This window comes from Carassius auratus, chromosome 34 (genome assembly GCF_003368295.1).
Source record: "Carassius auratus strain Wakin chromosome 34, ASM336829v1, whole genome shotgun sequence".
Lineage (NCBI taxonomy): Eukaryota > Metazoa > Chordata > Actinopteri > Cypriniformes > Cyprinidae > Carassius > Carassius auratus.
The window spans coordinates 7284341-7516403 of record NC_039276.1 but is presented as its reverse complement, the minus strand read 5'-3'; the positions used below and the strand labels follow the sequence as shown (position 1 = coordinate 7516403).

At 37.0% G+C, this 232063-nt stretch overlaps 14 protein-coding genes, 3 long non-coding RNA genes, 1 other non-coding gene and 1 pseudogene across 65 annotated transcripts; 14 read left to right on the top strand and 5 right to left on the bottom strand.

Annotated features, from left to right (window-relative positions):
- The first annotated feature begins 1243 nt into the window (after positions 1–1243).
- On the top strand, positions 1244–66814 carry LOC113053052 (CLIP-associating protein 1-like). 27 transcript variants are annotated; one of them, XM_026217682.1, is made up of 45 exons: positions 1245–1680; positions 4513–5090; positions 25705–25783; positions 26268–26371; positions 26709–26800; positions 27050–27125; positions 27405–27502; positions 31242–31312; positions 38483–38626; positions 39135–39211; positions 39308–39400; positions 39503–39648; positions 40175–40310; positions 41091–41161; positions 41264–41323; positions 41806–41883; positions 42046–42213; positions 42941–42987; positions 43087–43257; positions 43960–43983; positions 45188–45295; positions 46018–46044; positions 46922–47077; positions 49107–49214; positions 49825–49887; positions 50908–51011; positions 51732–51755; positions 52863–53092; positions 53342–53405; positions 53733–53735; positions 54621–54784; positions 54884–54962; positions 55059–55202; positions 56176–56271; positions 57248–57394; positions 58103–58209; positions 58693–58827; positions 59236–59383; positions 59895–60135; positions 60549–60605; positions 61807–61979; positions 62117–62245; positions 63624–63830; positions 64285–64401; positions 65434–66814. In XM_026217682.1, exons 2-45 carry the CDS (start codon positions 4896–4898, stop codon positions 65518–65520), a joined length of 4848 nt encoding a protein of 1615 aa, XP_026073467.1. In that variant the 5' UTR covers positions 1245–1680; positions 4513–4895; the 3' UTR covers positions 65521–66814. The 27 variants fall into 27 exon arrangements, with proteins under 27 accessions (XP_026073468.1, XP_026073489.1, XP_026073467.1 ...); XM_026217677.1 differs by having other exon boundaries at positions 49053–49214; XM_026217683.1 differs by lacking the exon at positions 60549–60605 and having other exon boundaries at positions 1244–1680; positions 49053–49214.
- LOC113053840 (U4atac minor spliceosomal RNA) lies at positions 24526–24650 on the bottom strand. Its single transcript, XR_003277329.1, has one exon. It is a non-coding gene; the product is annotated as a U4atac minor spliceosomal RNA (small nuclear RNA).
- Positions 66815–71044: 4230 nt separating the features above from the next.
- tfcp2l1 (transcription factor CP2-like 1) lies at positions 71045–78655 on the top strand. 6 transcript variants are annotated; one of them, XM_026217673.1, is made up of 15 exons: positions 71045–71425; positions 71947–72089; positions 72477–72550; positions 73193–73298; positions 73419–73525; positions 73606–73758; positions 74079–74189; positions 74741–74838; positions 74922–74973; positions 75080–75173; positions 75959–76049; positions 76138–76211; positions 76313–76455; positions 77498–77549; positions 77971–78655. In XM_026217673.1, exons 1-15 carry the CDS (start codon positions 71364–71366, stop codon positions 78006–78008), a joined length of 1398 nt encoding a protein of 465 aa, XP_026073458.1. In that variant the 5' UTR covers positions 71045–71363; the 3' UTR covers positions 78009–78655. The 6 variants fall into 6 exon arrangements, 4 of the variants coding, with proteins under 4 accessions (XP_026073458.1, XP_026073461.1, XP_026073459.1 ...); XM_026217676.1 differs by having other exon boundaries at positions 71046–71425; positions 76416–76455; XM_026217674.1 differs by having other exon boundaries at positions 71046–71425; positions 76138–76220; positions 76416–76455.
- Positions 78656–80275: 1620 nt separating this feature from the next.
- On the top strand, positions 80276–88979 carry LOC113053048 (ATP-dependent RNA helicase DDX18-like). The gene is given in 15 exon segments (XM_026217671.1): positions 80276–80448; positions 80755–80907; positions 81074–81253; positions 86072–86207; positions 86303–86403; positions 86534–86733; positions 86808–86922; positions 87013–87152; positions 87287–87448; positions 87538–87690; positions 87778–87891; positions 87977–88033; positions 88128–88305; positions 88626–88697; positions 88700–88979. Coding segments are annotated over 15 exon segments (1947 nt in total). The 5' UTR covers positions 80276–80330; the 3' UTR covers positions 88768–88979.
- A 462-nt stretch (positions 88980–89441) lies between these two features.
- LOC113053050 (uncharacterized) lies at positions 89442–91941 on the bottom strand. 2 transcript variants are annotated; one of them, XR_003277154.1, is made up of 7 exons: positions 91857–91941; positions 91631–91739; positions 91203–91289; positions 90922–91031; positions 90776–90841; positions 90629–90702; positions 89442–89896 (listed from the first exon to the last, which is right to left on the bottom strand). It is a non-coding gene; the product is annotated as an uncharacterized LOC113053050 (long non-coding RNA). The 2 variants fall into 2 exon arrangements; XR_003277153.1 differs by having other exon boundaries at positions 89442–90702.
- Positions 91942–95719: 3778 nt separating this feature from the next.
- Positions 95720–102623, top strand: LOC113053047 (1-phosphatidylinositol 4,5-bisphosphate phosphodiesterase delta-4-like). Its single transcript, XM_026217670.1, has 16 exons — positions 95720–95779; positions 96534–96575; positions 96659–96817; positions 97728–97956; positions 98238–98367; positions 98454–98685; positions 98776–98977; positions 99318–99462; positions 99624–99773; positions 100239–100382; positions 100475–100628; positions 100801–100917; positions 101071–101249; positions 101334–101466; positions 101689–101838; positions 102210–102623. Exons 1-16 carry the CDS (start codon positions 95758–95760, stop codon positions 102296–102298), a joined length of 2277 nt encoding a protein of 758 aa, XP_026073455.1. The 5' UTR covers positions 95720–95757; the 3' UTR covers positions 102299–102623.
- Positions 102624–102763: 140 nt separating this feature from the next.
- Positions 102764–109715, bottom strand: znf142 (zinc finger protein 142). Of its 5 annotated transcripts, none has more exons than XM_026217669.1 (8): positions 109459–109715; positions 108895–109160; positions 108366–108500; positions 107462–108286; positions 106718–106895; positions 103754–106637; positions 103542–103647; positions 102764–103463 (listed from the first exon to the last, which is right to left on the bottom strand). In XM_026217669.1, exons 2-8 carry the CDS (start codon positions 108968–108970, stop codon positions 102982–102984), a joined length of 4686 nt encoding a protein of 1561 aa, XP_026073454.1. In that variant the 5' UTR covers positions 108971–109160; positions 109459–109715; the 3' UTR covers positions 102764–102981. The 5 variants fall into 5 exon arrangements, with proteins under 5 accessions (XP_026073454.1, XP_026073450.1, XP_026073451.1 ...); XM_026217665.1 differs by having other exon boundaries at positions 107462–108289; positions 109459–109714; XM_026217666.1 differs by having other exon boundaries at positions 107462–108289; positions 108895–109123; positions 109459–109714.
- A 473-nt stretch (positions 109716–110188) lies between these two features.
- On the top strand, positions 110189–112556 carry LOC113053809 (mitochondrial chaperone BCS1-like; annotated as a pseudogene).
- Positions 112557–113286: 730 nt separating this feature from the next.
- Positions 113287–118155, top strand: LOC113053045 (sterol 26-hydroxylase, mitochondrial-like). Its single transcript, XM_026217664.1, has 9 exons — positions 113287–113570; positions 113866–114056; positions 114257–114456; positions 115051–115248; positions 115357–115520; positions 115608–115774; positions 117285–117366; positions 117456–117656; positions 117739–118155. Exons 1-9 carry the CDS (start codon positions 113331–113333, stop codon positions 117859–117861), a joined length of 1566 nt encoding a protein of 521 aa, XP_026073449.1. The 5' UTR covers positions 113287–113330; the 3' UTR covers positions 117862–118155.
- Positions 118156–118237: 82 nt separating this feature from the next.
- Positions 118238–132553, top strand: LOC113053044 (germinal-center associated nuclear protein-like). 5 transcript variants are annotated; one of them, XM_026217660.1, is made up of 31 exons: positions 118238–118382; positions 118650–120098; positions 120534–120769; positions 120880–120961; positions 121995–122142; positions 122236–122438; positions 122629–122768; positions 122967–123164; positions 123320–123588; positions 123854–124016; positions 124134–124294; positions 124435–124658; positions 124746–125020; positions 125105–125205; positions 125335–125466; positions 127475–127579; positions 127806–127958; positions 128062–128259; positions 128364–128432; positions 128520–128654; positions 128727–128880; positions 129072–129333; positions 129423–129520; positions 129927–130317; positions 130461–130724; positions 130811–130940; positions 131045–131218; positions 131306–131396; positions 131487–131632; positions 131799–131946; positions 132054–132553. In XM_026217660.1, the coding sequence occupies exons 2-31, from the start codon at positions 118730–118732 to the stop codon at positions 132207–132209; spliced, it is 6375 nt and encodes a 2124-aa protein (XP_026073445.1). In that variant the 5' UTR covers positions 118238–118382; positions 118650–118729; the 3' UTR covers positions 132210–132553. The 5 variants fall into 5 exon arrangements, 2 of the variants coding, with proteins under 2 accessions (XP_026073445.1, XP_026073446.1); XM_026217661.1 differs by having other exon boundaries at positions 131309–131396; positions 132054–132209; XR_003277150.1 differs by lacking the exons at positions 131306–131396; positions 131487–131632; positions 131799–131946; positions 132054–132553 and having other exon boundaries at positions 130854–130940; positions 131045–131086.
- Positions 132554–136839: 4286 nt separating this feature from the next.
- LOC113053043 (leishmanolysin-like peptidase) lies at positions 136840–144933 on the top strand. The gene is made up of 17 exons (XM_026217659.1): positions 136840–137152; positions 137662–137759; positions 137847–137877; positions 138019–138101; positions 138249–138366; positions 138745–138923; positions 139024–139129; positions 139216–139310; positions 139529–139646; positions 139769–139876; positions 139986–140062; positions 140542–140652; positions 141486–141618; positions 141857–142016; positions 142156–142286; positions 143200–143410; positions 143983–144933. Exons 1-17 carry the CDS (start codon positions 137024–137026, stop codon positions 144081–144083), a joined length of 1989 nt encoding a protein of 662 aa, XP_026073444.1. The 5' UTR covers positions 136840–137023; the 3' UTR covers positions 144084–144933.
- Positions 144934–146980: 2047 nt separating this feature from the next.
- Positions 146981–159178, top strand: LOC113053041 (oxysterol-binding protein-related protein 11-like). Its single transcript, XM_026217656.1, has 13 exons — positions 146981–147372; positions 147859–147927; positions 148070–148245; positions 148443–148522; positions 149096–149284; positions 149409–149607; positions 151621–151763; positions 153623–153763; positions 153924–154374; positions 154458–154644; positions 154897–155079; positions 155409–155562; positions 156609–159178. The coding sequence occupies exons 1-13, from the start codon at positions 147305–147307 to the stop codon at positions 156690–156692; spliced, it is 2124 nt and encodes a 707-aa protein (XP_026073441.1). The 5' UTR covers positions 146981–147304; the 3' UTR covers positions 156693–159178.
- A 342-nt stretch (positions 159179–159520) lies between these two features.
- LOC113053042 (TGF-beta receptor type-2-like) lies at positions 159521–168980 on the bottom strand. 2 transcript variants are annotated; one of them, XM_026217657.1, is made up of 7 exons: positions 168779–168980; positions 165492–165657; positions 164610–164812; positions 163204–164036; positions 162037–162178; positions 161820–161947; positions 159521–160901 (listed from the first exon to the last, which is right to left on the bottom strand). In XM_026217657.1, exons 1-7 carry the CDS (start codon positions 168834–168836, stop codon positions 160623–160625), a joined length of 1809 nt encoding a protein of 602 aa, XP_026073442.1. In that variant the 5' UTR covers positions 168837–168980; the 3' UTR covers positions 159521–160622. The 2 variants fall into 2 exon arrangements, with proteins under 2 accessions (XP_026073442.1, XP_026073443.1); XM_026217658.1 differs by having other exon boundaries at positions 165492–165642.
- A 683-nt stretch (positions 168981–169663) lies between these two features.
- Positions 169664–182731, top strand: LOC113053040 (sorting nexin-4-like). The gene is made up of 14 exons (XM_026217654.1): positions 169664–169796; positions 170930–171054; positions 173997–174135; positions 174216–174365; positions 175208–175255; positions 175679–175734; positions 175828–175900; positions 176308–176369; positions 176964–177029; positions 178025–178114; positions 178456–178555; positions 179023–179168; positions 179491–179605; positions 179749–182731. Exons 1-14 carry the CDS (start codon positions 169710–169712, stop codon positions 179794–179796), a joined length of 1305 nt encoding a protein of 434 aa, XP_026073439.1. The 5' UTR covers positions 169664–169709; the 3' UTR covers positions 179797–182731.
- A 569-nt stretch (positions 182732–183300) lies between these two features.
- Positions 183301–191717, top strand: LOC113053039 (zinc finger protein 148-like). Of its 3 annotated transcripts, none has more exons than XM_026217651.1 (7): positions 183301–183478; positions 185554–185941; positions 186195–186320; positions 186739–186862; positions 186941–187024; positions 187324–187442; positions 187533–191717. In XM_026217651.1, exons 1-7 carry the CDS (start codon positions 183474–183476, stop codon positions 189138–189140), a joined length of 2454 nt encoding a protein of 817 aa, XP_026073436.1. In that variant the 5' UTR covers positions 183301–183473; the 3' UTR covers positions 189141–191717. The 3 variants fall into 3 exon arrangements, with proteins under 3 accessions (XP_026073436.1, XP_026073438.1, XP_026073437.1); XM_026217653.1 differs by having other exon boundaries at positions 183302–183478; positions 185472–185941; XM_026217652.1 differs by having other exon boundaries at positions 183302–183478; positions 185468–185941.
- A 928-nt stretch (positions 191718–192645) lies between these two features.
- Positions 192646–208130, top strand: LOC113053037 (solute carrier family 12 member 8-like). 3 transcript variants are annotated; one of them, XM_026217649.1, is made up of 14 exons: positions 192646–192737; positions 193141–193215; positions 193384–193497; positions 193909–194100; positions 194182–194413; positions 201205–201318; positions 202458–202545; positions 203055–203142; positions 203801–203947; positions 204973–205618; positions 205693–205784; positions 205867–205984; positions 206325–206385; positions 207554–208130. In XM_026217649.1, the coding sequence occupies exons 2-14, from the start codon at positions 193174–193176 to the stop codon at positions 207723–207725; spliced, it is 2106 nt and encodes a 701-aa protein (XP_026073434.1). In that variant the 5' UTR covers positions 192646–192737; positions 193141–193173; the 3' UTR covers positions 207726–208130. The 3 variants fall into 3 exon arrangements, with proteins under 3 accessions (XP_026073434.1, XP_026073435.1, XP_026073433.1); XM_026217650.1 differs by having other exon boundaries at positions 193351–193497; positions 205150–205618; XM_026217648.1 differs by having other exon boundaries at positions 193351–193497.
- A 620-nt stretch (positions 208131–208750) lies between these two features.
- On the top strand, positions 208751–220060 carry LOC113053036 (protein HEG-like). 2 transcript variants are annotated; one of them, XM_026217647.1, is made up of 13 exons: positions 208751–209262; positions 211785–213266; positions 214327–214440; positions 214949–215071; positions 215159–215250; positions 215413–215468; positions 216535–216632; positions 216828–216962; positions 217109–217151; positions 217492–217529; positions 217737–217824; positions 217924–218101; positions 218592–220060. In XM_026217647.1, exons 1-13 carry the CDS (start codon positions 208992–208994, stop codon positions 218733–218735), a joined length of 2862 nt encoding a protein of 953 aa, XP_026073432.1. In that variant the 5' UTR covers positions 208751–208991; the 3' UTR covers positions 218736–220060. The 2 variants fall into 2 exon arrangements, with proteins under 2 accessions (XP_026073432.1, XP_026073431.1); XM_026217646.1 differs by having other exon boundaries at positions 208754–209262; positions 216472–216632.
- Positions 220061–220916: 856 nt separating this feature from the next.
- Positions 220917–223153, bottom strand: LOC113053728 (uncharacterized). 2 transcript variants are annotated; one of them, XR_003277291.1, is made up of 3 exons: positions 222745–223151; positions 222149–222245; positions 220917–221261 (listed from the first exon to the last, which is right to left on the bottom strand). It is a non-coding gene; the product is annotated as an uncharacterized LOC113053728 (long non-coding RNA). The 2 variants fall into 2 exon arrangements; XR_003277290.1 differs by having other exon boundaries at positions 222149–223153.
- A 4514-nt stretch (positions 223154–227667) lies between these two features.
- Positions 227668–228593, top strand: LOC113053727 (uncharacterized). Its single transcript, XR_003277289.1, has 3 exons — positions 227668–227920; positions 228014–228120; positions 228207–228593. It is a non-coding gene; the product is annotated as an uncharacterized LOC113053727 (long non-coding RNA).
- The last annotated feature ends 3470 nt before the right edge of the window (positions 228594–232063 follow it).

Here is a 232063-nt window from a genome sequence, read left to right as displayed (position 1 = left end):
AGTCAGTTATTTCTCTGAATAAATTAAGATGTGTATATTTTTTATGTCCTGATTGGGTAACATCTATTTCAGACTCTCCAAGATGTCATAAATATGTTTACTAGCATTACCATTTCCATGTAAAATGTTGTAAGCTAAATTTATATTAAACCACCATTTAAATCATTACTTGCTTTAAAATGAATGCTGTTAATGAAACTATTGTTGAAACATTTGCAGTAAGTGCCTACTGTACGGATAAAAAAACTGTAACAAAATGATATAAACAATGAATAACTGTACAAGGCAAATATATGTGTATACAAAGCATAAATCTTCAGATTTCAGAGTGAGCACTTTATCATTTGTTTTATGTTGAGGTCGTGTCTGTCTGATATTTATCATGTTCATGATGTTTGCTACTGAAACGTTAATGAACGTAGCTTTTTAGGGGGTATTTAAGTAGGGGGAATTCCCTATATTAAAAAAAATACAGTTTCAATGCTTAGTGTGTTGCATTGTAAGAATGTACATAGATACTTCAGATTTAAAAACACTGACTTGTTAGTGGATGTTTTCTCATTAAATTGGAACAGTTTCCTATTAATTCAATGTAATGGTAATACTAGGGATTTACAATGTGGCGGCGCTGCGGCTTCACTTTCATGACGTCGTGAGCAATCAGGTTCTCTATTATAGATCAGTGGTTAGTATATATTTTTAATTTAAGTGAACCAATATTTCAGCAATAATACAATTGTTTAAACTAGTTGAACTGTTTCTGTATTATTTCGCTAGTAGTCACTATCCAAACTATTTTGTAATGACAAATGTAAAATTGTCCAAATTAGTATTCTGTCTAGTTTGTATCGTTGCTGATTCCTTTTCCAATTTTATTAGTGCTATATAGAGAAATATGTATGCATACATTAGTTTTTTTTTTTTTATTTGTTTTATGCAAAGAGTAATTATAATGACTTCTAGATAATTAAAATTTTAATTAGAAGTCTTTTAGGAAAATTACAAATGTTTACCAGAAACAAATTTGAATACGTTCAAATAACTTATATCAATTAGTAAAAGATAAAATAAAATAATAACAATAAAAAAACATGCTATTTGCTATTGGAATACTTGCCAGCTATTAAAAATAAATGCGATACTAGTGTCAAATAGACGGTAGCTAGTTTTTATGAATCGATGTTAAAATGGCCTTCCATGAAGGTTCATTGTTTTAGATACACAAGGAAAATGACCATGTGGCGGCAAGACAGAAGAAAAACAGGGGATTTCTAATATGCGGATGCAAACAAAATATCTGTTGGCTATTGTGTAGAATAACACGCTAAATATAAGGTCAAAATGGGTAATTACAAAGGTCAATAAGGTGCTTTTAGTCAGGGAAATGACTTGCATACTGTACATACACAATAAAGAGGCAGAATCTAGCCGTTGGTTTCCACCGGCTACAAATCAAAATAGCATAAAATGAAACAATTTTGTCATAGTGCAAAATATGAATCAAAACTGTAAGCTGATTGCACATTAAATCAGTAGCAGAGCCGAGGTGTTTAGCGCATGCGCATCCCGGCTCCATCATTGTGTCCACAGGAGCAGCAGCACTAGATAGACAAACCTCCTTTACCTTTAATAACCCCACCCGTGTCATTTCACACAGAAACCACCTCTACATTCTTCAGAGTGAGTATATAACCTATTATTTCAATCAAACTGGTTGTTTCCATGTACTGATATTGTGTAAATCGCCGGAGTTTTGACAGTTTATTCGCTCGGCTAGTGAGAGCTAGCATAACCGGCTAGATGATCAATGAAAAAGAAACAAATCCACCCAGACATGATCTGAAATCAATTGGTAATGAAATACTGATGCGGATTTAATCATAATAGGGTTGGTATTTGAGATTAAACGTGTATAAAAGACAGTAAGATCTTTTAAAGCCTGCACTCCGGGGTAAATCATCTCATTTATGGTGAATGAAAGAATGTGATATATATTTACGTGGATGTTACTGTAGCATATGTCATTCACTTAAAATTATATTCTGTTTGAGTCTTTTTTATTATTAATTATCTTTCGTTCTGTTGTATATCCATGGTGATCTTGCTTTGAATTGTACTCAGATTTCCACCAAGTACTGATGCGTATTTAGGTTCATGCATAATAGTTTATTGTCCACAGGGTTAGTTTATTTACTAATTACTAGTTTAAAACCGATCCATGTGTTAATGCTTAAACACTAAAGATATTAATCAATCTGAGATTGGAGACCTGTGGTGTGTGGTTTGAGGGAGGCACAGGTAAATCATGCTTGACCTCATTGAATGTGTTTGTTTTACATTTAGGTGACATCACAGTTAATAAACGAGTCACCTGTGATTCTGATCTATGGAGTATTAGGAGACTAGGCAGGGTCTCATACCACCATTGTGTAACTTATACGTTAAGTACAGGGCAGGCACAGACTTGTAATGTAACAGAGCAAAAACAAAACCACTTGTGACACTGAAAACAGAAAACACACATCCAGTGAAGACCAAATGTCTGAGATCACAGGTGAATCATTATTCAGTTTAACACTTTGTAAAATTATTTTCTGGACAAGAAGTTGAATTTAAAAGAGATTTCTTCAGATTTTTTTTTATTTATTTAGATGAGCTGCATGAACCAGTTTGTGCAAAACCTAATGATCAATTTTTTTCTTTATAAAGTGCATTTGTGTGCAGAATGTTAAATATTTCTTATTTATTTTACTTCTAAAATGTTCTTCCTTTTTAAAATCTATTTATTGTTGTATTTATTGTATTTACATTATTTTGGGATCCTGAAACTGGTGTTTTTGTACCTCAGTGAATAATACATTCATCATTTTTAATAGAGCTGTGTGATATTGAAAAAAAAAAAGCAATATATGATGGCATGCTAAATAATGTGGTATTCGATATGCGATTACCATATTTCTTTTTCTAAAATCAATTTAAATTGTATTAAAATATATTTTTTTACAAATGACTTAACCAACACATGTTGCAAATTATTTCAGGGAAAGCATCACTACAACAGCTGAAAGTGAATATTCATGTTTTGTTAAAGCCTTATGCTATGGATTGTTGCTTATGTTCGAGAACGAGGGTTGATTCACCTGTGTTTGAAGATTTTTCTGCCGAGCATAGTAGTGTTTCACCTTTGTGTTGCCACTTGAGATTTACATGTTTTGCCTATCACTTCAGTCTGCACATGGCCATCTCTTTTTTAAAACCAAAACACTGCCGTTTTGCCAATAAATTGTTGGCAGCAGCTGCGGATGCCTTAAGGGGGTCAAACATCGGACGAGAAGCACCAAGTCTTTAAAATTTGAAAAGATTGACTACGTTTACAAGCTGTTAAAATTCGGGTTATGGTCGGGTTAAGGTCACTATTTGGGTTTCTGAAACATTCGGGATAACCCGTTTACATGCGTGAGCAGAGAGAGTTACTCCTGTATACATGGAATGTGTAATCAGTCGCCAATATCCCGATGTAAACAGCATTTGTCTATTTGGTGGTTAGATAAACTGGCTGCTGTTATGAGCTGAATGTGACGCATCCAGTGTGCGACCTGTGAGTTGTCCTAAATGTTGCATGGCACAGTGCTTCTCGTCCGGTGTGCAAACCCACTATGAAAGCATCACTGCTTGTTTATTGTCTTGCATCAGAGCAGGCACAATATCATGCACACACATCATATCCCAAATAACATCTGCGTACCAGATGCTTTACTATCCACATCGACTTTGAACTTTGACCATACATAACTTATTGAAGTAATAAATCACAAATTTATCTCAAACCATTGCGATATGCCTTGGCAATATTTTGATAGTTTCGATATTATTGAATTGTGTTATTGCAGCCAGATAATTCCCATGATGCCTTGGCAGATTTTTGTCTTGATGCAGTAGGAAAGCAAGTATCCTAATGATGGCATTACTGTTGTGTAACACGGCCAAGACTTTACGTTACCTAGAAGTTTGCCATTTGCTCAGTGCATAATCATTTCTGCACAATAATTTTACTGTATATTTACAGATCCTCCAATTATTGTGATTTAACATCAATAATTCACTTATTTATTGAATGTCACTTATACAGTGACATTGCTACAATAGACAATTAACCCTTTTTTTTTTGCAAAATGGTGCTAAGATTTTGCTAATGTGGCGGCAGTATGGAAAATGGTGGATTTTAATGCTCAAACTCTATGGACTTCTATTTTGATGCTTTTATCATATGAGTGGAATTCCTCTCTTTCTGTATCCCACAAAGCCATGCAGCTGACGTGTGGTCAGCAAATAAATAGTTGAGAGAGTGTAAGCCGGACTTTAAATTATGTCATCATCAAAGGGATTTTCTGCTTTTCTCAAAAGTGGCTGCCGATTTGAGATACAAAAAAAAAAATGCAGGTCTAGCCGCACTGGCATTTGATATCCAGAGGTGATACTGGGCTAACAGTTCTCTTTTCTCATTCTGAGCAGGGAGGACCTCTGAATTTGTGAAGCAATGCTCTGCCGGATCCTCTCTGTCCTGCTCTAGTTACCACAACTCCTGCTGCTCCACCGCAACCAAGAGTGCTTCTGCTGCTGCTCCTAGTGGTTTGGCTGCCTCCTAAAGGGACAAAAAGGAGAATTCGCAATCCTCATCAGCTGTTGTCTACTCGCATATGGTGCATAGTTTGCATTCCTGAGTCGACATCCCTAACGCTCAGCTACTTGCCAGCCTGTGCCACTAATAGGGTTCATCCACACAGGATATTATTAGGTGTGTGCTCTTATTTTCCCTGGATTGCACACGCTAAAAGCCATCTTTTTTAGTTTTTCCTCTCCACTGCCACACGTGTGGTGGCAGGACATCATAGCCCATGGAGCCCAACATGGAGTACTGTCTGACCCAGGTGCTACAGAAGGATGTGGCCCGCAGGTTGCAGGTGGGTTCGGAGCTCATCGACTACATCACAGATGCAGACAAGTGTCAAGACCTGGAGAGTGACCAGACTGCGTTGGATAAATTGGTGGACGGTATTGCCACCTCTTGGGTTAATTCCAGCAACTTCAAGGTGAGTGGGTTTTTATGCCATTTAGATGCTTAATCATAATTTGCTGAAGGTTTGATGGACGTTTTGTAAGAGTAAAGGGTGCAGGGTGGTGTGTCAACTGGATTGGGGTTGTATAGCAAGGGCTTTACTTTTGGAATTCTCCTTCAGGCAGTTGTCTGGCATAGAATCGATCCCTTGAGCAAAGCAGAGCGGGCTTTTAAGGTCACTGGAACATTTACAACCCTTCATGTTGGCATATTTCAAGATCAAACACAATGAGAGACTTGACTTTGGGTCCACATCTTTAGAGGATGATAAAATATTCATCCACCCAGAAATGAAAATTCGGTTATCATTTACTCACCATCATGTTGCTCCAAACCTGTATGACTTTCTTTCGTTGAACACAAAATGATAGTTTAGTTAAATGTCCATGTGGTTATTTTCCTTGTAGTTATAGCTAATGCAAATGAAAAAGATTGCAGAGTTTTGGGTTGTAGTCAAGATTGGAAAATTCACTTTTTTGGTGGACTAGGACTTTAAGGGTGTAGATGACATTTTGTTCCAAAAATTCAGGCCAATATTGAATGACATGATTGACCTTAATCTTATTATTATTTTTATACATGATTATTAATGCAATAGGCATCTTATATTTAAAGTCGGCATGAAACGGAAGTTGAGATTGTCTTTTTTTCCTTGTTGTGATGTATGTCCGGGTGTAACGCCTTCTGAAACAGGAAGAAAAATTCATGTTATCTACGGTAGACATTTATGAAGGCTTTAGAGGTGAAATAAGATGGCTTATACTCAATTACTGGTTCCATGTCCTAGAATATCAAACTCTAACTGGCATTTAATGGAGATAAAGTGTTTAATGGGAATCAAGCCAAAACTCCTCTTAGGAACCACGAGAGATTTGTATTTCCAATATTTCTCCCTGACCTGATATCATTGCAGTGCTGAGTCAGAGCCGCTAGTCAGTTTTGTTTTGTATTTTTTTTTTTTTGTTCAGCATAGGTTTTGTTGATTTGTGATGTATTATTTTGACAGTGTTCAGAGTCTGATTACCTTTGATGTCACTTCCTCAAGCAGCTTGTAATCAGCAATTGTAATAGTAGCAATCATGTCAAACAGTTAGCGACATCGAGCTCAGCTCAGCTCTGCTGTGTTTTGTGTTTATTTTAATGCTGCGACATCATGAATGTACTTTGAATTGTTTTTGGGAGAAGCCTAGTGCTGAAGGGCACAGTTCACCTGAGGCTCAAGGTTTTGAAGTCACATGACTTGAACAGCATCGCATTCTTCATGAACGACCTCATTTGAACCCATCTGAAGGATGATTCTTTCATAAACTCAACAAAAGCGTTTCAGCCAGTTGCTATGTGATAACATGAATGGAGAATATTTCATTACAGCCATTAGGACTGGGTGATATGTGAAATGTTATCTCTGTTTATCATCCTTTTGATGTAATTGAGTATTTATCTGTTGATGTAATTTGTGTGTGTTTTTTTTTTTATTTTTTATAATTTTTCCCCACTCATTTTTTTTTCAACATTTGTCTTATTCTTGAAAGTCATGAGATAAGGAAGGATTGTTCATCTAGAGTTATAGTAACTTAATGGCCAAATGAAAAGCGCATTAATCATTACAATATTCACGTTTCTTCATTTAATGTTGTCAGCAAAATTATTGTGAATTTGTGATTGTTTGATATATATTGCCCAACCCTAATAGTTTTAATTCTAGGAGGGTTATTTCAGGAAAGTGTTTTTCAACATCAGGCTTTGCTGGATGTCAGGAAGTACTCGCAACTGCCTGAGAGCAAATGAATTCACGCATTTTATTTACAAGCACCAGCCATGACCGTGACAGCAGTTGATGTTGGGAGTAATGTGGAAAGTATTCGGGCAGGGTTTGGGTGAGGTTGTGTTCATATCAGAAGACAGTTTGGCCTTTACAATAATGCTGACTCGTTTACTCTACAAGCTTTGACAGCCTTGTCTTCAGCATGGTGCTGGTTGTAGTAAACATAACTGATTATTTGACTCATCCAAAAGTTGAGTTAAACTTTTTAGTTCACTACTTTGTGGTTTGAACACTATAAAATAGTTTTGTCCTGTAGGTTGTGGCCATTTCTGATAAGTGAAAGGGTTAACCTGAATTATAAGCATTTGTGGTTATCTTTACTCTAATGGTGTTGTTGTAGAGCTTAAAGCCGATTAATAAAGGATTTTGTGCTCCATCAAAAAGTAAATCATGTACTAGCATGTTTACACCACAGTTTTTTTTAACATGATCATGAATGCTGTCTAGCCTTTCAATGCAAAGGACCTGTTTAGCCAGTGAAGGACAAAATGCTGTCAACACTCTTTACCATGCAGGATCAAGATGAATTTGTTTTGGCAAGGACATGTAGTAGGACTAAGCCTCTAGATGTTGCCTATAAAACAATTGTCTGGTCTTCTTAACCCAAGTGCCCTTCCTCTGCCCAGGTTTTAAAATTAGTTTTTCAATTATTTGACCAGCATTGGGCAAAATTCAGAATTTTAAAATTCTATTCGAGTTCATGATGAATTTGTATTGAATTGGCCACACCCACTGGATGATAAATTGGAATGAAAGGAAGAGCGATTTATCATATTGCAATTCAAAATTGAGTTTAAAAAGTTTAATTTACCACTTTGTACCACCATTGACTTCATAATAGTGGGGACTAGGGGTGTCCATGGTTAACCGGTTAACCGATTAACCGTTAAAAATTGTGTAACCGAGTGAAACATTTTGCTCGGTTAAGTGACGTCAATGGCGTGCATTGAATTTAGTTGTAATACATTTTTGCACCACCAGAGACCGCCAGAGCGCTCCCAGACATTTGTAATGTCCACAAGAAGAAGTCATTTTTCTAATATGAAGCGGGCTAATACGAGTGACGGGGCAAAATGCAAGTATTGCAATACAGTGCTTAGATATACTTCAAGTACAACCTCGTTGTTGTAATCTCAACAGCCAACACCCGGGCATCATTAGACCGGTCAGGACACACTGGATGCGTGGCGAAAGCATCTCAGCTGCGTGGCGTGTCTGTTTTTAATTCGGTTCCCATGTTAAGAGGTTAGAGCTTGCCGACTGCCTGCGTGAGACGCGCGGCTCAGGCGCGGCTCGACGCGTGCATGCTAGAAATAGAACCGACGCCTTGTTGGAAGCGTTTCCAGGCAAAGTATAATAGGAAAATATGTTTATATGTCATTTTGTACAAAAATACATATTAATTCATGACATTTTGATATTTGAAAGTCTATAGGTTGACATAAATTCAGATATAAATGTAATTTAAATAAATAAATAAATAATTATCGCTTTTCAAATATTGTAACGTTACGTGTCAAACATAGTCATATGTCCGCGGCGAGGCGGCCGCGGAGTCTGCTTGTTACCTTTTGCCTTATACATTTTAGGCTTATTTTCAAATTCAGATTGTGTTAATGGGCGGCATTATTAGGCAGTTTTAATAGGACAATTTGACCGGAGAGATTAAATTTTGTCGGACATTCCTTTTTTTTTTCTCGGCCAATGTCCGGAAATTACTATGGTTATGGTTACTATGGCACACTATGGTTAACCGAGTATTAACCGCTAAGGGCCTCGGTTAACGGTTAATGAAAAACTTGAGAACGTGCAGCCCTAGTGGGGACAGATTTGACTTTCGTAGAAAGCAACTGTTGTGTATGGCACCTCCCTTTATTATTGAGAGTTATGTTTTGTTTCCGAAGTTGAACAAAAACATTTAATAATTTTCTGTCTATTTACTGTTTTACATATCCCTGAAACAAAAGACATGTGGCACTGGACACAAACGTTTTGGCATAATAGCTATTGCCACCTTATTTAAATATGGAAAATATAAATCTGTGGTAGAAAACTCGCCTAGACTTAAAAACCCTAGGAAATTGGCCATATTTACGTTATACATGCCTATATTTCCCAGAAGCATTGTGAGCTTCAGTTGATCATAGAGCCCATTAATGTACATGGCTTCTATCAACAAGGCTCATGATACTTTTGGGAAATGCAGCCCTGGTCTTATTGTGAACGATACATTGCTGTACATTATGCCAGGGGAAAACTATAGAAACCAATTTATCCCGATTGAATCAAGTCCCAGCAGATTAAAAAGTCCCACCCTGCATTCTTACTCATTCAATATCCCTTTCATTCTTAAATGTCACATAATAATAGAATTAAAAAGGGTTGAAAGTAACTCCTGTGCCTCTAGCGAAACACAAAAAAAAAGAATGCTTTTGAAAGTGCCGTGATGTTTATGCTTTTTGGGAAGTAGGCCTAATCTTGCAGCTGGCTTTCTTTTAATTAGTGATTAAACGGATCGTAGTTGATCCATGAGCTGTACGGACCAAGCCCCATGGTTCGGCATGCATGTGAGCCGCCGATTTATTGTAAAATTTAGCCATAATACAGTATACGTTTATCATTTGTTCATATTTAAACAAGCAAGCAAATTTTATAACAATCCCAGAAAGAGAAGGTGAAAAGGAGCTTGATTCGTTATTTGCACGTGGTTCTCTATGCGCGCAGCCGCACGCACACACATGAACTGAATCCTCTTCTGAATCCTCTGAACGGACATATACACATAAAATTGACAAAATACCCATCTCGACAATCATTCATGTAAACACAGTCAGTTATGTCTCAAGTGAATGAAAACAGCTGAGAAAGAAATCTGATGTGATGTGTATCATTATATTTGATCTGTGCATCAGGTCTTAAAGGGACAGCGGCCTATAAATACTGCTGCTGTCATCAGAAATCATCAAACAACAAAACAGCTGTGATAAATCTATATATAATTAATACAGTGAACACTTCAGTGTTATTTTACCTAATTATTACATTTCGGTATTTGAATACTACCAACCATATTTTATTTGTCAAATATTCTGTTGTATTTACCTATGCTTGTAATTTGTCTATTTTTCTTATTTTTACTGGCTGTTTTCTTGTCTCTTTAATCATGTTTAAACTTTCTATAGTTTATTTAGTAGTATTTGCTGTGATATCAAAGAAGTACTTCGCTTTAAGTATTAAACGGAAAGCAAGTTAAATTGAAATTCTTTTCTTGCTGATCCGAAAAATGATCCGATGAATGGATGGAAAACCGTAATATGATCCGAACTGGGAGATTTGTGATCCCTTGAAACAGTATTCAGTAATATTATGCTCTCTAATATTATACAGCAATAAGAAAAACATAATAAACGGACAGAAAATCATTAAACTAGCTTTGCCATGTGTTGACAATGTGTCTGTGTTAGTTAAACATTTATCAAGCATCATGGCTTGTTTTCAGCCAGTGCAGTGGAGTATGTTGCTGTTGTCATTTAAGCAAGGCTCAAAGTTTAGTAGGCTGCATAACCTCTTGTAATGTTTGTTTAGTCAGCCTGTACTGGAATGTTGAGTTGAGAATGTGAAGTCATCCTATGTTTGGTAGGAGGTATATGTGTACCCTGCACATTATGTCATCATGCATGACATTATCGGTATTGATAATGAATTGATTAGCTATTGTGCAAGATGCAATCCAGATTTTTTTTTTTTAAGATTTTAAGAAATGAATACTTTTGTTCAGTAGGAATGCATTAAATTTATGAAAAGAGACCTTAAATCATTTTACATTTTAACAAAATTATTTCCAATAAGTTATTTTGAAGGTTATATTCATCAAAGAATACTGCAATTTTGTGTAGATTTTATTTACATTCATTAAATGGTTTGTTGACCCAAAAATAATATTTGGGTGAACTATCCCTTTAAATTGCATTATATTTACCTTGTAGTCACCATCAGCACCCCTGCTCTAAATTAAAAAAAATAAAATAAAAACATTCTCATTAAAAATACGTTTTGCTTGAACACTATACAAAATAGTATAAACATCATGGTAGATTTTAGTATATAGAAGTGAAGATCAGCAATACATTCAGTTTAATTAAATGGTAGTATATCCAATGGCTAATCTTTACTGTCCCCTCCATGTGTTCTCACAGGTTTCTTCCTGCTTTCCATGCTTTTCTTGTCCTGTCAGTTTGTTATTCAAACTTCTACAGTCTCTCTCTCTCTCTGTCTCCTCACCTTACTCCATCACTCCATACTCTCTTTTTGAACACCCCTCTTCAGTTCTCAGCTGTGAGTGATTTTATATATATATATATATATATATACAATTTTCCCCCCTCCTTAACTGCAGTGTGATAGCTAGCATGTGCAGCCCACTTGCCTGTCTCCGAACCGTGTGTGATGTGCACGGAGCCAGGCTGGCGGCAGGAGAGCGCCATGATGGTGTTGGCGCAGGGGGTGATGGGATGCCAGAGTACAGTGAGGGAATGATTGCATGCAGAGAGCGGCTGCTGTAGTCTGTCTCTCTTAAGCTACTAAAGCTTCCGGAAGACGAGACTTTGATTTAATTGGCAACGTTCCACCTCTGTCTCTCTGCCCAGCTGTTACCTTCCCTTCTCCTCTTTCTTCAAACTCCCACAGCTTTTAAACTCTTGAATATTAATTGCTAAATCATCAGAGAGTAGTGGTCGACCAATATATATGACCAAGGCTGATATCGGCCAATATTTAGCATTTTTTAAATATTTTATAAATATAATATAAATAATTTTTTGTGTTTGGCTCATATTTTATTGAAGAATATTGAATTGATTGATTAAAAAGAATACATATTTTATTTTAGTTTATTGCATACTTTACATAGACCAATGTATTTATTATTGAGGTTTAATTTGTTATTTGTATTTAGGTTTTATTTGTATTCTTTTTTTTTTTCTGATAATTATTCCAAACTTCACATGAACAAATGAACAGCATCTCACAAAGGTGCTTTGAATTCGGCCATTTTTCCTGTGCTTGATTCTCTTTCGTGCCACTGCATTAGATGTGTTGTTCCACTGCTTGTGCATGAACAGAGAAGCTTGTGCTTTTCTCTACGGATGTATTGCTTAACTAAATTGAGCGGGAAATAGCGCTATCTTTTTATGATACCCATCCTTTTGCCCTTGTGCTTTTGTCAGTCTTACTGAATGAGTGTTCCGTCCTCTGAATAGACCTTTGTGCTTGTATGCCATAATAATAGCTCATCATGTGCCAATGTTTGTTTTTGTGTAGGAAAATTAGAAATTATATGGTTATGAGCTTGAAATCATGTTAAGACATGATCAGCATTGTTCACATTCAGTGAATAGGGTTCAAAATCATTTTCCTCCCTCTGATATGTAAACACCTAGTTTTAATCGTAATTAATTGTGCATGCCTAACTATATAAATCCTCACGTTTTCATGTTGACTATATAAGCACAGGGTTAGGGTTGATGTAATTTCTTCTCTAGCCATATGTTTTTATGACACTATATTTTTCAGTGTATTTCAATTTTGTTATCACAGTGGCATTAACTTTTAAAAAGCAAATTTTAACTAACCATTTAAAAATACTGCATGCTATTAATTGGAAAACATCTTAATCTGACCCTGCATTTAGATACAATACAAGATAATGGTTGCATTATTCTGTTAGTTTCTTTATGTGTGCATGCATTTAATTGTAGAATCAGGGTTGTAAGGATCCCAAGCATTGATCCTGTTCTTCATATTGATCTTAGCGATTAGTCATATGTGTGACAAGTGTCATCCTATATTCTAGAAGTCACCAGTTAGGGTCACTTTGTCAATAAAAAAAATTGTGCACACACAAAGCTCTATACAAAGCTCTGTCTGGTCTTCTTCCTACAATTGTGTTCTATCAATGCAATGCAATTCTAATGAAGTCTGTTGGTGCTAAACAGCCACTTTAAGCCTACTAGCAGAGCTTCAATGGTTTGCTTTTAGGGTCTGAAACTTGTGTTGATCAAGGCCTGCTTGGAAAACACAACATTAAAGCATCCATTTGTCTGTGCTGTTAGCAATTCATCCAATTTACTAGTGCTTGATTAGACCAGAGAAATCGTATTTTATACTAGGTATCATACACAAATTAGCTCACTGTAAATGTTTCACTGTTGTATGCATTGCTTAAAAACAATAGTCTGTTTCGGTTGAAAAGAACAGTCCACCAAAAATGACAGTTCTGTCGTCATTTACTAATGGTGTTCAAAACCTGTTTGACTTACTTTCTTCTGTGAAACATGAAAGAAAATATTTTGAAGAATGTTGGTATCCAAACAGTTTTGGTTCCCATTGACTTCCATAATTAGTTAAATTATGCTCATAATTATTCATAAACTACGTTTTCATTATTTGTATTTTGGTTACACAACTTTATTTAATTTCATTTCCATATGTTCGTCAACATTCATGTAATAATTTTATTTAACTATTGGTACTGACTACTGATATTTTGGTACTGTGACAACACTGCTGTTGCTGTTACTGATAAAGTTTAAATAGTGGATTTTTACCTAGACCTAGGTTGGACCACACTGGCCGATACCGATAAATCAACCAATATATATTTTTAATGGATATTGAACAAAATCTAAAATAATGATAAAAAAAAAAAGTACTGAACTGAACCATACTTTGTAAATGTATGAAAATATTAATATTAAATATAAATTATGTATTGATCATTAACGTTGGTTCATAGTTCAAGAATGAATGTTGACAGAGGCAACTGTAAAATACATTTTTTTATTATTTTGGAATTAACGTACTCTAACAAATAACAATACTTCTACAGCTTTTATTAACCTTAGTTAATGTTACAAATGGACTCTTATTGTGAAGTGTTACCATTTCATATTAACAGTCAAAGCACGTATAAAACTTGCCACAGCACACCAGAAGAAGTAATAATTATGAATGTGTCAGGAAAAACATTATAGAACATTATATTATATATATGTATGTATGTTATATTAATAACATTATAATAATTCATTGATAAACTAGTGTTTTCTGTATTTTCAGCTGAAAACTGACTCCTCTCCACAGTGGACGTTCATGTTTCATACGGATTACATAATCTGAAAATATTTGCTTTAGAAGTGGTTCATTTAAAAGTAGACATTTTGCTTTATATAGATTTATGTAGATATTTTTTATGTTTGTGAGGCAAGCACAGACTTTTCCTGCAACTAATCACATTTTGATCAACTAAATCTGTTCTCAGTTAGTTGTCTATTAGTGGGGAAGCCCTTGAAGTCTTTGGATTAACAACGCAACCAAAATGTAATTTCTGGAGAACTGTGTGAGTGACCAGCTGGATAAACGATAACGTAAATACATGGTAACAGTCTTGACATTAAACATTTGGGTTTTTGTCACAATGTTTTAACTGCTTGAGGTGCCACTAATGTTTGCATCCTGTTCTTGCTTCAATAATTCAGCATCTAGCCAACAAATGAAATACTTAGTAATGATATGAAAACCTGCACTATATAGTATATTGTACACTCCGTTTTCATTGCCTATTTTAAATGCACATCTCAAATGTTCCGCTCTGTGAAGCCTCACATGTAAAAAAAAAAAAAAAAAAAAAAAAAAAAAAAAAACAGCACGTGATGTCAGTGATTCTGACTCTAGAGCCCACTCTTGTACTGTATAATGACAGCAAACCTTCTCAGCTCTGAGAGATCCTTAAAACGGATACAACCCTGCAAAACTATCAGCATGGATTTTTGGATAGTTGGATAGTTGCAGCAATCGACTATCGGTTCCAATTATAAACAGGACAACCAGTGTGTTACCAGCTCATCCAGGCTTTTGAAGGAAATCGAGCTGAACTTCATGCCTTAAGCCCCTTTCACACTGCACGTCGGATCTGGCAAATTGCCGGAACATTGTCGGGTCGCCTTCTGTGTGAAAGTAAACACGTCCCAGGATCGATTCCGGCATTGAACCCGGGTCGGGGACCTAGTAACATTGCCGGGTTCAACCCGGGATGAGCGCTGTGTGAACAAAAGCCAGATCTAATAATGTGTTGAAATGATGATGCATGTTATCGCGCGACTCTTTTACCGGCTGTTTTGAAGGAAGATCAACGTTCGCGACGAAAAAATATGTGCAAACTGTAATTAAGCAGAGATCAGTTTGTTCCTCACTTTCCGCGCTGATGCTGAAATCATTCATTAGCTTCAGTGAAAGTATAACGTGCCTAGCGTTTTCGACTCATACTTTACACATCACGCCCTGATGTCACGTGTCGTTACGGGATCTTTACAGGTTGTGTCTGAAAGCACGCACATATCCCGGTTAATCACTGGCAGTTTGAAAGTGCAAAATCTAGCGACCCGGGAACAAATGCCGGAACACTTTACCCGTGTATTTGCCGGAATGGCAGTGTGAAAGGGGCTTTATAGAGTTCAGCCCTCCGTACAAATGATCTGAACTCTGAACTCTTTGTCGTCTTACTTGAGCAGTGAGATGGAATGGATGTGGCAGAGGTGCTGATGTGGATATGTCAAGAGCTGTTAATTCAGCTGCCCTTCAACAGCACGAATGACCAAAACACTTCCAATGTCACACAATGTCAACTACACAGTCTCCTGAGTTCCTGAGAATCTTGGCTTGTGCCAAGGTCACCTGTCTGTTAAGCTGTTTACTACTGTCCATTAGGTCCTTTATGTTTTGTTTTAGAGTATAGCTCATGAATTAGTATGTTAGTTCTGTTTGAACCTGATTTTCTTATGGTTGCATCGGACAGCATACATTAGTTGTCATTAGTTGCCAGGGGTGCACATACGTTTTTCAGTCTGATTCTCATGATATCTTTACTGTAATTCAATGCATCAATTTATTTCCAAAAAATAAAACTGACTCTAAAATTACAGTTTTCAGGATTCTTTGAATAGGAAAATAAAAAACAGTGTTTATTAAAAAAACACTTGATTAGTTGAATGATTAATTGCAGAAATCGTACTGGGCCCAAACCTTTGAATGGTATGTGATGTATGTGTATGTTTTTGTGTATAAGCATTATATATCTTTTAGTTTGGCCTTTAATGTTGTTCGTCTAGTTTCACTCCCTTCTTGCGAGTGTGAGAATGTTTAGACAGATTTTTATCTGCTTGTCTGTGCTTTACACACAATCTTTTGTTGAGCCACCTTCACTCTCACTGCTGAAGTATTCAAAGTTGTTATTTAGAGAGTCAGTCTAAAATGGAGTCATGCTTAAGTCCATGTCTTGACTTTTTACCAATATTGTGACTTGTATGGACCACACACTGGCTTTGGACACCCCAGCAACTTGATGGATTAGAGAAAGTTGTCTTTGACACACACACACACACTACAGTCATGCACACTTCAGATTTCCTGCACTGGTCAGCACCTGCTGTCGTAAAAGCTGCATGTGTGTGTTTGATAAGAAGAAATGCTCTTTGCTGAATATCAGCTGTAGTAGTTCTGCCTTTCTAAAGTTTCCGTTTTGTTGGCAAGGTTTGTCCACATTCCTTTCTCACTGTCAAGATGTCACCAGCTTCCTCCCCCCCAGAGGACATTCTTGACTGTATATTCCAAGCAGTTGAAAAGTTTCCTCTGACCTCTAAGTGTAGGCTTGTTTGGCATTCTATTGTGAGGAAAATGAAATGCTCGGGTTGTCAGTCAGGCCCTGTTGATACTACTTGACTGTCAGTGGCTTTTGTCACACTGACAATAGTTTACTATGAAAGAAATGGAAATTAAATTAAATAAAGTTATGTAACCAAAATACAAATAATGAAAAAAAGATAAAAAAACCTTATTTGTGACTTTTAATTATAAAAAAGTCCGAAATACACCGGGACTCTTATTTTGAAATGTCTATACTTTTGTTGGCTGATTCTTCAGATGCGAGAGAAAATATGCATTCTTACAGCTGTCTGAAGCATATTATATAAAGGTCATAAAGTAGACATTGTCATAATTAATCAACTCGAGTTCATAAGCAATCGCTTGGCATTAATGTGTACTATTCATTGATTGAGAATCACTTTGAAGTAGTGAGCTATGATGTCAGATCACTTTCAATAGGAAAAAATATTTCACCTTAATAGTCAATCATATATACAGTACAAACCTTGTCAGTGAACTATGAGGGCAAAAAAAACTAAACCGAAACTAAATAATCGTTCATTAGTCATAATCGAGGTAAAATGTTAAATTAAATCGAGGTTTTGATTTAAGGCCATAATCGTCCAGCCCTACATATATACATATATACACATGTATGAATGAATGAATGAATGAATGAATGAATGAATGAATGTGTATATATGTATATATGTAGGGCTGGACGATTATGTTAATGTTGCAAATGGACTACAACTAAACAAAATTTCAGGTACAGAAACTGTAATTAAAAGTTTAAAAACACTGCATAGTTTTATTTTTATAAATAAAATAAAGATTAATAAATTGAAGTTATTAAAAATATATTTAGTCAAGATCAATGAATGATTTTCTTTTGTTCTTTGATTAACATTAATGACAGGCAAGGCGATTATTAGGCTGTTGTCTCTTTAAGCAAAAATACTGTACATGTGTGTTTTCTTTCCCATCTGTTTACGTAATACAAAAACAGCTTTGTTTATGATGATATACTGATGTAGTTGTCTGTATACTGGTCGACAAATATGAAAGAAGTCAGTTTCGACTCGGAACAACCTTTTCTACAGTGGAAATACACAGAACCATGCGAGAACGGACACAAACCGGAAACCCGTAGCGCGGCGGCCGACCGCTGCTCTTTGTGCACTCGCTTGTGCTTCATGTGCGCAAAATTCATTTTTAATCAAATTAAAATGTGAATGCAGGAATGTTAAGCAGAATCGAAATTCATGCGTCTTATCCAATACCCAGTTCTTGGATATTTGGAACCGGTTTTCGATACCCATCCCTATTTCTTTCAGATTATTGCTTGGTGTAAGAGATAAATAAAGATCATATAATGATAAATTAGCACAATACCAGTACGAGTGATTGCGTGTGTGAATTAGTCATACTGTCTCTATATTATTGTGAAGCTGGGAACAGGGTTTTACCATTGTCGTCATTTTTAAATACCATTTACAGCTAATATAAATATTTAATTCCGATCTATCAATTATATCATCTAATATAGTCACTGTCCAGTGGTACTACCTTAGTAATTTTTTTGTAAATGGTTAATATTCAGAAATGAGAATAAAAATGTTTTTGTTTTCTCTAAAAATGTGCTGTTTTGTGAGGACAGTTTCTTAGTGACGCCATTATCAAGATCCACAAGCTTTAGTTTAATTTGAAAAGCTTTAGTGTAACACAGCAACATTTATTGCCCAAGTAATGAGATTGTTTTTGTTGTTTGTTTCCTCATTTCACAGAGGATATTGTGTTCAGTGCTGTTCATATATTAGAGTTGTTGTCTCCAGCACAATGCCTAAAAATGTTTAATAGCCCGTAGACAGTTCTGCAGCCCAGTGAACCACAGTGATGTCTGTGAGGACAGTGTGTGCAGTGTTAATTTTGACACAAAATTTTAATTTAGTTTTAGTCTTAGTCTTTTGACTATAATTCTTTTTATTTTTAGTCAAGTTTTAGTCATCTGATTTGTTTTAATTTTAGTCTTATTTTAGTCGACTAAAATTGCTTGGTATTTTAGTCGACTAAAATAAGACTAAAATCAATAACAGATTTACTAGACAATTTTTTCCAGCTGGTATAGGAAACAAACTATATAAAAATATATAAAACACAAATTCAACTTTATTTCAACACAACTGTGTCTTTATTTCGATTCAAAAGCTTTTATGCAGCATGATAATGTAAACAATAACTAGCTGCCAATTGACCAACAATAAAAGAAAAATAACGTTAGGTCCAGGACCTTAAAGCTTACAGCTGAGCTGAACAATAAGTGCATACATTTAAAGTAAATATTTAATAAGTTGGCAGCTAGGTGGATAAAAAAAAAGGTAATTCATAAGGAATAATATAAGGTATTCATTTGTCTAGCAATATTGTATGTTTTAAATACTACAATATTGCTAGATTTGTATGTATAATGATAGGATGTGAACATTCACGTTTCACATGACTAATATAGAAATATTTGTGATATTGTCAACAGGTAGAACATTATAAAATATACTAAACATTAGTATTAATCAAATGTATGTATCATAATATTACGTATTAGTATTGTGCTCTCATCTAACTTGAAGAAGGGGCTATTTTACAGTACTTTTCTGTTCGTAATATTTAATGCTACAACATCTACGCACTGCAGTCTTCCAATTTTGCTTAGCTCAATAAACAAAAGAACATCGTTGTGAAATTACATTTGAGAAAATGTCCGGGTGGCTCGTCTGTAAATGTCTTTTCAAATTGGTTGTGTTCTTGCCACGAATGAGCTCTCCACGTGCTTTACAGTTTGTTTTGTTTTGTTCGTCGTCAAACGTGAAGTGAGCTGTGGACATTTTGTCGCTTTTTTAGACATCACCTCTTCGAATGCCGTCTTCCCGGGAGCTCATTTAAAAACTGAAAACCTTCGCTTCACGTCTCAATAAGTCAGGCTCGGATTGGTTCTCTTCTCTCATGCAGTCTCGCCTGTTCCGTTTTGCCGGTTCTTTTGTTCATTCCTCGCATCTCTCCCGTCTGTTGATTTGATTTTCGTCACAGTCTATTTTTGTCTCGTCCTTTATTCGTTGACGATAATGTCAATCAATTTAGTCATAGTTTTAGTCTCCATCAGTGCCTTCTATTTTAGTTTTCGTTTAGTTTTCGTCCGCAAAAATATATTCGTGACGAAAATAATGACGAAAATATTTAGTCAACGAAATTAACACTGAGTGTGTGGACAGTGCTGTGTGTTCTCCCTCTTACATAAAGAGGAAGGTGATGGGGTTGGGATCAGGTCAGTGCTGATAAGCTCTCTCAAATTAATGCATGTTTAAATATATGTGTATATATGTGGTTTAATAGAGGTCACACAGGTCACAGAAAGGACAGTGATGTTTTTTGGTTCTTTGAGCGATGTCTCGCTCTAATTAGAAATTTTATTTAGCTCACTGTTATTGTTCTGTATTTCTTGTGTAACTTTTCAGCCCAAGTTCCATAGTTCTTATGTTGCTGTGATTTTTGGTTTGATGTAGAGTAGATTGTTTAGTTCCTCGTGGCTTGTGCATGTTGTTTTGATAGAGATCATGCCTGCAGTAATTAGTCCCATGAGCACTCTGAAGATTTTAAATTTTGTCTTTTTGTCCACCGTTGTATTCTGAAAACTAGCACTCCTTTACCTAGCCAATACTCTCTATTAGCTTAGATCTGTTACTAGTGTTGGTCCAGCAACTCGCATGGAACCCAGGAATTCCCAAACTTTTTTTTTTTCATATTCTGTAAAATTGCTGTCAAAGAGTAATTAACTGTTGAAGTGGATGTACTTATTGTAGAGTTAACAGAAGTTGTCATGAACAAAAATGTCAGGTGGAGATTTTAAAATGATAGGTTGATTCATAAATCCGTAAGATCTTAGCTTCATGCTGTGGAAAAAATAAACTAAAAAACAGAAGACAATCAGCGCAGTGCTGAAAAGGGGTGTGGTTACATAAGGTCTATAAAGTATAATAAAAATATATAAAACAAATATTGTATTAGTATTTTATTTTATATTATTTGTATTTGATTTTTTGTATTTTATATACAATAATACTGTTACAACTAATTATAGAAAATTCATATATATATATTGCTTTTAATAATAAATTGTAATTTTAAAATAAAAATAGAAAATAAAAAAAAGAAAACTAAAAAAAGTAAAGGGAAAAAAAGTATTCTTTACTTTTTCTATGATTCAATTAATTATTAGCATTTCGTCAACCTATAGAACACTTGCAGTTATCTCAAGAACTCCTTTTTTAACTCCTGAAATAGCCTGTTAACTAATTTTAGATTTAAAGGCTAGTTTAGTGAATAATGACTTTTATTTCACGGTTTAACTTGCATGGACTTCTTTTATGGTGTTTTGGGGTCCTTTTTGGAGTTTCATATTAATTGTAACAGGCTCTCATTTCAGCGAACATGATGGTGGGAGGCACTTATTTTGTAGGATGAGAAGACATCTCATTTCAGGCGTATCTCAAAAGAAATTCAGTCATGGAAAGTGCCTGGTAATGCGAGTGTTGCTCAGTATCGGTGTTTCTTGTGCTGTGACTGCATTATCGTAGGCGTTTTCTGTTCAGACTCCACTTAGCTGCTTGTATTGTCCCTCAGGCCCTTTTTACCGGTGACTCAGGGAGCCACTGTACTACTTGAGAACAGCTCTGGTGCAACATTAGTCTTATTTTACATATGGCCTTGAATCTCCCTCAAGCGCTGACCTGAGACCAGCTTATGTAATAAAAAGCCTTTAAATCACAATCCTCCCAAAATGCAAGGCTAATGTAGTGTATAACCATTACTTAATCTTAGTGGTGGTGTGGTTGCAGGTATGATAATAATAATGGCCCAGCACATGGAGAGTAGGCCTATGTTGATTTTCTTGCATCCATGTCTGGGCCTTTTGACTTCATTCCAGCTGTTCTTCCTTGACTCATGGAAAATCGCAAAACAATTCTCACAAAGCTGGCACCAATGAGTAAACCAGCGTAGTAGCAGAACTAGATTCTTTTTCTGAGTTGATTAACAGTGGTTGTTGGCAATGAAACAAAGTTAACAGCTTAATGCAAATGACAGACCTGATAGCTTTAGCAATGCATCCTGACTGGAAAGACCTTTGTTAGACTAACACGGTGTTATTTAATAATTTCTTTCCATATAATCTTTCAGTATAGTATGCAGTAGTATTTCAGTTTGAACACTGATTTACTTAACAGGCAGTGTACACCCTGTGCCCTGCAGATCATTTAGTCCTGCAGTCTCATTGGCCTGGATATTGTCCTCCCATTTGGACAGGCCTAATGAGGACGCTGTTCCTGTGAGGATCTGGAACAAGCTTATTTTACTAGCTACATCAATCTGGAATGATCCTGGTAACACACCACTTAACTTTGGGTTTGCATATAGAGTTGAATCTTATTTGTGGTTTTCCCCTATTTTTGAAGCACAATTTCTATAGCTCAAGTTTTTTAATGTTCTTTTTTTTGAGGGATAGAAATCAATATTTTAATCCCGCAAGGATGCATTTAGTTGATCTAAAATTACAGTAAAGACATGTAGAATGATACCAAAGATTTCTATTTCAAATAAATGATGTGCTTTTGATGTTTCTTATAAAAGAATGCTGAAAAGCAGGTCACAGCTGATGATACTAATGAGCAGTCTTTCATGATCACAAAATCAGCATATTGGATTTATTTTTGAAGTATCACATGACACTGAAAATGTTACTGTAAATTCAATTAAATAAAGGCAGCTTTGGTGAGCATAAGAGACCAAAAAATAAAAATAATGATAATCATACTGGCCCCAAATCTTAATGGAGGTGTGTATAAAAAATAAAATAAAAAAACAGTTAGTCTTGGGCTTAAAATGTTGCAGGAAATGTAGGTTTTAACAAACCAGATGCAAAAGTGAACATTATGATTCAGAATTATTGATCCAAGTTAGACATTCATGGAGAATGAGTTTTTGCTTTCATAACGGGGTTTTCAGGGTGCAAGATACTTAAAAGAAATCAATAATAATGAAATTGGCCTGTGAAATAAAAATGTAATTTGTCGTGTGTGTTTTTAGTAGATGAAACCATTCATTTAATAAAACATGATTATTTTATATGACCCTCTGCCTGAAAGTTCCGTTTTGTTTTTTATTTTTTTTATTTATTGAACTATAAAGGAAAATCTTGTTCCTCATGACAATGACCCCTTTTAAAATGGGCCATGCACTAAAAAAGGTTGAGTGAGGGATGTAGAGGCGCTGTTGGACTGATTAGCAAGGTGGGATGAATTGTTGAAGACAACGAAACCAGGGAAATGAGCACATATCCATGAAACAAATCTGTCTTGGTAATGTTCTGACAGATACATGCCTCCTCTCTCCTGCTATTCACCGTTTGTCTAGTCAGGTGTGACGGAGTCTGCTTAGACTTATGTAATAGTTTATTTTAAAATTGATTTGAGCCTGGAGCAGAAGCTGGAATAATCGATCATGCTCCTGTGTGTTTCCTATCAGCCATTAACAAGGAAACAGAGGAAGGAATGAAGCAAAAGAAAGCATAGAGAGATGAGACAAAAGCTCAGAAAGGAGAACAATAGTCTTGACTCTTTTCTTTTGACTATGGTGGATAGGAGAGCTATAAATAACGGTTTAGTGTATGTTTAAATTTGGCAGCCTGAGATGGTCTGAAGCAGGATGTTGCTGGTGAGAAGATAGTTTGGTTTGCACATCGGGAGGAGGCGGATTTACAATTCTTTAATGAAAAATACAGAAAACACTGTTTTCTTTTATACTTGTGATGACACAGCTGAATTTACAGCAGCCATTACTGCATTCTTCAGTGTCATTATGATCCTTCAGAATTCATTCTGATATGCTTTTTTGGTTATCAAGAAACATTTATTCTTATTATCATTTTTATTATTATTATTTATTTGTTTTTATTATGATTTATTGATTAATAGAAAGTTCAAAAGTACAACACTGATTTGAAATAGAAACCTTTTGTAAGATTAAAAATGCTTCTACTGTCATGTTTGATCAATGTATAGCATCCTTTTTGAATAAAAGTATTAATTTATTTAAAAACAAAAACAAACTTACTGACCTCAAATTTTTTGAACGTTATATATAGCAGAAAATGGTTAAATCTGTTCCATCTGTGAGAATGTGTGCATTGAGAAGGACAGCAAAGAAATCAGCTGTGCTACCCAGTGTCTCATGATATGACTTGTCTTTTTGCACCTCCTCTAAGGCATTTAATACTCTCCTCAGCTGATGTGGTTTATCTGTGTCTCAGTCCTGGGTGTCACCAGCATAATTACTCATTTTCTGTATGGGTTGAGAACAAAGGATCAGGACTTTGTTATAGTAGATATATTAGCTAGCTAGTCAAACCTAGCTACTAATACATATGTGACCCTGGACCACAAAACCTGCCTTAAGTGTAAATTTTTCAAAAAATTAGATACAACTATTTGAAAATCTGGAACCTGAGCGTGCAAAAACATCAAAATACTGTGAAAATCGCCTTTTGAATTTTGTCCAAATTAATTAGTAGAGATGCATATTACTAATCAAAAATAAATGTTAGATATATTTACAGTAGGAATTTTACAAAATATTTTCATGGAACATGATCTTTACTTAATGTCCTAATAATTTTTGGCATAAAAGAAAAGTGGATAATTTTTATGTTTTTTTTTGGCTATTGCTTAAAATATACCCCAGCGACTTAAGACTGCTTTTGTGCTCCAGGGTCACACATGTAAAATAAATCAAGAAGGCATGATTAAACAAATGCAAGAGATATACTTTAAACATGATGATTTACAAAAATTGCATCATTATCTGTGTTCTAGAAGTCAGGTGCGAATGTGTTGATCTGGTGTTAGCAGGCCTGCTCTCACCATACACTCATTGAACAGTCCTCAACCTCATGACGAGGAAAGTTAAGTGTTAAGAGACCAAACTGTTGACCGTTGAAGTGAAATTGGTTTAAATATGCGTAATTACCTAAATAAATGAAAATAAATAAGATGTTATGGATGTACCCATAATCATTTGCACTACTCGTTTGGAGTTACATAAGCATACTAATCTTTAATATGTGAATATGTAGTATTTCTAGTACTAGTATTCATACTTGTAATACATTTTTTTTTTCCATAGTCCATTGCATTGCTTGTTCAGACTCAGATGACCTATTTGTTACCCATAATCCTCTGCTCTGCTCATTCAGTTTGGGGGGAGCGACGGCCATCTCATTAATAGGACTGTATTTGTTTTTTGTAATAGCCTTCTTTAAATTTACAATGACATTGTACAGTTACTTAAAGATTTGTAAAGCTAATTAAAGATTTTTGTGTATTGTAGCAATACACACATTTAGGCCCCGTCCACACGGAGACACGTTTCGCTGTATACGCATACATTTTGTATCGTATAGGCGTTTCGTCCAGACGGATCCGCCGTTTTAGGAGAGTGAAACCGTTTTTTTTTTTTTATATACCAGGTCCTAGAGAGGAGAAATTTCAGAAACGCTGCCTTTGCTTTTTCATGTGGACAGTGAATCCGCATATTTTCTGAAACGATCAACGAACTTCATCAGCCCACGTCTCGCCCCTAGTCAGACACTGCTACGTCACGAAACGGCATCAAAAACATGAACAAACGCTGAACAATTGTCTTCTTGTTAATGAAAACATTAACCCAGATTAATAAATGTATTGTTCCATGTTCGTTTGTGTACCATGCGCAAGGTTTATGTGCATAGTCCTAGTCTTCTTCAGCATTTTTAGTGTGTCTTTGTGGCAGATTTACAGCACCAGATGCTGGTCGGGCATGTGAAAAAACATTGTTTTGTGGTTTCGTGTGGACGCAGATATTTCTTGACGAGGGGAAAAAAGACTGGATAGGGAAAGCTCTGACTTTGTGTGGACGTGGCTTTAAATAGAATAAAAATGCACACATTTAATTATCTTTTTTTTTTTTTTCACACCTTCAGTTGGCTTTGTTGGGAATGGACCTGCTATCTGCCTTAGTGACGAGATTACAGGACCGATTTCGGCCCCAAGTTGGTACAGGTAAGAATATTAATCTCTTATCTTACATGTGTAAAACAATTATAATAAATAAATCTGTCAGATTTGATTACCACCAGAAATAAGGATTGTAGTACGACACTACATTTTCATGTTATAATTTATCTGAAGTGGTGCTTTAAAAGTGATAAATGAATAGACACAAAAGAAGTTTTGAGTTTGCTAACAGAGTGTTGTGCTTTAAATGCTGAAACCGTCAGCATACACAAAAACCCTTCTTCTTAAAATTCCTCTGCTTTAAAGCATCAAACACTGCTTTTGTAACAAATTTACTGCATTTATCAGTGTACTTCAAGGCAATCACTGTCAGGCTTCAGATCGTCTGCTGCAAGAAATTTTCCCATTATTACATAATCTGAAGGTCTTCAGTCTCAAATGATTTATAGCTTCCATCTAGTTGACTAATCAGTAGTGAAAATAGCTTTACCCATTCCTAATATCTAATCTTTGTGCGCTCCATCCCCAGTTTTACCCAGCTTGATAGATCGGTTAGGTGATGCCAAAGATCAAGTCAGAGACCAAGATCAAACCCTGCTGCTGAAGATCATGGAGCAGTCAGCTACTCCTCAGGTACTATTTGTCTTTATTTAGCCTAAATATTAATTCCAGGACATTCTTAAGCTAACAATGCAGTCCTGTTGTGTGTGTGAACAGTGCATTATGCCCACAAACAGACATCTTTGTATTTTGTCTTTGTGTTGAAATATCATGACAGCCTAAACAATATTTGTAATGTAAGATCTGAACAACCTGCTCCACTCAGAAGTACCCATGCAAGATGCCTTCGTGGTATTTTAAACGGGATTTCATTTAGTTAATGAATGATGGGATGGGAGGTCTCATAATGAGATTAGCTGCCATTTAATTGTATTAGATTGAAAGTATTACATTTGGATTGTCTTCACAGTATATATGGGACCGAATGTTGGGGGGGTTCAAACACAAAAACAACCGGACAAGAGAGGGAGTCTGTCTCTGTCTCATCTCAACTCTTAACACGTAAGTCCCATTGTCCTCTCAGTCTGGATATTGTAGTTTTCATTCAACATAAACAGAACTTACTCTGACGTTTATGTTTGAATTTCGACTTGCAGTTGAATTTCTCTGCTGAATGTAGATATTAAGCTATGAAAATGAAAATGAAGCAGCACATTCTTCAAGGTTAACTCATTAAAGCTGAAGTTGGCAAAGATCCCACAGCCCCCCACTAATGCTGTCCTCCCTGTCACCATCGCTTATGTTTTTCAGATACGGTGCCCAAGGCTTAACCCTGAGCAAAATTGTACCACATATATGTAATCTACTCGGAGACCCCTCAAGTCCGGTATGCGCATTTGTTGTTATCTAAAACATTCAAGATTAAACTCTGATCTGTGTGACATGGCTTTTCTTTTACAGAACAATGGATAAAGGTTGCAACATTTCACAAAGCTATAGTGACCTCTGCTGGTGGTTTTGGAAAAATGTTTATTAGTGTTTATGCAGTGGAAAGCATTTTAAATGGCAGAATCAACAAATAAGTAGCAATATATAGTTGCTTTTTGTCCTTCTAAAACACTTACATATAAAAGATTATGAAATTATGAAACCGTTATCTGCCCAGGTTCGGGATGCGGCTATGAACTGCCTTGTGGAAATATACCGACATGTTGGAGAGAAGGTTAGAATTGACCTTAGCAAAAAAGGACTGCCGCAATCAAGGTAAGCTCTTCCTTTTCTCCTAATTCTGTACCAGTTCACAGACAATGCTTTACATCTACAATATTATCGTTTTTAGGACACTCCCAGAGTTGTCTTTTCTAATTTAGATGGATTTTTGTCTAATCTTGGACTGTTAATTTTGAAGGTTTTTTTTCCCTCTAGGTATTTGGTGCGTCTGTTCATTTACTTCTATAAGGCATTGATAAATCTAGACCGCTGTTTTCCCCCATTAGTATGTGTTTCTAAACAGAGTGGAAACATTCATGAACCAGTCTCTGTTAGTGCTGTAATGATTCCCTCAGGAGGCTAAAGTGGCTATTCATACAGGTCATTAGGTCTTAATATCCCTCCGGACACAGAATCTGGCTCTACCCTCTAACTTAAGACTAATATGCTTTTAGCAGCTAACATTATGTGCTCATAGCACACCGCCTATGTAATTAAGCATAAAGCTCATGATTTGGTGGTTTAGAAATCAGGAAAGTGTGGAATTCATAGCATATCTCAGATGTTTTGGTCTATTGGTTTGATCTCTATAAATAAAATAAAAAAGCGTCCAACCATACTGCACAGCAACAGTTGATTGTAGTTGAGTGCATGGAGAGGAGGAAGGCATGCCAGCATTTGCTTGTGGTCTGAATTTGGTTGCAACATCTGTTAGGTGTCCCTCCCACTTAAAATCTGTGCATGTCTGCAGGGCGCTTGCAGGCATTGGTTTCTCTGATCTTCTGAGTTGTTATAGTTTTAAGACTTTTGAGAGCAAGCTCAATTGGAACATGACTGGGGAAACCAGTTTGCTGTGACACAATGTCAAACCGGCAACTCACAAGTATGTGTCGTGCAGCTCCAGTATTTTTGAGTTAATTCACCAGATCTCATTAATACAATCATTTGGGTCATATGAAAATATTTTAAGATCATGCAAATTAATTTCCAATTCCAAGCGCTGACTCATTACTCATTATATTTGATTTTTAAGATTAATATCATTTCCGTGCTGCCTTCTCAGTTGGTTTCATGTGAATCTGTACCCAAATCCTTTGGGACTAGACCAAATCCTGTTACTTTGAATGATAACCAATTAATCAGTTAACAATCTGGCCCTTAATAAAATGTCCCTAAGAGGGATCTATGAAAGAAATAAACCCTCGTTATTTCTCTCTTAAGCTCACATTTATCATAAATCATGTGTGCACAAAGTTTTAATATTCCAAATGTTCAATATCCAGTTTGAGCCTAAAAGGGGTCATATTATGATCTTTTAAAAAGTCAAACGGGTGTACTAGAACAGGCTCTCATACTTGGTTGTTCGAAAAACACATTATTTTTCACATATTTTGCATTCTTACAACACCTCTCTCCCCAGTCTGGCACGAACTGCTCGAATAGTTCCTGTATCAAATGAAGGCCCTCCTTCTAAAATATGAAATGTGCTGTGATTGGTTAGCTGGGCCAGTGTGTGTTGTGATTGACCGAGTCTGGTCGGGAAATGTCACGCCCCTTACCATAGCGCCTGGGAGTTTCAGTCTAAATATTGTGTCAAAATCAAATACATTTAAGTGTGATCTAAACCTGGACGATTGTAACTACTCTAAGTTCATCTTGGGACAAATAGCATTACTCCGACATAGTGATAACAACACTCGTTGCCCTCTCTAGTGCAGCTCAACCAGGTCTCGTCCCATTCGTCGATATTTGTGACATCACAAATCCCGGAAAATATGCATTGTAGTCCAAACGATGTAGTAGTTTATGAAAAGTCATTTGTCATGAATCTACTTTCCAAACCGTGTTTTAAGCCTGTCCTGAATCACTAGGGTACACCTATAATAAGGGTTAAGACTATTTTAGATTGCTTCGGGGGTACCGCAGCGGAGTAACCCAGTACCTTTGTGATTCTTCATAGACATAAACAGAGAGAAGTAGTTCCGGCTACGATGTCCTTCCGCAACACGCAAGCAGTTCTGTTTATTAACCGCTAAAGCGTCAAAAGTTCCCTACCGCAGCTTTAAATAAAATTTCTCCTTTTGAAATAGGCTTTGGCTTTGTAACTTTGAAGATAATTTTTATGTTCAAACAGAAACATTAGAGACTTACTAAAGTTGAAAAAGTGAAAGAGCATAATAGCACCCATTTAAGCACACTGATAGCCTGACAGTTTTTCAGCAATATTCTAATCTTCTCAGCTTAATTTCGAGGTACACAGTCAGTTTGCATGGATGAAGTGAATAGAGGAAGAAATCTCTTTTGAACACTATAGTGCGTGAGGGTTTAGAAAGCAGCATTTCCCTTTTCTCAAACTGCAGAAAAGGTATCCAGTCTCATTTGCAATTCAAAATTCTGCTGCTGCACTTGGTAAAGCAGAAATTATGGACTTCAAATGTTTGCATTTGTCAGTGGTTGTCAGCAGGGATGCCCAGATTTAAAACGAAATCTTAACAGAATGATTGTTGGAGACTACATCGTCTTAACCATATATATTACTTTACTAACTTGTCCTAGTTAGAATTTAATGACTTTGCCAGTTAGAGCTTTGAACATTAATATCATCACAGTATTCACAATGTTGCTTTTTTAAAATCAATACCATAAATATAGGTTTTGAGTATTCATTTGACCACTCAGCCATATTTATGACCTAAAATGATTCCTTGCCACAATTTAAGGTATAGAAATGTGGCAGCCCATCCAGATTCAGCATGGCAGAATCCCCTCACAGTGAGCTGAGAACATGACGATGAATTGTCTTTGATGGTCAAGGCTCTGGGGATCTGTCTCTGACTCGCACAGACAATCATCTGAGAAGGATGTAAAGGATGAAGCATTATCAGAGGGTTTTACAGGAAAAAAACATCCTCATTTTTGTGCTAATGCAGTGGGAGGAGTTTCAAGGAGCAGTGCTGCATGGCTCAGTTTCAGATGTTCTCCAAGTGATTTGCTGTCATTTGAAGATGCTTAAGGGTTTCCTAAATTGTTGCTTTATTCAAAAGGCAATACTATTTATTTTTTTCCCTTTGATACACTTATGATCTTTCTTTTATTGAATATTGTATACAACTATCACTTTAGCCTATAAACAAGATATTTGTTTGCTGATATACCTTTAAGACCTGTAAATGACCTCTGTTATGATTGGCTAACCTTTCTGCACATGGATTACACGTACCTTTGGATTTGCAGGTCTACTTTGGCATCAGATGTAGTTGGTGCAAGCTTGCGTTACAGTGACAGGATCACAAAACCATCCATGCTGAAATGTGACGCATCAACTGTTACATTACAACCAGTCTCGCTCACCCAGACTTTTGGCTCCCGGCAAATAGTCTGGTCCTCATTGTAGCTTGTTGTGGTCTTTAACCGCACATTTAGACCGCCTACCGACATGCTAAGCAACCAAGTACTTAACTGCCTGTTGTGTCCCTAGTAGGTCATCATGTCACTATCCATAGCTAATAGTCTAAGCGTTTGTTAAATAGTAGTGTGGTGCGGTCAGGTGGTATCTCAGGACAAAGGGAGTGACTGAATGAAAGGTATTTTAATTTCATAGACATTTACCCTGCTTGCTGTGAGTGGTTTTTTTGTTAAAATCGCAACACCTGTTTCTGAGGATTGTTTTGTGTACAACAGGGGTCACATTTATAGGTTTACTGCCCTGAAAGTCTAGTTATTGTTTTGCTGTAACTGAGCAATCTTTAACTTTTAAGATTTATTCTTGTCTTGTTTTTTTTGTTTTTTACAGGTTGAATGTAATTTTCAGCAAATTTGATGAAGTCCAAAGATCTGGGAACATGATCCTCTCCTCAGGTTCAGGTAGGATCTATATATTTAGAAATTCTAAGAATTCAAGTATCAAAACAGACTTTTAAACATCATAGCTTGGATGTTTACCCTGGCTGTGTTCCAAAACCTAATTCTAGTCCCTACATCATCCTAACCCTCGAAAGTGACCCATTTGTAACACTTTAAGTAGACACCATGTTGTACTTGTTTTTTTTTGTTTTTGTTTTTTAATTGAACTGCTATTTTAATCTATGCTTTTAGGAAATGAGGATTTCTATTTATTATCAACATTTCTCTTGCATAATCCACCATCTTGTATGGATTTTATTTACTGAGCTTATCACAGTGCATTATGGGATTGCCTTTTCTGTAAAGGATACATGTGATGCTACTTTAGTCTAGTAGAAGGTAACTACCTTTCATGTATACTGCCTGTGATGCCTTAAAATACTGTCTACATAAGGAGCTCACTAGGATTTGGAACCGTTTTATCTTTGCATTTTATAATTATGACACTTTTTTTTCATCAGCTGAACAGCAGTTTCTTCTAAATACTAACTTGAAGTAGCTCCTTAAATTACTTGAAGAATCACAACAGAAAAAAAAAACATTATAGTCAATAATACCCACACGAACTGTATGATTTATAATGTACTGTATTATTGGAATATTATAAGTACTGTTTAAGAATAACTGTATTAACCTGATCAGGTACACTGTGATAGTCTAAAAGGCATTTTTGAACAGGGAGGTTTTGGCATGGCAGTTGCAGTTCTATAAGTGTTAGTCTATAAAGCATGTTTGTTTGAAATACAGAATTAGGGAGATCTGAGTCCCCCACTCCTCCACCTCCTCCTCCTCATCCCCCCTGCGGCCCTGTGCAGATTATATTGCAGGATTTTGTCTCATTTTATATTTCAGTGGGTTGTTGAAAACAGCATCTGTGATATAAAGATTTTTTCATTTTACTATTAATGAAATGTCTGTTTATTTGGGTGATCGTCTCTTCGAATTTCTTTGTAAATCCGGTTGAACTGTCAGTGAAATCGGGCAGAGGTTATATATTGAGATAAAACATGAATGAGGGTCAGCTTTAGAATTACACCTGACATGAGTTGTATGCTGCAGTGCTTTGAGAAAATCACTTTGAGTGTTTGTCTGACTAGATTCAAAGGGACTTACTTTGCCATCTTTTTGATGTATTTAATGGAATATCATCATGCTGATTTTGAATTTGAAATGCTTTGATGTGATCCTTGGTTCATGCTGCTCCATATAAAGTAATTTGTCATGAGCATTGTTGCTGCCATATTGGAACTGTGAGACTTTTACAAATGCTAACCCATGGTATGAGTGTGCTTTTGGCAGACACTGATTTAGATATGCTGTGATGAGAAGCCTTGATCAGAGATTTCCAAGTAATGTTGGACTCTGTCTGATTACCAGAAGTTATTTTTTTCTGAAGCATTTTGGTGGATCTTTTTCCTTTTTGCTACCTCATACTGGAGCTTGACTTAACACGTGTCTTTACATGTGTCCGTGTGACAGACTGTATAGTGACTAAAAGCTGACTTAATGCGTTTGTCAGACAGAACTGACAGCTGATTTAGAGGGAGGGTTCACCTTCAGTTGCTGGTCTCCATTAACTTGCAAATACTTTTTTTTTTAATTTTTTTTTTTTTTTACATTCTATTGAAGTCAATGGGAACCAGCAACTGAAGGTGAACTATTCTTTTAACGTGTGTTGTGCAACATAACTGAAAGCTGAAAAGCTGTAACTGAAAGCTTGTGGATGCAGCAATTGCAGCACAGCACCTTTTTTTTATAAGCGCTGCACAAATATTAATAGCATTATATAATAGGAAATGCCTTTCATTTGCACTGCAAATATATTGTGTAAATGTGTTTGTGTGAGGGCCACAGTATCTGGAGTTTCTTTCCTGTGTCAGGATTTTAGTTGATGTAAGAAAGAGGATTCAGGTGATGTGAACATTAAACTCAAAATAGATTAAGCGGGAGCAAAATAAAGAACAAGCAAGAGTCCCCAGATCCACTGTTTGTACATTACGTTCATTCTTTACAGGGAAATGTTTTTTACGTCCTTTATTTAAAAGAGTTGGGTGGCTTTTGTTTTGGTGAAGTCACAAGACCACAGCAGCAGGAAGGGAAAGGGAGGGAGAGGCGGAGACCCGAGAGAGAGACTGTAAAAAAAAGCTAGAGCTTCGTTGTGTTTGCAGTCTCTGTGTGAACTGAAGAGACGCTTGCTCTATGACAACCGGAGAAGGTAAGGATTGGAATGGAATGGCGGCTTTAATGTCAGGGGCGAATAAAAGAAGTGCTGGGCACAAGCAGCCTTAAACCTGCAATCTGCTGTTCTTTCACAGGAACGGCATGTTTATCTGTGTTTTCGTGTTTACAGATGGTAACGCTTCTGAGATTTAAATGTTTGTGTTTTTGCCTCACCTGTTTTTATGGTCTCTTTAGCTGGATTTCAGAGCATTTTGACATGGAAATGCAGTGTATCCATTTATAGATGTTGCCGTTTTGGAACAATAAAACATCTAATCTCTCAGATTGTCATGGAATAAATTATGACATTGAGTTATATGAATTATGAATATGAGTTATGACATTTTTCGAACACTTAAGACATCTCACACTTAAATCTGCAATGTTACTTTATTAATTTGTCTCCTTAGTTTTGTTGCATTGTATTCTATAAATATAACTGCATTACAGATGTGATTTGATCTTTTGCTCATGTAATTTTTCTTTTCTTAATCGTCTGACACCATGAGCATTGTATTTTTGCCTACAACATTAGCCTTAAATAATGCTCAAAAAACAATTTGGTTTTGTTAAACATTCTTTTTCTCTGCCTTTGTGACACTAGCCAAATAAATAAAGCCATTGCAGAGGACCTTATTACTTTGTAAATGAAGTTTTTATTTTTGTTTTCATTTTTGTCTTTGGAATCTGAATAAAAATAAACTGATTTCATATTACCTTTAAATAAACATAATCCCGTTTAGCAAAGTGCACTGCTCTGACACCTTTGCAGTGTGCACATACTGTCAACATAATGGATGCACTGCAGGAAGTGATCAGAAAGGTAGAGGTGAATGTGTGATCTAGACCAGTTTATCTTTTTTATATACATTATACACTTTAAATTGGATCTAGCAGTACTTTTTGAGAGTGAGATTAATGTATCGGGTGTGTGTGTGTGTGTGTTCATGTGTGTTCATTATGTAAACATGTCGCTTGGGTTCTGAGCTTTTTTGTGTTGACATGATCAAAGTCACTCTGACATGTTATGGTGTGTCATCGTCTCAGTCCATTCAGCAGCCAAAGAAAGTTGCCGCTGACACAGTGGCAGATACTGTGGGTGTGAAGGTAACCACTGATTTTTGACGGGTGTTTTCACAGGTCTGTAAGGATCCCATGTTCATGTGGTAAACAAACTTTGTGGTAAACAAAATTTTTCTGGATTAAAATATAGTTTGTCTTCAGTCACTTGTGAAAAATCTAAGTTAGGAGCTGGGGAAGCACTTTGTTCAAAGTTGGCAGGTCATGCAGAAAAGATTATATCCTCCTTCCCCTTCCCGGCTGAAATGACACATCTCTCAAACTCAGAAATTGAGTGGCAAGTAGATTGAGGCCCGTTGCAGAGGTTTGTCCTCTTGAAAGGACATTACTCACTTCTGAGAGCACGAGGAGTGAATAAATAACACCATCTCCACACTTCTCTGCTGAATAAATCCATATTTTGTGGTCATTTTTAGCTCTGTGAAGAATTATTATTGAGAGAGGCTGATTTGTTGTATTGGATCCATTGTAGAACCATGTACATTATACAGACATTTGGTGTTACCTATAAATAATGCTGTTATTGTAAATGGTGACTATATATTTACATTTACATTTATTCATTTAGCAGACGCTTTTATCCAAAGCGACTTACAGATGAAGACAGTGGAAGCAATCAAAAACAAAAAGAGCAATGATATATAAGTGCTATAACCAATCTCAGTTAGGTTAACACAGTACACGTAGGATGGGTTTTTAACTAATATAATAAATAAAAAGAAAACGGATAGAATAAAAAAAAAGAATAGAGCAAGCTAGTTAGAGGTCTTTACACATACATATACAATTGCATAATAAATGAAAAGAAAATAGAATACAAAAAGATTAGAAAGGTAGTTAGATTTTTTAAAGAATAGAATTAGAATAGTGAGTGTTAAAGTTAGAGGGTCAAATAAAGATGGAAGAGATGTGTTTTAAGCCGATTCTTGAAGATGAAGATGTATATATACACCTTTTCATTCAAAGAGTTTTCTTTATTTTCATGACTATGAAAATTGTAGATTCACACTGAAAGCATCAAAACTATGAATTAACACATGTGGAATTATATATGGAATTATATACATAACAAAAAAGTGTGAAACAACTGAAAATATGTCACATTCTAGGTTCTTCAAAGTAGCCAACTTTTGCTTTGATTACTGCTTTGCACACTCTTGGCATTCTCTTGATGAGCTTCAAGAGGTAGTCACCTGAAATGGTCTTCCAACAGTCTTGAAGGAGTTCCCCGAGAGATGCTTAGCACTTGTTGGCCCTTTTGCCTTCTGTCTGCGGTCCAGCTCACCCCTAAACCATCTCGATTGGGTTCAGGTCCGGTGACTGTGGAGGCCAGGTCATCTGGCGCAGCACCCCATCACTCTCCTTCTTGGTCAAATAGCCCTTGATGCCTTCAGTGTGACTCTACAATTTTCATAATCATGAAAATAAAGAAAACTCTGAGAATGAGAAGATGTGTCCGAACTTTTGGTCTGTACTGTATATATATATTAGTCCATCCAAAATTTTTTATTCTGCTGTTTGCTTGCCCTCATGTTATTATTAAAACATGTATAACATACTTGAATTTAGCCTAAAAGCTTAGCAGAATACTAAGCAGACTAGATGATTGCAAGAGAGAAGTCTGGAAGTTCAAGTTATGACATTTTAATTAAATATTACAATTTCTCTCTTTTTTTTTTTTTTTGGGCAACACATGTATGGATGAATCTTTCAAAATAAGATCAATAAATTATTTGGGTGATGAAAGTAAGGCGAATTTCCATTTCATGCTGATTTGAAACTTCAGCAGGTTTGTGTGTGTTAGGGCAGTGCTGTTAGAACCAATGCTAGACTAGGCCTTTTTATATTTCTTTTGACAGGTTGCCACTTTGATCTGATGCTTCCACCAACATGGTTCACTGTTGGGACTGTATTGGACAGGTGATGAGCAGTGCCTGGTTTTCTCCACACATACCGCTTAGAATTAAGGCCAAAATGTTCTATCTTGGTCTCATCAGACCAGAGAATCTTATTTCTCACCATCTTGGAGTCCTTCAGGTGTTTTTTAGCAAACTCCATGCAGGCTTTCATGTGTCTTGCACTGAGTAGAGGCTTCCGTTGGGCCACTCTGCCATAAAGCCCCGACTGGTGGAGGGCTGCAGTGATGGTTGACTTTCTCCCATCTCCCGACTGCATCTCTGGAGCTTAGCCACAGTGATCTTTGGGTTCTTCTTTACCTCTCTCACCAAGGCTCTTCTCCTCTGATAGCTCAGTTTGGCTGGACGGCCAGCTCTAGGAAGGGTTCTGGTCATCCCAAGCATCTTCCATTTAAGGATTATGGAGGCCACTGTGCTCTTAGGAACCTTAAGTGCCGCAGAAACTTGTTTACTGTTTTTCATAATTATATTACTTGTAGAAAAACTTTAAACACAATTGTAAATAAGTATAAAGAATGCCATTGGTTTTATTTTTTGTTATAAAAAGGTATCTTTTTTTTTTTTGCATATTTTTGTGTTTTGCTTTCGTACAGAAAATTGGTACCGAGAACCGTGGATTTTCACTGGTATCGGTACCGAATACTGAAATATTGGTACTGTGACAACACTACTTTATTTTTTTAATAAATGTGCAAAAATGTCAACAATTCTGTGTTTTCCTATCAATATGGGGTGCTATGTGTACATTCATGAGGGAAAAAAAATGAACTTAAATAATATACTTTCCGTACCCTGTGTGTGTGTGTGTGTGTGTGTGTGTGTGTGTGTGTGTATATATATATATATATATATATATATATATATATATATATATATATATATATATATATATATATAAAACATTTAATTTTGATTTTTTTTAAGTTCAGTGTGAATAAATGACTTGTTAACCATGTGTATAAGCTGTAAGAGTCTATAGCCTTATGGACATCAACATACGGTGTAACTGCACCTCTGGTGACCTGAGTTGAGGTCCTTTGCTGAACCCTTTTCCCTTTCTCCACCCTGTGTTTTCCTGTCTGGTCTCTATACTGTCCTATCCAGTATAAGGGCATGAAATGGCCAAAAATATAATTCAAATAAATTATGTGTGTATGCTTGTTATATGATTGTCCAAAATTATCTGTATGACATTTAACTGTAAAAAAAAAAATTGTAATTGGAAAAATAATTAGAGGTACAGTACTAGCACTCTGCAAGAATCAGGCAGCAGAATAGATTCATCCTGTAGCTCCTTCCTGTTCAGAAAGATTGGAGTGCCACCCCCTTCCTCTCAGACTGCTGGAATGTCTGATTGTCCACTCATTTTTGACTTTGGCTTACTTCCAGAGTTCCTTACAGTAGATTCATCTATGAATTTCCCAACAATAGCTTCCTTTGGCCATCACTCCAGAATGGTTGCTACCATGTTTGAACACCAAAAAAAGTATTTTGGATTTGTAGTATGAAGAAAAGCCCTGGTCATCATTCCACATTTTTGGTATGGAATGGGGAAATGTTATAATCAAAACACGCAGGTTGGCGTGAGGGTATTATCATCAGTGTGACAAATTAGTGGTAATTGGTGATGGATATTATGTTGACCCAGCAAGATGGGAAAAATAAATGTGAGCCTTTCCATGTTCTCTCAGGAAGAGAGTATTTCTAGTGGGGTTTCTCTCAGATAAGATAAATAAGCTTGACAATTGTATTACATCTGATACATTTGTGATACCATCTGAACATGGCCTAAGAAACGTCCGATCAGGGATACAGTGATTTCTTAAGTCAAACTAGTTATTCAGACAACCCCCAAGACTGACAGTGCAGAGAAAATATTTGAATCATTGATCAGTGTCACTTGTGTCCCCTACAGATAAGAACTTTGATGACGAGGACTCCGTGGATGGGGGCAGGTCCTCCTCCTCTTCCTCTTCTAAGTGCTTCTCCAACAGCAGGAGAGGGGGCAGCATGGGCTCAATGAGACGACCCAGTTCTGCCTCTGGATCCAGGGCTCCAGGTAAGACCACAGCAGCTACAGCTCAGCCCCAGACATACATAAACCCTGCACATAAACATGTTGAACAAGGAGAAAAGCAATTGTTCACAGAGAGATTATCTATTGAAAAGCTTGTAGCTTAAAAAACCCCAGAAGAGACATTGAGAAATTGAGGATTGTGTTGGCTGGGCAAATCAAAATGATTTCTGAAGGATCATGTGACACTTAAGACTGTAAGTAATGGCTGCTGAAAATTCAGCTTCGCCATCACAGGAATAAAATACATTTTAAAATATATGAAATGGTCATAATATTTTCCAATAATATGCCATTATTTGATTTGCTTGGTTAATAATTATAATAAGAGCTGAAATTAATATGTGATTATTTAAATTAAATTGACTTAAATTGGACAATAGATTTGTTGAAAACAACTTATTTAGTATCAGAATTGAGAATTGTCAAATTTCACCAGTATAGGCGCTGACCTCTAAATCTTTTTTGACTTTTTGTGATTGTAATTCCTCAGGGAAGGACAGTGTCAGTGCAGGAGCTGTGGATGAAGAGGATTTCATCAAGGCTTTTGAAGATGTACCTGCAGTGCAGGTAATGCATATTTAATTGAAAAGATCATGCTATTTATCATGGACTCCTTCCATTTAAAAACATAATGCAAGAAAATGTTTTGCTGTTTGTTTTCAGATATATTCCAGCAAGGACTTGGAGGACTCCTTGAATAAGATCCGTGAAATTCTGTCAGATGACAAGCAAGACTGGGAACACCGTGTCACTGCTGTAAGTTATTTCACTGATACATTTGTCGACATTGTGCTCACTCCAACTGGAAGAATGTGTCATCAGCGAGGCACTAAAGGAACTCTTATATCATGTATTTAGCTGAAGAAAGTGCGGTCACTGATTCTGGCTGGTGCAACTCAACATGAGGGTTTCCTTCAGCATCTCCGGCTTTTAGAAGGTGCCTTCAAGTCATCCGCTAAAGATCTTCGGTCCCAAGTGGTTCGAGAAGCCTGTATCACATTAGGGTATGAAGCCATTTTTTCGTACAATTTTTCTTCCAGTTTCTTTCTGGATGTTTATTTTATAGAGTGTTAAAAGTGTGACATCTACTACCAAAATCAACTTAGCTAGTGGGACGCTAGCTTCAAATGTTCATTGATCAAGGACACACTTCAACAGCAGGCCAATTTTTCACAAATCCAGTCTTATAGGTATTTCATCATATTCCGCTTCACGTTTCATCTCAAATATCTTTGGGATACAGCTTCAAAAAGCGCTGTAAATGAAGCTGCTGTGCGGGTCTCCATGATTGAGCATGGCTCAGTACATGTCTTTAATTATTCTGGGTCTTAATGTGTTTCAAATGAAGTGGAACCGAGCTGACTGGAGCGTACAGGACGGCTCTTCTGCTAAAGTGCAGCCACTTGATGGATATATAAACAAGTCCCATGCCTTAATGTCACACAGATTTGATTCATTTCCATCTAGACCCAAAGTTAACATATACTTGTATTCATATTTTGTTGATTGGTGGGTTTTGCTGTCTTCCAGGCATCTGTCTTCAGTGCTGGGGAATAAATTCGATCACGGGGCTGAAAGCATCATGCCTACGCTGCTAAACTTGGTGCCCAACAGCGCCAAAATTATGGCCACATCCGGAGTGGCAGTCATCCGAATCATCTTGCGAGTAAGTTCTGGAAAGACATTTTACTTTTTTCTGTATTTGTGCATTAAGTAGCTGCAATAAAAAATAAATACATAAAAAAAAAGACTGCCACAATAACTCCAAAAACTGCCTCACTGTCTACTGTCTACACTGGCAGCGACCTTCTGAGGTAGCACCTTCTTTATTTGGAACCTCATAAATGACTGAATTAGGTTTGCTTTACTTTTGCAGTAACTGCACACAATAGTGCTCATTATATGAAGTAACTCAGTTTTCATATTGGCATTTTGGCATAAATGGTTCATTGAAAGCTTTCTTAGGATTTGGGATTTAGTATTTATTACTTAAAGGGCTGCTGTCTATGTAGGCAGTTCACTAGGACTGCAGCAGCTAATATGTGGCATATGTACCTCACTATGAATTTAACGACCCTTTCAGAGGAAAAAAGTATCTTGGTTTACACAAAAATTCAGCACAGCGGTTTTCAACATCGATAATAATAATAATAATATAAAGAGATGATACTAAACACCAAATCAGGATATAATAATGATTTCTAAATGATCATGTTGCACTGAAGATTGGTGAAAAATAAATAAATTACATTTTAAAATATATTCAAATCGAGAACAGTTTTTATAAATTGGAAAACTTCACAATAATACAGTTTTTACAATATTTTTTACCATATAAATGCAGCATTGGTGAGAATAAGAGACTTCTTTCGAAACTAACCAACCCCAAACATTTGAACATATATTTATATGTTCTATATTTTATCTGTGAAATATTCTTTCTCAGCAAACACACTTCCCACGCCTTATCCCGATTATCACCAGCAACTGCACTTCTAAATCTGTGGCTGTCCGAAGGTAAATTATAGCTTCCTGAGAAAACAGTTTATTTTTTGCAGATCATAAATAAGAAAAGCATTGTCTTCTAATACAAATCCTTTTTCACTTTCACCCCAACAGACGTTGTTTTGAGTTTTTAGACCTGTTATTGCAAGAATGGCAGACACACACTCTAGAGAGGTGAGTGGAAAATGATGGATCGTGTATAGAGGTTGAAGTTATTAGTTTTTGTGAAGTGTTTTTTGCACCGAATGTACCTCATAGTATTTAGTGTGTGCATGAGTTTGTGTTTATTCCTTCTGCGGACAAACTGTCACACCCTCCCTTTCCTGTTTTTGTGACATTTAACTGGTGAAAACGTGTAACTTATCAAAGCTCGGCTGAACGGGCAACTGATGATTCTTTTCGCGGGTTGAATTGATGAGCCAGTGATGTGTGGCAACCATGCGTCCAAGTCGTTTCCATGGCAATATAGCCAAGAGCTCTTTTATAAGGAGGTCTGGAGTCCCCTTATCCTCTCTTTCCCACTGTGCCGCCTTTGGAGAACTGGGAAAAAGGTCTGGTGTCAGGTCCAGAAAGTTTCAAAGGAGACCGAGTGAATTCACTGGTTGGTTCTGCAGGCTGTAAGAAACCGTATTCTTCATGTTTCCCTACTACCCCAGGCATGTGGCCGTTCTAACTGAAACCATTAAGAAGGGGATCCATGACGCCGATTCAGAGGCCAGATCTGTGGCCAGAAAGTAAGTCAGTTTGCCGTTTTGTTTTGTTTAGTTCGATGTTGCATAACCAGTTCTTTTGAAATGTTCATTTATGTACTACTTGATTTGATAATGCGTTTAACGTTTGTATTAGTCTTCATAATTTCCGTTTTTTTTTAAAGAGGTTGTCCATTTGTTTTGTAGGTGTTACTGGGGATTCCATGGCCATTACAGTCGAGAGGCAGAGCACCTGTTTCAGGCGTTGGAGTCGTCCTATCAGAAGGCCCTCCAGTCTCACCTCAAGAGTTCGGACAGTGTAGTGTCTCTACCGCAGTCCGACCGCTCCTCCTCAAGCTCACAGGAGAGCCTCAAGTGAGACGTGCACACATTTCACTGCCACCATGCATCAATTGTCATCTGTACAAAATTGTTAAAACAAAAGCAAACATTGTATCTGCATTGCTGTTTTGACTATTCTTTCATGTATATCTATATATAGTGTACGCCACTCTTAAATAGTTTGGGTTTAGATTTTTTTTTGGGGGGTGGGGGGGGGTGGGGGGGTATTTTAAAATATATCCTTCTTTTAATGCTTTTTAAATGAAATAACTTGGTCAACAAATGAGTCTTTCTGACTCTTCTGGTCTTACTGAACGGTAATATATAACGATATAGTTCAGTGATTTTAGATAATACTGCTGGCTCTGTGGTGTTTTCTATCCCATGCTATCAAAAACTGTGAGTTATGGCTGTCCCTGTTGAAGCTGGTGAAATAATCGCCAGCTGGCTGATGCACAGATTGTTGATTGTGCTTCCTAGCATGTTGAGCATGAAGCGGTAATCTCATCTTCAATATTAGACTGCAGCATCTGTTACATTGTGTCCTTGTTGTTTCTGTGAGCTCTTCTTACGTTAGCATCAGTGTGATGATTGGCCGCTTTAATGATCACAATCTGCTATCAAAAGCAGCAAACACTATTCACACAATATAAACATTTGCTTCCTATATAAAAATTACTGATTAATTTCATTGGCAATTTATTCACTCTATTCTGATTGTGCTGCTGTTGCTAAAATCTTTTTATCTACGTTCTTGCAGTCGACCGCTGTCAGTGAAGAGTGTCATTGGAGGCCCTGTTACAAGAAGTAATGCAACTCTTTTATTTTTTTTAATGGATGCTTAGCACTGATGTATACAAACATGTCAGTTTGCCATGTCTGTAACTCTTGTCTGTGTTTTCTCAGGTAAAGTGATCAGCTCTAGGGTGTCCTCAACCCCTGGTGCCCTCCAGCGTTCCCGCAGTGACATAGACGTGAATGCCGCCTCCAGTGCCAAATCTCGCATGTCCACTGCAACCTCCCCATCTCCCTTCAGCTCTGCTGCAGCTCTGCCTCCCGGCTCCTACGCCTCCCTGGGTGAGACCCCATCACACTCGATCCATCTTTTCTCCTCTTTCATCCTTAATTAGGAATTTTAATAAAAAAGCCATAAAAATCAGTGGCTTTTATGGCTGCAGCGGCTCATTAATAAAACTGATGAGCACCATAGATGCTATTAAGCTGCTCTGTGATGAGGAACAAACGACGAGTGTGTGCCACAGATTTATCATCCCGTAAGGGTTTATTTCTTTTAAATGAAAGTTTAGACTAGTTATTTATGACTTTAAATTCTGATAGGATAAGACTATATGTTTTGACTAGCTTAGATATTACTTTCTGGAATAGTAGTGTTAATTATTTATTCAACTTGTCTTTTGTAATTTCTTGGCTAAGTATAGCTGCATTGGTTCTTTTGAGAAATGTTCAGTATCCTCCCAGATCTCACCAGTTAACGTTTGACCACTAACTTGCTCGTTACTCCTGTCTGTATAATCTTTTCTCTGTACTGTTTTCTAATCCCATGATTCCTTATGAATGATCAAAGAGATTTTATTTCCTTACACACAGTCACACTCACTAGCTCCCAGCGGCTTCTGTGCAAGGCCCGTTTCTGAGCAGATCCCTGTCTTCCACGCTTCCACGGGCTTAACTGACTCTAACCTCTGCCTCTTATGCCTCTCCTCTCCTCCACCCTGCACTCCCTTTTTTTTTGTGTGTGTGTGTGTTTTTGCCCCAAAGACGGTGCACCTGGTAAAATAGATGGTAAGATGTATGTGTATATGTATGTGTGTGCGTGTGATAGAGGGTGTGAATGTCCACGCTCTGTGCTGTTGGAGGGATTCGAGCAGTGATTTTTGTCCCATTTGTCGATGATCAACTGTACACCTGGCGATATCTGACTATGCTGGTGGTCTGCATGACCTGTTTGCATGATATATCCCCCTTCCTCTTGACAATAAATAACAACATTAGTTCAGGGAGATGAAAATGGTGACGTGTACTTCCTATTATCAGTTGTGTCACTGGTAAACGGTCATTAAAGCTAATTGGTCAAAAGTGAGGGAACCATGTACTTTAAACAGGTTTGGTATTGGTTTAGTTTATGCTTTCTTCTGAGATTAGCATAGAGCATATAAAATCATTTCATACAGGAAATTTGTGTCAAAAAAATCAATTTATTGTTTTACAAGATCTCAGTAGCTACACTGCCATTCAAAAGTTTGGGGCTGGTAAGATTTTTTTTTTTTTTTAAATCTTTTTCGGAAGATTTCTCTCATGCTTCATTTATAAAAAAAAAATACAATACAAATAGAGAGATTGTGAAATATTCTTGCATTTTAAAATAACTGTTTTCATTTCGGCCAGTACTCTAGTCTTCAGTATCACCTGATCCCTCAAACATAAATCTAATACGTTAATCTGATTCTCAAGAAACATTTTTTTTTTTTTTTAATCAGTGTTTAAAACTGTAAAATTGTATTGAACTGTGCTGTTTAATATTTTTGTGGAAACCATGATTCATTTTTTTAGGAGTCTGATGAATATAAATTTCAAAACAACAGGCTTTATTTGAAATGTAAACCTTTTGCCGTGTTTTAAATGTTTTTACTGTCCCTATTGGTTAATTGAATGCATCCATGATGAACAAAAGTACACTTTTTTCTATTTTATTGACCCTCAAAGTTTTGCATGGTAGTGTATGATTTGATAAACATGTTTGCTCAAGAGCATATAATATTGTTGCGTTTATTTGTACACCAATCTTCTCTGTAAAGCATGTCATGTAATTCCTCTCAGTCAGTATATATTTTAAGTTTTATCAGGGAAATCTCTTTGTTTGTCCTTATCCCTTGTTGTTAAGACCTCAGTTTGTCTATTTGTTTGTCAGTCATTCTAAATCACTCCATTTCTCTCAGGCATTTTGTCACCTCATCTCATGCTCAGGTTTTTTTTTTTTTACCTACAGGTCGTGTGCGGACGAGAAGGCAGAGCTCAGGGAGTGCGGTCAGTGCCAACAGCACTGTTACAGACAGCCGTGGTCGAAGCAGAGCTAAAGTGGTCTCTCAGTCCCAACGTAAGTGTCTGTGTGAATGGATGTGTTTCAGAACCATACCATGGTATTGTTTATAATCTACCATGGCTTTAGTGCTAAAAGCTTTAGTGTTATATAGTGTATGTGTTAAAGTGTTAATGTTTGTTATTCAAATTAACAAACACTATTACAAAGTTTTCTGAAATACTTTATTCTGTTCATTCATTCTGCTGTCACAACATTCAGCTGGAACATGTATTTACATATAATGGCCACTTAACTGTATTTTTAAGCTGCTATATACAGCTATGGACATTTAATGTCTCATTTCACTTCACAATTTCTTTTTGACATAATACAATTTTGACGATTTTGATTGTGGCATTATGACAATTAAGGTATTATTTTTATTTCTGTAATGAAGAAATCACTGCTCAAGAGCATATAATATCTTCAACCTTTATGTTAGGAGCTCAGAAACAGATAGATAACTAATGGTCTGCCACCACTATCATCTTCCTTTGTGTTTCTGTCACCTTTGTATTTAATGTTTTCAAAACCCAGTTTGGCATCCTGCTAACCATGGAGTTTATTCCACAATTATAGTTAAAGCCAATCTTTGGCATGACGTGTAGATTTAAGTTTCTAGAGCACGAATAAACAAAATTTTTGCCTGATGCATCCTGGGTAACCATGCATCACATCAAGCGTCTTTTGTAACTCGCTACTTTTCACCTGTCCGTTGCCTTGCTTCCATACACAAGGATCCAGATCAGCTAACCCTACTAGTGGTAAGCCCCCCAATCCCCCCCCCCCCCATTGTTAATACCCTCAATATGAAACCTGCATGAATTACACCTCTACTATCATGTTGCATGTCCTGCTTTAGCTTGATCTTTTTATTTCTGTTCAAATAGAGATCAGACATTATGATAGTTCAGTATTTGTTTTGATGTCTGTCTTTTGTGTGTTTTTAAATGTGTCTGTAGCTTGTATTTTGTCACGTCACCATGCCTGATATTACTGTTTTCCCTGCAGCTCAAATAGACCTTGGATCTAAGCTCACCCAGTTTGTCTTTTTGTGTTTGTGTATTTGTTCAGAACTAAGGTCTTGTCTTTTTTGCATACATATCTCAGTTTTTTCTTAGTGGTGGTTTCGTTCACCTAAACCAGATATTTTTATTGTCATTTGGGCTATATGAATAAAGGAAGGCTTATAGACCTTTTTTTGGATGCTTTTCAGAGTTTTCAGCAGCTATTCTTCAGGGTCACATGAATCTTCATAATAGATTTTTTTCTTTTATTCTTTTTCTGATTAAATAGAGAGTTCAAAAGAACAGCTTTTAATTAAAATCAAAACAATTTGTAACATTCTTTTTTTATTACTTTTGATCAATTTAATCCATCCTTGCTGAATCACTTTATAAAATCAAAAAAATACTCAACCCGAATTTTTTATGATAGTGTACATTTTCTAGCAATCATGGTATCATTAATTCATCAAATAATGTTATTAAAATAATAGGTGTTTTATGATTAAAAAAAAGGTGTCTTGATTTATTTATTTTTAATGACAATTTGATACTTAACAGTGGGGACCCAATGGTAATTTCTAAATAATCAGTCACCATGTTACTTATAGTAGTGCTGATATAATTTCCTTTGCAGCCGGCAGCCGGTCCAGCTCTCCAGGGAAGCTCTTGGGACATGCATATGGCAGAATTCCTAGGGCCACTGCACCAGCAACACCCTCAGACAAATACTCGAAGATCCCAAGAAGCCAGGGATGCAGCCGTGAAACCAGTCCCAGCAGATTGGGCATAGGTAAATTTTTACATCTCATGGTTTAACACAAAGGATGCCCACATACAGCAGACATAAAATTAAATTAATTGCAAAACTTAAGTGGACCTAAACCAGTTCCTTGAGGAATCCCTTAACTGTTTCCCCACCATTGACGAGTTATCTCGTCTTGTAGAAGACAACGCTTTCCCGCCAAAGACATGTTTTTACGGCATTCGGAGGTGTTATCACACATCTTCTGAATGAGTACAAAACCTCCTGAACAAAGCGATTTACTAGATTTATGCTTGGATAAACGTACTGAATATCATCCAGATATAGTTTTTGGTTAAAACTATAATTTTTTATAAAACCTACCTATATTCAAATGTTGGGAAAGAGTTAATAATATGCATGAAAACGTGGAGATTATTCGTTACATATTGTTGGAAAAGGTAGGAACTCATGGTAACCGTGGATGGCAGGAATTTTCAGAGCTTTGCTTGCGAAAGAAAGAAGACTCTTAACTTTCATTTGCTGAATCATTGTTTCCTGCAAATCCTGTTAGTTTCAACTACTGCAGATAGACGGAATGTATTTTCACTGCGTGGAAGAAGCTCAGCATTCATTTAAATGGCTGATGCAAGTGTTTATGCCAACACTGACTCAGTGGCTACTCATTGCTGTGTTTTGTATGTGACTGATACATTGTTGAATGATGACAGACCTGACTTAACGGCTTTCGTTCTTCGTCAGCTTTTCTGGCGGTTTTTTGAGGTCATTGTGTGTGTCAGCCTATTCTGAAAAAATGTCCTGCCTTTTTAAAGATCTGACCAAAAAATTTATAGCCAATTATATGACAAATTTTAATTTGACAGTAAGTTGTCTGTAAAACAAAAAGCACAAAACCATTTGGATATACAAAACTCATTATATTATAACTTTTGACACTTAATGCTTTAAAGCTTAATCCAGTCATTTGTGTGTATGTTTTTTATTTAAAGGATCATCGAGCACATTTTTTACACACAATAAGTTAATAGTGCTTTATTTTTTTTATAAATGTTAAAATGAAAATTCCAGTCCAAGTTTTTTTGAAGTGGTGTTCACACTGACAACTGTAAGCAGTGACAAAGTGCCGGGAAGTAATGAGTGGTGGTGACTGTTATCAATATTTTTTGTCATATGACAACATACAATTTTTATTTAATGCAAAAGAACAGTGATGAACTAAGCAGAATGAGACATCGCAGCTCACCTATCACCTGTCAGAAACCGCATGCAGGAATATAATTTTTTGGAAACCTGTGTCAGAAATTGTCAGTGTTGATTCATGAGATTGATTCATGCATTTATAATCATTCCTCCTGCACATGACATGATGCATAATGGACTGCTACAATTTATTTACAAACTCCTAATTTGAATTTATAGCGGCAAGGAAACTGTTTTATTGTCAATATAGAATTGCATCTTATTTTTACTGATAGTACATTACCATTCAAAAGTTTAGGTTTGGTAAAAAAAAATGTAATAAATGTTTTTTTTTAAGTGTCTTATGCTAACCAAGGCTGCATTTAATTGACCAAAAATGCAGTAATATTGTGAAATATTATTACAATTTAAAATAACTGTTTTCTTTTTGAATATATTTTAAAATGGAATGTATTCTTGTATTAGCAAAGCTCAATTTTCAGCATCATTACTTCAGTGTCACAGTGTAATTATGTTAATATAATTTATGGGTGTCAGTATTAAGTGTAAGGCTTTGGTCATGAAACTGTTTGACAATCAAATAAAATTTAGCAGTATATGTAAAGTTACTTGGTTCACCTTTAACACTGCATGTTCAGAAACTTCCTAAATGTTGTCAGTCTAATTCAAAATGTTCAGCTTAAGCCTTGTGCTTTAAATGTTTAACTTTTCTAAAGCAGAAGGACCCCAGTATTGGCCATCCCAATCCCACCCTCCCTCCTCTTTCTCAGCCTCACTAATGCCCTAACCTGTGTTCTAACAGCCAGGCTGTGTGGTAAAGCTCTTCTTCCTGCCACTTCTTCCTATCGCACGCTAGCCCGGAGCAGTCGCATCCCCCGCCCCAGCATGAGTCAGGGGTGCAGCCGTGACACCAGTCGCGAGAGCAGCCGTGACACAAGCCCCGCTCGGGGCTTCACTCCTCTTGGTGAGTAAAGCACAAGGGTGGCTGATGGAGTCCAAACAACAAAAACAACCAATCCTTTCCAATTCGATATGACAAAACTTCTCCCTCTGATTCTATTTGGCCTTAACTTATGGCCATTATTCTTAGTATGTGGTATATGAACTGTTGTTTGCTCGCCTCTATGCATGCACTAATATGTTGTTGATGTGCTTTATTAATCTGTGCCGCTATGTCTTCAAGGTTGTAAATAAATTTAGTGGAGGTTTTGTTGGTTTGTCCATAAAAATGGATTTATGGCACTTCATATTGTGAATAAAAACAGCTGGTCTGATCTTTAAAATAATTTGCACGGAGGAACAATAACAGCAAAGTATTGCAATCTTTATTAAAAATAGTTACGGTTAATTTAAATAAATGTGAAAATTACATATCAGATGAAAACAGAATTAGAAATGTTGCTTCCACAACTAACTGATTTTAAGTTAAATTACTAAAACTAAAACTTCAAATTAAACATCTGAATAATAAAAGAAAAAAAAATGTTTTGTGTTACTGCCACGGATGGTGCTCAGAGTTTTAGTGTAGCACTAACCGTCCCTGGGGTGTCACCCCTCTTCCTGTCCCCTTGCAGCCTCCCGACGTCACTCTCGCTCCACCAGCGCGCTGTCCACGGCCGAACCCGTGGGCCAGTCAGGTGACCTGCATGACCCCTCCCCAGGCCCCCGCAGACAAGGCCAATCCCCAGCATGCCTTCATATTTTACCTTTTTTTTTTTTTTGTGAAAGGCGAATTCGACTGGGTTTGCCAGATCAAGCTCTGACCTTCACACTTCACGTCATTATTAGATGTAGATGCGAATTATCTGTTCATTTGTTAAATTATATATCCAGCGTCATTGCTCTCTTTTCTCACCATAAAAATCAGCATCCATTTTAGTTGAGGTTGTTTTGATTTGCATTTCCGTTTCCGTTCAGTTAATGGTGTGTGTTCGCCAAAAACCACTTCAGTTGTCTGCTTCATATGTAAGGATGTGTATTCTTGCTATAACCATTTATTTTAAAAAAAAACAACAACAACAACTTTGCATCGGTGTTGTTGTTGATAATTAATCTAAAAGGATTTTTATTTATGGCTTTTTGTGCTGTGGGCATCAAAGTACTTCAGTTAAGTTTCTTTTGGAATGTTTGAATTTAATCCTTTGTTTTGTTGGACCCATAATTCACACACATTTGACACTTTATTTTCCAAGAAGTTACTTTATTGAAGCTGTATGGTTTGTTTGTTTATTTATTTATTTTTTCATCATCTTACATTTGATCATCTTGGGTTTAAATGTGAAATGTGTTATTTTCTAGTGCCACTAAACAGATTTTCAGTTAGTTTGTTAAAATGGAATGAATGGGGCAAACATGTTAACATTTGCTCTACTAATAGCATCAGTTCGGGACAGGCAAACTAATGGTGGATGGGTGATTGAAATTACACACTTTCACCTTCTTTAAGTTTTTAAGCAACCATAATGTTATGTGTTGGGTTGAATCGGACTGTCTTGATTCTCTCAATGTCTACTTGTCAACCTAATGTTTTTTTTTTTTGTCTTTCTTGAGAAATTAGCCTAATTGGTTGACACGCTTTGAAATGATGGGGTAGAAAGTACGTTTTTCGTAACACATTGTCCATTCTCACTGTCTCATCCTGTGTTCGAACTCTACAGATCGCTTAGGCCTGATCCATCAGGCTCGCATTTCTGCATCGGTCAATGCTATGAGGGTGCTCAACACTGGCACAGAAGTGGAGGCTGCAGTGGCTGATGCTTTGGTAAGAATCTCACAGACATGAATATGATGAACTGAAATACGCCTCACTCTCATAATCTTATCTAGGATTACAGAAGTGATGCTTCTGTATGGCTCAACTATTTGTCTTGTGTGGCCCTAAAAACCCCACAGAAAAATTATATTTTAGGAAATGAGAAGTGTTCATTATGGGGTATATTGTATATAGACATGTTAGGCAGGATTTTCATGGTTCTCTGGCAGTTGATGAACTCTGTTTAAAAAAAATTATAATAACATATATATAATTGTAAACTTATTATAGTATTAATGTTTTAATTCAAATAAAAAAATAAACTAGAATTAATATTAAAATGCATAATGGAAAAATGTATTACATCAATTAATGCATAAATGAATTAAACCAATATTGTATTATTACTATGGTGCATATAAATGTAAATTTAGGTGGGGGAATTTATTTAGGGAAAAACAGTGTTAATGTAACTCTTTTTTAATTATTTTTTTAAATAAAAAAGGTAAATTAAAATGGTAACCATTCACAGTGTCTCATAATTATTCCCTTATACATTCATCTGCATTTTGATCTTTATGTGGGGAAAACCCCTTTTTTTGTCCTTATGTGCCAAGTGCCTAGCTATATTATGAGGGTGCAGTTTTCAAATTGTGTCTTTTCTGCAAAAACATTGCTCCCTCTGAAATCTCTGCGTCTCTTTGCTCTTCCTTTATTGGTTGTCTTCAGCTGTTAGGAGACTCCAGGAATAAGGTAGTGCTTCTGTTTATATACTGCTTGTATTTACATTTTTATTCACTAATCAGAATGACTTATTCCATCGTGAACTGTCAAGCAAATATCAAGAGCATTTTGTGCTCCACAAACATTTGCGCTGCTTTCATTAATTTGCTCAGTGACCATCTCCTCTGCACAGTCCCATCATTTCCTGCACAAGCACCATAAGATGCATTTCATTCATTTTGCTATCAGTTTGGCATTAATCTCTTCATTTTATTATCTGTATGTCACCCAGTGTTATTGCTTTGGAAAATGTAAATCATCATTAATTCACATGTGACAACACAGCAGGATTAAGTTGTAAACAGGGCAGCTGTTATGCATCAGCATGACACATTCCCTGTGCTACATAAGTAGATGTAATTATCCAGCGTGCAGCGCTCTTCACTTACGTCATATGTACACACTACTAATGACAGGGACTCGAGTGTTTGTTAATGCATTGCCAACTGCTGGAAATTGTCTGTTAACGATTTGAATTATTCATGATTATTCATCCACAGCAAATATCTGAGTTGTTTCTTCACACTCCAGTGCTGAGACAGCTGAAGAGCTCCAAGGCCACATACACACTGGAGCTTATTCCAATTATTTATTAGAATAATAACCAAATTTTACAACCAAATTCACTGCAGAAAAATCCAGGAAGTGGATTAAAATGTGTAACTCATTACATCTCTGCCATATTTAATGGTAGTTTACGAAAAGTTTGCTTTAATACGTATCTGATCTACAAACTATTGTTAAGATCACTTTGTCAACCATCACAAGTTAGGAGCAACCATTGAATTATTCTGTACGCACAGAAATCACTATTTAAGAAGATTCATTCCCACGTCTATATGTGGTTGTCTCTTAAAACTTTGCTGTGTGTACATGGCCAGAGTCCCAAAGTTAGTATTAAATGAAACTAAACCCTTGTTATTTTTAAATGCTGCATGGCTTTTCCATATCAACAGCATACTTACTATATGTTTGAGTAATGCAATGTAAATTGTTGAATGAACTCCCTTTGCTGGTCTATTGATAGTTTTGTCCCCTTCCTGTTGAAACTACTAATGTGCTCCATGCTCTCCTCAGCGCAAGCCTTTGAGAAGGAGGTACGAGTCTGATGATGATGCCAACAGCGACGCATCCAGCGCCTGCTCAGAGCGTTCCTATAGTTCCCGTAATGGAGGCATTCCTCACTACCTGCGTCAGACCGAGGACGTTGCTGAGGTGCTAAACCACTGCGCCAGTTCCAACTGGTCCGAGAGGAAGGAGGGCCTGCTGGGTTTGCAAAACCTGCTAAAGAGTCAGCGCATTCTTAGGTGGGGGCCTTCAGAACAACACAAATGGTCTCTTTGGTTGTTCGGTGGCATTTCATTTTTCTACAGGACAGGAAGTAGAAATTAGTCAGTATCTTGCAAGTTTTTGTTTGTTGCTCATTTAGTGTATTTTTATAGGCCATTCTAAAATGATGCAAGTGCAAAGTCTTGCAATGGCTTTTTATGCTTTTTTTTTTTGTCATATTCTGATTGTGAACAGGTTTTTAATCATCATATTTTTGTGTGTTTCAGCCGTGTGGAGCTCAAGAGGCTGTGTGAGATCTTCACCAGGATGTTTGCAGATCCTCACAGCAAGGTAACCTGTGTGAGGACACATCCTTTCAACAAGGCTGTTTTGATCACACTTAATCTACTTGTGCTGACTGGATTAATAGTAGCATTCCAAAGAAAGGAGTGAAGGATAACTTAAATCTGTTGCATCATGTGACATCATCCTGAATTATTCATGTTACAATAGACTAAATAAGTAGCTTCCATCACTCTGGATTCTGTTCAATTTAAAATGTTTGTCTGGCAAACAATGTGTTTGTGTAGAACTCGAAAATGGAATGAGATTGCACTAATGGAATGTGTTTTTTCCTGTTGTTTGCATGGTCTGCTTTGGTGTGGATTTTAACAATAGAGAGTAAGTGGATATTATATATACCTGAACCATTTTGTTATATAAATTGATTATGTTCTATTCTCACATAAATTGGTTCATTCATCATATACATCACATTATAACCACCAACACTATTATTATTGCTCATACTTAGTTAACTGTTTGTTTTAAACCCCTAACCCTAAATATTAAACAGAATCACAAAACTCATGCCACATCGTCATGATTGATATAACAAACCAATGCTGCCTGTTAAGGAGAGATGTTCTATTATATAATTGGGAAACACTTTTGCAATAAGGTTCCATTAGTTAATGTATTAACTAACATGAACAAACAATAAACAATACATTTATTACAGTATTCATTAATCTTTGTTAATGTTAGTTAATGAAAATACAGTTGTTCATTGTTCGTTTGTTAATTCACAGTGCATTTACTAATGTTAACAATAACAAGCACAACTTTTGATTTTAATAATGCATTGGTAAATGTTGAAGTTAACATTAACTAAGATTAATAAATACTGTAGTAGTATTGTTCATGCTTAGTTCATGTTAACTCAAGAAGTTAACTATGTTTACCAATGAACCTTATTGTAAAGTGTTACCTATTATTGTATTATATTATATCAGGGTTGTCAATCTCAATTCCTTGGAACAAAACTCTGTAGGGCTCCAGCCCTCCAGGAATTGAGTTTGACACCCTTATTATAAGTGATCCGATTTATAAACCGACTTACAGACAATAAACGATCAACAAAAAAAAAGTTTCTCAAGCACATTCACAGTTTTATCAGAGAATGTAGAAAATATTTTTTGAGAGACTGGCATATAAAGCCATTAGTACATTGATAAAAGGTTGTGCAGCACAGCAGTTGCATGATGTTTGCTGTTCTGCTTCCAGGTGTTTAGCATGTTCCTGGAGACTCTAGTGGATTTCATCACCGTGCACAGAGAGGATCTCCAAGACTGGCTCTTTGTACTGCTCACTCAGCTACTAAAGAAAATGGGAGCTGACCTCTTAGGCTCAGTCCAAGCTAAGGTCCAAAAGGCTCTGGATGTCACAAGGTTGGTCTTAAGCGATGGTCTTTTTTATGCTTAGAGCTTTTTGTGCCACCAGAATGATTTCTTGTTTGTTTTTCGTTTTTTTTTTTTTCAATTTCTCAGGGAGTCTTTCCCCTTCGACCAACAGTTTAACATCCTAATGAGATTCATTGTTGATCAGACTCAAACCCCCAATCTGAAGGTAAGATGATGCATGCCATGACTGGTTACAAAACCCCAGTTGCAAATTCAGTGTGCCGAGTCTTTTCATTCTTATTATCTTGGTGTTATAATGCAGGTGAAGGTGGCCATCCTGAAATACATTGAGTCCCTAGCACGGCAGATGGACCCTGCAGACTTTGTGAACTCAAGTGAAACCAGATTAGCCGTGTCTCGCATTATCACCTGGACCACTGAACCCAAGAGCTCTGACGTTAGAAAAGTGAGTTTCCATGGAGATGTGCTTACAGACAGTGCACAAATCAATGCTCTAATGGTGCTCAAAATATAAGATGTTTATTTAAAAAGGTTGATTCTGACTGATTTCTTTGTATGAATTCTGTCATCATTTACTATTATTCACTCTCATGTCATACCAAATAGCTTTGGTTTCTACATTTTGAATATCCTGGAAAGTTTTCAGAAGCCATGAAATAGCTTTATGTAAGAAACAAACCCAAATTTAACCCTGTAATGCCTAACATTACAAATACAGTAATAGCCAGATTCTTTTAAAATTCTAAATCTTTAAAAATGCATTATATTATATAAGCGTTATATGTTTTGTTGTTGTATCGTATTTGATCTGTTGTATCATATCTGTACTTTATACATTTTGTTCAGAATTCAGTTAAAATTTCACATAAAAAAGACACAATCTGAAGAGGGATATTTGTAAAATGTAAAGGCCTTCTGCCTATTAAAAAAAAAAAATGAACTACCAGTCAGATGACAAAAGACATGTAGCATAATTTTGCATGTTGATAATTTAGGGAAACTTGTGTATTAAATATGATACAGTAGGCTTTATAGGGTTAAGTTATTAATTGTAAAACTTGAGCCATTGGGTTTGACGTCAGTAACATTAAATATCATTTTTTCTGACATGTCATGTGACTGGTGCCGTATTTGATTAATAATTAATAAAAAAATTACCCCTTTGTGTTTGATTGAAGAAAGAGATAATGCAGGTTTGGACATGAGGTTGAGTTAATGATGACAGAAAACTGACCCTTTATGAAGAATAGCTTTTTTTTGTCTCAAGTCACTGGGTTATTAGTTTTTTAAAATGTACGTTGAACATCAGTTAATCACAATGAACAGATCCCAATATCAGTTGCTGTCTAAAGGCAACCCTTGGTCATCAGTTTCTCTTTTATTGTCTGTAATCGTCTTGCCCTGACACGATGACCCAGACCCTTCATAACTGGGCATGTGAGGAGTTGTCAGGCAGGCCCACCACTACAGCTCTACTTCCTGGAGAGGGTCACCTGGAAGAGAGGTGCAAGCAGGTAGAGCCAATCCAGCGGCCTAACCACCAACCAGCACGTAACCGCTGCACCTAACCGTGTGCCCTCTCTTCACTCTAATCTGTCTCATTGCCTTGCCAAGTGACTGCTGAAAACAATCTCCTAACATGCAATTCTCCAGAAGTCTAAAGAAAGCAGTGATCTATTTTTTTTAATACTACATCAATAATTGAGTGCGTTTTGAAGTTTCCTTTCCAATCTCAATTGCTGTAGTGCTCCACTGCTTCGTTTCTTTTCACAGAATAACAATGAGTGAATCAGTTTTCTTGCATGTGTTTAACATTGAACAGAACTGGATTGAGATGACATTTGAGGTCTCTTTAAACAGAGTTAAATATACAAGTCAAATAAACCAGGGTTGGGAATCTTGCCTGTGCTGAACTGCTGTTGTCATTACGATAACAGTGATATTTTATGGATCGTCTTTTTGTTTATCCAAGCAAGATCATCCATCAAGAATTATATAATGCAATTTTATACTATTAGAAATGACCGTTTATTCATGATATGTTGATCTTTTGAAATCTGAAATGATCACACTTGAGGCTTTCTTCTCGATTAAATTTTTCATATAATGACTAAGAAACTAGAAGGAGAATGTTAAGAGGAATTGGAACCAGTATCGTCTCTTATGATTCCCATCCCTGACGTTAAAGGCCCTTACAAACTAGAGAAAGCTCTGATGGAGCTTTTGACAAATAGGATTTTGACAAAGCTGGACCTGCTCTCATAAATGTCCTATGTCAAAGGATGTCTGACACAGTGTAAACTCAAGTGTGTTGGTACCATGACGGGTCCAGGGTCTTCTGTTCATAGTAACTCTGCAGTCCTTATACAGTCTCTCTTTCTATCCTGAGTTATCACCGCCGGCATTTCTCGGAATGTATAAGTGCGCTCCGGGTCATTGTGCAGTTAGTGCTTGTACTGTATCTCATGAAGTGTGTGCTGTGTTGTGCAGGCTGCCCAGGTGGTGCTGATCTCACTCTTTGAGCTAAACACTCCTGAGTTCACCATGCTGCTGGGCGCTCTGCCTAAAACATTCCAGGATGGAGCCACCAAGCTCCTGCATAGCCATCTGAAGAACTCGAGCAACACCAGCAGTGTGGTAAGATCTCTGATCAGATTTTATGTTAAAAGATAAAACATATGCTACCATTTAAAAAAAAAATTTTTTTTTTTACTCTGTTATGGTTGCATAACAGTAGTAATATTGTGAAATATCACTGCAATTTAAAATAACTTTTATCATTTTCATTTACAAGTTATTCCTGTGACTTCAATGTCACGTGGTCCTTCAGAAATCATTCTGTTTTCAATGTTGATAATGGTTGTGTTGCTTAATATTTTTGTGGAATCTGTGGTGCTTTTTATTTCATTTTTTTCAGGATTCTTCGACGAATAGAAGTTTTAAAAGAAAAACATTGTAACAATATTTGTTAATGTTTAAAGTTAGCTTTTGAAAGAGGCATTTCCTGTTTTTTTCTTTTCTTTTCTTTTTTTTTTACTCTAGTACCTGTAAATTGGAAAATATTTGTATAGCTTGATTCAAGCTAAAGTAGCTGAATTTATTATGCCATTCACAGATTTAATTGTTTATAATAAATATAATCTTGCCAAAATATTTTGGAAAATTTAGTTTATATCTTCATTCAAGTACAGAGACAGATATTGAGATGTCAGTCTGCTTAAGCAATCGGAGTATATTTTACTTTAGTGATAACGATCTGCCAGTAATATTGTTTTGTAGCTGATCTGTTGTTTAGCCCAAGCTGAAATGATTTAGCTTACAATTTCATCTTTATCTCCTTCACAGAGTTCACCAAGCAATACAATGGGCCGCACGCCACCCCGGCACCCCACCAGCAGGACCAGTCCTCTAACCTCGCCCACAAATTGCTCCCACGGGGGTCTGTCACCCAGGTAACACATCCTCTTCCCATATGCTGACCACACTAATGAATGATCTCACTGTTGGCATGAATACCCTCTACAGCAGTTTCAACAAACAGCCTGTCGCCCCGTTTTATTTAACATGTACTAAACGTCTGACTGGGACTTGATGTGTTGTTTTCTTCACAATTTCCCTTTATAACCTGAAACCCTTAAAATGAATTTCTGCATTTCTGGGGTGGGAGCCATGGGGTGAGAGAGCAGTGATCCTCAAATGCAGGAAAGTGGATCTCGCGAGCAAGATTTGAGGGTCACTGACCTAGAGAGTCATCCTCTTGTGAAGGGTCTAAAACTCTTTTAAAGAGACCTGCAGAACAACATAGATGACGATTTAGGGGTTTCTGGTCCTCTTAAACTTATAAAGCCATGACAACAGTCGGACTGGACCACTCTGTTTTTCTCTCTTCCTCTTCTGCCCTGTTCTCTCCCTCTCTGGCCGTTCTGTGGGCACAGTCGGTTATGGGGTTGGAGTGTCGATGGGCTCTTAAAGCACCCTTCTCCCTCTCCTCCTCCTCCTCCTCCTCCGTCTCACCCCTCTATTCCTGCAGGCCCCTCCCTCAGGGCCTTCCGCTGCGCGCTCTCACCAAGGTAACTCACCCGCTAGCCGATCACAATGAGGAGGGGCGGGATGGGTGCTTAGATTCCCACCCACTCCCGGCCTAACAGGTGCTTGTATGCACAAATATAAGAGGCCATGGTTTGACATCATTCCAAATACAGACTTCCCCCTGTGGATGGTGGATGATTAAAATGTAAAGCTAAGAAACGATACTATGTTAAGGAATTATAATGCATGTGAAATTTTTGTACAGGAATTAACTGACTCCCCATGTTTGCAGCATCCACTTATTCACCCGTACGTGCATGTTGCAGTTGCCCCCCCAAATTTGTTTTATATTTTGTATGCTTTGGTTTTCTTGTTTATGTGAGTTGTTTCCAGTCCATCCAACATCAGTGTTTTTTTTCCTCTTTTCCCTGTATTATTTTTCCCTTCAGTATGCTGGAGTATGACACAGAGAACATGAATTCTGATGAGATCTTCAGCTCGCTGCGCGGTGTCACAGAAGCCATCCAGAGCTTCAGTTACCGCAGCCAGGAGGACCTGAATGAGCCGATCAGACGTGACGGGAAGAAGGTTGATGCTGTGAGTGCTTTAATAGTAGAAAACGGCAACAAGTGTACAGATGGGGAATTTAATAAACCCAATTTGTGTGGTTTTTTTTTGCAATTATTAAATAAAATAATAAGCACATTATTATTATTATTAATAGTAAAATACAATATAGTAATAGTAATATTTTCTGCTATTATTTATTAATAATTAAAAACACACAAGCAGGGGTCATTAAATTGGGTCTTTAAAATAACAAATAAAATAGTTAATACAAATGGGGTCATAAAATAATAAAATACTTAATACTTAAAAAATAAAAATAATAATACAATATTATTATTATTATTATTATTATTATTATTATTATTATTATTATTACAGTTATTTATTTAGAATTCCCAAAATAACAGAGTATGGTTAGATCCACATGTAATTTTGATTCTTTTCACTCGCTTTTGCTTACATTTTTTATTTTATTTATTTTACAAATTATGCAGCCTTATTTGGCACATATTTAACTCTTTCTTTCTTCCTGTCTTAGGCTGGGAAGGAAGGGGCATCTCCGGGGTCTGATGCAAGACTGGGATTGGATGTAATGGAAGGGGGTCGAACCGCTTTGGATAACAAGACATCTTTGCTTAACACACCGTCCCCGCGGTCTTTCGCTGTGCCACGGTCAAGAGAGTTTGCTCCCTATGGCTATGGAGACACGATCACGGCCTTTGACAAAAGCGCCCTGAAGGAAGCTGTTTTTGATGACGACGTGGAGCAGTTCCGAGACTGTGAGTCAATACGCCGCTCTAAGCTCATACCTCTCGTTCACTTCATCTGTACTCCATACTGCAAAAGTCCAAAAAGTCATTCTTTCACCCTCCCTATACTCTCAACATATATATTTTTAAGGAGAAACAGTAAATAAATATCTTGATGAAAACTTATATAGAAAGAATTAATAATATTTTATCAAGATTGCTGAAAAAGTGGGCAGACACTGTTGTTGCGAAAATTGCACCTTTCAACTCTAAAGCTATTCGACAGTGAGCAACATGATTAGCAGAGACCATAACAAAACATTAATAAGTGATTGACCCCCGTGAGTGTCAGATATGCAGGTGTAGCACGTAGGATAGTGGAGTTTGTGTGTCATCATGTCCCCTGCTGTTCCCCAACCCCTCCTGTCCCTCCCCTTCTACAGGCCGTCGGCAAGACTGTGGTGAGAACAAGATGGTGCATCCCAAGGGCTTTACTTCTGGTAAAGACCTGCACAGTTAAACAAGACTGTTGCACTTTTCTTCATTTACTTCCACCCTTCCACCTCCTGTCTTTCAGTGTCATCCATCTCAGTTTCTCAATATGATGTGATGTCAACCTTTCTTAAATGACACTATTGCTTTGCTAACAGGGTCATGTGATAACTGCTAAAGGCCACCTTCAATGATATAAGGCAATAGGGTCATTCATTTGGGTGACTGTATGTTCTAATTATATGGGACGATAGTGTTGATTCACATGTGTTTCGGTTAACAACTAATAAAGTAGTAAAACAAAGGTGCAAGGTAAAGGAGCAGACTAAATGAAGAAAAACCTTGAAAAGGCCTCTTGTTTGGCTGAAATGTTGGTAATAAATAAACTGTGCTAAACTGAGTATGCAGTTCTACTTTTTTCTTCATTTGGTTTACAACTAACAGAGCTGCACTGTTTGCAAACACATTGTTGTAACTCATTTTATCTTGGAAGCAAATATGGATTAACCTGTGTGATTAACAATGAACCTTTCTTACTACTAACAAAAATGTATGTCTAAACAGTATTACTTTGCACATTGCTGTCTAGTAATGACATGAATGAATGATGCATTTATATAGCACTTTAATGTGTATTTTATACCCAAAGCGCTTTACAATCATGTGGGGGGTCTCTCCTTAAACATAGAAGGTTGAATCTTAAAAAAAAAAGAAAGAAATTGAAGCAAGTTTTCTTTTTTCTTTCTTTTTTTTTTCATTATAGTATTTCATTTAATTGATAATTGTAATTACTGTCATCTAGTATTTTTTGTGTGTATTACAAAGAATGTGAATTAAAAAATAAAATGTCACTATAAAATCCAAAAAGTACTGCCATATTGTATAGATTTTTAACGATTTAATAGTTTAAAGTACATTTATTATTTATATTTAATACATTTTGTATATTAAATGTATATTTTATTACTTATATTTAATATATTTAATTATTTCTTATAGTTTTTAAGATTTTATTTTTTACTTTTTCAGCTTTTGAGGTGAAATATGAGCCAGGCATTTTCTTGAGAGTTTTCATAAAATTCAGAATAATATAGAATATTATATATTCAAAACTGAAAAAAAAAAAACAGTACAATTATTGCAGGACATCAACAGCTTGTTTATGCAGCTTGTCTTCAGCTCTGACTTGAATCATTTTGATTGATACAGATCTGGTGGCAGACTTACTGAAGGAGTTGTCTAATCACAATGAACGAGTGGAGGAGAGGAAGGGGGCTTTGATCGAGCTGTTGAAGATCGCTCGTGAGGACAGTCTGGCTGTGTGGGACGAACACTTCAAAACTATCCTATTGCTGCTATTGGAGACACTCGGGGACAAGGATGTGAGTTAATGCATCATATAACTTGCATCCTCAACTGATAATAATCCTAAAGTCATTCATATATCAATTAGATTTTTGTGTCTGTGTGTATCTGTATTGGTTAATAATGATAGTATGCATTCTGTCTGATTATTCAGCACACTATCCGAGCGCTGGCCTTACGGGTTCTGAAGGAGATTCTGAGGAACCAGCCAGCACGCTTCAAGAACTATGCAGAACTCACAATCATGAAAACACTAGAGGCCCATAAGGACACTCATAAAGAGGTTAGAATCCGCCGCCTTAAAATATTCACAACTAATATCTGTTTTAACATGTGATAATGATATTTAAGCAGTACAGTATTGTGATGATTATCCTCTAAAATCATACTGCAAAAAGGTGTTACACTTTATTTTAAGGTGTCCTTGTTAAGGGGTAGTTATACATTGAAGTACTGAGTAATATTTATTAACTACATGTACTTACTATATTGTTAGGGTTAGGCTTAGGGTTTGGTTCAGGGTTATTTGCATGTAATTATGCATTATCAGTTGTAATTATAATAGTAAGTACATTTAATACGTGTAATAAGGACACCTTAAAATAAAGTGTTCTTCTTTGGGTTGTTTGTTCCTTATAGCAGGGGCAAAATATATTTGGTATTCTGTCATTTTAAATTCTTTTCAATTTTCTCAAATGTTTTTATTATATTAAAAAGTAGAATTTGAAAAACTATAATGTGTGATGGTGAATAAAAAAATCCATTAATTATAATACTATACTTATTAATGTAATTTAATATTTTTTTTAAACGCTACATGTATTTTTTTAAATAAAAAATACAGTAATAAAAGTAATATTGTGAAATGTTTTTACAATTTAAAATAACACTTTTTCTATTTTAATGTATTATAAAATGTATTTTATTCCTGTGATGGCAACGCAACATTTTCTGCCATCATTGCTCTAGTCAACCCTTCAGATTCTAATAAGCTTGAAATGTTCAAAAGTTGTGCTGCTTAATATTTTTGTGTAAACTATAATATATATATATATATATATATATATATATATATGTATTTTTTTTTTTCAAGGATTCAAAAGAACAGCATTTTTTGGGGGAATATACATTTATTATAAGAACATGAAAAATGACTTTACTATCAATCTTTGCTGAATAAAATTTTCATTTCTTGTACTTTTGAATGGCAGTCTGTGATACTATTGTAGTAATTTAAAATAATGTAAAACTAGTTTTTTGGTATATGAATTTATTCTAGTATGGGAAATATATTCTTTTAAACCTAACTCCATTGTCACTAATACCTCTCTCATGTGACCACACGGTTTCTGAGAAATAAAGCTGGCCAGGTGATTTTTTTTCTTTGTAATGGTCTCATTGAGAGTTAAATGAGCTGATTGGTCTCTTTAATCCCTTTTTAAATCCAACACCTGCGCCTCTGGACACTGAACACCTTGGTTACATCTAAAATGAGATGCCCCAAGTCAACAAATCCAACATCTAAATGAATAAATGAATGAAGTACTTGCCTGTGGCCTGTGACCTGTGACCAATTTTTTCCCCAACCAGTTTTATATAAGATCTCAGGCTGTTAAACTTCACAAACTCACTCAAGTGCCATCTCGACGTTATATGTGCAGGTGGTTAGGGCGGCTGAAGAGGCTGCCTCTACGTTGGCTGGCTCCATTCACCCAGAGCAATGCATCAAAGTGCTGTGTCCCATCGTACAGACTGCAGACTATCCCATCAACCTGGCTGCTATTAAGATGCAGACCAAAGTAGTTGAGCGCATTGCCAGGGAGTCGCTGCATCAGCTGCTGCCAGACATCATCCCTGGCCTCCTACAAGTGAGTATTGCACATTAGCAGCATTTCATGGTAAAACGTTCATCTATTGGAACTATATAACGGTCAGAGAGACATCTCTGAATGTCTGGCCAAGTAGTTACAAACGTTGCATATATACCCAAACTTAATGTACCGGAATGGAGAATGAGAATTGAGCTAAAGAAAGCTTTTCACTGACTGTTTTGTTGCCCATTTGTTAATTTGACTTTTTTCACCCCAGTGGACAATTGGGTCATTATTAAGTATATTAACAAAGTCTAAACTGGGAAGATTGGGAGCAGTCAACATGCCTTCTTCGTACTTTTGATGATGTGTGTGTGTGTGTGTGTGTGTGTGTGTGTGTGTGTGTGTGTGTGTGTGTGTGTGTGTGTGTGTGTGTGTGTGTGTGTGTGTGTGTGTGTGTGTGTGTGTGTGTGTGAAGATGTTAATGCTAAAACCATCTATCTGTCTGCAGGGCTATGATAACACCGAGAGTAGTGTTCGCAAGGCCAGCGTGTTCTGTTTGGTGTCCATCTACTCTGTGATTGGTGAGGAGCTGAAGCCACACTTGGCCCAGCTCACGGGTAGCAAGGTATGTTCACGTGCGCGCCAACTCAAAGTCCACCAAAAGGTTCACCCTGTTCAAACTGCTTATCACAGAGTCCTCTATTTATTTGTGCCCTCCTCTGCTTTTAGCTGGTTCAAGTTTTTAATATTTGGTCTACTTTCATCGAACTTGGCTTTCACAGCAAAGTTCATTTAAAAATAAAAAATTAACTGGTACAGTAAGGTTTCATTTGCTAACATTAGTTAACTACATTAGTCTACATGTACAATACTTATACAGCATCTATTAATCATAGTTAATGTTAAGTTCAGCATTTACTAATACATTGAGATTAAAAGTTGTATCTGTTGGTATTAGTTAATGCACTGTGAACTAACAGGAACATGAACATTTGTATTAACTAGCATAAAGGATAATAAATGCTGTACAATTATATTATTAGTTCTTATTTCATGTTAGTTAATGCATCAACTAATGATGACAATTGAGACTTTTTAAAGTGTTACCAAAAACTAAAGGAGTGAATTTTATTAGAACTCTTTCAGGTCATATTTCACTCCAGAATCAAATTTCTAAATAATTTTTTTAATCAGACCATTATGAATTATTGCATTGTAATATGTTTGTCGAGATAATTAAGCACAAATTTTACCTTTCTCATAGCTGTGTGTAAACAATTAAAACCACCATAGTGTGTGTAAAATAAAATTAAAATATTTTTTTTTTCTTTTTTTTTTTTTTTTTTACGTGATATTTGTACTTAATTGCCATAAATGTACTTAAAATGCTGATTTTGATACAGTGTAGTTCTGAGTATTTTTTCTGTGAAATGGTCAATTTGTTGCATCATATTTTGTGAAATCACCTACATTGCCCTTAAGAGAAAACATTCACATTTTTAGACACAATGCAGAAGTAAACATTAACCCTGGCCTTCTAAGATAACATACCTAGAAAGTGCAAATACATGCACTTATCTGCAAAACAAGTCAGAGGTCTGTATGAGTATTAGCATATGCTGTATTGCAATTGACTCTCTGGCTTTTATTTCCACAGATGAAGTTGCTAAATCTGTATATTAAGAGGGCCCAGACCACCAACAGCAACAGCAGCAGTTCTTCAGACATGTCATCTTACAGCTAGCTGGATGTACTCTAATCAGTGCCCTACACGTGCATTTGGCAACATAGTTGTGCCTCCTCCAGAATCCTTTTTTTTTTTTTTTTTTTTTTTGCTTCATCACAGTCTTGCTGGATTTTCTCAGAAAGATATGTTGCTCACTGCAATCAGACTTTTCTTTTCATCCAGCTCCTGGAAACCTCTTAGTGTCTCATGCATCTTTCCATCTGTGAAACATTGAATGTAAAGAAAAATGCATGCCGGCTTTTTGATAGGGAACAGATCTTCCATGATTAGCATTGCTTATATAATTGCAGCAAACAAGCTGTCTTCAGCTTCTGAAGAGGTGAAACTACATTTATTAGTAATAACGTATTCATATTTGCAAGTGGTGTTAAAGGTTTAATTGAGTTATTTAGATATTTTAAATGGACACAATTGGCTTAACTAATGCATCACTTGAATTTCAATCAACGCTAGTGGATCATTTGGCTGGCCGAGTGATAAATGTAAAGAAAAGAGGCAACTGTAAGTAATTTGTAGGTTTGGCTACAATGACAACCCCAAAAAAGAAAACATAGGATTAAAAATTTATTATATTCATTTTTATTTCATGGGACCGCAATACAACATCCCATAATGTTGCAATTATAGAAAATTGTTTCCAAGTCTTTAAGAAGGCTAATGTAAAGCAATTGTGTTGATTTTTATTATAGGATGGATTATGTGTTGAAAATGTAGGCCTCACTACAGGATACAAGGACAAACTTCTGAATGTAGAGCTTTTCCTTTCATATTTGTGGAAAAAAGCAAGGGTTTTGTGGGTAAACATACAAGCCACAACACACTTGGACATGTAAAAGTTCACACTCAGTGGAGTTGGAAACATGACCAGGAGGATCTTCAGACAACAAACAATGAATGAAATCAAACCGATTTACACTTTGTTATTGTGGCAAGAGGATTGTGATGGAAATTTCAAAACTACTATGCCTTACGTTCCTTTTTCTGCTTTCAAAACTCAGACTGTTATATACATGTCCACAGGCATTGGTACTACACTGCTAAAGCATGGCGCTGCAATTTCCCACAGCACATGTCTACGACACTAATAATGAAAACCCTCTAATCTGGCTCAAGAGCTAGAGGTGATGTTATTTTCTCTGAAAGGTCTGAACTCTTTCTTTTTCCTTGTTCCTCTGGGGATTTTGTCCATCTGATGTTGTGCTGGGCATTTAGTGTTCATGTGTACATACCTTTCAATCATTGCCAACCCCAATCAACCCCCCCCCCCACACACACACACACACACACAAAACTAAGGTAAAAATGGTGTTGCACTCTTTTGCACGTTAACAAATAGCCTGCATGTTTTGATGACGTAACCATCCTGTGCTGCCGTAACTGACCTCTGTAAATACAGTATTATTATTGTTATTATTATTAATATGTTGCCCAGGTGGGGAAGTAGACAAGTGCAGAGCTCAAATGGGTCGCACAGAGTTGACCAAAATGTCTGTCTATCCTTACTTTCCTTAAGTATTATATACTGGGGCATGTGGCTTTTATTGGTATGCTAAGTGTGCGTACCCTTGTTTGATGCAGTGTTTCTTTCTCATGGATTTTAACTGATTTAGACAGACCATGGACCATCATTTTGGTGTAGACTGGGGGCTATTCATAAAAATAATATGTTCATGAAAGAACAAATTAATCTGTGAGGATCAACAATGCAAGTATTAAGTTAAACGTGTCCCCTTGGTTTTCCTCAAATGTTGCCCTCTCAAGATATTCCATCAAATTGTTCACTACACATGTTAGACTTTTTGTTATTGGACACAGATCCACTCTTGTATTTATAAATTTGTATTTTATTTCCTGTCCTAATGTACAGTTTTTTTTTTGCTCAAAGGCTTGTGATAGATTTACACCAACCTAAGTCTGGCCTAGAATTAAAACAACTAGAAACATGAATTTATTGTCATGATTATTTGAAACTCTAAAATGTGTTATATATATATATATATATATTTTAGATTCATTGCACACCAACTGAAATATTTCAGGTCTTTTATTGTTTTAATACTGATGATTTTGGCATACAGCTCATGAAAACCCAAAATTCCTATCTCAAAAAATTTGCATATCATGAAAAGGTTCTCTAAACGAGCTATTAACCTAATCATCTGAATCAACTAATTAACTCTAAACGCCTGCTTTTAAAAACGCCTGCTTTTAAAAACTTGACACCCTCAAGAGAGAGGGTAAGACACAGAAAGAAATTTTGAATTGGCTGTTCCCAGAGTGCTGTATCAAGGCACCTCAGGGGGAAGTCTGTGGGAAGGAAAAAGTGTGGCAAAAAAGCTGCACAACGAGAAGAGGTGACCGGACCCTGAGGAAGATTGTGGAGAAGGACCGATTCCAGACCTTGTGGGACCTGCTGAAGCAGTGGATTGAGTCTGGAGTAGAAACATCCAGAGCCACCATGCACAGGCGTGTGCAGGAAATGGGCTACAGAGAAGCAGCACTGAACTGTTGCTCAGTGGTCCAAAGTACTTTTTTCAGATGAAAGCAAATTTTGCATGTCATTCAGAAATCAAGGTGCCAGAGTCTGGAGGAAGACTGGGGAGAAGGAAATGCCAAAATGCCTGAAGTCCAGTGTCAAGTACCCACAGTCAGTGATGGTCTGGGGTGCCATGTCAGCTGCTGGTGTTGGTCCACTGTGTTTTATCAAGGGCTGGGTCAATGCAGCTAGCTATTAGGAGATTTTGGAGCACTTCATGCTTCCATCTGCTGAAAAGCTTTATGGAGATGAAGATTTCGTTTTTCAGCACAACCTGGCACCTGCTCACAGTGCCAAAACCACTGGTAAATGGTTTACTGACCATGGTATTACTGTGCTCAATTGGCCTGCCAACTCTCCTGACCTGAACCCCATAGAGAATCTGTGGGATATTGTGAAGAGGAAAAAAAAAAAGTGAAAAGTGACATGACATTCAGCTAAGTATGGTGACCCATACTCAGAATTCGTGCTCTGCATTTAACCCATCCAAAGTGCACACACACAGAGCAGTGAACACACACACACTGTGAACACACACCCGGAGCAGTGGGCAGCCATTTATGCAGTGGCGCCCGGGGAGCAGTTGGGGGTTCGATGCCTTGCTCAAGGGCACCTAAGTCGTGGTATTGAAGGTGGAGAGAGAACTGTACATGCACTCCCCCCACCCACAATTCCTGCCGGCCTGAGACTCGAACTCACAACCCTTCGATTGGGAGTCCAACCCTCTAACCATTAGGCCACGACTTCCCCCTAAAAGTTGAGAGATGCAAGACCCAACCCTCTGGATGAGCTTAAGGCTGCTCTCGAAGCATCCTGGCCTCCATAACACCTCGGCAGTGCCACAGGCTGATTGCCTCCATGCCACGCTGCATTGAAGCAGTCATTTCTGAAAAAGGATTCCCGACCAAATATTGAGTGCATAATTGAACATAATTATTTGAAGGTTGACTTTTTTTTGTATTAAAAACACTTTTCTTTTATTGGTCGGATGAAATATGCTAATTTTTTGAGAGAGGAATTTTGGGTTTTCATGAGCTGTATGCCAAAATCATCAGTATTAAAACAATAAAAGACCTGAAATGTTTCAGTTGGTTTTGCAATGAATCTAAAATATATGAAAGTTTAATTTGCTAATTTTTTGAGAAGGACCTGTGTGTGTGTGTGTATGTGTATATATATATATATATATATATATATATATATATATATATATATATATATATATATATATATATATATATATATATATATATATATATATATATATTAGGGGTGTAACGATACGCGTATTCGTATTGAACCGTTCGGTGCGACGCTTTCGGTTCGGTACGCGGTACGCATTATGTATACCGAACGGTTCGTTGGAGTAATTAATTATATTTGAAAAAAAAAAAAAAGAGAGAGAGAAAGAAATATAATGATATGCGTTCAACAAGGTAGCCCAATAACCCAAACAACGTAACAGGCAACGCCCCTGACACTCCCGAAGAAGAAAAAAACACCATCTTATATGTTTATGTTAGGCTACTCAGCAGGCGCTCGCTCACTCAGTACACGCTGAAGGCTCGTTGCAAAATAGCCAATGCGTTTAACAGACTAGAAATGAGAAGATCCCCCAATAACCAACAGGTCTGGTGTTTGGGTGCACTTTGGATTCCCTTTAAGCTATAATGGTGATGGCAAGAGAGTGGTGGATAAAAAAACAACGGTATGTCGCATCTGCAACATGACAGGGTACACCAGCGGGATTACAAAAAAAAACAAACAAAAAAAAAAACAGCGGGAATATCTGGGATATATGCGTCAGTACTATCTGGGAAAAGACGAAAAAAAGGAGAAACATGCACGCAGCAAACTATCCCTGCAGCATTTAGACACTATAGCTTACAGGGAATCCAACCCAAACACCAGACCTGTTGGTTATTTTAGGATCTTATATTTCTGGTCTGTTAAATGCATTAGACATTTTGCAACGAGCCTTCAGCGCGTGCTGAGTGAGCGAGCGCCTTAGGGGCCGTTCACATATCGTGCCTAAAAACGCATGGAAAACGCTAAGCGCGTCTTTCTCCTCCTTTCCAAAGCGCTCGGGCAGAAGCGCTCATGAGGTGTCTGTCTTTGCTAAGCAACAATGACGTGCTCTCTCCATGAGACGCGGAAATTTCAGCGAAGGATAAATGGATTTGCAGCTCTAAAAATCGCTTGCAGTAGCTCTGCTACTGAATTTATTTCAAAATTGCAATCCATATACAACTATGATCAGCTGTTCCTTCATCTTGGCTGAGCTCTCAACGTTGTTACGGGAAAGGATGAAGCTGATTGGTTGGTTCTTGTCACATGACCCGCGGTGCGCTTGCGGCATTCTGAAAAGTTGAGATGTTTTTACATTTTGCTGTATCTAAAACGTATCGAACCGAACCGAACCGAACCGTGACATCAGTGTATCGTATCGAACCGAACCGTGAATTTTGTGAACCGTTACACCCCTAATATATATATATATATATATATATATATATATATATATATATATATATATATATATATATATATATATATATATATATATCTTTTTATTTAATTTTTGCATTTTGCATTTGCAAAAAATAGTTCTTTTTTTAATGACAAATTATGCTTAATAAAATTTTTCTTTCAAATTCAATGTGGAAAAAAATAGAATTCTATGTAAAACAGTAATACATTTATACAGCCCCAAGATTTATTTAATCAAAATAATTATAACTACTATCAAATACTACACAAAAATACAAAAAAAGGCAAGTACAATTGTTAACAAATTTTTTTATTTATGCGAAATAGATTTGACTGTGTATGTGAAATACAATCTGGACATTCTTGACCGTTTTATGGGATTAGACCAAATAATAAAATGCTTTTAGTATCGCCATTCTTTGTCAATTATGGCAAGGCTTTCCATCAATACACGTGTAAAAAAGTAAGAGGCGCGCACATGCAGAATTCTGCACGCAAAGTGTGATTTATCAGGAACCTTACTGACCTTTGATGTCAGAGTCAGTCTGTGCCAAAACAACACGGTGTCAAGTTTTACCGACTGCGTCTGTTATTAAACGAGCGGTCCATCAGAGTCCGTCAGAGCGTCGGAGCAGGTGACAGACGATGAAGGCAGAGTGAGGGACACTCACAGCTCACCTGACGGCCGTCACGCGGGCATAAAACACTGCGGACACGTTGGGCTCAGACCAGCCTTTACGGTTCCCTCACCAGCGACCACGTGTTTGGCTACTCATTTTTTTTTTTGGATAAGAACGTCATCGAACTGGAGAGTATGCTGTTTTGGCACAGCCATCCTGAAACCTATCAACAGCACGCGCAAAATAATTTTATAAGGTAAGTTTAGTCCCGCCAGTCCAATAGACTTAGCTTCTTTTTTTTTTTTGACAGTCGTCTTACATCTTATAGTTGTCTTATATACAACTTACTTTTTTTAATGGTGAAGCAATTATTTAACATTACATAATTTCTAACAAACAACCATTTAAAAAAAAAATAACTGGAAACTTAAATAAAAAATACAAATAAAATACATTGTGTATAGATGAAGGAAAGGTATGACACCTTGGGTGACTAATTTATTAAGAAGCAAGTCAATAATCAGCCAGTAAAATTTTTGTTCTCTTTAAAGTCACTTCGAGGTAAATCTCATCACTTATCTGCAATGATTCTTGAGTGCAAAATAGACATTTACGTTTCATTCTGAACTGACCTTTTTTCTTCTTTTTGTGAATTTATATGTATATTGACACTTGGATATATACCAAAGCAAATTCTGAAATATATTGTGCGTAAAGTGTTCTCCAAAGTGCTTCAAAATGTGCCTGACGTTTTCTGCTGCTCATATTTCCTCTCAGAGATGCTCTTGCTCCGTTTCTCAAGCATGAAGAGGAGCAGCAGTCCACAGAGATCCGAGTGTCTCCTTTTCATTACGTGCTTTGTGCAGCTACATCTCCAGCTGTCAAACTCCAGGAGGAAACACTCACATATCTGAATCAAGGTCATGTTAAATTACTACTGACCTTATTGTGCTTGTTTGACTTAAGTCAGCATTTAATGGTGCATTCAAAGCACTATTATTTATGAAAAGTAACTTTTTTCTTATATCAGTCTATACTTTTGTCTGCATGATAAACACTCTTTGCTGTAAATGTGCTTTTTAATTTTTTATTTTGAGGGTTATAAATAATTTAGTTCCTTAACATTCAGTTCTGTTTGTTTTTTGTTTACATTATAATACTATACATAACTTTGTGTGTTGGCAGTAAAGCCAGCATTGCAAAATTTACTGTCAATGTGTTTTAAGAAATGGCAAGCGTATGTTTCTCACTGGCAATCTATCTGCCTTTTGCCTTTTCATTTTAATCTGTTTTGTCAATCTGTATAGGTCAGTCCTATGAAATCCGTATGCTTAACAGGAAACTAGTGGAGTATACAGATATAAGCAGTAAACACATAAAGGTAAGGAAATTATTGTTTTTCCACTATTTAAACTTTCTATACAATAGAAATACGATTACTGATAAAACTTGCCCTTCAAACTTGTAGACTTTTTTTCATTTTTGTTTAAACCCAAAAAAATAGTACGTTATTTATGGAATTGATGAAGTTTTGTACAGATGGCCAAATGTTTGTAAACTGAAGTATATATATTCTCACTTCATTTTCAAAATTTTCAAAAATGGTGATGGTAAATTGTTAGGTTGTTATCCAACAAGATGCCTCTTCAAGGTTTGTTTGTTTGTGAGCATCAGAAAAAAAAAAGAATACAAAATGTGAATATTCTGGATTATAGCTATATTGTTAATATACAAATTAAACAAATATTATAAATGACAGTGTACAGTTGCAAATACACCATAGTCAATGAGGGGGAAAAAATGCAGTCAATACACTTGTATGTGAAAGTTCATAGTTGACACTTGTGGTAACTTATGTATAATTATAAACATTTGTGGCATCATTAAAGTAAACACTGAAGTCTTAAATGTGAGCTGTTTTATGAAACACTGAAGAGAATGGAAGACAATACTGCTTGGTTTTAGTCATGGTGCTGTATGTGTGGTGCTCTCTTGACATCAGTCTGTCCTATGCTGTTTTAAGAGTATTGTGCGTGTAGTTTTCCATGACCGGCGGCTGCAGTACACAGAGCATCAGCAGCTGGAGGGATGGAGGTGGAACCGTCCAGGAGACAGAATCTTGGATATAGGTGGGACCTGCTTTCCTAATAAAGCACGTTTTTAAAGGACTTGACAAGATTTGTTTTCAAATCGGGTTGTGGCAGACATATGTCATATGATTTAAAAAATGTCCAATTTGGTGTGTTCAGATATCCCATTGTCAGTGGGCATAATAGAGCCTCGAGCCCACCCACTGCAGCTCAACACCATAGAGTTTCTCTGGGATCCTGACAAAAATGCCTCCGTGTTCATTCAGGTGCCTGTTTTCCTGACCTCCCTTCTAGTTTTCTAAACTGGTGGATCCCGGTGGTAACTTTTCTGATTCTTTATATCCAGGTAAACTGCATTAGCACTGAGTTCACTCCTAGAAAACATGGTGGAGAGAAGGGTGTCCCCTTCCGCATTCAGATAGACACCTTCGCAGCCGGCGAGCACGGAGAATACACTGAACACATGCTCTCTGCCAGCTGCCAGGTCAAAGTCTTCAAGGTAGAGCATCTTGTAGACTCTTAAAGATTTATTTATTTATTTTGATGTTACTTTACTCATCCTCATGTTATAGCCTGCATGCATTTTTTCTTCTGTGTAACACAAAAGATGATGTTTTGCAGAATGCTGGGAACCAAACAACATTGTCCCCACTGACATTTTTATTTTTATGGAAAACAACAAAACATTTCTCAAAATACCTGTCTTTATGTTCCACAGGAAAAATAAGGTCATAATGAGGATGAGTAAATTATTACAGAATTGTCATTTTTGGGAGACCTAACCCTTTAATGATCCCCCCCCCCCTCTCTCTCTTTTAGCCAAAAGGTGCAGACCGCAAGCTCAAGACTGACAGAGAGAAGATTGAGAAAAAGAGTCCTCAGGATAGAGACAAATATCAACCATCCTATAAAACGACAGTGCTGACTGAGGTGAGAGATCTGCCTTGTAAGCATTTGAGCTTGTTTGTGTCATCAGACATCATAATGTGATTTCATACAGATTTTCAAGCAGAATGTCTGAGAAAATCCTCTTTCCATGCAAATAAATTATATCTTGATTTATACAGCTCCAAAAAAAAAAAAAAAACATTCCATACATTTTCATGCTAGGTATTTTTTTTAATACTGATGATCGTAATATGTAATTTTGTATTACAAATCAGAAAACAATCCAGTATCAGAAGTAGTAAATGATGACAGTTTTCACTTTTAGTTGAAGTATCTGTCCATATGTTAATGATTGCGATATTTCCAGCTAGTGGTCTACATCAAAAACCTCTGAATTTTCCATGTCTCCTGTGAGTGCCTCTTTACTTTGAATGGCCATGGTGAAATATTAAGCACTCTCGCACAAGTAAGATGTGACTGGAATTCACATGATTTCTTGTTGGAGCAAAGAAGCCCATATTAAGAATAAGGTCACGAGGTAGGCCGAAACAGCCACCTAACATAATTAGGTAAACGATTTATTTTCCTTTCAGTGCTCCCCTTGGCCTGAAGCCCCATCAGTCAACAGAACAAGCAACACTCCATCTCCTGGTTATCACAGCGCTCACACTTCTTACAGCTTCCCAGAGGAGTGAGTCTTTATTCAGTAGGAAATCACATCATGAATACATAAACATAACTAGCAACTGCTCTCCCGTCTTATTGCGTTTATAGAAACTGCTCTCCAGACCAGCAGGAGGAGCTACATTTGCCCAGCTGTTCTGATGTAAGTGTAGCTGGCAGGTTAAAAACATTAATGTCATGCTCTCTTATCTTTATAGGTTTGTATTTGAGGACATGTTGATGCTATTCTTCTTCTTTTTGCCATGTAGCACTTGTTGCCATCGTCATCCATGCAGGATACGCAGCAGTGGCTCCATAGTAATAGGTTCTCCTCTTTCTGCAGGCTCTTCTCTGGCTTCTCAGGTGGGCTGAAATATTCACTGAGAATATTGACTAGATTACAATATCATTATATATATATATATATATATATATATATATATATATATATATATATATATATATATATATATATATATATATTTAGTAGTAGTAGTTTAGAGTTAACATGTTGCTAAATTAAGAATGTGATACTCAGATAAGTGTAAAAAGCACGAAGCACAGAAAATATTGGGTAAACAGCTGATTTTTTATTATTTAGTTTATTTTTTTAAACATCTAACAGATAAAAAGTATAAACTACTATTCGTAAGTTTGGGTTAGTGGTGTTCTTTTATACTTTTTATTCTTTAAAGAATCAGGAAAAAAAATATTAAGCAGTACAACTATCTTTAACATTAATAATAAGAAGAAATATTCTTGAGCATCAAATCATGTGGCACTTAAGACTGGAGTAATGGCTGCTGAAAATTCATCATTAAATTACATTTTAAAATGTAATTGTTTTCTGAAATATTTCATAATATTAATGCTTAACTGTATTTTATGAAATAAATGCAGCCTTGGTGAGCATTAGAGACTTTATTCAAGCGCATTTACAAAGTAAATGTTCCCAACCCCAATCTTTCGAATAGTGGCTTTATAATCAACATTTCTCTCACTTTACCCACAGTAATAACATGCTACGTGTTGAAACAGAGCCGTCATGTTTTACTAGAAATTTCACCATTTTAAAAATCATTTTAAAATGGTACTACTTATTAAATACTTATCAACTACTCATTTGAGCTGCTTTGTTAATGTTTCAGGTTCTGATCTGCTTAAAATGAGTAGAGAAGATTTGATTCAGATCTGTGGTGCTGCTGACGGCATCCGTCTTTTCAATGCAATCAAAGGAAGGTGAGCTGTAAATTTGTTCAAACACTTGCTATTCATCCTAACATGTGTCCAAACATTAACTCAGCATGTCTGTGTCAATGTTACCCAGGTGTATACAACCTCGTCTCACCGTCTATGTATCCCAGCTACAGAACAGGAACCAGCTGCACACCAAAACAGCTGGTGAGGATGGTAGGAGACATCACAGCATCCTTTATGATAGTTGTCACATGCAAAACAAGTGTTACTTTTATTCTTAATTATCGAATTGTTTTTGTCTGTAGTGTACCATGCTCTCTACCTAGAGGACCTAACTGTCCTTGAGCTCACTGAGAAGATAGCCAATCTATATAATGTTCCCTCACAGCAAATACTTTGCGTATACAGACAGGGGCCGACGGGGATCCACGTCTTGGTCTCAGATGAGGTAAGAGGACAGGGCATTTTTTATTCGTAATATGCATTGCTAAGAACTTCTTTTGGACAACTTTAAAGGTGATTTTCTCAACATTTAGATATTTGCATCTCAGCCAAATAGTGTCCGATCCTAACAAACCATACATTAGTGAAACGATTCTTTATGCAGCTTTCAGATGATGTATAAATCTCAATTTTAAAAAAAATGTGACCGTTATGTTTGGTTTTGTGGTCCAGGGTCCAGGGTTATATAACTTGTCCAAGTTGTTGTTCATCCAAATGTTTTTTAATTCTATTGAAAGAAGTGTCTAATTTTCAAGAAGGTTGCATTTATTTGATCAAAAATACAGTAGAAACAGTAATATTGTAAAATATTTTTTTAAATAACTTTTTTCTATTTTAATGGTCGTTCACTGCTTGATTGCTGAATAAAAGTATTAATTTCTTTTTTAAAAAAAAGAAAAAAAGAAGAGGAACATTAATTTTAATTTTAGAGTCCAGGGTAGTGTACATTTCCATATCAGGAGTATATTTTTCATGTATATTTTTTACATTTACTTTTATGATTACCAGACCAAAATAGATTTATTGTAGCCACAAATTAAGAACTCATTCCCTAATTTTATTAGGATTTGTTTCAGTGACTTTATAAATTCCCTATTTTTATTCAATTGTAGCCAGTAGTTTGTTACCTTGGTTTGATTTAATTAAAACAAGGGAACTTATTGTACAACATTGCCATCATTTAATTATAATGAGGGTATACATTTAGTATAATGTTACATTTAGTACATTTAGTATAATGTTGACACTGCTCTCTTCCATATAGTAAAGTGAATTGTGACATAAACTCTAAAAATAGACAAAAAGCATGATAGGCTTGGTCTTTAGCAACACTCTTTTCCTTAAATTCATGACTGAAATCAGTTACTGATTGTTCAAATGGATTAGAATTCCAGGAAGTACAGTAACCCAAGCATACACTGTTAAAACTATCAGTAAAATGTGTTACCATGCATTTAGGTCACTCTGCATGTATTTTTTTTTTTCAGATGGTGCAGAATTTTACAGAAGAGTCTAGCTTCATTATCAGCACTATGAAAGGTAACTTCATGGACATGGTATTTTTATCTTAACTACACTGATTGGGCCTCATGTTTATCAAGCTGGAGTTATGTGGTGAAAATTGTCATTGCACCTGCACAAAAGACCGTGTTCTAAAGTGTTCAGAGGGCTAAATATTAGCTGACTTCACATTAAACACAAACACTTTGATAAGCACAAGTTCTATATAATGCATACAAATAATAGTTAGCATCTGGTTTTGCCACACTTCTGACTGTAATGGCTCACTGAGCAGGCAACTGTTAAAAAGTCCTCAGAATGGAATGTCTTTGTGTAAAACAGGTTACTATTTAAAACATAAAGCAGAAGAACTAAAACAACAACAACACTGAGATAGTGGCAGTATGTCTGAATCTCTATTGCATTATTATTGGCTACGTCTTTTCTTATGTGACGGCAGATGAATGTAATGATGGCTACCATGTTGTGCTGAAGTGACCTGAGACTACTGGAGCATTGCAGGTGCCATTGGCTGATTTTCACAATACTGGACTGTTTCGAAGTTAAACATCACCTGGAGGAATGTGAGCTGAACGAATGTGGATACTTTTTTGTATGATGTAGATGACTGTTGTGTATTTTAAAGAGAGAATGTTGTGAAAGGTTATCTGAAAACGAATTAAAATATGAATTATTTTATATTTTATGTAAGTCATTTTCGTTTTATAAATTTCTGTTTTAAAGTAATTATTTTTATCATATTACAGTGGTATTGTAACATTCCTTTGTTTTATTATTAGATACAAAATAGCAAAATACATTATTTACTGTGCAGATGACCGTAGCGAAAAAAAACAACAACAAAAAACACAAAATCTAATATATTTATGTTTTTAATTTAATGTAATATGATTTATATGGTACAATTCTAAAAAAATAATAATAATACTAATTCAAAACTTGGCCATTTTTAAAATAGATATTGGTGTCAATTTCAATGCCATTATTGTGCACAAGCATGGATCTTACCGATCCCTAAATAATTGCTAGCAAAAGATAATCTCTCAGTGATGCTGGTGTGAATTGATTCTTTTGTTCCTCCCGTGCTTGAAGATATCTAAATAAAGTTATTGCTCAGGATGTTATTATTCTTTGCTTTGCTTTTTCTTACACAGCGCTGTTGAGATTGGTATTTTTGCAACTGATCAATACTTATGTATTTTTTCACAAAGCTTTTTGAACTGTATTATAACACCTGTTTGTTTGGTGACCTTATCGTGATGAACCTTGCTATTTGATAAGCCTTAAAAACTTATTCTGCAGGAAAAATGCTGTAAGTGTTATATACATTCGAAAAGTAAATGTCCTCCTCATAAATGTAATGTTTATGTTTTTAGTGTGTTACAAGAAACTTGTTTTATTTGTACTGTTTAGGATCACCCCACTTACAGATGTTAAGATTTACGCCTGTCACATCAAGTACAAAAAGAGAGCTTCTACATTTATATTGTGTGCATACAACATATTTACAAATCAGCTGCTCTTTTTTGCTTGATTGACCGTACAAATCTTTCCCCTGAGATGTAATGTTTATCAGTAGGTTGTCTAGGTTCAGCTTGTGAAATGTGCTGGTTATGAAACAGAGTTTATTGACTAAAGACATTGGTTTCTACCCAGATTTTCCTCCAATTCCTCTGTAGTCATGAGGTTAGTGTAGTCTAGTAAACTTGTAGGGCTGATTTTGTGTGTTACTCTGTGAAGTGGAAAGGGGCACACTTCAGTGAGCAGCTCTGAATCCTCTGTGTGTGATTTCCCAAACCCTGAAGAGGCACAGACTGAAGACAAATGTGCTTAGCAACACACGCAGATCATAAAATTGAGTTGTCTGAATAATTTCTCGGTCTAATGGTTGTCAGTGTGTTTAATGTGAACAATGCATTTTTTAAGTAAGTAAACTTAAAAAAAAAAAAAAAAAAAAAAAAAAAAAACTCACTAACGTTTATGCATTACAGAGACCATTTTTAACATTTTCATTTTCAAAATGTTTTGGTCGTGATGGGAAACGATGCCACTTCAATCGTAAAATGTATTCAAATAAAATAATTTCTACATAATATTTAAACGTTTATTTCAGTCCTTGTTCAGTTTGTCATGTTTAATACAGAATCATATTTTTGTGATCGACTTTAATTTAAATTCTATCAAAAACCACCTACTGTCCACAAACACGAATGGAGATACACGACGAATACAGCATTAATAATAATAATAACTAATAATCATAAATGATAGAATGTTTTCTCTATTCCACCACTAGGGAGCGTCAGTGCTTCATTAAACAAAATTATGTATTTTATGCGATGTTGCTGAAGCAAGGAAATTTTAAAATTCAATTAAACTGTCAACTGGTTGCTCGATAGAATCAACAACGTACGCCACTCTCACCTGTATTATTTTATTTATTTTATTTTACTTAATATATATATACATTTACGTATTTTTAGTCATTACTTTGCATCTTGTTTTCATATTTTAGTACATAAGACAGGGCGGTATGACCATTCAGGCGTTTCCAACCACACGTGAGTACGATTAAGCGGTTAATCTATTCCTTTCTAGATATTTATTTCCAAATAGGAGAAAATCAAACATACACCGAGTTATTGAAATCGACTGAAACCAACCATGCCAATAATTTTTTTTTAACGTTTTTTATTGATATTTTTCAACAACTTTAATATTTTTAATCGGGCATAGTAAGAGTCAGTCAGCTGAGCGGAGGACCCCACGCAGCACGCACACACGTGTTTGTCGACAGCCATGGCGGACATGCAGATGAAGATTCTCCGCAAGAAAATTCAGAAGAGAAATGATAAAAATAAACAACGCAAATTGCTCCGAGCTCAGAAGGAAGAAGACGAAGAAGAAAACGCCAGAGGTAATTTTTCTCTTTTCCCTGTGACGTAATTCAGACGTGATCTCGGATTCAGCATGTGATAATCACAGTGCTCTTGCTCCTAAAGTTTAGACTTATATTTTAGTCAGTTGTATTTAACTTAGCAATATGACATATGGGTTTAATTAAATAATAATAATTATAATGTTGTTTATGTGTTTAGTATTTGCCTCAAGGATCACTCCTTCCATCCATTATCAGACTCCCCTCATGTTGAGTGAGCGTGTTCTTTCCTTTATTTCGGAGTTGATGAAATGTGCTGCATGACATGTGTTTGTGATCTGGCAGAGGTGAAGGCTGTGTTGGAGGGATCTGAAGTGACCGGTGATTCTGATCCAAACCTCACTGAAAGTGTCTCCTCTGAAGAGATCCAAACCTCACAGAAAATCAAGAAGAAGAAAAAGAAAAGAAAATTGGATGCCACAGGGGAACTAACATCTGGTAAGTGTGAAATATCTCTGTGAATGTTGTTTTCATTAGTGGTTGGTCACTGTGGAATTGTCATTGGATAATATTTGAAACTGGAGAGGAGACTGTGAAATATGCAGTTTAATTATAGCATTTGAGATGTATTCATATACACTAAATAATGGATCTGGTCCTTTAGGTGTGAAAAAGGTCAAAAAACAGGATGAAGTTAAAGCGACAACAGTAAAAGAGCAAGAGAGGGATGAGAAACAGGAGGAATGTGAAGAGGTGCCAGAGAATGCAAACGATGACAAAGAGGGTTCAGCTGAGGAGGATGATAGTGATGAAGATGGACCGCAGCTTCCTTCTGGTCTGACAGGTAAAAAATGTCACAATCTGTTAAACACAACACAGTCTGCCATGAGTGTCCACAGAATCTGTGCTTAGAGGTGTCCTGTGAAGTCATCGCAATACGCATTCAGTCAAAGAAAGTCTTTGCATTCTCATCAGGACCGATTTACAAGAGCTAACGTTACATTGGATAAATAAACCGAAAGCGGAACGAATCCGCGCTACTAGTTCTGTCAGGTGCTGGAGCCACCTTCTGTAGAACTTAATAGAGTTGGGGTACTCGAACTTGGACTCGGACTCGAGTCCAATTTTGAATGAACTCGGACTTGTCACGCACTCGGGTGAATTTGTACTCGGACATGACACGGACTTCAACATTTTGGACTCGGAAAATATTCCGAGTACAGTCGAGTCCACGTCATGTGTAACAATAAAACCAGCATAAAATTGAAATGATAAATTAATGAATGTCTCCCCTTCTGTCATTTTACTGCACCACACCGGCAGGCAGAAGTTTCATGCTTGCAGACGAAACACACGCACCACTCAGTCACTGGATATCAGTGTGGATTAGTGATGGGAAGTTCGATTCTTTTCCGCGAACCGGTTCTTTCGGATGGTTTGATTCAATAAACCGGTTGAAAAAAAAAAACAGTTCACCGGATACATAATCCATTGGGATGTATTTGTTATTAAATGAACTTACGTTTCATCAGATTGCCCTTCATTCAAGCCCTCGGTTTACCCGCACTCATTACATTAGCACAAAATCAGTTCAGAATCAATCACCAAAAGAATCAGTTCGGTTCAGACGCGCTGTGAGTCATTCGGCTTCATGCTGAATCACGTATGCGCAGTATCATCAGCTCCTCGGTTCTCGAATCGGACGCGTCCGAAAGAAACAGTTTTCGGTTCAGTTTACTGATGATCTGAAAACTGATACAACCGGTTCTTGACTCGAGAACGAGAATCGCTCAAAACCCGGGTAGGAAAATCTGACAGGGTAGGATAAAATGTCAGGACACCAGCACATGCTTCAGTTCAGTATCATCAGCTGCTCTACTCGTGTTCATGTTCTGTTTACTACAAACTCAGTTTGTGAATCTATCATCATTAACTATAAATACAGTACAGATATTTCATAAATCATCCCTTATTCATATTAAACATGGAGTCTTTAGAGTCTTAATTATTGTCCAACTTCCCTGAAAACCCCTTTGGCCCATACATAATCTACAATATACAGATTAGAAACATGTAGCCCCTATCTTAAAAAAAAAGTATATATATATATATATATATATATATATATATATATATATATATATATATATATATATATATATATATATATAATATAGTTTTATCACACTTTCCGATGTTTAACAAAATACTTGAAAAATTACACGCATGCGCAGTATCATTAGTTCATCGGTTCTCAAATCGGACGCCTCCGAAAGAAATGGTTTTCGGTTCAGTGTACTGGTGATCCGAAAACCGATGCAACCGACTACCAAAGACAGCAGCAGCAACCAACAGATGCTGCACAGCTCAGCATTGCAGGATTTGCAAGACCAGAACTGACCAAACAAGCAATGCAACTTTATGATGCAAGTTCTCCAAGACAACAAGAAATTCATAATTCCATTATTAAGGATCTCCTCATTGGCTGCACTTTACCTCTGTCAAATGTGGGGGAGAGGCATTAAATAACTGAAGTGTCATCTTTAACTGGAGGACAATATAGTGTGATACAATAATAAAATAGGTTCATTTGTATTTTCATGCACTTGTAATACAATAAAACCTTTGAAACCTTTTTTGATAGGAAACTAGTTCTGTTGACATAAAAATGTTCAATGGCAATGACTAGATGTAACAGTGGTATTTTTTTATTACATTTTTATATTGCCATTGGTTTAATGGGTTGAAAGGTTAAAATATTAATAGAATGTAAAAATTTACAATACCAATTTATAATCTTTTTTAATTTAATTACTTTCTGGACTCGGGCGGACTCGACTCGGACTCGGCCTTTAAGAACTCGGACTTGAGTCCAACTCGACCCCTTTTGGACTCGGACTCGACAAAGGTGGACTCGGACCCAACTCTAGAACTTAATGAGACTAGTGCTGGTGTCCTCAAACGCTAGTCTGGAGACCTACAGTGTTCTCAAAGTCAGAAAAGTCATAACAGTGTTAGAAGAATGTTCGCTGTGGTATATTTTCACTGCAAAACAATAAGAAATGCCACAAGTATAATTGCAAATTTTGAGAAAAGCCTCAGCAAAATCAGTAATTTTTATCACAAAAATAACACACACAAAAAAATTGAAATCCTGGAGGGACTGCCTAATGTTTGTCCAGTCTAGGCCACAAGCAGGCAGGCCATGGGGTCCTGCTCCACCTCTCAAATTGACTCAATGTCTAGGTCAGTGGTTCTTAAACTTTTCACAGAGTACCCCCTCAGAAAATATTAAGCTTTCCAAGTACCACCATTGTGACTAACATTGACATGGCTTGTGATGGGCATAGTGTTATAGACTTATGGTAATGCTTAAGGAGTGACACTGCAGGCACAAAAACAGTTTTTTTCATGCACCTGTCAATTTTTGGCTTTTCATAAAGTGTTTTTTCAGACTAATGGAAAGAAAACATCCAAAAGACACATTATAGATAAAGTGCTATAATATGAAATGTTAAGTATTTATTTTATAGCACTTTATCTATTTGTGTCAATAGATTTAAATTACAATACACATTTGTAAAGGCCGTTTACTCCGTTTACATATTTATTCCTGTCTATATTCCGAAGGTTTTTGAAGAGGGATGTGTTCATATATAATTTTCTTGATTAAATACAACATTTAATTCCCCCCAAAATTGTGGAAATATGTTGTTTTCCTGCTGTTCAAAGTATTTTATGAATTATGGAGTGTCAAAAAGAGTTACACAGAATTCCCTCTGTAAAAACATTTGACACTAATATGTAAAAAAAAATAAAAAATAATAAGAATTTTGAAATAGACTTCATCCAGTGTTCAGATTTTTGTACTAGAAATGTATGCAAATTACCGCATATTTCATTAAATAATGCATCATTTGCTTATTTAAACATAACATTTTAGAAAACTTGTAATACAAAAAATTGTAGCAATTATGAATGTAATCAATCAACTTAGTAAGTAAGGTGATGAAATTTTTTTTTTTTTTTTTTTTTTTCTATTCCGCTGCAATGTCTCGCCTTAATCTGAAGGTTTAGCATGGCTCTGGGATCTTACAGGGATTTTGTTAAAAAGATTTTACCGATGTTAAATTGTATCCTGAGTACCACCAGTAGTGAGTCACAGCTGGAGAACCAATGATCTAACTTTGACAAAACAGTCCTGACCTATCTATAACTATCAAATGTAGCCCAACACTTGGCTCGTGTTTACTTTAGGTTAATATTGTTAAAATTATAGGCTGTGGTTGTCTAATATAGCAATTAGCCCTGCGAAGCCGTGTTTTTTCTGCGAAGCTTTGTCCAAAACTATGGACAAAGGCCCATTGTGACATCTTGATTAATCCCTCTGCTTTACTTAAATGTATCAGTTTTATTTATTCAATTTATTTTAATAACACCTATGCTTACTTCACTACCACCTCTTTTTTTATATTGCTCACACATCAGACTTACTGACTAATGATCAATGAAGAAGATGTCTCCTTCCTCTTCTGTCTTTATTTCAATTATCTCTGTGGGCAGTTTTTGAGTCCAGTGTTGATGTTAAGTTATAATGACCTCATTACATTGTGATGCAATATGTTATTCCATTTGGAAAGAGATTTAATTTACGCCACTACAGCTGCAGCTTGAAGTTGCGCTGGTATTAAAAAATATTTTGAAGATATTAAAAAAGCTATTAAATTCAACTTACGAAATTCTGTATATATATATATATATATATGTATGTGTGTGTGTGTGTGTGTGTGTGTTTGTTTGGTATTCAGTGACAATTGACAAAAATAATAGGTAATATAGTAATATAATATTACATTCATTAAAGCTTATTTTATTTAGTTAGCTGGTAAAAAAGAAAAAGTTTTGCATTTTCTTTACATTTGCTTTATTTGAAATGTAATTATCTATGAAGATTCGGGAGGAGCGCGTCAGATACTTAGCCTAATCATCACAGGTGGACCACAATCAAGTAATCAATCCCACAGTATAAATATCGCTGACTTACCTCTATCCATTGACGGTTTATCAGCATCCCTCCTCCACCCCATCTCCTCACTTCAAGTTCACTTTACAATATACGGGGAAGGGGGGGTACTCTAGCTTCGGGCAATTCCCGAGCTCGGAGCCCTTCCCCGGACAGCACGCCAAATACGCATACCATACCTCAGCTAATTATATGTAAGCGTGAACTAGTGAAATGCAAATTAACCTTTTGTTTAACTTTTATTGTAAAAACATAAGATTTTGACAAATGAAATAAAAAATACTGTACATACAATTGAACAACAAAATAAGAGATGCATTTTCTTTTACTAGTAAAATAAGAGTTTAATTGTTAATTTACACAAGCTTCTTTTATTTAGTTAACTGGTAAAGAACAGTATTTTTTGCTTTATTTGAAATACAAAATCTTTTGAAATGTTTTCCTTTCTAAAAATAAATCATTTAATTAGACATTTAATGGATAAAGATAAATTAAAAAGTATTGTTTATATGTAATTAAGTGACAAAACAGACAAACAATTCAGATTTTTACTAACCAGTTTATTGGAAATGTATTTAAAGTTTTCTCTTAGACATGAATAGATTACTGATTTGTTTTCCTCACTGGTGACTTTCTCAGGTGCTTTTGAGGACACGTCATTTGCATCTTTGGCTGAAGTGGTCAGTGAGAATACACTGAAGGGAGTGAAGGAAATGGGCTTTGAAACCATGACTGAGATCCAGCACAAGGCCATACGACCTCTGCTGGAGGGAAGGTGAGTTTGCAGTGCATCAGACATTGCAGGGTTCCAGTGTCGCACTGTAATCATCACACTGGTTGTGTTAATGTTTGCTCATTCTTATCCAATAGAGATGTGTTGGCTGCAGCTAAAACAGGAAGTGGGAAAACTCTAGCTTTCCTGATTCCTGCCATAGAGCTAATCTACAAACTCAGATTTATGCCCAGAAATGGTGAGTGTCCATTTAATACATTGGCATTCTCTGTTTGTTATGGTCCTATTCACAGCAGAGCTGTCAGTCAAACATGTAAGTATGACCTTAGAGGTGTGTCATGACTGTGGTGTGTGTGTGTGTGTGTCAGGGACGGGAGTGGTCATTTTGTCTCCCACTCGTGAGTTGGCCATGCAGACGTATGGTGTGCTGAAGGAGCTGATGACTCATCATGTGCACACGTACGGCCTCATCATGGGCGGCAGCAACCGTTCTGCTGAAGCCCAGAAACTCGCCAATGGAGTCAACATCGTGGTTGCTACACCTGGCAGACTTCTCGATCACCTGCAGGTGTGGCTTTTTACAATCACCTGCTTTGTCACATGGGTCTGTGGAGTGTACCTGACCTCTCTCTCTTTCCACAGAACACCCCCGGGTTCATGTTTAAGAACCTTCAGTGTCTGATCATTGACGAGGCCGACAGGATTCTAGAGGTTGGCTTTGAGGAAGAACTGAAGCAGATCATCAAACTCCTGCCTAGTAAGAGCCGATGACTAACCTGATCCCTCTTGACATCACTTTCTTAAACCAGGGTTCCTGCAGGTCCTTAAATATTTTCTTTCTTTCCAGAAAAAAGACAGACCATGTTATTTTCCGCAACACAGACACGTAAGGTGGAGGATCTTGCACGGATCTCGCTCAAGAAGGAGCCGCTGTATGTGGGGGTGGACGACAACAAAGACACAGCCACCGTGGATGGACTAGAACAGGTAAACTGCTCACCTGTCTCACTGCTTTATCGAAAACACAATCAAACCAACAAACTCCCTCCTTTATCAGAACCAGTTGGTCATGTGTTAGGGGTGTAATATCCTATATTTGTTTTGGTCTGTGTTGTATTTAGGGATATGTTGTATGCCCTTCGGAAAAACGCTTCCTGCTGCTCTTCACGTTTTTGAAGAAGAACCGTAAGAAGAAGCTGATGGTGTTCTTCTCCTCTTGCATGTCTGTGAAGTACCACTATGAGCTGCTCAATTACATCGATCTGCCTGTCATGGCCATTCACGTGAGTCACTGAGCGTTACACACACAGCGCGAGATGAGAAGTGCCATTTAAGCAGAGTGATGAATGCTTTTGTTTTCACGGGCTTTCAGGGGAAGCAGAAACAGACGAAGAGAACTACAACGTTTTTCCAGTTCTGTAATGCAGACTCTGGTATTCTCCTCTGTACGGACGTGGCTGCCAGAGGTCTCGATATCCCAGAGGTGGACTGGATTGTTCAGTACGACCCTCCCGATGATCCAAAGGTACAGCATTGCACATAGTTCAGCCTTGCTGCTAGATTTATGCACTTGCATTAGGATTTTTATGTGACTTTTCTGTTGATGTTTTAGGAGTACATCCACCGTGTGGGACGAACAGCTCGTGGTATTAATGGTAGAGGACATGCCCTCCTGATCCTAAGACCAGAGGAGCTCGGCTTTTTACGATTCCTCAAACAGGCCAAAGTATGACATCACTATAGTTCTGATTTAATATTGGCAAGCTGTTGAGCATGTCGAGATGAATTTTCTCTCTTGCGCTCCTCTAAAGGTCCCTCTGAGCGAGTTTGAGTTCTCCTGGACTAAGATCTCTGATATTCAATCTCAGGTGAGACTTCATATTCAGTCAAACTGAACTAAATCTCAAACCTTTAAATCCTAATTTATTATTTCAAATTGGTATTTGCTTTGGTCTTTTACAGTTGGAGAAGCTGATAGAGAAGAACTACTACCTTCACAAATCGGCTCAGGAGGCCTACAAATCCTACGTCAGAGCTTACGACTCTCATTCCCTCAAACAAATCTATAATGTAGAGACGTTAGACCTCCCGAAAGTGGCAATGTCCTTTGGGTTTAAAGTGCCGCCTTTTGTGGACCTCAGTATCCTTTCAGCATTGTATTACAGTGAATATTGTTGCATGTGGAACTTGATTGTACATTCATTACCATTTGGAGACCGTAATGGTCTCTTATGCTTACCAAGGCTGCATTTATTTAAACAAAAACACAGTAAAAACAGTTATATTGCAAAGTATAACAATGGAGAAAAAAAGGGAAATTCTGTTTTGTTTTAAAATGTAATTTTCAGCATCATTACCCCAATCTTTAGTGTCACGTGATCCTTCAGAAATCATTCACGTGCTGATTTGGTGCTTAAGAAACAATTTTTGTTGTTGTTCCTTAACTGTTCACTCTCTCAGACGTCCACAGCAGTAAAGGAGCGAAGATGCAGAAGCGAGGTGGTGGCGGAGGCTTCGGCTACCAGAAATCTAAGTCAACAAGGCCAAGATCTTCAAACATGTCAGCAAAAGGAAAGGAGACGGCAGACAGTTCTCCCGCTGAGAATTAGATGAATCTTCCCTGTGATGCACCTCTTTTGATCTATATGGAGTAATTGTCAGACTAAACACTTATCAATTTGTAGTCTTCAGGAAGAGCTCTGATCAGTCTGCATTCCATGCCTGTACAGAATTCTGTTTTCAGAAGCCGTTATATGATGCGTAATTTCTATTGTTACTGGCCCAACTCATTAAACTTATGAATAATTATTCTCATGCTGTCTCCTCCTTCTACATGAGATTGAACCTACAACCTTAGTAGCAACTAGAGCTGGGCAATGCAGAAATCTTGATAGAACCACCTTTTGTGGTTTGTTAAATTAGACAATTTCCATTAAAAATAATAATTTTTTTTCACCAATGATTACTTTCTTGCTAAAACAATTAAAAACTTTTAAAATGCTATGCAAATATTTTTGTAATGCCAAAGCAATTGATAACCAATGAACTGAACTTCATTTTAATGAGGTTTAAATCCTTATTAAAATCACTGCTATTGCACTCTTATGCTCATATGTCATGACATATGCACAAACATACCTGCAAACTAGTTGCTTTTTGGCGAAAATCGCCGTTTTGAATGGGAAAATGTCATCCACGTGAATCGTGTAGATCCGAAGAGTTTTTTTTTTTGACGGGGGAGGGGGGGTGGGTCTGTCACCTTTTTCAGTCCTTCTGAGTTTGCAGGTATCCACAAAGCAACTAGTTAATTTCTCCTTTAATGGGTTTTGTTCTGACGGCAGATTTTTATTATGATATAAAAACAAAAGTGATTAGTAAGGGAATCTGTGTTATATACATTATGGGTTTAAAAAAGGTGCAAAACATTTCTAGTTAAACAGTGCATTAGTTAAATGCTTCACAGAACCCAAGATAATCTAGGCTGACATAAACATACTGAAAGCAGATGTGATCTCAGCATGAGGCTGTAATGCAATGAAATACCAACATCAGGGAATGCGAGTGTGTTTTGAAGTGCCACTTGGGAGTTGTGTATTAAAGGAGTGTGTATTAAAGATATTGCAACAACAATGTTGTCACCGTAACATACGCGACAGTGTGAGCAGAACGTTTGCTCTTGATGTTTGAGGTTTTCATTCATGGCCACCAATGCACGAAGCTTCTCCAGTAACCTACAAAAGATAAAAACAAACACAGTACTTCAAAATAACACATGGACACTGACACTTTCTAAGAATTCTCAGGCTGTTTGGCTATACTTTTTCTCATCGGATTTCTATACAGTTTGGTGTTAGTGTGATGCTAAGCTGATGGCACTGTGCTCCAATAAGCATATCATACACACGAAGCAAATAGTCCATGACTAGTTAGACAGAACTATGTAACCCACATTTACAGTTGTTCTGTGAACTTTCCAGATGAAATGCAGTAATTTCAATAGGAATCCACGCAATCAGGAATTTTGTGTGTTGACGAAAGATTTCCCCACCCAAATTTTGCATTGGTTTATTTGTGAATTTGCAACAGTGACCAACAGAAAGCTGAATGCTCTGAATGTTACTTCTGTATGAGTGGTGCTTTATACATTCGCTACACTACTGTAGCAGACCTTTGAGGTGAACCTTTTTTGGCCATTAAATTTTTACTAATGTGGCCATGCCTTTAGAGTTTGGCCAGAACATGGTACCTTAGCTACCTTTTTGAAGTGCCTTCATGTCAGGAATGTTAAAATGCTGTCTAACTAGAGAGCTCACCAAGTTTAGAATGGATTGTATTGTCTAAAATTACTTAATTACTATATAGCAGGAAGTAAGTACTTGTTCAAAAGAAGAACTTACTCAGAGAGTAAGCGATTTCAGATGCAACCTAATGTTTAGATACTTCCAGGTGCTCTGTTTACATACCCAGAATCCGTCTGAGACTCCACGTCCTCCAGTGAACTCAGCTCTCGCTCCAGATCTTCAGTCTGTGCTGTGGCCTAAAAACAAACACATATTAATGGTCCAATTCAACCAGTTATCTGTCAGCATATGTCTGTCCACCTGTTTCACCTCGGCTAGTTTTTTTTAGTAGTTTTAGCATCCTCACAGGTCGCTCTGGCTTCATGCTGTGTGCAGCTGGAATAAATCAAGGAACAATGACTGGGATATCAGCGTTCTCAAAACTGCAATATGTGTCATGTGCATGATTGTATTACCTCTTCCAGTTCTTTTGTTTTCTGAGTGATTTGTTTGTTGAGTGACGCCAGTTGTCGCCGGTGTTGCTGAACAGGTCCAAATCTCTCTGGCCGATCCTCCACTGAGCGCTCTATCGGTCCAAACACACGTGTACAGTAAAGCTTTACACTACACGATTTGGAAAAAAAACCTGAACATTTTAATTTTGTTCCAAATTCCAAAAATGTATCTCAGCCTCAGTTCTTGGTGGAAAAATAGGGACTATTTCTTAGAGGTTCTGTGAAGTTTTCACACTGTTCACCTTCTCGGCATATTCAGTGTCGATTTGCTTGATCTCCTCAGACTGCAGTCCAACAATCTGCCCCACTGTGCTGGCTGACAACTTCCCCTACAGAACACACACAGAAACAGTGTACATAATGAGACCTTTTTTTTTTTAAGGTTGCCTTGGGATGAAGGCATCTGCTGAGGACATTTAAGTAAGTAATCAACTTTTAAAGGGAAAGTTAAGGGTTAGAGGGACACTCTAGCTAAAATTTTTCTTTTTTCAGGGTTTACTCATCCACATGTTGTTTCATCACTTTATTTACCATTTTGCGGAACACAAAAAAAGAAAGATTTTTAGAGAAAGTTGGAAACTAAACAACATATTTCTCAAAATATAATTTTAAGTTCCACTAAAGAACATAAGTCACAGAGGTCTAGAACGACAAGAGGGTAAGAATTTACATTTTTAGGTGAATCATCCTTTTTAACTCCTTTGCATTTTAAGCATTTAGAAATGTACTTCCTCTGTTGCCATGGCAGCCATTCCAGTCAACAGGGCTTTGATTCTGAGCTGTAAAAAAATAGATAAAAATAAAAAACTAATTAACTTGGGTCGGATAAAGAGTGGGTGATCAAGAAGGATTGAGAGTTGAGTGAAGGACGAGTAGGTTGATCTGATCATACTGACCTCCTCTGCTGCCTGCAGGTCCTCTTCTTCAGACACCTGGGTCATTCCAGGAGGCACACCCTGCTTCTGCTCCACTGCCTGTTAGAAACACCATCACATGACCAAACTAACAACCAATCCAAAAGAACACAGGTCAGTGCCAAGCCCTACTGTCCATCTGTGACTTATTACACCCAGATGAACACCACATGGCCTATTCTAGGTTCTACATACACAATACGCACCAAGCACCAAGCTTCAAACCAAATGTCTTGCTTGGATGACTACTTGTGAGGAGTAAAACAGAATTATGCTTTTGTTTAAAGAACAAGAACCAGAAGTTACCACACCTCTTGGATTATTATAAATGTTTACATAAAATATGTTTGTGTGCTGTATATTTTTATATGTATATATAAATACACACACACACACACAAGTGTATATATATATATATATATATATATATATATATATATATATATATATATATATATATATATATATATATATATATATATATGATTATATTTATAAATATATTTTTTTCTTAAATATGTAAACCTGTGTTTATATATATATATATATACACATATAAATATACACTATACATACAAATATATTATGTAAACAAACTTTCATTTTGAATGTTATAAATCAATTTGAAATCATTAGTATTTTTTCAAAACTATTTATAAAATTTGCGATCATAAAGAACAACTATTAACCGATTCTAGCAACTTGCAAAGCTTGAACTAGAAAAATCTCCACCATATAAATTTCCATTACTTATTAAGATTTTATCCATTTTATCTCATTTATCCATGGACCAATGAGTCAGCTTCTAAACTCCAACCTTCTCTAAATATATATATATTTTTTTATGTTTTGGTCGAAAACATAAAAACAACATCTGACACTAACCGTGCCTGCTTTAAACTGTTTGCTGAATCCATAGCACCTGTAGAAACAGAAAAGAAACTATTTGAAATGTTTTTTTCTTCATATTGCAGACAACATGCAGTTCATTACAAGAGTCAAAACACATCAGACTACAGGCATGACATACCACATGACAGGAAATTACATATGAACAATACATTTAAATGTGTGAAAAACTTCACTTAGGCAGATACAAAAGTAAAAACATTAATACAGTTGATGCAAAGCCAATCAGACTAATAGTCCATCTGTGTCACTCTCATTCCCAGAAACTGAACCTCAGTCATACTCACTGCATATATTGTGATATGAGAAGGCATGGACTGATTTTAGAAATAAAAGAGACAGACAGAAAGAAAAAGTATATGAAAAACAAGATGATGATGGGGTAGAGAATTAATAGATGCTGTTAATGGAGATTTTGTCTGAACCTGAAATGCTGAAACAATGAGCTAGTGAAGGTGAAGAAAGCAAAAGAGGGTGAATGAAATTTGGTACTAAATTAATGTATGGTGCACATACCTGTACAACAGGGAAGATGTTGATGAAATCCAACCCTTGGATCTGACGAGGCTCTAATCGGTGTGGACATGATCTGACACAATCTTTTCTGTCAGAGCACTTAAATGGAAAAGACACAGATAACCACATTACCCAGAATTCAGTTCAACCTAAGCAGGAAGGTTTCTGTCATTTCTCATTCTTCCCATGTTACAATGCTGTTTGTTCTACACACACTTACATTTTTTGACCAATGGTGGAATTTTCTTGGAAAAGCAGATCAACGTCTATGTCAAAGTCTCATGTAGTTATACACCAGGTCATTCCTCTAACCACCTAAAGTAGAAGCAGAGACCGTTCACAGTTAAACTAATGGTGTGTTAATTACACTGTAATTTGATTGGTGGGTAAAGTCTGACATACTTTGTCAAAGGGTGTCAGTCCCTTAATGCATGCTCTGAAATAACCAGCAGCGAGCAACAGCTCCAAAATCTCAGCAAGCTTGACACTCTACTCCTCATCCTCACGTGTCTCCACAAGTCAATATTTTATTGTTAAACTTGTATTGTTACTTGCCACTACACACAAGTTAATTTAAAATTTTTCAATAAACAGTATATCCAAACAATTTCTAAAAATGCACATAAATACTGTAGAATAAGTTTTGTAAATTACATTAGCAGATACCTCATCTGTTATATTAATCTTGTTATTTATTCTCTTAATGCAAATTAATTGAATTCTGTTACTGTATACTGACTTCTTCACTCAGTAATGCTGATAATAATTTACATATTAAATATATTAAATTAAATCTAAACCTATTAATTCAGCAGACGAGTTTATCATCATATGCATAATGACATATTACATATACAAGTGTACTTTAATATACACTTCTTTTTAACTGATATGTTAAAGCTGCAGTAGGGAACTTTTGACGCTCTAGCGGTCAATAAACAGAACTGCTTGCGTCTTACGGAAGAACATCGTAGCCGGAACTACATCTCTCTGTTTATGTCTATGAAGAATCACAAAGGTACTGGGTTACTCCGCCGCGGTATCACCGAAGCAATCTAAAATAGTCCGAATATAAACACTTATTATAGGTGTACCCTACTGATTCAGGACAAGCTAAAAACACGGTTTGGAAAATGGATTCATGGTGTACTCGCTTATTATGTTCATTTTTCTACACTTTCACTCTGCTGAATCCATTCAGCAAATAATTTAAGCCATCTATAATATACCCAAACGGTGATTAACATTACCCATGTGGAATGTTACCTACATTTAGTGAAGCAGCTACAATTTATCATATCAATTTATCTCAAAATCTGCATTTAGGTTTACTTAATGTATTTCCTGCGGTTATGTGCAATATTGCTCACATAGATTTTAACAATTCTTGATGTTCAAGTGGAAATTTAAGAAATATAGGCCTGATTTAAAACCAATATTATGGATGAAGCACCCTCAACAAGTCAAGTCAGGAAGCTGTTTTTATTATTATTATTACATAGCATAAATAAATAATCTTGACATGTTTCTATCACACAAATCAGATTCCAGCTGCATCAAATTCATCCGCTTTAAAACATAATCAAATAATTAATTATTTGAATGAATAACTCAAAATATGTTATGCTGTTTAATTTCTGCAAAAAAAGCAATAAAAAAAAACAAGGAAGATGCAATGTGTAAAATTTATGTGATATAAAAATTGCTAAATTATTTATGTGTTTTAAGAAATAATGGCAATAGAATTTAACTTTAAATATTTACACTCTGCATTATGATATTGCCATGATATTTCCTGGTAGTTTTCAGTTGCTGTGGCAATATTAGCTAAACAACAAAAAAAAATCTTCTAAAGCTATTTTCAGTCAAAGACATTGATATTAATGTTTCTAAACCAGAATCTTTTACAGCAAGTGAGTTTTGTCAACATTTCCATGCTTTGCTTGTATTTGTATCTTTCCTTATTTGTAAGTCACTGCTGCCAAATGAATTTATGTAAATATAAATGTAAATATAGGTTGTGCTTGGTAAAGACTTCACCATTCTGATTTAGTATCCTAAGCTGTCTAATTAGGTTTATAATTCTGACATTCTGGTAATACACTGTCAAGGAAGAGTCCCTCAAGACTGTGCATCAATCTCTCTATTTATAATTCTATTTATAAAACTGTTTAATATGTAGACTTTTATATTGTATATGGTGTAAAATTGTTTAGAATTCATTTTTTTTAAATATAATATAGACTGTTTCTAATTCTGTATTCAATGCAGAATTGTAATGAATAATGTTATTTTATACGTCTTGTCTTCTTAAAAAGACAGGACAAAAGGAAAAGTGGGAGTGTCTAGGAAGGAACGAGACAGAGGAGGGGGTGAAGGAAGATATGCATCATGTGGACGTAGACCAGACTAGCTCTGTGTTCGCAAGCAGCCCGTTTAACTCTTTCCGTCCCACTAGATGTCAGTTCATCAGACGTCCGGTGAGTTCTGTTTATCCACTTTTTCTCTTTCTGTTTGCTTCATCTGTCTGCACCCCCTCCCATCTCTTTTTGCTGTGTGTTTACATTACTTTGTCAGCATTTACTGTTATTAGTTGCTCACATTAGAGCATAATATGGTCTTCATTTGCACTAATAATAAAATTATAATGGCCGCATTTAAGGTTCAAATCAAAGTGAAGTGTGGTAATGATATTCAATATCCACTTATTTAAAACTCAATAATGGCAGGAGAGAGCTAAATTAGATTCTACTTTATCCCCTTGGGATATAACAGAACATAATTATGTTATCGTAAGGATCTCAGAGACATATTTAGCCATGACTCATGACTCGCCTGACTACACGGCTTCACTTTTGCTTGAATGAACATGTTTTCCTTTGGAGTAATTCACTAGAAAGTTGTCTTCCCATTGTAAAATAGGGCACAATGGTTATGGAGTCAGCCTATTTCTAGATTTAATTTAGCATGTCTGTGGTTTCTTTGACTTATTAGATCCTGTTTCATCATAGTGCATAAGGAGTCCCATCAACACCTAAGACACAAGATGTCAGTGGCTGAAAGGGACTAAATATATAATGTACGTGTATGTACAGAATAAAGAGATTTACACATTGAGCTATTTGATTCAGCCCTCTTTCTTTTAAGTCATTATAGGCATGTTTCCGAAATAATGACCTGAAATTAGAATTGCTGGTGAGATGGTTATACAATAATGTTCATTTGTGTCTGCAGAAAAGGTGAAATATTGGAAAATGGAGTCACCTCAAACATGCTGTAAGTCATCATGTGTGTTTGTTGTTCAAATAAGCTTAGTGTTTCTGAATATTGCTGATGGCCATTTTTCCGTTCTCTGGCAGGTGAACAGGGTCATCAAAACCTTGAAGCCATGAAGGCAGGCATGTTTCTGCGCAAGGTGAAGTCTCGTACGTGGAAGCGTCCGAGGCACTACAAACTCCAGGAAGACTGCAAGACTGTCGCATATAAATCTAGCTGGGCAATAAAATCTTATTCTACCTGTACGTTCTCACTGAGTTGAGATTTTCAGTATTTAGGTCTAGTTTTAATTGTATATAACTGATCCAAGATGGGCTAAAAATGACTGATTTATTTAAGAAAATATATATTGACTGCCAAAACAAAAACACACAAACAGGCTTATATATGAGAAATCGGTCACACTTTATTTTAGGGTCCAATTCTCACTATTAACTTACCATTAACTATGACTTTTGCCTCAATTAACTCCTTATTTGCTGCTTATTAATAGTTTATAAGGTAGTTTTTAAGTTTAGGGTATTGGATAGGATTATGGATGTCATGCATTATATGTACTTTATAAGGACTGATAAACAGCCAATATGTTAATAATAGACATGCTAATAAGCAACTATTTATTAGTGTGAATTGGACCTTATACTAAAGTGTTACCGAGAAATCTAATAGCTATTGCATATAAAATAATGGTCTTGTACTATAAATAAATCCAAAAGGTATACATTGGTGGACGAATAAAATAGACATGTCAAGGTAGTAGATTAGACATGAGGAAAATTGGAAGTCCAGGGATTGATTCAATATGAATATTACTTAGATTACCATGCAATGTAAATGTGTAATATTCATTCAGTTCATTTGTTTTGCTGGCTGCAAAGGGGAGAAGCTTTGGGTATCAGTGGGTTGCTTTTTGTTTGACACCCATCATCTTTACCTTTTCACCATGGGGTGATGAACATCTTCAGCTTCCAATGAAATTAAGAGCTCCTTTAGTTCACTATGAACAATAGTAAAACATGAAGTATTAGTAAAAATGTAGCTTGTCTTTTCAAAAACTAATTTGAGTTCTTTAAAAACTTTGAGAAGAAGGACTCTGAACAAAAAAAAAAGCTTAAAAGCAAAGTTTATGTTGCCTTTACATTTGTTTTTCAGTCTCCATCAGTGATGTGGAGGCTGTTCGTGAGGGACATCAGTCCGAAGCGCTCCTCAATGTGGCAGATGAGTTTCCTGCTGACCGCTGTTTCACTCTGGTGTTTCGCGGCCGTAGGGGAAACCTGGACCTGGTGGCTGATTCAGCGAAGGAAGCTCAGGCCTGGATTCGGGGCATCAGAGCCCTAATGGACAACATGGAGAACATGGATGAGAGCACCAAACTTGACCAGTATCCTTGCTTTTGAAGTAGCTAAACAGAACTACATGTGAAAATATTCATTTATTTATTTATTTTACTTTTGTACTTTTGCTTGGTGCATGTTGAGGCATAGATAGATGGATGGAGGGATGGATGAATGGACATACAGATAGATTGTGGATGAATAGATGGATGGAACGATAGAAGGACAGACAGATAGGTAGGTAGATAGATAGAGAGAGAGAGAGAGGTTAATGAAGTCCAGCTGTTCACTGTCAACTTAAATTATCAACTTAAACCATTCCGCTCAGATGGATCTCAGACTGGTTTTTGAAAGCAGATCTAAACAAGGATGGCAGAATAAATTTTAAGGAGGCAAAAAAATTACTGAAAATGATGAACGTGAACATGAATGAAGAACATGCATGCTGTCTTTTTATGGTGATTATGTGACACTTATGTGATTTTGCTTCATAAATGAATACCATGTTGAACCTTATTGTCTTTTGATCAAATTTTTCTCACAGACGGCAGACAAGTCTGAGTCAGGAACCCTGGAGGGCCAGGAGTTTGTGGAGTTCTACAAAATGCTTACAGAGAGAACAGAGGTGCTGGACTTATTCCATTACCATTCCAGTGATGGACAGAGTCTGTCCCAGTGTGATCTGGAGGAGTTCCTGAGAGAGGAGCAGCTAGAGCGGGAGGGTAGTCATGAACATGCCCTTCAGCTGATTGATCGCTATGAGCCTTCAGACACAGGTAATGATCCACCGTCAACCACTATACACTCTTATCATTTTTGACTGAAGATTGAAAAGGACAATATGCTTATATTGGCTTCTTGTACAGCCAGAAAGAATCACTCGATGTCAGTCGATGGGTTCTTAATGTACCTGATGTCTCGTGAGGGATGCATCTTCAATCCAGAACGGCAGAGCCTTTTTCAGGACATGAGCCAACCGTTGGCCCACTATTACATCTCCTCATCACACAACACTTATCTGATGGAAGACCAGCTAAAAGGACCAAGCAGTGTAGAGGCCTACATCCAGTGAGTTCTGCTTATTTATGGTCATGTGATAATAAGTAGCATCTCTCATACATGTATAATGGTGTTTCTGTATTTGAAACCGCCTAGTTCTGTGATGCCCAAATACACTTTTAAACAATGTAACACAAATTGAAATAACAAAAACAAAGCGTACATTAGAAATGAAGATTGCATGTTTCAGTTTTCCTTCCTCTTGTGGTATGGAATGGCAGGCCGAATCAAAGGTCACCACAACCCAACTTTGGCCCTTGGGTCCTGGTTTTGGGCATCTCTGGCCTAGTTGAATGCATTGCACTTTGTTCTTTGTGTTCATGACAGTGGTTGTTTATTTGTTGTTAAGGACACTGAAACGAGGCTGCAGGTGTGTAGAGGTGGACTGCTGGAATGGATCGAACGGAGAGCCGGTGGTTTATCATGGACACACACTGACATCGAAGATTCTCCTCAAAGATGTGATTACTACAATTGCAAATTATGCCTTCAAGGTGATCTATGTATCAAATATCATTATGAATATCTGTTAATAATGATTTACTTTGTTGTTCACATTATTGATATTAATACTATTGTTATATAATATTGTTGTTGATGTTAATATTAATTATTTAAGGGGATACATAATAATCTGTATTAATGTTACTTCTAGGCATCTGAGTATCCACTCATCGTGTCCATTGAAAACCACTGCAGCGTAGAGCAACAGGAAGTCATGGCTCGATATTTCAGAGACATTCTGGGTGATATGCTACTGACGAACACAGTAGAGGGAGTCTCCAGCGAACTGCCATCCCCAGAGGTGAGCTGTTCAATGCCTTATAGATAGTGGAGCACTTAACTTAACTGCCTTAAAAAACATGGATGACTTCCATGGATCTTAATATATGCTATTTTATAGTCATAGTACTGCAATGGGCACTTCATTAACTATTAATGTAATGGTCACTCACATATGAAGACGTCAGGTTCATAACTTTTATAGGATTGATTTTTAAAATATCTGTCAATACTGTGGGGTCCAAAAGTCTGAGACCCTATGGAGTGTGGTATTTTCTCATTTAAATGTATATATATATATATATATATATATATATATATATATATATATATATATATATATATATATATATATATATATATATATATATATAGTGTTTTACATAAAAATAGCATTACATTTTCAATTATTCTGTATATATTGTTTGAATTATATATTATATAATAATGTCTTTTTTAACAATAGTTGTTCCCTCATTTCTTTCAGGCACTAAAGAGGAAAATCTTGTTGAAAGGAAAGAAGATTGGAATGGAGTCCGAGAGCCCCACAGGTGAAGTCAGCGATGAGGACGAGGCAGCAGAAATGAATAAGGACAGTCTGGCTTCAGAGAGTCCTTCAACAGATGGCAAGGTACCAGTGGTAACAGAGAAACTGAGGAAAAGGTCTCTTAGTATTTTCCACTCCCTTGTTCAACATGGTTTTTGCACTTTTGCCCTGTGTAGAAATCGAAGCATAATCTATGCAAGGAGCTCTCAGACCTAATGTTCTGTAAGAGCGTACATTTCCACAGCTTTGAGCATTCCCGCATGTCTGCTAATCCTCATGAGATGTCATCATTCTCCGAGTCTAAAGCCCGTAAATATTCAAAGGAAGCAGGTTAGAAATTGTTTTTAGATGGATAGTTTGAATATATTCAACCTCATATTGTTCCAAACCTGTATTTTTCCTTTCTATATAAAATATGTAAAAATAAAATTAAATCTAACTTGTACCATTATGTTAGAATAATTACATTTTTATATTATTCATTCTAATTTTTGTCTGTCAGGTTCAGATTTTGTGCTTCATAACACCAGGCAGCTGACAAGAGTGTATCCAAGTGGAATGAGAACGGATTCATCAAATTACTGTCCAGTAGACATGTGGAACATGGGATGCCAGATTGGTTAGTATGGTAGAAATTATACTGGCACATCATTATGTCAATTCTACCAGGTGAAAAAATGTGAGCATGGAAGACATAAAAACGCTCTATGTAAAGAGAAGCAGGGAAACATCTAATGTGTTGTATTTACTTTACTATGTTTCTGATTCATAGTGGCATTAAACTTCCAGACAGCAGGGATGGAAATGGATCTAAATGATGGGTTGTTTACTCAGAATGGATGCAGTGGCTACATCCTAAAACCCGAGATCCTTCGCAAAAAGGAGAGACTCTTTGATCCTGAAAATCCTGAGGAACATGAAGATCACCACCCTCTACTGTTCTCTGTTAAGGTATTAAACAATATTCACGTTCCCTCTGCAAGTTTATTTTGAGTTTTCATTTGTTGATTCTTTCTGTTTTCATAATTTTTTTAGGTCATTAGTGGACAACAGCTTCCTAAAGTAAAGCAAAAAGATTGGTCCATCGTAGACCCCCTGGTAAGGGTAGAAATTCATGGCGTACCTTTGGATCAAGCTAAACAGGAGACTAAATACATTGACAACAATGGTGAGGAAGTAAGAATGAATTGGTCTGTAGTGTTGCCAAATCACTACAAGAGAGATAAATAGAAACTGTGCACGTTCTCATGCATACACATGTAACTTTAATAATGTGGAAACAGACATTACCTGTTAAGCTGACAAGTTTCCATAATTTTACAAACCATAGGAATCATATTTAAGTCCTGCTGCTGCTACAGTGATTTTTCTAATTCTTTCATCTGGACAGGATTCAACCCTCGCTGGAACGAAAGCTTACAGTTCACAATCCACACTCCTGAGCTTGCACTGGTGCGTTTTGTAGTTGAAGACTATGATACAACATCAAGGAATGACTTCATAGGGCAATACACCCTACCTTTTACCTGCATTCAACCAGGTAGTCCTATATTGAAAGACAGTTAAAAACAAAAAAACAGGGTCTTATTCACTAACCAAGCAAACACTGCCTGTGTAAATGTTTCCACACAGAAATCCTCATTTACCATTTACTCTGCACTTTGTATTTTACTTTATTTTTTCTAAATGTAAGATAAAAGTTAGAACCATCTCTCATTTAGAATAAACTGGATTACTCAACATTAGAACGAGGGGTAAGAACAAATTTGTGAACATGGACCCTTTTTTTTGACTCACATAAGACTAGTATTATTATTAGTGAATGAGACCCAGTGTTTTTGTGCATGTACTCTTAAGCCATTGAAAATTAGTTTGGCCTCCTTGCAAATAACAAAAAGCTTCTTTTTACAGGATATCGTCATGTGCATCTCTTGTCCAAAGACGGAACGAGTATCCATCCATCCTCCATCTACGTTCATATAAAAATCACACAGCTGTAATTTCACAATTCTAGGAGTTTTATTCACAATGCTTGAAACTTGTTTTGAGGGGCTTATATTATTCAGACAAATCTGTAGTTTGCTTTTAAAACATAGAGAAAACATTTTATCTTGTGCAGTGATTAAAAACAATACAAATGCTGGTAATTATTTGAGCAAAATAAAATATTAATAACTAGTACTTGCATTTTAAAAAAAAGGTATAGCAACTGGCATTATTTATTATTTATATCTCTATAATTGCAAGTGTTAGTACAATGTAGAATAGTAGAATGTTGCAGAAACGCTTTTCTGGTAAAAGCACATTTTATTTTTAGTTGTTTACCTATGCAATACTAAATGTACTGTTTTTATTTTTGAACGTAATACGATCAAGGCAGAATGGATCGTTAATGTTGTACATTCTCTGATTTAAAGGAACTGAGCATTGTATAATGCCTTTTATAAATAACCTGAAAGCAAGTGTTCAAAGTAAATGACTTTTATTTCCATTATGTATGTACTGTACATTTGCAGCTAAAAAAAAAAATTATTTGAAAAATGCCTTTTAAAGGAATAAACATTAATAATTATATCGTAAAAATATTTATTCAGTGTGGTTTGAATGAGGGTTTTGATTATAATTACATGGAATACTTTCAAAGGACAAAGAAATGTCAATTGAGATGTATACAGAAGCACAGCTACATATCCCCTGCTGTTTGCATGTGCTCTAAAGCAGTTTGCCCATCCTCTTGTCTATCTTCCGCTTCCCTAATCCAGGTCTTTTGTGTACTCATAGAGGCCTCTTGGTCTTTACCCACACCATCTTGAACAGGCAAGTCTGGGTGATGTCTCTGAAGGTGCTTTACAACCTGAAATTTCTGTTTTGCCCTGTAGGGACAGTGGAGGCAGTAAAATGGCAGCTTATTTGTGTGGGACAGATAATGATGGCGGAGACCCGCAGGCCAGCGGAACGCTCTTTGGCATATGGAGCACACATAAGGTCGCTCCTCACTGTGCTTTCTCTGGTGTGTCTTGAGGAGGAAGCGTGTCTTGAAAGCCTTTCCGCACTTCTCGCATATAAAGGAACGCACGTCTCGGTGACGTGTCTCCCGGTGGATGCGCAGGGCATCGGCACGGTTGGTGCGGTACTCGCAGTCCTCACATGCATAAGGTTTGGCACCTGTTGAAAAGAAGAATAAACATCAAGGTGTGCAAGCAGTTTACAATGATAATAAGTTAAACTATAGCACATAGCTACCTGTATGTTTTGTCATGTGATACTTCAGCTGGTTTACCCATTTGCATTTGTAGCCACATTCTGGGCAGAGATACTTGCGTTCCTCCATGTGAATCCTCATGTGATACTAAAATGAAGAGAGCGCAATTAAATTGGAAACATCAAAAGAACTGGATAGTAAAAACTAAATACCCAAACCTTTAATCACTATCTTGTATAACAGCTCTTCATACCTTCAGTCTTGAAGGATCAGCACATGCATAATTGCACTTCTCACACCGGTAAGGTTTCTCTCCCGTATGGATTCGAATGTGCCAGGTGATCTTCTGTTTGTTTCTGGTGGAAAACTCGCATTCAGTGCACTTAAAGAGGCAAGTTCCTCCGTGTGACCGCACATGCTGGTCAAACACCACTTGGTGGGTGCAAGAGAAACCACAGACATCACACTTAAGAGTTTTCTCCTCTGCTGGTCCATCTTCATGCTCATCTGACATATGCTGGACCAGAAGGAGTCTTTTATGGGTACTAAAGGAACAGACTGAGCACTGATGGCTGATGGACATCTTGCTTTGTTTTTCTGGACCATTTTGAGGATCTTTCGTCTTGATTTCAGAATGTTCATGCTGGATATGTGTTTTGAGAGCAGCCTGGCAACCACAGGTGAAGCTACATTGGGTGCAAGACAAGCTGTTAGCATCTGGATGTGCTCGGTTGGAATGTTGCCTAAGGGCAACATCAGAGACGAAACGTGCATTGCATTGACTGCAATGGTAACTAAGATCACCAGTGTGGCAGCTCAAGTTGTGGCGGTTGATGTCATTGAGGTTATAAGCTCTGTAGTCACAAAGTGAACAGAAGTGCGTTGCCTGTTTGTCATGAATGCGTTGATGGTGCAAGCGTAGTCTAGATGTGGTGCCGAAAGTTTGGCCACAGAGATCACAGCAATGCCTCCCAACACCTGTGTGCATGGACTCATGGGCCTCAAGTCGATAGCGACGGATTGTGCTAAATGAACAGAAGCGGCATTGGTGAGGACGGACTCCCTCATGCTTCACAGCAACATGCTGTGTCAGGCAGCGCTCTTGCTTGCAGGTGAAGGAGCAAAGATTGCACCGTAGGTTGCCAGATATTTTACCTCTAGAAACCTTCTTCTCTTTCTTATGACCTAGGATATGATGATTGAGAGATTTTTCCGATTTGGCAACAAATGAACACTGGGGACACTGTGTTTCACCTGGTTTTAAACAGCCCTTTATCTGATGACTTGCTAGAGCTCTCTTTTGGTGGCAGAGAAAAGGACATTTGGGACATGAGAAACGAGGTTTGGGGTCTTGGGGTCTCTCTTCTTCTACTGAATCCCTTTCTGAGTCATTTGCCCCGTCTTGCTCCTGATCATGTTCTGAATCACTAGGATTATCTTCTTGCTCAAACTGCTCTCCCATCTCAGTCAAATCTACCTTATTGGTGCTTCCACTGCATGTTGCACAATGCCGACCTATTGTGACTTTCCTAACAGATGAGAAAGGACATTTTCTGCAACTATACCTACCATCATCTTCAATATTTCCCAAAATCTCATCATTTACCAATGCCTCCTTTTCTGCAATCTTGTTTTTACTCCTCACAATCGCCTGCCCTCCTTTAGTTGTGCTTGTCAGGGAATCAGTCTCATTTACTGCAACAGCTATAATAGGAGACGGTGAGTCACCATCATCTTGTACTCTTGAATCTGTAGAATCATTGACTTCAACCCGTTCAGGATGGATTGTTAGGGATTTAAGAGTTGTACTCTGTACTTGCATAGATGCATCACTCCCTGAACTACCTTCACAACTCCCTGATTTACCTTCAGTGCTAGTGAAAACAGACTTCTTTCTGTGCCTCAGCAGTGACCGGCACTTCCGGAGGTGGGTGTTCAAAGAACGCTGCTGTTTAAACTGCATACCACAGTCCTGGCAGCGTAGTCCTGCCTTCATGACCTGGCAGGATGACTTGCAGTGCCGGATTAATGCTGCATGCTTTCTGGTCACATAGGAGCAGCGGCTACACTGATACATATTATCCCGTGTCTGGACGACAAGCATCTGCACCCTGCCCTCTAGTACAAGGGCTTCAGCCTGGTCTTTATCCTGTTTTCTCATGACATGCAAACGAGTCTCAGAAGCCGAGGCCTCTACACATTTCTCCTGATGGAGTCCCTCCCGGTTCCTTTCAGTTTCTGTCAATGGTGGCAACTCTTCAGAGTCACTTTGATCCTCAAAGTAAGCTGCATTGTCATCATCATCATCAGCTGATGGTTGTGGGAAGTTCTGGTGGACTGTTTGCAATGTGTGAGATTCAGAATGGCCTTCAAATGCTGTGTCGTGTATATTTACTGTCTCGGCAAGTACCATTTGTGTGCTATTCTGGCTAGTTTGGGAAGTAAAACGTGGGGAGCCACACTGTTCTTCATTATTTGGATCTCCTTCAGAAAGATTACTTGCCTCTTCTCTTGCAGATTCAATATCAAAACTGGCCTGCTGTACTAAAGTAATTTCCTCAGTTCCTCCAATAGTGGCTGATATTGCTTCATTCTCATTCACGGACATATCTTTTGAGTCATCTATAGTCCTATTAGAAACTTTTGCATTAACTGTTTCTTCCCTATATTCTGAATTTGAGGTCTGAGGTGCTGTGGTTTTGGAGAAAAAGTTATGTGTCAAATCCACAGAGCTTTGCTCTTTTTCTTTCTGTGCATATTTCTCAAGCCACCCCACATCTCCAGGCACATATCCATGGGATTTCTTTTTATGCAGGAAAAGGCCGGTGTTGCTAAATGTGGTGTAGCGGCACAATGCGCAGCGGAAAACGCGTGTCTGGGTGTGCCTGCAGTTCTCGTGGCTATGCAGCGCTTGGCGGTACTTTGTTGTGTAAGGGCAAAACGTGCACTGGTAAACAGGAGTTTGAGGATCTGCCTTTGTGGAGTGCTTGAGCTGCATATGGCTGCGCAATTCAGTCTTTCTCTTGCAGGAGTACGCACACACCTCACAGATCAAGGATTTTTCCTGGTGACGGAGTTTATGGCTGTTCAGCTGGTCGATGCGATGGCAACGATATGGACACTGATTACATTTGTACCTGAGACAGGTGTGAGGCAGGTCAGTAAACAGATGTGTTTCTTTTTATTATCATATTTTGATTTCAATCAAGGTACATACCTTAGATCTCCTGCATGCTTACGCATGTGGACACTGAGGTAGTGTTTCCATTTCGTAACATATCCACATTCTGAGCACATGTGCTGTTTGTCATCAGAGTGCGTCAGCATGTGCTTTGAAAGATAAGTTTCATCGCGACATCTGAAGTCACACAGAGTACATTTGTGGGGCTTTTCACCTGTAAATACAAACGTTATCTGTCTACCAATGGCCAATGAGTCATTTTGAAGGAATAGTTCATTCAAAAAACTAAATTGTGTCCACATTCTCACTCGTGTCATTTCAAGCCCTATATAATTTTCTTTTCTTGTGTGAAATGTCCAACCTGCTCTCTTCCACAGAATGAAAGCAGATGATTTATACTAAAGGAAAAAATACACAATAAAAGTATCATAAAAGTAGTCGAAGTAGACTTATTCCTTCACGTTTGCTGCAGCTAAACTATACTGTTGTGTACTGTATGAAATTTGATAATTACAGCAGAGGGAAAGACACCTATTTAATTTGGTTCCTCACACAGAGCTATTGTATGACTTCAGAATACTTTGAAAATATCACACAGATTGTATAAATAAAATCAGTATAAATCAATCAGGTTCCAATTTAGATTTTTTTTTCATGAAAAAGGAAATAATACGAGGTTGAAATAATAAGACTGAATAAACGATGACCAAATTTTCATTTTTGAGTGAACTATACCTATAATCGCTTATAAGAACTAAGTAGAGCAACTGAATATCTTACCAGTGTGCATCAGCATGTGTCTTTTCAGAACTCTTTTGTGAGCCGTTACAAAGCTGCACTGCTCACAGTGGTGGGTTTTCTCACTGGCATGAAAGTGACCAACATGTTGATCGAACTCCACAGGGTTGAGGGTTGTGAAAGGGCAGAAGCTACAGTTCAGTTCTTGATTCCCTGGATGTCCTTGCCTTTTGTGCTGCTGATAAAGGCTCTTATTTGAGCATGAGAAGTCACAATGGGGGCAGTGATAAGCCTGATGCGTGCGCAAATGTTTCTCCATGTCTTCAATGCTCCCGAAGAAAGCCCCACAGGCGTGATGACGGCACTCTACGGCTTCAATTTGGTGAGCATCTAACACATGCTTTAGAAGCTTTTTCTTTTCTCTACATTGAAATGAGCAGCCTTTATGGAAACAAGGTAATGGCTGACCATCTTGTGTTTTATTGTGAGACTTCATATGGCTCTTTAATGCCTGACTCTGACTGAAAGTCTTTTGGCAAGTTGGGCATTTAAAGAGCTCTCCGCTGGGAGCATCATCTTCTTGATGCCCATGCACACCGGCGAGGTGTCGTCGCAGAGAGTTACGCTCCACCGATCCATACTCACATAGATGACACCGGTGCAGTTTCTGTCCCGTCTCTCTCAGCATGTGGACGCGCAGCTTACTCTTGCTGGTGAAATAGTGTTTGCAGGTGGGACATTGCAGATTGGGGTCAGGAAAGTGAATACGCATATGTTCTATCAAATGGGAGCGAGTCTTGAAGCAGCGTCTGCATTCAGAGCAGATGTGGGTGCGAAACATGTGTTCGGTGCCCTCTGCAACATGTCCTACTAAACAGAAAGATGGCATAAGTCAGACCTGCGTATCTAATTATTTTAATTACAGCATCGCATTTATTATATTTACCATTAGACGGAAACTTGTCTCGGGTAATGGTAGCACATTTTTTCCCCTTTTTTGTTGATGCTTTCCGTTTTTTGGTTACACTTTTCTTGCTTCTCGTTTGAATAGGCATATCCATCCCCTTCAACTGAGACGAAGCTAAAACAAAAACAAAAAATAATACACTTCTTATTGTCTGTGAGCTGTCAAAGCTGTAAAACAAGACAAATTCATACCATATATAAGTCAGCCTGTCATTATCGCAAAACAAACTCTTTCAGGGATCACCCTCTCTTGGTTTATTTTGCAGTAATGACTGACTTAGTGTGTATTATTTATTATATACAAATAATACACACGAAACATTGATCTGAATTGTAATTATTTCGTTTTGTAAGGAAGAGACACAGACTGACATAAAGGATGTTAATCTAGCAACTGACCAATCGAAACCAAATATCCCAGGGACCCATTCATGCCAAAGGACTATGTCTTACATATGCAATATATAATTAATTAAACGTATGGTTTTCAAAGTATTGTTGTATTTTACCTTCAGGTGTATTTGCTGCATTATTTTCCTCATGCTTGAGTTGTTCTGAATCACATCCAGCCGTTTGTTGGTCCATATTTGGGTCAAACGCCACAGGACATTAGTCAGTGAGGGATAAACTCTATTACAGCATCAGGACCATGAAGTGTTTCCGTCTCTCAGGGCAACACGAATGTTCTGCATCACCAATGAGTTCCAAATGTGATTAACAGGGTTCTGAAATACCAGACTTGAGATTGAAAGAGCTGGGTGTTTTTGTCTGTTAACTTAAAGGACATAAAGCAATTAATCCAGTGCGCTAAATATTATGAGAACATGTTTTGTTGGGGAAAAGAAAAAGTGTTTTTATTAAACAAATGTAGACCTCCTGCGCGAAGGTTCGTGTTTCATTTGATCTGATAAACAAATAAACAACAACGCACCCTCGAGGAACAGAAGATGTGTTCAATTAAAGCAAACTACTCGAAAATAACTGATAGTCGTCATCAAGAGATGAATAAACGCGTTAATGCTTTATTATGTTTATATATTATTTATTAATTCAATTACATAATAAGAAATTACCTTCACTTGTGTGGATGGAAACAACGTAAACAGCGTCATTTCTTGGCCTTGTTTCTGTTCACAGAGGAAAATGAATTTTAAAATTATAATTCTGTATAACGTACACCGTGCAGAATAATCCGTTTTAAAATATACAAAATATATAGACGTTCATAACGCGACTGCGTCTCACAAACATTCACAACGGAACTATTCATGTGAAACAGTTCACACGAAATCATTTTCCCGAACAACGGAAACAGCACAGAGGTCGCCATGTGATTTGCTCATTTCATTTTAGTGAATCGGTTCTTTTGAACAGCTGGTCCGAAAGAACCGGTTCAAAATGAAACAAATTTAAAGTGGGATTGATTTGTGAATCGTTTAAACCGAGTTATTGAAAAGATTCGACTCAGCCAAAAGAACGATTTGTTCATTTTACATCACTGGGTTACTGTATAAAGTGTGTGCTATGTTGCATCTTATTCGCATCTTATTCGTTTCTTTTAAGGTAACAGAAACAATGTTGTTTCTAAAATGCGGTTTGACATTTGCTCTGCCGTAAGTAGCGAGTTTTAAATCTGCATTAGTTTTTTTTTTTTTATAAAAAGATTGGTCAGTGACAGCTTGGCATAGTCTTGTATCACTCTAAAGACTATCATCAAAATTAAAATTAAAATGATTTCACCTCATCTGCTGTGAATGTAGGTTGCATATTGCAGTGAAGGGACAAAAAGGCTTTTCCTAATTGAATAAGCCAAGAAATCCTGAAAACACCTTCATCATAACCCTGTCAAATGTTACTGGAGCCCTGAAGGACAACCCTTACTTTGGGGCAGGAGATAAAAGCTATCACTTGCTCTTAAGCTGGATCACTTAACACGCCAAACACACACAAGCATCTGAAAGTAGAGACCTCATACATGCAGCATGAGAGCGGACAAGTCCATACAGTTTGACTTCCACCCTAGTCCAGGCAACTCATTTGGTAAGATCAGAGTAAACTGTGATGTTACTTTAGGCAGTTTATATTCAATGTTCTCCTGATTTGACTTTCTTTCAGAAATCAATCCAGCACATAGTTATCCGTCTCTGATTGAGGCTTTGTGTTTTCAGGTACGGCAGGAAGTGGATCCGCATGGAGAGGACCAGGGAAAAGCAGATGGTGGATCTGCACACTAGAACGCCCTGGGAGTACGTCACCTTTACTGCTTTCGGCAGAGACCGCCAAATATTCTTCAGCATACTTCAAGAAGGTACAGTATGAGCAGCTAGATTGTGTTTTATTCATTTTTTCCTACACTCAGCAGTGTTGTGAAATGTTATATATAGTTTATGTATAGTTTTAAAGACTGGTAGCTGAATTCTTAAAAAATATGTTGCCGTCTTAATGATTGATTCTGTGTCCGTGCAGCACATGAACTTGCTTTAAAGCAGGAGGAGGGCCGAACTGTGATGTACACTGCAATTAAAGCAGAGTGGAGGCCATTTGGTTTTCCAAGGCAATGACGACCACTGTCTTCAGTAGTGCTGGAGAATGTTGTGGCGGAGAGGATTGTGGATGATGTAAAGGAGTTCATTGGCAATCCTAAGTGGTACACTGACAGAGGTGAAAAAATCTGCTGTATGGACCCCCAGGCTGTGGAAAGAGCAGCTTTATGTAAACACAGTTGCTTTGTTTACAGTTGATGTTGCTATGAATAATAGTGTCTTATAAAGTATAGTGTAGATTAGTCTGGTGCAGACAGACAAAGTCAAAACAATATTGACATAAATCTCAGAGGACAGAGTTGTATTCTTTTATTCCTTCCATTTCAAATAAATGCAGTTCTTTTGAACGTTTTTGGATATGGGAAAAATGTATCACGGCTGTATTTTTATACTGCTGTGCAAATATCACCGGTTTTTTTTTTATGCTATTCAGTTCAATTCAATTTCACTTAATTGTTGGAATTTCTTCCAAAAATTGTCTTGCATCCCATAGTGTCCCATAGTATAATATGACTGCAAATCCCAAGTCTCACCATTCTTGTGTTATTTCAGAACTGCGCTAGCAGGAGAGCTGGGTTACAGCATCTGTCTGACGATCGCCTCAACCACCTGCTTAGTGTCGCTCCACAGCGAAGCATCATCCTGCTAGAGGACGTGGATATAGCCTTCGTCAGCCGGGAGCTGCTTCCCACAGAGAGTATGTCTCACAGACTGTTTGTAATTTTAATAAAAGATAGCTCTCTAGCCATGACATTAACAGCACCATGGAATAAATCTTCTGTTGTTGATCTCATTTAATCTTCAGATCCGCTGGCCTATCAAGGCATGGGAAGACTCACTTTCAGTGGACTTCTGAATGCTCTGGATGGAGTGGCATCTTCAGAGGCCCAAATTGTGTTTATGACAACTAATTTCATTGAGAGGTAAACCTCAATACTGCAACTTGTTCAGTGTGCATAACTTTTTTGTTTCTAATTAACACAAGGAAGATTAGTGGTAGTGTGTTTTACAGTTCAAGGTAGTGAGAAGCAATTATCAAAATGTGTGTGATATTTTATATATACACAATATGTTTAATATATAAATCCTGTTTAATATATATTTAATATTTAAAATATATTTTATGTTTTTTTAAAAATCAATAGATAATACTGTAGTTTATCTTGAAATATCTCTTTTTGCATTTTTGTAATCCAGTAATAATGAGTGAAGTACCCAGTATTCATGAACGCCTGTGATTTCCTTTTGTTTTCTTTTCTCCCCTTTCTGTTTTTGTCTCCTCTGTGTGCTGAAGACTTGATTCAGCTCTTGTTCCTGGCCGTGTGGATCTGAAGCAGTATGTGGGTTACTGCTCCCACTGGCAGCTGACTCGGATGTTCTGGAGGTTTTACCCTCAGGAGTCTGTAGCTGAGGTGGAGCGGTTCGCTGAGCAAGCGCTGGCATTAGGACACTTCATGCTCTATAGGACAGACCTGGCTGGCTCCATCAAAAACATTGCAGAGACTGAAGGAGTGAAGAGTATACAGGCAATACAGACTTTTGTAAGATGCAGACTGAGCAACAGGCGAGTGATTTACAGAATGAATGAAATGTACAGCTGGATAAAGGCTTGCCACACACTGGAGTAATAAAATCCAACTTGTAAAAAAATTGTGAATTCTTTCTATTGTTATTGGTTTAGCTACAACAGATGCACTATTTATCATGCACTGGTTTTCTTTCACATTGTTTACAGTCGTGTTTCATTTGCAGTAATTGTGTAAGTGAGACATAATATTTACTTAGCTCAGAGCAAACTTTCTTTTTTTGTTCATAACATCAATATTATATATGTTATCCAATTTTTTTTAGGTGATCATTCAAATCATTCAAGGAAAACAGTCATTGTAAACACAGGTATGTGATTCAAAACATTTGTTTGCATTTGTTCACCATGCCCTGTAGAAATTGGAAGAAATGTTAATGTTAAAGGGATAGTTCACCCAAAACGAGCATTTTCATTGTTTCCTCACTTTTAATGTAATTCCAAACCTGTCTGACCTTATTTTTTTTGTGTAACACAAAAGGAGAAATATGGAATTCACACTACTGTTATTATAGGGACTAGGGACAGTCGTGGTCAACTTCACTTGAAAAAGAGCAGCTTTTGTGTTCTACAGAGGAAAGACAAAGGTTTGCAACTTAAAAAAAAAAAGTAGAGAAAATTGTCCAGTTGATGGCACTGTTCTTACTGTATCATTATGAGCATGATAATAGAGTTTCACCTTTAAAAACATTAGTCGACACAACATGACTTTACAGCAGATAGTGAAGGGTTAACTAGAAAGGCTTTGCCCCACCTCCCTCTCCCTCCCATGTGAAACAGGATCGGTGTTTCCCTCATTCTTCTTCCCGCTTCCATAATGGCTGTTATTTTTGCAGTGAGCTCTGTAGAAAGAAGGATCGCGTTCAGTTTTCTGAGGCGCATGACAGTGGCCACGGACTTCAGGAGAGGGGCAATGGATAATGCTGCTGCTTCTGTCACTGTCCAGGACAACCACAGGAAGCTCAAGACTGTGGATGACCTCCCAGAGATCAAAACCTTTAGGATGCTCTACACACTGATCTTTAAAGGATATCTGAACCGCATGCATGAGCTGCAGGTACAGAGAGATACCACAGCCATAGTTTGTTTATCATGTAACTGTAAATGATTTATGCCTCCATTAATGTATTCAGACTGTCACTGGTTTTACCTTTAAGGACTTCGAATAGAAAGGAAACAACTGTCTACCTTAATTTGAACACTTTTTTTTATAATTCAGTATACTTGTTGTGATCTCAGTCTGATGTTTGTTGTTTTGCTCTGAAACGATTCAATTGTATCTCTAAATCAACCCGATGTTTCTTCACTAGCAGATCTTCTTTGTTCTTCACCACTTGTTTTCGTCTCTCCAGTTATATGAAAACCGGGTTTATGGACCTTTGTACAAAGTGAATGCTGGAAACTTCCAAGCAATTTCAATAAACAGTGTGGACTTACTGGAGGAACTCCTTAGAAAAGATGAGAAGTTTCCTTGCAGAGGAGACATGACTTTGTGGACCGAGTACCGTGACCTGAAAGGCATCGGCTACGGCCCTTTCACAGAGTAAAAACATTTGACACAATTGCTCTGTATCTGTACCATAGGTTTGTTTTGTAACATGCACATTATGCAAGACTAGTCATGTCTGGACATTTTATAAGGCCAAAGTGCATCTGGCTTATGAAGCCGTGTGATGTTATGTAAACTCTAGTTTGTTGCCATTTATTGTTGCCCCTCTGACAAGTCAATATGTTCTTCAACAGAGAAAGAGAGAAATGGTACAAACTGCGGACAGTGCTGAACAAACGCATGCTGCATCCAAAGGACTCCGTGCAGTATGGAGATGTGGTCAATGCAGTGGTCACAGACTTCATCAAACGGATTTACTATCTGCGGCAGATGAGCCCCACCGGTGATCTGGTCTCTAACATGACCAATGAGCTTTATCGCTTTTCCCTTGAAGGTATTTAATTTCCCTAAGCACTTTAAATTAGATAGAATCAGACAACAACAGATACACATTCCCAAAGATGTACCTGATTTTTCACAATGCCCTTAATAGCTACATGTTCCCCTGAGAATAATTAGGAGCCAACCTGACACTACTATGTGAAAGAACTGCTTAAAAGAAACAACATATGTCATAATTTGTATCAGCTTTTTATAAATCGAAAGTTCAAAGGTATTGCATTTCTTTGGAATAGAATGTTACAAATCTTTTGCAAGATTATAATTGTCTTCAGTGTCCCTTTTGTTCAATTGAATGTGTCCTCGCTGAATGGAAGTATTGATTTGTTTCAATAAAATCTTACTGACCACTGATATTTGAAATACAGCTTGTCCTTGTGGGGATTATTGTTTTTATCAAACATTTGCTTTCATATTAAAATATGGACATATGTTTTTTTAAATTTAGTTTTATTTAAACATAATAATTTAAAGTATTGAAAGATTTATTGTTATAATATTCATTGAGTTGTTTCATTTGGAAAGCTGACTAAATGGCATCCTTCTACTATATGTTTTATAAGTGTTTACTGATCTTTTTCTCATTCAGGTATCTCTTCCATTCTGTTTGAGACACGCATTGGCTGCCTGGAGAACGAAATTCCTGCAGAGACACAAGATTTCATTAATTCTATTGCACAGATGTTCACCTACAGCATGCCTGTGGTGGTGCTGCCAAACTGGACTCGCAATTACTTGCCATTTTGGCAGTGGTACATTAATGGCTGGGAGGGCATATTCAAATTTGGTAAGCTTATTAATTCATGTACCTTCTTCAGATAGACTACAAGAGATACAGGCATGTTTTGCAGTTTGATGATGTATTAAGTATGTATGTATTATGGATTATGCATAGCCAGGAAAATGATTGACATGAAGATGGAGGCCATTCAGAAGCGTGTGGATGCAAATCAGGAGATTGCTGGGGAGTATCTCACCTACCTGCTTTCCAATGTCAAGATGAGCAGTAAAGATGTTTATGGAAGTATTTCTGAGCTGCTGTTGGCTGGAGTGGACACAGTAAGAGACATTTAATGTGTCTTTGACTATATTGAAGCAAAATATGTATGGGTTTTGAAATTATATTTGTTTTTCTTCATGTTCTAGACCTCCAACACTATGTTGTGGGCACTGTATCTCCTCTCAAGAGATCCAGAAGCTCAAGAGGCTCTGTATCAGGATGTAACCAGAGTCTTAAAGGATGACAGAATCCCAACTGCACAGGAAGTGAAAAGCATGCCTTACCTCAAAGCTGTCATCAAGGAAGCATTAAGGTTGAGATTTATGTTGTGTAATATAATACTGTGCATCTTTGAGAAGTCAAAATAACATTTGACACAGGCGAACCCAAAAAGCTAATTCGGCATATACTATACACTACTGGTCAAATGTTTGGAATAATTAAGAAGTCTTTAAAATAAGTATTTTTATGTTTACCAAGGGTGCATTTATTTGATCATTAATATAGTAAAATCAATAATATTGTGAAATATCATTATAATTATAAACAAAAGTTTTCTATTTGAATATATTTTTTAAATGTAATTTATTCCTGTAATAGCAAAGCTGAATTTTCAGCAGTCATTACTCCAGTCTTCAAATTTCACACGATCCTTCAGAAATCATAATAATATTCTGATTTGGTGCTTAAGAAACATTTCTTCTTATTATCAATATTGAAAACAGTTGTGCAGCTTAATGTTTTTTTGGAAACTGTAATACACTACCATATAAATATTTGGGGTGAGGAAGATAAAACAAGAGGAAATGAATGCATTTTATTCAAAATTTCTAGTAAATGCTGTTTTTTGAACGTTCTATTTGTCAAAGTATAATGAAGTGTCAGCAGAGATGGGACCCATTTATGGCTTTATTAAAAGAGGCAGCAGAAATACAAACAAACAGGCCAGGGTTGAACACCAGCAGTAACAGGAAATGGTAAATAGGAAACAATGGAAGGCTTTGCAAGGAGTGGCTGTAAGTGAGCTGTTTAAATAGGCTGGGAAATGGGGTAAAGGTGAGGGTGGTATTCAATTCCAGGTATGGGTATAATGGGAAATGGAGTCCAGGACAAAAAAGTCTGTAGGTCTGAACACTGTTCTTCAGAAAAATCCTCCATGTCCTGCGGAATCTTCAGTTTTCCAGTATCTTTTGCAAATTTGAACCCTTTCCAGCAGTGACTGTATGATTTTTGAGATACATCTTTTCACACCAAGTACAACTGAGGGAATCAAGCACAACTATTTAAAAAAGATTCAAACATTCAGAAGCAAACACGGTGCATTAAGAGCCTTACACCTTTGCACAGGATGATGTCAAATTTTGTATAAATATTTTTTTTTCTATTTAGTACTGCCCTTCAGAAGCAACAGAAGATACTTGCATGTTTCCCATAAAAAAATTAAGTACAATTTACCTTGATCTTCAAATTCCATAAGTTTTCACCCCCCAGCTCTTAATGCATCTTGTTCCCTTCTGGAGCATCAGTGAATGTTTGAACTTTTTTTTAATAATTGTGTTTGAGTCCCTCAATTGTCTTCAGTGTAAAAAGATGGATTTCAAAATCATAGTCACTGCTGGAAAGGGTTCAAATGTGCAAAAGATGTGGGAAAACTGAAGAATCCGAAGGACATGGAGGATTTTTCTGAAGAACAGTGCTCATTTTAGACGAGGACATGACATATATATATATATATATATATATAGCATAAAATCTTAATTATTCTAATCTTTTGACAAGTGGTGTACAACTGCATATTATAATCTATGTAATTTCATGTGCAGGATGTACCCTGTGGTGCCCATGAATTCTCGTCTTATTGCAGAAAATGAAGTTGTCATTGGTGGGCACTTTTTCCCTAAAAAGGTAAATTGTCTTCATCTTGTTGGGATGAAAAAAGGTTTGCCAGTTCAGAAATTTGCATCACTAAATCGGCTATTATTTTTTTCAAACAGACAACATTCACTCTGTGCCACTATGCTATCAGCCATGATGAGAAAGTCTTCCCAGAGCCACGAAAGTTCAAACCTGACCGCTGGCTCCGAGATGGCAGAACAAGACCCAACCCATTTGGGTCAATCCCATTTGGCTTTGGAGTAAGAGGCTGTGTTGGCCGACGCATTGCTGAACTGGAGTTGCATCTGGCATTAGCAAGGGTAAGAAATACAGAAATTTGACAGACAGTTATATTACATTATAAATTGTGATTTTTTTTTTAATTGTATCTTTTCATTCCAGCTAATCAAGTTGTTTGAAATCAGACTGGACCCCACTGTAGGTGAGGTTCAGTCCCTCAATCGGACAGTGCTTGTGCCAGACAGACAGGTTAACCTCCACTTTGTGGAGAGACAGAAGACATAAAGAATACCAATGTTTCAGCAAGATATAAGCTGCCTGTGTATTTTAAATTATCAGCTAGTGTGAATCATGTGAATATGTCAACTTCTTTACCTCTGTCTGGATGTAATTCTATTGTATTTTGGGATATGCGGTATAAAGGACCCTGTATAACACTGTGAAAAATACTTTTCCCCATCATATTTTGTATAACTCTAGGCATTAAATTGTTGTTGTCGACTGTACTTCATTCTGTTGACATATATTAATGTATTATATGAACTTAAAAATCAATTAAACCTTTTAATGAATCCAAAATCTCTCTTTTTGTGTTATTGGTCAGTATTTTTGGAAGGGCAATTGTGGATATTTATTATTTTCTTACCACCTTAATTGATCAAATAGTCGGCACTGCTCGTCATCTAATGGTGTCATGCTCTCGCCTGCCTGTAGAGGCCGCCATCGCCAGCAACTCTCGTTGGATCAAGGCGCCAGTTCACGAAGAAGAGAGATAAACATTTGACTGCGACGAGAACAGCTCCAAAGTATTTACAGTGTTTGTTCATTTGCGATTTGACTGTTTTTAACTTCTGTATAATATAATGCAGATGTATTAAATAAATACAAATGTTATTAGTATTCAGGTGGTTGGTCTTGAGAATTTGCGAAGTTAAAAGCGTTCAGTGTTTAGATCAGCATTTCATCTTTATAATTTCCTATTTGAGCTCTTGAAAACACAATTTGTACAATTTTAAATTGGTTCATAGGTTAACTGGAAAGTCCTATGTAACTGTTTTGTATCTTTGTTTTAGAGGATTCATTGGTCATGACCAGCTGATGATTGGCTCAGTATCACATCAGAAACATCTTAACAGTTCCTGTTCCAGCCATCATGAATCCTTCAAACATCTTTGGTGTACTACAAACTGCCTTTCAGGCACCAAACAATAGTAATCAGTCTGGAAACCCATTTCAGTCCTTTTCCCAGAAGAACACAGCACAGGTTGTTGGTTTTGGACAACCTTCTGCTTTTAGTCAGCCATCTTTTGGCCAGCCAACGCCACAGTCTTCTGTCTTCGGCCAGACGTCTTCTTTTGGCCAGACCGGTGGGCTATCACAAGGATTCGGGCAGCCATCATCATTCTCTTTTCTGGGAACAGCCCCGGCCTTTGGGCAGTCGAGTTTGGGTCAAGGCACACTAGGATTTGGACAACCACCGCCTTCATATTCTCAAGCTACTGAACAAAATCATATGTCTGCTTTCGGTCAGCCTTCTGCATTTGGCATTTCCTCCAGTGCCTCACAATCTCTGACAAGCTTCAGCAGCGCTGTTAACAACCAGCCCAGTTTTGGTCAGCTTTCTGCCCTCTCTGTTCCCACTGCTACATCCAGCTCCTCAACAGGGAGTAGGACTGATAATCCCACTGATGGGAACCAGTTTAGTTTCAATCCACCCAATGATGCCGTTTTCAAACCTATTTTCAGCATCAGCCCCGAACCTCTCAGCTCAAATTTGTCTTTAGCTTCTGAAACTGCTGGATCGTCTGCATCGGCCATGACTAGTACTATGGAGAATTCATCTAGTGGTTCACTGTTCTCATACGTAAAGCCGAACATTCAGGGCTTCAGCTTCTCACAGCCAGCTGCAGCTCCTTCTGTCTCGTTTTCTAATGCAAATGTTTCTCAAAAGGAGACTCTTGGTGGCGGCAGCAGCATTCAGTTCACCTTCTCTCAGCCAGCCAACCCTTCCAGCAGCAGTACGCCTGCTTCTCAGCCCACGACTCCATCCACCTTCAGCTTCACAGCACAGACCCTTCAGTCTCAATCAGATACCAAAATGCCAGCATTTGGTGGTACTAGCATTGGATCCTTTGGATTCGGGGTCCCAAAAACCGAAGCCCCACCAAGAATGGAGGATAGAGCACCTGATGGACAGAGCATTGGAGGAGAAACAGCTTTCGTTGGTTTTGGCATAAAACGTAAAGAGGAGTTGCTTGATCCAAATGCAACTAAAAGCATTAGTGAGACTGGTGCAGATGAACCAAGACAACCTGCCAAACGCCCGCTGCTGAGAACTCGTGGCCCGGCTGGAGGGCTTTTTCTCAGTGCATTGTCTGAGCTAATGAAATCCAAAGTCACTCCAGTGAAGAGAGATCATCATCTTCCAGATAGACCAGATCCACCTGGTCCAGCCAGTGATGTGGCAACTATACCTCCAAGATCGCAGGCTCCCACAGTACTGACAAAAGCTGAGGAAGTTTGTAAGTTACATGTCTTTTCCAGTGATATTTCTAAAGGCTTTTCATGTTATTTTCATGTTATTGACAAATATTCTGTACTATTTCTTTACTACTTTGAGAGTAAATTAAAGTAAGTGAATTAAGTAAATAACAGAAACTACAGGTGAATTTAGACATCACAACATTATAATACAGTATAAAAAAATGGATATTCATTTTAAGATTTGTGGATTAATATATTTAAAAGTGTTATTTAATTATTGTTGTTCTTAAAATCAAAAGGTATGAAGAAACATTCGTAATTAAATATTAAATAATGACTGAATCTGATAAATGTAAAAAAAATAAAATAAAAAAAAGCCTACAATATGGGTCTATAATATCCCTAATTTTTATCCTAAGCTATTTTGAAATGATTTTTCTTGCCAACATTGTTGTGATCACTTGTCTTTGTAGCACTCATGCCTGAACCACAGACACACACTCCAGGTAGACGTGCTTCTCGAAAGGAGAGCACAGACAGTTTGGCTGGTCTCTCTCCTACTGATGCCACTGTTATACAGTGCAAAGGCATCCCACCAAACCTCAACAAGAAGGACCTTGTCATACAGCATTTTGGGCACTTTGGGAAAGTGCTTAAGGTGTATTGCAGGCCTCAGAAGAATCTGGCCATTGTGCATTTCCAAGATCATGTGAGCATGTCTAGTCAGATGCATAGTACAAAATGCTCATTGCAAAAAAAGTAGTAAGATTTAATGAATGTGTTTGTGATTATTTAGACAAAGTCTCTCTTGTCTTCCAGGCATCTGCAACCAAAGCCAAAAAGAAAGGAAAGCTGTTCCAGAGGACTGAAATTCAGATATTTTGGCAAAGAAAAAAGCAAAGTGAGTAACAGCACTATTTAGAAGTTTGTTTGCTGTTTAATTAAATTAAGTAAAAATCTCAATCTATTAAATGTAATATTTAATGTGTACCATGACCGTGCAATTAATCTAATTTAAATCAAAATTTGGTTTGGCCTTGTGGGATTGTTAAACTGCAAAAGGCTGTTCTTAAGTGCAGTGTTAATGTCACCAATAGATTTACTGCTGCAAATTGAGTGTTTATTTTATCTGTATAATAAAAGATAGATGAAAAAGGTTTTGATATTTTAATTAAAGTAGTTTAATTATATTTTTGACAAAAATATGATTTAAAGAAATAACACTGCAAAATGCATTATCAATGAATTTACGAACTGTTTTTGAAGAATAAAATTGTAGAAGGAATTTATTCAAATATTCTAATTATATAATGTTTGGTATTGCTTCGAACTGAAATCTCCACTGTAACAAATCTGGTATGACTAAACTTGTTTTAAGTTTTCACATTTGCAATTTTTTTTGACTGCTAAAAGTTACAATACAAATCGAATTGAACTACACAAGGGCCACAGAAAATCAGGACATGATGATAGCTTTTCCTTTGCTTTAGAGTGATGAACATCTGAAAAAAATGTTGGAGATATGCTGTGTAATATGATTTTATACCCTGTTTTGGTCTTAATTTAGCAGAAGCACGAATGTTAACTAAATGTTAACTTTCATACTATTATGCTTATGAAGTTGTATATACAAGATGTTGAATTGGATATTCAAGAATCACTCTTTGAATCACAAAGAGAAACCAGTCTGTGAATATTTTAAATTTAAAACATATTTTAATAGAATGTCCAATTTTAAATGATGAACAATACACTATTATTTAGAAAATATAGTAGCAGACAGTTTTTGTATAATGATTGTTTCTTAAGAAAATGTAATGTTATTGTAAATGATGTATTGAAATTGTTGTTAATGTTGCTGATATGGTGTTAAATCATAAATAAACAAATACATACATACATAAATATGCTTATGGAGTGATTGTCACTTACAGGTCCAAGTGAAAAGGCTGCTAAACCTTCAGAAGTCAAAGATTTGACAGAGGACTCAGAATCTGGTGCTGCATTTTTGCAGTCCTCCCCTAGTCGTAAGCCTCTTCCTAGAGCAGTGCCCATCAGCAACACTAGCTCCCTTTCTAAAAGGTAATTTAAAACGTGCAATATCGAACAGTCCCTTTGCATGATTCTTATTTGGCCTAATTATTTATTTCTGCATGTGTTTTTTTTATGTTATAGCTCTCCGATCCAAAAATCATCTGTTGCTAAAATACTCCAGTTTGAGAGTGAGGCACCACTGGAGTCAGTCTCAGAGGAGCGGAGCGTAGAGCGACCTATTATTAACCTGCCCTTAGTACTACAGCCTCTGATTGGTCAGGTGGCTGAAACAGCAGAGGAGAGATACCGCCTCCTAGAGCAGAGAGACAAGATTTTACGGCAAGGTAAACCTTAATTGGCTCTGATACAATCTAGTACTGAACTTATAATAAATTAAATCCAGCATGTAGTATTATTAGTGTAGAATTATACAATTATATTGTATGTGATATAAAATTATTTATGCCGCTTGTTTCATTACATTTATATTTGAATAGAAATGACTGGGCAAAAAATGTATTGTTGTCTCTGAAGCTCGACCCAAAAGAACAGACCTGGATATGTCCAAAGTATTTGTGGGAACGTGCCCCGATATGTGCCCAGAGAAAGAGCGGTATATGAGAGAAACCCGCAACCAGCTGAGCGTCTTTGAAGTTATTCCAGATACAGAGAAGGTTTGTGTAATGATCTGGCCAATGTTTTGTGGAAGACTTAAAATGACAACTCACTTTGTCATTTATTGTAATTAACATTAATTAAAGTGATAAATATTAATGTTTGGAAGCCTTTAATGTTTTTATAGCACACTGTTACTTTCTTTGAATGCATTGGCTATTTTGAGTAAATTGACTAAGTGCTCCCCTTCTGCTCAGGTGGATCATTTTGCTACCATCAAAGAGTATAGCAGGTCTTCGGCGGATCAGGAAGAACCTCTCCCTCATGAGCTTAGACCACTTCCTGTGCTAAGCATGACTATGGACTACCTCGTAACTCAGATTATGGACCAGGGCGAGGGCAATTACCGTGACTGGTATGACTTTGTCTGGAACAGAACCAGAGGAGTTCGTAAGGTGGGCATTTAACTTGAATTGCTTTATCAAAGGCCTTATTTCTAAGGTGTCTAACTGTTGAAATATTTCAAACTGATTGATTTAAAATGTGTCAATGAGAATATTATGTTGCCATTGTCTTTTTTGTGATAATCATGTCTAAATCTCTCCTGCAGGACATTACCCAGCAGCATCTGTGTGATCCGGAAACAGTATCACTCATTGAGAAATGTACCCGTTTCCACATTCACTGCGCCCATCACCTCTGCCAGGAACCCATGATGTCTTTTGACACAAAGATCAACAATGAGAATATGACAAAATGCCTGCAGAGTCTAAAGGAGATGTATCAAGACTTAGCCACTAAGGAGGTGTACTGCCCCAATGAAGCAGAATTCCGCCAATACAATGTGTTGCTTAAGCTCAATGACGGAGATATTCTTCGGTAAAACCTTGCTATTTTTCTCTTTTTTTGCAGTAAAGATAACCAGAACACTATTTTGAACCTTGAATCAGGTCTTTTAGGCAGTCCGTTAAGAACAGCATAAATAAAACATTGCAATAGTCAAGACTTGTAACTCAAACAGTAGATTTTGTCATTAAAAAGTTTATGGATTCAGTTCATGAACTTATAAGATGTAAATAGGTAATACACATCTTTGCAGTGATGGAATAAAGGATACAAATGGATTTGTTTTGTGTCAATGCAGTGAGGTGCAGCAGTTCCGTAAAGAGGTACGGGAATCTCGGGAGGTGAATTTTGCCGTGCAGGCCTTTGCAGCACTCAATAGCAATAACTTTGTCCGGTTCTTTAAACTTGTGAGTGCAGCTTCCTATTTGAGCAGCTGCATACTTCACAGATACTTCAATCAGGTAAATTAATCTTACCCAGAAGGTAGTTGTATAGCCAGCATTCATGAAGTACTTTGGCATTCGCTACACCTTTTTCTTTAATTACTAAATGTTTATTTTTTGTCTTTAATTGGTTAGGTGAGAAGCAAGGCACTGAAAATCCTCAATGTGGCCTTTACTGTAGGATCCCAAAGATCCACCATTTTTCCAATCGAAGACTTTGTTAGAACACTATTGTTCCGCAATGCCAGTGAAGCCACAGACTTCATTCAACAGTATGGCCTTACTATCAGTGATGGGTATGTCCTACTTATTTCTTTTCATGATTTTAGCAAAAACATTTTTTAAACAAAATCTTTTCTCAGTGCAATAGTGTCCAAAATTATTTTGTAAATGCAGAATTTTTGAAAACTAATGCTTTATTTTGTCTCTCATCCAGCATGGTGGAACTTAGTCGCACATCCTTTCAGCAGCCTGATTTCTCCATACCGCAGAGGAAGTCTGTGGAGATTGAAAGGAAGAGAACTGTTCTAATTGGTGAGGTGGTGAATGGTGGTCCACTGCCCAACCTGCGCCAGCACAATCCCGTTTGCAGCTTTGACTCCAACAACAAGTACACAGGAGACGGTCTGTCTTCTGAGCCTCCACAAGCTGCCCTAAAGGGTGTGGATGCATTTTGATTATTAGTTCATTAGTGACAATTAGAGTACTTGTACTTACTGTAAATATTTTTATCCTTGTCTTTGGCAGCTCATCCACAGAGGCAGGAGTTGAATCCCCTGATGGAGCCAGACTCCAGGCCTCAGGTGACAACAAGGCTTCTGGCTGAACCACGGCTGTTTGTGGACTACCCTGGCATGACAGAGCCTGTAAAACCTGATGACACGGAGGAAACCGGAGAGAAGAACCAAACAGATTCCACTCCTCCTGTGGTGCCACAGCTGGTTTTCCAACCCATATTAGCCCCACAACCAGTCCGACCTCCATCTCCTCCACCCAAACCAGAACCATCCTACACAGATCAGGTGAGACACTTTTCAGCGCTAACTGCAAAGTCCTACACTATGGTGCATACATAAGCTCACTAATGACACTTTGATTTCTGGCAGGATATAATGGCAGAGGTGGATGCAGTGCTTAATGAGGTAGTTGAAGCTGAGGTCTCTTATATAACCCGTGCAGCTGCTGAATATGTATCTGCAGCCCTCAGGTAGAAACTTTTTATTTTCTGATCCACAGATTTTATTTGTCAACCAGAAGATTTCAATTCCATTCAGCCTTAACAAATTTTCATCATAGTGTTAGTGTCTTAATGTATATGACCGTCTGTGTCCTGAAGTGTGAGTGACAGTGAGTTGGAAATGGTTATGAATGAAGTCTTAAATCAGCTGCTGAGAGAACTGTCCACGTCAGTGATCATCGCTGAGAAGGAGAGAATCACAGAGGAGAAACTCAAGCAGGAAGAAGCCAGGTGTGTCCCCATTCATTTTTTTAATACATTGGTTTTGTTTTATTGGTAACTCCATTTTTCTCTGAATACTGAAGCCTGATTTGTTAACGTTTGTGCAGCTGCACAAACCAATGGCATTTCAGCCTGGGAAATTGGGCGGGGCTCACAGAACCTTTCTACTTCAGTGTGAAGATCATCACCTCGCTGGATGGACTCTGATGCTATTTACTATAAAAGAGCCCCAGAAGAGGAAAGTCGCTCTTTCTCACAGGAATTCTCCTCTGCTTCATTCTTGTGGCAAATTTCTGCTAAGCTTGTTGCAAAATGTTGCACCACAAGTGTTGCACATGCAGGGAACACCTGCACACTTCGGATGCGCACAGTGAGTGTGTTACTTGCCTGGGCCGTGCTCACGCTGAGGCAGCGCTCATGGAGATGGAATGCTCTCATTGCGAGACCATGAGTCTCGCCATGCTACATTCAAAGATAGGGGTGAAAGAAAATATCGATAAACATGGGTATTGCGTGTTTTGATTGCCGATACTGTATCGATTCTCAAAAACAGAATATCGATATTTAAAAAAATAAAATCAAGATTCATGGCAGTGGTTTCATTTTGAGTTTATATCCCAATCGCTAGATGGCAGTCTTCACACCTGACCAAATCCTGAGTGAAAGGATATACTAGCATTAAGGCACGCACTTTAAGGCACTTTAATATAGTTTGGCAGGTCTATGGCCAGCCTGGTGGTGCTCGAGCATCACAACTGGTTAAACCTTATGCAGGTCGAGGATGCGGATCGGGCTGCTTCACTCAACTCCCCAGTCTCCCCCACCAGGCTGTTTGGACCAACTGTGAACAAATTTGCAGAACACTTCACTGCAGCACAGAAGTCATCACAAGTCTTGCACCAATTCCTGACCAAATACTCCAGCTCGGTGGCTGTTTCGACTCGTCAGTCTGTGAAGCCTGCTCTATCACCCACTCAGCCTCAATACAAGCCAGGGCCCGAGCTCCGACAGCACCCTCAGACTATCAAGCATTTCCCCTTCCTCAAGTGCAACTGCCCCCGTCCGAAGGTGACATTGGACCCTGAGCCACAGAAGCCATCCTGATCCATCAGGAGAGAAGAGGAGAAGAGGAGGTTAAGTCACGAGGCTGGACTTCCCTCAAAGGAATCTTGCACTTGCCTTCCAACCCCCTGTTCAGTTCTGGGTGTTGGAGGCTTTATTTACATTTTCAGTGCTGGCCCTGCCCAATCACCTATAAGCTATGTGCCAAAAGTGGTTTCTACTCCATTCAGAGAACAGTTCATTGCCCTTTTAGCTCTCCCTGCCTCAGAGAATGACTGGGGTGCTAACTTGCTTTGCCTGGTCCATCTTTCTGGACATATGTAGAGCTCTCTATTCAATTTTGGCAATCAGAGCAGCTCTAAGTATGCTTTGGAGGCCAGTCTAAAGGGCTGCCAGTCATGAAGCAGAGATTGTTATCCCGCTGGATAGTTGATGCTGTAGCCTTGGCTTAAACCTCAGTTGGCTGGAAGTGACCTATTGGACTGAGGGCCCGCTCCACTAGGGGCATGGCCGCCTCCTGGGTTTGGTCCTGCAGAGTCTCCATTGGAGATAATTGAGCTTTTTGTTCTGCGCTTATAGCATGGTGCTATTGGACATCATTCCCCAATCGTGATTCAAGCAATCTGAGAGAACGTTTTGAAAGGGAACACTCTGGTTCCTAAACCTAACCATGGTTCCCTGAAATAACATGAGCAAGCATTGCGTGCACTGCCGTGTAACACAGTTGCACACGAGTCAATGCTTCCACTTCTCATTTGTAAGTTTATATATATATATATTTAGGCAATGCCGTTTGTTTGGACAGCTACATAAACATTAACAAATAATTTATTCAGGTGAGTTTTCCCCAACATGATTCTAACAATGTTCATTCCGTCATCTCAGGGAATTGAGTTTACGTTTAGTAACTGGAGCGTTTTTAACTCTTTTTCTGTTTTATTGTGTTTGGTGTCAGGCGGAAGGAAGCCTTTCTTGAGGAGTTCAGCGATGATCTGTGTGCTATAATCAGTGACGAAGTGCTAACAGAGAGGATAAGAGTTACTGCAGAGGCTGAAATAAGGTACCACATTCTACATAAATATCTCTCTGAGGTTTTCTTTGCTATTGTCTGTCAACTTTGGCTTCCTAATTAAGATTAAGATTTAAGTTTATTATATTATATAAGTATTTATTGTAATATAATATTGTTTATTTATATTTTTGAGTGAAATAAGACTTTTGATTCATATTTGTGATATTCATTAATGAACGTGTGCATAATTGGTGATGATATTCTTCCCTTCCAGGCTTGCTTTAGAAGAAATGGCGGCTTGTATTGCCCGCTGCTCAGCCGAGGAATGCAACAGCATAGTAGAGGAGACACTGGCTGAGGAGCTGGCTGCAATGGCACAAGAGATCCTGGACAATGAGTTGAGGCGTGTCTGCAAGTTCATCAAGAGGTTTAAGAGCTTGTTATTTCTCTTTATGTGTACAAAAGAATCCCTGGAGCAAATAGGTCTCCTACAGAAACCTTTAAAGAACAGACGTATGCATATACTTTAGGTGGCGTGACGTGGTAGGTGTGCGTCGTCAGCTAAAGAGACAGATGCGTGGTTTCCCTGCAGCCCCTGGCTGTGTAGATCCACGGTTCAAACTGAAGGCTCTCGTACCCAGTGCCCCTTCCGACCCCTCTCTGGACCTCCTGGCCCAGGGGATGGTCAACCTGGGTAACTTCGGCAACATGGCGGTTTCCTGCACAAGGTCTGTTATTGGAGATTTCAATTTGTTTTTTGTGGTGCTTAGATATTTTTTTCTTTGTCATCATTCTTAATGATTGCCCCTGGCAATCAACTTTAATATTATAGATTGCTGAAAATGAGACAGGAAGCAGTTCATCAAATGAAAGTGTCCTACTACTACAATCTCTTACTGAGGTCAGTACAGTGGGACCACAGTGTGTCATAGATGTGCAGATAATTTTTATCACCATGAATGTATGGTTAATTATCCTTCTTTGGCAGTGAGCGTGTGTGGATGCCTCTTGATCTGCCCACTCTTGTGGCAGAAAGCACCCCTAAAGCACCAGACAGAATCTTCTGGAAAGCCACTATTCTGTTGCCAAGCAGCTGTGATAGTGACATAACTTATGCAAGCAGGTAAGGAACGAAATTGTAGGAAAATGTCTTAAAACATGTAAAATCCTCATTTGTTTTTTTGTTTACATGCAGGATTCTGACACACTGGCTTGAGGTTAAGTTGGGTGGAGGAAACCAATCCGAAGAGAATGAGAAGGAACTCAAAGGGCAACTGAAAACGCTGTGCATCAGTCACAGTCTGACAAATATAAGGGGAAAAACTCATGAAGTACAAATTTCTATAAAGGCAAGCCTAAGAAGGAATAGTTTCCCCCCCAAAAAAATCTAATTCTGCCATTATATGCCCAGTTTAAGTGAGGTATTGAGGAGAAAGTAGTCCGCAGGTGGAAAATTCCAACTCATGAAATGAAACTCTCTAGTATCCAGTTATCCAAATCTCTCTGCATTGACTTGATTAACTCCTGTGTTTGTGTGCAGGCATGTCATGGCCCTCTGAGTGCTGAAAGCCAAAGTCTGCTGGTGGAAGAGAAGGAGCTCCATGGTACCAATGCTCTGCTGATGCTACTTCCCTCTCTCAGTACTGGACAGGGTGAAGAGGATGAGGATGTGTCCGTGCTCTCTGCCCTCATTCAGCTGAGGCAGGTGCAGCAGGCCAGCTGCTGGCACTCTCCTGTACCACTGGTTGTGGTGGTTACTGGCAACCAAGAGGGTGGTACTAATGGTCACGGTTTGGAAGAAGGCAAGTTTTGAAGTAAATATGTAGTATATATAATAGACAAGACTGTTAAAGACTGAAGTATGATTATTTTTTTATTCTCTCTCTTATAGCACTCATGTTGAATATGTTTGTCAAAGATGGTCTCATCTCTGAATACATCTTCGTCCATATACCAGCAACCCTCAATGACCTGCAAGGCTCAGAGCAGGTTGGTCTGCAAAGGAATATTGAGAATACACAGTTGTTCTTATTTAATATGGTTAAAAATATTTGTGTTAAGGATGCGTGATATACGTTGTTGTATCAGTATCCACTCTTATATGTCACCTTTTTAATGCTATAGTTATTGCCTTAAAGCGAAGCAAAATAATCATTGTGGCCCCACATTTCAAGTTGGCTTACAGAGTCTTTTTTTTTTTTTTTTTTTTTAATATCTAAAATTAAAAGTAGGTTCCACTGTTGTAAATAATGTTTGGTGTCTTTTAAATCTTGGATAGGTGCTTTTAACCCCATGACAAAATGCAGATTGATATCTTGACTTCACCAATATATTTATTAAAAATGTAACGTTTATTATGTATTTACACATTCTCTTTATATTTGATATGATTCAGATGAGTCAGATCATCAGGTGGCTTGCCGCTCACTCTCCCGCAGGCCCAGTCCTATCCTCTCAGACCCTGCTGCAGGTTGTTGAGTTAGGCCTGTGCCGTGAGTTCTACTCCAGACTACAACGAGACAAGCAAGACCGGAAACATGCGGGTCTTCAGTCACAGCACCCGGAGCCTATCGTGCAGCTCTGTAACAGTGTGCTGAGTTTCCTAGCAGGTGTGGTTTCGTCAGAGCATCTCTCCAGTCTCTGCTGGCCGCCTCCTGAATTTTCTCTCCCCGAGAACAGTGAGCTGATTCCTCATCATTCCTGGAACTCTCCAGAACACCTGGAGTGGCTGAAGAGAACCATCCTCAGCCAGCAACTTCCTGAGTGGGATCCGCCTCCCATTAGTGGTAGCTTTTATTTTAAGTACTAATTTGATGTAATCATTTTTGTTTAGCAGAATTTTCATAGTTCAGGTATTTGATGCAGAGTTACACCTTAATGTTTAGTACTTTTATTGAGATTAAAACTAATCACTTTTCTTATTTCTCAGCCTCCTGGCCACATTTGTGTGCCTATATATTCCAGTATGTATCCCAAATCCCTACCTCACCCTTAAGCCAACCAATTCTAATGTCTCGTCTGGAGAACTTGCTAAGAAGAGTGAACTACCAATACTTTCATGTGAGCGGTGCCGATGAGGATGACTATGAGAAGATTGGACCTTCTTTTTATGAAATTCCCTGGGATGAGATCATATGCCTGTGTGTAGAGCATCGTATGAAGGACTGGATCATGGAGCCTCTTGTGGCAAAAGGTGAAAATAACAGATTGGTAACAGAATGCCAGATATGAGCATGTTTCATTGTTTAAAAATGGATGTTTTGACTCTTGTAATCACAGATGCCCTCACGGATGATGGTGAAATTCTTGTATACTTTAACAAAGACAGCCTGAAGACTTTCCAGCCCCCTGACCGTTGGATAGAGGCTGTGAAGCTGACATATCAGGAAATACAGCATGCCTCAGAAGTGTAACTCTTACTATTTTACATGTGCATGATTTACAGTATTATCTTATATAACATAACAGTCTTGCAATAAAAGATTCAAACAAAATTGCAACATTTTCTGATAGATCAAAAGTCAGGCCCTACACTGCGGCCAGACGTTTCCCCAAGCAGAGGCTGTTCCAGAGTCACGTAAACACGGAAGAATGTCCTTCTGTGTTTGATACTGCACAAATTCCAATATTGCAGCGCTTTGAATGGATTCTCTCTACCGTTCACGATATGAACGCTGCGGGCCAGAGGTTAGCATTAATAATTTTAACATTAAAGTTAACACTTTTTATTTTTTTTGCTTTGATGTAAGCAGTAAACATTTCTTAACATATCAGTAGGATTGGAGAGCAGATACATCAGACCTCTGTGCCCGTGACCATGACCCCCTCCCGAAAGCATCCTGCTGCTGGCGCGCTCCATATACAGGTTGAGTTCTACCACAGACAACTTCACAACTGGATTAATATACTTGCATTACTATAATTGCGTGAAGTCTCTATTTTTGTGTTTTTAAAGGAAACTGAAACGGCTGACCTGGTATTGAAAAGATCTTCTAGCAAAATAAACCGACTATTTGATACAGACAGCGCACAGACTCTCATACTGGAGCGACTTCAGCGTACTCTCTCAACTGTTCAGGAGATGAATGCTGAGGGCCAGAGGTTAGGTTTACATTTTTTTTTTTAATGAGTTTTACACAAAGATTTTCGATCAGTATTTGTACCTTTTTCCGCTCCAAACAGTATTCTCATTTGACATCTTTTAAATTGTAATGATACATTATGGGATTTTGTAATATTTATTAATTTAGTTTATGTGCATATCTAGAATCGGAGAGCAGATTCAGAGTCGGATTGAAGTGGATCATTTGTCCTCCACCTCTTTTCCTCTCTTCCTGCCCTCCACCCTACTCTGTGCACCTCCCCTAGTTAGGACCCCCTCTTCCAAGCACCCTGCTGCTACCGTTCACATACAAGTACAGTATTCTAGCATAACTATAATGAATAACTAGAACTAATATATATTTAAAAAGCAGGTTTTATTATAAATGCTTTAAACCTGCTTTTGTTTGTTAATTTGAAGGAAGTGGAACAGACTGCAGCGGCTTTTGAAAAACACAGACCAGGATCTTTGTTGCAACGTTTGCAGGACTTGAAAAGAGAGTTGTGGAGTCAGAAAGAGGAGGAACGTGTGTGTGACCTCAAGCTGAAGTGTCTTTTAGACATTATAGAGAACTGAAGATGCTTCAGTATAACAACAGCTGCTGAATACCACTTCCAGTCTCCCAGTTTGAAAGAAAATGTCCATTATCTGCTGCTTATTTGTCTCAACAGTTTTATTTTTGCTCATTTTAATTTTATTTTGAATCGATATATTTGCTTAGGTCGTGTGCCTCATCCATTTAAGGTTAAATAAATCTTTGTTTGAATCTCCTTGTACTTAAATTTAGAAGTGGTTAATTTGTTTTCATACTTTCCAGATTTCTGAATAATAAGAGTTGAATGTATTTTGTTCAAAACAATAATTCTGTTGTATTTAATTGTATATTTTTGGACAACAATAAAGAGAGATTTTATTCACTACTGGGCATGAGGTAATTCATTATTCATGACGCTCCAAATTTAGTTTGTTTAAAATGGCAATTTATGTCCATTTTGCGACGAGAGGCCTGGACTTACTTAACATTATGCTAATAATGTTAATAATCCTGAAAATGAAGTAAAATGAATCATGTTTTGTCATTTAAAGGGATAATCCATCTAAAAATGAGGATAGATTAATAAATGATGACAGTTTTCATTTTTGTTTTTATCACGTTTAACTTTAATGAGATAATAATAGAATTATTCCTTTATGACCTGATAAACAACAAATATATTAATTTTTATATATTATAATAATTGGGAACAGCTTTGAACACGACCTTGAGAACTCTGGGACTTGGGCCTGATGATCCTGATATGGTTCATGCAAGGAATATGTTACGCAGCAAAGGTCTGGGATTGCTGGTAAACAAACGGTCACATATATGGGACATTCTACCAGAAACGTACATTTCCACTTGTAAAACTCTTAGGTGAAAAAAATATCTAATTCTCAAATCTGAATGTTGAGCCATATGGAGGCAGTGGCGGCTCCAGACAATTTTGATTGGGGGGGCAATGGGGGGGTCCTGGTCTTTTCAAGGGGGGTCTCATGAAAACCAACAAAAAATACAGTGGACATGGCTAATAACTGCATATTTCTGCTACTAAACAACAAAAACACCTTTGCAATGTAAACAAATGACAGGCTACATTTGTTATTCATATCCTTCACACTGCACTTTCATGTCAGGTATATTATGCATTTTTCATTGATATTTTTACATTTATTTCCAGATAGATATTATTGAGTTTACAGGCTAAAGTGGTCTTGCTGTTGTAAACACTGTTGCTATTGTAGAAAAAATATTTGCATCACATTTAAAATCTGAATTGTTTTTATTTTTATAATGATAATTCAGAGAATGAGAAAAATCTGAATAAGCCTTACCAGTGTTGTGATAATTATTTTTACGTGTTAAAAATAAATAAGTACTGTAATATAATAAAAGTTTATTCAAATAACATAAAAAAGACCAGACCCTTCGATGCCTGTGAAACTTTTCTCCGTCAAACAGCACGCTAGTGTTACTTCTACACTACAGGCTACACACAGCAATATAAACAACGTATCTGCATGTTCTCACATCACATAGTTCTTGTAAAATAATAATAAGTAAATAAACACCAAAATCACTTCGCTGAGAATGAAACACCACTTACCAGCTGCCACGATGTTGAAAATATCCTCTAGCAATTAAAAAATGCGCGTGCAGCATGAGGAATCTTCCCGGTTGGATGAGGTCGTAGTCAGGTGAACGGTCATCATGTTGGTCATTTTATTTAAGGCCAAATTATTATTAATAAATTGTACTAATATTATGATTGGGCGTGGGCAGGCATTCACAAAAGTTTATGTTATTACAAAAAAAAATTGAGGAAATTTTGCTTTGACACAAGGGCACTTAAGGGACAAAGGAGCAGGTGCTCAAGTGAACCGGTTCTTTCGGACAATTCGATCAAATAAACCAGCTGAAAAAAAAAATGGTTCACCGGTTCTTTTGCGCTCGATGTAATACCGTCATTGGCGATGATTGCCCTTCATTCAAGCCTTTGGTTTACCCGCGCTTATAACATTAGCACAGAATCAGTTCAGAATCAATCACCAAAAGAATCAGTTCGGTTCAGATGCGCTCTGTGTCAGTCTGCTTCACGCTGAATCACGCATGCGCAGTTATCATCAGCTCCTCGGTTCTCGAATCGGACGCGTCCGACAGAAACGGTTCTCGGTTCAGTGTATGAATAAATGTCGAAATAATTATTATTTATTATTGTTCTGCGTAGTTTGAAGAGAAACATTTTTGGATCTTTATCCCGAATATATATATATTTTTTAACCAGGAAGAGGCTGGGGGGTCAAATGGGGGGTCAAGGCATTTTTTGGCAGGGTCTTGAGACCCCCCAAGACCCCCCCTGGCGCCGCCGGTGTATGGAGGACATGTTAATCTATATGAAACACATATTGTGCCATCTCAGCATGTTTTTATGATTGAAATAAATAAATATATTAATACATTTTATACACATTTCACCCCTAAAATGTCAGGCCCTGTCACAGACAAATTTGTATATGTTAGAATGGTTTCCTAATTAATTTCTTTGATGCAAATAGAATTTTCTTATTGGTCACATGTACCTGATTGTATCTAACATGGTTTTGTAATTTCTTTAAGGAATATAAGCAACTTTTCGGTCAACTCCCATTTAGTGAGATACAACGGTGTTCTGTTTCGGTATTGTCCTGCTCTTTTACAGGTGGTGCTGGCGGGACACCCTCTTGGGGCAAATTCTGGTTGGGCATCCTCAATCTACAGAGCTGGGAAGGGATGAATACACTCTTTCCAGAAATGTGACAGATTTTTTGTGTAATTTTTGCTTTGTTTTGCAGATTTTTTGTGTCATTTTTGCTTTGTTATTCATATAGTTGGATTTTTTCCCCCCATCAGGCTGTTCCCTTCCTGGGTGCCAGCACATCCCTCCACTTTATGGTGTCACTGTCGGCAGGACTACCTCCCAATGAGCTACTGCTGTGCGGTCAGGCTGTCTGCAGATGAAGAGCCGCTGGTACTCGGTTTAAGACTGGTGAAGTTTGACCGTTTCACCACTAGAGGCCACTCTGACACCATATTAAAAGCAGGCGTGCATGAATGAACTATGCAACTATCCAGTCACCGCTGTTTTTGTTTTTTGGGTGTTAAACAGGAGCTCTTTGTCCAGGAATTCTCGACTATTGACTGGCAAGCTCAGAGGAGCAACACTGCAGCCTGTGACTTGTACACACCACACAGCACCTTGTTTACTATTGCTCATCTTTTAGAGAAGTGCAACATCTTTGTAAATAACAAACAACCCTTTAGATTTTAATTAAGTCACATAACACTATCAAACTTGGTTTTACAGCGATCCTGATTGTGTGTGAAGCTCATGCTGACCAGATTAAAGCAGACGATTGCTTCTCTACGTGTATCAGCATTGGGCCAGTGAGACAAAAGAGAATAATTTTGTTTCATGTGTTTTTGTCAGCATGAATAGTGACTCTGTGAATGCACATCCCTGATTTAGTTATGTGTAGTTTTTCATGGCTTGCTTTTAATAAAGTCCTGTATATTTTATACTATTATAATAATAATTGATTTCTGATTTTTATTTTTTTAATGTCCTAGGCTGGGTGTGGATGGTTTGAAAATGCAGGGAAAGGTTGTCATAAAGAATTGAACCTTTTGGGTTTGTTTGTTATTCTGATCAGTTAAGCAATTAAAATGTTGTTATTAACAATAATAATAACTATTACCACTCTTATTGTTTATTTCTATCAGGATACAAATGGATCACAGCTATGAAACACTGTATTTGCAGTGCAAGCATTTCTTGAGGTAGATCTCTACTATTAAAGCTGAATTTGGCACATAACTGGTGATTTCTCTTGGGTTCAGTTGGCTTTTTCTAGTGTCTCACATTTATACAGTCTATGGTCTCACATGATACCTTTAAAAGTATCGTCTGTTTGATTACGTCTTTAATCGATTATACCGTACATTTCTCCCATATGTACATAAACTGACAAGTCACCACTGGAAAGCTACCAGGCCTACTAAATATTGTAGAAACTTAATTTTCTGTAAAAATTGCGAGCAAAGTATTTAGTAACGTAACACAGTAAGTTCAGCAAACATAGCAGTATGTACAAAAATTATGATTATTATTAATACATTTAAAGCTGCGGTAGGGAACTTTTGACGCTCTAGCGGTCAATACACAGAACTGCTTGCGTGCTCGCGGAAGAACATCGTAGCCGGAACTACTTCTCTCTGTTTATGTCTATGAAGAATCACAAAGGTACCGGGTTACTCCGCCGCGGTACCCCCGAAGCAATCTAAAATAGTCCGAATATAAACACTTATTATAGGTGCCTGGTGCACCCTAGTGATTCAGGACAAGCCAAAAACACGGTTTGGAAAATGGATTCATGGTGTACTCGCTTATTATACATTTTTCTACATTTTGAACACAAACGGACCGCAGCTCTGATTGGTTATTTTTTACCGGGAGCGATGGAGTTTCTGCAAATGGCAATAGGACCACTGGGAGGAGCCAGAGGAGCTTGATTTTTTTTACAGATTATCTGTCTCATATTCTACTGTCAGGACATAATGACAGGTTTAATAAATATGTAAAAAAAATTTTTTACAAAAGTTCCTTACAGCACCTTTAAATTGGGTGGAGGCTTTTATTTTGACATGCTGAAGCATTGTTTCTTCATTCACTCTGCTCTGGGTTTACGCGTGAGAGCCGGTTTAATTAACTGCTGATTTGAATTTCGCACAGAATTCAGTTTTGTGCGGTGTTGAAGTGCTTTCTGCAGCGTGACAGTCACAGGACGGAGATATGAATCATAAAGTCCCGGGTTAAATGATGGCGTCAGGATGGCGGCAGCCTCGATCAGTTAGAGCTGCTTTACTCTTTAACACCATCCTCATCCTCATCAGCCCCGGCGCACAGACACACACCTGTCACCATAAAGTGCCCCTGCCTACAGAGGTCAGTCCCTCTCGTTTTTTATTCTTTCTTCTGGCTGTCAAATACGATATTTGAGAATGTGTCTTCTTAATATCATGAGGTTGTGCATCCTTAATATCATGCCATGTTGTGCTTTTATCCCACAAAATGAATAATAACTGAGGCCGTCAATCTGTTATAACGTCTCCTTATATTGCACAAAAGAAATACAGTGGGGTTAATGTAAATAAATGATGGCAGAATTTTATTTTTTGGCTATACTATCCCTTTAAAAGACATTTATCCGGATGATGTCACTTTAAAGGGACAGTTAACCACAAAACGACAAATCTGTCATCATTTACTCGCCTTCAAATCTGTATGACGTTGTTCTGTTGCACATAATGAAATTAAATAGCAGTCAAAGCTTTTTTTTCTATTCAATGAAAGTCGTCTTTGAGTGATCAAGTAACCTGTAAACACTATTTTAGAATATTATTTTGCCAGTATGTACTTCTAATAGTCTTTGCTCTTTGTCATTTTTATTTTAGGTCATACATAAAGTGTTTCTGAAGCCGGATAGATTGACCAAAAGAAGCACTGACCAGCAGTTAAAGATCCAAATAGAGTACGACTCCAGCTTGGATGGGTTAGTTATAAGTTTACATTTTAATACAGTAATGCCAGTTTGTCATTGACATACATTGACTTCACAATATCTTTATTGCTCACACAGGTTAGATGAAGCCAAAAGCATCCTTGTGAAGGTATTCTTTGACTTCTGTAGTCAAGGTTTTATCAATATGTAAAGCTTAATGTTATTTGTTAAATCTTAAAAATAGCCTTTCACCTCTAAATAGGATGTATACATAGCCGACATTATTGATCTTTTCCCGCTTTGTTTCAAGGACAAGCTCCTCCCCCAGGCTATTGATTATCTCCATAAGGCCTTCAGGGTTCGCAGGCAGTCCGGTCCAATATTACTGAGCAGGTAATTCTCTTTCTTAGCTGGCATTGTCTGATTGCAAATCATCTTAAAATTGCACTCAGCCATCTCCTTCTGGAAGCTTGGTGGATATATAATCTCAGTAGTGTCTTTATTTTTTTTTATCCCAATATTTTTTTTCTTAATGATTAGACAATGCGCAACCAATCAGTACCTTAGGAAAAGAGATGATCCACATCGCTACTGTCAGGGACCATGTGCAGACATCACCAAGTGTGGCCCAGTTGTCGTCCCTGAACAACATTTGCAGGTAAAATATTTCCTATTTTATTTTGTTTATTCCTTATATTTTTTATTGCAATATATTTGCTGCATATAAACCATACAGATTAGTCAAAAAAAGAAACACCCTTAATTTGGTTTCATCCGAATTGACATTTAAGAAGCATTGTATGAAAATTAAGATCTGTCTGTTAGTCTTTGGTGCAGTTAGAGTATACCTATAGATGGTTGTATTTATATATTCAATTCTGTGTTTGAAATGTAAAAAATTACATTTATATAAACATACAGAAGCATCATGCCTACTTAAAGTGGATTTTTTAATGAAAATTTTAATATTGATAAATATAAATACATTGCAGGTAAATGTGAGGATTTTTGAATCTTAGAATGAGGTCTCCTTTAGCAATGCAGGGTTTGCAGTGAGTCCGGCAAGTCCTGTGGCCCTGTTGGTCCTCCCGATGGTGAGGGGGTGGCGAGGGCAGATTTTGTGTTGTATGTGAGTGCCACGACCACAGAGCGTTGTGGACAAGAGAACATCGTAGCCTATGCAGCGTACTGCCAGCTGGAGTCTGAACTGGACAGGTAATGGCAATAATTAATGAGATTTTGATTTGCTTTACAATATACTGTGGAAAATTGTCCAGTGTGTAGTTGACAGTCACGGCAGGATCTCTTAATGTAGACCCATCTCTGGATATGCCAATCTGTGTCCCAATATGATCTCCACTCAACATCAGGAGTTTGAAGGGATGCTGTCCACAGTCAAACACGAGATCATACATGCCCTGGTAACAACATTAAACTCTGCCCATCCGCATGAGTAGAGCTTTATAGGTTTCATTATCATTCATTTATATGTCCTATATATTTTAAGGGTTTTTCTGCAGGACTCTTTGCGTTTTACCATGATGATGATGGAAAACCTTTGACGCCACGTTCTGCAAGTGGTCTACCTGCATACAATGAAAGGTGATGGTTATATTTGTGTTTTTACTTGTTTGAAATATAATAAAAAAAATCTAATAAATGAATTTTCTTTTTTTATTTTAACACTATGATAATGTATTGCTTGATTATTACAGGTTAAAAGTGTTATTATTGTAGGCATGATATACAGTATGTATTGTTATTGTTAAAGTATTATATTTATAGCATTGTCTTTATTTATTTTTATATATTTCTCTCAGTTTAGGGTTATATCAATGGAGTGATAAAGTTATTAAAAGTGCAACTCGGCTGTGGGACATCCGTGGTGGCCACATGGTTAGACACACGGTCCATCTTCTGGCCACCCCACGTGTAGTTGTAAGTAATTCTTTTATTTTAGAACAAGAGTGTCTGAAGGAATTGAGTCAGACACCCGTTTTAAAAGAGCACCATATAAATACTCTAATTAAGCTACATTCATTATTTTGATGTTTTATCAGGAGGAAGCCAGGAGACATTTTAATTGCCCCATTCTAGAGGGCATGGAATTGGAGAACCAGGGAGGTGCAGGCACAGAGTTCAACCACTGGGAAAAACGCCTGTTAGAGGTACTGCAACCAAATCTTCTGGGGTGGCGTTCATGAACACTTAACTGTTTCAGTGTCAGTAAGGTCAAGATACAGTTTTTTTTTAATTCAGCATGTTTTATTTCATCAGAATGAGGCAATGACCGGATCTCACACACAGAACAGAGTGTTTTCTAGAATAACTTTGGCCATAATGGAGGATACAGGGTAAGAGATGTATTGTTGCTCATGGCTAATGCAGTTTATTCACTTATGGAGATGGGAACTTTTATATTTAAGGGTATAGCTCTCCATCATCATAGAGTTCAAATAATGAATTGCGAATCATATAATGCACCTAATTCAAGTAGCTTAACAATCAAATACTAAAGACAATAATACATAAGAATACATTATGAATCACCAATAACAATTCAAAGTTAAACCCAAACAAACATAACCTCAAAATAATACAGATTCAAAGGAATAAACCTACAAAGTCAGACATACACCAACTCGACAGAAATCTTATCTACTAGGAGATAAGGAAAAGGAATGACTGAGACACGCACACACACACAATCATTCAGTGCACCTGTGGAGACCTAGCTCCTCCCATCACTGGCTTTGTCATGTAATCCATGAGAATTCTCAACAGTAAGACTGTCATATGATTGGCTCCTCTCTGTGCTGTTTTCTGTTTTAAGGTGGTACAGAGCTAATTATAGTATGGCGGAGAACCTGGAGTGGGGAAGATTTTTGGGTTGCGACTTTGTGATGAAAAGCTGTAAATTCTGGATAGATCAACATCGCCATAAGTAAGCTTTGATAAATGAGATGCATACAACTTTGTGTACACTCACAAATAAATCTATTGTTGCTGCTTTTGATGTATTAAGTGTACAGCGTACGTTTATGCATCTTTTACCAAAATGCCATACAATTGCATAAAAAATATAGATTTCATCAGTTTCCCCTGGGAATCAGACTTATGTTGCTAGTGCTACAGAAACAAATCAGATTGTGTGTTGTATATTTGTAGCAGATCTTTATTTCAGATTGATTCCATTATCTTATTGTACCTTTTCTAGAGAAATTGCAATTTCATAGTCTTAAAGCTGCGGTAGGTAATTTTTGATGCTCTAGCGGTCAATGAACAGAACTGCTTGCGTCTTACGGAAGAACATCGTAGCTGGAACTACTTCTCTCTGTTTATGTCTAGAATCACAAAGGTACTGGGTTACTCCGCCGCGGTACCCCCGAAGCAATCTAAAATAGTCCGAATACAAACACTTATTATAGGTGCACCCTAGTGATTTAGGACAAGCTAATGCTTTTCTACATTTTGAACACAAACAAAGTTACGGACCGCAGCTCTGATTGGTTGTTTCTTACCGGGAGCGGTCCCTAACTGCAAATGGCAATAGGACCACTGGGAGGAGCCAGAGGAGCTTGATTTTTTTCACAGATTATCTGTCTCATATTCTACTGTCAGGACATAATGACTGGTTTAACAAATATGTAAAAAAATATATTTTTACAAATGTTACCTACTGCAGCTTTAAATACACATATAGCATATTGGTAAGGATTTGGGTCATTGATTGGACAGCCGTTCTTAATGAGTGTTTAACTTGTGTGTTTGAAACAGGAGGCCAACCCTGAGTCCGTACTGTGATTCTGTGAGGAGTGCACCTCTGCAGCTCACCTGCAGGCAGGACCAGCTGGCCGTGGCCGTGTGCAACCTGCAGAAGTTTCCTCATGCACTTCCTGTAGAGTATCAGGTAAGCTCAGCAGTAACGCAGGGCAAAAACCCGTCTGTTATTTTTTCTCAATCCTAAATCAGCACTTACCACAATAAGGTTGAACATCAACATCATGGTTTTCTTCTGTGAAACACTGTATTTTGAAAAACGCTATACAAATAAAATTTGACTTGTTTACAGATAAATACAAGATGACTGCCTTTATAGAAGGTTAATTAAATCATTTTGAATGTAATGAAGCCTCTCCATCCTGTAGTACTTTGACCATATTCCTGGTGTGCCTGAGGAAGATTTGGCCGCATACGGAGGGGCTGTTGAGATCGCAGACTACTGTCCTTTTAGCCAGGAGTTTAGCTGGCATGTGGGTGGAGAATACCAGCGCAGCTCTTACTGTGGAACACAGGAGAACCAGCCAGGTGAGATGTCATTCACTCATTCACATGGAAGGAGTCATTTGCTTATTCCCTCTTGTGCTTTTCAGTATTTTTTTCCCATGTAAACTCTTCTACTATTCCACAACACAAATGACTTCTGGGATTTTGCTTTTTTTTAAAGCCACGTGGAGAAACTATGGGGCGGAACATTACGGCCCAGGATCGGTGTGTCTCTACCAAAAGTCACCATTTGTAATGGAGCAGTGCACCAAAAGAATGACCTACCCAGACTGGGGCAGTGGTTGCTATAAGGTAATAATGTAATGGTAGATCTCATGAGAGATGGGACAGTCACTGCTGAAGTGAAAGTGAAAAAGTGAAAGTGGCGTGATATTCAGCCAAGTATGGTTACCCATACTCAGAATTCGTGCTTTGCATTTAACCCATCCAAAGGGTACCTAAGTTGTGGTATTGCCAGCCCAAGACTCAAACCCACAACCCTAGGGTAAGGAGTCAAACTCTCTAACCACTAGGCCACGACTTTTAGTGGGGAAGTCGTGGCCTAATGGTTAGAGGGTTGGACTCCCAATCGAAGGGTTGTGAGTTCGAAACTCAGGCCGGACGGAATTGTGGGTGGGGGGAGTGCATGTACAGTTCTCTCTCCTCCTTCAATACCATGACTTAGGTGCCCTTGAGCAAGGCACTGAACCCCCAACTGCTCCCCGGGTGCCGCAGCATAAATGGCTGCCCACTGCTCCGGGTGGGTGCTCACAGTGTGTGTGTGTGTGTTCACTGCTCTGTGTGTGTGCATTTCGGATGGGTTAAATGCAGAGCACAAATTCTGAGTATGGGTCACCATACTTCACTTTTAAATATTTTTGAAAGAGGTCTTTTATTCTCATCAAGGCTGCATTTATTTGATCAAAAAGTAAAAACAGTAATACAAAGAGTAAAATACAGTAATACTAACCCTAACCCTAACCTCAAAATAACTGTCTAGTTTTTCAGTAAACAGTTGTAAAAGCATTTATTTGAAATATAAATCTTTTGTAACATCATATGTCTTTACTGACACATTTGATAAATTATTTATAATTTATCTTGATGATATTATAAATGTGTGTGTAAATAAATGTATTGTAACTTTTTTTTTACTGGGGTATTATGTACCACCACAACTTAGAAAATTGTGATTTATGAGTACTGAAACTGATTTGTGTTGCAGGTGTCTTGCACAGCCCAAGGGTTGTTGGTCTGGGTGCAGAATGAGTCCTATCCATGTGTTCGTACTGGTCAGGTGATCAGTGTGAGCATACGAATGAATGGATGGGTCTACAGCGGCCAACTCATCTGCCCAACCTGCTCTGACTTCTGCAGCGACTGCCCCCTCCCTCATGAGATCCCCCCTCTAAACACCACCAAGAGTGCCCGCTTAGGTGAGTTACTGTCTGCAGGTTTATAGCTGTAAGACTGAACCATTAGTGGTTGGTTTTTGGTGTTATTGTTATAGTATTATTATTGTTAATTCATATCAAATATATATGGATAATGTAGTAAATGAGTGAACATTGATCAATAAAAATTCATATTAAATAATAAGAATAATAAATTGGCAAGGCAAGTTTATTTATATTGCACATTTCAGACACCATGGCAATTCAAAGTGATTATACAATTAATAAAACAATCCTACAAGATGCATAAATATGACTATATAAATTAAAAATAATAATAAATGTATTACATTTAAAACTTTGTAATTGAAATGTAAAAAAAATTGTGAAGCTGTCAACTCTGAAAAAACATTTACTGAAGCCACCGATCTGATGTGCATATAAAATGTAAAGACATTGAATGTATAAGATGTAGCAAGAAAAAACTTTTTCTAAATATATAAGGCAAACCAGGTAAATATCAAAGATCAAATAAAGTAAATTGTTTGTTTTGTTTTTTTGGAAAAAAAAGTTTTTTAATTTTATATTTTATAATAATACTTTTCTTCTCTCAGATCCTTGTTCCAGATCTTCGTGTTTGGTGGTGAACTTATGGCAGCTCCTGTTAAGTCTCACTCCACTGCTGATCGGCTTCCTCCTCTGTGGCAGAGACTGAATTTGTTCCCAGTTGATTGGGTGAATATGGATGTCTTGATATGCTACAGGCTTCCCTTGAAGTTTAGCTGCTGTGGAGAGCAAACCAGCGATCGCTTCTGTAGTGTACAGTGATAACTCTTCTCTCTATGTGGGGGTGTGGACTGAAGATGGGATTGAAAAGCCATTGATTGCACTCCTCCTTGCTTGGCTGTCAGGTGCCAGCGAGCTGTAGATCCTATGTGAAGCCATAGTCATGCAAGTTATGGTTATGCAGGTGCTAATTAATGTCCTCTTTGTCTCTCTGATGGGCCTGTAGCATTCTGGGTTTTGAAATGGGCATCTGGTTGAGAATGATGAGAGATATTCTCTCTGGTGTTCTGCTCATGGTGCTTCTATGTTGTTTCGTGAAATTAACTTGCTGGCAATGTTTTGATCAGCGTATATCAGGTCATGTGACTGACTATGCTTGTGATTTTGTACGGAGAATTGCAGGAGAGATCTCTGTTAAGGTCCGAGCAAGTGCTGGATTTTAATATTTTTTTATGTTTTTTTTTGTTCAAGATAAATACTTCAGAAAGGGTTTAATCATTGAATTTATTGATATACAGCTGGGTCCAAAAGTCTGTGATTACACTGAAAATCTGGGATTTTGAGAGATTTAAAAAAAAGGAAAAATATGATGCAAATGAAGACAAAATTTTCTAGGTCTCTAATCCAAAGTTGACATTGATCATGTGTCTCATATTCAATGAAGTTGCTCTTTGCGTCATTCTCAAATCATGCTGGAGAACGCAAGTTTACACATTGGTTTTTATTTTAGTATTTTGTTTTCATTTTAATTTGAAAGTTTGTCATTTTGCCATGATTGTATTTTTATTTATTTTTACAATTATTTAAAAATGTCTATGTAATTTTTTTTAGTAATTTTCATTTTATTTATTTATTTTATTTTTATTAAACTAAGTTTAAATAAATGAAAAATTTGAAATGTTGCCTTGGCAACTAAATGAAATAAATACCTTTGTTTTATTTAGTTTCAGGTAACAAAGTTTTTCTTTATGATTTTAGTTAAATATTATAATCCTAGCTTAAGTGCTGGATCGGATGACGAATGAAACACTAAGAAATTCTGAAACTTATTTTCATTTGTTATTGAAATTTTTACAGAAATGTTTATGTTGATATTATATAATTTGTAATACATTTGATACTAAATTGAATACTGCATTTTCATTAGTGGTCTCAGACTTGTGGACCTCGTTGTGCATGTGCAATTTAGTTTTATTGCAGTGCGTTATTTGACATACAAACATAGTGACATACTGTCCTGATTCTGTTTACCTTGAAATGCGTTGCCAGATTTTGGTCCTAAAGGGCTGTCCTACAAAGGATGTAGATCTTTATAGACTGTTGTCTTATAACAATCAACTCTAAAAGCCCTTGCGAAAAGTGCTTTTTATAGACCTTTTTAAGAGATCAGATGACATTAGCGTGTTCATTAGTTTGCCTTCACTGAGAAGTATGCAACTTTTTTTTTTCTTTTAAATGCTAATATAAAATTTGTCATGGTGTCAATTCACTACAGTAGCAAGGTGCCATTAGTAGGGCTCTTTTAACCTACCCTTTTTTTAAAACAATATCTAACACAGATGTTTGCATTACACAACTTTTACTTTTTAAAAATTACTGTGCATGTACATAAAAGCAGGTAGGACATGTTCATAGTTAATTTGTATTATTGCTGCATAAATATTAATTATTTTGTAAATTGTAAATCAGTTGACAATGCTTCTATAATGCTTCTAAGTGAGTCTTGTACCATTTCAGTTGAGATCATCCTGGAAGACTACAGCATGTTTTACTTTCTAATGAAATTGTCAGTGTATCATTTTTTTAACTATGTCCCAATATTCAAATGTAGACTCTCCTTTATAGACATATTTCATTAAATATGTCTTTGTATGACGTTTTCTTTATTTGACTTGTTTTATCATACTAATTAATTTGATAATTAATTTTTGAATGTTTTGGTTGGAAACATAACAACAACAATAATAATAATAATAATGTGTGGAATCTGACAAACCATTGTCTTTTGATAAAAATTGGATTCTACAACAAGTAAAAACTGCTTCTAAATTACCATAGAAGAGGATAACAACCTATCAGCCAGTATGACGAAATGAATTGAAAATGCCAAGCCATGAGACTGTTGTAAGACCAAAGACAAGTCTATGCAGAACAAAATATCTTTCACATAATCTCATTATGTTTTCCCCACTTTTTGTATTGCATATGGTACATTAGTGCTCTTTTAATAATACACAATTAAAAGAGATGTTAACAGTCCTCCTGTTGAGACATGATTTACATTGTTAACAGTTGTTTATTTTCCCAATAAAATTATTTATGACAAATAAATGTTTTTATTATTATTAACATTGTACCTTTGTCAACATTTGAAAGTGGTAAAATCCAATACATAAAAAATACCAATATTTCGATGCCAAAAGTTAAACGGTATTTTATTTATTTATTTTAATCACCGTTTTTTTTTTTTTTTTTTAGGTTTTCTGTCAATAAAACAAAGGCTAGTTTTCAAAATGCAGATGAATATGAAAAGATGACTAGTGTGCGATGTGCATTTTACTTATTCTTTTAGGATTATCATGCATATATTTTTAGAACAGAGAAACTACATTGAATATTTTTACTTCGCAACTTCAATATTATTCATAGTAATCGAAATTTCAACATAAATTGACTTTGAACGTCACGAGGGTGGTGTCATTAGATCTGGCCAATCAAAATGAGAGCTGAGCTAGCGCGCTTGCGTCTGGGCTCCACCTAAGACTTTTAATTTGAAAGGTGGATTATGTGGCGGTTCGGAAGTAAAATTAAATTATACACTAAAATATTTTATTATTATTGATGTGAGCAATAAGCTATGCATATAATAAATATAACCAAATAATTCCGTTTATGAAAAATGCGGTTAAATGAATGTGTTTTAGACTTCCTCCTGTCACATGATGCGGCTCGCGAATGACTTCATGCTCTGTCATGGCTGCACGAGACATAAACATGCCAGTGGTTCTGTGATTCAGAGCATTAAACCAGTGCGATGATTAAAGCAGCGGTCACAACAAATCATTCTGACTTTAGGTCCGCCATATGAACTGTGTTTTGTGCGCCAGGTGAAGTGATAGCGGAGTTGGAGATCACAGGAAGGATCCGATCATGCAGACTGAAGCCGTGCTGGAGCATCAGAGCTCCTGTAGGACGAGCTCCAAACCCTGGCAATACAGGTACTTCACACAATAATATCTCCTTTAACAGTATTTAATTACAAACCGCTCAATATTTAACAACAAAGGCTATTTTTTTAAACGAAGGGGAGGTTGTTTAATATTCCATTTCCGGAAATAAACTCATGCCACTGATTTTTCTGTCATGTCGTCCCAACCCTTATGATTTTCTTTCTTCCGTTCATCTCAAAATGAGATTTTGTCAGAATGATATCCTCAGTTTTCTTCCATTCATCTCAAAATGAGATTTTAGGCAGAATGACATCCTAAATCTTCTTTAAATTTCATTATATATACATACACGATAGACCATCATCTTATACGGTTAAATAGCTATGGATCTCCCAGAATCCTGTGAATGGTTGTGTATATTATATTTTTGGTTGATATTTGATGGTATCATTTATTAGGTAATGGAATGAATATGTTGCACACACTAGTGCTTTGTGTTTGACATCATATGTTTTCTTTTTATCAACTGTCAAGTGATCTGATGGAAAAGGTGGATGGGTATTTAATGAAGTACACCAATCTTGTGACTGGATGGCAGTATCGGTGAGTCTGGAGTATCTATTATTTGATATGAGCAGGCTCGAATGGAATTCTGTGTTGATAAAGGGGAAATCTTTAGAATTCTGCAGGTAAAATGCACCAGCTAAAATATTTAATAATCTCTGTTATGTTTCCTGCATTATAGATATTTTGTGCTCAACAATGAGGCAGGTCTGCTGGAGTATTTTGTGAATGAGCAGTCCAGGAATCAGAAGCCCAGGGGCTCCCTGCCATTAGCTGGTGCGGTGATTTCCCCCAGCGATGAAGATTCACACACGTTCACTGTCAATGCCATCAGCGGAGAGCAATACAAACTCAGAGGTTGTCACACGATCACTTTCACTCTTTCTTTTTTGCTACTTTTTAAAATCTTAGATGGATTCATTCCTTTTATTTATATTCTGCTCTCTTAACCATAATGCAGGGTTTTTTTGTGTGCAAAAAATCTGAAATAATATTATCCCAATATTATGATTTATATTGAAACCTTTTTTTATTACCTGTTTGCATATCTTCAGCCTCGGATGCAAAGGAGCGACAGCACTGGGTCAGCCGACTGCAGATCTGTGCGCAGCACCACACGGAGGCTTTGGGCAAAGTGAGACTTACAACTCGACTCCTGTAATATTATTACCTAAACCGCACTGCTCAGTGACTTATTACATTGCAGGAACAGACAGACAATCTGTTAAATTACAAATAGATCATTCAGAGTTTAAGATTTTGTCATCATTTGTTCCCCATCGGTTTGAACCAATGCCATTTGGCATCATTGACATCAAGTCTGGTATTTTTCTAGCAGGTATAGCATAGTATGTTGATAGCCAAAGAAACTGAAATGGTGTTCAAAATTAAACAAGCAAGCTGGTATGATCTGACTTTGCATGGCATATCTGACTTTATGTGACTTAATGAGATGCAGCTCAGAGAAAAATAATTAGTCAATAATGACTTATATTTCGGGTCAGCTTCTCACACTTCAGAAGACTTTGATTATAGCGCATAAATTATAATGACTACTTTTATTTGACCTTCTTGGAGCTTCAATGTCAAAATCAGCTTTCCAGCATTAAAATCTATCCTGTAGTGTTCCTTGAAAATACAGTACAGTTTTGGATCAAAATGAGGTAAATGATGATAAAATTGTCCTTTCTGGGTGATGATCCCACAGACAAACCCACCACTTCAGACTCGCAGTCTCTCCATGGCGTCTCAGGGCAGTGGCAGCTCTCCAGGATCTCAACACAGGGTCAACCAGAACTCAAATGCCCTGCTGGGGCTGTCCCAGCTGCAGCGCAGCTCATCTCTTTACTCCAGCAGAAAGTCGCTCCTGCCTGATCACTTGCTGGAGGCCAGAGAGGTGAGACTAAGTGATGCTTTTACAGGCCCAAATTGCACAGTCTCTTTGGAACTTCTCAAGTATCTGATCTGAAGTTTTGAGGTGTTGTATGATGTTCATTAACCAACAAAAACTCCTCCTCTAGATGATGAGCCAGGCGCAGGGCCAGCACAGAGACCTGATCCAGAGTATTGAGGGTCTGCCCTCCTCCCAGGGACCCTCTCCTTTGGACCAAGACTTGCTGCTGCTGAAAGCCACCTCTTTGGCTACCATGACCTGCCTCAGCGACTGCCTGCATATCCTGCAGCTCCAACAAATGGCTCGACAGAAAGCTCCTCTTGGTGGTGAGTGTTTTTATCTATCTATCTATCTATCTATCTATCTATCTATCTATCTATCTATCTATCTATCTATCTATCTATAGATAGATAGATAGATAGATAGATAGATAGATAGATAGATATATGTACTTGTTGGATAATGGGAAAACTAAACTGTGACTGCTGAATGGACATCAGGGAAAAATCATAACAAGTATAAAAAAAATAAATAAATAATAATAAATGAGGTTCATAATGCTAGACATCTGGTTATTCTTCTCTGTCTGACTCTTCTAACATTAGACCTGACTTTGCTTTACACGTTTTCTGATGCTACTGCTGTACTTGGATGTAAAGTGAAAGCATTTCTCTTCCAGTAAAAGACAGTAAGAGGGTTATTTATAAGCACAGCTTCCAGCACAGAAATTATTGATCGGTGCTGCTCCTATGTGTCATACAGCAAGAGTCTTTTCTTGTTCCAATCGACATTTCTTGGTCAAGATTTTAGCACAAAATTGGCAGCATTTATTTATTTATTTTTTGGCATACATTAAGATCTGCTTAGATTAGATTAGCAAGTGTTTTTAACAGTCATAATTTAGCTTTACATGACCATTTTCCACCCTCTCCTTTAGGATAATTATATATTTTTTGCCGTGCCTTTAAGGCTTTATTTAAACATCTTCACATTTGAAAAGAGATGCAGTGCGTTAGTTCACTGAATAGGAAGTTACATTAGTGAAATGGGAGGCACTACTCACAAGCTGCAGGACTTTTTACATTGAAGTGCAACTCTCCCATCCTTCAGTATCAACCACTTTGTAAAGCCTAAATTACATTGTGAAATGACTACAGGCACTTGTGTTTAATATTAGGTTTTTTGGAAGGATATGCATAGATGCGGGACAAGGTTTAGCAAACTTTCTTTATTTACCTCTATTGTTCGTTTTTTAGCATTTAGAAATAATATTACTGTATCTGTCTGACCGCTTTATTTGCCTTTCAGTGACTGGATTTTGCCAGTCTGCAAGTTTCTGAATACCACATAAGGATTGTTGATGTGTAAACATTGGTGTGATATGTTTTTTTTTTTTTTAATGGCTGATATCTTTACTATTAGTTGCAGAATTGCAGAATTACAGGCCCCCATACTCTCTTTTAACAAATCCACCATCAGACGATTATTGAATACCTTAAATCACATATTCACTGCGACTCGCTGATCCTTATGTGTAATCCAGGCCAATGCAATACGATCAAGATACACAGTGCTCACGTCACAGTGTCTGGGTTTACCAATAGCTGAACAGTAAAATGGTGGTTAATTATAGAAAAACCACAAGCGTTTGTGGTCACAAATCGAATAATCTCAGGCCATGTTTGTGCCTGTAGAATTTATGACCTAGAGCCCTGCTCGGGGAGTGGAATATTGTTTTATAATTAATGAGGAACTGTATCCACCACTGATAGACTTCTGCAGGTAACCAGAGCTCTGCTGGCGTCACTCAAGCGCGGCGGTTGACAGACTTATCAAATTGAGTTACCATACCATTCTCATCATTCTTGGATGTAAATGTCTTCTGTCAGATTTGCATGTTTGGGGACTCTTCTGACCCAAAAACCCTGGGAGTTTTGCAAAACTGAAGCCTTCTAGTTGTCAAGCGACATGAAGCATGAATATTTGATTACTCTCTGACTGGAAAGAACCAACATGTAAACATCCCACAGTTCCAGGATCATCTACATTTCTAGTGTAAAAAGTAGTGATCCAGCTTGGGAACTGTCTAACGATTGGAACAAAATAAAAACCTCCAGATTAGTCTCCGTGCCAATAAGCAAACAAGTCAACAATGAGCAGGGATCAGTGCAGACTGTGAGACCCTGGGCTCAGGTTTCCACTGAGAGCTCTGTGTCAGTTGTCAGAGCGCTAAACACCCAGAATCTCTGTGGCATTAGAAGCTGCTGTTGGACTGTGGGCATCGTGCTGGTGGGCCGATGAAATGAGCACCCCTGAGCCAGGTTTTGTGTGTCCTGTAGGCCATGCCTTCGAGTGGCTGGAACCAAAACTTCCTGACATCCTGAAGAATGGAGGGACGCTGCCCAGCATCACAAAAGATGATGATAAAACAGAGGAAACTGTTCTGGAACCTTTAGAAATGGACTCTTGTGATATTGCTTGGGTAAGATTTTTTTGTCTAAACTTTTTTTCATTCTTGCATTCATTGTGTGTTATCAGTGTTTTTAATGGCTCTGAATGATCCAAACAAATCTAAGTTTGAATAATCTTTAAAAGTCTTTATTGAAAGTCAATGGTGAAACAGTGTGAGTCTTGGTCACTGACAGATGGTTGTCCAATAAAGTTTGGAAAATAGTGTGTACATAATTCTAGACATATTTGTAATTATATTTCTATAATAATTGATCCCCAATTTCACAGACAAGGCTTAAGTTTAGTCCCAGACTAAAATGCATGTCTGGGCTGTATTAACTTAAAGAAACTTCCTCTGACATATCTTAAAATATGTGAGTGCAACTGTTTGGTCTCAAGATGCACACCAGTAATATTTTTCCAAAGGCACATGTATAAAAGATAGAAAAAGGGGTTACATGTGCTTTTTTTCTTTAACAGAAGATCTATTTTAATACCGTCTTTTCTGAATTATTTGACTTAAAGTTTGCTGTCTTTATTATAAAAAACAACTCAAATGTGGTTCGATATTTTGTTATAAAATGAATGACATTCATGCATTTTGAGTGTCTAAAGTATCCATATATGTTTTGCCTCTGTATGTTAACACAGCATCACAACCGTTGACGACTGTATTCATAGAAGATGCTGCTGATAATTACTGACATTGTTGATTTGGAAAAGGCTCTCAGACTGTGAATCTCAAGAGTGATCTTTTGCTTCAGTTACCTTCACGTAAACAAACACCTGAGCCTTCCTGAATGCTGGACTCTAGACAGGGCTCCCTTTTAACCTCAGTAAACTTGTCTGTGGTTGTAAATGTTTACTATGCTGAATATTCATGCATAATATTTTGCTTCACATAACAGTTTCATCCATTTCAGGCAGCAAAACAGATAGATTTACATTGCAAAAACAATCATATACTCTACAGAAAAATCTATATATATTCTACATAATGTAAAGCTGTTTTTGGCAGGTGTCATTAATAGTGTTTGTATAGCAGCACTATTACTGTTACTCATACTTAGGGTTTGAGATTTAAATGAAAAAAACATATTGTAACATACAAATGATGCCTCGTTGTGCGGCCTGTTGAAACAGGTGTGCTGTTAATTATTTAAGTGATCAGATTTATACATTTAATGGTAAAATGGGAAAAAGAGTTACGATTAAGGAAGGACTCTACGATATCTACGATATATAATATCATCAAGAAATGGTTCATGAAACACCTAGTAATACCTTTTGAATTTAAAAATTATGATTTTCAGGAAGTCAGTACAATCTTAAATTATGTACATTTTCAATAGCAAATATTATTTTTAAGCTCTGAAATGTTTAATCAGCCATTAGCTTTTATTATATTATATTTTTCTGTTTTAATTTTAATTAACATTTTAGTAATTTATATTATGGTCCTTTTTATTAGATTTATAAATTGATTTTTTTACACCGCTTTCATTTATTTTAGTTTCAGTTAGTAGGCAAGGCAACCTTTCTTTATTAGTTTATGATTTATATTTGATTTTCTTTGGGTTTTATTTTAATTGGAAATTATTTTATTTAGTTATAGTTAAAAATAACAACACTTAAAAAAATATATATATATATATATTTTTTGCCTTTTTTCACCACTGAATAATTAAGCCTCTGCCGCTATAAAATGTAAAAGAAATAATAATAATAATTTAATAAAGTTATTAAAAGGTCAGGAATGGTCATTGGTCAAAAGGTATGGAAACCATGTAGAGTCTTTGGGGGCTCCAAAAAAAGCTAGTTTTTTCCTTGTGGTTATAGGATTTTAGTGGTTGAGTAGGATGCAATCATGGAGTTTGGTGTGGGTTTCAGGAGCAGGAAGAGATTGATGCCACACAAGAGGTAGATGATTCAACTCCAGCCGAGGAGGAGGAGCTGAGTGCTGTTGAAGAGGAGCGCAGCATCATTCTGCACCTCCTCTCTCAGCTCAAACTGGGCATGGACCTCACCAGGGTATATCAGCTCCATCTCATTAATGGCTTTCATTTCATCCCCTCATACCGTTTTGAATTAATTCTGTTATACACTAAAAATGAGCTTTCATTAAAATGATATTTTTCAGTGTACGGTTTATTAATTATGAATTAATATAGTGTTTCACATGGGTGTATAGGTGGTCCTTCCCACTTTCATTCTGGAGAAGCGCTCCCTGTTGGAAATGTATGCAGACTTCATGTCCCATCCGGACCTTTTTGTCGCCATCACTGATGGCTCCAGCCCAATGGACCGCATGGTCCGATTTGTGGAGTATTACCTCACTTCCTTCCACGAAGGTCGCAAAGATGCCATTGCCAAGAAGCCCTACAACCCCATCATCGGAGAGACCTTCCACTGCTCTTGGAAAGTACCCAAGGCGACGACACCTCCAACAGTTTCGAACGAAGAGACCTCATGCGCGTCGGACTGCTACAGTGTCCGCTTCGTGGCTGAGCAGGTTTCCCATCATCCACCTGTGTCCGGCTTCTATGCAGAATGCCAGGAGAGACAGATGTGCGTCAACACGCATGTGTGGACCAAGAGCAAGTTCATGGGCATGTCCATTGGCGTCTCTATGATCGGAGAAGGTGAGTTTCGCCTGCCTCTGACTCACTTATGCATGAACATTTCCACTGTTGATCATTCGAAATGTTAATTCCTGTGCTCGCAGGTAATCTACACCTATTGGAGCATGGTGAAGAATACACCTTCAGTCTGCCCTCTGCTTATGCCCGCTCTATCCTCACTGTGCCCTGGGTGGAACTGGGAGGAAAGGTCAATGTCAACTGCACCAAGACAGGCTACTCTGCAGTCATCACCTTCCAGACAAAGCCTTTCTATGGGGGCAAGCTGCACAGGTCCGGATCATACTGGATCACATTACATCACTCCATTTTCACTATAGTGTTTTCAATGTAAATTTATACAGCAGCCATAAAGAACTGTTAATTAATATCCACTACCATTAAAAGAAAGATGAAATAAATAGAAAATAAATGGGATGAATTTTCGTTTTTTTTTGTCGACTTATCAATATCATGATATGAGCACTTTAATCAGAAAGCTGAGCAAGTGGACTGTAACAGAAACCTGTGCTTTGTTTACTCAAGAGTGAATGCGGAGGTCAAACACAACCCCACCAACTCCGTGGTGTGTCGAGTGCAGGGTGAGTGGAACGGCGTGCTGGAGTTCACCTACACCAGCGGAGAGACACGTGTCGTAGACGTTACCAAACTCCCGGTCACCAGAAAAAGAGTACGACCCAATGAGTTGCAAGGACCCTACGAATCTAGGTAACACCAGCCAATCAGTTCATGCAATCAGTATATGCAAAAAAAAGTTTTACGATATTCAAACCACTCGATTGTACACACAATTAATTCAACTACACAATTTAAATGAATAGTTTCAAACATTATATTTTGAAGGACTGAGAAAGTTAGTTATATGGGTTTGGAACAAAATGAGGGAGAGGAAATACAATATTTTTTTTTTTGATGAATTATTCCTATAAATGAAAACCATAGCTGTCTTGTTATCTGTGGATTCAAAGGCGTTTACTGAAAGCTTGTTGGTGTGCTGTGAAGGCTCCATCTCTAACATGTGACTCTTTTCTCTGCAGGCGACTGTGGCAGCATGTGACGGAGTCTCTGAAGGAAAGGGATATGGATAAAGCCACAGAACACAAGCGATTCCTGGAGGAAAGGCAGAGGAAAGAGGAGAGGCATCGTGCAGAGACACAGACAGCATGGAGGACCAAATACTTTGAGCGAAACGTAAGAACACATCTGCATCTTATTTTTTTTAATCATATACTAATTTATATGTTTGCGTGTATGTATGTATGTATATATATATATATATATATATATATATATATATATATATATATATATATATATATATATATATATACACGCAAACATATAATATATATATATATATTAGTAGAATATATTGTGGATGTACTGTTATTGTAGTTAACTTCTGGTTAAGGTTTTTTCCAGCTAATGTTTTTATAAATAAAATTAATTTTTGTCCTTGAAATGTGACCGATTCTTGCACTTTTCAACACCTCCCACATCTCCTTTTTGTGCAATTAACATGAAGTTCCATGGTGCATTTTGTCTCAATGAATGCCTTCACTTGGACATGGGTAACAGGTGACATTAACTTGAAATGTCAGTTTTTTTTTTGTTTTGTTTTTTTTTTATAGATTTTTGGTTAAATGTCTGAGGTTAATGGAAGCTTGAGATATTTTCACACTTCATTATACAACTTTTTAAAGTTATTGTTTGTCTTGAAACAGGCCGTTTGCTTAAAAGTGACTACAGAGGTTGTCAGGATCATTAACTGTCACCACACTGATCCGGAGAACTCATCTACTCTCTGTAGTCTGCTTTTACAGCCTCATTGTGTTTATCATCATGCTCTTGCAAACTATTCTAACTCAAATTTTCCAACTAGTAGATTTTAAATAAAGATAGAAAGAGTTGAAGTAGAAGTCATCGGACCGTGGTGTGGTTTGTTTAAAGCCTTTCTTTAGCGTTTTGCTTCTTCCAGTTATATTTAGGCTTCAAAACAGTAGTATTAATTTGTGGAGATTATTTGGTCTAACACAACGTATGAGAATCAAAACTCTTGCTGGTCACAAATCTTCTTATTTATCTTCTGCAGTAATTCAAAATCATATGTATAAATCCTGTTGGCTTTTTATTGAAGGGATTGTGGTGATGCTAAATTCTGGTTTGTCCCACTTGATTGGATAATCTTTGCTATTACATTTTTTAAGTTCTCTAATTGTTTGTCTTTTTTTTTTTAGGGTGAAGGCTGGGTGTATTACCAACCACTGTGGAAAACAGAGGCCCATAGCTCTTCCCCGGTCTCTCCTCCACAAAACCCATGACCTCTGACCTTTTAAGCCCTGAGTCCAGGCATTGTACAGCATCCTGCTGCAGTAAACCTCTGCTCCGGTGTGCCCTCTCTCACTGATGAAGACATATGCTGTCCTTTGTATGATTCCTGAAACGTATCTTCAGTTTGAGTGTTTGTAACATGCTTTGTGGACTTCTGGGTTTGCACTATGACGTTCATATTTTGCATCCCTCGATTGTTGTAGAACTACACAGTGAATGATTTCTTCAATCCGCACACAGATATTGTTTGTTGATGTTGCCTTAACGAGTGTGGTATGTAACGAATGGCTGAGTACGGCGTGACCGCTCTTAACATGGGATCGTCTTTGAGTTGAACTTCTGAATCTTACCATACTTTGGTGTTGACCACGGTGCGGGCAAAGGTTTCTGATTCTTTTAAAATCATACTGACTTATCATGATTTATATGATATCAAATGATATTTATGATTAGGGGAGCTCATTCAAGTAGGTGGGGTTCAAAGGACAGGCTGCTAGCTGCTTTGATAACTGGCGAGATGCAAGTTGTTATTGTTTAGCCAAACGCAGCTGGAGTCCCGATAAAAGAGAGAAACCAATGGCTTGGCTTTCGTATTATACCGTCTTTTTCTCATTCTCGCTCTGGTAAATGAAGCTTGCAGGTGCTATACACAAAATCTGGGCCAGATGGAAGTGTTGAGGTCGAGGCCTGCTCTTCTGTTTCTGCTTGATGTTCAGTGAACAATTACATTGGCTTTAGTTTAGATATTCAACCCTCCCAAAAATTCTGTCTTCACCCTCATGGCATTTAAAATCTAAAAGAATGACTTTTTTCTGTGGAACACAAAGATATTTGTTAAATGTTTTTTTTGTGTGTGTTGTTCATACAATGAAAGTCAATGGGGTATACAGTAAGATATACAGGTTTATAATGATATAAGGTTGAAGTAATGTAACCGAATTTTCATTTTTGGGTGAACTGTTCTTTTAATGCTTATGCACTTTAACAGTTTAAACCTAGAAAAAGAGCTAGTTTAATAATCTACTCTATATGCACAGCAATATGTGTAAATGCAACCCGATTAGACAGTATTATTGGAGATACAGTAAGCTCTGTCAGACACCAATCCGATCGGTCCAAGTTATGCAGTTTAATTTCATTTGAGTTCCACTTTGATTCTACCTCGATTGACATTGATAACATTAAAGGGTAAGTCACACTCATGTTGTTCTATGTAGTCCATATAACATGTGAGCTACATTACAAGTCTTCTGAAGTCATGCAATGCTCTTAAATGTCAGTCTGAATAACAGACTGAAGTTTATGCTAATGACTGATATTTGGCTTTGAGTTTAGTAGTGGCACATCTAGATGCCTAGATCTAAATCAGCTAAGATTTCAGTTTTGCTGCTGAAGAAAAAAACAAACAAAAAAACCCACCTAAAACCAGTTGATTTAGACATCTTAGTTTGTCTGACTGTAAGACCAGTTAAAACCACCGAACTAGGTGAGGCTGGTTTTTCAGAAGACAGTTGTATCCAAGTTTTATAGAGCACTTTTATGTTGTTTTATGGAATTACGAGGTATAGGTCACAATTTACTGGAAAAGAGCAGCTTGGACATTCTGCATGTCATCTCCTTTTGTACTTCATTGAAAATAATATGGTTTTTGGAACAACATCAGGGTGAGTAAAAGATGGCAGAATTTTCATTTTTGTGCGAAGTGTTTCTGTAAGCGCAATCAGATGTGTTGATACACCTGTTCCTTTCTTTTTTGTCAAATTTGAGTTTTCAGAGTTCTTTAAGGTTTTGTGTTCAGATGCTTCATTGTTCAGTTTGCCAGCGGGGAACAGTGGGAGTGCTGCTGGCTGAAGTGTTGCATCTCTCATATAATCTCTGCTTCAGCCCTGGCATTGGTTGTGCTGAGAAACTTGTGGTGCCTTATTTGTGTTAGTTTTCCTCCCGTTCAACCTCACAGCCGTCAGCTTTCTCTTCAGACTGAAGCCACAGCCTTTGTACATATCTTCTTTCATTTTCCTGTCAGCAAAATACAGAAATCCCATGAAGCATTTGGTACATCAGCTGTGCTCTCCACTCAAGTCATTCTGCTGAGCCATCAACTGCACTGATGTTTTAAATACACTCCCCATAGCCTCAGAAAATATGATTGAAAAAATAAAATTGTTAATATATTGGAGGATGTCAACTGTTAGTCAACTTTTTCAATTGAGACTTGATGACTATGTTTGTGTGGTATCAAGATATGAAGGAAGTTCCACGGCTAGTTAAAATGTTCTGCAGTGTGACATGTTTTTTCAGCATTATGCATGCAGCTTTATGAGCTCATATTAAGACATTGAATGTTTTGTACTTCATGAACATTGATTTGTCACATAGAAGGATCATTTAAACTAATCTAGAAAAGGGCAAAACTAAAGAAGCCTTTTTCTGTCTTTAGAGTAAAAAATTATAATAAAGGTAATTGTATTTCTCACAACTGCAACTTTATTTCTTGTGATTGCAACTTCATATCTCAAAGTTTGCTGAAGCTTATTTTTAAATGTAAAATTTTCTCACAATTACCAGTTTTATATATATATATATATATATATATATATATATATATATATATATATAAATGTATTTATTATTCTATATAATTTATTTTATATATATATATATATATATATATATATATATATATATATATATAAATTTATTTATTATTATTTACATATATATATGTGTGTGTGTGTGTGTGTGTGTTTCTGAGGCAGAAAAAGGTTTTGAATACAAAACAGAAATGCTGGTGTAAAAAAAAAAAAAGGCAATAGACACATTATGCATATACATTTTATATAGGGATTATTGTACAGCTGTGAAGCCAGTTCACACTAGGAACAGGGAAGCAAACCTTTGTTTGCTTCATCTCCAGTAATGGAAAAGCATAACAGGTTGCCATATGTTCATGTTGACATTTGCACAGAAAGTATTTATCTCCATCAGTTCTTTTTCCAGTGTGCAATCTGGTATGAATTTTCCCTGTCCTTCAAAGTAGTTCTGTAGAATTCGGGGGTGAACCTCAGATTGCTTAAAAAATGGAGCATAAATGCAGGCTCTTTAGAAATTCTACAAGTCAATGTCATGCTTTTCTATTTATCTGAGACCCAAGATCACTGACGTAAAAAGTTTTAAAAGTTCCTTCTAAAAGTGTTCTTTTAATTAGGATAAGCTAATTGATTATAATCAATAATTTTGGAAAGAACAGGAACTTCCTCAACTTCTGACGCAGGACATTGATAATCCCTGATAAAAAGCCTTCATGTAGTTGTCATTTTATTAAAGTAATCAGGTCAGTGGTTAAAAAAGGGTCAGTGCAAAACAACTCGTCAGGAGCTAAAGGAATGCTAGGCTCAAATCACATTTTTAAGTTATTAGAAATGTAGTTAGAAGGAATACAACCCAGTGTGTGAGCAATGAAATGAAACTGATCTTTTTTGTGTGTCTAAAAACAGCAGTTGTATTGCTGGTGTATATTGTCTGCAGTTCTGTGGTTAATCAAACTGAGTTTATGGGAAGATCACGTGGATTTCATGAGTGAGTTAGAAAGGGCAATGGAAAATTTTAAATCAGTCAATTTTGTGTGGTAAACATTTTTAGGAAAACATTTTAGTTAATAATAGTGCTCTTTGCAGCTTTCTGCCACATACCCTGAACTTCTCTCCACCTGCATAAGCTTTTTTTTCTTCTTTATGGCACGAAGCAGCCTTTTCATCCTCGACTACATCCTTTACAACATTATACAAGTAAACGAGGAAATGTAAGAACCGAAACCTTCTTTTCTCCATCGGTTTAGATTAGCGTTTAAAGAAAAACGGAGACCAGCTCCACATAATGAATCAATATGGATTACAAGAAATCGCCTGATTTTTCCAGGTAGGTCACATTTGACTGAGCTGCCTAGAGGAAACGGAGATCTGCGTGTCAGATGTAAAATGCGGATGGATGCCAATGCTGTGGTCCGTGCAGGGAGGAAGGGAGGGAAGGGATGGGCTTTGGTCCTCTGTAGATGGCAGTATGGGTGCGTGGGTGCAGATGGAGTTCTCCAGCTCTTCCTGTGCCAGAGTATTAAAGCGTTCCACCACGCAGTGTGCTGTCAGACGAGCCTCTGGGTCGTGATCCCAGCACTCTGTTATAGTCGCACACACAAGCTGCATGCCCTAAAAGACCAGGAAAATGTTTAAAACTATGAGCAGAAATGCCAGTAATACCTTCTAAGAAGCTTGTGAATATAATTTCAGTATGCCAGTGTGAATATCTATTTATCTAAATATATATATATATATATATATATATATATATATATATATATATATGTGTGTGTGTGTGTGTGTGTGTGTGTGTGTGTGTGTGCGCGCTCATGTTAATTGTTTATTTGCCTATATAAACGTATACACACAGTATATATTACACATTTAAGAAATAAAAAATATTTTGTGTATTTACAAGACTACCTATTAAATATTATAGTGTGTATATATACAGTACAGACCAAAAGTTTAGACACATCTTCTCATTCAAAGAGTTTTCTTTATTTTCATGACTATGAAAATTGTAGAGTCACACTGAAGGCATCAAGGGCTATTTGAGCAAGAAGGAGAGTGATGGGGTGCTGCACCAGATGACCTGGCCTCCACAGTCACCGGACCTGAACCCAATCCAGATGGTTTAGGGGTGAGCTGGACCGCAGACAGAAGGCAAAAGGGCGAACAAGTGCTAAGCATCTCACGGGGAACTCCTTCAAGACTGTTGGAAGATCATTTCAGGTGACTACCTCTTGAAGCTCATCAAGAGAATGCCAAAAGTGTGCAAAGCAGTAATCAAAGTAAAAGGTGGCTACTTTGAAGAACCTAGAATATGATAAATTTTCAGTTGTTTCACACTTTTTTGTTATGTATATAATTCCATATATAATTCCACATGTGTTAATTCATAGTTTTGATGCCTTCAGTGTGAATCTACAATTGTCATAGTCATGAAAATAAAGAGAACTCTTTGAATGAGAAGGTGTGTCCAAACTTTTGGTCTGTACTATATATATATATGTTTCTGTGTTTTATGACTATAGTTGTACCCACTGGATGTGCTGTCCAGCTCACTGGAATATCTGGTCGTCCTCTGTCTCTTAACACCAGGTCTCTCATGCTGTCTATACAAGGTTTTTCACACACCTTTGAGCCAAATGGGGGTTCATAACTCTTTACCTCTGTAAAAAAACAAATATAGTTTCAATATTACAGTAAGTTTTTACAGAAAGTGTCTTTTAGGCAAATATCCATCAAAATCTTTACTTGCCTCCTATGATGTCACACCTAGAGACCATTTCCCACAGAACCAGGGCCATGGAGTAGATATCAATCTGTTTAAAGGACTCTAAATCCTCTAAATTCACCCTGGACTCCAGAACTTCAGGGGCCATGTAGCGTGCTGTCCCTACCTACAAAACACAGACCTTTGCAACTTTAGGGATCCGATCTATGGACAAATAGCTTGTAACACTCCAAAGAGAAAGGAAAACTTGAAGTTGCATCATATGACCCCTTTAAATCAGACTTCACCAAATTGAATTACCTGTGGTTTCATGGGATAACATCTGTGACCTTCAATCTCAAATCAATCTGAGAGCTTGTGTTATGCTTATAAAGCTTGAAGAAATTAACACTATGCCCAGAGCAGTTCTGCCCACTCAGATGAAACATTTAGAAAAGATTCAGTTTAGAATGGTTGGGTTTTTGTGTGTACAACAGATGCAACATTTGACGTCTATGGCTCTGTTTCAAAACCTAAAGCGCTGCCTACTCAGGCATCATATGCCAAGTACATTCCTCATTTTGAATCTGTTTCTCAGGCACTATTAATATCGCTTGTAGTTGCTAAAGTGGTATAAATCATCCCAAAAAGCAGATAAAGCAAAGAAATATGCATCATAACTATATACCACTGTTAAAAAATGTTCAAGATTTTTTTTTAATTAACACTTTTATTTAGCAATAAAGTGACAATAAAGACATTGAAAGGTTCTAATATAATAATAATATAATAATAATATTGAACTAAATTCAACAGTTTTTTTATTTATTTTTTTACTGTATTTAAATCTAACTGATGCAGTCTTGGTTGGACATAAGAAATTTCTTTCTGAAACTTAAAAAAATCTAACCAACCCCAAACTTTTGAACAGTAGTGTACTTATTTTTATTTAGAGCTTAAATGTATTGATAAAAATTAAGTGCAATTAAAACTGCACTATTTTACCCAATATTTTTGTGTGCTGTACATACCTATGCATATCTGTGTATTTTGTCATAGTTCTAGCAAGCGAAAAACTACATGGAGTGTTACAAAAAGGAGGTTCAATTTCATCTATATTCTGCCTTATAAGGCAATTACATATAGGCAGCAGACACCAAGGCAGCTCAATAGGTTTGGAAACAAAGCCAATATTTTGCCCCTCTTTCCCACCTGTCCACTGTTGGCAAAGTCATCTACGGTGAGCGAGAGGTCGAGTTGTAGAGCCAGTCCGAAATCACAGAGCGCACACTCGCTGTGGCTCTTCAATACAATGTTGCTGCTCTTCAGATCTCTATGGGCGATGGGCACTTTTGGTGTGCCGCAGGGTGTCGTGTCACTGTGCAGGTGTGCCAGACCTCTCGCCACAGACCCTGCCAGGGAACACAGCTCAGTCCATGTGAGGATACGACCAGTCAGAAAGTCCTGAAGGTTGCCCATGTTATAATAAGCCATGATGAGCCAGTACTGCCTCTGGGGGGCGGCAGCAGTACCGCCTCGCTCCTCAGCAGTCAGGAACTGCACTATATTCTCATGTTTTAAGTTAGCATCAGAGAATATGGCTCTTTCGTTACACCATGAGGGATACTCCACTGCCGGGAAGATCTTCACAGCCACCGTTTCATACTGCCCACCCTCATTATGACTGAGCCGTGCCCGCCACACCTCCGCGAAGCGCCCTTTACCCACCAGCGCCTCCAGCTGGATGGGCAGCTGCTCTGTGTTGTGGTTTAGGTTATTGGCACAAGTCGATGAGATTTCTGAATTGACGTCATCACTGAGGGATGGCAGCTTGCCGCGGTAATTGCTACCATTTACTTGGCCCTCGGCTGGATCTAGAGACTGGTAGTGCGTGCGCCGTGGCCCCCAGTCTTTGGGTTTCTTGCCAAGCTGACGAGTGCGGTACAGGTAAAAAGCCATGGTAGCAACGACAGCTACCAGGAGGGGCGGAACCAGGCTTATGACTACTACTGGAATGACGTCTTTAGACTTCAGCTTTGAGAATCCTGGGAAACAAAGGGGATTGATTTATATTAGCACACATGGGCTATGTTCCAGACATCAGAGAAATACTGTGGTACATAGGCATCTGCCTTACAAGGTAGCATCCTAACTGAAATGCATGTTCATAAGAGGTTGATTTGGATGGTATTCACAGGTAGCAATAAAGAGTGTTTCAGGACTGACTCAAAAACAACTTCAGTAGAGTTTGATTAACATTTTTTCTAAACTAACAATGCAATGTTCTAATGAACGAAATAGCTACGTAACATAAAAATACTATGTTAAAATGTTTGTAAAATGTAATTTAGTATTTATTGATACTTTTCTGTACAGATTTTTTTTTCACTTATAATGTGTTGATGGTGGACAAAATTTTAAATATATATAAAAAAAATGACATTTAATACGGTATTTTACGAGGCAGCATAATCATAATAATGCAGCTTTAATTCTTTAAAATGCTGCCATACACTAAGAAGCTCATTAGGTTCTGGAACAGAGTCATGGTTTTGTATTGCAAAGCTAAATGTTTTGGGCAAAAATGTTGGCAGTGTTGAAATGTTCAAATGACACACCATTGACTCCTTTGTCGAAGATGAGTCTGTCGTTGCACTCTTGTTCTCCGATACAGCCGCAGATGAAGAGCAGGCCATCTTCAGAGTGCTGAGGTGTCATCAAACACTCTTTGGAGGAGTAGTTTGCCAGCATTATGTTCTCCAGCATATCCTGAGGGTTATAACACAGTGTCCGCACACTCACGCTCACATTGTCCTTCTTCCTGTGAGGAACGAAAATGAAAACAACAAAAAAGTGACCGGATACTTCAGACAGATAAACACAGGCTCAAGAAAAGTCTCTTTTTATGTCCCTCTAATGAAATGTAGAATACAATTAAACCCAGAATCCCTGCTCAGAGGTGCACTTTGTTCTTTATGCCAGAGTCTAAAATCTCTTGAGGGTTATAAACGTGTTTGCTGTTTATCCAGCATTAAGGGAGTCTATTTGTTTGACCCCTCAGAGAAGATCCCAGCTTGCCTCTACTGCAGTCACTCAAAGTTCACCTCGACTGGCTTCTCCAAGAAGCTGTTCATAGACTCAGCAGGATGGAACTGGCTTACAAGAACATCTTTTAAAAAGCGACGCATCTTACACCACAGATGCCAAGTCCATATTCAATGCAACTGTATTGAAACATACTGCCAATTTAAAGGCAAACTTTAGAACATATTGAATTCAGATAATGGTACTCACATGTTAATGAACACTGAAATATTCTTGACAGAGTTTTCTGTACTGTAGGCTATGCTGCCTCTATTATTAAAGTTATCCGAAGTTCTGCTGAGCTTTGTAGCTATTTAAGTGTGTAAGAACAGGGAATACTTGTGTATTCCACACTATCTAACTCAATTTTTAATGCATGTCATGTATTTATGATTCAAATTTAGCTATTGACTTACCATATCGCCACACACACTTCTTCAGCCAGAGTACAGTAAGAGGTCAGACTGCAGTTGCTCATGCAGACGTTGTCTTCACATACAGGACTTGAGTGGTCACACCACTTACAGAGGTTGGTCTTTATGAGGGTGAAGCTCTGAGCCTGCAACACTGCAATAAGGACAGCTGACAAGATTTCATAGTTTACACAGTATAAAAATACTAGGCAGCATTTAGTACATTTTTCTTATAGTGTACAGTAGGTATAGCTGACAAATAATGTTGATAATGATATATAACATGATAAATATGTACAGAATATTTTGTATCTTTATTTACAAAAATTTTTTTTTTTTGGTATGCAGAATGTTATATATAAAATAAATATTATTAATTGCAGTTTCTCATTTAATAAAATTTAATTAATAAAAGGTAGTGAAAAATGCATAACTGGAAGAAAGTTGCAGTTGACTATAAATAAATTAATAATAATACTAATAATATTAATAATAATAATAATAAATTAGGCCTAATCTCAAAAGAAATTTGTAAAAAAAAAGGGTATATGATGGCCCTGGGAAATGCATTGCCTAAAGGCACAAATAACTAAGCAGTGCAGTAAAAGCAGTCAAAATGGTCTAATGATGAAACAAATCGTAATGCAAAGTTATAAGAATGAAAGCTGTAATGACAGCTGCAATCAAGGCAGTATTAAAGAACAAATCTTTGACCATCTGGAGTTCATAAATCTCTAATTGGATTTGGATGAGTGTAGTATATGGCCTGGTGTGTGTATGTGTGTGCTGGGGTGTATTTGGTTTGTTGCACACATCACTGAAAGCATGTGTATGATGAGAGTGTCAAGAGTTCCTGTGGTTAAGTGGGATAAGCCTGAATTCCTTCCCACGCACACTGTCTCCTCTGTCCTGACACTACCACATCATGACAATATGAATTGTTTATTAAAAGCAGACGAGGGCTGGGAACAGCGGTCTTACAGTAAACAGTATTAAAGGAAAGAGCAGGGACTAAGACTTCCAGATGTCCGCTGATGCCAACCATCAAAATATACAACAGAGAGCGAGAGAGGGGTGGGGGTTGGGGGGGTTTGTCATGAAGGGTGATAGAGACAAAAGAGCAAGACAAAAAAGCTGAAGAAGAAGAAGAAAAAAACCCTTAAGGCTAAGCACAAAAGCCCCCGTTCTATAAACTTTAAAGGAATTAAACTCTCAGCAACTGCTCCAGAAATAAATTGAAGCCAGGAGCGCTCACACGGGCCAAGTTTGAGGCACAACCCCTCAGTGCTTATGGGAAAACCAATGGCTTCAAGCTTACAAGAGATGCTGGCCTGCAATTATTTGGTTAAGTTTCCCCTCTTGTTCTCTGTTTGCAATTCATAAGTATGATGCTAAAAATCTTATGCCAGGTATAAATGATTATATTTGGGATGTTTTGTAGTACCACCCTCAGGGGTCTTATTAAAACACTAAATAGTAAAACATACATATAACTACATATACTGTACATATAAGCAGTATTTTAAGCAGTTTTGTATAAAAAAGTAGATTACAACATTATTTTAATAATAATACAATACATAATGAACCAAAAAGTATATAATTGCATAAGTAACAATATATTTAACATATTTAGCAAATATTTATGTATATATTAAGCACTTTTAAATTATTGAATAAAAATTGTTTTAAATGACAGAACAGTAGATCTGCTATTCAAAATGCTAAAATAACTGACTTAAAAATTCTCTAAATCAACTAATACACATACACATAAATGTATTTCCTCTTCCATACATGCCATAAAGCATTTTCAGGGGCCCCAGTATGCAGTAATCAAACTATCCCACTGGGTGGCAGATTTCCAAGTTTTTCAATTCCCTTTAAACTCAGCTTGATCCCTGAAAGCATTTCCTGATATTAAATGAATAACAGTACAGTGAACGCAGCGCTGGCATAACTGTCGCATTCATGACAAACAGATGTCTTCAGAAGTTGTATTTTTAGTGTTGACTGTGGCTCTCACACACACACCATGAGTGGCGTTTCAATGTTAAAGAGGGTGAAGGGCCTGTCCCCATCACAAGACACAATCTCTCTTCATTGCCAGAGAAATGTCCTGTTATCTCATACCAAATAATGAGAATAAACCATTTATCAACATTGAAAACAAGATGCCTCTCCTCCACGGGTACCATGCAAACCCATGCCCACTTAGAACAACTTCTTGGACTCAAGGCAAACAAAGGAGAAAAGGAGTGTCTGTATCCACTGAGAGGTCACTGGGGTTGGGTTAGGCCCTGTCAGCATCACACCCTCTGTTTAAGTCATTACAATATTACCATTGTGGCCAATCATGATGACAAAGCAGAGAGATGCATCAAAGTATCCTAAATGGATGTCTTTGTATTTTTATATACACTGACTCTGGTCTCCATATTTACATGCTTTTTCTTAGAGGTTGTTTCAAGCAACAGATGGGACATGATCAGTGAGACTGAGAGGTGATGGTTTTCTTCTCTCCACCCACGTGGTAATATTTCATAATTGTTGTTGTAAGTGGAGCTACTCTATACACACCCAGACGGTTTAAGGAGGCCCCTGCTGCATGTGCAAAGATCATTTGGATTCTTAAGATTTGCTTTCCTTGTTGGAACTTTCCTAGCATCGTATTGTTTTCATGCAGTCACGGTGCGTGGCATCTTTTATGCCCATTAAGTTTTTAATCAAGATAGTATTTCTTGGTGTATACAGTTTCACAACACAGTCGTGTATGAGGATCTCTTTTAGTATACTTTTCCATCTTACTTTTAAGTACTGTTCTGAAAATACAAAGGTTTTTACTGATGTAAAACATATATTGAATATATGGTGGATATACAGTTATATATTATAGTGATGTACAGTACTTTAGTTTTTAAAAATATTTTTACAGTACAGATATGGTCATAATTAGAAATTTTAATTCAAGTAGTGCTCATAACAGGGATTAGGGTATTAATATTTAATATTAACTGGGTTTCGCAGTGATCCCTCGCTGGGATCCCTTTGAACTTGCATTTGCAGCATCTCAGAAAACCAAAAGAATTGTTCTTCATGCATTGCCATAATTTGTCAACATAAGCATCTGATTTAAAACAAACTGTTTAACCAAGATGTTTAACTCAGGTTGTTGCAATCCATAACTAGGTAGAGTAAATATATTAGATATTTATTTTAATTGTCAAAAGAGCTCTGATACGTGGATCCTCCAGACAATGAAAGCATCGAGAGAATGAAGATCTACTCACGACAGAAACACAGAAGAACTGATGTGTGAGCCCACAAACTGCAGCCTCCGCGCCCCATAATATCTCACAATCCCAAAATCCCAATCCGTGCCGTTATTTTCTTTATCTGCTCGTGTCGAAGTCACAGATAAACTCATCTGTAAGAGAGTTCAGGACTGTGTTTGTGTGAGGGACTGAGTTCCGTGTAGGCGGATCCAGATGTTTTTAATCCAGATGTGAGAGAGTGGATCCGCCCAGGAACTCACATTTATCAATGCACGATTCACAATGAATACAGAAGGAACAATGAACTACAGTCCAGCTTGAAGTGAAAGTACAAATCTTTGTGCAGTCTATCAGCAATTTTGGTCTGTATTTTCTCTTTCTTTGTTTCTTTCTTTGTTTCTTTCTTTCTTTCTTTCTTTCTTTCTTTCTTTCTTTCTTTCAATAATTATGAAAGCATAATAATAGGCTAATAATAATAACAACAGGACTAATTTAAACAAAATTAAAAAATATGAAAAGGTGACAGGTTCGGCACACTTTTGCTGTAACGCTACAACTCATGTATATGTAGGCTAAAATAAGATATATTAAAAAATAATTTCAGTGTGATTTTGAGACTTTTAAGCACAGTTAGGAAATGCTTGAACTATTTTATCAGGTAAAGTTAGGAAATAATCAGCTAAAACCATTGTAATGAAAGTAGGTTATTATTCAATTATCACTAGGCTATCTAATAATTTTAATATATTTTGCTTTACATCCGTTCATAAGTCAAACAAAAGTGTGTTTATTAAATATTTAAATTTATCTCAATAATTTCAACCGAGAATGAATGTTTAAGAACAGTTATGCCTTTTTATGTTTTACTGCATGTCACGCACGCATGCACGCGCGCGATCACGAAATAGTAAAAGTGGCCAACGCGCATGCGCGAGACTGGTAAACCATGGCGGATTCAGGAAGCGAGGATATAGCGGTGATTGGAAACACAGATCTGACTCCTTCGGAGTCGGAAAACAACCTTAAGAACACGGTAAAGTCCTTATCTGAACGTTTTTATGCGGCGTCCCCCGATGGTGTGCTGTTTTGTAGTTGTCGCGTGGGTGAGCGCGTGATCGTTGTACAGTGCTTTGGCTGATGAATGGCTATGTTAGTATTGCTAAAATATCAGCAGGTTCTGCGAACACATTAGTTGAACTAAATACATGTTGTTGTTTTTTTATTGCACTGTTAATGAATAAAAATAACGAGGAATAAAGAATGCTTATGTAAAGCCGCGTACGTAGAAAGTTGCTTTACTTATGCAATGAACTGAAGAGCCTTTGCCACGTAATGTTAGTTTGTAAACACCCAGTTTCTCATTCACTCAAATACAGCTCCATATTTGAATTTCTTTATGGGCTGAAGCTTCAGACGTGGGAATAAAATGTCCTATATCTGCTATTAGTTTTTTTTTTAAATATAGCAACATTTACATTAAGAAAGTGATCAGAAGTTATCACAAGAAAGTTATTAATTAAAATGAACAATTTTTTGTTTTCTTTTTATGAATATTATGACATTATTGCACGCAAATCTTAAACCTCCTGTCAAGTTGCTGAAAAACAGTGTGAAACCATCTTCTAGTATCAATTTGTTCATTTATTTATTGTGTAGATTTATAATACATTTTTGTTGGTCGCATTATGTCTGTATCTGATGGTGTTTACTCACACTGAGCAATACTGCAAGCATAGAAAACATTTAATATTGTGACAAAATGAAAGCAGGAGATTTTACCCGAATTGTGAATAGCTTGCTTTTTATACCACCTGCTTTTGGCTAACAATAAAAGATAGCTGATCATAGTTCATGTCAGAGATGTAAATGAAAGACTCTTGGCCTTTTTATTTTGGAAAGGGATGAACCTTTTATATTTCCAGACTTCCTGTTTCAGAAGGAAATATGTCAACATAGGCAAGAAAACTCTTCTCGTCAAGATATTCAAAGCATAGACGTCATTTTCCACGAATGTGAAGATGCTTGTAAAAAATATCCTCAACTGTTTTAATCTAAAATCTCAACCTCAATATCTAAAAGTGTCCTTGACCATTTTTTCATTGAAAGTATCATACGGATTACTGTAATGGAATTGAACATTGGGATTCTCTGGACAAACATTTACAGATGGTTGAAAAAGGGACAAGTCTTCTGAAGAAGATGGAGATCAGTGTGGCTGAAGCAGAGAAGAGGACTGGGAAGAATGCCGTCAACATGCAGGAGACTTATACAGTGTATCTTATAGAGACGAGGTAAGACACTTGACTTCACTTTCACAGTGCTACAACATGTCATTAAAGGTGAAATATATAATTTCACCACAACTACAAAAGTAATAAATGTTTTCGAAAAGTCCCACCCCAAAATCACGCATTGGTTGTGCATATGTTGCTGTGTCAGGTTTTTTGAGAATCAAGATTTGAATGAATTGATTACTTTTTGTTCAGCTGATTACTTACAGTAGCGTTAAATTTGACATGAAATAGAAATTCACCCTATATATACTGAAAAAATTGTTGTAAATAAAGATAATTCAAAGTGCTGTTTTAGCCTTCCTAATTCAAAATGTCACATTTAATTAAATGTGTTTGTTGCGGTTTCTTTGTAATTATTTGTGAAATTTACCAGCAATTTCTGAATGAAGTAAGTAAATCAAGAAAATCCTTTTTTGTAAGTATATTTTCTAAATGCGTGTTATTGATTTCATCACAACCATTCATGCAGGTGATTCATTTATTACATTTATCATTTTTATGTAGTTTTTAAATGTCATAAAACAAAATTCTTTCTGGTGACGTATGCTGGATTTCTCCTGTCACTCTGCCCTTTTCTACAATCGACTGCAAGCTTGCATTAAAATCTAATCCGAATAATTATACTATGGAGTTTCTATTAGCCATTGCGGAAGATCCGTGAATTGTCTTCGTGAATGCCAATAACCTATTGTAGACGAACCAGGTTTACACATTGACCGTCAGACTGAACTATGAACTGAATCCAAAATATGAAGGAGTCACATACAGCATAGTTAGACCAGCTCAGGAACTGTGGAAAGCGGCAGCAGACTGGTAGAGACCATCGGATTTCCTCTCTTTAAGTCCACTTCATAATTAAATATTTACACTAGACCTTTTCTTCCTGTGCCTGGAACTGTCACTTTAATGTTCTTTCTACATCAGGTAAAACAAAACAGGAGTATCCCATTTGACAGGAAGTGACATGCAACAGAAGTGTCACTTTCACCTTTGCCCCCACGTCCGCCCCCCCTTCACCCCACCAAGCTTTGTGTTGGGAAGAGGGACGTGTCTTTCTGGAGAGGGTGATGAGTCAGCGCTTCAAGCAGATGTGCTTTGTCTGTGTTTCCAGCAGCGCCAAACACACACACACACACACACACACACACACACACACTGGCCAGAGTGCAGTGACATATTATCACATGATACAAAAACAATACTTAGTGGTCGAACTCATAAAATCACTGTCTTTAACCAAGACATTTTCAAATGTGTTTTTTGGGACCGTCCTGTAACTGGAAAATCATCCATAACCAGATTTGTACATTTTCCTATTGAAATGAAAATTGTGCTTGTTCATGCAAAAAGTTACCTTTAGTTTCTACATTGACATTTATGCGTTTGGCAGACATTTATTGAAAACGACTTGCATTGCATTGAAGATTTTTTTCATTTTACCAGTGCATCCCCTAGGAAATGAACCCATGACCTTGGTGTTGCTGGCATACTGCACATGCAAACACTGGGCTTTAGAGAACAGTTTGGTGCCGCTGATCTTGGGGAAAGTTGTAAAGTCTGAGTGGAGAATGTCTCCCAGCCAATCCGCACCTTCTTTGTGCTTTGATTTCATCATGGATTATTAGTGTGGAGCTAAGATATTTGCACCCATTTCTTCCCTGGAGCCCTCAGGAAGCACTAATTTCAAAGTCTCCCCATTTTCTTCAATGTTCCCCCTCTTCCCCATTTATATTTCCCTCCCTGTATCTCTTAATTTCGGTTGCATTTTTCCATCTGAATGATTCAGGGCTCGACTAAAAAATCCAATTGAAAAAAATGTTACTTAAAATTTGTAGCTGTACTACTAAGCTGTAAAATATTTTATTTCATTGGAAATAATTAATTAATTAAAAAGAAGTTAATTAAAATGATTCATAATTGAGTAATAATGAAATACATTTCATGTGTTCAGTCTGTTATGGGATTGTGCTGTATTTTGGAGGAAACATCTGTGTGTGTGCAGCTGTGCACTTCCATTTTAAAGTTTGGTCCTATGTGCTCACCAGTGCTGCATCTATTTGATCAACAATACAATAAAAAAGGAAATATTTAGAAATATTATTACAATTTAAAATGAAAGTTTCTATTATAAAAGATTTTTAAAAGTCATTTATTTCTGTGATGGCAAATCAGAATTTTCAGCAGGTATTACTCCAAGCTTCAGTGTCACATGATCCTTCAGAAATCATTCTAATAAGCTGATTTGCTGCATAAGAAACATGTCTCATTGTGAAAGAGAAAGAAAGTGACGTGACATTCAGCCAAGTACGGTGACCCATACTCAGAATTTTTGCTCTGCATTTAACCCATCCAAAGTGCACACACACAGCAGTGAACACACACAGCAGTGAACACACACAGCAGTGAACCCCCCCCCCCATTAACCATTAAAAATGATCAACTGGGAAAATCAAAAAATTGCGGGATGCCTGATTATCGAATCATGTGATTTTCTCCCGAGGGGGAAATTTCTAGTGCCCCCCCACCCGGAACTGACCCTGGAGTGATCTTTAATTAATGCAGGAGAGTTCATATGCATCTCCATCATTGCAGCGTGATTTAGTAGAGTTCTGCTCCTAAATTAGCAGTGTTCATGGCTTTATGCACTAGGAATTCAGCAAGATTACACAGCACCGTTAAACCTTTGGCATGTGTTTGAAAATGCCCTTACAATGACTACTTTCATAAACTAGAACCACAACTTGAAACTTCGTAGATCTCTGCAGTGTTTATTTCAGAATAATTTTGTTTAGAAATTAGCTTAAACCAACTCCACATTTCGTGACGGAAGTGTTTTTAGTCCTTTTCCAGTGACGTACATATTGGTTTATACCAATCTTTTTATAGAAAGGCTATTTCACTCCATTCTGGCAGTCTGTTCATTTGTTCTCTGTTTTTAGGCCGGTGGATGCTGCGTCAGAAGGGAACAATCCTGTCCCAGATTCATTGTGGAGGCGTTACAGCGAGTTTGAGCTGCTTAGAAACTATCTGTTAGTCACCTATCCATTTGTGGTGGTTCCTCCATTGCCTGAGAAACGGGTATGCAAGACGACTTGGTTACTGCTGCTCGTAAATGGGATTTGAATTTATGCACTCTAACTTCATGCTTTTTGCAACAGGCTGAATTTGTTTGGCACAAGCTGTCAGCAGACAACATGGACCCTGACTTTGTGGAGAGGCGTAGGGTTGGACTAGAGAACTTCCTGCTCCGAGTGGCCTCACACCCAGCCCTGTCCAGTGACAAGATCTTCTATTTGTTCCTCACTGAGGTAGAGAGTTCTCCCTAAAGCTGACTGGACAAAGCGAAGGGTGTATCAAACCAGTAGCATGCCACTCACACTTTGTAGTAGAGAGGATATTCCATTTGTATTCAATTCCTAATTTGTAATTAACATAGAAAGTTTTTGTAGATTTTTATAGAATTAATTTTTGTTTCTATTATGCTGTCAGTGTTTAAAAAAATTATAATCAATTGATGGCCTAGTAGAAATCAATTGAAAAAATAAATAACCACAAATAATTGCATATACAATACCAATGAATAAACCTACAATTATCAAGGCAGATTAACAAAGAATGAATGTTGGCTTTAGATTCCAATGTTTTCATTTTATTTCTATAACTCTACTATTTAAACGTTTGGGATCAGTAAGATTTTTTTAATGTTTTGAGCAAAAATCGTTAAAATGTAATATTGGTGAACAATATTACAGTTTGAAATAACTGAATTCTATTTGAATATATTTTAAAATGTAATTTATTCCCGTGACGGCAAAGCTTCAATCTTTCAGAAGTCATTCTAATCTGCTAAATTGGTGCCCAAAACATTTCTAACTTTTATCAATGTTGAAAACAGTTGTGCTGCTTATTATTTTTGTGGAAACTTTTAGAGTTTAATGCGGATAAAAAAAAATAACAACAATAAAATCTTACTGATCCCAAACTTTTGAACAATAGTGTAAGATTATAAATTACCTACTTTACAGTCCAGCAATTCATTAATTTTTGTAAATAATTGAACTAAATTAATTTGTTAATTTGATTTATGGCATTTCATGCTGATAATGTCCTCTGCCAGTGTCAGAAATTGCATCTTTTCTCTGCCCCACAGGAAAATGGTTGGAAGGAAACCGTGTTTGAGACGGGATTTCAGGCAAAGGTATATAGGCACTTTCTAGTTCATTGGGTTCTTTCTCTCTCCAAACCTCTACCCATGACTCTGTTATTTATATATTTCTTCTCACCATAGGTCAATATATATATGTTGATATAAATATGTGCTAAATTTCAAATAAAAATTGTGTGAAGTAACTGAATTGCTACTGCGGTGAAGAATCTGTTATCAGTACGCTGTAGTTTATGTAAACAGGCACAGGAAGTCTGTTGGACCGTTCTGGTTCAAAGGAGAAAGAGCAGTGCTTTATGTTAGTGTATATTATTGCCATTTTGCAGCGTTTATCTGATCTCAGTCGTTTAAAAAGATTGTTGTAAGGAGTGCCTTTAATCCTGTTTTACACCATCTGAAAAACAAAACCCAAACATGAATGTGTCTGTCAACATTTGGCCTTTGTCCTTCTTACAGGCCGATTCAAGATTAAAAGCTTTACATGCCACATTCAGAGTGAAGAATCCAGACAAGTAAGTCATTTTTGCAAACCGTCATGAAATGCATAAAGATATGGCCGTGCTGAAACATTGACCCGTGTGTGTGTGTGTGTGTGTGTTTCACAGGCGATTTGCAGAAATGAAACACTACGGCGATGAGCTGCAAGCTGTTATTTCGCAACTGCTGAGAGTTCGTGCAGTGAGTATAAACAAAGTCAAGACAGCCGAATATACAGCTTTTTCACTCCAACAAATGCCAAATTTAAGTATTGCATTTATTAGGTGATATTAGGGACATAAACGGTAAGGAAAGCGATTTTGTTGATATTAACAGTTCTTTTAGTACTTTTGAGAAAGCAGCACGATACAGTTTTAGCCAACTCTTCTGAACTAGTGTTTATTCCAAAAAGGTTATATTTTCATATGAACAGTCTGTATTTACACTGATTTACAGTAAATCTTAAAAGACTGTTTTTGATTTTTTAAATATATATATTAAATCTATATATCTGGTAGCATTTGAATCATAGAGTGGATCTTATGAAAATTTACTTTTTTTTATTATCTATCTAATAATTTACTAACAGAGTAACATTCTTCTTTTAGAGAGCAGCTGATCGCCTGTATGGAGTCTACAAAGTTCACGGAAATTATGGAAGAGTCTTTAGGTGATGTTTTTTTTTAAGGGATAGTTCACTCAGATATGAATATTTTACTTAATTTTTACAAAACTGAAATGGCTTACTTCTTTCTGTGGGGCACAGAAAGATTATGTTTTGCAGTATGTCCATATGATGTCCATGTTTATATGCATATCATTGTCTGATTATGGTTTATGTTTTGGTTAAGACTTTATTCCTGAAAAAAGACATTTACATGTTAAAAATGTCGGGGGTCTGTAAGATTATCATTTACCAAGTATGCATTACATTTATTAATAGTAAAAACCTTTGCATAGCTACAAAAATTATATTGTTCAATAATGCATACAATCATGGTCAACAAACAGCTACATAAAAGTCTATATACGACCTGTGCATTATATTTCTGAAACTATACAATCATTGTCTCACAATATAATCAGCACGCAGTTCAATCACAATTTAGTGCACTCATTTCAAAGGAGCCAGACATCTTTTATAATGTGCTCTGTAAACTGTTTTTGTGAGAAGCATCTTTGGGGGTAAATCTTTTGGGTTGTGATTTGTGTAGCTGCAGTCAGCTGCATTGGTTCAATGTGAGTCTTTGTTTGTTTTGGACAGCGAATGGAGTGCCATAGAGAAAGAGATGGGAGATGGGCTGCAGAGCGCTGGCCATCACATGGACGCGTGAGTTCACAGCATATGCAACACAGACACTTTATGAGCCATTCTCATGTACCTTTATGGGATTAGTGCAAGACTTTATTGCAGCTGGTTTTGATTGTGTTTTCTCCTGCCTGGGACGATCCTGTTACCCTCTGAGAGCTCATTGAGGGACCTGATATATGAAGGTGCTGTATGATATACCCCATGACTCTCCCGTGATTCTACACGTGTGCTCCTGGTACTGAGCTGTAAAACACATTTGCCGAATTGATCTGAATCCTCTCCGATTTCCATTCATGGCCCCCCATAACAAGTAGCCAGTAAGATGAGCCCTTGGGAGGCTCGGGTTTTGATTTTGGCTGGCAGGCCATGCCGCAAATCTCCGGCAGCCATGGCCAAAACGTTTAGTGTTATTTTTTTTTCAACATTATGATGATGTTGTGAGAGGGACTTTCTCGCAGTAGTGTCCTTAGTGAGTCTTTAACCAGCACCTTCGTTTCTATACTGGTTTTGTATTGCTGTCTGCTCTGATGGATTCCAGATTTCTGTGCTTGGTAGAAAGGTCAAAGGTCAGAGCCCAATGCACCGGGTCTTTTCTTGCTCTTTCTTGCAAGACTGCATTTATATATATGTATGTATGTATATATATATATATATATATATATATATATAAAAATTGCAATATTGTGAAATTTTAATATATTTAAAACTGTAGCTTATTTCTCTGATGCAAAGCTGAATTTTTCAGATTTTAATCTGGAATCTTTGTTGAATAGAAAGTACAAAAGAACAGCTTTATGTGAAATAGAAATCTTTTGTAACATTGTAAATGTCTTTCTTGTCACCTTTAATCAATTTAATGCATCCTTACTGAATACAAATATATCATATAAACTAATTTCTTTCAACAAAATAAATCTTACTGACTTCAAACTTCACCTGTGAACATATCAGGTGAAGTACATGGAAGTGTTGTGTCAACTACCCTTTTGATCAGGGACTTTCGTATGTTACAGGTATGCTGCTTCTGTAGACGATATTCTAGAGGAAGAAGAGCATTATGCTGATCAGCTGAAGGAGTACCTTTTCTATGCAGATGCATTAAGGTACAATATTCCTTGCCTCATTCATTAATGTTACGTTACCTAATTTTAAAAGATTAGTTCACTTAAATTGAGAATTGTGTTAATTTATTTCCCTGTACTACTTTAAATGTGACCTGAAGCATACTGTACATGGGTCCTGTTCTCACTGAACTCCCACCTTAATGATTAAGTTGTATGCAACTTTTGGTACACTGTGAACACAAACCTCTATCAGTTCCCAGTTTTCTTAAAAGGGATCACACTGAAGGGCATCTAGACTTTGTTCAACAATTTCCATAAGATGGGGATGATCTGCTTTTATGGTTGATTTTGTATATTTTGTGGTTTATGTGGTTTCACAGGACCGTGTGTAGGAAGCATGAACTGACACAGTATGAACTGGAGATGGCCGTCCAGGATCTGACCTCTAAGAAACAGCAGCGAGAGGAACTCGCCACAGGGGTCAGTGTCCATTCAACCACATGACACAGCTCAACATCACCCATCTAACTCCTGGAATGGGGGACTTTCCAGGAAGATTTATTTAAACCAGTACCCATGTTGTATCACAAGAAGGAGGGAAAAAATAGGCAAACAATTATAAAACAGAAGTAATAAATAAAACCCTTTTTGTGTTATTTTCTGTTTTTAAATGTATAGAATATAAGTTGGCATGATTTAAAAATATACATTTATATATAGCATAGTTTGATATAATTCAGCATTTACTACAGCATTAAACATTTACATTAAGTTAAATTTTTAGGTGCTTCATAGTCAAAATGTAGAATATCATCAGGTTTTGCATAGTGAATTTTGGGAGTAAAAATTTCCATATTTCAGCTTTCTGCAAATAAACATGGGAGGAAAAGTGTGGTTTACTCCAGCCAGTGGGTGTGATTTTACTTTTTAAATTTTTTTCTGTGTAGACGATACGGACCTTCTCTTTGAAGGGAATGACCAGTAAACTGTTTGGACAAGAGACCCCAGAGCAGAGAGAGGCCAAGCTGAAAATGCTGGAGACACAGATTGAAGAAGGAGAGGAACTGGTCAAAGAAAGAAACTCTGAATGCGAGTAAGCAGTGCGCTATTCCCACACAATTAAATTGATGAAGAGCAATAAATGTTGTTAGAAAATGGTTCTTAATTAGGTGGTTTATGAGCTGACAATGTTGCACAACAAAACTGCATTGCCTTCTCATTCCCTGCGGCAATACGGAAATTATGAAATAAGCTTATGCTGTTGCATTTCTGAGAAACCAAACCCAAACCCAAAACAGGCTAAAAATGCAAGTCTTTTTTAAAAATAAGTAGATTTGGGGATTCAGCCATTCATGTCAAGCTTCATCGAAATAGTCATTTCACATCACATCTTTTTTTTTTTTTTTTTTTTGTAGTGAGTTTGTGAAAAGTGCATGGGTGGACATTGAGAGGTTCAAAGAGCAGAAAGACCATGATCTCAGAGAGGCTCTCATCAGCTATGCCATCATGCAGATCAGCATGTGCAAAAAGGTAAGTGTCGTCAAAGCCGGCAAAATAAACTTCAAAAATGACTGTGTCATTACAAAACCAGCAAAACACAATCTTTATACTGATCAGACACAATGGAGAAGTGATATAGTGGCAATGAAACATAAGCATATATCTTTTTTTAGGGAATTCAGGTGTGGAACAATGCTAAAGAGTGCTTCAATAAGATGTGAGGGTTCCAGCTACGACTACCAGAACACCAGGAGGCCTTGGAGATGTCAATCCAGAGAAGCACACACTCCTAAAGACTGACCTTGGGGTCTAAAGTCTTCCTCTCAATCCTAAACATTTGTCAGCCTCTTGCATCAGGTGCTCTGGTGTAAAAAGGTATCAAATAATATTGACATACACTAGTTTCAGAGTCCAGATAGTGAATGGATGGGGTGCTGTTTTATTTATTTCCAGATTTTAAACCTGGTTACTTTTGTGACTGCACTATTTTGACCTACACAAGAGCTTGTGAAGGTAACGGACGATTCTTAACACTTCAGATACACAAGAACGACTTAATTGGTATTGATTAATCTTGAACAATGGAATCATTTCTTTATAATATGTATTTTTCTTGATGCTGTTTGATGTCAAAATGTGTGCCAAAATCATTCCTTTTTCTACTTTCCATCAAAGTTTTAACTACTTTAGCTCACCATAAAACAAAAGCACAGATTAAAATTGTCGACGCAAAATAAGAGGGTGGGATTTTGAGGGAGGGAAAAAAAGTGAATCCAGCCGTTCCATTTTTATTTTAACCCGCACCCCCTTCATAATTGTAGTCTTGCACATCTGGAAAATGATCTTTATCACCTGGCTCAGAGGACACCTAAAGTCAGATTTCCTAAGAAAGGAAAGTAACTTATTCGCGTGCAAACTAAATTGGCCTTTACGCCCATACAGCAAACAAAGTTGCAAACATTCATCATAATATGCTGCTCCTTCACTTTTTCTGCACATTCAGTCATAAAAACATAAGCTGTTTATATCACTGACCCCCTCCCTTTAAATGGGTCAGTTCATCTGAGAAATATTAATATGCTGTTTATGCCTTATTCAAGCATATTTTCTTTGTTGCTACAGCTTCCACTATGAATGCCATATTTGTCATTTGTTATGATGAGTGGGCGGGTCAGTGTTTTGATATAAGTCTGGCTGAAGGAACACGAAGGTCACAGGAAAGGCAGGATATAATAATTTTCTCATTTTAGAGCTGCATGAATAATTCGGCCTGACCCCCTGGTCATTTGGTTAATTTTTTTTTGGGTTTAGAGTAGGGCAAAGGTAACCATTTTGTATATATTCTGTTAAAATCGTTGTATAACACTAATGATAATAATAAAAAATAACATTACCATTATCATTTAGCTTGTGTTTTCATTTGTAGTGAGGCTCGCACGATTTTCATGTGTTCATCTATTTTAATAGTCTAAGAGCTCCGCGGTGATCTTTTCTTTAATGTGGAGTTAATTTTGACTATGCTTAAATTTATATGAAATTTTTTAGTTTGAGGTGTAACTTTAATAAAAATACACTGTGCATGAGAATGCTTCTGTATATAACCAAATATACAGTGCCCTCCATAAGTATTGGAACAAAACTGTTATGTTTGTTGTGGAGTCAAAGATGAATATGAGACAAAACTACAGAATGTCAAATTTTATTATTGGGTGATTCATTCAACACAAAGATGTTTTACCAGCTAAGAAGATCAGCACTTTCAGAGTTTCATCTCCCTGTCTGAAGTACTGGAACAGTTGCCTCACAGGCCTTTCTAAGCATTCAGCTGTGTCCTGTTGCATTGATTCTTCAGATATTAGAAGCAGGGAGTGTGTCTTATCAGTTACATCCATTGCTTCTGCATTCTAAGTCTTGCATTCGATGATGACACACACAAACCAGGATGAAGATGAGGAAGCCGACTCTAAAAGAAAAGCAGGCAATTTGGATTCTAAAAGAAAAGAGGAAGTCAATTAGAACTATAGGAAAAACAAAGAGCATGGAGAAATCAAGAATTTGGAAACTACCAGCAAGATCAGCAACCAACGATGACCTGATCGTTGAGAAAAACAACATTAGCTGATGACAGATAAATCATAAAAGCTGTGAAAATGAACATAAGACCAAGAGTCTGGTAATGTCTATGGGTTGCAGACCCACTGCTCTGATTGCAGCATGCAAGGGATCTGCAACTAAATATTAGCTTTGAATCTTTATCTGCTGTAAATTCAACGGTCCCAATACTTATGCTCACATCAAATAATGGGATGAACCAAAAGTGCTATCCTTTTTATTCTGTAAAACATGTATGTGTCAAAAGACCTAATAATAGAATGTGACATTCTGTAGTTTTTTTGCATATTCATCTTTTAATCATATTGGCAAATGTCTTGACTCCACAGCAGAGAAAGCTATTTCATCTTTACAGTTCCAATATTTATGGAGGGCACTGTATTTAAACTTAAATCAAGTTTAAATAACCAAGTTTAAATGTAAACTTTAATCAAGGTTAAACTACAAATGTCTTATGTTATCTCTGTACACTAAACTGAAGTGGGAGAAAGTATTTTAACACTGGAAAACAATCCATTCTTTAACATGAGCTGTGTACTGGTAAAAAGAATGCATTTCTTTAAACTTATCAATTGTAGTGATCTCTACAGCCTCAGCCTTTTTCTCAGGAGGAATCGCCATTCGTTTTTTGTTGTTGTAATGCTTCCCTCTAGTGGTGTGTTATACTTATGAACAATCTTTTATTAAAAAAGCCTTTGATATAACAGACTGGTAAGATGTTTGGTTTAGCACGGGTTAAACCAAGGTAAATGAGTTGACACTTTTCTTGTTTACTTCACAGTTCTTCATTTTATCCACTTAAATATCTTATTAAATTGAGCCCAAATCAGAAATGAATGTTTGTTTATATTTAAATGCCACTAATTCTCTTCTTCAGGTTGATTTTAGGGCAGTGGTTCTCATCCTTTTTGACTTATATTTTCTATGGTATTTATCTTGTAATAATGACAACGCTACTTGTCAGAAACTTAATTAAACATTGATTCATTTTGTGATTCTATGATATTTTGTGTCCTTTAATAAAATAAAAGTTTTAGAGGGGAACTGTTTTGTGTTGTTTTAAGCATTTTAAGTGTTTGCATAGTTTGTTTTAGTGCCTTTTTAACCATTGAGGGTCAGTTTCTTTCTATTCACATAGAACAGTGCATTTTTTTATGTAGAAACATTAAAATTTACTTTTAAATGCCTCATGTGACGTCATTAAATTAAATGCACAATCTGAACGGAGATAATTAGGTTATAAAATGCTATAGGCGTATTTAGATAGACCTGAAATAAAAAATAACAGATTTTACAAATTAAATGTTTGTTTGCTTGTTTATTTAACCTGCGCAATTGATATTTCTTTATCATTGTTATTATTCCTTTTTTTTTTTAAATACCACTCTCTGGCAAAAATAAATAAATAAATAAAAAAGAATCACTGAAATTCATGATTCTATTACATGAGTCTTGAATAGTACACTCGAGGGTTAATAATTGATGCTTAGATAGGATGAAGGAAATCTTGGCCCATCTGTTCATGAATAAATCAATTTATATAACATACCACATCATCCTCTATTATTAGCTCCACTTATTGCTTGCATATATTTCAAACAGCAAGCAAACACGTCCTGTCAGTCTCATCAAGAGCGGGTCCGCTGCGATCCCACAATGCACCGCTGCGCAGCTGCAGATGGAATGTAGCTCGCTAGCCTCTCGCGCTAGCCGCGGCGTCGCAGTAAAGTTTGACAAACACATCATGAGCGGCTCGAACCCGCCGCCAGCGCTGCACTGAAGACACATGCGGTACGTATACTCTCCATCCGCGAAGGACTTCGATACAATCAGCCGAGAAAATGTTTGTAGTCCGGCCTCTGTGTGCGTGCTGAAACGGCAGCATAGAAATTGAGATCAGGCCGATTTTAAACTAAAATGCATATGGTAAAATACATTAAAGTCAGTATTTAATACAGTAGCCTTATTAAGCTCACGTCAGATTAAATGCTCAGCTGTATCTCTGACAGTGGCAACAGGCAGCCAGTGTAAACACATTCATGTAACGTTACTCTAAGTTTTTGTGTTAGTTTATGCACACCCGCATTATCAAGTCTGTACACTTAGAGCTTAAACTCATATCTTAGGCCATTTTAGTTTTATTTTAAATCATATGTTGATCCCATTGACTCTATGGTTGATCTACTTCCTATGCAGGTCGTATTTAGTTCAGGTTGATGATTGACATGTCAGAACTTGACTTTTACAAAGTCTATGCATGTGGATTTTTTTTTTTTCACCACTGATATAATGTTTGCTTTTCTACAGTCAAGATTGACTTGCTCATTGGACACATTAAGGGAGAATGTTCTGCAGAGATGCTATGGAACAATATGCATTGTGAAAATGTTATAAAAATAAGATTTAATTGGCCTGTCTCATATAGTTGCCAACCAGCTCATATAAGTCAGTAGAATAAGAAAATAATTATGTAAATGAATCTCAGTCTCATATTTATGAGGTATGAGGATTAAATGCAGCTTAAATCTTTAAGTATTGAAAAGTATGAAAATGTTATGTCACATTTATTTATATACTATAGCTCTTTATAGATTACAGGTTGTTTCAGGGCAACTTTACAGTAATAACAGCTGTACAGCAGGACTACAGTATATAAATAGTCTACTGAATATAATTGTCTTTTAAGTCTCATTAAAATAGTAAGAACTACAAGCAGTAATCTGACATAAAAATGCATTAGGGATGTTAATTTTGTTCAGTTTTCCTAACCGGAAACCAACGATTGTTAAATGATTATTAACCGTTAACCGACAAGATTATTTTAATTAGATTTGATTTAGATTAGAAAAGGATAAGTCTCTGTGACCTGTTAAAAATATGAACATTTGTTTCCCGGGGATTAATTTTACATGCACAAAAAGCAAACACCAGAACATGAGGATTCACATGGTCTTCATAATGCATCACGCACCTGCAGCACTTCTGCGAGCGGAGAAAAACATAATAAAGCTAGTCTATATATAGCAAATAAATAGGCCTCTATGAGAAATATATTTTTACTTGACTAACAAATTACGTTAAGTCTGGCAAGTAAACTAAAATATTTATGAGCCAATGGTGATTCAATTGCCAAGGTGTCCATAGAGGGTTGGCATTAGGCCTATTTCTGAATGAAATTATAAAATGTGACTTTTTAATAGTATACACAATATATATATATTTCTTTTCTCTAAATTTTTTTTAATACGTGTAGCATAGCCTATTTTAACAATGCAGCAAACATTTTTTAATATTTTCATAAATTGCTGAAAATAAATGACTTTTTAAACCATTTAACTGATCATATTAATCAGTCAAAATTCTTAACAGTCTCTTAACTGTTAAAATGAACATCCCTAAAAGGCATGAATGCTTCCTAATTAAATTAGTTTATGCTGCAGTGGCAATTTTGACAATAACTGTTCAAGACGTGTCAAGTCAGATTGAGTTTGTCATTTCTCCTCTTTCTAGCAGGAGATGAAAATGATTTTGGTTTGATTGTACATAGAGGCTAGACCAGCACTGGGTTCCAGAAGTCTGAGATCACATTGAAAATATCCTCTTTATTTTATTTAAACCTTGAAATAACGTTTTGGGATTTTTCAAAAGATCCCATTTCTCTTTGGATCATTCTCAAATCATGCTGGAGAATATGGATCATCGGGTTTAGCTGCTTCTTGTCAAAAGGGAAGGGGATATGAGGTTTGTTTTCTTTAAGCTCAAACTTGTTGTTTCTCTCAGCCAGGTCAACAGAGAGGAAGTGCTGTGAACGCAGCTTTGTTGACTGCTGATAGGAATCCTTATGTTGGTCCTGTCTCTTCCTGTAGCTTCAGCTCAACTGCTCAGCGTTCAGCGATGAACATTGATGACAAGCTGGAGGGGATGCTCATGAAATGTAGCCCTGTGGGGCTTCACCACTCATCCAGAGCTTTGGGACCCTCAAGGGTGGACAGAAGAGGAAGGAGAGGAAGTTTGGATATGACACTTGGGGAACGGAGCTTGGCTAATCATCCCCTTTTGGCAGAGGAGGATGATGAGGATGAGGATGATGAAGATGAGGATGAAGACCTGGCAGGTGGAGGCCTAACCTCGCATGATCTGATATCCCAGGATGACCTCATGGCTCATGAGGAGACAGATAAAAAGGACAGACAGGATGAAGCAGCTTTCTCACAGCGAATCTCTCATAAATTACACTATACACTCAATATGCCAGTAAGTGTACAACTGTTCGAGCTGATTAAGAGCTAGTTACCGCTGCGCTTTAGCAATATTATTTATTTTACTTGTGCAAGTTCCAACAGCATTGTGAGTACATTTTGGGTAATGTAAGTTTTCAGCAAATTTGACCAGATTGTCAGAATTAAACTGTATTATGGCTGTATCATGGTAAAAATACATGTATAAAAAGATATTATTAATTCAGTAAATTAATTGAATGAATGATTGTTGTTGTTACTTTTGTTAGGTAAATATAAAGCAGGAGATGAAAGTGCCAGACTCATTGATTCTCAATAAAAAGGAGAAGAAACCGGGGAGGGACCCATCTGACTTTCACAAAAAGAAGAAGAGAAAGCAGCGCTCGCCTGCAAAGGTTTAATATAATTCATCAGAGATGCCACTGATAAAATACCAGTATGCTCTAAAATACCTAAATGTGTGAGATACTTTACAGTGCAAAACAGTGGTGGTAAAGTAATTTAAAGTTTTAAGTGAGATTGAAAGTGTCCTGAAATTGCTTAATTTGTCTGCTTGCTTTTTTTTAAATATAATTGTATTTATATTAAAAGCTGCTTGTTTACTGAGGTGATTGCACTCATTGAAATATTATACAAAAAACTGCGATGCACATCTGTGAATAAGCTGAACTGACATGTATCATTTCATTTTATGGTACTGGTTAGCCAGGACATGAAGTATTATGACCACACAGATATGATGCTCTAAAAGAGCACAAGCATGAATGATAAGGTAAAGTAGATTTGAAACTATATTTCCTCACATCTTGTTAGATTCTCACTATTAATGAAGATGGCTCTCTTGGGCACCAGAACCCAAAGTCTCATGTCTGTGAACACTGCAATGCTGCTTTTCGGACAAACTACCATTTGCAAAGACATGTCTTCATTCACACAGGTAAGTGGTGTAATGTGTTTTGGGAATAAATGACACATAAAAGAACAAAATGGTGAACAGAATTTTTTTTTTTTGAAGGTGAAAAGCCTTTCCAGTGTAATCAGTGTGACATGCGCTTTATTCAGAAGTACCTGCTTCAGAGACATGAGAAGATCCACACAGGTAAGCAGAGATACATTATACCGGTGGCAAAAAAAGTGTCCTTTATGTTTCATTTCAAGGTGTTGTAAGACATTTTCTTCAAGAATGTACAGTGAAATCTTGATTGATGATCTATTTATTAATGTATCCATTGCAAGCCCCTTTTTCTGTGGTGCCTCTTTGTACTCTGAGAAAGCAAGTCTAGGGTTAAAAGCCTGCTTTTTCCCCTGTCAGTCTTGACTGGGAAAAAGTAGGGCTACTTGACTTGCCTAAATTGTTCTTTATATCTTTCATAATAGTATGTCATGTCGGCCTTTTAGGAGAAAAACCATTTCGCTGTGATGAGTGTGGAATGAAATTTATTCAGAAATACCACATGGAGAGACATAAGAGGACACACAGTGGGGAGAAGCCTTACCAGTGTGACTATTGCCATCAGGTAAGGGCAGTCCAAAGCAAATCAGTGCAGTTAAAATGTTAGCATGCATTATACAATCTGAAGCATGATGATGTATGTTTTTCCCAACAGTTTTTCTCCAGAACTGACAGAGTACTAAAGCACAGACGAATGTGCCATGAGAATAAGGACCGGAAGGTGCAGAAAACAGCTGCCAAAGACGGCCCTCTTCGCACCTCGGAGACATTGGGCTTCTCTTTTCCTACCAAGGAATGCACGCTTCCCAAGAAGAAACGTCAGAAGACCCTTGATAAAAGTCGAGTAGCGCTCACAAGTCCCAGTGTCGACAAAGTGGTTGAAGCTGGTAACGAAGAGAAGACGGAAGACCAGCTGGCCAAAAGTGAGTGTCTTCCTCTTTACACTGTAGCCACCAAGGTCAAGGATGAGTTTGTCATGACCGATTATTCCATTGAGCTCCCTGATTCCCCGCCTGGCAACCGGCATCTTGCAGGGGAGGAATCAGAGATCATCAATCCTCCGAAACTAGTCCTGAAGAAAATCGCCAGCAGGAGCGGTTTGAAACAGCAGGCCCTAGAACAGCCCCAGAGTCTCTCACCCTTGTCCTCATTCGAAGAGAGCAAAGTAACAAGATACACATTTGAAATTGTGGACAACAAAGGCCTCCTGGATGTCGAGACCAATCCTGACATGGAGTCGGTTGATTCCCTCCAAGGAGGACAAACAAAACCAACTGGAAGTAGCACAAATTATGATGACGCCATGCAGTTTCTCAAGAAGAAGCGATACCTTCAGGCGGCCACGGCAAACACTAGTCGAGACTATGCGCTTAATGTAAGCAGCATTGTGTCGCAGTCTTCAGTCACTCAGGCAGCTGTAGCAAGCGTCATCGATGAGACCGTTCCCGCCACAATCCTCTCTGAGACTCCAACGCTGAATGTGGAGATCAAGTCCAGTAACGAGAAGAACGTCCTTCCAGACGAGGTCCTGCAGACGCTTCTCGATCACTACTCCAATAAGGCCAACGGGCAAGCAGAGATTTCCTTCAGTGTGGCGGACACCGAGGTCACATCCAGCATCTCTATCAACTCTTCTGATGAGAGCAGTCCCAGTGAGACTTTGGGAGCCAGCTCACAAGCACCCCCGGCCGAGAAGGCCAGCCTTCTACAGGAGTACTCCAAGTTTCTCCAGCAAGCACTGGAAAGGACCAGTCAGAACGACACCTACCTGAACAACCAGAGTCTTACGTTTGTAAATGACAGTGCCAGTCTTGCTGGCCAGCCTTTGTTTTCCACGGAGAAGCAGTTCACCTCCCCATCCCGGTTCAGACCAAGCATGAACTCTCCATTGAGGTCCACCTTGGAGAAACCGAACTTTAGCATTTTAGTAGATTCCCAACACTCCTTCTCCTTTTCCGGTGATGAGACCAACCCTTCCTCAGTTTCGCCAACGGAGGACTTCCTCGACCAAGTGACTTCTCCCAAAAAAACAGATGCGCAAAGCATTAGTCAGACATTTCAGATCGCTACTTTTGACCAGAACTTTCGATCTCAGTTTCCAAGCTCACGAGCTGGACTATCCTCACAGTTTAGCATTGCCAGTGGACAAGTTAGCCTGAGAGGTCATGGAGGAACAGACTTCCCAGAGTTCTCTCTTGTTAATGAAACAAGAACTCAACTAACTTCATCTCCAGATGCTACAAGCAGCCAAACCTTTGGCTAAACAAGAGCTTTCAATTGAAGCATTTTAATGGCACTTTATAGTTCTGTCAGAGAAGGCAATGTGATATCTGTGCAAATACCTATGATTTTCCATCTTTAAACAATCACGCATGTGGAGCAGAGTGATGCACGCATTAGATTTAATTTATCAGCACTTCTAATGGAGACTATGGGATACTTTCGTGTCGTTGCATTATTTTATTTGTGCGTTACACATGTAGGGGTTGGGATGAATGCACTATGGCTTGCCAACTTAGTTAGCCTGTGCATTCTAAAATTAGGAATTTAAGCTACAACAATAGTTCTGTTGTAGTGGTCTAAATTAAAGGGTCAACGTAGCTTCCTAGAGAGAAAATTATACAAAAATCAATTCTAATTTGGCCTATTTTTAGCATTCATTTATTTTGCTTGGAACAACAGGATCAACAGACTGACCTAATAATGAAGGTCTATGGAAACTACTCTGACCTAGCGTTACAATCATTTTTTGCAATTGATTAGTTTTGTAACATGTTGTCTGGAGAGGTACTGAAAGGACCTTACACTGATGCTCTAGACTTGAGTAAGGCACTTCGTGATTGATGTACTGCAAGTCACTTTCGTTTTAAAAAACGAGTAACATTTTTCTGCCATTGTAAGCTAATTTGTGTATATAATTTTTGTGCATTTAATTACTTACTGGAGTGTTTTTAAAAATGTTTGCATTATATGCTCCCATAAAGAATCTCTCCTAGAAGCATTTTGTTTAGAGCAATCTGCAGGTATTGGCATACTGAATTTGTATGGACCTAGGATAGCCCATCATTTTATATAACCATAAAATATTTTTGCACATTTCTCCTAAGGTTATTGGATCAAAACAATAGACATTCTCATGTTACTTCTGAGCAGATCAGTACATATTCATTCGAGACTCTCTTGCCAATCAGATTTAGGAGCACATGGGGAACAAGGCATTTGTAGAGGGTTTGTTTTCTTGAGTTTTCAGATGCACTCAGTAGCTCATAAACATTACCCATTAAATAGCACTTTGAGCTCATGGGCTGTTTTTGTTATTTTTACTTTAAAGCACTTTTCAGTTCCCATCTTCCCTCTACATAATATACACATTTAATGTTGAGTGGAATCAAGAAAGATGATTTAAGAATATCTTAAAATCATATTCTTTGCTTTTTCGTTGTCTCAAAAACACCCCATCCATTACAAATATGTCTTTGTATCAGATGCACTTGCTTGTTACTTATTGCATTAACAGAGAACAAAAAATAAAGTGTAATGTTTGGTAAACTTATACTAATATGTATATGTACACAGCATTTATTAATCGCACATCTGTCTTTGTTGGCTTAAAGCTTTGTTTCTCTTTTCTCAGATTATTCATTGAAATGTATCTGCTTGCCCCATAACTATTAATCATAATCTTGATTAATCGTAGTTTTATGATTTATACTACTAGTATCATGACAAACTGTACACTCATTTATTTGTAAATCATTAAAAAATATATTCTGTAAATTGTTTAATGGTTTTAGAAACACACAAATTCACTCTGCTCATATTTTGTGAATGAGGCCCTTAAAGAACAGTCCGGGTTTTTTTTTTTTTTCTTTTTTTTTTCTTTTAAATTAGGCGTCAAAGACATTTTACTGTGTTTTTGAGTATGATCTATTATATGTGTGCCTAAACATTCCTTTATCGTCCCTTTATTTTTTACACATTGTAAATAGGTTATATATTTTAATTTGTGCATTTTGATGTGCACTCGTCTCTGAGTGTAGAGAGAGTGCGACATGATTTAATATTTACTGCCATTTTTTGACTCATTCCTGTAGTCCTTGATGGCTCTCAGCACAACTTTTGTGACTAAATCATGTTTGTGTTCGTTTGTAAAATTACAAATATACTGTCCTCTAAGAATTGCCTCTGAATGAGTTTTTAATAATTATAATTTGATTAAACCTTGTATGGATATCATAGACCATCAGAGGAGGAGTTTTTCGAATGTTATTTATCATTTCAATATGTGATACCTTCATTATAAATATTTAATCAATAATTACTGCTATAGATGCTCTAGAAATTGCTGAAAGTGAAATGATAAGTTGAGGGAAGACTTTAATGCTTTGTTTTTGCTTTATTTCCTTTTAGTAAATTGTGGATTTGTTTTATTCTTTTTTTATGCTCAATTGCTATTTGTAAAAGGTCATATCCATTTAGACACATGACTGTTGTTCTTTATTGACTGGGTATTTTGAGCATCAATGCTTCATCTGGTGTTACTTATGATGGATCATTGTTTTCTTTTAATTTTAATTTGAGTGAAAAATTTAATGGTTTTATTTAGTATGCTCTTCTGACTAGTTTTAAACATTTAATTTTATTGGGGAGTGCATGCCCTCTCCTCTAACTGTCTTTGTACACTGGTTATAATTTTATATGTATCCATTTTATCATAGCCAAATTATTCCCATAGAATATACTTTATTGCAATACTTTGCCTAAGACATAGGGAAAAGTTGTGATTGGATGTTTCTGATTGCGTGCCTCTTGATGTGTAATATTAAATTTCAAAAAAAACATCAACAGCCCCTGCCTGTTTAGTATAAGCACTACTGTGTGAATCTCATGAAACCATCCAAGAACGTGTCCGGTTCATTTTGAACAAAAATTGAAAAATGCATTTTGCTTAAAATAAATGAATCCAGTGTTTATAACTGTTCATATATATATATATATATATATATATATATATATATATATATATATATATATATTGCATTGTGATTGCATACACTACATACTTTATGACAATTAAGCATATTTCTCAACTTTAGGTAAATGAAAAAAAAAAAAAAAAAAAGGATATCCTGTAAATTATTTATTCACAGTAGTATTTATATGGTTTTAGTTCAATCCTAATGGAATGGTCCTTAAAATAGGATTCATTTTGTGAAAATATTTCTTGTTGTCTTAACCATGAGAACATTTTTGTGAGATAATCATACTGATAAAAATGTGGAACAGTGTTGAAAATAGGGGCTTTTAATCATGTATGGTTGACACATGACCACAGATTTGCATAAAAGCATCTTAAATAATTTTAATTGGACTTTACATAATATATTTCTACTGGTTAGTTGGACATTAACCACACCAGAAGACTAGTAACTAGTCAGAGAAAAGTGAATTGCAAGAGATGAACACAGGCAGCACACAACTGAGGTTATTGCACACGTAGCGTTTCCATAAATAACACAAACACAGCTGTTAAGACTAAAATTCTTAAAGTAAGAATTAATCAAACGATTTTAATATACTATGCTAAAAATTGTGTCATGGTTAGTGTCAAATTAGTAAGCTACTTAAATAGCACGTCTTAGTTACTTCGGAAACAAACCGTTTTACGGACTAAAAGGTATTTTTTTAATTAGTATTATTAGTATTATTTTTATGTTAGATGCTTTAATTAGTCGTTCAAAACGAACCGTTCGAAAGAACCGATTCGCGGAAATGATTCGGACCACCCAGCTACTCAGGTGTGCGCTCGTGCCTCTCTCAAATTCTCCACCTGTTGCATCCGCGAGCGCAGAGACTGCAGGCAAGTATCTTTATGATTACTCAAGGAATTAAAAGTTTAACTAAACCCAAAACAGCATTTTATCAGTTTATTTAGAGCCGCTAGTCACTGGCGTTTCTAACAGCGTTTGCAACGAACCGTTGCACAATAACTTTAAAGTAAAACACAAACACAATGTCAGTAGTACTACGCATAGTCACGTGAACTTCAATACGTTTGTTTGATTTTTATCTTAAAGTATTAAAAGTGCGAAATATGAATTGCATGTGTTTAATTAAAGTGTCACTTATTTACAGACGGCTTTTATTGGCAAGTTACGTGGCCATCGCTTACTTGGCAAATGTTGTTAAAATCGCCTTTGTATATACAGTATCCTACTACAGCCTTTAAAATTACTATAACAATGTAAATGTACTTTCCTCAGATTCAGCTTGTGTGATCTTGGCCAGGAGGGAGCATGAGTCCTCAAATTCAAGATTTATTCCATGAAGACGCACAGGTAATGGCCAATCTGTACATTTTACCCTAAGAAAAAATAGAAAAGCATAATTTCAGATCCTACTACTTTACCCTGAGTGGAGGACCTGACATTAATGGTGACTTGTTTAGATATGAGTGACACTGGTTTGTGTAGGGTTCCCAAAGTAATGCTCAGCCTTGGTGGAAGGTGCAGCTTTTCGTCTGGGAGCCTGTTCTTTTCGGCACCTGGGATGGAGTCTTTACTACATGCATGATCAACATTTTTGGGGTGGTGCTCTTTTTGCGGACTGGCTGGCTTGTGGTAAGTTGTTTTATCACAGATTTCGATGTGTTTGTAGTGGATACGTGTATCAGAGAATCTATTAAAATGCCATATGAAAAGGAAGCCCATTACCACCACAAAAAAAAATAATAGTATTTTTGTGAGACACAAACTTACAATTCTGAGGAATAATTTAAATTTTTGAGATCTAAACTGAATTAACTTTTTTTGCAATTCCAAGTTGATTTCTCACAATTCTGCTTTTATATCTCACCATTCTGACCTTTTTGAGTTTATATCTCGCAGTTCTGTGGAAAAAAGTCTGAATTGTGAGATGTAAACTAAGAATTGCGAGAAAAGTGCGAGGGAGATAGAAAGTCGCAATTTACCTTATTCATTATTTACCTTCCAATGAAAATGTTGTCTTTTTGTCCTAATGATCATCTTTAGGGTAACACGGGTGTGTTGCTGGGCATGCTTCTGGTATCCATTGTGGTATTGGTCGCCTTGGTTACAGTGATGTCAGGCGTTGGCGTGTGTGAGTGTTGCAGCGTGGGTAACGGTGGGGTCTATTCCATGATCTCCACTGTGCTCGGAGGGAGGATTGGAGGAACTTTGGGACTCTTGTATGTGTTTGGACAGGTGAGCAGCTCCTGTCTGTATTTTGTTGCATATATATTGGGTGGTCAGTTAACTGTTTTCATTTATGTGTCTTGTTGGCAGTGTGTGGCTGGAGCGATGTACATCACTGGTTTTGCCGAGTCCATTGCACAGATGCTGAACTTACAGAGCATGTGGGCAGTGAGGGGCTTCTCTGTGGCCGTTCTGATTGGCCTGCTTGGGATTAACCTGGCCGGGGTAAAATGGATTGTACGCCTTCAATTGGTTCTATTGGGCATATTAGCTGTGTCCACTCTGGATTTTGTCATCGGGACATTTAGTCATCTAGATCCAGGTGAGCTATTGTGAAATGCAAACAAGATTACATCAAGGGTCATTTATATTGGGATTTTAGTTAGTTTAAAGGGGTCATATGATGCAATTTAAATGTTTTCCTTTCTCTTTGGAGAGTTACAAGCTCTTGGTGCATAAAGAAAATCTGTAAAGATGCAAAGACTAAAGACTCAAATCCAAAGAGATATTCTTTATAAAAGTTAAGTCAACCACACCCTCCTAAAACGGCTTGTTCTAACACGCCCCCACGTCTATGTCACAAAGTGGGAAGATTTGCATAATGCCACCCAAATGTTCATGCAAAGAAAGAAGGCATAACTTTTATTCTCACTGTAGTATTGCTGTTGCTAATTTATATATATATATATATATATATATATATATATATATATATATATATATATATATTTTTTACATTTTACATTTCTCTTATTTCTACTCGTTTCATATTTCTGTGTTTTCATATATGTTGTAATATGTTTTTATTGGAGTAGTTGAAAAGCAGTTGAATGCAGCTTGCAAGCTACAATATAGATACTACTTTTCAAAACGCTTGGGGTCAGTAAGATTTTTTTTTTTTTATAAATCAATACTATAACAATAATACTTTTAATAAATCAATAATTTTCTTCAGCCAGACTATATAAAATTGATCAAATAAGAAAAAATATTTTACATTGTCAAAATGTAAAAACTGTAAAATTTCTATTTCAAATAATTGCTGATATATTTTTGGCTATTGGGCTTTTTATTAATCAAGAATCCTGAAATAAATTAACAAATGCAAACAAAAATCATTAAGCAGCACAACTATTTTCGACTTTGATAATCTTGAGCACCAAATCATTTTAGAATAATTTCTGAAGGATTCTGGGACACTAAAGAATGGAGTAATGGCTGATGAAAATTCAACCATTGCTGGAATAAATTACATTTTAAAATATAGTAAAATATAGAAAACTGTTCTTTTAAAATGTAATAACATTTCACAATATTACTGTTTTTTTTTAAATCAAATAAATGCAGCCTTGGTGAGCAAAAGAGACTTTTATTTTTTTCTAATGTTGAACAATAGTGTATAAGTATTTCTATTTATATACAGTATTATCTGCGACTTCAGAAATTGCTTGTTTTCATCTTGAAGCTCTCACTTATTCACAATAGTTATTGGTAGTGAGAGACTACTTTAGCTACACTTAGTATTTGGCCGCATGTGTATAGAGGTTATATGTTAATGATTGGATTGTTTGAGGCCACATGATCTTGCAACAGCTGTCCAGTAGATGTCAGGGTAACATATATACGCTGCATTCTAATATCCTTATGTGTCTAGAAGTGCCAATTCACATATTTATTTATTGATTTATTATTTACATTTTCTTTTTCCATAAAACAGTTCAGTCTTAACAAACAGTGCAAGACAAGATTTAGCATACCAGGTTTTGATCTGACATTGCGATAGAATAAGCAGTAGATTAGTTAGACCTCCAACAGCCCTGCATGTGCTGGGAGGGGTGCACATGGCCACCAGGGCATACAGGGTCTCTTCCTAAAAATGAACGCAATTATGGAGCTTCAACACCAATCATAATATGGAAGTTAAAGTAACAGGAAGGGTGAAGTGATTTGTCTTCCAGTTATACACAGTTCTGTCATCTAGTCATCCTGGACCTAGCAAGAAAAAACTATATGCACTATTGTACAGTAATCAAGAGAATCCTGAAATAAATCCAAAAATATTAAGCAACTCAAATGTTATCAGCTTTGATAATAACAAGAAATCTTCAAGAGTTTCTTAAACACCATATTCGCATATTAGAATAATTTCTGGAAGATTATTTGACACTGACCCTTTGCCATTGCAGGAATAAAATTGTAATATTTCATAATATTATTGTTTTACTGCAATTATATGTATATATTTTAATGAGTGAAAGCATGAGTTAATGAAATGGAGCATGCTTGTAGTCGAAGAAGAATTAGCTAGATGTCTTGACAAATTCCAGTTTCTAAAGCTCTCCCAAGCTATAGACCTTTAATAGCAGAAATCCAGCTCTGTCACACATTTAATAATTTTAGGACATTCAGATCTAGACTTGTGTTAAAAATGTTTATGAAGGAAGCATTTATACAGTATTAAAAGAATTTCAACTCCCTCTCACCCTCTTACTCTTACTTAGTGCAATTTCAATTTGATCAAAGTTTATAATTGAAAAATTATGTGAGATATCTAATAGGAGTTATTTGCTCTTAGGACAAGCCTGCAGGCATTCTTAGTCCATTGTAATGTTTAAGTGTTTTGGCTGCCCACCTCAGACAGGGTCAGAATGTACTTTCACACTGGGTTTGCAGGAAATCCATCCCAGCTTTTCCTGTTCTACTGATTACTGGCTTCCTGTCCAGAGAAGAGGCAATACTCTAAAAAAAAGATGGTGTTCTCACTCTCTCTCTCATCAGAGAAAGTCAGACACACTGGGGTGTAATGGACTAAATATGCAGCATTACCCCCTAACTGCTGTCATGCTGCTCTGACCCCTTTTAGGAGCTGGACTCGGGCTGCAGTGTGTGCTGGCAGTGGGAAAAGGAGGCACTGGTTCCTCCAGGTTTTTTTCAATTAAGCCTTGTGCTTCTAAAGTGATCTCCCCATTGACACGACTCCAGGGGGTTGCACGGTTAAGGCCTGGGTGCCGCATGTGCGGGTAACCTGCCAGTGCCAGGAAAAAGGAGCTGCTGTGCAGATGTGTATACAGTTTGATGATACTGTTAATCACATATTCAAGGCTAGGTGGTCAGCACAAGGGAAGCTTCATAACCATGATGATTTAGAGATCCCAGTGTGATCACATTCCATGACAAGTTTAAAGGGTTCACAAAAGGAGACATTTTGTAGTATATCATGACCAGTCATAATAAAAGTGAATGGGGACTTCCTGGGGCTGTCAAGCTTTAACATGGAAACAAAAGTAGTGATTTCCTTGTAATTGTTTTTGTTGTCTCTCTCTCCCCCATTCTCGCTCTCTCTTTCCAATGCCAATATCTTGGAGAGTAGAGTTGTGTATTTTCATAATGTTGTATACAGTATAGACAATGATTATAAAATTTACATTTCTAGTTTTAGACAGAATTGACAATAAACAAATGAAGACCACAAATTGGCACTCCTGTGCATCTGTGCTCAGGTGATGCTTTCAAAAGAGTTGAGTTGAGTCATTTTGTAGTTTTGTGAGAGGAACAGATTGACATTTATGCCATTATTCACTGAAAACTGTCCCGTCTAGTGAGCTAGCGAGTTAAACTCAAGAACCGGATCAGTTGATTTACGAATTAATCATTCAGATTAGTTTGACACACAGCTACAGTATGACTTCAGAAAAATGGTGCATAATGCATAATTAGTCAAACAGTCTTTATGAGTGATACACTTATGATGTTCTGGAGCTTGGAAATATATTTGAAGGATAAAGAAGGAGGTCCCACAGTTTAGTACGGGGTGAACTATTCCTTTAAAAACTGAAAGCTGAAGGCCTGCACATAACTTGGTTGTGAAATAATTCTTGGTAAAGGATATGTTGGAGTTATACACCCAATGTTCACAGGCTCACTTAGCCAAAATGGTAGAAGGGTTGATGATCTTTTAATATTGCTACCTATTTCAATGTTTTGTTAAAACATTTGAAAATGTTATTACTGGAAAAGATGAAGAAAATGTGAGCACAATCCTCCCGAGTGTTCATACCATTGTGGTGAACACATTTGAGCTAGATTTAAAAAAAAAACGAGAGCACCTCCTAGTTCTGTCCCTACTACCACAAAAGAGGAGCTGTGAGAAGAGCTTCCCTACTCCTGTAGGCTTTTAGACTGGCTTTTATTGGTGTACATTCTCTTCTTCTGGTGGTGGGAAGATATTATAACAATTAGATTTTATATGAAAATATGGAAGCGTGCAGCGTCTTGAGAGCTGGCTTGTTTTTCCATTCACATACAGTTATTAGTTTTATGAAGGGATGATGTTCGTGTTATGGAGGATCTCAGCTATAACCTCAAAGACAGTCTATTTAAGCACCCAGAGTTGGACAGGAAACTGACATGCGCTCATAAGTTTTAGGTTAAGGGTGTTGACCGGGCTCACCCACATTTTTGGCTTGAGACAAAAGAGCAGGCAGGAAGCAGAGCCGAGTCTTTGCTAGCAGTGTCCACATCCTCCCATCCTCCTCTAAATCTTCAGATCAGGACTTTCGCTATAAATATCTGAACTGCAATCAGAATGGTTAGAAAGGTGGCAGGGAGGGCAACAGTAACAGCCCTGCTCTCATGCACTGTGTTCACTAGTTAAGTTTATTCTTGCACTTACTATTCAAAAAAAAAAGATAGATAGATATGGTTAATTTATGATGTGGTTAAGTATTGTAGGATGTGTTTTTTTCCTACCTGTGTGGTATAATCAGTGTATTTTGTCATTTCTGTGTCCAACTAAACTTTCTTTATGTACCTCCTCTCTACGTCCTTCTCCTGATCCTCTCTATTGTATCTTACTCTCGTTCTAGCTCTTTCTCTTTGTAGCCAAGAAACTGTGACTTGGAAGGGTAAGAACAGGCAGGGCTTCTGAAAGGGTGGTGACTTCCTTTTGGATAAACATGTCATTAATCCCAGAGAACACATTCTTTCCCATCACAAGATAACCAAGAGAGGGAAATGGATCATGATCTTGCATAGTCAGGCTCTGTAGATGTGTCTCTGCATTTCACTCCATCTTTAGTACACTTCTGACTAACTTTTATCAGCTCATTCATCTGTTGATGTTTGTCCATAGGTCAACTATTAATTAAATTATTTCTTAATTAAACACTTTTTCCAGCCAAACATTTCAAACCAGTATGACTTTTCTTTCTTTCTTGTTGATTGAATGCAAAAGTAGATGTTTTGAAGAGTGAGAGCCCTGCTGTTATGTGTGTGTGTGTGTTCACTGCCAAGTCCTAAAAAGAAAAAAAGCACCATGTGCTTTATCCTTGAAGTATGTCTATTTGATGTTTGCTATAATCCAAATCTTCTGAAGTTCTTCTGAAGTCTCAACCTGGGGTCCGGGGCCCAATAGGAGGCCTCAGCAATATTCCAAGGAAGCCTCAAGATGGCAAAACAAGCATTAAAAAAAGACAAAATAACTACAAATATAAGTATTTCTTATTTTAATTGACCTCCTCAGCAACATTTTGTCTTTAAAAGAAATCAGAATATTTAATGTATCAAGTGTGATTTATAGACATGGAAAAGTCATGTGAATAATAATAATAATTTAACTGATCAAATGTTTTTATTATTATATAAAAAAAATCTTAATCCAGTAAATACTGAACAGCTGAAAGTCATTGGCCTTTGAATACTCTGGACAGTGTTTTAAATAGGCTACTTGGAGTTCTAAAATCATCTATTTTATGTTAGCTTAATTCATGTAAATTTATGTTAGCTAAATAAATAAATATTAGCTTTGCATTATTTACTGAAATTCTACACTCTGTTGTGTCTTCATATTAAATATGCATAAAAGATATGAAAGCTGGAGCAAAGTAAAGATTATCAGTGAAATCTGATAACAATTTTTAAGCCTGTTCTTCACACAAAGTTCATGTGTGAAAGTCATGATGAAATATAGCCAATGAATCGTGAGTGACTACATTTATGTTGCGGTTCTTCTCCTTTTTGAGCTTTGCAGTAAAAACCAAAGTTTTAATGTGGAAAACAGTCTTCCAAACATCTCCTTTTCCTTTTCAGAGTTCTGTTAAAAAATAAAGTCAAACTGGTTTGGAATGACGTGAGGGTGAGTGAATGCTTTTATTGGGTGAACTAACCAATTAAGAGCACCTTTCTGTGACATTTATACATTTGTACACAAGTACACATACCTCCAGAAACATAGAGTGTCAGTGTTATCTAGCCTTAAATAGCTGCTACCCTGAGTGAAAATACCACTCATATGACTGTTCAGCACAATGGTGATATTACGGTTTACGTGAATGTTCTGCGGCGCCTGTTCTTGGAATGGTTTGTTTGCCTGTGAACACACCCAGAGCTTAGTCCGGCATCATTCCCTCCATCATGTCCATGCCGCAGAACTATTCAACTTGGCATGTATTTGCAAGAAAAAGGTTGGCCCTTGGTTTGCACGCATCTTGGCTGGGCGTCTGTCCCCCCGGGTTGTTACATAAAGGGCGGTGATGGTCAGCCACAGACATGCGGGGCTCTGCCTGTGTATGGCTATGGAGTCCAAACCTGTCATATTTCAAGCCAGATGTTTGTTCCACGAAACCCCAGGAACCCCTCCCTTTGATTTCAGGGTGAAAGGGTTATTGTATCAGTGTGCGATGGATCAAGATTGTCATGGATGCTGGTTTGTGGTCTTGCGCGGGAGGATATTTTCTAGTAAATGTTGCCTCTGTATGATTCAAGCCTGTGTTTTAAGCAGAGAGGTGGAAACTTGAAATCTGCTTCAGGAAGGTTTTCTGAAATTTGTTTTAATGTTATGAAATATTTAGACTGGTCTGTCTAAACATCAGATTTTTCAAAAAAGCCAAAATCTTTGCTTTACCTTTTCATAAAGATTCTAATTTACAGGAAACCTGTGTGTGTAATGTTTGTGTCTCATATACTCAGTGGATTTCAGAGATGAATCTGATTCTTATCATTGTGTCAGTGCAGAGTTTTTCCGTGAAGCACTCCGTAATGCTTTAGTAGTACAACTGAATTTTGTATTAAACAGTCTTTCCTAATATTGTCTTGTGCTGAACATGTTTATTGCAGATCATGGATTTGTTGGTTATTCAGAGGATCTTCTGCGTAAGAACTCCCTGCCAGACTACACAGCTGGCGAGACTTTCTTCACCGTGTTTGGGGTTTTCTTTCCTGCGGCGACAGGTGACTTTACACACACAAACAATAAAGGCTAAACTGTGATATAATAACCACTGATTAAATGACAGTATGCTGATATGAGGATTGTTTTTTTGCTATTCGGGGAGTAGAAGCCTGAAACTTCAGTGGCCTCAAATACTTGCAGCTGTACTGTATGTTAGTAGCTGTGGTTATATTTAGGATGCAGACATCCCAGAAATCTCTCATTTTGACTGAATTTCTTCTCATATTTAACACATTTTTGTTATATAATGAGGTTTCAGTCCAAGCATGGTGTCACTTGGACAAGCAAACTGCAACCAACGACAAGGTGATCTGAAATGGGGATTTTATACTTTTGATTTCAAGGAACCCAACACGATGATCACTCTGTGAGGCACCTTCTTCATAAAATAAAAAGGCAGCTATATATGTTTTTTAATTGATTATAAACCCATTCATATTGTGTAAAAAATATTTTTAAGTGTAATATTCCAGTTAGCAAAATTAAACCATTCTTTCCATAATGTATATTGATATTGTACTAAAATAAATTGCTAAAATATTCTAGAAAAAATGTGTGATTAACACATTTAAAAACAACAAAAAACAACAACTATATAATAGTTATGTTGTAAATATTATGAAAGTAAGTTTTCTGACCAGCCTGTAAAATAATATCGAAATATGAATTCATTTATTGAATGTTTAAGATCATATTTTGTTGATGTTAAGTACACATTTTGTCTTCAGGTTTGAATTCAGTTTGCATTATTTTATGATCTCAGACCACCTTTCATAATGCTTTTCAATTTAACTATTTTCATTGGCAAAAATCCCATGAATAAAACCAGTCAATATAAATATAAAAATGAGAAATAATTATCTACAGAATGTAAGAAACCCATAAATGTAAGCGATGTAAGAAAACCCACTTCGTTCTTGTCTTGTTTTACCAAACCAGCTTCAGCCTCCAGCAACGACTGAAAGATTGAATAATTAATTTGAGCAACACGAGGCCCTAATCAGTAGGGATCAAAGTGTCCTTTTTGCTCCTGTTAGAAGTCAGGAAGGCATTTCAAGTGAGCTCTGATATGTACTTCTATCTGTTGTTCAGTGTTTAAATGCCCCCTTGTCTCTAGTAACCCTGTGTGTGTGTGTAGGTGTGATGGCGGGATTCAACATGAGCTCTGATCTCCAGAGGCCTGAGCACAACATCCCCGTGGGAACTCTCGCCGCAGTCTTCACCTCGTATGTTTCTAACCACAACAGAAATCATCTTTAATTCTTCCTTAGCTCATCTTTAGCCTCTGTTTGTTTTGACTTTACACATACTTTAGAGTAGGCGCCAAAATAAAAATGAGAAACAGAATTATGATAAGCCTTCATGCCATGCAAAAAAAAAGTGTATGATATATAAATGAGTTTGAGTCCTTTTTTTTAAAATGTTTTTGAAAGAAATCTCTTGTGCTCACCAAAGCTGTATTTAATTGATCATACAAATACAGGAAAAACTGTATATTATTACAATTTAAAATAACATTTCTATTTTAATCAACTCCGAAATCATTCTTATATGCTGATTTGACGCTCTAAACAGTAGACTTTAATGAATGTAAAGTTAAAAACAGCATTTAGTTGAAACAGAAATGTTATGTAACATTAGAAATGTCTATTAATATAGATATATAAACAGTTCTTCTTAGATAATTTCTCTATAAATAGAATGAATGACTCTTGTGTATTGTGGGAATCCACAGGTGGTTCCTGTATCTCATCTTTGTGTTCTTACTTGGAGCCATTTGCACCAGAGAGGCACTGCGCTATGATTTCTTAATAGCGGAAAAGGTAATCTGATGTCATTACAGGCTTCAGAGGATGGCCATCTTGCATTGGTTTTTCCACTATTAACACTAATTGTTTCTACTGAAAGTGAGACTTGAGAATAGCACATTAACCACAGAAAATTTTTTACATTTGCATTTGTCACGCTAATGTCATTCCGATCATCTGCAGGCCCTCATAGCAAGGCATTTGAGGTCATTGTAAATGCTACAGCTGGTGTTAAGTATGTGAATGAAAACAGAGCCCAGTTGAGCACTGACCTTGCACATACCCTGACGTTTGATAGCCACACAGCTGCCAGTCTGCATAGATTACAGTGAGCTGCTAAACTAAGCTACATACCGGTAGTTAGTTTATGAATGTGTCATGCTCTAGCCTGGTTGTGGCTGACCCCCAGCTGTTCCTTAATGTGAGCTGTGATGTTTTGGGGTTAACACTCTACATGCAAAATGCATATTAAATGTATTGAATCTGCGAAAAGGTGCATTTTGCACAATGTAGTGTTACAGAACACAATCATTGTACTGTATTATTTTGAAACTGCCTACTCTCTCATTATTTACTAACAACACATTATAAGCTTTTTTCAGTCTGGCCAAGCGGAACAAAGCTGGGTGGAGTTCTCTACATTCTCTTTCCCTCTGTTTTTTTTTCTTCCCAGGTCTCCTTGGTTGGTTTCCTGTTTTTGTTGGGCCTCTACATCTCCTCCCTGGCCTCCTGCATGGGCGGCCTGTACGGTGCACCCAGGATCCTCCAGTGTATTGCCCAGGAGAGAGTCATCCCAGCTCTCGGATTTCTCGGGAAAGGGGTGGGTGCTTACAGGGAGATGATAATTATATTAATGTGTTTAAATTGTGGCTATATTCAGAAAGGGGAATGCTAGGATGTGTGGTTTTATGCGAAACAGTGGTTGAATCAAGTGATAAATCAAGGCTAAATCTATTCTGTGATTATAATCCATTTGAGTCCTTTCAGATGTTAATAAATGATTAGACATTAACAATTCACATAGGATAAAAAAGGAAATTTAGCATTTGTTTTTCATGCGCTTTGTGCAACTTTAATAAATAGTTTACTTTTTCACATGCAATATGTAGCTCAGTAGACGACCGGATGAGTTCCTAATTATAGTGTGCCAAAGTGCCCTTCAAAAAACGTGAAGGAATGAATTGTAACAATTGTGGCTTTCAAAAAGCACAGCACACCCTTTCCCCCGTCTGAGCTCTGTCTGACCCCTCTCTATGGGCTACAAGCTCGCCCGAGACATCTCGTCCTGAATCAACGTCCCAGAACAAACACAGGAAGCACAGAAAAGACCAACCCTGGTGGATCTGGAGCTGTGCCAGCCAGTAGCAGTAGTAGCGGCTCCATCTGAGAGATTTATGGGATCTGGGTAATGACCGCTCTGAGGTGACATGAGAGATGCTGTCTTCTTTGGGATGTTTTAACTAGATATTTTTACTCGCTCGTTACATAACCTGAAGAGTGTGAAAGAAATGAGGATGCATGGAACCAAAGCCATAAATCGAACTTGCAAAAGATTAATAAAAACTTGTGAAGTAGACTTGACTATGTTCCTATCCAATCCCATAATGCAGTAGGGCAAGCTCAGGAAAAACAGAAAAATGTTTATTGTAAAAGTAAGCTATTACAGATTTTTTTTAAAATAATAAATATAATATCTAAATTCAAAATATAATAACTCACAGAGATGCTAACTATGTACAAGTAGTCGGGACGCTTCCTTAGAAGGTGCCTATGTAGTGAGCAGACACTAGGTTATATATATATATATGTATATATATATATATATTGTCTTTTTATGTATTACAGCGAGGGCCCAATAAGACGCCTGTGGCTGCCATCTGTCTGACCAGCTTGGTCTCTATGGCCTTCATTTTTGTCGGCCAGGTCAATGTACTGGCTCCCATCGTCACCATCAACTTCATGCTAACCTACAGCATAATTGATTATTGCTATTTCTGTGTGGTGAAAACCCATGAGCTGCAGGTCCAGCAAAGGACGACGCTGACCAGGAGGTCAAGCTCCAGTAGATCACTTGTGTGCAGCACTCAGCCCCATTACGGCAGCAGTGGAGCCATCAGTGAACCTGTGAACGGCACACTGCTGGAGTTCACCAAGGACATGGACCAAATATTTCCATTGCCCAACACGGACACCGCTGATGAACAGAGAGTTTCTATTCCTGCCTCCAAGACCTGGGGCAGGAAGTCAAAGATTCCAGCTAAAGAAACGCTGATGAACAGTTTTGGGTGGGACTTGAACAGCAATGGACCATTAGATAAAGGAAAAGATGAAAAGGAGCCAGAACAAACTGTTGGATTAGATGATGATACCAGTAGCCACTCAGGACTTAAGGAGTCTGTCCTTACAACAGAACCCAAGAGGAAACAGTCTTTGCCTAATTCTGGCCCAGTTGAACTCGATCAACTCCCAAGAGAACAGATAGACAGAAATGGTACATAACTCTCTACAAAACTCTTCAATGTATATCAAAATTTGTATTACACCTTATATACCTTTTATTCACAGATTTAGAAACCAATCTTGAAGAATCAGAAATAAAATCCATCCAGGGTTCGGTCTATGGCAGATTTTGCAACCACTGGGTTTCATTCGTTGGTGTAAGTTTGGCAAAAATGATCCAGCCTGTAAGCAATAAGCTTGTAAGCTCAAATTTGTAATGCTGTTTTTATCTTTCTTTAGGCATTGTGCTCTTTTATGATAATGTTTGTTATCCAGTGGATGTACGCCTTGATTAATATTACAGTTGCCCTTATCCTCTTTCTCTACATTGGAACAACAAGCCCAGGTTTGCCAACAGGTAATTGTAAGAGTACATACCTTTTTATATGATCTAAATAATCTTTTAGAAATAACCCCAGTTGCTCATTATATACTGAAAATTGTCTGAAAAACTGACAATTGTCTGAAGCCACATACTGCTTATTTTAAGCCAAATATATTACTTGTACTGTAGGTCTAAGAAGGCTTGGGAGTTTTTTTTTTGTTTCGTTTTTTCTAGGAAAGGTTTGCAGGAATTTGATATTCGGATGAATATTTCAACTATTTATATTAAAGTCAATTAAAAATAGAGGTGTATTATGTACATATCCATCATTATGACTTTTTTTTGTTAGGAAATATAAAATCTCTGCCCACAGGTGCAGCAGCTCGCTTCAGTTTCTTCAGGTGGCTCAAGACCTCGCTGCATAATTTGGAGAGGTATGTTACATAGTCTCCTGTAGGCAGTTTTGACTCTTCCAGCATAAAGTCTGGTCCTTAATGCAGCTTTGTGTTGTAAAGAACCACCTACTTAGACATGAAAAGACAGTCTGATCTACATTTTTCATGATGTTTAAGGACAGGATTAGGGATCCGTTGAAACGGAAATTCTGGATGCACTTCGCCGGAAACCAAAAATGCTTTGTAGTAATTGTTTATTATTTTATTAAATAATAGCCTATAAAGTAATTTAATTACTTTAGATTTAATTTAACTCAGTAATTTTAATGATACTGAATAAAAAAACACAAGCCAATGTAATAACCACACTTTTATTGAAAGTAACAATGAAATCAGACAGAAATAATATTAAATAATATTAAATCATTTTTATTCAGTTCTATACAACAGAATCAGATGTAACGTTTTTGTTGTTGTTGACTAATTAATTATCCAAATAATGTATAGTACTACAAAGCTATTATTATACAAGAGGGTAGCATCATTTTACTAGCGTTGCCATGTTACAGCACAGTAGCGCTATTGCAAATAGGAACTACATAAAAAGTATACTACATAGAAATTTCCTGTCTGCACGTTCTTTGAGCAACTTTGCATTCGCTTTCAAATGGGTCATTAGTAACATAAAAGAACACACATTCATAGAGTGGAATATCGGTGCATCCCTTGCCAGGATTACTTGATACAGAAAATACCACAATCATGACATGGATGTTTCCACCAATGCTTATACAGAAAACACTGAAAAATTGATCCGATCAGAATTTCTTTCTGTCCAAAAGAAAAGTACTGATTATTTTAAAGGCATTCTTCAAAACACCAGTCTGAGTTAACAGTTTTGCTTATTGATAACTTGATACTATGTGCCTCAAATAAAATTCAGAATATCTTTGATATATGTCACTATTCCAAATCAGCTGAGATGTTGTCTTCATGCACTATGGAATATCTTTGAATGTCTTCTGATTAATGACATTCTTTATCTTGGCTTGTTAGGAGAGTTCTTCAATTAAAACTTAATAAAGCACTTACAATTATTACTGTTATGTGGGTATGAGTCCATTGTGGATGATGTGATTAGAACTACACTGTATGAATAAACACAAAACCGAACCTCACATTACCAGTCATTTGCCTCTCTTCTTAGGCGAGATGAGGCCCTTCAGGACCAGATTGTGGTGACACCCTCTTTGTCAGCTGTTAGAATGGAAACCAGGCAGCTGACAGAGGAAAATGCAGACTTTGCCTTACGTGATCGTTACCATCACTCCTCCTTTATCAGCACCACAGACAAGATAGTCCATTCTCAGTCCAACTGAGCATGTAACAACTGTGCCCTGCTAACCAGCTGGACTGAAAAAGTGGACACATGGGACTAAATAATCTTGACTGATCACTCAACTGAGCAGCACTTGAAATATATTTTTTTATTTACTGCATTTGTCAGGTAGTACTCAGAGGATTGAGTTTTATTTCCTGGAAAATCTGAAGGAAAGTAATAATGTTTGCCTGAAAATCGGGAATGTGCATGCATTGTGAATTAATTTGCCGCCATGCTTACATTAGGTTTAATGTGCACCATGGGTGTTTAATTTTCATATCAAGTAAATTTTGTCCTGTATTTTGATTGACCTCGTTGAGTCTATAACAAGTGCTGTGCCTATTCATACTAGAATGTGCCCCCTCCAAGTTAATTCTTCCAAAATAATTTTAATTTACAAATATATATATATGTTCTAGGGGGAAAAAAAACTATTTTCATGTTTCTTGTATATTCACATGGCATATTGCAGTTTTTGCAAATCACTTGCTCCAAACTTGTTAGACTTTCTTTTTCTTAGTGAAGAAAAATGATTTGGCATGAGAATCAAAAGCTGCTTTTCCCCATAATGTTAAAATACAAAATGATCTATGAATTCCAAACTTATTGTATGTTAGGTTGGGATTTGAACTGGGGGTCCCCAGGAAGTCTAACATGACAGTAAAGTACAGATGACACTAATAATGAATAAACTGCTGGCAAGCATCACTCTATGCTCCTTTTTAAGAAGGTTAGCTCATGGTGATTCATGTTGCCAGGAAATGCCAAGCTTAAAAAAATTATTATAATAGTAAAAATTGTCAGCTTGCATTGTCACGCTTCTTAAGTGTTGACAGTGTTTCTCACATGTCTTAATGCATAGAAATGTCTAAAACTGGGGAGCAAATTATTGTAGCACTAGAGTAGGCTAATGTTAATGCAAACTTGGGTTTGATTTAGACTTGAGAGAGGGAGAAATAAGAAATTCCAACTGTTGTGGCATCATCTATCTGTCGTATGTGGCTAAACCGAAATGAGCACGCACGTTCCTCCAGAGGAATGGGGTGGAAACCGCTATCGCCTGCCCGAGGGGAGGAGCCACCCGCTGATCCGCTTTCCCACTCTCGCTGCATGAAGTAGAACACTTTTAAGTCTTCATCTCCAACTTTAAAACCAATGTAAGGAATTTACTCATGGGAAGCTATTAAAGGGACTCACTTTCCGATGGTGACCCTGACCTCTTTGGCGTTTTATTTATTAGGAAGTCCGCCCGGTCGTCTTTATAATGGAAACGAGTTTTGCGAGAGGCGCTTACCGTGTGGTTTTCACGGGCTTTCTGCTTGTCCTAAATACTGTGATTACCGAAACTTTCTCTCCAGACACGGACACCGATAACCCATTGAGTAACGTTACCGAGACTTTTTCTATCCGAGCAGCTGGTTTAAAACAAACCTCTTCCTGGCCGGGGAGAGAGGCCACTGCAACAGCTGTGGATCTGTCGAGTGGACCGGGGGAGAAGACGGACATTCCCGCCAGTGTGTCCATCACAAGAGAGGGTAAGCCATACACGCGCTGTGATGCCCCAAAGTGGGGTCTAGATAGACAGCACACTGGGCTCTGCAAGAGTTAGTGTCAACTACAGCCGTAGCCAAAAGTTTTGAGAATTGCAAATTCCCTTTTCGCCATGAAAATTATCTTAATGCCAAAAACATCTCCACTATATTACAGCCTTGCCACAAAAGGACCCGTTTATGTCAGTGATTCTTTCATTAACAGGTGAGTGTTGATGAGGACAGGCTAGAGGTCATTCAGTCATGCTGACTGAGATAGAATAACAGATTAGAAGCTTTAAAGGGAGGATGGTGCTTGAAATCACTGTTCTTCTGTTAACTATGGTTACCTACAAGGAAACGTGCAGTTATCATTGCTTTGCACAAAAAGGGATTCACACGCAGGGATAATGCTGCTATTAAGGTTGCACCCTAAAACAATCATTTATTGGATCATCAAGATCTTCAAGGGGAGCGGTTCAGTTGCTGTGAAGAAGGCTTCAGGGCACCCAATAAGGTCTAGCAAGTGCCAGGACCGTCTCTTAAAGTAGATTCAGGTGTGGGATAAGGGCACAGGCAGTGCAGAGCTTGCTCAGTAATGGCAGCAGGCAGGTGTGAGTGCATCTGCATGCACCGAGAGGCCAAGACTTTTGGAGGATGGCCTGGTGTCAAGAAGGGCAGCAAAGAACCCACTTCTCTCCAGCAAAAATATCAGGGACAGACTGATATTCTCCAAAAGGTACAGGGATTGGATTGCTGAGGGCTAGGGAAAAGTTATATTCTCTGATGAATCCCCTTTCTCATTGTTTGGGATATCTGGAATAAAGCTTGTCCCGAGAACAAAATGAGAGCGCTTCCATCAGTCCTGTGTCATGCCAACAGTAAAGCATCCTGCGACCATTCATGTGTGGGGTTGCTTCTCAGCCAAGGGAGTGGGCTCACTCACAGTTTTGCCCAAGAACACAGCTAGGAATAAAGAATGTATAAAAGAATCCTCCAAGAGCAGTTTCTCCAACTTATCCAAGAACAGTTTGGTGATTAACAACCTTGCTATATGGCACAATTGATAACTAAGTGACTCCGGGAACAAAACATATAAATTTTGGGTCCATGGCCAGGAAACTCCTCAGACCGTAATTCCATTGAGAATTTGAGGTCAATCCTCAAGAGACGGGTGGACAAACAAAAACTCACAAATTCTCATTATGCAAGATTGGGCGGCCATCAGTCAGGATGGGGCCCAGAAGTTGATTGACTGCATGCCAGGGCGAATTGCAGAGGTCTTGAAAAAGAAGGGTCAACACTGCAAATACTTTGAGTCTTTGCATAAACTTGTTGTAATTGTCAATAAAAGCCTTTGACACTTATGCAATTCTTTATACCTCATACCTCATAAATTATACCTCAGTTTAATACATATATATTTATTCAATAAATTATTAGTGTTGTTTCAATTCAGTACATTGATTTTATTATTGTTGTAGTAGTAGTAATAACAGTAAAAAGAACTATGTTTTTATTATGCAGATGAAGCACTTGGTCAGTTGTGTACTCTGTGAACTAATGAGATTACTTGCACTCAGTTTTTGGAAGAGCATCTCGTTTAATGAATGCCCTACTTGGCTCATGATCATCCTAGTTCATAAACTGCTCCACTTTCTTGAGCCAATGAGTTCTTTTTAATATGCAGTTTATGTCAGAGATTTTTTTTTTTAATAAAGTGATTTAATTTGGAGAACTTCCTCTCCATATAATCTGTCCTGCTGACATTTTGGTTATAAGTGTGCAATTAAGTAAATCGTTTTAAATGCAGTGAATTAGCTCTGATATACTTTGTTTTCAAACATTTTAAATATATAAAAAATGGGTATTTAAAACTTTTTAATGCTATAATTTAATATTAACATTATGTTGGCCGTTAGTCACTCCTAGGTCTACATTTTAGAATTGGTCTTTAAAAAATCTGTAAGGACAAAAACATTAAATGGTAGTTCCGCATCAGAGCTGTTAAATATTTTATGAAATGGGTCAAAAGCATGTTTTCTTTATTTGTATTATATTGGAGTTTCAATGGAGGATTTGTTGACCATAAAGGTAATGGCACTCAATATGTTTTTTAACCACTCTGTTTAAATAGCCGGAATAGTCAGTGGTCCTCTTGATTATAGTTTTACCTGTGTATGAACTCCATGCAGGCAGTGACAAAGCTGTAATATGGACTGTGCTAGGTCAGCTGAAGGAAGGAAACAGCAGGTCCCAAAGGATCAGATCCCCTCCATTTTTAGGGCCCAAGCTTTTATTAGGTTAGCTGAGCAATTGTTCGCCACCCATAATCATTAGATCCGCAGTTACTTCTGAAAACATCTCATGTGGTTCATGAGGTTTCCCAAGGCTCACACCACATAAAGTGCACCCTGGTGGACATGCTTCTCAAATTTCCCCATTCCTGAATTTCAATTGTTTTTGCTATTTTGATAGTTTACAGTGCATAGTTTCCAACATGTTGTTCTTTATTTTTTTCAAATAAGGACATTCAGAAAAACCTTTAATCATCTCTACAAATACAACTGACTGGAGGAGGACCTCAGATGATTCCACTGAACGTCTGCAGACTGACAAAGAGTTTGCCCAAAATGCCACATCCCAATGGGAGGGTCCATCAGTAGCATCGCACAGCATCACCAGCCACCATCCCGTTACAGAAGTTCGAACAGTGCGAGAGGTTCCTGTAACGGATCTGAGAGATGTTAACACCACCGACTCGGTCTCTCAAACTGATAGCACCTACATTTCCACAACCAACCGAGTCAGAGAACACACGCTGCTCTCTCTGACCTCCAACAGCACCTCTGCGTACACTGAGGACTCCAACTCCTCTGATGCTGTCTCTCAAACCTCCAAGTGGGAAGAAAGAGTGTCGAGAGCCACCCAGGGCAAGGAGGAAACCGTAGAAGATGTATCTACATTGTCTGTTCAGACTGAGCCCACTTTTGAAGATCGTAATGCCACCAATGCAACTCAAGGCCACTCTTTGGAGACCAAGTGGTCAACGTTGTCCCACAGCACTGAGTCACAGACGGGACAATCTAATGTCACAGGACAGACCTTTGAGCAGGTGTCTGATAATGACAATCGAAATTCAACACCCCCTTTTACAATGATCAACAGAGATAAAGTGGAAGTGGACACTACATATGTGACTAGTGGGACATATTATACAGAAAATAGTGACTCTGTGTCATCTGTCCCACCTTTTACCTCTGGTGAACACAATGCAACTAGCACATCCCAACAGAGCCATGATTCCACAATGACTTCTCCACTTAATACTGAGGCTTCCACTGAGTTTTCTACTGGATCTGTCAGTTCATCTGGCCATCAGGAACCCGAAGGGTCTCCAGCCCACACAGTGGAGGAGACAACCATCCAGGGCCTGACCACTGCACCCCCACTGCTCGAAGATATAGCCACCACAACTGATGACTCATTTATGAAGTTGGTCCCAAAAACTGATGATCAGACCAGCACAGAAGTGGTGCCAACATCTGCCATGCCAGCAACTCAGAGGCCACAGGTGACAGAGGAAGCCACTGATGAGGTATCTACTTTTTACAGTTCTACCAACACTTCAACTACAACAATTCCTGCTGTCACCACCCATCAACTCCAAACAAGCACCACACCACAAGCGCAAACAGAACAAACAACCATCGTTACCACAGACGTTGTTCAGGTGCTGCGGACGACACCCACCACAGCCCAGATTCCGCTTACCTCCCCTACTGGTGGACCTCAGGCACCCAGTACATCTGATTCTGCTGACGTCACCACCCTGCACTTAGAAACCAGCACGGCAACGCCAGGGAACGCTACTGCACATGGCAGACGTGCAACAACACCTTACAGCAAGAGCCCTTCCACCAAGACCACTGTGGTGCTAACCACCAGAAGCGCCACAGAGATGGGAACGACAACCACACAGATACCTTTTAGATCAACAGAATCACCAGGTGTGTTTGACTTTTGGTATTTGTACAGTGACTTACAAATAGCATAATTAAAATCATCATTTTGGTATTATTAATGGTGCTCATTAAGGCCTCATTAAGGATTAAACAATATTACAGTTCTGACCCATAACCGATAAATGGGCAATATTAAATTTACATACAATAGAAATCTTTTGTAACATTATAAATGTCATTACTTTAATCATAACTTTTGAATGGTAGATTCAAAAGTTATGATTAAAGTAATGACATTTATAATGTTACAAAAGATTTCTATTTCAAATAAATGCTGCTCTTTTGAACTTTGTTTTAACAAATAATTACTTCAAATATGAAGCAGCATTTGAAAATATATTAAAATACAGTAGTTAATTTACATTGTAATGTTTTATTGTATTTTTGATCAAATAAATGCAGCATTGGTGAGCATAAGCAACTTCTTTTAAAAAACCCTAAAACCCAAATGCCCTAAAATGTTAAAAACTGTAGTGTGCATTTGTCTAAATAAATGGGAAAAAAAAAGAAAAAAAAAAACACTATAAGTGATTTAGGGTGTCACAGCAGTAAATGCTGTATGAAAAATACACATTTCATAAAGATTAAATTTAACAGTGTTATTAAATTATTAGTATTTTTTTTTGAGTATTTAGTGTTATTTTATGGAAAAAAAGATCAAAAGAACATTGAAGGCCACTGACTTCCATTATATGAACATGAAACACTGCAACGTTTCTCAATTTTTATCTTCCAACTAAGAAATAGAATCATTTGTGATGACAGAGTTTTCATTTTTTGGGTCGATTATTCTTGGAGTTTTTAAGCAGATGATAGAACAGACAAACAATTCCCTAGACTTACAGTAGACTGAAATAGAGACTTGGGTTTTCACTAGTAAGCATTACTCTAGTAACTGTATTGCATAGTGTTAAAAATTCTGTAGAATACCTTAGCAACCACACTTGTCATAAAGCTGATTTTTGCAAAAGTAAAAATCTTAACGTTATTAGTTGTTCCACTGTTTACATCTGAACAATTCAAACAATGTCTTTCTCCTCTGTAGATTATGTGTGTGGTCCTCAAACTTGTGCAAATGGAGGCAGCTGTGTTAGATCAGCTAAAGGAAGTTACCACTGCCAGTGTCTGCCTGCATGGACAGGACCCTTCTGCACGGAAGGTAAGAAGCCCACTTAAATGCACACTAACATCCAGACTGGACTATCTTTCATCTTCACAAATCTGAATGTTAAAAGTACAGTGACAAACAGAAACAGGAATTGACTTACCCATAATGCCAAAGCTCCAATGCTGTGATATCAGATTATAGGTTTTAACTATGTAAGTCACAGGCTAGACTACATATTGTGGCTTGTGTTAATGTAACCAATTATGGACAAATGTTCATCTTCAAACTTAAGTAAACTGGAATTATTTACCACATATAATATAATATAACATAAATACGTCTAATTATATTAATTTAAATGCGTCTATTACATTATATTTGTTTTCTTTCTGGTCAGTATTTCCATTTTCTACCATTTTTTTTTTTTTTTTTTTTACAAATTTGAAGATGATCACATAACATTTGTCCATTATATGAGTCCATTGAAGTGTTGCTTGTTTTCATCAGGGTTTGTGACAAAAATGAACAATGGTTAATTAGGCGGTGTGTTTTTCTGTAGATGTGGATGAGTGTGTGACTAGTCCGTGCCCCCAGGGTTCAGTGTGTGTCAACACAGGTGGCTCTTTCAGCTGTGAATGTGCCCTGGGCTTTGACTTGGAGGATGGCCGCAGCTGTACACAAGGTAGGTGTTCAGTTGTCTACATATAAATATATTTTGGCGATAACCTTATGATACCCTTACTGTATTTGCTTTGGCTTTACCTTGCAGTGAAGACATTTTTGGGCACTTTCACCATCAGCAGCTCAATGCATCTCAGAAGTTCAGGTCTGCATGAGCTGCACAGAGAGATTTTACAGCTGGTATGCATCATTGTACTGCATCTGCATCCACCTTACAGCCCTACAACCCTCAGCCTTTCAGCCAATCTGCTAATGCAGAAACCAATAGAGCACGTTATTGGTTTAACATGATAAGACATGCAGTTGAGGTTAATTTGATACATTTGTTTATTGATTTTTCAGCTCAATGCCTCACTCTCAATCTTCCATGGTTACAGACGCTCCACTTTGGATAAAAGGTACGTTTCTACTGATCTTCCAGAGACCAAGCAGGAATAGACCAAAAAAAACAACTGTACTGGGTGCGTGGCTAATATTTTTGGTTTTTGAAAATGCACCAATGTTTACCAAGGCTGCATTTGTTGGATCAAAAATATAGTGAAACCTGTATTTTAGAAAATCTGATTTTATCCCTGTGATGAAAACTGAATTGTCTTCAGCCTTTACTCCAGTTTTCTGTAATTGAAAACCCTACTTAATATTTATGTGCAATGTGGTGCTTTTTTCAGGAATCTTTGATGCATAGAAAGTAGGGATGCACGATATTGGATTTTGGCCGATATTCGATATGCCGATATTTTCAAAATAATTTTGGCCGATACCGATATCGATATATATACAAATATATACTGATATATTTAAAAAAATCCATGTATCTCTTCTGTACTGATTCTACCATAAATTTATTATTTTACAAATGTAGACAGACATTCACATCTGAAAAACAGGTCAATTATTTCGCTTGGAGAATATCGGTTTGGCTCATCGGCAGAAATATTCATATCGGCCGATACCGATAATGGTCATTTTAAGCTTTTATCGGCCGATACCGATATTGTGCCGATATTATCGTGCATCCCTAATAGAAAGTTTTAAAGAGCAGCATTTATTTAAAATGGGTATCTTTTGTAACGTTATAAATGTCTTTACCATCACTTTTGATCAATTTATTGCATCCTTGCTGAATAAAAGTATTTCTTAACAATAATTTTACCAATCCCAAACTTTCTTATAATCTGTCCATTCTCTAATTGATAAAGCATTACATTTCCATCCAAAAATGATTATAGTATGATACTGTTATCAGTAGAGATTTTGTTCATATCACCTTCTCGTTGCAGTGTTTGTCATTTATTTTATTATTAAATGCAAATTCATTTTCATGTAAATTTTACTTTCTAACTTCAATTCAGGGCATTATTTTACTTTGTTCACTCATGTGACTGTAAATGCCTTATGCAGAGATGGAGAAGGTGTGCAGATCTTAGCAGTGAACATGTTTTCGCTCCCCACCAATGTGAGCAGCACAGATGTTTACAACAGTATCCAGATGTCCCTGAGCAACTGTAGCCGGACGTACTCACACTGCACCATTAAGCTTCAGCACCATCTCTCCTATCGAGGTACCACTCAGCACTCATTGTATTCATCATACTCTAGTCTCAGATCCTTCCACTCTGTTCTTATCCTCCACTCCGCCACTTCAGAGATAGGATAATACCAGTCTTGAGGCCCCTGAAATAATATTTTGTCAAGCTCTTTGTCCTGCTGTTTATCTCTGGGAAGCCATTTGTTCTGAAGCACTTGTTTCTGTTTAGCGGAGAGCCTGTGTTTGGCCCAGAACACCAAGTGTGATTCGCAGTACTCTGTGTGCACGGACACTAGTGGAACCCCATACTGTCAGTGCCACCCAGGATACTTTAAAAAGAATCCAGGGGACATGACCTGCAGAGGTACAACATGCATTACAGTAGTGTCTTTTCAATTCTTTGATCGAATACATTTAATTTGTGGGACTTTGCCCCCACTGTACAAATATATTCCAAGTTTCTCATTTAATTATTTTTTTATTTCATTAAAAATTTGCTGTGTTTTTTAGACTGTGGAGATGGACGCAAACTTGTTAATGACAGCTGTGTTGAGTAAGTATGTGTTTTTTTAAAATGCATTTTAAGTAAATATCCCTGTAAACAACCATTCTCTCGGCTTCATGAGGTGCCACCTGAGATGCTTTTTAAACAGTTTCGAAGGAGTTCCTATTTATGCTGGGCATGCTTGTTGCTTGTTGGCTGCTTTCTTTCACTATTCGGTCCAACTCTTCCATTTCCACTCACATGCATTAGCCTTTAGATCAAAAGCTTTTTAAGATCACGGGAAACAAATTTAGTTCATTTTGTCCAACATTTTGTCTGGTATTGTGTATATGTTTTGTATGTATGTGTTTTAGCAGAAAAAAAGCTAACTTCTTTTTAACTTCCTCAGGTGCATGTTTGGATTTGGAGGTTTCAACTGCAATAATTGTAAGATTAAGTTTTTTTTTTTTTTTTTTTTTATAAAATATTTAATATTAAAATATTTTAAATGAGCTTTTTTTAATAACGTAATTATTTAGCGGTGTGATTTATATAAAGCTTGTTAAAAATTTATCATTCAGTTAAACTGTATTATTTTCAGACTTGTCAATAAATAAAATAACTTTGTAGGTAAAATGATCTTGTGTTTAATAGTCTATAAGCTGATAGCCGTGGTGGTCTCTTCTGCTGGAGGAGCTCTTCTGTTGATTGTCGTCATTGCCCTCATAGTTACTTGCTGCAAGTAAGACTGTGATATACTGTATATGCAACAGATAAATATCTTGGGGAATTTTAAACTACAAAAACGTCTCAAAAATATTTTTGTTCATTGCATTTTCAGAAAGGACAAAGATGACATCAACAAAATCATTTTTAAAAGTGGAGACCTTCAAATGTCGCCCTACGCAGAGTTTCCTAAGAGTAATCGTGTGTCTATGGAGTGGGGCCGAGAGACTATTGAGATGCAGGAGAACGGCAGTACCAAAAATCTCCTGCAAATGACAGACATTTATTACTCGGTATGTGATCATATTCGTTCATAGAGAATTCTAATGCAGGAAATTAGCATTTATTAATGCTTTGGTTTCTGATTTTGTCTAAAATTGAAGCTCCACCGTGGAATAAAACATAAAAAAGGTATTGGACTTCTTTTTTTTTCTCACAATTCAGACTTTTTTTCTCTTTTTTTTTGTTGATGTTAACTTGCAATTAACATCTCACATTCTGTCTCAATTTTTTTTTCTCAGAAATTGCGAGAAAAAGAGTGAAATTCACAATTTGAAAGTCTAAATTATGATAAAAAATTTGCAATTGTGGGGTGGGGTGGGGGGGTTGAATTGTGACATTAAAAAGTTGCAATAACCATTTACATTTAAATTCCATGGTGGAAATAAGCTTCCATAGCCTCAATGTGTTTAAATTAAATTATGTCCATGCACATCCTGAATTGGTGAATTTTGTGCATGATTCGCTAATATGTGACTACAGTATGTACTATCTCTCTTTAAGCCTGCACTGAGGAACTCTGACCTGGAACGTAATGGTCTGTATCCGTTCTCCGGCCTCCCCGGTTCGAGGCATTCCTGCATCTACCCAGCTCAGTGGAACCCTTCCTTCACAAGCGATGATTCACGGCGAAGGGACTACTTCTGACAGCCTTACCCAGAACGTGTGCAATTTGAGACGGCAGATAAGCCCTCCCAAGATCTGGACCAGATCTTGGAGCTGAATACTTACCACTAAAGGCCTTTGAATGTGAAAATGAGCTGGCAGGAAAAGACCATCATCTGTGAGACTGGAAGTAATCTACAGAGGCCTGTCGGGGTCAATTTAGCATTTGCACACAGTCCTACAGTAAGACTTTAATTTCTGGTGTGGAGCTGATGCGTTCATACTTCAGTGGAAGTCAGTGAATTTAGAATAACATATAAGATGCCTGAGCTACAGTATAACTTTTATATTATAAAAGTTTGCACTATGAACTCCTCAAACAGATAATATCTCAAATGGAAAAAGCCATAAATGTATCCTATTTAAACTAAGAATGATGTACCCACATTGTCTGAACTGAGTTTTGTGAGTGATGTGGTATCTAAACATCTGTTTGTTTATCTTTATTCACAGTTAAAGGGATAGTTCACTCCAAAATGAAAATTTTGGTATCATGTACTCGCCTGAAAATACCTATCATTCCTCGGTGGAACAACAAAGGTTGTGTTTAAAACATAACGTCAAAGCTGCCCTTCACTATAAAATCTTTTCAGACTCTTTTTCATAGCAGATGGATTCAGAAGACATGGATTATAAGTCTTATTGAGCATTATCTGGATGTTTTATGATGCTCTTTGGATGCTCACCTCTGGTCCCCATTCACTGGTCCAGCATTGTATGGAATAGAGTAGTGTGAAGATTGTTTAAAACAATATGAGGCCATTATTACATTTTTGGGGTAAGCCATCCATTTAATGCTTAGTAGTGGTGTTGTTTTTATCTGAGAAATGTTGTGAGATGTAAGCTGGAGAATTAAACTTGTGTGAAAGCTGGTAGGACTTTGAAACACAGTATTACTGGATTCAGCATTCGTGTGAAATGTAGCAAATATTGCCACAAGGTATTACCGTTTGTTTGAGCAACAGTAATAATCATAAAACGCAGTGCTGCCTTGTTTTTCTCCTAATTTATTTTATTTAAGTTTTGCGTTTTAGATAAACATACTGTAGTATTATCTGAGGACCTCCAATGTGTTTGAATGAATGCTTGGTGGTGCATGAGATGGACTTCACCTGGTTCCAGGTGTCCGTTTTATTTGATCTAATGTGTGTTCTTGTGAGATGTGCTTTATTTGTAATCTTTAATATCAGAGACTGCTTTCATCATTAGCATTTTCCCCCTCCTCTGTGGATGGACACTTGAATCTGGCGTTGTAGTCAGAATTGTGTTGTAAAATAATAGAGAAATAAAGTTAGATTTCTTATGTTTGTTTGTTTTAATTGTTAATTTCTTTCATTTTAAACAATTATTTACTCAAAAGTGATATCTGACCCTTCACTAAACCCAGCCTTAAAAGACTGAGCTTATCTTCGACAACCTTTTGACCTTTTGGCAGCAAACTGAACTGGTTCCCGCACAAGGTGCGTCTCCTTCAGTACTATACACTTGACTTTGAAAATAGTGCAGTGACTTTAGGGCACTTCATTTTTACATTCGGCCTGAGTATTCCATTAAAATCAATTTTTCAACAGAAAAAAGGAAGTCATATGTTTTGGAAAGTATGAGGGTAAGTAAATGAGACAGAGTGACAGTAAATACATTTTTTTGGGACCATTTGTGCACCAACGTCCAGAGTCATGTGGTGCCCTCTGGTTTTCGAAATGCAAATAAATGCAGATGGCTGGAAGTCATTGTCTGTGGACAAGAGTAAATGCATTTATTATGATGAAGTCATTAAAAAAGTGGAAATGGTTCAGATCGAAACTCATTTCTATTTCAAATAAAATTTTTTGCAGTATTTTGTGCATATAAATGAACTGGACTTAATAATTTAATTTTTTTTCCTGTACATTATCTAATCCAAATGTCATGTTTCATAAATGTGTTAAAACCGTTAACAAAGGGCAAAGGGCTTTAACACCTAGAAGTGCAATTATATTAAAACTAGGTAAAAATTATTTAAATGCTCAAGTAGTTTTATTTTAATTGCCTACGTACAAGTTTTCTTATAAAATAAACGTTTTTTTATTATTATTTTTTGTTCTGTTATCATTCATTGTTTCATGTGATATGTGACTGGTGGCATATATGCGCTGAAGAGATCATTAGTTACTGGTGACGTGCTCTTGTTCCAGCTCTTTATTCAATTGTTCTAGTCCCACCTGCTGGACTGAATGCATATTACAAACAATATGTCTAGAGATCCTTTTCTTTATGATCTCTGATCACATAACAGAGGCACTCTATTCTATTCTTGTCACCATATTTCTCCCCCATGTTGAAGATTTTTATCTAGTGTGTTCACGTGCAGCTGGCTTGTCCTCTGATCCTGTTTCTGTGCTTCCATACTGAAGCAGACGGCTGTACTCTCCTTTCCCCGGGATGAGTAAATAAATAGACATCGGGCCACCCTTCACCATCCCATAGATCAGAGCTTTCATGTCCCTCGCTGAGATTTGTTCGGCCACTCTGCAATTACACAGTAAGATAGAAGCATATGTGCAGATGAAGGGAACATCTAATCTTGAATTACACATCTTTGAAGGGGATAGTCTATCTTTCAGGAAACTCCTAGTAAATGGGAAGGATTTATTGGAGTGTTTATTGGGTTCGGGAATTTAGGTGGGCAGGGGGTGTCTATATACATACACACACAGACAAAGACACACAGACACACACACCAACAGTGGGGCTTGGAAGTTTGGGCACCCTTTGCAGAATCTGTGAAAATGCGAGTAATTTTAAAAAAATAAGAGAGATCATACTAAATGCATGTTAAATTTTATTTAGTACTGTCCTGAGTAAGATATTGTACATAAAAGATATTAACATTTAGTCCACAAGACAAAAGAAATGCTGAAATTATTAAAATAACCCCACTCAAAAATTTGGGAACCCTTGGTTCTTAAATCTGTGTGTTGTTACCTGATGATCCACGACTGTCTTTCTGTTTTGTGATGGTTGTGCATGAGTCCCTTGTTTGTTCTGAACAGTTAAACTGAGCAGCGTTCTTCAGAAAAATCCACATTTTTAGTTTTTTTAAAGTATATTTATATATTTTGTTTTAAGTCAAATCAAACATTTTGAAATGTAGTTCATACTGAAAATTTTGAATAAAATGTATTATGATGAGCCTTTACACAGTTATTTGAATTTATAATTAATCATTCTGAATCTATTTGTGGCTTCAATTAAGATCATATTCAAATTGATTAATTAAAATGGACTTTTAAAAAGCGTTCTCAGTTTTTTTTTTAGATGCAAACAGTGTTCAGTTTTTTAACTTTATGTGTCCTCCAGGGTCATGTGATTTTGGCGGTGTCTCAGCCCCTGACGGACAGACAGATTCAACACACCTTGTGGACAGAGACTATGCATCTTTCATTCACAGCTGGGAACATGCGAGATTTGCACTCTGATCTAGAGATGGAACCCAGCAGCCCCACACGCCTTCTGAGGAACATTGAAAGACAGGTGAATCGAAAAAAACCCACAGGCGACAAGAACATACAAAAAGACCAGATAAAAATGTAATTTGTTCATTTAAAACTGTATTTAATTCATGTTTCTATATGTGTTTAGAGTGCCCAGCTGACTCAGATTGTAAACAGCCTGATGCCATTTTTGTCTGCCTCTCCTTCTTCATCGCCTATGCCTAAAGTACCTTGTAATCGCTGGAGAGGTCAACAGAAAACAGCTTACAGTGGGTGAGAGATAAACAAGCACATTCAAGCCTTACAAGTTCATCAACAGGCAAAAACAAACCTCAAAAATCTCATAGGGTCATTCAATAAAAATGTCCAAGAATAGCAGTTGTGATTAATTTACAAAATTGTTATTGAAGCACTGGTTGCTATAGATTTTTTTGTTCAAGAAAGGAGATTGTTGAAGGATACTCACATTAGATATTCACACTTTTTGACGCAGTATAGGTAATTTCATTTATTCTTACGTAAACTCCAGAGACACCTTAGTAGAAGCAGTCCGTCTTGATTTCATTCATGCATTTCATATTCATTGCAGAACTGTAGAAGTCCCCTCATTCTGATACATAATTTTGTAAAATAATTTAAATCTTATGTGAATGTCAGGATGAATCATTCAGCCCAGCGGTAAACGGAAAAAGTGAGAAAGACATTGAGAAGAATTAGAAAGACGGAAGATGAAAAAGTCTGATTGGAGAAGAGAACCGGTGAAACTTGCTCTTTTTATTTGTTGTATGATCATTTTATCCCTACTTTTGCATCCAAGTGTCACACACGGGTGTCTTTGTTCCCAGTGGACCACAGTGTTTATACAAGGCCAAGCAGAATAGGAAGCGAACGTGTCACAGACGACAGTACGTCACCTGTACGTCAGCCCGGACACGACCCCTTCTGACCAATCACAAGCCTAGACTTTTTGTCATGGACCCACTGTCTCATAGAGAACAGGTAGGCAATTGTAAGTTAAAGTGTCTTAACTTTTGGAACTCCAATCAAATAATGAGTTGGCATAGCATAGCATACAGTCCTGTTGAAAGTTTTGGGGTTGGTAAGATTTTTTTTGTGTTTTTGAAAGAAGTCTTTAATGCTCACAAAGGCTGCATTTCTTTGCTTCAGTAACAGTAAAAACAATCATATTTTGGAATATTATTACAATTTAAAAAACTATTTTCTCTGTTAATTTATTTAAAAATGTAAATTATTCCTGTAATGCAAAGTAGAATTTTCAGCAGCCATTATTCCACTCTTCACAGGATCCTTCAGAAATAATTTATTATTATTATCATCAATGTTGACAACAGTTAATATTTTTGTGGAAAATTATTTTTTTCAGGATTGGTTGATGAATAGAAAGTAAAAAAAAAATAATAAAAAAAATTAGAAAGCAATTTATTTTCATTTAATAAATCCTTAATAAAAGTATTAATTTCTTGCTTTAAAAATAAAAACTTACAGACCCCAAACTTTTTGAATGATAGTGTACAAGCTACAGTCTCACAGTGATTGCTGACATAACAGCATAATATTCTTGAGTAAAAAAAGCTGTTTGTGATAATACCTGAACTAGTGGGACTTGTACTGCTTTGTGCTGTTTCCACCATTTACACTTAATGTGTGTGTGTGTGTGTTTTGGAAACAGCCCCCAGTGGAGCTCAAAAAGAATAACTTCGCTTTTGTTCTGTCCTTTCCAATGGAAACTGCTAACACGCAGTGCTCAGGCCAGCTGCGCTTTCATAAATGACGATAATTTTATAATTTCTGTGTCCTATATGTCCAGCATGGACCTATACCTCAGACACTGTATATACCTTAATCTGAACCTAGAAGCACCGGGATGAAGATGCATTTGCCAAATGGAAATCAGAACAAATTGAATTTTAAAAAAATACAATAATTTAAAGTAACATTTCATCCAAAAATGAAAATTTTGTCATCATTTACATAAGTTTTTATTTAACTGCTCTTACTTGCTCTGAAGAATATACCATAAAATGGGTTATGCAATGTAACAAAACATTCCAAATTGTATTGCATTGATTTGCTGACGAGGTAATTTAAAAACCATTGTAAATCAAATAAAAATGTTAATTAAACATTATAGCGATTATTTTACCAGTGTTTCTTCATTTACTGAAAAATGCTGTGGAAATTTTTATTTTTAATTTATTCCGTTTTTTTATTTATTTAGTTATTTTATAATTTTTTTACAATCATGTTGAATCTTATTGCCCAAAATAGCTGTTTGTAGCCTAGCAAAATAAATCAAATATGTTTGGAACAAAATGAGGGTGAGTAAATGATGATAGAATAATCTGAGTGCAGAGCTTATCTTTTTAATAAAGCAGTTATTTGTGTATGTGCCAGCCCTCTTCACATTGCACCATGACTCACACCACATTCTGAGTCTGTTTCCCAGCTGGTGCCAGCTTGGTGCGCTTCCTTTAACCTCGTTTATGATTCTCAATGGTTCTCCAGAGCACTGCGTCAAATAGATTTGGCCTTTATTAACTTGGTTGTTTACATCCAACTCTTTTTATTTGTTTAATGCACAGTTGGACAAACCGAGACTGGATTCTAGATGCATTCAGTCCTTTAGGATCAGAAAGAGACATTTGTTTAGTAATTATGCTTTGCAAGATTTGTGTTCATCCCATTTATCCGGAACTTCTCAAAACCTCCATGTTTTGGTTTGCATGCACTCCCTCTTTCTCTCTCTCCACAGGTTTCGGAGTCTTCCCCTTCTCTTTGTCCCAAATGTGCATCCTGTGATCCTGCATCAGTGTGCACAGATCCTTTGTGTCTCCACAGAAAAGACAGAACAGACCGCAAAATGTATCCCGTGCTATCACTCTCCTCAGGTAGAGAGATGCATTATTTTTAAAATAGGCATTTTTCTTCTTCCATCTACCATCTTTGTACTTACCTTCTCAACAACGGATACATGTGACACTCTTTTAATTGCTCTAAAAATGTTACCTACTGTATGTAGGCAGATCACTAGGTTTTGGAGCAAAGCTTATTTAAGCAGTAAAAGAGTGTTCATACTCTTACTGAGGTCATTGGATGGTTAATACTACAGCAATCCATTAATCGCTCATACGTTTCACTGAATTAGCTTGCCATTTCAATTTCAACTTTTGCTTTGCCGTTGTTTTCTTTTGTTTGTGTAATATAACTGAGGGTTTCCACAAAAATAAAGCAGCACAACTGATTTCAGCATTGATATTAATAAAAAATGTTTCTTGAGCAACAAATCAGCATATTAGAGTGATTTGTGAAGGGTCATGTGACATTAAAGATTGCTGTAAATTCAGCTTTGTCATAACAGGAATAAATTACATTATACAGTACTAAAATGGAAAACAGTTGTTTTAATTTGTAATAATATTTTACAATGTTACTATTTTGCTGTATTTTTGCAAATAAATGCATCCTTGGTGAGTATAAGAGACTTCTTTAAAACTAAAAAAAAATCCATCTCCAGACTCCAAATTTTTTGAGCTGAACCTAATTTATTTTTATTTTACATCACAATCGGTATGTTTGTCCAAAATCATTTAGGCTCTACTGTTCTCAGTCCTTTTTAAAACACAGTGATGCTCATGTTCAGTGCAGATCTGAAGGTCATGTTGAAGTCAATAGCTGCTGTACAGTTTTAATGCAATCCCTGGCACTGGACTCTGACTCATCCGTCCCAATCATTAATGGTCTGGAACTCTTCTCTGCTCTGCTGGTTACTTTCTGACTAGGGGGGCTAATGATCCTGAAGCAGCAATGCTATTCGTAACAGAGAGAGAGAGATTGGCAGGGCAAGTGAGCGATTTCAGTGGAATGGTTTCTAATGCAAAAACACACCTCATGCTGTTAAGTTGATTTTCTGTCAGTGCTTTGCGGCACCTCTGGAGTCAGTGAACGAACTACAAAAAAATAACTACAAAAGCGAATAGAAAATGAATGCCAGGAACTTTTCATTAAATCACCTGGATGTGTAGGATCTTTTAATGTCAGTTCTTCTGGAGTCCAGTGTGTGTGATGATGTAAGGTGTGTGTAGGCTGCTGGGTGGGTTTTGTCATAGTCTTGTGGTGTATCCACAGTCCTACAGCTTACTAAATCGAGAGAACGAATTAGTAAATTATGTGCACGATTTAGCAAATCGAGGGAACCAAATAGTAATTGTGTGCATGTTTTAGTACATCAAGGGAATTAATTAGTAAATCATGTGCACTTTTTCGGACATCGAGGGAACGAATTAGTAAATTGTGCGCATGATTTCTATATTTTTTCTTGAATGTCATGTGCTGGGTTCCGTAATTTCATAGTTGTACTTAAAATAAAAATAATAAACTGTGATTCTCAGTAGATTCATATGACTAGTTTTTTTGTTTGTTTTTAATTCATTCAGAGAAATTAAAGGCAGTATTTAAAATACTTTAAATAATTTGCAGTTATTTTAATTTGGGTACAAAATTAACAATTTACAAATGGGTACTTCATGTGTTTAATTCCCTTTGGTGTTTCACTTATATTCACCACAAAAGATGTTCAAGGTAGTAATACTGCTTTGTTCTAGACATCTCCAGCATTAAACCCAAGTCTGATCTGGTCTCCCAGAGTGATGACAGTCAGGTGGAGGAATCTTCAGAGGATACACCCACACAACAGATAAACTCACAGGTCTGCCCTTCAGCTAAACTTGTTGATAAATACTGAATATTTGAGTTTGAGCTAATCCAAACAGAGATACATTTTTCTTACAGGGAATGTTTTGCTAGTTAAAGGTTAATATTCTGAGAAAGATAATCACATACTGTCCCTGTTTACTTTTCTTTTTTTTTTTACTTTAGTTCTCATCGCGCAGGAGAAACTGTGACATAATTTTCAGCACTGATGACATTATCATTCCTACATCTCGATTTGCATCAGTGAAAGTGGAAAGACTTAAGTTTTAGGGTTTTACAGGCAGACATTATTACCTGTTTATATTGCAATAGATCTTCACTACTGTTCAAAAGTTTGGAGTCGGTACTTAAATAAGTGAACTGATTCCTCTGTCATAAATCGTGATCAACCCATAATGAACATGCTGTGCTCCTTTACATATAACTCAGCTTATGTAGATCACTTTTCTTCTCGTAATTTATCTTCCACTGTCTTCAAATTAGTTGGCTTCTTCATTTCTTCTTCCCATTCCTTGTCTTCATTAATGTCATTAATGTTTTGTATTGCGTATTTTTTTCACCTTATGAAAAAAGATTTATATATATATATATATATTTTTTTACTATTTATTCCTGTGATGACAAAGCCAAATCTTTCAGATTCTTTTCATTCTAATAAGCTGATTTGGAGCAGAAGAAACCTTTCATATTATTATCTGCTTTATATTCAAACCATTTTTGTATTGAATTGCCATACCGTGATGTAAGCGTTTGCTGCTACCGCCCACCCATAGAGCGCTTGATAGATTTTCGGTGAGTCACTTTCAGTAACTTGGCTGATGCATAAAGATGTGGATGAATTCATGTTTGAATTTCAGTTTTCCCCCTTTCCTGTATCCGATTGTCTTTACTCCCTTTAGTTGGCGAAAGTCCGATATTTTGCCTTTATCGAAAAGAGAGGAGGATGAGCAAGAGGAAGGGATGGTTGGTTTGCTATATTATAAAATATAAACATAAACAGTGGTGAATGTCAGCAGTTGCAGGGTGTTGTGGAGTGATGGGCCTTATCTTTGTCAGTCAGAAGCAATAGAAGATGAAGATTTCTTTCTGAGACACCAGAGTTATGAGCGTAGAGAGAAACTCTGCAGCTCCTGCTGGGATCAGGACAAAAGAAACAGGATCAGGTCTGTGTGTATTTTGGGTTATTGTAAAGCTATATTATTGCACATATATTCTCCGGTAAAATAAAATCAGATTTTTATCTCCACAGGTCATCCAGGAAAATCTGCTCTTCTGTATCTGTGAGAGACCATCGTGCTCACTGTTTCCCACCTGTACATTCTCCCGTTCCCTTCACCTAGACCTGCAGTTCCTCTGAAGATTCATCAGAAAGATGTGAGATTGAGAAGTGAGAATGGCTCAAAATAAGATGTATCTGTCTAACTGAATTAGCTTTTTCATCAAGCATTTCAAATCAGTGTCATATTTCTTCACTACCTTTATCTTGTGGGAGCTTGATTCATCTAGATGTTTCTAATAAATCTTAATATAACTAGATAACTCCCTCTAGTCTATAAAGTGCCATACCTCCCTCTATTGGACATACTTGGAATAACATGCACATACTACAGTGACATTTTGCACATATTCAGCAAGCAGGGCCATCCTTAGCTGACATGTGGCTTGGTGTGGGGTAGGTAGCAAGGGTTTGGGGGCTCCTGGTCCCCCTTTGTCCGTTCACTGCGGTGGCACCAGTTGCACCCCCCAAGGAGGGCCCTGTCCGCAAGGATGCATTCATATAAATTGACCTGTTATTTTAAATGCTTCCTTGGTGAGCATTAGAGCCTTTTTCAAAAACATTGAAAAGTCATATCCAACCCAAACCTTTGAATGATAATGTAAATAATATCAGATTGGAATCACGTTTAGAATCAGAGTCAGTTTTGGAGTTTTTACAGGAGTTGATAGATAAAATGTACAATTACTATAGTTAAAGTTAACAGAGGAACTGAGATTATATTGTGTTGAAATGTAGTGGAGAAAATACATATTTTTCTTGCTTGTCATTGGTTTGACTGATGATTATGTGCTGATTACAGACTTCCAGAGCACAAGAGCACAACATTTGGGGCAGATCAGGAAATGACATCATACGACGTGTCCACGGAGAGAAAAAAATACATTTCTCATCTTAAAAGTTCTCTACCATTTTGGGGGAATATATACAACATATATAAATAGAGATTTAAATGAACTGAAAATTACATTTGCGAGAAAACAGCCTGTGGACAAGACAAGAAACTACTTGTAAACACTGTAAACTACTTGACAATTCTTCACAGTCTGTATGTGAAGCTTTGACAGTTCAAAATCCTATTACATTGCATTGTGTGTGTGTGTGTGTGTGTGTGTGTAGTCTTTGATCTCTTTCAGCAATAAGCTGATTAGGCCATCTCACAAGCAGCCCACACTCACTAAGGGAAAGGCTAATTGGCTGTAGGCTAAGTAGGGGTCAAGGTTGTCTATGAGGAAATATTATCACACTTGCTTTCCTTCTTATAGCTCAATGACTTTTTCACCCTGGTACTGCACTTCTTTAAAGTCTGAAAACTCCTCACAACATTAGCTTAAAGTCTTTTTGAGCTGCTTTTTTTTTATCAAGCATACTAATCAAGAAGGATCTGATAGAGATAAAACACATTTTATCGAGTATTTTTTTCTATTAGATTTTTTACAAATGTAATTGTTTTATCAAATCTTTTTCAGTATTTAATTAAATATACTACATTCATCTTGTATTAATTTCCATCACAGTGCTCTCTGCAGCAAATTTTAGGGTACCCTAGATATATATGCCTTAGAATCAGACAAAAACAATATATTTTGGAACGGACTATGACGGCTTAAAATGCTGGTAGACAGTTCACTAGGTTTTGGAACATTATCAGAAATCTCGCTCTCACTAGAGCTGTCAGAAATGTGAATAGAGCCGGTGTGTGTGACGCATAGCCACTGTATTGATCTACACTGCTCTGAGAGCTCGATAGGACTCTCTTTCATTCCCATTCTCTTTTGTTGTGAACTCTGAGAATGGAGATCTTTATTTATAACTCCAATGAGAGGCTCGATGATTTACTTCTGCCAGCAGGGGGAGTTTTACAGGGACTATGGTGCAGTGCGATGATATAATTTATTATTTTGTGAACTTAAATGAGAAACAATTTGTAACAAAGTATTCATAGACCCCACTAGTGTTGTTAAAACTAAACAAAAACTGCTGAAATAATATACAATATACGTATTAGAAAAAAAGCATAAACTTAAAAAACTTAAAAAATGCTAATATTGGTATAATAAAAAATAGAACTAAAACTGAAATAAAAATAAAGCTAAACAGAACTATTTTAAATGCAAAAACAATAAATAAAACTTAAAACGGAAAAAATATTCACAGACTATGTGTTGTTAAAACTAAAAAGCGATTAAAAATAATGCTGAAATCAAATACAGTGTTAGACAAAAAGCATATACTTAAGAAAAAAAATTGTAAAGTTGCTTTGGTTAATAATAAAAATAAAATACGTTTTATATGTAAATTTAAACTAAATTGACTAAAATGAGGTTAAAATAAAAAATACAGTATACATATTGGAAAAAAACCCTTTAAAATAAAACTTTAGAAAACTGAGTCTGAAAGGCTAAGACTGAAGTAAAAATAAATGAACAGAAAATACAAATATATATATAAAAAACAGAAAAACTTAAAATATAAAATCAAATTCAAATATTCATAAATATTATTATTTTAATTTTATATTAATATTATAGTATATAAATACTATAAAAATAACACTGGACTGGGCAATAGTATTGACTGAAGTGATGAAGGGTTCAATTCTCCTGAGAGATTTCTGTTTGCACACTGATCTGTCAGAATCAGTCAGACTGCACTCCTGACTGCTGTGGGAGACAGAGATGACAGAAATGATACACTAACTCTCCTCAGTCAAATACTAATGCACACCCAGGTCTCACCCCTATTTGCCTTTCTTGGACGCAGGACTGTCTCCATAGTGATAAGGACTCTTCAAATGCACTGGGCCTTCATTCAGCTTTTCTAATTTAGGAAGTGGAGAGGATGGAAGAGCGTATTATTTCTTTGAGTGTCTCTCTCACTTTGCTTCCACTATATTTTTGTCTCTGTGACAAAATGGTTCAAACAATATCTTTTTAATTTAGCTATGTAATACTGGCAAGCTTTTGAGGTTTGAAGGGGGTTGTTTGTTTACTAAGCTGGAAAGAAAAAATCCATTGTGACTATCAACTAAAATGTACTTTGGTGTAAACATGTCAGTTGTTTTAACTGGCCTCTTGATGTTCATTCATAATTTATAGGTCTCTTATTTCAGCCCGGAGATGAATGTGGTTATACTGAGTGTGAGATTTGAGACATGTAGTGAAGTGAGGTTGTATGTATTACATGCTCAACCTACCAAGTGTTTGCAGCTATGTCCAATTTAAAGTCACACATTCAGTACTCAAAGGGATACTTCACCATGACAAAAAAATTTTAATTGTTATATTTTATATTATATTCCCTACATATATATACACTACCATTTAAAAGTGAGGAGGAGGTAAAACAAAATCAGCATTTTTTTAATAAAAACACACTATTTCATTTTATGACATCTTTCTTATTAGGACTGGCTCTATACCACTTTTTCAGAACCGATATCTGCCGATTACGATACGATACGAGTACTATCAGTGTAGAATTTCTATACCTTTCTATATTGAATTTCTATATTGTTATAAAATACATTCATAAAAAACAAAGTAATATATTTATATATAAATATACACTATTGTAGTCAGGATTTGAAGTGGATGATCAAAATCTTTCATCAAAGATGTCCTAAAATCAAAATGATACTTGTATTTGTGTAAGTACAACGTTAACTTTTTTTTGATACACTTCAGTATTTGCTCTATTTTACATATGATAGATAAGACAAACAAAAAAGGCTATTAATAATCTTTCATGTGCAAAAGTATTATAATACTAAAGGCTCAAAATACGGAGTCGCACAAAGCGCTTATGTGCATCCAGTGCACAGAATGACA

Coding starts and splice junctions, on each gene's coding strand:
- LOC113053047 (XM_026217670.1), top strand. CDS start 95,758: ATGTCAGTTCATCAGACGTCCG. Junction 98,978..99,317: donor AGTGTAGAGGCCTACATCCA/GTGAGTTCTGCT, acceptor TTTGTTGTTAAG/GACACTGAAACGAGGCTGCA. Junction 101,839..102,209: donor TTTTACCTGCATTCAACCAG/GTAGTCCTATAT, acceptor TTCTTTTTACAG/GATATCGTCATGTGCATCTC.
- LOC113053052 (XM_026217677.1), top strand. CDS start 4,896: ATGGAGCCCAACATGGAGTACTGTCTGACCCAGGTGCTACAGAAGGAT. Junction 43,258..43,959: donor CGGCTCCTACGCCTCCCTGG/GTGAGACCCCAT, acceptor TTTGCCCCAAAG/ACGGTGCACCTGGTAAAATA. Junction 53,093..53,341: donor AAGAGTCAGCGCATTCTTAG/GTGGGGGCCTTC, acceptor TGTGTGTTTCAG/CCGTGTGGAGCTCAAGAGGC.
- LOC113053039 (XM_026217651.1), top strand. Junction 187,025..187,323: donor ACATGAGAAGATCCACACAG/GTAAGCAGAGAT, acceptor TCGGCCTTTTAG/GAGAAAAACCATTTCGCTGT. Junction 187,443..187,532: donor AGTGTGACTATTGCCATCAG/GTAAGGGCAGTC, acceptor TTTTCCCAACAG/TTTTTCTCCAGAACTGACAG.
- LOC113053041 (XM_026217656.1), top strand. CDS start 147,305: ATGCAGACTGAAGCCGTGCTGGAGCATCAGAGCTCCTGTAGGACGAGC. Junction 147,928..148,069: donor GTGACTGGATGGCAGTATCG/GTGAGTCTGGAG, acceptor CCTGCATTATAG/ATATTTTGTGCTCAACAATG. Junction 153,764..153,923: donor TGGGCATGGACCTCACCAGG/GTATATCAGCTC, acceptor ATGGGTGTATAG/GTGGTCCTTCCCACTTTCAT.
- LOC113053043 (XM_026217659.1), top strand. CDS start 137,024: ATGATGGCGTCAGGATGGCGGCAGCCTCGATCAGTTAGAGCTGCTTTA. Junction 137,760..137,846: donor TACGACTCCAGCTTGGATGG/GTTAGTTATAAG, acceptor TTGCTCACACAG/GTTAGATGAAGCCAAAAGCA. Junction 139,647..139,768: donor TGGCCACCCCACGTGTAGTT/GTAAGTAATTCT, acceptor ATGTTTTATCAG/GAGGAAGCCAGGAGACATTT.
- LOC113053040 (XM_026217654.1), top strand. CDS start 169,710: ATGGCGGATTCAGGAAGCGAGGATATAGCGGTGATTGGAAACACAGAT. Junction 174,366..175,207: donor TCTATTTGTTCCTCACTGAG/GTAGAGAGTTCT, acceptor TCTGCCCCACAG/GAAAATGGTTGGAAGGAAAC. Junction 178,115..178,455: donor TTCTATGCAGATGCATTAAG/GTACAATATTCC, acceptor GTGGTTTCACAG/GACCGTGTGTAGGAAGCATG.
- tfcp2l1 (XM_026217672.1), top strand. CDS start 71,364: ATGCTGTTTTGGCACAGCCATCCTGAAACCTATCAACAGCACGCGCAA. Junction 72,090..72,476: donor ACTCACATATCTGAATCAAG/GTCATGTTAAAT, acceptor CAATCTGTATAG/GTCAGTCCTATGAAATCCGT. Junction 77,550..77,970: donor CATTATCAGCACTATGAAAG/GTAACTTCATGG, acceptor ATGTGACGGCAG/ATGAATGTAATGATGGCTAC.
- LOC113053044 (XM_026217660.1), top strand. CDS start 118,730: ATGAATCCTTCAAACATCTTTGGTGTACTACAAACTGCCTTTCAGGCA. Junction 123,165..123,319: donor GAACCAGAGGAGTTCGTAAG/GTGGGCATTTAA, acceptor TCTCTCCTGCAG/GACATTACCCAGCAGCATCT. Junction 130,725..130,810: donor GGAGCCTCTTGTGGCAAAAG/GTGAAAATAACA, acceptor TTGTAATCACAG/ATGCCCTCACGGATGATGGT.
- znf142 (XM_026217665.1), bottom strand. CDS start 108,970: ATGGACCAACAAACGGCTGGATGTGATTCAGAACAACTCAAGCATGAG. Junction 106,638..106,717: donor AAGCATGCAGGAGATCTAAG/GTATGTACCTTG, acceptor CACCTGTCTCAG/GTACAAATGTAATCAGTGTC. Junction 103,648..103,753: donor CTGATCCTTCAAGACTGAAG/GTATGAAGAGCT, acceptor TCTTCATTTTAG/TATCACATGAGGATTCACAT.
- LOC113053037 (XM_026217648.1), top strand. CDS start 193,174: ATGAGTCCTCAAATTCAAGATTTATTCCATGAAGACGCACAG. Junction 193,216..193,350: donor TATTCCATGAAGACGCACAG/GTAATGGCCAAT, acceptor TGGTTTGTGTAG/GGTTCCCAAAGTAATGCTCA. Junction 205,785..205,866: donor ACTGGGTTTCATTCGTTGGT/GTAAGTTTGGCA, acceptor ATCTTTCTTTAG/GCATTGTGCTCTTTTATGAT.
- LOC113053045 (XM_026217664.1), top strand. CDS start 113,331: ATGGCTGTTATTTTTGCAGTGAGCTCTGTAGAAAGAAGGATCGCGTTC. Junction 115,775..117,284: donor GTCATCAAGGAAGCATTAAG/GTTGAGATTTAT, acceptor TTTCATGTGCAG/GATGTACCCTGTGGTGCCCA. Junction 117,657..117,738: donor TGCATCTGGCATTAGCAAGG/GTAAGAAATACA, acceptor TTTTCATTCCAG/CTAATCAAGTTGTTTGAAAT.
- LOC113053042 (XM_026217657.1), bottom strand. CDS start 168,836: ATGGGGCGCGGAGGCTGCAGTTTGTGGGCTCACACATCAGTTCTTCTG. Junction 165,658..168,778: donor AGTTCTTCTGTGTTTCTGTC/GTGAGTAGATCT, acceptor AAATCTTGTCAG/CTGTCCTTATTGCAGTGTTG. Junction 161,948..162,036: donor TAGGTGTGACATCATAGGAG/GCAAGTAAAGAT, acceptor GTTTTTTTACAG/AGGTAAAGAGTTATGAACCC.
- LOC113053036 (XM_026217646.1), top strand. CDS start 208,992: ATGGAAACGAGTTTTGCGAGAGGCGCTTACCGTGTGGTTTTCACGGGC. Junction 215,251..215,412: donor ACAGAGAGATTTTACAGCTG/GTATGCATCATT, acceptor TTGATTTTTCAG/CTCAATGCCTCACTCTCAAT. Junction 215,469..216,471: donor CGCTCCACTTTGGATAAAAG/GTACGTTTCTAC, acceptor TGCCTTATGCAG/AGATGGAGAAGGTGTGCAGA.